The sequence below is a fragment of the Oncorhynchus clarkii genome, chromosome 6 (assembly GCF_045791955.1).
Source record: "Oncorhynchus clarkii lewisi isolate Uvic-CL-2024 chromosome 6, UVic_Ocla_1.0, whole genome shotgun sequence".
In the NCBI taxonomy this organism is placed as follows: domain Eukaryota; kingdom Metazoa; phylum Chordata; class Actinopteri; order Salmoniformes; family Salmonidae; genus Oncorhynchus; species Oncorhynchus clarkii.
This window is the reverse complement of record NC_092152.1, coordinates 61,121,895-61,410,252: the sequence shown is the minus strand read 5'-3', so window position 1 is coordinate 61,410,252 and position 288,358 is coordinate 61,121,895. Positions and strand designations below refer to the sequence as shown.

At 45.5% G+C, this 288,358-nt stretch overlaps 8 protein-coding genes and 1 pseudogene across 23 annotated transcripts; 6 read left to right on the top strand and 3 right to left on the bottom strand.

Annotated features, from left to right (window-relative positions):
• The first annotated feature begins 66,870 nt into the window (after positions 1-66,870).
• On the top strand, positions 66,871-124,961 carry LOC139411384 (protein CBFA2T3-like). 7 transcript variants are annotated; one of them, XM_071157675.1, is made up of 12 exons: positions 66,871-67,750; positions 103,979-104,121; positions 110,604-110,854; positions 111,066-111,155; positions 114,144-114,325; positions 116,259-116,536; positions 116,889-116,974; positions 118,355-118,595; positions 118,998-119,066; positions 119,750-119,803; positions 121,437-121,627; positions 123,705-124,961. In XM_071157675.1, the coding sequence occupies exons 1-12, from the start codon at positions 67,578-67,580 to the stop codon at positions 124,053-124,055; spliced, it is 2,109 nt and encodes a 702-aa protein (XP_071013776.1). In that variant the 5' UTR covers positions 66,871-67,577; the 3' UTR covers positions 124,056-124,961. The 7 variants fall into 7 exon arrangements, with proteins under 7 accessions (XP_071013776.1, XP_071013778.1, XP_071013775.1 ...); XM_071157677.1 differs by having other exon boundaries at positions 67,344-67,750; positions 103,979-104,130; positions 118,355-118,490; XM_071157674.1 differs by having other exon boundaries at positions 67,344-67,750; positions 103,979-104,130.
• Positions 124,962-135,204: 10,243 nt separating this feature from the next.
• On the top strand, positions 135,205-138,238 carry LOC139411389 (embryonic polyadenylate-binding protein 2-B-like). 2 transcript variants are annotated; one of them, XM_071157686.1, is made up of 6 exons: positions 135,205-135,528; positions 136,056-136,152; positions 136,521-136,591; positions 136,731-136,837; positions 137,000-137,087; positions 137,236-138,238. In XM_071157686.1, exons 1-6 carry the CDS (start codon positions 135,460-135,462, stop codon positions 137,554-137,556), a joined length of 753 nt encoding a protein of 250 aa, XP_071013787.1. In that variant the 5' UTR covers positions 135,205-135,459; the 3' UTR covers positions 137,557-138,238. The 2 variants fall into 2 exon arrangements, with proteins under 2 accessions (XP_071013787.1, XP_071013788.1); XM_071157687.1 differs by having other exon boundaries at positions 135,316-135,528; positions 136,524-136,591; positions 137,236-137,977.
• On the bottom strand, positions 136,576-139,769 carry LOC139411393 (trafficking protein particle complex subunit 2-like protein). 2 transcript variants are annotated; one of them, XM_071157698.1, is made up of 5 exons: positions 139,640-139,769; positions 138,818-138,990; positions 138,637-138,724; positions 138,469-138,548; positions 136,576-138,379 (listed from the first exon to the last, which is right to left on the bottom strand). In XM_071157698.1, the coding sequence occupies exons 1-5, from the start codon at positions 139,670-139,672 to the stop codon at positions 138,334-138,336; spliced, it is 420 nt and encodes a 139-aa protein (XP_071013799.1). In that variant the 5' UTR covers positions 139,673-139,769; the 3' UTR covers positions 136,576-138,333. The 2 variants fall into 2 exon arrangements, with proteins under 2 accessions (XP_071013799.1, XP_071013800.1); XM_071157699.1 differs by having other exon boundaries at positions 138,818-138,954; positions 139,640-139,709.
• A 159-nt stretch (positions 139,770-139,928) lies between these two features.
• LOC139411387 (galactosamine (N-acetyl)-6-sulfatase) lies at positions 139,929-163,779 on the top strand. 2 transcript variants are annotated; one of them, XR_011634595.1, is made up of 14 exons: positions 139,929-140,081; positions 140,411-140,534; positions 143,516-143,590; positions 143,672-143,774; positions 143,872-144,015; positions 144,663-144,729; positions 145,396-145,523; positions 146,629-146,768; positions 147,015-147,118; positions 150,725-150,861; positions 151,413-151,515; positions 157,059-157,161; positions 161,403-161,520; positions 162,136-162,573. XR_011634595.1 is itself a non-coding variant. In XM_071157684.1 (14 exons), the coding sequence occupies exons 1-14, from the start codon at positions 139,965-139,967 to the stop codon at positions 162,220-162,222; spliced, it is 1,569 nt and encodes a 522-aa protein (XP_071013785.1). In that variant the 5' UTR covers positions 139,929-139,964; the 3' UTR covers positions 162,223-163,779. The 2 variants fall into 2 exon arrangements, 1 of the variants encoding a protein (XP_071013785.1); XM_071157684.1 differs by having other exon boundaries at positions 157,040-157,161; positions 162,136-163,779.
• LOC139412416 (adenine phosphoribosyltransferase-like) lies at positions 162,754-164,938 on the top strand (annotated as a pseudogene).
• Positions 164,939-165,073: 135 nt separating this feature from the next.
• Positions 165,074-169,716, bottom strand: LOC139411385 (chromatin licensing and DNA replication factor 1). The gene is made up of 10 exons (XM_071157680.1): positions 169,023-169,716; positions 168,531-168,683; positions 168,110-168,348; positions 167,787-167,981; positions 167,544-167,689; positions 167,343-167,437; positions 167,062-167,253; positions 166,021-166,164; positions 165,716-165,917; positions 165,074-165,607 (listed from the first exon to the last, which is right to left on the bottom strand). Exons 1-10 carry the CDS (start codon positions 169,551-169,553, stop codon positions 165,444-165,446), a joined length of 2,061 nt encoding a protein of 686 aa, XP_071013781.1. The 5' UTR covers positions 169,554-169,716; the 3' UTR covers positions 165,074-165,443.
• Positions 169,717-171,597: 1,881 nt separating this feature from the next.
• Positions 171,598-251,785, top strand: LOC139411379 (piezo-type mechanosensitive ion channel component 1-like). Its single transcript, XM_071157662.1, has 50 exons — positions 171,598-172,367; positions 196,855-196,950; positions 213,615-213,737; positions 214,595-214,637; positions 214,921-215,077; positions 220,750-220,960; positions 221,580-221,793; positions 222,620-222,794; positions 222,877-222,984; positions 223,131-223,307; positions 223,513-223,773; positions 224,185-224,290; positions 224,586-224,767; positions 225,117-225,265; positions 227,709-227,867; positions 228,084-228,190; positions 228,347-228,510; positions 228,724-228,900; positions 229,312-229,437; positions 229,727-229,927; positions 230,045-230,249; positions 230,709-230,813; positions 231,004-231,160; positions 232,013-232,256; positions 232,389-232,485; positions 232,647-232,812; positions 232,943-233,032; positions 233,396-233,475; positions 233,682-233,753; positions 237,400-237,500; positions 237,677-237,806; positions 237,892-237,975; positions 238,110-238,282; positions 238,701-238,822; positions 239,370-239,528; positions 239,694-239,952; positions 240,846-241,034; positions 244,792-245,113; positions 245,258-245,381; positions 245,623-245,770; positions 246,044-246,258; positions 246,430-246,588; positions 246,723-246,870; positions 246,980-247,168; positions 247,387-247,479; positions 247,699-247,871; positions 248,141-248,263; positions 249,465-249,544; positions 250,064-250,262; positions 250,422-251,785. The coding sequence occupies exons 1-50, from the start codon at positions 172,304-172,306 to the stop codon at positions 250,684-250,686; spliced, it is 7,671 nt and encodes a 2,556-aa protein (XP_071013763.1). The 5' UTR covers positions 171,598-172,303; the 3' UTR covers positions 250,687-251,785.
• Positions 251,786-251,916: 131 nt separating this feature from the next.
• Positions 251,917-260,393, bottom strand: LOC139411386 (cytoplasmic tRNA 2-thiolation protein 2-like). Of its 2 annotated transcripts, XM_071157682.1 has the most exons (15): positions 260,074-260,393; positions 259,826-259,900; positions 259,547-259,625; positions 259,406-259,465; positions 259,178-259,238; positions 257,987-258,096; positions 256,059-256,348; positions 255,784-255,919; positions 255,477-255,608; positions 255,276-255,367; positions 253,586-253,686; positions 253,223-253,427; positions 252,494-252,560; positions 252,330-252,388; positions 251,917-252,192 (listed from the first exon to the last, which is right to left on the bottom strand). In XM_071157682.1, exons 1-15 carry the CDS (start codon positions 260,127-260,129, stop codon positions 252,108-252,110), a joined length of 1,608 nt encoding a protein of 535 aa, XP_071013783.1. In that variant the 5' UTR covers positions 260,130-260,393; the 3' UTR covers positions 251,917-252,107. The 2 variants fall into 2 exon arrangements, with proteins under 2 accessions (XP_071013783.1, XP_071013784.1); XM_071157683.1 differs by lacking the exons at positions 251,917-252,192; positions 252,330-252,388; positions 252,494-252,560 and adding an exon at positions 252,945-253,107 and having other exon boundaries at positions 260,074-260,368.
• Positions 260,394-260,636: 243 nt separating this feature from the next.
• Positions 260,637-281,888, top strand: LOC139411390 (E3 ubiquitin-protein ligase RNF166). Of its 6 annotated transcripts, none has more exons than XM_071157689.1 (7): positions 260,637-261,227; positions 272,111-272,267; positions 274,491-274,603; positions 275,635-275,749; positions 276,403-276,510; positions 277,169-278,414; positions 279,121-281,888. In XM_071157689.1, the coding sequence occupies exons 1-6, from the start codon at positions 261,058-261,060 to the stop codon at positions 277,235-277,237; spliced, it is 732 nt and encodes a 243-aa protein (XP_071013790.1). In that variant the 5' UTR covers positions 260,637-261,057; the 3' UTR covers positions 277,238-278,414; positions 279,121-281,888. The 6 variants fall into 6 exon arrangements, with proteins under 6 accessions (XP_071013790.1, XP_071013792.1, XP_071013794.1 ...); XM_071157691.1 differs by having other exon boundaries at positions 277,169-278,556; positions 278,979-281,888; XM_071157693.1 differs by having other exon boundaries at positions 260,824-261,227; positions 277,169-278,045; positions 278,344-281,888.
• The last annotated feature ends 6,470 nt before the right edge of the window (positions 281,889-288,358 follow it).

Here is a 288,358-nt window from a genome sequence, read left to right as displayed (position 1 = left end):
GATTGAACAATTTAATTTGCAAGGCAGTTATGGGATCATGTAAACCCCAGATAGAGATTAATGTCTCTTCAAGTCATTATGTGTTACTTCCATACATTAACATGAAAATGGGACATTAGGCTATGAGTCAATTCAAGACCATCCAAAACAGCCAGGGTGTGGAAGTCAGTGAGGGGATGTGTACGTGCCTGCCTGGCTGTATGTGCATACTTGTGTGTGTGTGTGTGTGTGTGTGTGTGTGTGTGTGTGTTAGTTCTCACACACAACTGGCTCAAAGCCTGGGATAGAGGGAGCATGTTTGGTTTGGCCTCCTGTCTTCTGTTCCGGGGGACTGTGAAATCTGAAATGAAACGCATCGCCATGGTGAAGCAATTCAGCCTTATAAGTCATCCTCTCTGGTAATTGTTTGTTTATTGGAGCTTGTTCAAAAGCAATATTGTTGAGGGAGCCAGTGTGTGAGTGTGCTGGAGGGAGGTCACGCTGTTTCAGTTAGAAAGCAGGGATAGAAAGCAGGGATAGAGAGGACTTGAGACTGAACTAGACAGGCAGACGGTCGGGGATGGAAGCAGGGGGAGATGGGGAGTGCTGGGAGATGGGGGGGTGGGCAGCTGGTAGTCTAGTGGTTAAGAGCGTTGGACCAGTAAACGAAAGGTCACTGGTTCGTATCCCTGAGCCAACTAGGTAAAAAATGTGTCTGTGTGCTTGAGCAAGGCACTTAACCCTAATTTCTCTGCTAAATTACGAAATTGTCAAATGTAAATATATGGCCTGGCAGGGCTGAGAGGTCGGGGGTCAGCTGTGTGTGGTCAGACCAGACAGATGTGAGAGGAGCTGACCAGCAGCCTCAGAGATGGTGCCTAGACAGGGCAGGTAGGTACATGCTAACTGGCAGATAAGGTCATGACCCCACTGACCCTCTTTTATGCCTGGTCTGTCTTTTCATTCTTACCAGTGCACACTGGGAGACATACAAAGACCCAAACCATGTAGAGACTTAACACCATGGTTAATGAATTGAAAGGGGTTGTGATCTGGGTTGATAGATTACTTCTGCCTTCTCATGAGCACCACAGAAAGATCAAATGCAAATGTTAGAAGTTGTAATATACTAATATATGGTATATGGCAATATCTCCACAATTGTATTTATTGATGGTTTATTTGAAAATGGACAGAAATCAACACATTGCCACACTAACAAAACATCATCAGATACGTTGTCGCGCCACAGTGTGAATGCTTACGCTCATTTTCAACAGCCTGGCTTTATAGTGCAGAATGTACTACTAGTGTGCCGTATTCGGACCCATACCAGTAAAGTGAGAGGGGGACTGGGGCAGTTGGAGCTGGAGGGGGGAGTCGTAGGAACCATGAGGTGGACCATCGCTGCTGAGGTATTCATCTGGTTAATGTAATCCCAGTCAGACTGCCCAGGCCCTGCCCAGCCAGGGGTATGGTCTATTTAAAAGCACCCCTGTCTCCCTCTGCCCTGACAGAACATGCTCCATATGCCATCTGTCAATCCCCTCCTCCTCCTCCTCACCTCCCCCCTTTCCCCACGCAGTCTGTGAAGCCCAGTAATGAGAGGATTAACCGTGTGTGTGCTGGAGGAGGAAGCTGCACAGCCCTGGTAACTGTAAAGCAGGTCAGCGGTACTGTAGTCTTGTGAACAACAGATGGAGAGAGGGAGAGAGAAAGACTGGGGCAGAGAGAGCGATATGGATTTGATCCTCTGTATCGGGGCTCCATTGTTGCCTGGCGAGGGCAGCGTGTGTGTGTGTTGACAGGGCTGACTGACAGTTGCAGGGTTGGAGAGCAGGTGTGACAGCAGAGCAGATCAAGGGAGACAACGGGGCCCAATTTAGCCCTACATTTTTGGTGCTAACGAGGACGCGCCCACTGCTACCCGCCACTATCCTCTGTTTATGTGTGTCCAAACCTCTGGCTCCTGCCTGGGTTTGCTACATGAGGACACACCCAGAGAACTGTCACTCACAGGAAGGAGAGGATGTCAATGACACCATGAATACATCAACTGAAAAATTGTGCTTAGAGGCCTGATGATTAAACTGTAATCTGATTTTATACAGTGATCTGGCATAGTACTGTACACATCTGAGAGATGGACACTGTCTGGATGTCCAGAATTTGGACAGGGGTATTTTTCCATTGCGTATTAACATTTAGAAACTGTGATTTCACCCGTACAGTATGTGAGAATGAAGCATTGCTCTGACAACTAGCATGTTGGTAAAACATGGACGATTCTCACAGATTATTTTGGTTGTGCAAAGCATCATTTCCACATCCTTTTGTTTTCACTTCCACATCCAACCATAACAGAATCGGTCTTTCATGATTACAGAGGAGTCACAGAGAAAGATGTGTGAGACCAGGGAGCTATTTTCTTCCAACACAGATTCAAGGCAGCAGAGTGAGCAGATGTAGGGAAAACAATCTGTCCAAGTATTTCAAGTTTTCAATCAATGTTGAAAGTAATTGGCAATAAGTTGCCAAATTTGCTGTAATAGGAATAGAAAACCACTTCCCTCCATGATTGTGGCTTTATCAATGAAGCGTGTCTCCTGAATATCTCACTTGAATAAGCAATTAAACAAGCCAACAGTGAACTAAAGACCAGAATGCATATTGATGCGATAGATCAGCCAAAATAAATCAATGCCCTCTAATTATCTTGCAGTGTTAAAACCAATGCCATCCATATTCATTCAGTGTCATTCATAATACCCAAGGCCACGCATGTTAATTAGTTATTGTATCACGCAGCCGTAGCCTTTTGAGCATTAAACCATATTGTCCTTGGGTCTGTGTTGGCAGACGCTGTAGAAACCAGAGGAGACAGACAGACAGACCGACCGACATAATGCCTGGCCCTGGGGTTGTGATCCCATAGAATACAAACAGGACTCAGTGAGCAGGAGAGGTGTTACACTGTAAACGCCCGCGTGTTTGTCACTGTGTGAACGTAGAGTTAGACCCATGTGTTTTACCATACGGCATCCATTGTGTTTATTTATGTGTTGTGGTTGGCAGTTGTTTGTGTGTTTTGCTTGAATTTATGCAATGTGTGTGTTTCTGGGTGGTTGTGTTTGAATGAAGATGTGTGTGTGTATACAGTTGAAGTCGGAAGTTTACATACACCTTAGCCAAATACATTTAAACGCAGTTTTTCACAATTCCTGAAATTTAATCCTAGTAAAAATTCCCTGTCTTAGGTCAATTACGATCACCACTTTAAGAATGTGAAATGTCAGAATAATACTAGAGACAATGATTTATTTAAGCTTTTATTTCTTTCATCACATTCCCAGTGGGTCAGAAGTTTACATACACTCAATTAGTATTTGGTAGCATTGCCTTTAAATTGTTTAACTTGGGTCAAACGTTTTGGGTAGCCTTCCTCAAGCTTCCCACAATAAGTTGGGTGAATTTTGAAACATTCCTCCTGATAGAGCTGGTGTAACTGAAACAGGATTGTAGGCCTCCTTGCTTGCACACACTTTTTCAGTTCTGCCCACAAATTTTCTATAGGATTGAGGTCAGGGCTTGGTGATGGTCACTCCAATACCTTGACTTTGTTGTCCTTAAGCCATTTTTCCACAACTTTGGAAGTATGCTTGGGGTCGTTGTCCATTTGGAAGACCCATTTGCGACCAAGCTTTAACTTCCTGATTGATGTCTTGATGTTGCTTCAATATATCCACATAATTTTCCTGCCTCATGATGCCATCTATTTTGTGAAGTGCACCAGTCCCTACTGCAGCAAAGCACCCCCACAACATGATGCTGCCACCCCCGTGCTTCACGGTTGGGATGGTGTTCTTCGTGCTTGCAAGCCTCCCCTTTTTCCTCCAAACATAACGATGGTAATTATGGCCAAACAGTTCTATTTTTGTTTAATCAGACCAGAGGACATTTCTCCAAAAAGTACGATCTTTGTCCCCATGTGCAGTTGCAAACCGTAGTCTGTCTTTTTTATGGAGGTTTTGGAGCAGTGGCTTGGTCCTTGCTGAGCGGCTTTTCATGTTATGTCGATATAGGACTAGTTTTACTGTGGATATAGATACTTTTGTACCTGTTTCCTCCAGCATCTTCACAAGGTCCTTTGCTGTTGTGGGATTGATTTGCACTACTCGCACTAAAGTACAGTGGGGCAAAAAAGTATTTAGTCAGCCACCAATTGTGCAAGTTCTCCCACTTAAAAAGATGAGAGAGGCCTGTAATTTTCATCATAGGTACACTTCAACTATGACAGACAAAATGAGAAAAAAAAAATCAGAAAATCACATTGTAGTATTTTTAATGAATTTATTTGCAAATTATGGTGGAAACTAAGTATTTGGTCAATAACAAAAGTTTATCTCAATACTTTGTTATATACCCTTTGTTGGCAATGACAGAGGTCAAACGTTTTCTGTAAGTCTTCACAAGGTTTTCACACACTGTTGCTGGTATTTTGGTCCATTCATCCATGCAGATCTCCTCTAGAGCAGTGATGTTTTGGGGCAGTTGCTGGGCAACACGGACTTTCAACTCCCTCCAAAGATTTTGTATGGGGTTGAGATCTGGAGACTGGCTAGGCCACTCCAGGACCTTGAAATGCTTCTTACGAAGCCACTCCTTCGTTGCCCGGGCGGTGTGTTTGGGATCATTGTCATGCTGAAAGACCCAGCCACGTTTCACCTTCAATGCCCTTGCTGATGGAAGGAGGTTTTCACTCAAAATCTCACGATACATGACCCCATTCATTCTTTCCTTTACACGGATCAGTCGTCCTGGTCCCTTTACAGAAAAACAGCCCCAAAGCATGATGTCTCCACCCCCATGCTTCACAGTAGGTATGGTGTTCTTTGGATGCAACTCAGCATTCTTTGTCCTCCAAACACGACGAGTTGAGTTTTTACCAAAAATTATATTTTGGTTTCATCTGACCATATGACATTCTCCCAATCTTCTTCTGATCTAGCAAACTTCAGATGGGCCTGGACATGTACTGGCTTAAGCAGGGGGACACGTCTGTCACTGCAGGATTTGAGTCCCTGGCGGCGTAGTGTGTTACTGATGGTAGGCTTTGTTACTTTAGTCCCAGCTCTCTGCAGGTCATTCACTAGGTCCCCCCGTGTGGTTCTGGGATTTCTGCTCACCGTTCTTGTGATCATTTTGACCCCACGGGGTGAGATCTTGCGTGGAGTCCCAGATCGAAGGAGATTATCAGTGGTCTTGTATGTCTTCCATTTCCTAATAATTGCTCCCACAGTTGATTTCTTCAAACCAAGCTGCTTACCTATTGCATATTCAGTCTTCCCAGCCTGGTGCAGGTCTACAATTTTGTTTCTGGTGTCCTTTGACAGCTCTTTGGTCTTGGCCATAGTGGAGTTTGGAGTGTGATTGTTTGAGGTTGTGGACAGGTGTCTTTTATACTGATAACAAGTTCAAACAGGTGCCATTAATACAGGTAACGAGTGGAGGACAGAGGAGCCTCTTAAAGAAGAAGTTACAGGTCTGTGAGAGCCTGAAATCTTGCTTGTTTGTAGGTGACCAAATACTTATTTTCCACTATAGTTTGAAAATAAATTCATAAAAAATCCTACAATGTGATTTTCTGGATTTTTTGTCTGTCATAGTTGAAGTGTACCTATGATGAAAATTACAGGCCTCTCATCTTTTTAAGTGGGAGAACTTGCACAATTGGTGGCTGACTAAATACTTTTTTGCCCCACTGTATGTTCATCTCTAGGAGACAGAACACGTCTCCTTCCTGAGCGGTATAACGGCTGCTTGGTCCCGTGGTGTTTATACTTGTGTGCTATTGTTTGTACAGGTGAATGTGGTACCTTCAGGCGTTTGAAAATTGGTCCCAAGGATGAACCAGACTTGTGGAGGTCTACAATTTTGTTCTATTGTCTTCTTGGCTGATTTATTTAGATTTTCCCATGATGTCAAGCAAGGAGGCACTGAGTTTGAAGGTAGGCTTTGAAATACATCCACAGTACACCTCTAAATGACTCAAATTATGTCAGTTAGCCTATCAGAAACTTCTAAAGCCATGACATAATTTTCTGTAATTTTCCAAGCTGTTTAAATGCACAGTCAATTTAGTGCATCCAAACCTCTGACCCACTGGAATTGTGATACAGTGAATTATAATTTAAATAATATGTCTGTAAACAATTTTTGGGAAAAATTACTTGTAATGCACAAAGTAGATGTCCTAACCGACTTGCCAAAACTATAGTTTGTTAACAAGACGTTTGTGGAGTGGTTGAAAAACGAGTTTTAATGACTCCAACCTAAGTGTATGTAAACTTCTGACTTCAACTGTATGTACGTTTTCCAGAGAGATCGCAGGGAGTGTGGGTTGTTGGAAGTAGACAGTCTGTCAGAGAGCGTAGTGTAGTGTAGTGAGTGGGCAGCAGATGTCAGACCTCTCAGCCCTCCCCTGCCCAGGGAGCACCTGTTGGGCCGGGGGCCATCTGGAGGTTGAGACCTATTACTCTGTGTATGTGTGTGTGTGTGTGTGCGTGCGTGCGCACATGCGTGTGTGAAAAGGGGGTTGGAGGCGTTTTGTCCCGCAAGGCCACACCCCAGTGATACACTCTACACTGACCTACATGACACTGCACTTCTCCAGACCTCCACATCCCTCTCTCTCTTTTGCGTCATTTTCCATCAACCCCCAAAACATCTCTCTCTCTCGCTCTTTGTCTTTCCATCTAAAACCTCCATCATCCATTACATCTGGTCCTATCAGAACGCTTCGGAGGCGCTGCTGTACAGACATTAGCAATTCTCACACTGCCTAATAGAAAAGATAAGACATATAGATCAGAACTAGCGTCAGTGACACCCCAGGTAGAGTGCAGCTGCAGCTCTGCCACACCTTGGATGGGGATACAGAGGTGTGTATCACTGGTAGGATTGCAATTCTACCGGTCATTTTGGTAATTAACAGAAAACAGAAAACATATGGCAATCTAGTTTAACTTTGGCAATTTTGAACTTAAAGAACGATTTAAAAAAAATGTTAATATATAGTATTAATTTATTATATCTGTGTCCATACTGTCCATGAGTTTCTAGTCGATAGACCATACGGTTCAAGAGAAAATAGTTTAATTAATGAAAAAAAAACAATAGCATTATTTTAAATTAACTCGAACTCTTCCAACTATTGACTTTTTTTACAACTGCCACAAGTTTGACGCCAAAACATTGACTAACAAATACTTAATGACATAGTAAAATAAATAACTTTGTAATAAAATAATATATATGTATATATATATATAAGAATAGTTCATGCTGAAACCCTCATATATAACACCAATGGTATTCACTAAGTTGATATTTAGGATCATGTTTTACAGCTTTGTCATTACATTTTTTACATTTGAAAATCATCTTATTAAATGACTTCATATATTTTACATATGATACGGCCACACAGAGGGCCCGAGATCATTACAGACACCTGTAATCATCTGAAGTACCCAAAAGGGCCACATTGTGATAGATTCAATCAAATCCTTTAAAGATTCTGGTAGTTCACTGGTAAACTTAGAAAGTTTCCAGTAATATACCCTCCCTTTCCAACCCTAATCACTGGTTATTGTATCTCTGCTCTGGTCTGTAGCAATACTGCTGCATCTCCTCTCCTGCTCCAGCAGATGTGGATCCCCATGGTGACAGGAGAAGAACACCAGAGACACTGCAGATGGATGAGTTACACATCACAAAGAGGAGGAGACAGAATGACAGAGTATGTGTTAGTGTTGCTGTGTGTGGTGTGTGCATGTGAATGTGCGTTTGTAAAAGCAGGTGTGAGAGCACATATACAGCGTGTGCATGACTCCATGTAGACAAATGTATATATCTGCGCCTGTAGTTTCCTAATAGATGGGTGTCAGGAGGAGAGACAGACAGACAAAGAAAGAGAGAAAGCTCTCAATTCAATATTTATTTTGCCATGTCTCCTGATCAAAAATATACGTGCAGCAATTTCAACGATTTGACTGAGTTACGGTTCATATAAGGAAATCTGTCAATTGAAATAAATAAATAAGGCCCTAAACTATGGATTTCACATGACTGGGCAGGGGCGCAGCCATGGGTGGGCCTGGGAGGGCATAGGCCCACCCACTTGGGAGAAAGGCCCACTCACTGGAGGGCCAGGCCCAGCCAATCAGAATGGGGTTTTCCCCACAAAAGGGCTTTATTACAGACAGAATACACCTCAGTTTTATCAGCTGTCTGGATGGCTGGTCTCAGACGATCCCACAGGTGAAGAAGCCGGATGTGGAGGTCCTGGGCTGGCATGGTTACACTTGGTCTGGGGTTGTGAGACCGGTTGGACGTACTGGCAAATTCTCTAAAATGATGTTGATAGAGAAATTAACATTAAAATGAACATTTAATTATCTGGCAACAGCTCTGGTGGACATTCCTGCAGTCAGCATGCCAACTCCCTCAAAACATGAGACATCTGTGGCTTTGTGTTGTGTGACAAAAAAGGCCACTCTAAAATGTGCAGTTATTGTCCCCAGCACAAGGAGCACCTGTGTAATGATCATGCAATTTAATTATCTTCTTAATATGCCACACCTGTCAGGTGGATGGATTATCTTGGCAAAGGAGAAACTCTCACTAACAGGGATGTAAACAAATTTGTGCTCAAACTTTGAGAGAAATAAGCTTTTTGTGCATATGGATAATTTCTGGGAACAAATTCAAGCAACACTTTACTTGTTGCGTTTATATTTTGTGTTCAGTAATAGTACGGTAGGTCTCAACACCTAATAGCAATACTAGTGTCTATGTGAGAGGAAAATGGAAAACGTTACCGAGTATTGGTCGTCATGGAAACCAAATTGTCGTAACGCCGTCTGGCTGCTGGGAGAGGTGAATTATGAGATGTTGGGGAGATGTTGAGGGTGAGCCCATGGAAGGTCATGGACTTGCAGTAGTTTGTACAGCCCTGAAGGTGGCGTTGTATTGTATGATAGGTACTATACATTACCAAGCAGATTATTCTGTCATATTTAGTCACTACACATAAGCCAACAAATAATCTTTTCGATACTTTACTCTTTCTATTCACCCCTTTCCCTTTTCATTTGTACACAGCATGTGAGGATATCGTAATGGTTGTAAACCATATGGTTTGAAAACGCAACAATACCATAGATTATCATCATCACTTTTGAGCCAGCGTGAGTGGCACAGAAATTAGACAGGCATGCCGTTATGTGGGTTTTATCTGAGCACACAGTCAAATGGAGAGTGAATGGGCATCATTCTCACTGGGGCTTAATGTGTTTGGACTCACAGGGCTAAGAGTAATGACAGCTTCGCCAGACAACAGAATCCTCCCGCCGTGCCACGCCTGCTAAAACAGCCCCGTCACATCGTATCCTAGCACCCAGGGCAAATAGACAGTACTCTGTCAGAGGAGGAATTCATACCCACAAAGCACTGCTGCCAGACCCCCTCTCTTCCAGTCTCCCCCATCGCGCACAATCATCTTTAGGTGTCACCATGTCCACACACCCACTCAGAACCAGAGAGGCAGACGGGGGCTTTGGGGGAGGTAGGGGTGTGCAGAAGCCTGTCTATTTTGAGGTCATGTTTGATAAAGCCCTTCCTATGAAGTGACGAGATGAAATGACAGTTTGCCAAAAGCGGGTCACGGGGCAGGGTGTAGGCAGCCTAGCATGGTCGTCTATGGACATAATTAGCCATTCATTATCATATCAGTTAATTACTGGACTACTGGTTGTTTTCTCTCAGGAAAGATCTCTTCTGGACACCAGCTCAACATCGGGAAAAGATTTCTGATTCATACGTATTTTGTTCCTTTTTCTCTCCGGTTCCCTTATTATAATAGTTGTGATGGGAAAACAATGGCTTTGCTCTTTATTCTAGCTGCATGCGCCATCTGGGAGCGAGATGTGCATTACAGGAGCTATCCATATGGTCGGGGCATCATGACTTTGCTCATCTCATCTCCCGTCAACATCTCTTCTGCTCAAGTCCTCTCTCAAATGATCCACATACACGTTACTAACAGAAAGACAAAAACATGCTTGTGTTTATGTATTTTTGCAGAGATTATACAAATGTACACGTAACAGTCGGTATTAGATTAAAATTTTAAACTCATGTCTTCAATACTCTTCAAATGTACATTTCCTCATGAATCGGGTGCTATAGATTGTATGAAGAGTCTTAATCTGATTTATAGTACATTTATTATAATACAGAAAATTATTTGCCACCTCCATATCATCCCCACCCCCAGTCGTTGTTCAGTGTCGAGAGCTGGGGGCTTTTTTAAACCCATCTGCTGTCTCGCACCTTCTAATCTGCCCCCCCCCCCCCGGAACCCAATGGCATCGTACTCCTCATCCTGTCCCCATCCTACCCACCCATCACCCAGTGCATAATATATTCCCCCTGTAACCAAATACTACAGCTCACATTGTATTAAGCCACATTGCATATGCTTATAACACACACAGTGATGTTTACAGACCTGTCATCTGGAATGTACTGTAGGCTAGATGTAAGATAAGTGTATCTATGTATATTTAGAAATAAACAGTGTCAATATTAAATCTCTGTGTGTTTACTAATTATGACAAATTCTTATTCTACTCAAAATCAACACTTATTCGTCGCAATTACTTTTTTTATTGTCGTCTGTTTTGTTGATCAGCTTTCTTTATGTTTACAAATGGAAAACATTCTCTGTCCAGTGATACTTTTCAATGTGTAGCTTTGAGAGAGAGCGAGAGAGAGAGAGGATGTCCTATGTTGAAACTCAACCTTGACTGTGTACATCAGACCTCCAAACAACTGATGCCCTCTTCCTATCGTGTGTGTGTGTGTCCACGGACCAGCCGGGAGAGGGTCCTAATCCTTGTGATTCCACAGAGTGAGAGGCAGAGGGTATGAGCTGTTGAACAAGATAAAGAGGGGATGGAGGAGAAGAGAGGAGAAGATGAGAGAAGGAGAGCAAAGATTAGGGGAGGAAGGTGTGATAAGGAGATTCCAAGTAGATGCAGAAGCATGGCGAAATAAGAAAGTAGAAAGGGGACACAAGGACAGCAAGTGAATAAGAAAATCAGATTGCTTGTGGGAGATAGAGAGAGGGGAAGAGGACAAAGCTGAAGGCTGTGTGAGATAGGCTGGCTATCCCCCCCATCTCCATCTCTCCTAATCTCACTCTGCCTCCTCCATATCTCTCTCCATCTCTCCGTCTTGCCAAATAGTCAGAAAATTCACCGCCAGTGTGGTTGTGGTTTAATTGGCTTTCAGTATTCATAATTAAAACAATGCCTTGACGTGCAGCTCCTACATTGTCTTCCATTAATTTCAGATTGCTCTTGTCATTTGCACATTACCCCATGCAAAAGCAAATTAAAGTGTTTCGTTTTCTCCCTTCATATTCAGCGTCATCTTCCCCAGCTCTCTCTGATTAGACTGCTATTTACCAGATCGCTATCCCACAATTCTACAGCACATAAAGCAGGCGCAGAGTAGGACCCAGGGGATGCTGGGAATAAGGAAAACAAAGGACTCTGGGATGTCCAGTTCAGTTAATGACACTTTCATGAGGAAATCAAAATAGCTCTTTAAATCTGGATGCTATTTACCCTGGCAGCAGATCCTGTTGACTGGTTGCTGATGGAACAGAACAGAGCAGTCCCGGACCGTATGGACAGACTAGTGTTCAGCAGGCCAAGAGGGACTTTGATTGTTTACAGGATCAGCTGAACAAAAGAGAGGGGAATCATTCCCTTCTAGCCTCAGGCTGTTTGGAGGACCTTGGCCTCCTCCCTGTCCCATCCCCCCCCCCCTCCCCCTCCTCTTCTTGGCCATGGACAGTTTCAGGGGAGGCTATCCTGGTTCCAACCCCTAATGCCAAGCCCAATCAGCTCTCTGGCCCCCAGCCTCCTGGCCCCCCAGCCCCGAGCTGAGGAGAGCAGAGGGAATTCTGGGCTGACAGTCGCCCCCAGGGCCGTTCTGACTGTGCCCCAATCACAGCCCAGAGTGACAGCTGGGCACTCTCTCACCTCCTGATCTGGCCTTGCCCTGCCTCATGGGGTCAGTCTCCGCATCAGCCAACCCAGGACCACAGGGCTGGAGGCTGGAGGACACTGCTGTTCTTGTGCTGCTGGAGGATGGAGAACTCCACTGATCCAGCTCCACACACTGGGTTCTAATAACTACCCTTCTCCTTTTCCACTGCTAACTTTCTGAGAGCTTGAGTTAGAGTTGGGAATTTGACAGCAGTGGCTATACGTCTTGTGCAGTTCCTTTTTTTATCATACTGGCTGAAAGGTGTAATTATTTGCCCCCTAAATATCCTGACGTGTTCACTAGGCCTTCCACTCAGCACATATAATTTAATTTGAATTCATTACTCCAGTCAGTTAATATATTCATGACTTTCAATTCCCTGTGCTATCCTGCCACCTGGAGTGTCCTCCCTTATCTGTGTCACGTTCCCCCCTCCTCTCCCCCGCTGTGTCCCTGGGGGGCCATGAAGGGGTGTTAGGGCTGGGGTCAGAGTGGCCCACTGGTCCCCACCGTCATTAGGCTGCAGTGGAATGTGTTAGAGCAACCAGCTGGGACCAGGCTGGCCCTCTCTGGGGGAGTGGTGGGGACAGGGGGGGCACCTGCACCCGGAGCCTGACTGGATGGGCTGGCAGGGCAGAGGGGTGAGGGAGGGGGCCATATAAGTCTGGCAGCATTGGGAGAGGGAATGAGGAGTCAGACTAACAGATCTGAGAGACTGTGTTCTGAATTAGAGTGTGTGATTTTGGTAACACTTTATTTGGATAGTCCATCTGTAGATGCGCTGCAAACTATCAGTAACATGTCTACAGGTGGTGTGTTGAGCATCTATAGATGGACTATAGACTAACTTGTTGAAAATGATGAGATTACGTTTAATGTCGGAAGTTTACATACACTTAGGTTGTAGTCATTAAAACTCGTTTTTCAACCACTCCACAAATGTCTTGTTAACAAAATATAGTTTTGGCAAGTCGGTTAGGACATCTACTTTGTGCATGACACAAGTCATTTTTCCAAAAATTGTTTACAGACAGATTGTTTCACTTATAATTCACTGTATCACAATTTCTATTTCTATGTTGACTGTGCCTTTAAACAGCTTGGAAAATTCCAGAAAAGTATGTCATGGCTTTAGAAGCTTCTGATAGACTAATTGACATCATTTGAGTCACTTGGAGGTGTACCTGTGGATGTATGTCAAGGCCTACCTTCAAACTCAGTGCCTCTTTGCTTGACATCATGGGAAAATCAAAAGAAATCAGCCAAGACCTCAGGAAAAAAAATAGTTGACCTCCACAAGTCTGGTTCATTCTTGGGAGCAATTTTCAAATGCCTGAAGGTACCACGTTCATCTGTACAAACACTAGTACGCAAGTATAAACACCATGGGACCACGCAGCCGTCATACCACTCAGGAAGGAGACGCGTTCGGTCTCCTAGAGATGAACGTACTTTGGTGCGAAAAGTGCAAATCAATCCTAAAACAACAGCAAAGGACCTTGTGAAGATGCTGGAGGAAACAGGTACAAAAGTATCTATATCCACAGTAAAACGAGTCCTAAATCGACATAACCTGAAAGGCCGCTCAGCAAGAAGAAGCCACTGCTCCAAAACCGCCATAATAAAAAGCCAGACTAAGGTTTGCAACTGCACATGGGGACAAAGATCGTACTTTTTGGAGAAATGTCCTCTGGTCTGATTAAACAAAAATAGAACTGTTTGGCCATAATGACCATCGTTATGTTTGGAGGAAAAAGAGGGAGGCTTGCAAGCCGAAGAACACCATCACAACTGTGCAGCATCATATTGTGGGGGTGCTTTGCTGCAGGAGGGACTGGTGCACTTCACAAAATAGATGGCATCATGAGGCAGGAAAATTATATGGATATATTGAAGCAACATCTCAAGACATCAGTCAGGAAGTTAAAGCTTGTCGCAAATGGGTCATCCAAATGGACAATAACCCCAAGCATACTTCCAAAGTTGTGACAAAATGGCTTAAGGACAACAAAGTCAAGGTATTGGAGTGGCCATCACAAAGCCTTGACCTCAATCCTATAGAAAATCTGTGGGCAGAACTGAAAAGGCGGGTGTGAGCTAGAAGGCCTACAAACCTGACTCCGTTACACCAACTCTGTCAGGAGGAATGGGCCAAAATTCCCCCAACTTACTGTGGGAACCTTGTGGAAGGCTACTCGAAACGTTTGACCCAAGTTAAATAATTTAAGGCAATGCTACCAAATACTAATTGAGTGTATGTAAACTTATCACTCACTGGGAATGTGATGAAAGAAATAAAAGCTGAAATAAATCATTCTCTACTATTATTCTGACATTTCACATTCTTAAAATAAAGTGGTGATCCTAACTGACCTGAAACAGGTATTTTTTTACTAGGATTAAATGTCAGGAATTGTGAAAAACTGAGTTTAAATGCATTTGGCTAAGGTGTAGGTAAATGTCCGACTTCAACTATATACCGTTAAGATGCTACTGAAATAATAAAGCCATTATGTTGAAATGCTGCTGATGGTCTACAGATAGTGTGTTGAACATCTACTGATGGACTATAGGTAGATTCTTGTTAAAAGTCAACAGACAGATGTAGAGCATCTCCATATAATTTCTACCTCATGACGCTTGGCCACAAAGCCAGACTCCAGAGGGGAGACTTGATGGGACTTCAACCAGGCAGAGACACACATATACACACTAATAATCTCCTCCAAAGTGTTGGTTGTTTGTGGTGTGCCTCATGGTGAAGTTATGCTTCGTCCACACCGCAGAGAAACAGAAACATGTTTTGCCTTTAATCTAACTGTGCATTTGATCAAATAGCAATGACAGTATGGTTATAATAATTTTGGTGGGGAAATATATATTGCATGCTCGTTTTGAAGGGGCAATCTGCAGTTGCTTCAGCACTTATTTGACTTATAAATGAATGCCATGTTCCCATTGATTCTTGAAGAATATAACTTATAATTGTCTCATGCGCTTAGTTCAGGCAGAGGCTGTCGACCCCATCAGAACCTAAAATACAAGTTTGTTTTACTCCAATGTTTGTAAACAAACAGTATTGTTCACCTAATACCTTTTTTGCACTATTGGTTAGAGCCTTTAAGTAAGCATTTCACTGTAAGGTTGTATTCGGCTCACGTGACAAATACACTTTGATTTGATTATATAGCCTCAAAACATGGTTAAAACTGTACTTTTGATATCAGTCCTTGCATCCGTACCTCTGTCTAGAAACTTGAGTGTGGTTACATGTCTCCAACCCCATCTCTCAGCTTAGTTATTGTTTAAACTGCTGATTGATGCAGTTTAAATAAATATTGCATATTTAAAATCCAAAAGCAGTATTATATTCTCTGTTATATGGAAATCTGACAGACACTGTGAAGCTGTTGTAGAGATAGGAACCACCATAACTCACATTGGGTTCAAAACAAGGATCAGAGATCCTCTCCCTCCCATAACTCCTCTCCTCTCCCCCATAACTCCTCTACTCTCCCTCCCATAACTCCCTCTCCTCTCCTCTCCTTTCCTCTCCTCTCCTCTCCTCTCCTTTAGTCTCCTTTACTCTCCTTTCCTCTCCTCTCCCTCTCAAAGCTCCCTCTCTTCTCTTCTCCCTCCCAAAGCTCCCTCTCCTTTCCTCTCCCTCCCATAACTCCCTCTCCCCTCTCCCCCATAACTCCTCTCCTCTCCCTCACATAACTCCTCTCCTCTCCTCTCCTCTCCTCTCCTCTCCTCTCCTCTCCTCTCCTCTCCTCTCCCTCCCATAACTCCCACTCCCTCTTTCCTTGTTCTGCTCTTTTGTTTCCTTCCCGACTCCTGGCCCACATAGACTACTAGAATATGTCCCTTCTGTCTTTTCAATATTTCATATGAGGAGCAGCTCCAAGCTTGATCATTGCGGGGTGCCAGTCGAGGAGTTCAAAGGCAGTGGAGGTCCCCTGACAACAGGCAGGAGCAGGGGTTGGGAGGGGGGAGAGGTGGAGGGGGAACAGGGGAGGGTGGAGGGTGAGAGGGGGTGTCAGCCATCAAACAGCCTGACTCTGACAGAAGCTCAGCCCAAAGCAGCCCTACTGTACACCTGCCCTGGAGCAGGAAGAACGAACAACTGGCTCCTGCAGGAGAGGAGCAGCATGGATTGATAGATGGGGGGAAGGACCGTCTACTCTACTGACTGCTGTAGGTAGATCACACAAAGAAATCCTATCTGTAAAGGGTTGGGTCACACATAAGACGGTAACTTTTGAAAGTGACTCATTTTGTGTTCAGCACCTCCATGCTATGGACAGCTCCAGCTGCCTCTCAGCAACTGGATAAAACCAGACTAGTCTGTAGTAAACAGGAAGTGGAAGACAAAGGGCACTACTGATTGGGTATTGTTCTCATGGAACAACTGGGACGGTTTTCTTTTCCCCCTTTCTCTCTCTTTAGCCCCTTCTTTTATCTGAATATATTAATTTTTAGAGTTGGGTATTTTGAATGTGATCGTGTATGGGATGAGTGCATGTGTGTGTGTGTGTGTGTGTGTGTGGGGGGGGGTGTATTAGACAGGAGGGGGCTTCATTATTAATCAGGGCCCTTCCCTGTGTGAGTGCTGCTCTCTCTCTCCATAGTTTAATGACTGAAAATGAGCCATAATTATGGGCTGTCAGTCCGATGTACGGCTCCCCTCCGCTCCTCCATTTCAGAGGTCCATGTCATCTCCTCTGCTGCCTGGCTGCTCTCTCTGCTCCACCACGCCCAGACCCCCTTGCCCCCTCTGCTGCACACCCTGTACCCATCACCCATCATCTCTTCTGTCCACCTCCACCATGGAAGGAACATGCTATTCTGTCAGCATCACTCTGCGTTAGTTGGTATCACCAAACCACATGGCAGGAAGTGCACGTGAAAAGTCCAATCTGTCCCTATGCGGAGGGAGGCAGGGATGTGGGTGTGGTCAAAAATGAATTACAACAGTGATATGCCAGTTTCACCATGGAAACCTGAATATCCCACTTATTACATGCATGCGTTCTGTTACTACAACTATCCTTTACCCTTACTCAGATTGAACTTATTTGCTCTCTAACCCCCCTTTACTCTCCCTCACTCTCTTCCTATCCCTCCCTCCTTTATTCCAGCCCCCCCCCCCCCCCCCCCCCTTCGTCTTCCCTCCCTCTGCACTTAAGCTCATCTTTATGCGGTGCGTGGCTTGTCAGGCCTGATGATGAATCTGTATATGACTGGAGAGGGCTCATTTCCCCTGAGTGGCCTCTCCCTCTCTGCCTCAGCCCAGGGAGGATCCCTCCAGCTCTGCAGCCTGGGGTTGACTGGCCCTGCGGCCCTGCACCAGAGACCCCACTAACACCACGCCATCATCATTTCAACCAATCACAGGCTGGAGAGGTCAACACCAACACACCGTGTCACTGACCACTGACTCTCACAGGGGGCCAGAGAAAACAACGCCACACAGTAACAAGGATCTTTATACCTCACTGACTGTGTTTAGAAGGAAGCAAATACACTGCCTTACTCCTCCACAGCAGCTGGTTGGTAACGCCTAAGGAGAAACAAAACATAGCATGCATACATATAGCTTAGGTTTATGGTTATAAATGCCTTGTAGTAGATACCTGTTCTCTCCTATGGTGGATGCTAACATTTGAAACATCCACTGTAATCATGTGCAAGTTGAGAACAGATGCTATATATCTAACTTCCTCTTTTCAGATGCCGTATCTTAATTTGTCCATCCTGTTGCTGGAATTTTCCTGCACAGTAGTGTATTTGAGGCTTCCACTTTAAAATGTCACACTTGATCTGCCCTAATGAAAAATGTATCAACCCCTACAAAAAAATACCATGAATTATAATCTGCAAAATTCCTGTTAGTGCCTTATTTTCCTGCTTTAGCAAACTGGCTCAAATTAAGATCCTACATATATATCTATTGACTTGTCACATCTATTATCAATACAGTATATGTAGAGGTGGGTGTGGTTCACAGGAGGCTGGTGGCACCTGGATGGGGGAGGACGGGCTCGTGGTAATGGCTGGAGCAGAATTAGTGGAATGGTATCAAATACATCAAACATGTGGTTTCTATGTGTTTGATGCCATTCCATTCGCTCTTTTCCAGCCATTATTATGAGCCGTCCTCCCCCCAGCAGCCTCCACTGGTGTGGTTCCATGCATTACACAGACACAGACAAACAGACACACAGACACAGACATGTCCCACTGTGCTATGAGCGCTCACACTCTCTTTCCCTTTCTCTCTCTCTCACACATGAGGGATTTGCTGCTTGTTTAAGTCTTCAGCATCACTTTCAATATGGAGAGCTTAACAAAATCAAGAAAGCAACGTTATCAACATAGAAACCATATTGTCTGGGACTGGCTGTTCCCTCCTGGGTTTTTGAGTATGAGCTTGCTGTTAAAATTCTGCCAGCGTCTACAAACCCCTGTTGGAGGTGGTGAAGGAGCTAGCTATTATCAATTAATCTTTGCTTTTTTCCCCTCTTCCAGAGACTTGTACCATATGGTTCTCTGTCAGCGCCTGCTTTTAATTTACTCATTGTGTCTGCTGCGAAAACAGACCAACAATTTATCTGGATTGCTGATTTAATCAGTAGAGCGAGGAGCGATGGAAGAGAGAGCTACACTCTAGCAGTCAAACACACACACACACACACACACACAAAGGCACACCAATACATACTGCTTAGTCGCACACACACACAAAAACCCAAAGGACTACACTTTAGATTTCATAATTGAAACTACAGTATGACTGTTTACATGTTACATACAGTACATATTGTGGCAACACTATCTACACACTGATACTAAGACACAGTCCTGCATACTTACTTACCGTACCCTTTTGTGCACAAACCCTTACAAAACCACCTACACACACCCCTACAAAGCCACCTACACACCCCCCTACAAAACCACCTACACACACCCTACAAAACCACCTACACACACCCCTACAAAACCACCTACACACCCCTACAAAACTACCTACACACACCCCTACAAAACTGTCTACACACACCCCTCCACTTGTTCACAAACCTAACCCCAGAGGGTAGTTATGTTGACACATGGAAAAGTCATTGGCTTTGGTTGTGCGTCTGAGCAGTAAAAACCATTGTGTTCCGCTTGCTATTCCTCAGAAGGTGCTGATATGCCTGTCGTGACCTTTAGAGGACGAATGTGATTTGTCCAGCCAAAGAGACTGTCCAAGTCCACTTTCCAGAAGACCTAGCTGTTACACCCACTCATTCGTCTTTATGTCAGCTGTTTCATCATCTAGGGAGGCAAAGTGCCAATAATACAAGAGTACTGCCTGTCTGCAGTGGATGAACATATGTTTCTTACAAGGTTGTGAAGCACCTTAGACTAACACATCGCCAACAGAAGTCTGGGAAGGAAAATAATGTGTGTGAATGCTGTCTGCTCGCTGTTATGTTCACACCAAAAAATGTGGGGTTAAAAACAACCCAATTTGGGCTATTTGGTAACCCAGCGCTGGGTAAATATTGGACAGAACACACGCTGTGTTATTCTGACCCAGCCCGTTGGGTTGTGTGAAAAACCAACATGTTGGGTTGATGGAATTCCTTTAGCCATCATTTGGGTTGTTACATACTTTCATGCTGGGTTGACCTAGCAGCTGGGTCTTTTTTAATGTAATCCTTAGGCGTGCCTTATTAGGGACGTAGCTTTCAGGTAGTTCTTTTTGACCACCCGTGAGAGTAAATGTAATTCCTATTCATCATGTTAAGTTTGTGCATTACAAATAAAAAATAATCTTGAATATTTCTGCACATGACATATTCTAATATAATAATAATAATAATAATAACATTATTATTTACATATTGTAACAAAGTGTTAATTATCCTGACATTGGGATTTACATATGCTTTTAAGGAATTCAAACACTTGTGTAAGCCTCATTGAAGCTTCAAAACTGTCAGGGTTCAACCTTAACATATGTTAACAATACAACAGAACAGATGAACCGGAATGACACTGAAGTATCTGAACTATCTAGAGATAGAGAGAGAGACGTGGGTGGTTTGGTTCGTCTGCTGTATGTGAAGGTCTCAGGTGGAGAGTGTGTGTTTGTGTGCGTGTGTGTGTGTGCGTGGAGGGAGGTTGGATGATGGATGGAGTGATCTCATGTGGTCTCTCACCACAGACTCTCAAATACATTATCCATTGCTGCGTTTTACAGTAGGGGATTCCTACAGCCTGATCATTTCTCTGTACAGTACAGTATTACACAGATCAGCATGCTCTACTGAGTCCTCTTACATAGATCAACTATCTCATCTACATCGAAATAACTAAAACAGCTAATGCATTCAAACACACGCCTAGAAATTGCTGTTATATGCCCACAAGCAGCTGTTTCAGGGAGACCCTCAGATGCGTGCTATTGTCTGTATAAGGAGCTCTTAAAGCACACACAGGTGTCAGCTACTTATAGATGCCTGCCAATGAATTCACGCTGAGTCCCTGAAAAACCTGGCAACAGTGTGACACTGGGAGAGATATCCACACATTACACATCTCCTGTGGCAGCTGCGTCTGCTGAATTGGGTCTCCCAGAGTCACGTCCGTACACATCAACCGCCTACCGTTTTATCAGAGGATGCTGAATAACGCTTTCAGTGAAACGTAAATGAGCGTTTGGATTGGCGGGACGGGATATGACACAAGAGTGAAATGGAAAAGGAATGTTGTCCTTCTTACAGATAGTGTGTCTGTGTGTGTTGCTATATGACAAACTGCTTTAGAATCAGCATTGTGCAGAGGGACCAACCTACCTCCAGAGGGACTATTGGGTAGGTGCACGCGTGTGCACTCAACTGTGCCTGTGCGTGCGTGCCTGTGCACATTGCCTCCAGTGGAGCTGGGCGCTGTGTTCAGTGTGTATGAGGGATGGGCAGCAGCTGTGTGGAGGAGAGAAGAGGAGAGTGGTGCTCAGGTGGTGGGTAGTGCAGGCTGATCATCACACAGTTGGGTCTGCCTAATGAGGGGACCTCTGTGAGCACACAGGCAGGACAGGCTGCCCTGACCTCCCATACCCAGAGCAATCCCTACCCCAGGCTTTCAGCAGCGCCGAGGCCCCTCTAGCACAGACAGAGTAACCAGGGCAGTCTAAATGAGAGATTGTCCAGCCACGGTAAGATCCATTTTATGGACATAGAGGACCCCACAAAACTCAGAAAATAGCCCCAAATACTGCGCCACTACCTCTGTCACTTTATATAATATACTCGCAAACAGGGCTATTACTCTTCATATAAAGATGGACAGAAATTAAACCAATCTAAATAAAATATCTTCCGCTTTATGAAAGCATTCCCCTAGAATACAAGGTTGCCAACTTTGTTTTATCGTGAATCATGACATTATTTTGTTATTTGGCGGGGAAAGTGGTTGACTGAAGCGTACTGCAGGCCTTGAGATGCTACTTACAACATAAGAAGGGCTCCATTCAGTTTAAAAGCTCTCTGACACAAAAGACTCAGAATTAACCTCACAAGGCTTGAAGATCTCCGGAGTGCAGAAATGGGTGAAGACAAGAACAAAAAACAATTGGTCTTCGAAGAACAGAAGAATTCCACTGATAGGAGAAGACAAAACATAATTTGCTTAAGCAAATCCAATGCTTTTTAATGAGTGTGAAAAAAATATTTTGAAATAGCCCCACAAAAATCCATTCTCCGATTCCTCAAGCAGAACATTTTTTTTTTAAACATTTCGCCATGTCAGACTAATTGCACATGCCCGCTGGCTGTATCTCCGTGTTTCAAAACAACCCTCTCTCCTGCTCCTATGAAGTTTATCTAAACTAACAAGCATCCCAACAACAGAACATGTTTGCATATGCTATCCCAACTCAGAGACTGTGCCAAGAAAGAAAGGGAAAGGCAAATGATATTTGGTCAGCCTCCCGCATGTAACACTCAGGCATTCAAATTAACATTAGACCAAATATCTTTTGCTATTTCAATCTACCGGAGGGAGGGAGGGAGGGAGGGAGAGAGAGAGAGAGAGGGAGGGAGGGAGGGAGGGAGGGAGGGAGGGAGGGAGAGGGAGGGAGGGAGGGAGGGGTAGGCACTGACAGCTGTGTGATTCTCATCCCTTGGCTCTTGGCAAATATAAGGTCATAGATTGAGGTGGCCAGGGAGCCACTCCACACACCCTCCATACACAAACAGCTCCATGCCTATATAACAATATCCCACTCTACATCTGTGCTGCCACCAGTCAACGGGATGGGAGGGGTGAACGAGGGGTGAGAGTGAGAGAGGGATAAAGAGAGAGACAGCAGTGCAGAAACAAAGAGAGGTGGATGGAAATAGAAAATAAAAGATGATTGGTTAGATGATGGTATGGAAGAAACAGAGACAGAGCAAATGCAACATACAAGGGTGCAGGTATTTTGAGAATAGTGTCCTTCCATTATGTTGACAGGGAATCTGAACTAAATGCTAACACTGATGGAAAAACTGCTGCTGTGCCTTTTTCTGATCATTACAGCTCCATCCATTTGTTTAACAAGGTAGTCACACTCTTATTGATCAAATCAAATGGAAATCAATAGCCTCAACGACTACCATTGTGCTCTCTGATTCTGCCTGTGTCTGTGTTCTGTGTGAGATTGAAACATCAGAAGACATCATCCACAAAGTCGACCTCTTCCTCACCTCATTTACCTCATTTTATCTCCCACTTTAAAGATGAAGACTTTGCAGGGATATAGGTGTGCTGTTCAGAGTGTTTCATCTTTAAATGGATGACCCTTGACTTTTGTCATCAATAGCCTGAGTTGCAGCCACCCCTCTGAAACAGTCAGTGAACCTGGCACATTACTCCAATACAAGTGAACATGATGCTGGTCAGAAACTCAATGGCCAACGACCAATGAATATCCAGTCAGACCCTGGGGTCCCAATTTAATCAGAGACGGAATGTTGAGATAACAGAAGCAGAATTAATTGATACTGTAAAATGTAGATTTTGTTGCAGAGGTAGACTATTTGCTTGCTGAACGACGTACCTGAATACTGAGCACAGTTTTACCTTATAGTGATAATTAGGGCCCCCTTAAACGTTCCACCTCAGGTCATAGAAATGTAGGGAGAGTGCTCTCAGCATGCAATACAGTGTACAGTATCTGAAAGCAAGTAGCGTTGACTAACAAATGAAGCGGAAAAGGACACATCTTCTTCTTCACCTTGATGCACTCTGTCACACTGATGGGTACTCAGAATAAATGAGAAATCTTTCATGATCCAGTGCAATTATTCCATACTGCAGTGACGTGTATTCATGTATGCCAAGGGAAGCCAGGCTTCTCCACAAAAAAAACATACAAAATGGTATATCTTTCGTCTCTCTGTGTTTCCTTCAATTCGCAAGAGGCTGAACGTAAATGTATCTCACTGAAGAAAACATCAGAGCGAACGAAACAGCGCCCCTCTGTCTCAGTATGTGTGATCTGATTCTGTCTGGTCAGAAAGAGTATGACATTGTTGCCTTTTTCCACCACACACACACACACACACACACACACACACACACACACACACACACACACACACACACACATAAAACACACATAAAACACACATAAAACACACATAAAACACACACACACACATCAGAGCCATGGCCAGCCACATCATACTTAGCTTACGTTGATTGGACAAAATAGTTAAGGTATCTTTTAGTTGTCACTGTATTAGACTAAGCATACAGTCGTTGGTTAGATGATGTTGAAATGTTGAAGTTGAAATGGTGCTGGAATAGTGGAGGCAGCTCCTGTTTTCTTTGTGACTTGCGGTAACTCTAGTTCTAAATCAATAGTTGTTTCGTAGTCTGAAAATGTCTGAAACATTAACCTGCTTGTCCATGCTGTAGGTTATGTAACTGTTTGTTACATGCAATATGCTTTGTGGAGTTCACTGGACAGATGTTGCTCTCCGGTTTTGTGATGAAACAAAAGTGTGGTTGAATTTATTCTGTCAGTGTGTCTTCTTATTGTCTCGGCCTTTAGGCCTATATATCACGGTGTCAAAGCATGTGAACTAGCAGGTTATAGAGCAAACAACACAATTATCACAACACATAGGTTGTAATCTGGCTTTTTTTTCTGGATTGGCTTCCCCGGTGATTTTACCCACGCACCACTACAGACTACAGTAAGTGTGAATATGTCCCTGCAGTGTGCTTGTGTAAGCTTTAGTGTGAGATGGGAGTGTGTGTCTTTTGGTTCAATCACCCCCTGCTTCAAAGCTCCAGTGCCTGGACCTGGCCAGTTACAATGGGCCAGGTCTGTCTCCACACAGTAGCAGAAGCACAAGGCCGCTGTCATTCTACACTGGTGCACTCTGCCGCATTCTGCTACCGCCATTATGCGGAGGACAGTCCCATTCTTACCCTTCTCTCCCTTTACCTCTCTCTTTCTCCCATGTTTCTCTGCTAACAGCGCTCTTCACACCTGAGTCAAGGCTATTGAGCTCCCTCATCACAGTTTTCCCATTGCCATCTCTGTCTCCCACACAAACTCTGTGGAGGTGGACAATAAGCCATTCAGCCATGGACTCCCATTACTCATACACTCATTGAGCCCATTCAATACGGCCCCTCGGGAAAGGCAGCAAAAGCTCAATAAACCATCCAATAGGCAGCTTAGGACTCCACACTTAAAACAAAAATGCAAACCTACTTCTCAAAAACACCAATAATATGATTATGAAGCTGTTTTTAAAGAAATATTGAAGCCTACACATAATGTTTTGCCTCATCGAGAATTTACCAACACAAGCTTAAAGAAACAATAGCATCGGTTGCCTTCCGTCGTTTTTATCAGCTTTTATCGTGGCTAGTGGTGTTAAAATCAAATTAGCAAAACAAATCAGCCATATGATGCAAAGGTCTGCTCATAGTTCTTTTTATTGGCAGTTTTCTTCTCCCGAAGTTGAAGCTTTCTCGCCACAAGGGTCCCTGTGGACCACACCAGATGTTCCAGGCAGCACACTTCCCCACTCGCCTCCTAATGTAATATTCATGGGCAACCAGGCACTGACTTATTTATTTATTTCGTCATTCTGCACAACAACAGGCCACGTACAAAGCATTTTCTCTCACTTCCTCCTCTTCCTCTCACCCTCTTTGCATCCCCATTTCTTTTTTTCCCTGACATTATTCTAGCTTTTTTTCTAATTTCTTATCCCGTATCTGTAGCGTAGCCATCTCTCTCTCTCTCTCTCTCTCTCTCCTCTATGTTTTCCTCTCAGTGTTTTATTAGGCAGATGGGTGGGGAGTGAATGGGAGTGTTGACTAACTGATTTCTGTCTGTGAAACTTAATGGTGGCTCTTAAATACATTGAGGCATAATTTACTACCTTCTCTAATGCATTGGAACACTTCACATTCTTTGTTTGGTCTTGATAATTGGGCTGGATGTTGTAATGCATTTCTACACACATCCTGTTTGGGTGCCAGCATTTCTATGACAGATTGGCTTGTTGTTTTGTTTAGGGTTTAAGCCTATTTCTTCACAGACACACTCTGGAATTGGGCAGAATCCATTGTGTCAGTTGATAGGTCAGACCAGTCTCTTTCAGACCAGTCCCCCACACCCTCAGGGTTCCATGTGTCCTCCTCTTGCTCTGCCCATAAATGGATCAAATACGGCCAAGGAACCTCAGACCCTCATGTTAGTGCCTGGCTAGAGCGAGGAGGTAGTATGGAAACTCATTTCTCAAAACATAACATCCTTGACGCTCTACCACGACAGATCTGTAGATAGACAAGAGCACCTTGTAAATCCTCAGGGGGTCGAGGGCTGACAGTGAGATTATGTCACGTTGTCTCTGAGCAGAGACTCGACCCAGCCTGGCTGTCTACTCCACAGAGAGAAGAGGGCCGGTCCCCCTACGGACACACAGAGCCCTGCAGGGAGCTGAAACAAACAGCGTCGGCACTGAGGGAAACACACAGGGAAACACGGAGGCACAGAGCCACACTGCTCTCCCGCTCCACTTGACTACGGTCCAAGCCGACAGCTGATGGCAGCGGCGCTGAGCTCACATCATGGAGGAGCAGATGTGGAAGCAGCTTTCCAAGTGCAGCAGCACCGCCGTCCGCCACCACTCGCTTCCTCCCTCCACTTTGTAAACTCTCTCTCTACCGTCGCCACTCACTCTGTACAGGGTTGGAGTCAATTTGGGATTTCAGAATTTAATGAAATTCAAACAGTTAATTGAAATTGAATTTGAATAGTTGTTTATACGTGGAGTTAAAGGAAGTAGAATTGAATTCAAATCAATTCAACTGAGACATGAAACATTCAAGTCTCATTCCTTTGAAAACAATTTTATTAAAAGGATATGCCACTTATTTATGCAAAGAATACGCGTACCATTTCAAATATTAGTTTGAATAGAACTCAAATATGTCAAACAGTATGTTTCTTAGTCGTGAAACGTTAGATCAGATGTTCCCACTCTTTTATTGCACATGACCCTAAATTGACACCAGAATATGCAGGGGACCCAACTTGGAAAAATGATATCCCCTTGTTAATGCTGTGTGTTCATATTCACAACATTTTAGGTCCTGTCGGCTGTCCAGACACATAATAATGACATGAAAGCGCATTCTTATAGTGTAAGAGGACCTTAGTTGACACGAAAAGGTTGTATTCTATACCCATTTGAAGAGAAATAAGTTCTTCATTTGTTTCATATGATTACAGATTTTCTCAGGGGACCCCATATCAATTTCGGGGGACCCCACATGCGTTAGATTGTTCCCTTCATTACTGCAGTGTTTGATCGAATGCATTCTGGGACATGTCTTTTTTTCTGATATTTAGAAACATTGTGAAATATTATAGATAACCTACAACCTGATCTTAGAATATTTCCAGACCACTATAATTATTGAAAATTATTTTAGGGAAATGAATAAAAAAACTGTAATGATTCAACCTCATGCTACTTGTTATTGGTAACTATACCTGATGTCAAAACAAACATTTCTATGGTGGTGTGTAGAATAAATAAGCCATTTGAATTTTGTTGAATTTAATTCTACTTCCTTTCATTCAAATGCTATTCAAATTCTGCTTCCTGTGGGGAAATTCAATTGGAATTGAAGTGCAATTAAAGAGCAATTTGCAACACAATTCAGACTTGACCCCAACACTGACACTATACTTACATGACTCTGTCATATTCTCCTTTCAACCAACCCTGTTCCTGTCTCACCACCTTCCTCCTCTCACCTCTCCACTCCATTCATCACTTCCTCCATCACTTCCTACCTCACTCATTACCTTCTGTGTCAGTGTTTCTTCCTAAACATGGCTTCTATTTGGCTCAGAGACCGTCTCCTCCCTGTCTCTCTCTCCCCTCCACCTGTTGCAGTACAGAACCTCGTCTCCTCAGCCAGCCAGACAGTCTTCCAGTCTTCTCCCACCTGAGAAGCACCTGATTACACTGTAGTCCACATCCCGCCCTAATCCTCTCTAATCACATTCACTTTAAATTACCAGCTAATTAGAAACTAATAAGTAATTACTCTTCATACGGATTGGGAATTGTGGGGTCCTGGTTGTCTCATTTTTTATCTTGGCACCAACCTCATATCTGGATAGTTTATAGTTATGACGGTATGCTCATTCTGTATGAGTATATTGAATGAGCATACCTGAGTAGAGTATGTACATGAAAAAAAGTATGCACACAGTGTGTGTGTGTGTGTGTGTGTGTGTGTGTGTGTGTGTGTGTGTGTGTGTGTGTGTGTGTGTGTGTGTGTGTGTGTGTGTGTGTGTGTATGAATGCATGTCGTGTCTGAGTGAGTGCTGCATTCCCATCACACTCTGTTTGTCCTTAGCTGTAACCCAAGGAGACAGTAATCTCCATACAGGCAGGGGGGGAGGGAGGACTGTCAGTGGGACGAGTATATCAGGTGTCTAGGTCAACTGGGCCAGTTAATATGGCTGTTATCTGAGCTGGAGGGTGGAGGGGGGAGGAGAAATCAGCTGGTGGTACAAAGGGAGCTCTGCCCAGAGAGAGTGAGTCCTGTTGGGCCTGCAGCGGGAAGGCCAGGTGGTGCTGCCAGGTGGAGGGGAGGAGGTGGTGGTGGGGGCAGACTGATATCTGTCTCACTCCTACCTCCCCTTTGCCTAACACAACAACACAGCTATGCAAGGCCTGCCATCTTCAATATTCTAGTCAGCCAACTGCAAGAATACCAAAACAACCTGTCTGGTAGGCTGCAGATGCTCCAGCCTCTCCTCTCCTCCTCTCCTCTCGCTGCTGTGTTCATCCCTTTGCTATTCTCTCACATATGCTCCTGTGTCTTTACTCCTCTCCATCTGATCCCAAAACAAAACAGACTTTTTTTTCCCAATGTGAATGTGATGGCTTATTAAATATTTAGACAAAACTATGTTTCATGGTGCTCTGGTCATTGTGTGCTCGGGCAGATTTACCTGAGCATACTCTTTAGTACACTGTCAGCTAATTCAAGTATAATGTCTAAGCAGGTTCTATACTGTAGTTGAAAGAATTTTGGCAAATAGCTTCCGCATTTGATCCTTCAAACAGCCAGTAAATATAGGAGAGAAATACCATAGGATATACAGTAGCTACAGGCACTACTGTACCTTGCACAGACAAAAGATATGGGGACTGTGTCATTTAAAAAGGAAAGAAATTCAATCGCCTAACTCAATTTGAAATGTTTTTCAGGCTGAGGATAGAGCTCATGTCTTTTCATTGTCAGTTCATTTTTCTTCTTCCCTTTCTCACATTTAGACAAACATCAAGCAATAAGATATGCGTGTAGTGTTGAGAAGAAGGCATGCTCCGCAGAACAAATGGTGTTAATTTTCCGCACGTCTCTGAAGCTGCACATTAGAGAGAAGCCTTCAGGGAGAGAGAAAGGGAGGGAGAGAGATGGAGGGAGACGAGGGGAGGGATGGGGAAGAGAGAGAGGAGGCAGCAGCTGTGCTGGAATTAATGTCTGCATGCCAAATTAGAAACACCATGCATCTCCGTCAGAACCACCGGGGGAAAAGATAGGAGAAGGGGTGAAATAGGGAGAGGCTCAGACAGATAGACAGACGGACAGAGATATAGACAGGCAGCGAGAGACAGACAGACAGATGTGGCTAGACAGATACCTTGATAGTTACATTGATAGATACTGTAGTAGATACAGGAAGAATGATAGATAGAGCTAAATGCTACTAGAAAATCAGTGGCGTGTATTCATCGGGGGAAGCCAGGCTTCCCCCCAAAAATGTACCAATAAAAAAAGAAAGAAACGTATAAAATAATTTATCTTTCACCTCTCTGTGTTTCATAACTGTCACTAAAATTTCACAAGTGGCTGAATGTATCTCACCAGAGAAAGCATCAGAGTGAGGGAAATCTAGCTGATGCTGTTGAATTCAATAGCAAGGGAAGCCAGCGAGCATTTGGCATCCCTTGATATAAAAATAAAAAAAATGAATAGCCAATCAGTGATGAACTAAACTGAATGAGCTCAACTGCCCCCAAAAAAAAAAGGGTCAAGGGAAACCAGTTTGGATTTGGCTTCAAACCAGTCACATCACATCAAAGGCAAAACTTCATTGAAAGAAAAAATTGTGTAGTAGGCTAAAGTTGTCACTGTGCTAGACTAAGGGATAGGTGTTTTTATGACGCTGAAATGTTGAAGTTGAAGTAGTGTTGGAATGACGTTCGCAGAGGCAGCTCCTTTTTTTTGCGACTTGCGGTAACTCTCCGTGGTTATAAATCAACAGTCGGAAACATTAACTTGCTTGACCATGCCGCAGGTCATGTAACTGTGTATTACAGGCGATATGCTTTGTGAACTTCCCCAGACAGATGCTGTCCACTGTGTGACTGTCGTCTTCTCGTTGTCTCGGCCATATATATCAAGGTTATAGAGAAAACAAAGCAACACATGTAATATGGCTTTTTTCCTGGCTTGGCTTCCCCATTGTCTCTAACCACGCACTGCTACTTTTATCTTGCCCTCTTTCTCTCTCTCTCAAACCCCCAGGATAAGTGAGTGAAATCCACAGTGTTCATCCCCCATCTCGCTATCCTTACAGTACACACTTGAATCCTAAATCCTGAGGGTGGACCGTTCCTTTAAGTGATGAAAATTCTGATCTATCAACAAGCCTTATCTCTCTTTCTCACCACTGCGTTCCACTGCTCATCCTGCTATTACTTTAGGGAGGAAGACAGTGGCCTTGTCTCATGTCTGTAGGGTGGCTTTAGGTTTAGGCATGTAGGCACACAGAGGAGTCTGGTGGAAGGAGCTATAGGAGGAAGGGCTTGTTGTAATTTTTTTTATTTAATTTTTATTTCACCTTTATTTAACCAGGTAGGCTAGTTGTGAACAAGTTCTCATTTGCAACTGCGACCTGGCCAAGTTAAAGCATAGAGCAAGTTAAAACACAGAGTTACACATGGAATAAACAAAACATAGTCAATAATACAGTAGAAAAAAAGAAAACAAAAAGTCTATATACAGTGAGTGCAAATGAGGTAAGATAAGGGAGTTAAGGCAATAAATAGGCCATGGTGGTGAAGTAATTACAATATAGCAATTAGACACTGGAATGATAGATTTGCAGATGATGAATGTGCAAGTAGAGATACTGGGGTGCAAAGGAGCAAGATAAATAAATACATTCAGTATGGGGATGAGGTAGATAGATGGGCTGTTTACAGATGGCTATGTACAGGTGCAATGATCTGTGAGCTGCTCTGACAGCTGGTGCTTAAAGCTAGTGAGGGAGATATGAGTCTCTAACTTCAGTGATTTTTGCAGTTCGTTCCAGTCATTGGCAGCAGAGAACTGGGAGGGAAGGTGACCAAAGGAGGAATTGGCTTTGGGGATGACCAGTGAGATATACCTGCTGGAGCGCGTGCTACGGGTGGGTGCTGCTATGGTGACCAGTGAGCTGAGATAAGGCGAGGCTTTACCTAGCAGAGACTTGTAGATAACCTGTAGACAGTGGGTTTGTCGACGAGTATGAAGCGAGGGCCAACCAACAAGATCGTACCGGTAGCAGTGGTGGGTAGTGTATGGGGCTTTGGTGACAAAACGGATGGCACTGTGATAGACTGCATCCAATTTGTTGAGGTGAGTGTTGGGAGGCTATTTTATAGATGACATTGCCGAAGTCGAGGATCGGTAGGATGGTCAGTTTTAGGAACGTATGTTTGGCAGCATGAGTGAAGGATGCTTTGTTGCGATATAAGAAGCCTATTCTAGATTTAATTTTGGATTGGAGATGCTTAATGTGAGTCTGGAAGGAGAGTTTACAGTCTAACCAGACACCTAGGTATTTGTAGTTTTCCACGTATTCTAAGTCAGAGTCGTCCAGAGTAGTGGACGGGCGGGCAGGTGAGGGCATTGATCGATTGAATAGCATGCATTTTGTTTTACTTGCATTTAAGAGCAGTTGGAGGCTACGGAAGGAGAGTTGTATGGCATTGAAGCTCGTTTGGAAGTATTTTGGAAGTATACAGAATGGTGTCGTCTGTGTAGAGGTGGATCAGAGAATCACCAGCAGCAAGAGCGACATCAATGATGCATACAGAGAAGAGAGTCGGCCCGAGAATTGAACCCTGTGGCACCCCCATAGAGACTACCAGAGGTCCAGACAACAGGCCCTCCGATTTGACGCACTGAACTCTATCAGAGAAGTAGTTGGCTGGAATGGAATAAACGGAACAGAGTCGAACATGTGGTTTCTATGTGCTTGATGTGTTTGATACAACGTATTCCAATCCAGCCATTACAATGAGCCCATCCTCCTGTAGCTCCTCCCACCAGCCTCGTCTGTGCTGCACATACCTAAACAAAGCTACCCTACAGACATGAGAGAGGCTCCTATAGCTCCTCCCACCAGCCTCCTCTGGTGTGGCGTCACACGGCTGTAGTGGCCCGTGGGGAGGCATGACGTGACACAGTGATGGAACACCCTCATTGCAGAGGTGCAGGGGCCACCAGCCTCAGACCCCGCCCCCTGGGGACGGTCACGCATATCATTAGCAGGCAGGGGATCAATAATGACTTTACAGGCACACTCTAATGATACCTGCAGGGCAGGAGGGCAGGGGCCTGGGGGCATGGAGCTGGGAGTACAGCACTCATGAATACACGATGAGACAGTGTGTGTGTGTATGTTTGTGTGTGTGTAGGCCTATGTGTATCTGTATATATTCGTGTGTGTATATGATTCAGTATGTGTGTGCGTGTGCGTGCGTGTGCTTGTACTTGCGGGAATATGTGTGTATTTGAGTGTATCTGCACGTGTGTGAATGTGTACCTCTGTGCTTTTGCATGCATATGTGTGTGTGAGTGAGCTTGTATATGTATGTACGTGTGAGTGTGTGCTGGGAGGACAGAGCAGAGCAGAGCTGGTGAGGAGGATGTCAGATGAAGGACACAGAGCAGATGGTGAAGCGGGTTCATCTGAAAGCCTTGCAGTGTTTCTCCTTCTCCAGGCCGTTTGTTTTTCCACTGCAGCAGGGCCAGCCAGACAGCAAGGCAGGATCCCTCACAGCTCGGCTCCCTGACACAAACCTCCACAGGACCACAAGCCACAGTAAGACCAAGTCAGCTTACATACCGTAGTGCCAGAAGCCTCTAGTCATATGTAGATTCATACGGCTATGTTCCACACAGACATAAACACTAGGAAGAATCGCGGTGGCTGCTATCATTTATTTTGTAGCTGCTATCTATTTACACCATGCACGTAAACAGCTGTACATGTGCTATCATCATATATAACACTGGTATAATGAGCAAATGTGTAGCTCTGCAGACGATCTCAACCCAATTACACACAATCCTCACAAATACTTACATTGTTTCCTGCAGTTCACAGTAAACACACCCCTACAGACACACAGAGTAGTCATACATAACTGGTGTCTGATGGTGGATGACTGTAGACACATGCTGTAGCAGGTCACAGAGTTAGAATACCATTGACTCCATAGAGAGGAAAAACAAAAATGTTCTGTTCATTAGCCATTTCATCTTCTATCTTTTTCCCCCTGCGAGGCTAAATTAGGCGTGCCATTCTTTGTGTCCTCTGCAGAGACAAAGCACTGTATCCCCCCCCCACCCTCTCCTCTCCTCCCTCCTTCCTGTCATTGTGTGGTGTGCATCTCCTGTCTGACCAACGGACCCCCTCCCTCGCTGTGCCCCCTTCCCTACACCCCCCCGGGAGGTGACATCTGCCGGGACGCGCTCCGCTGGTTCCAGATGCACTGCCGCCAACACCGGAGCGCTTATTTCAATTCCATCATCCTCTCCCAATCATCTCCACTCTCCCCTGTGCAACATTAACGAGCCTCTTTCATTTGAATACATAATTAGCCGCCCGAGCACTCTGCTTCACTAATTTTGAGACAAAAGGATCGAGGAGACGAGAGAGTGAGGGAGAGAGAGGGGGTGTAGGGGGGAGAGAGTGAGGGAGAGAGAAGGGGTGTAGGGGGGAGAGAGTGAGGGAGATAGAGGGGGTGTAGGGTGGGGAGAGAGTGAGGGAGATAGAGGGGGTGTATGGGGGGGTGAGGCAAATAAAAAATCAAACATTTGCATTCTAATTTGAAGGAGAGGGGACAGAAGGAGGAGAGGGGACAGAGGGAGGAGAGGGGATGGAGGGAGGATTTTCCATGTGCAGTTTGGTGCATCTCCTCCTCTCTTCTTTGTCTCCCCTCTTTCTTCTTCTGTTCTATTCTCTTTCGGTCTGTCTTTCTGTTTCCAGGCACATTCTGTAACTAACTGTGTCAAGGAGGAGATGTGAGTAGGGTTGTCCAGCCCTTTTCTGGTCAACACACCTGGGCCTCTCATCTCAGAGTGTGTGTTTAGTGGATCTGTACTGCAGCCCTTGGGGGCATTTGTGCACCCCAGCCAAAATAAAACACACTCCAAGACAATAAATCACTACTCTCAATGAGCTGCAGCCAGCTGAGACACTGCACTTATCACACACACACGCACACGCACACGCACACGCACACACACGCACATGCACATGCACACACACACATGCACACACACGCACACGCACACACACGCACACGCACACACGCACACACACACACACACACACACACGCCCATGCACACACAGACGAAGGCAGCAGTTCATAGTACTTTAATATCTAGAAATCAGCTCTTACTTTGCCATTTCATATTTGAATGTGTCTACTACAAAAAAGGAATAGTTATCTGGTTGTACATCATTTTACAGACGACAAAGATTTTGAGGTTATATTTATTTGTAGCACCTGAAAACATCTAGTCATCTCTAGCGTTTACTTATTCCAAATGAGCTTGAGGAACGACTGCAGTCGGTAGCTGTCACATACAGAACTCAAACGTTTTATGGGAAACATTTTCTACCACTTCTGACTCATTTTGATTAGAAGGTTTACATGGAGCCCTCATACAGTATATGGATCAGCATGTTCAAGAGAAACATAGAATCAAGTACTGTCCATGTGTCTTCAGCACTGCATTCCTGTATCCTAAAGATGTGGCATATCTAATGAAGTACTTCTGTGTTAAAGAGTGAGAAGCTCTGCTGTGTAAGTATTTCCACCAACTGTGTGTGTGTGCTGTGTGTGCTGTGTGTGCTGTGTGTGTGTGTGTGTGTGTGTGTGTGTGTGTGTGTGTGTGTGTGTGTGTGTCTGTGTGCTCGTCTCACTTCCTCTTTGGTCTCCTGCCAACCCTACACCGCTGTCAGTCAGCCGGGAGCCAATTGGGCGCTTTGATCCTATTAGGGCGCGTGCCAAATCAACACTTTCCTTCATTAAGGGGCCGCACGTGCCAGCTAACCACGTGCCCGCCCAGCTCAGAGCTGTGCCAGTCAAGCCCTACAGGTGCCCGCCTCACCTGCCGCTATCCCCAAGGGGCACCTCTGCCCTCTAATATGGGGCGGATCCAGAATCAACACTACCATGTCCTATAGGCCCTCTCTCTCAGTGATAACAGTATAATAACAACAACATGCACAGTGTAATCCACCACCCCCATGAAACATGATTACATGTTGTATCCCCCCCCCCCCCCCCCCCCCCCTCTCATCACATCACGTCTCAGGCCTCATTCCCCTATACAGTATATACTCTAATGAGCATGACTGCCACATTCTGTACATTGGCAACGTAGACACCAGTCACAGTCAGACATGCTGATGAGTTGAATACTGTGGGCAGGTAGAGCCACCTTGATGTGTGGGGAATGTTCAACATGAATATAGTAGTACCTGAAAGTCCAGCAGTGCTTCTCATTGTTTCTCAATGATTGAGTTGAGCAGGGTTTCAGGGAGGATCGGCCGTTACCATTCCAGCTCATTTATCATGTATTGACTGGGTGGTATCTACGGAGCATAGTATTCTGACATTTCTGACTCTGCCCTGTGTATGAATGCAAAAACCCTGTCTACATTGGCAGGTCACAGGGGTCGGCGGGGGTCACAGGGTCAGGGTCGTGGCTCTGGCGGAGGGTCCTCCATGAATAAGTCAGCACAGAGAGGAGATCAATGCTCAGCTCCATCTCATTTACTGCACCTACATGACCTCTACACATGACCCCTGACCCCTAGTCGGTGGATGGCTATGGATCTACAGGAAGCCAGTTTCACTACACTACACTGTCTGGCTTATTGAGCTGTGGACATCACTGCCAAACTTGGGATTCTCAACGGCTTAGTTCACTTCACATCCACCCATCCATGCACACTGATTGTTAGCTGTCATTCAAATGTTGTTTACTGTTTTTGTTTGTTTGTTGTTGTTGTGGTCTCAACTTAGTGGTGAAAATGAGAATAGTAGAATACACAAGGTGCAGTTTCTAAATGTGGTTGTGCATCAGCAGTTTTTCTCTTGTGATGTCAGTCACTGATATTATCACTCAATTAGCCCATGTCTGATTTCTTGGGGGAGGGATTGGTAAATTAGTCGAGCAGCAGATGTAGGTACGCAGATTCTCGAGTAACTTCAGCTCATCATGATGTCTTCAGATCCCCATGAAAGTTGCCCATCCCTGCTATGGTTGGTTAGACTGGGTCAGTATGAATCAGTATAACAGTAATCTATAAAGTGGCACATAAGAGTTCGGTCATATGGTGAGATACTCCCATTTCATACAAAATGTGCTTTTCTGCAAACAATAAAAGACCTGAATAAATTCAGTCATGGAAATCAGCAGAGAATTTCAAAGGCATAGTAGACATACTCCAAACAGACTAGTCCACGTATTCCATGTTGCTTTGGCTTCTTTGTTCTTATTTAATGATGCCAGGCTTTGAGGAGGCAGACACAACACCATAAAGTCACAGAGGTGGAAGTTAATTCAGCATGCCAAATCACCAGGGAGACCTGTGACATATCAGTTCCATCTCTCAGACGATCTCCGGCATCAAGCAGAGCTAAGCAACTGGATGATGTTATTGTAGATTTGATGAACAACGCCATTTCCATATTGTGGTTGTGTAGACCATCAGACAGGCCTTTTTATTTACACAACATTGGCTCGGTTTCTCACTCAGTCAGGGAAGGGTTAAGTCCTCTTCCAGTGTGTTGTCTCCGCATCGATGTACATTATGTACACCTCATTTGCATACTGCAGCGCGAGCTCAATTAAAATGAACTTTTAATTTCTTACAAGTAAATTAGTTTTGCATGTGATGCGTGCAAATGTCGGGATAATGGGTGCTTTTTAATGAGCTCCGAAGCTGAGCGCATCCGATAAACTCCCGGGGAAGAGGAGGGAAGGGGAGCGGCACGGCACAGCCCAGAGAGACCAGGGACACAGCACCCTGCAAGCCAGCCTCTCGCTCTCACCCCTTCAAACCCTCTCTCTACCTCCCTCACTACCTCCATCTCTCTCCCCCTCTGTCCTCTTGTCTATACCTCTCTCTCACCCACTCTCTACCTCCCTCCATCTCTCCCTCTATCCCTCCATCTCCCTCCACTCCAGGGGCCAGAGGTGGTCTTTGTGTAGTGTGTCTGTGTGTGCTGGTGATGTCAGGGACTGGGAACAGGTGTGCTGACAGAAAGAGGCCCGTTGTTGTAAGGCAGCGGCTGCGTAAACAAACCCACTGGTGGCTGGCCGCCTGCGCCACCATCGCCACCCCCCCCCCCCTGACAAACGCAGGTTAGAGATGCTCAGCACTACATAGGGCGGATCACAGGAGGTCACACACGCACACACACACACACACACGCTGTATGGACACACACACACAGCTGGCTAACGTCTCTATTCTGAGTGCGTAGGGGCATAGCAGTGTGTGAGGTGGTGGAGGACGTGGCATGCTGGACCCACATGACAAACAGACAGTCAGACACACACACACACAAACCATTAGAGCCGAAAACCCACGTTCACTCTGCTGCAGGTGTTCCCAGCATGAGTCGCCATGGGCCAGGGAGCCAGTGAAGGATTATCTGAGGGAGAGCTGGGGCCACTGCCACACACACATCCTTACTGCTGAACTACCACAAACAACACACAATACAGTCAAACTCATGTATTACCTACTATATGCCTGTTTGTGGGGGTTTTCTGCATGTTTTGCTATCTTAGTACCGTGTGTGTGTGATAATATTAATGTGGTGCCATGTGCTAGTTCCTGTTGTGTTGTGTGTGTGCGTGTGTGTGTGCGTGTACAGGAAGGGCGCTGCCATGGTGAAGGGCCGGTCATGGGGACTGACATCTTTCTCGCGCTCTCTCTCCTCCTCTTCTCTCCACCTCTCTCTAACCCCCTCTCCCAACACAGCTGCACAGCTCCAGATTAGCGTGGCTGTACCTGAGAGGCAGAGAGAGGCGCGGCAAGCTGCATGCTAAAACCCAATCAGCTAATGTTGATAAAGGAGGCGGGGTGCGGACATCTGTTCACACAACACAAAACTCATTTGAATCACAAGATTAAATGACTCACATCTGGTGAATTGGAAAATATATTTTTGGGCTCCTCATTTTAATTTGGGTGGTGGAGGTGGGCAGGCAGACTCCAGATGTAGACCTTTCGAGTGGTGGGGTCTTGTAGCGAGAGAGGGAGGTATGTGGGTGAGGATGATGATAACCTGAGCCACTGTCTGTCTGTGATTCTCAGTCATTAGTTTAACAGACGGAAGCAGGATCAACTGGATTTAGCCCAAGCCTTGGCGTAAATGAAACAGTCCCTGGTTGTAACCCTCCGGGCCACCTGCTTCCTCTCCCATGAACAGGGAATGGAAGCAGCTGCTGGAAGGAAGCAGGCAGCCGCTCTGATAAAGGTGCCACTGACATGCCATGGCCGTGTTATAGCCCCACTAACAACACAAACACACTCTTGACACTTAACCTACGACCTGAAAACCACTAGGAGACACTCAACTGCATCTTGATTGAACCAGAAAAGGGGGATACCTAGTCAGTTGCACAACTGAATGCATTCAACCGAAATGAGTCTTCAACATTTAACCCAACCCTTCAGAATCAGAGAGGTGCAGGGCGCTGCCTTAATCAACGTAATCAGCACCCGAGGAGCAGCTGTTGTGGGTTAACTGCCTTGCTCAAGGGCAGAACAGCAGATATTTCCACCTTGCCAGCTCGGGGATTCAAACCAGCAACCTTTTGGTTACTGGCTCAACACTCTTAACCACCTGGCTACCTGCCACCAGGTAGTGATAAGGAGAATGAACACAAGTCTGACTTATTCATTAGAACTTTAGAGAACTAGAGATAAAGAGCCAAGATTCCAAGATTCCAGTAGTTTTAGACATGATGGCCTATTTCATGTTCCATCATTGAGCACCTCAAACATTTAAAAATGCTTTGTCCTTTTGTTGTGACAGTAGAATAGAAATTGGCTGAGGGAGAGAGAATGGGCAGAAGGGGTCAAGGCCCTGAAGGCAAGAAGCTGAGAATTCTATTGTGCTGCCATTTTTTCTGCTTCCAAAACACACACACACGCATACACGCACGCACACATACACGCCAAGCCCTCTGCTCTCTTTTGCTTGAGTGAGTTTGGAGCAGGGTTGCTGGGGGGACTGTGAGAGGCATGCCAGCCGTGTTCAGGGCGGCAGAGGGCTATGGCCACACTGGAGTAATCAACCACTATACCGCTACTTGGCTACAACCGCAGTGAAGGAGACAATTACTGTACCGTACACACAACAAGGCTGCCCCACTCCTCTCCCTCAACAACACTGATTCAATTCATTTCTATCAACAACAGAAAAAAAAGAAAACAAAACCAGGTTCAATAATGATCCCGTTGTGTTGATCCTCATTGTCATTTATTTTTGTACATCCAGTATATAAACAGTAGTCCTGGTGTGGTGTGGCTTTCTCTTCTCTCACCACGTTATGTGGACATACATACAGGACATAATGTATGTACCTAATGCTGTATGTGTCTGTGGGGATTCCATATGTGCTGAGCCAGTGAAGTGGAAAGGAACTCAGGTAAAGGGACAGGTGTGTACTGTAGCAGGAAGGATCTTTCTATCCTTCCCCAGGCTGTTCTGTTTCTCCCTCCCTGGGTGGACTACTTCCCTACTACTGCTCCTGTGATGATCAGAGCTCCTATGTGGAAGGAGGCTTTATGAATTATGAATGGCCCAGGCAGGCCAGTTCTGTTTAAGTTTTAAAACAACTATCCCCCCCCCCTCTCTCTTCTCCTCCTCTCCTCCTCCTCCTTTCCTCGGGCGGCAGATCTGGGCAGCCCAGCATAATTGCATCCTGGACAGCTGGTGTGTGGTGCAAGAGGGAGTTTGTCTCCATCTGTGACGACGGGACTACTGGGTACATGTGCGAGGATGCTCAGCTGAGGAGAGAGGTGTGTGGAAGGGTGGCGGTATAGGAACACACACAAATATACAATTAACACACTAATATATGCACACATTTACACTGAGTGTACAAAACATTAGGGACTGCTCTTTCAATCACATAGACTGACCAGGTGAAAGCTATGATCCCTAGTTGATGTCACTTGTTAAATCCACTTCAATCCGTGTAGATGACGGGGAGGAGACAGGTTAAAGAAGGATTTTTAAGCCTTGAAACAATTGAAACATGAATTTTGTATATGTGCCATTCAGAGGGCAAGACAAAAGATTGAAGTGCCTTTGAACGGGGTATGGTAGTAGGTGCCAGGCGCACCGGTTTGTGTCAGGAACCGCAATGCTGCTGGGTCTTTCACCCCCAACAGTTTCCTGTGTGTATCAAGAATGGTCCACCACCCAAAGGACACCCAGCCAACTTGACACAACTGTAGGAAACATTGGAGTCAACATGGGCCAGCATCCCTGTGGAACACTTTCGCCACCTTGTAGAGTCCATGCCCTGACGAATTGAGGCTGTTCTGAGGGCAGAAGGTGTTCCTAATGTTAGATATATTCAGGGTATATTCAGGGTATAGTCATGCTGTGTCAAAGAACAGCAGTATGTCAGGATTGGAAGATTGCTATGGGGAATAAAAATAGCATGTTTGTCTGAACATGGTGAAACATACATTTAAAAAAAAAAGGTTTTATTCATGTACGGAACTGATATATAAACAAGCTACTTGGCCACCGCTGGGGATATGTGGGTTTAAATAAGTGGAATTTGGATTCATGTTATCCTAGAATGAATTTTATACTATATGCCTGTATGGTTAGTGCTGGTGTTAAAATGGCACTGTTTTACAAGTAGGTGTTTGTGAATGCGACTGTCAGTGTCAGTGCACCTGGTGACTGTGTGTCTGTTGACTGTATGTGTGTGTGTCAGCATGTGTATTAGAGTGTGTGTTAGTGTGTGTGTTCATGTATGTGTTTGTGTGTGTGTTAGTGTGTGTGTTTGTGTGTGTGTTAGTGTGTGTGTTTGTGTGTGTGTTAGTGTGTGTGTTAGTGTGTGTGTGTGTGTCAGCATGTGTATTAGAGTTTGTGTTAATGTGTGTGTTTGTGTGTGTGTTAGTGTGTGTGTGTTAGTGTGTGTGTGTTTGTGTGTGTGTTAGTGTGTGTGTGTTAGTGTGTGTGTGTTTGTGTGTGTGTTAGTGTGTGTGTTTGTGTGTGTGTTAGTGTGTGTGTTAGTGTGTGTGTGTGTGTCAGCATGTGTATTAGAGTTTGTGTTAATGTGTGTGTTTGTGTGTGTGTTAGTGTGTGTGTGCATGCTCGAGGCGTGCATATTTTCTTTGTACATGAGTGGTGATTAGCACAGCTCTGCCAATCACTGAAATTTACATTAAACCTGAAATTAATTTCATACTTTTTTTCTCTCTTTAATTATGCCAACATCTGCTGCGGAGCCGAGCTGCACACATGAATTTTAATAACTCTGTTTTTTTTCTAATTCCCTCTGAACTCTGGGGAAAAACAGCTTGGTGGCAAATTTTTCCGTCAACCACAAAGAATTGTTGGTGGAGAAAATAGACTTGATCAATTAGTTTCCTCTGGCTCTATTTCTCACTGCTGTTGTCACAGCCCCTCAAATGAATACATTACCCAGAAACACTGTGCCCTTCCTCTTTGTTAGAGAGCACACAGACACAAATTCAATCTTAATGTCTGGGAGGGCTCCACTTTATGATTAGAAATGATACATAAATCCTCAACCAAACCAACAAAGCTAATAATAAAAGGACTACATGTGCCCAGTGCATGCAGTTCAATAACACCCTTCAGGATTATTGCACCAATTGCCCCATTTAAAATCACTGCAATAAAATAACAGCTCGTAATATCTTTAACTCCATTGTAAACACTCATACACCGTTCATATCATTTATCATCATGGTGCGTCAAGCAGAGAGTGGAGGCTTAGCCGACTGCTGTCTGTGATGTTTTCCTCTTTATATCCATGTCATCTCCTAACAAGTGTTTAAAGGGGGCACCTGCCAGTCCAGCCGCTGCAGTGTTTTAACAAACCTCCTCCAACCAGCCGTGGCCCTCCATGAGACCTCCACCCTGCTGGGTAGTTAGTCATTCATCAAAGGCCCAGAGAGGAAGCAGGGCCTGGGGTCAGGGCTGGGCCACTGGAGTAGCCGCCTGCCGACCCGACTCCACACAGCAGGACACTGAGCCATCAGCCCTCACACACTGGAGCACGAGCCCTGCAATTACACAGCCATTCAGACCCAGTCCACAGCCCTAGTAACCACCGCCCATAGGCCCAACCCACTGTCACTACAGCAATAAATGAGCAGGCTCAAGTGCACAATATCAACACTGATAACTAGTGATTGCTGGAATGACCTTTGAATACCTAATATGTCACACTCCTGACATTCCTGATGAATGAAAAAATACAAAGTCTAGTAAGTCAAGACTACTTTCTGAGAGACTCATCAAAGACAACTGGTGTTAGTGCGCTTCCCCTATGTAGCCTGAGGTGGCGCTGTGTGCTGTGCTGTGGTGTGATGGAGGGATAGGGAGGCCATGAGACAGCACTATGTAATGTCTCCTTAATAAGAGGCTCAGGACTGAGGGGTCCCACCACACACTGGTCCTGCGTTGTGTGCAGTCTATGGGCTGTGGGATGGGAGAGGGGTCTGGAGGGGGAGGGATGGAGAGGGCGGGAGGGGAGAGAGAAGAGGAGGGGGAGGCAGTGGTAGCAGTAATTGGGATGTGTGAGAGGTAGAGTGGGAGTGTGTGTGTGTGGGGGGGGGGTGATGGGGTATGGAGGGAAAGAGAGAGGGTTGTAGGGTTGCTTGTCAGTGGGGTTTCTGTAAATACGTTTCAGTTCACGGTGGGGGGCGCTGGATGAGCTATACCCCCCACCCCCCACCTCACCCTCCCACCCCGCCACCAACCCAACAACACACTATAATTAATCCCTCTGAAGACAGATGAAAGAATCGACTGCACAAAAAGAATAGCAGCCCTGGCACCGCACGGCAAAACAATCTTATCTCACCTCAGACTGTGGCGGTGGCTCAACTCAGAGAGCAGGGAGGGACAGATAGAGAGACAGTGGAGCAGAGACAGAGAGAGAGAGAGAGCAGGGTAAAGCAGGTCTCAGTGGTCCCAACTAGACCCTCTCAGATTGATGTGTTTTAAAAGACTCATCCTGAGAGGATGATGCAGAAAGGGAGGGAGAGAGGGAGATGCTTGCGTGCATGTGTGTGTGTGTGTGTGTGTGTGTGTGTGTGTGTGTGTGTGTGTGTGTGTGTGTGTGTGTGTGTGTGTGTGTGTGTGTGTGTGTGTGTGTGTGTGTGTGTGTGTGTGTGTGTGTGTGTGTGTGTGTGTGTGTGTGTGTGTGTGAGTGAGTGAGTGAGTAAGAGCTGGTGATGGTGGGGGGGGGGGGTTGATGGGAGTTTGATGATGAATTCAGCAGGTCTCCACAGCGTGAGCCTGCCTGCCTACCGCTGACGGCTCAATCGTATCCAATCACACAAAGGATCTATTGATTAGCGGGGTAAGAAAATTAGCTCTCCCCTGTGCACGTCGGGCTCGGCAGGCCGCCTCATGTGGACTAAGCCCAGGTGATAATGAGTGGCCCTGCTTTCTCCTCTCTCACTTTATTCAAATTTCCCCTGGCTCCATCGTCTCGTTGTCTCCTCCCCATGCCTTTCCTCCCCCACCACCCTCCCTCACACTGCAGCCTCTCTGCCGCCCTCCTCCCCCCACCACCCTCCCGCACACTGCAGCCCCTCCTCCCCCATTAGTTACACTTATTTTCACAAAAATAATGCATCAAGAACAATGATGCGTTCCCACTTATAGCAGGGTGCTTGTTTTCTGACAATAGACAAATCATGTTGCCAGCCAAGTGCAGGAGCAGGGAAGACTCTGTATAGCTGATCTCCATGTGTAATTGTTGCCATATAAAGTGTATCGTTGAAGAGTGCAATGGAGGTGAAAGGAATGGAGCTCCAGGGATGCTTTTGTTAGATGGTGTTTATAGCGTTTAAAAGCACCTCTTAGCTAATTCTCCAAGTTTGATGTGCATTTGAATGAGACACCGCATTAAAAAGGCAAAACACCACAAATACCCAAAGACTATCTGACCAGAACATTACCTACGCCATCTCCTCAATAGCTTCTTATGACAAGAAACACTTTTCCTCTCTCTTGAAGGGGATTATGAAATACTCTGCATTTTGAACACAGTTTAGTGTTCAAAATGCAGGCTCCATCCAACAAAGCAAAGGAGCTGATCGTGGACTTCAGGAGACAGCAGAGAGAGCACACCCCTATCCAAATTGACGAGGCCACAGTGGAGGAGGTGGAAAGCTTCAGATTCCTCGGCGTGCACATCATGGACAACCTGAAATGGTCCATCCAGACAGGCAATATGGGGAAGAAGGCTCAACAGCGCCTCTTCAACCTCAGGAGGCTGAAGTAATTCGGCTTGGCACCTAAGACCCTCACAAACTTTTACAGATGCACCATTGAGAGCATCCTGTCGGGCTGTATCACCGCCTGGTACGGCAATTGCACCGTCCGCAACTACTGGGCTTTCCAGAGGATAGGGTGGTCAGCCCAACCTATCACCGGGAGCACTCCAGGACATCTACAGCAACCGGTGTCACAGGAAGGCCAAGAAAATCAACAAAAACCGCAGCCACCCGAGCAACGGCCTGTTCACCCCGTTACCATCTAGAAGGCGGTGACAGTACAGGTGCATCAAAGCTGGGTCCAAGAGACTGAAAAACAGGCCATCAGACTGTTAAACTGCATTGTTGGAGCTAGAAACACCAGCATTTAGCTGCACCTGCGATAACATCTGCAAAATATGTGTACGTGACTAATAACATTTGATTTGATTTCATGATATGTAGCAATAAGCTGACAATTTCCATATATAAAAAAAAAAAAAATACCATAGGGCCTCCCGAGTGGTTCAGTGGTCTAAGGCATTGCAGTGCTAGCTGTGCCACTAGAGATCCTGATTCAAGTCTAGGCTCCGTTACAGCCGGCCGCGACCGGGAGACCCATGGGGGCGGCGCACAATTGGCCCATCGTCGCCCGGGTTAGGGGAGGGTTTGGCCGGCAGGGATGTTCATGTCCCATCGTGCTCTAGCGACTCCTGCGGCGGGCCGGGCGCAGTGCACGCTGACATGGTCGCCAGGTGTACAGTGTTTCTTCCAACACATTGGTGCTACTGGGTTAAGCGGGCATTGTGTCAAGAAGCAGTGTGGCTTGGCTGGGTTGTTTTTCGGAGGACACATGGCTTTCGACCTTTGCCTCTCCCGAGTCCGTACGGGAGTTGCAGCGATGAGACAAGACTAACTACCAATTGGATACCACGAAATTGGGGAGAAAAATGAGTAAAAGTTTAAAAAAAAATATATATAAAAATAAATACCATAAATGATATACATTTAAAATATATGAAAAATTCAATAATTATGTCATAGGATCTAAGCAGTATTATATCTGTAGGTAAATTAACAATGTAGATGGCAGTACCACATAGCTATTCACAGAGAGACACTGTCGTGGTTCATCAATTCAGTACAGCTGGTTTCCTTGGAGATGGGCTTCTTTAGTACTGGCATTTTCCATTATCTTATTTGCAACAAAAGCCTTTGCTTGTAACTGTCAGTCCCTCAAAGACATATGGGCCTCTACATGGATGGAATCACTTTATACAAGTTTAAGGGGTTGTTGGAATGCTTTTAGAGGTACCTTTGGAAAGAGGGATGTAGTGTTGGTTAAAAGCCATTTTCCAAACGGATGTAGGCGTGCACATCACAATGTATCTCTGTGTGGTGCTCCGAATATAATGGTATGAAAATAACCAACAAGATACTTAAATTCACCCCTTTAGAGTGGGTATAAAAGTCTCCTACACACATATGCACGCACAGAGAGAGAGAGATGGGAAGAGAGAGAGAGAGGCACGAGCTTCATTTTCTCATTAGCTCATTCAGGCGAAATCCCTCGCTGCTCACTGGCCTTTTCACATCCACCTGTCTCCATTGTGAGTCCCAGTGCACCCCCCCCCCCCCCCTTTCCCAGAGCCCCAGACACTCTGCAGGCCACCTGATCCTAAAGTTGTCAGCATTCCGCCACACACAATTAAACCCATTCCTGCTCTCCATACGCCGGCCTTAGTCCCTACACACACACACACACATACATTCACACACACACGTCCACAAGGACACGCGCACACAGACACTCGCCGCACACAGACACACACAGGGCTTAGGCTAGGGGTGAGACATCAGCCCTGCAGGTAGCCACATGAGGGGGTTCAAATACCACTCAACCTCACAGGGGAGCCTGATGACCTTTACCACAATACCGTCACTCCTCCTCTTCCCTCCCTTCCTCCCTTCCTCCCTCTCTCCAGGCTGCCCGTCACACAGACACAGGGGCCTTTATCTGCCCATCCGTCTGTGTCTCTCTCTCAGATCAGCAGGAGATTATGGGGCCGTGTCACCAGGCCTGATGGATCCTCTAGCACACAGCAGGGACCAGTTCTGTCTGTCAGGGGACGCCCAACGCTCCTCCTCTCGGTCTGGGGATGGGAGAGCTTCAAACACAACCATTCCTCATCCAATCCAACGCATCATTATCTGAGTATCAAGTGCTGCTTTTGTCTCCAACACCATCAAACCAAAACATCACACCGCAACACCCAGGACACTATATTATAATTTATTCATAAAGATGACACAATGGAATCCCAAAGATCCATGGAGACCTGAGAGGAGCAGTGAGATAAACCCCATATGGGTGTTTCTCAGTGTGAGCTGCAGTCAGATAATAACCCCCTGAAGCCTGAAACACACACACACACACACGCAAACACACACACACACACACACGCGCGCGCGCGCGCACACACACACACACACTATTCATGAGCTGAAGAGGGGCGAAGCCAGGGGAGGTGAGAGAGGGAGAGTTCCACCTGGTGTACTTTACAACCAAGTAGGGGGGGAAAAAACGACAAAATAATCATAAAACGTAGTCGCACTGCCTTCTGTTCCTGACAGGAGCTGTGTCTGTGCCCTCCGTGTGCGAGTGTGTGTGATGAATAATGCATGGGTGTTCATTAAGCAGAGTGTGTGTGTGTGTGCTCCCTTCCTCGCGCTGTGCCGCACCGCCTGCCTTGTGGCTGCCATCTGGATTCACGCCATCGACTGCCAGCCTTCAGAGCCCCAGTTCCAGCAAACATGGGGGGAGACAGAGAGAGAGGGGGAGACAGAGAGAGAGGGGGAGAGAGAGAGAGAGAGAGAGAGAGAGAGAGAGAGAGAGAGAGAGAGAGAGAGAGAGAGAGAGAGAGAGAGAGCGAGAGAGAGAGAGAGAAAGAGAGGGAGAGAGAGAGAGAGAGAGAGAGAGAGAGAGAGAGAGAGAGAGAGAGAGAGAGAGAGAGAGAGAGAGGACGTCAACTTAACCATTTCCAAGTGACGCGGTGTGTAGAGTGAAGAGGTGGAATGAGGAGAATCAAAAGGATGCACTAAACTGGATCGAAAAGTTGTTTATTAAATCACATTCGGAATATTTGCAATATACTAAATGACTTGCCAGTTATCCCATATGTAAAGCAGTACTTAGGCACCGGTCGTACACACTCCTCTACAAATAAAGGAGCCACGTGACTTGGAACATCTCCTGTGTGTATCCGCAGTATCCACCGATGCAGAGATGTCTACTAGCACAGCATGAACTATCCCACCGCCTGAGGTCTGGGTGGGATACATTCAAATAGAGCACTGTACCATAACATGTGTAGAGTTTAGTAGTAACTATATTGCAGGGCAGGGGACTTACTGGATGGGGGGAGAGGGTAGGGGAGGGTGCCTTAGTTTGATGGCTTCAGCATGAAGACATTTTACAACATAACACAATATGTTAGGAATTACAACAAGGCTTTAAATAGCGACCCACTACACCACACTATAGACTATTATAGCCCATACGGTGCTCTCCGTTTCAATGGGCTTTGATAAACGTGTGATCTTCAGAGAAACACATGACAGTGTGTTGCTTTCCAACCAGTCCTGTTCCATGATGTAATTTCTCTTTCTCGCTTTCCAACCAGTCAGCTTCCCCCGGTCATGACAACAGTCTATGGTAGTAGATTACCCATGGCCGCCAAACCAGAGAATGGCTATAAAACATTATTAAGGGTGGAGGGTGGGCACACCAATAAATCTCACACATCACACGTCGACTTCCTGGTGCTCGCTGTGCCTGCACTGCATGCGCTCACACTGTAGAGGAGGTCTGCTACCATTGGACCATGCAGAACCTGCGGTCGGTCACCATGCAGCACCGCGGTCGGTCACCATGCAGCACCTCGGTCGGTCACCATGCAGCACCGCGGTCGGTCACCATGCGCAACCGCGGTCGGTCAACATGCAGCACCGCGGTCGGTCACCATGCAGCACCGTGGTCGGTCACCATGCAGCACCGCGGTCGGTCACCATGCAGCACCGCGGTCGGTCACCATGCAGCACCGCGGTCGGTCACCATGCAGCACCGCGGTCGGTCACCATGCAGCACCGGGGTCGGTCACCATGCAGCACCGCGGTCAGTCACCATGCAGACGTTCCGTCACCGGTCTCATCTGATACTATACTGAGGTGCAGAGGAGAAACAGAAAGAGGGGCTGTTATTTCCTGGATACCGCGTTCTATTGTGGGACACAATCGGATTATTTCGCTTTTGTCAGCATTTTGTGTTTCACTGAGAATACGAGGCCTTTGTATCTGTGTTTCTCTTCATCTCCAGAGTTGTAGCATGTCAAGTTGAACCTCCAGCTCCATCTCTCTGGGACAAAAACACACTTGCTTCCTTTTGATTATCGAGCCCTTTGTATGAATCAACCACAGAGGTTGAATCGTGACAGTTCTTTTGCCAGTGGGCACATTCTCCCATTAACCTTTTACTGCAGTGGCCTAAATCAGAGTCACACAGAGTGTTTCTTGGTAGTCTTAAACAAATCACTTTGAAACAACACATGGTTATGGCCTTAATAAAGAAGACCCCTGTACCATGTCAGATATAGAGTTGAAATGTATTACATTTTGAGTTTGCATCCCAATATTTCACTTAATATAAATCACAGATGACTGAAACATTAAAAAAAAACATTTGACATAGAAACACTGGACTTTCGGAATCTAAAAAATTTTTTTTTTATTCATTATGAAAAATATGAATAACATTCCACCTATGAGGCCACCAGGTCATTTGACTACAGGAAAGAGGCTACACTATCTGCCTGCCTGTAGCACAGCCAGGTCTGAGACACATAGCAGGGAGTGAGTCAGAGTGACAGAGCCGGTTGGTGGCTGGCAGAGACGGTGTGAGGAGTAAATGTGTGGGTGGGTTGCTTCATTAACACTCCTGCTGTTGAAGGTACAGCTACACACAACATTCCTCTGGTGAAATGTTCACCTCCTGCTCTCCCCTCCAGCTGTCTACTGCTGCTGCAGCTCCCCCCCCCCCCACGCACTGCCCCCTCCCCTCCCTACTGCCTCCTCTGAAATGGCAAGGAGGTGGGCACAAAGGAATGTGTGTATGGGTGTGTTTGTATGCATGTGCTTGTGTACTGTACATCCCTGTGTGTGCGTGTGTGTGCGCGCGTGTGTGTGTGTAACCTAACCAAAGAGCGGCATGGTAATAATGAAGCTCCTTAAAAGAAGTTAGCCAGCTGGGAGAGTGTCCATCTGGAGGGGGGCTGCAGGTCACAGTAATCTGGCACCGCCCGTTCCCATCATAACGATCTCACCGCTGAGCAGGTGGGCTGCAGGGAGAAAAGTTTAAATACATGTTCAACTTTCCAGGAGGAGGCTACTGATCCATAGAGTTATATGAACAGTGTTGGTACGTAGATGGAGAAAGGGATTTATTCTACACATTTATCCCAATCCTTAACACTTGTTTATGGTTAAGTAGATCAACACGGCAGACATTATTTGGCTGAATGAGTGACTGTGGAACTGTACTCACATCATGTTGACACGTTAGTCACCACTAGTACATTGAGTTTCAGTGTCAACAAGATCTCACAGTCTCGGGTCTTGACGTCCTTGGACAAACGTCTATTTTTGACTAGTAAACTGACTTCCTCTCCCGACGTCCTGTATTTAGACACACAGCTCCCCTCCCACATGAGCTCCAGACGATTTAGGCTCACAGAAACACATGTACGGTTAAGGCATTCACTCTGACTGGGTTAAGGTTTGGGATAGGGTTATAACACAAAGAGTTAAGTTCAGGCATTCATTTCCGATTGGTTATGAGTACAGGCATTAACTGCGATTGGTTAAGTTAAGGAGTAAGGTTTAGGATAGGGTTAATTAAGTTCAAGCATTCATTTTGATTGGTTAAGTTATGTATTCTCCCTGGTTTCTGTTTCTACTCCGGCGAAGTAGTATCCAGAGCTCAATAGCATGGCTATTATAAGAAATCTAGCTCTTATCATTCCACAGATGGATAATGAACTTGTAGATTGTTTGCATGTATGTGTGTGTGTGCGTGTGTGTGTGTGTGTGTGTGTACACTTGTGTGTGAGTGCTCCTGTTTTAACTCAAGAGGACAGGCTGTACTTGGCTCCATGGTGACGAAGGATGCTTGGTTATCTCTACCTGGCACCCTTATCACATCAGCGCATGTGACACCTTTCAGTAACCCCCTCTCCATCTCCCTCTCTCCCCTCCCCTCTCCTCATCACCAGGGTTCAGACCTGTGTGTGACAGCAAAGAAGAGAAGAGACACAGCAATGGAGAAAAAAAGAAGAGAGAAAAAGTAGGGAGAGGAGAGAAAGGGAGACAGGAAAGCTAAAGCGATAGATAGAAATAGAGTGAGAGAAAGGGAGAGAGAGAGAGAGAGGGAGAGAGAGAGAGAGAGAGAGAGAGAGGGAGAGAGAGAGAGAGAGAGAGAGAGAGAGAGAGAGAGAGAGAGAGAGAGAGAGAGAGAGAGAGAGAGAGGAACAGAAGTGTGAATGGGCATCATGGCTGGCAGGCCTCCTGGCCAGGAGCCACTGGGGGATTGTGGGTGTCCCTCTGCCAGCTGGCAGGTCGTTCCTCCCATCTGTGGAGGTGCGGAGAGTGTGCAGTAATCTCAATAAGAGCGCGGCTCAGCCCAGGACAGATTTAAAGGGATATGGCCAGCTGGCCGGGCAGGTCTGAGCCAGGCAGAGCAGGAAAGGACTGGGCAGAGTGCGGCTAGCCTGCCGGCCTTAGCAGTCCATACCACCACCTCCACCACAGATCCTCTCAGCTACTGCCACAGCTGACTAACTTGCTGCCAGCTACAGCTGGAGGCAGCTAATGCCATGCCAACACTCTTCTGGATCATCATAAAACAAAAGCAGAGCTTGGGAGATTCTTTTGTCAAGGTATGGGGAAAAAGCCGTTTGTACTCAGCTTCTGATAACCCTATAGACTCACACGGTTTTATAATACAAAAATAACTGCAACTATCCTGAACCATTTTAGAGCTATCTCGCTCTCCCTCCCTCTCTCTCTCTCTCTCTCTCTCTCTCTCTCTCTCTCTCGCTCTCCAAGAGTGAGCCTGGGATTGAGAGAATCAGCACAATGAATAGGTTTAGCTCACCTCAGCCACAGAGATGAGCTGGCCTTTAGGCAGGGGTTAGAGATCTGTCTGTCCTCAGGGTGGCTCCTGCTGCTGCAGATGGCCAGTAATCAGAGGCCAGACTGGCCCAGGCAGGCCACACACAGCTGGGCAGCAGCAGCAGCATCAGCAGCCAGGAGGCCTTGGGAGCCAGGTGAGAGAGGAGGGGATGTTAGGGAGAGAGAAAGAGAGGGATTCAGGTTAACAGCTGTGGCCTGCCCCTGGCGCACACACACTCACGCACTCACTCACTCACACACACACACGCACGCACGCACACACACACACATGTATAGAGACATACATAGATTCACACAAGCACCCCTCCACACCCTCAGCAATCTAGAGGAACCAGGAGTGATTTAACTCCACTCACATGTGTGGAGGGAGACGAGGGGAGGGTGTATGAGGCTGGGGGGGGGGGGGAGTGAGTATGAGGCTGGGGGAGAGACAGGGGGAGGAGGAGGAGAAGAAGAGGGGGGTGTTTACCACTGTTTAAAAGGCAGTGGATGCTGGGAGATTAATAAACAGGAGGTAATAGCAGAAGGATTCTATATTTATTTTTTATCTTAAATGGTGCTTGTTTGTCAGACTGGATGAATATTGACTGTGAAATTGGGATCAGGGGCGACACATGCCAGTGCTCTGCCTTATCTCTGGGATGCAGGCAGCCAGAGGGGCGTTATCGCGCCGCCACAGGAGCGTGCCAGCACTCCAGCGCTCTCAAAGCCGCCACATTCCCTTTGTATCAGCCTGGAGAAGCCTGTTTACCTTTCAGTGGCTTGATATTCCTATTAGAGCTGCTTCTATTTACTTGTTTCCTCTCTACCATGTGCAGCCTCTCATCTCTCTCTCTGACCTTCCCTCGTACCACAGGGTGGCTTATTTGGCTCTGTCTCTCAGGGGACAAATATATTATCTCTCTCTCTTTCTCTCTGTCTCTCTATCTCTTTGTCTCTGTCTCTCTCTCTCTCTACGTCTGTGTCTCTCTCTCTCTGCGTCTCTCTCTCTCTCTCTCTCTCTATCTCTTTGTCTCTGTTTCTCTCTACGTCTGTCTCTCTCTCTCTCTCTCTCTCTCTCTCTCTCTCTCTCTCTCTCTCTCTCTCTCCCTCTCTCTGTCTCTATCTCTTTGTCTCTGTCTCTCTCTCTACATCTGTCTGTCTCTATCTCTCTGTCTCTCTCTCTCTGTGTTTGTGTATCTCTCTCTCTCTCTGTCTCTCTCTCTCTCTATCTGCTGACAGATCAAACAGCAATGTGACTTTTAAAACTCATAGTCATCGCCATCCATCAACCTCCACCTCCTCCCTTTGTCAAAGCCTGTTAGAATCTATTAGAAAACAACACAATTCACAACCAGAGGTGACATTTTAAAGGAAAGCTTCACTTCACAACAGATATGCAGATTTCAACCCTATAAAAGGGATCTTATCTTCACAGAGAGGAGACTCGTGCCCAACACACAACACAGTGAGTGCTCTCTCCCCAGAGAATGGACCAGGCTCTTTCAACACAGTGCCCTCTCCAGAGAATGGACCGGGCCCTTTCATGGGCCGACCCCAGGCCCCAAGAGAGTGACCACAGAGCACACAGCCCCAGGACAGGCTCACCAGGGGGGCTTTGAGCATCTCTCTGTCTCGCCATCACTACATTCCCCTGCCCTTTGAACCAAAACAGAGAGGGAAGAAGAGAGAGCGAGGGATACAGAGGCAAAAAAAAGCGTGTGTGGAATTAAAATAAAAGTGAGAGAGAAACAAGCATAGGGAAAGAGAGAGACAAAGATAAAGAGCATGATAGAAAACAAGTGAAAAGGAGGGAGTAAGAGCGCTCAATAAAATATCTATCAGGGAGAGGATGAAAAAGCAACACTGGCCTTTTAGTTCATTTTTGCCTGTAATTGAATAAGGCGGATAGGACTGGGACTGCCTTTAAATGTGCATTGAAAAAGGGTGTGTGTGTGTGTGTGTGTGTGTGTGTGTTGCACTCTCCACATATCCTCTTCAAGTCCCCAGAGGGAAGGGCGCTCAGATTCCTTGGGCGACGTTTTTCTCTCCTCTCGCTGGCAACTCTGTAGCTGTTGTTTTTATCAGCCTCCTTCACAGGGCTTGGCTCAGGGCGCAAGGGATAAGGCAAACAAACACATGGGCAGCGCTTAGCAACCCAGATCAGAGTGCCTGTGAGGGGTCTGATAACCAGAAAGGCACAAGTGGGGGGCGCCTACCCGTGCACGGGCTCCGGAGGGGCAAAGCTGCCACTGGACAGAAGAGGATCTGGGACTGGTGGATGGAGCCATAGAGACCCTGTTGGACTGGACTGACATCCAGGAGATATTCTGACCCCAAACCCGGACCCATAGGGTCTCGAAGCACAACGTTCCAATATCATTCCATGCTGCAATAAGTCATTTCCATTTCAATTCAGTCAATTCAGGAAGTCAACTGAGTTTAAATGGAAATGACCCCAACACTTGTACAGCAGGTTACATCCCGCACATCCTCAGTCCAGATGTTTTGCTCTTCACACCCATCCGTCACCTCAGCAGGTGGCACCAGACAGACGGTGTGAACTTCCTTCAGGACAGGAGACACCGTTATCTGCTGAAGTGGCATTGTTGCCATGCAGAGTGTGCTGCACATGTGCAGTATCACCTGCCAAGACACGGCCATCTGATAGGCTTGGACAGGGAACGATGCCAGAGTGTTCCCGTGGAGAGGAAAAGAGAAACACATAGGCATATGTGAGATGAACCTCAGAAACTGTATATTATAGGAACTGTATATTAACTCTACTGTCTGCTGTTTATCTTCCCCTCCCCCTGTTCCTCAGTATTGTGTATCACACTAAGTATCATGATCTCAAAATGTTTATGAAACCTATGCTCATACTACAGCCCATTAAGATTTAACCTTTGTCTACAAGGGACAACCTCATTGCTGGGTACATAGTGTGCCTTGATTTGCCCGCCTGCCTGCCTCTGTCTGTCTGTCTGTCTGTCTGTCTGTCTGTCTGTCCGTCCGTCCGTCCGTCCGTCCGTCCGTCCGTCCGTCCGTCCGTCCGTCCGTCCGTCTGTCCGTCCGCTTGTCTGTCTCTGTCCGTCCGTCTGTCTCTGTCCGTCCGTCTGTCTCTCTGTCTGTCCGTCTGTCTGTCTCTGTCTGTCCGTCCGTCTCTGTCCGTCCGTTTGTCTCTGTTCGTCCGTCTCTGTCCGTCTGCCAGGCATAGGGGGCATGTTGTCCCAGCTTGTGTCCTCTGCTGGGCGGGCAGAGCGGGGGGGCGTGTCTCTGGCACAGCTGGTCCTGGCCAGGGGGAGAGGGAGAGAGGAGGGAGAGCCCCTTGAACAGGTGGCCATTTCTACGAGGCAGGACCTGGGAGAGGAGAGCAGCCCCAGCTCTACTTCCTGCTTGGCGGCTTGGCTGGCCGTGGGGCTGCAGCAGACGGCCCTGTCTGAGGGCCAGAACCTCCACAGACCTCACTCTCTCTCTCTCCTTGACAGCACACACATCATGCAGGCACAGAGAAGAGTGGAGGAGAAAAGAGAAAGAGAGGATGGACGAGAAGGGGAAGGCTGAGGGAGGTTATGGTGAGATGCAATCTTCTGTCATAGAGCTACTACTGGGGCAAGGGGAGTCTTTTGACCCCATAGTTCACCATCATACGTCTGTGCAACTACTTTAATAAGAAACAAAGCCATTTACTATAATGAATGTGCTTCATCTCTGTTAAGCCTTTCAACTGAAGCACTTTACCCCTCCTTTATCATAGTGTTATTAATGAGATCAAGGTCTCATCTCTCCCTTCCTCATAGTGTTGTTGTTTACAGATAGGATCACCTTCCTTCTAATTGCCCTTGTCGGCTCCACTTCAAGGCTCTCACAGAAGGAGACACAGTGTGCAGTGCACATTATGGACCTCCGGCTCATATATCCTACACTGCAATATTTAGACCTCCTCTCCAAAAATCAATACAATGAGATGGTCTTTGGCTTCATTTCTTATTTCAGTATTGATTAGTGTTACAGTTATGTGCGCAATGTCAGGCCAATTAAGGAGAGTTAATAGATTTTTTCCCCCACACAGGATGGATTGAATTGGATTATGCAAAGCAGATCAAAAAGGACTCCCTTGCCTCACCTCTATGTCTAAAATACTGTTTTTAATGAGAAGGAGGGTACTACAAAGCAAATACACGCACCACCACTCCTGCTACTATAACCCACTGTAGTATTATTGCCTCTATTTTAAATGTAATGCTTATTAATAATATCCACAGAGAGGTGCCAATACATATCTAAAACACTGGCTTTCATGTGTAGAAATAATGTTAAATAGCAAACACATAGTAACATAGCATATTTCAATAGACTAGTAATAGTAGCCTTAAGAAAACTCCTACTGCGGGTGCAGCTGAGTTCCTAGTGGATAAAAGTAATTTGTAATATACTTCCGGTAAATTACCAAAGTTACCAGAATATACAGTAATGTTGGCAATTCCATCTATGGCAATCTATCCTAACTTTGGTCGTTTATACTTGAATAACTTTCAAAAAATGTATTCATAAATAGTATACATTTTTTATATCTGTGTTCATATTGTGCATGAGTTTCTAATAGACAGACCGTATGGTTCGAGAGAAAATAGCCTAATTAATGAAAAAAGCATCTAAGCATTATTTTCTAATAACTGCAACTCTTCCAACTATCGACTTTTCTTCACAACTACCACCAGTTTGACACCAAAACATTAACAACAAATACAGAGAAGTAGTAAAATAAATACAACTGTGTAAAATAAATATAAAGGATATTATCAAAGACAGAACATGCTGTCTAAACTAAAGGCTAAAATCCCCGATGTTATGGCGACGTTCGTTAGCTAAGCTCAAGCGTAGAAACACGTCATCGGGTCTAACGGTCGTCTCGCACCTTAGATATAAAGTTGTTTTTTGACAAAAATAAAAATGTGTCAGTTTGTCACTAACGAGGGTGGAGTAATAACATGTTCAACTACTTAAGACATTAGCTCGAATCTAGGTTGTGCCTTTAGATTCGGCAAAAATTAACAACTAAGGAAGAATTGTTCACTTCTCTCAATTACTTCTCAAACCCCAAACTCTGGCCTAATCTGTTTCGCAAGGTTCCCGGAAGTCTCGCAATGTTGTGCCTCTTGGTTTAGAAACTGTGATATACAGTGCATTCGGAAAGTATTCAGACACCTTGACTTTTTCCAAATGTTGTTACGTTACGCCTTATTCTGAAATTGATTAAATAGTTTTTTCCCCCCCTAATCAATCTAAACAAAATACCCCATAATGACGAAGCAAAAACTGCTATTTACATTTTTGCAAATATATAAATATTTTTTTGTTGTTGAAATATCACATTTACATAAGTATTCAGACCCTTTACTTCATTCAGTACTTTGTTGAAGCACCTTTGGCAGCGATTATAACCTCGAGACTTCTTGTGTATGACGCTGAAAGCTTGGCACACCTGTATTTGGAGAGTTTCTCCCATTCTTCTCTGCAGATCCTCTCAAGCTCTGTCAGGTTGGATGGGGAGCGTTGCTGCAAAGCTATTTTCAGGTCTCTCCAGAGATGTTCGATCGGGCTCTGGCTGGGCCACTCAAGGACATTGAGACTTGACCCGAAGCCACTCCTGCATTGTCTTGGCTGTGTGCTTAGGGTTGTTGTCCTGTTGGAAGGTGAACCTTCACCCTAGTCTGATGTCCTGAGCGCTCTGGAGCAGGTTTTGATCAAGGATCTCTCTGTACTTTGCTCCGTTCATCTTTCCCTCAATCCTGTCTAGTCTCCCAGTCCCTGCCACTGAAAAACATCCCCACAGCATGATTCTGCCACCACCATGCTTCACTGTAGGGATGGTGGCAGGTTTCCTCGAGATGTGACGCTTGGCAATCAGGCCAAAGAGTTCAATTTTGGTTTCATCAGACCAGAGAATCTTGTTTTTCATGGTCTGAGAGTCTTTACGTTACTTTTTGCAAACTCCAAGCGGGCTGTCATGTGTCTTTTACTGAGGAATGGCTTCCTTCTGGCCCCTCTACCGTAAAGGCCTGATTGGTGGAGTGCTGCAGAGCATGGTTGTCCTTCTGAAAGGTTCACTCTGACAGAGAGCTCTGTCAGAATGACCATCGGGTTCTTGGTCACCTCCCTGATCAAGATCTTTCTCCCCCAATTGCTCAGTTTAGCCGGGCGGCCAGCTCAAGGAAGAGTCTTGGTGGTTCCAAACATCTTCCATTTAAGAATGATGGAAGTCACTGTATTCTTGGGGACCTTCAATGCTACAGACACAATCCTGTCTCGGAGCTCTATGCACAATTCCGTTGACCTCAAGGATAGTTTTTTGCTCTGACATGCAGTCAACTGTGGGACCTTATATAGACAGGTGTGTGCCTTTCCAAATCATGTCTAATCAATTATTTTTATCGCAGGTGGACTCCAATCAAGTTGTAGAAACATCTCAAGGATGACCAATGGAAACAGGATTCCCCTGAGCTCAATGTTGAGTCTCATAGCAGTGGGTCTGAATATTTATGTAAATATGATATGTCCGTTTGTTACATTTTAGAACCTCTTTTCGCTTTTCGTTATGGGATATTGTGTGTAGATTGCTGAGGATTTCATTAAAAAATATATATATATTTTAGAATAAGGCTGTAATGTAACAAAATGTGGAAAAAGTCAAGGGGTCTGAATACTTTCCGAAGGCACTGTATGCTGAAACCCTCATATTAAACACCAATGGCATTCACTAAGTTGATGATTTTTATTTAGGATACTGTTTAACAGCTTTGTCATTCTATTTTTTATTCTAAAATCATACTTTTTAATTATTTCATATATTTTACATTTAACATACCCAAATGCAGGACAAAGGGAAGATTTTGCTTGACATTTGTGGGACAGTGTAGCCTATTGAATAAATAGCCCCCTCCCGCTGCACCGCACAAGCTAATTGAAGCGTAGGCTACTCAATTGCCTTGCCAAAATTTGGTCATGCCGAAAACAGACCAAATGTGTGTCTGTTTTCTGAAAATGTGGGAAAGCTTGGCCAATGAAACATTTCTGGTTGGTCTCAGAGAATGTAAAACATTCAAGAAAGGAGACTTTGAAAACTGGATTGAGTGAAATAGCAGCAAATATGTTAAGTGAGCAGCTAATGAGCATGGAGAGACTTACAAGTTTGACAAAAATCATCTTTTATCTTTTCAGTTTGATCACCTTACATGTATATAAACTGAACAAAAATAAAAACACAACATGCAACAATTTCAAAGGTTTTACTGAGTTACAGTTCATATAAGGAAATCAGTCAATTTAAATAAATTCATTAGGCCCTAATCTATGGATTTCATATGACTAGGAATACAGATATGCATCTGCTGGTCACAGATACGGTAGGGCCGTGGACCAGAAAACCAGTCAGTATCTGGTGTGACCACCATTTTCCTCATGCAGCACGACACATCTCCTTCACATTGAGTTGATCAGGTTGTTGATTGTGGCCTGTGGAATGTTGTCCCACTCCTCTTTAATGGCTGTGTACAGTTGCTGGATATTGGTGGAAACTGGAACACGCTGTCGTACAAATCGATCCAGAGCATCCCAAATGTGCTCAATAGGTGACATGTCTGGTGAGTATGCAGGCCATAGAAAAACTGAGACATTTTCAGCTTCCAGGAATTGTTTACAGATTCTTGCGACATGGGGTTGTGCATTATCATGCTGAAACATGAGGCAACGACGTCGGATGAATGGCACGATAATGGGCCTCACGATCTCGTCACAGTATCTCTTCAAATTGTCACTGATAAAATGCAATTGTGTTCATTGTCCGTAGCTTATGCCTGCCCATACCATAACCCCACTACCACCATGGGGCAGTCTGTTCACAATGTTGACATCAGCAAACTGCTCGCCTACACGACGCCATACAAGCTGTCTGCCTTCTGTCCGGTACAGTTGAAACTGGGATTCATCCATGAAGGGCACACTTCTCCAGTGTGCCAGTGGCCATCGAAGGCGAGCATTTGCCCACTGAACTGAAGTCGGTTATGACGCCAAACTGCAGTCAGGTCAAGACTCTGGTGAGGATGATGAGCACGCAGATGAGCTTCCCTGAGATGGTTTCTGACAGTTTGTGAAGAATTTCTTTGGTTGTGCAAACCCACAGTTTTATCAGCTATTCGGGTGGCTGGTCTCAAGATGATCACGTAGGTGAAGAAGCCGTATGTGGAGGTCCTGGGCTGGCGTGTTTACATGTGGTCTGCAGTTGTGAGGCCGGTTGGACGTACTGCCAAATTCTCTAAAATGACGTTGGAGGCGATTTATGGTAGAAATATTAACATTAAATGATCTGGCTAAAGCTCTGGTGGACATTCCAGCAGTCAGCATGCCAATTGCACACTCCCTCAAAACTTGCAAAATCTGTGACATTGTGTTGTGTGACAAAACTGCCCATTTTAGAGTGGCCTTTTATTACCCCCAAGTTGCACCTGTGTAATGATCATGCTGTTTAATCATCTTTTTGGTATGCAACACCTGTCAGGTGGATGGATCTTATCTTATCATGGCAAAGGAGAAATGCTCACTAACAGGGATGCAAACACATTTGTGCACAAGATTTGAAAAAAATACACATTTTGTGCGTATTGGAACATTTTTGGATCTTTTATTTCAGCTCATTAAACATGGGACCAACACTTTACATGTTGTGATTCTATGTTTGTTCAGTATACTTACTTTTGTAGCTCTTGTTCAGAAATATTTAGTAAATTACTTGTGTTAGTTAATATATTTTAGAAAATGAGGGACATGATTGTTTGGTTGCGGGACAAAGGGCCAGAATGCGGGACTGTCCCACACAATCCGGGACATGTGGTCACACAGCGGGCCAGAGATAATTACAAACACCTGTAATAATCTGAAGTACCCAAAAGGGCCACTAGATGTCTTGTGATAGATTACATAAAATCCTTGAATCATACCAAAATTCTGCTAGTTTACTGATAAACTTAGAAAGTTTACAGTTATATACCCTCCCTTTGCAACCCTAATTAATAGGCTATATCAGACATTGGGGGAAGACTTTCTTACCAGTAACCTGAATGTGAAAGTGTTAATACCTGGGCATTGAGAAAGAGGGAGAGGTGATAATTCATTCACCCCTGTCTTTAAAATAAAAACAGGTGTCTCTCTGTTTGGAAATTCTACAATGACCTTTATGGAGAGTCTCCTCTGATGAAATATTCATGGAGCCGGTACACAATATGTCAGAGGCTAGCGGCCTAATTGGCTGCAGTTACATTCTGACTGGGGGTGTCTCTTTTCTCTCGGTCTCATTGTCTGCCGTCTGCTCCGAGCTGGGTCCTGCTCTCCTGTCTAAGTGGTCTGGTCTCTGTGAAAAGCACATCTGAGGACTAACGTGGGTCTATATCCTGCAGACAGACAGATTCTCTTGTTTAATGACAGCCACGTAAGAAAAAAAATGATAAAAAGTAAGTCTTTCAAGTGTCGGGTCATGTCATGACAACCAAGCCCTGATACCAAACAAGTCTCCAAATAAATGAATGTGGTGTGTAAATGGGTGTGCAAATATATGTATCCATGTTTCATTTTCATGTTTCATTTAGACAAAGTGTTTCATTTGTCTCACAGGTAGGGTGCTATACATTGTGGTGGGTGCCGTGGCAAAATGTTCTCTTGCCCGACCCAAGTAGGGAGTCGTTAGGGGATCAAATCAAATCACATTTTATTTGTCACATGCGTCAAATACAACAGGTGTAGGTAGACCTTACACTGAAATGCTTACTTACAAGCCCTTAATAAACAATGCCGTTTTAAAGAAAAATAAGTGTTAAGAAAGTGTGTACTAAAATAGACTGAAGTAAAAAATTAAGAAAAAGAAATTAAGAAAAAGAAAATATAAAAATAACAAATAATTAAAGAGCAAATCATTAAAGAGCAACAATAAAATAACAGTAGTGATGCTATATTCAGGGGATACCGGTACAGAGTCAATGTGCGGGGGCACAGGTTAGTCGAGGTAATTGAGGTAATATGTACATGTAGGTAGAGGTAAAGTGTAAAAATGGGGGGGGGGGGGGGGGGGGGGGGGGGGTCAATGCAAATAGTCCAGGTAACCATTTGATTACCTGTTCAGGAGTGTTATGGCTTGGGGGGTAGAAGCTGTTTAGAAGCCTCTTAGGCCTAGACTTGGCGCTCTGGTACCACTTGCCGTGCGGTAGCAGAGAGAACAGTCTATGACTAGGGTGGCTAGAATCTGTGGCAATTCTTAGGGCCTTCCTCTGACAGTGCCTGGTATGGAGGTCCTGGATGGCAGGAAGCTTGGCCACAGTGATGTACTGGGCAGTTGCCATACCAGGCGGTGATGCAACCATGCTCTCGATGGTGCAGCTGAAGGGCCCCCCATGTTGAGGATCAGCGTGGCAGATGTATTGTTACCTACCCTTACCACCTGGGGACGGCCCGTCAGGAAGTCCCGGATCCAGTTGCAGAGGGAGGTGTTTAGTTCCAGGGTCCTTAGCTTAGTGATGAGCTTTGAGGACACTATGGTGTTGAACGCTGAGCTGTAGTCAGTGAATAGAATTCTCACATAGGTGTTCCTTTTGTCCAGGTGTGAAAGGGCAGTGTGGAGTGCAATAGAGATTACATCATCTGTGGATCTGTTGGGGCGGTACGCAAATTGGAGTGGGTCTAGGGTTTCTGGGATAATGGTGTTGATGTGAGCCATGACCAGCCTTTCAAAGCACTTCATGGCTACAGACGTTAGTGCTATGGGTCGGTAGTCATTTAGGCAGGTTACATTGGTGTTCTTGGGCACAGGGACTATGGTGGTCTGCTTGAAACATGTTGGTATTACAGACTGGGTCAGGGAGAGGTTGAACATGTCAGTGAAGACACTTGCCAGTTGGTCAGCGTATGCTTGGAGTAAACATCCTGGTAATCCGTCTGTGAATGTTAACCTGTTTAAAGGTCTTACTCATATCGGCTACCTTTAAACAGGTCAACATTCACAAGGGGTTAACCTACCTCCTCCTCCCTCCCTGCCAGTCGGTCCTGGCATTGTGAGTGAGCGTGATGGCACTCAGAACGTGTGTCTCCGTGTGTCTCTGTGCCCCTTGGTGGGCTGTCATCACTCCCTGGCATTGGGAACACAGCACAGCTGCAGGGGAACCGCTCAGTGGGGAACCTTCGTTTCCATCTGTCTCCTATTCAGGGTGGCACCTATTTAGAGCAGCTCAGCGGCTGTGCATGCCATGAGCCATGAGAGGGAGGGAGGGAGGGAGGGAGGGAGGGAGGGAGAGAGAGACAGGGAGAGAAAGGAGGAGAAAAGAGGGGGGAGTTGGGAGAACTATCGGAAACTACACCTGTGGTAGTTGTGGTTTTACTCCCACTGCTTGTTACATGTCAGGTTGTCTATAAAAGCAACACTATGAAGTTGTTTGCCAACTGGGTCACTTGATTTATGGTAAACAGACCTACTGAGCTAAATAAGAACACTGAACATTTAAATAGAAATGTTTCTTCTGCACATTCTGGTGCCATCTAGAACCTAAAAGGGTTCTTCGGCTGTCCCCATAGGAGAACCCTTTGAAGAACCCCAGTTGGTTCCGGGTAGAACTGTTTTGGGTTCCGTGTAGAACCCTTTCCACAGAGGGTTCTATAAGTAACCCAAAAGGGTTCTCCTATGGGAACAGCAGAATAACCCCTTTGGAACCCTTTTTTCTAAGAGTGTAGGCTAGAACAAGGAAATTCCAATATCACAGTCTAATTGCTATTTGTCTTGAAGTGCTGCTTTTTTATGAAAATTGTCACTCAGAAAATAGTATATGGGATAAACATCTGTTATCTATAACATTTACGGTTTGTTTGCATATAATAACATTGTCACTATAACATTCTCTGCAAATATACATCAGTGGCTGCATGTGCTTGTGTGGTGAGTGGGTATGTGTGTATGAGAACGCACTTAATTTAGCAGGTGCTCTTTGACAGTTCTTGAATGTGCGCCAAGTCTGCTGTAAAAAAAAAAAAAAAACTCAGCATGCATCTGTGTGGGGCTGCGCTGTGACAGATGGGGACGGTTTAACTTATAAAGTTCGGTTAAGATCCGGAGGTTTCTGGGGCTGTCTGTGCCAAGCAGGTGCACATAAACACCCCAAAGAGAGGATAGAGGAGCCTCAGCTGCCATATTTCGGGGGGCTATTTAGATGTCCATAGACTACTGAATATACACTGCCAAGGCTATAAGCTCAGGGAAATCCTCTTCTATAGCTCTCTGTGTCCTCAACAAACACTCTCACAATATCCTCCCATACTGTAGAAGACAGAAAGATAGGCCATCATAGTGGAATCACACCTCCAAGCTGACAATTAACTGACAACTACTAACATCTGTCAAACCTACATAGAACGTAAAGTGGAGAAAAAACAGTGTTTTGCTGTATGTTTACATTCTACGGACCTGGGAGAAAGCTGGGGAATCCCTAAACTTTCACCAACAGTGTCACGGATATGAACACCTAAAAACAAACAGCGTGACGCAGTACAGAAACAGAGTTTGTGATCCCAGAGTCACCAGCCAGCCACGGTGATCCATACAGTGTGTACCTGTGGCAGGAAATACCCAAGTAAGGACTTGGTAAAGGTGAGCGGTTCATCCATTCTGAAGTGGCCAGGTGTCTGGCAGGAGGACTTTCCACCATCTGGCTGCTTCCCTCTCGCTCTCTCTCTCCCTGCAGTCATGAGGCTTGTTAGACTTTCTCTCGGTGCAAAAGGTGAAAAGTTCCTCTCGTCTCCTCTCTGCCTGTTTAAAAAAAATTATAATTGAACTTTTCTCCCTTTTTCTCCCCAACTGGTAGTTACAGTCGTGTCCCATCGCTGCAACTCCCGTACGGACTCTGGAGAGGCGAATGTCGAGAGCCATGCGTCCTCTGAAACACGACCCTGCCAAGCAGCACTGCTTCTTGACACACTGCCTGCTTAACCCGGAATCCATCTGCGGAGGAAACACCGTACAGCTGGCGACCAAAGTCAGCGTGCATGCACCCGGCCTGCCACAAGGAGTCGCTAGAGTGCGATGGAACAAGGACATCCAGCCAAACCCTCCCCTAACCCAATTTTGCACCGCCTCGTGGGTCTCCCAGTCATGGCCAGCTGCGACAAGGCCTTGGAAAGAATCTGGGTCTGTAGTGACGCCTCAAGCACTGCGATGCAGTGCCTTAGACCTCTGCGCCACTCGGGAGGCCCACTCTTTGCCTATTTTTAAAGCGACAGGACACATTTTTGAGGATGAGCATGCATTACCAGAGAAGAGACCACAACTCCAGGTTCAGAAAATCAGAAGGGAAATGTAAACAAAAATAGAAAGAGAGAATCTTTCATCTGAAATAAGGCAGGTATATTTGCTGACTTTCCACCAGATTTTTCATCAAAAGTCCTACTTTTCCCTTCTGATGATTCATGGGTAAAGTGATAATTAGGGCATTGTCCGTCCTCCTGCTGTGTTTTAATTTGGGGAGAGAGGCCTGCATGTCGCTGATAGAAGGATCTATCTGACACGGCTAGTCTAGCCTGCTACATCTGTGAGCTGCGAGCAACAGCCGCTGGGGAAGATAAGGCCAGACTAGCCGCTCGCCCAACGCTCCACGCAGCGCTCCACACTCTCCTCGCTCCGGTCCCCTCCCCAGTCCCATGACCTTATCTGTGGAGAGAAAGCACCGCTCGGTCACGATAGCACCTGCCAGGGCCAGAGCTGGGAGAAAGTGATTATGTAGGAATCATTATCTCAACCCCCCCCCCCCCCCCCCCCCCAAAAAAAATATAGATATTTTTTTATAAAAATATATACCTGCCAACATCTGAGAGTAGGGGAGGCAGGCAGGGGCCTCCACAGCCTGACACACAGGAGCATGCACATACACACTAATCCAATGGGGCAATCTTCTGCTTCTCAGCAGGCAATCCCAGGGTTTGATTTGAGAACATGCTATTACTTGATCATCACACGTTAACTCACGGCGCTTACATGTAGCCATGGAGAGGGTCAGCATGATGAGAGGTTTAGGAGGGAGAAATGCTGGACACACATACATACAGTACATATAAACATGAAAATTCCAACTTCGGTACATGTATTCATTCCACTGAATACTACATGGAAGCAGATTCCATCAGATTGGATGATGTCATTGGGAGAAGCTTGAATATACTAACAAATTATTTTTGATGCTGTATTTTTACCCAAAATAATCTTCGATCTTAGTGCACAGTTGAGGCAGGGAAGGCTCTCTAACATAGAAAGCACCTAGAATACAAAAAGGAAATGAAACCAACTGACTGTCAAACTATCATTTCATAGTTTCCAAAGTACCAAATGTGTCACATGAGTGAACATCGCCCTCTACCCCACACACCCGTTACTCTCACATCCACTCTGCTGTCCACCATCTGTGTGCTGGTTTCACTGACAGACAGATGGACGGCACATCTGTGTGCTCACATCCCCTCTCACTTCTGTCCCAGCTACACCACACTGTGTGCTCTGCGGGTCAGAGGGGTCCCAGCTGTACCCTCACTGTCGTTTCAGAGAGGAACCCCTGTTACTGATTTTACCTCACCCGGCACATGCGCGCGCACACACACACACACACACATACACACACGCCACTGGGACAACAGAGCAGAGAGGCCAGGGCAGGGAGGCACTTGGCATTTGGACTGACTGAACCACAGTGAGTGAAGACAGGGGGTGAACAACCCCCCCTAAGGCCAGTGTCATTGAGGGGCAGAGCTATCCATAGGGTGCAGAGTTGGGGGTAGGGCTGGCTGGGTGGAGGGAAGGAGAGGTGGAGTGAAGGGTGTAGGGAGGAAGTGTTAGGAACAGGAGGAGCCCTGTCTGTGTCCGGAGGGAAAGGGAAAACAGCGCTGCCCGGCCTGGCCCGGCCACAGACACAGCTGGTTCCTGCCAGAGGAAGCCCCAACGGAGGCCGAGGCCTGGTGTCTACCGCTATCACAACCCAGCAGCACTGTTTACCTTCCCCTGGGGAACCACCCCTTTCACACGGTGGGGACAGGACTCACACACAGACATATACACACACCGTGTTACATATACACACACCGTGTCGCGGCTCACACGGGTGCCACTGCTCTGCTTTCCCTGTGTGGACTAGAGGAGGGGTCAGGCCAGTGCACTGCCCCACAGCCGGAACAACGAGGAAACGAGGAGCCACGAGACTAGCTGACCTCCCCCTGCCACTCACACACACACACACACTGTTACCTCACACACTCCTGTTGAGGGAGTCGGAGAAAGAGAAGGAGAGAGACTACTGGGTGGAGAGAAAGAGCATCGGACACAGATAATTACACAAGTCTGATGGCGCCGCGATCCATCTGAAGTGACGTGTCGTGGACGGGACAAAAGTATGAAGTAAAGGAAGAGTCATTTGAAGACTGTGTTAGCTGCATAAAGTTAAAAGGAAGTTCAGTTTTTTTTTCTCTGTCTGGCAGCCATGTGATCTGGCTGTGCTGGGCTCATGTTCTAATCATAAAAGCCAGAGGACTCACTCTGTGATCTCCCCAGGCCTGGATGAGTCAGTCAGTCAGTCAGTGGTCAGTCAGTCAGTCAGTCAGTCAGTCGGTCAGTACCCTGAGCACACAGGAGAAAGGACATCAACCCTCCGGTCTACACACTGACCACAGAGAGAAAGAAAGATAGACCTATCAACTTGTGTGGTTTAGTGTGTCCCCTGACCAGTCAAGAGTTCTAAAACACACAGAGGACAGGACAACGTTGTGGATTACTGCTCGGGGGGGGGGTGCAGAGCATGGCTGCCGAGGTCCACCTGGAACGGCAGAGGAGGTCTGCCGCTCCTCCCAGGGTTCCCACGGTGATGCTGACCAGTCACAGGGGGACGCTGTGCAGACGGAACCCTCACAGGCTGGAATCTGGCAACCCCAACCTGGCAACCAGGAGCCACCGCACAGCCAACCAAGGTAGGTGGTGATCCTTTTCTGTGTTATGAGAAGTACTACAGGCTGTGCCTCTGTTGGCAGCTCGCTACAGTGACGAGTGATTGTGGAGAAACTCCTGCTGTCATTTCTCCTCATTACGTTGGAGTGATTGATGTGTAATCAGATTGTGTTGAGTTAGCACCACATGCTCCAGACAAGACATGGAAATTAGCTTCCTACTGTAGCTCCTGTAACTATGGTGAAACGCTTTACCAACTGTCACTTGATTTTCAAGGTCAAAGCAGACTCCAACTTGTTTTCATTACTGAAAGCATAGTTTGCTGTCAAAACCCTACACTGTAAAGACATTAGAATTCCGGTCCAAGTGGACTGGGAGGGAAAGGGGTTCAGGCTGGTGAGGACCTGAGGATGGGGACTTCCCTCTGGGCTTCCCCTGGCAGCTGGAGGGGCACACTTCCCTTTATTGTGTTTCTGAGGGGCTAGGGGGAGGGTGGAAGGTGGAGGGTTGGAGATGCTGAGTGAGCCTCATTCATTGTCAAGCCCAGGTCAGGACCCCGAGAGACACTTACTGACCCCATCAGGGCTGTTAGTTAGGTTAGTGGGGTCCCCTCCCCTCACTTCCCCATCCCTCTCCTCTCTGCTAGCTTCTAGCCGTCAGACCAGCACACTCAACTAGCATCACTGGCTAAAGGAGAAATATGGTGTAACACAAAGGAAATGGGAGAGTCCTTGTAATCTTCATCTCATACTTTCTTCCTTTCTCAAATCCACTCTTTCAACACTGAGAGGAGAGGATCGCTTGACTGTTTTCAAGCACACGCTGTCAACAATGTAAATGAAAATCTGGTAATTGATTAAAGTAGTGTAAAAACTGGAGTAGTGCCTTTAGGTAAAAACTTCACAAATCAGTGAGGCCAGTAGCAGAGGAATGCATTAAAAGCATCAGACATTAAAGCTGTACTTTATAGACTCTAAATATTTAAAAGGGGTGCCGTCTTAGAGGAGGACTAATACCCAACATAGTGAATTACCTGCGGCAGCTCCCATTTCTTGGCAGTAATGAGCTTTGTGAACATTTCAGTGATAAGCACTCTATAATTAGGCTTAGTCATAAGCATCCCCTGTAATTCTCTGATAAAAACCCAGCAGAACTGAGGTAAACGCTGGCCCCATCCATCAGGCTTGCCTCATGTTCCAGGGAGGAACCCATGTCCCTATAAACAACACTCTTTGTCTGATCAGGTAGTTTACCTGTTTGGGGGGGGGGGGGGGTACCGTTCAGGCGTCATAATGGTAATGGTCTTGTGATATTTTCTATGTGTGTGTGTCTGTGTGTGTGTGAGGCGTTATGAGACACGGCGCAGGCTTCCTGTGGGGGAGCAGATGTCGCAGGGCTCAGGCACAGCTGCGGCGGATGATAACCGCAGTGGCAGGGATATGTCGGCACGCTGGCTCCTCTCCCTGTGTCTTATCACCGCGCATACAGCACACAGCACACAGCACACCACAATGAGGAACTGCCACCCGCCAAAACACCAGCACACCCTCGCAGCCGGCCCTGAGAGAGGGGAGGGCAGGGAAAGAGAGGGGGGGGAGAGAGAGAGAGAGGGAGGATGGAGGGGTAGACTGAATCTAGACAGAGACTTTGAGGGAAAAGGTGGAATGAAATCACAACAAAGCTTTGGATTATGCCTATCATAGGTTTCATGAACGCTCAGCTCTTCCTGATCCTCCATGGCTAGAGAAAGTCATACTGTATGCTTTATGTGCATGAGAGGCATTTATGTATTTACAGTGCACACGCTCCAATGGCTACTCGTGTGTTGAGGATATCTGGCTCCAAGGTTGACATATATTCTACCCTACCTCTCTGTCTCCATCAACAACCTTATCATCCTCCATTACACAAGTGGATTGTATTACATATTGGTTATCTTAATCTCTTCACATAGATGGGTATAAAACAAGGATGATGGGGGATGGGTCTGTGACGAATATCATTGTGAAAAGAGAGAAATAGAGGGAAAGAGAGAATGTGTGTGAGAGAGAGAGAGAGAGAGAGAGAGAGAGAGAGAGAGGAGGGGAGAGAAGGGGGGGTAGAGAGAGCAGTTATCCTCTCTATTTCCTCTGCACCAGCTTTGCGGTTTCTGTGAAGAGCAGATGTTCACTACTTGATACAGTGCACCATGCCCCTCTCCTTGCTATCTTCAGTCCCAGCACTACCAACTGTCTGCACACACACATTCTCCCTCTCTCTCTCTCTCTCTCTCTCTCTCTTGCATGCCAATGTGGACACAATTGCTTGCCTGAATACATGCGGATGTATTCAGGTGCAAACAGACAACACGGTAAATTGAGAACTTTCCACTGCTGCCCACTTGACTTTCTCTCCTATTCCTGCATCCTGCTCTTTAGTAAACACTTCACTTTAACGAGGTGCTATTTCCTGGTCCTTTAGCAGGGCTGGTCACCAGCCACCACTGACCTCAGGGTCTCCTCTTTTCACACACACTGAGATAAGCATAGTACAGTGTGTGTGTGTGTGTGTGTGTGTGTGTGTGTGTGTGTGTGTGTGTGTTTGTGTGTGTGGGTGTGTCCTCGGGCCCTGCTATGAATTAAACATCATATAGGAGAATTACTGTTTAAAAAGAAGAGAGCGTCATTTTGAGTTTAAATTCCCATCATGCTTCGATGGCTTGAACGGCCATTTTACTGCACGATTGCAAATAGAATGTCAGAGGGTCTATGGATGCAATTTGTAAAACCAGCATCAAACGTGTGCTTGACTAGATGGAGCAATGATCCGTTGCGCCATGCTACATTACAGCAGGGGAGCTCTCTCGTCCTGTGTTGTCTATTCTCAGGCATCATCTGATGACTCTTAAGATGACTTTAAGACGCTCACGACGCTGATGTAAAAGCCGTCGCATTCCACGGTCATACCATCTCAAAATATCAACCTTCAATGTGAACATTTGTACTGCGAAAAGCTTTCGCTGCACCTGCAATAACATCTGCTAAATATGTGCACGTGACCAATCAAATGGAATTTGATTTGACATTCCCATTGCCACACCAGTGCAATGGGTTGCATCAGAAAGTGTGCTAACAAACACACAGTATAATCCTGAGCGAGTTACGTTTTTTCATTTAGAGGGAAAGAGACTATTTTGTTTTAACCGCTTCTCCCCAAAATAATTTACTTTTACATTGCTGCCTTTAATGGCAACTCAATAGCAGCGTCCACTGAATGTGGATCCAAGCAGCAGAGCACAATGGAGCTGCGTTCCTTTCAGACGAGAGGCACAGCGGCCCTTATCTCTTTTCAACACGCCAGCCAGCCTGTGACTGGAGCGAGGGGAAAGGATTTACAATGTGTGAGTGGAGGAAATGCTCCAGTCCAGACCTCTGTGAGTTCTCTCCCTGTAGAGCCTCCGCTGTCCCGTGTGTCCCCGGTCTGTCACAGAGACCTTCATTACCATACCTACACAATGATCAGCCCCTCAATCTACCCCTGCGCATCTCAGACCAGTCCTCCACCACCATCAGATACAGGCAACGCAACGAGGTGGAGAGAACAAAAGATAGACAGGGAAGAAAGAGAGAGAGAAAGAGAGAGGAGACAAAGCCAGGTCATTTGTGTTCATTATTGCCATCAAAGGGAAGTCAGGGTCTGAAGACGAGTGTCAGGAAACGAGGGAGTTCAGTTCATTGCGAGCGATAAATATAGTTCCCACCTTGTGTTTCTGTTGTGGGGGTGAGTTATCAGACGCGCCACATGGAGGGTCATCCCATCCAACACATCACCCAACAAAAGACAAAATTAAGAAAAGAATGAGGGGCTGTCATTTGGGGAGCTGACAAGCCGTCTGCCTGTATTCCCAGAGGAGAATAGCATGCCGTCAATCATAATGCTATCAGGGTGACAGGAATCCTTTTTGGTTTCACCCCATGCCCCACAACACTGTCACTCACGGTCCCCCCTACTCACCCATCACCTCTCCAACATCCAGTATTATTTTTTCTAATTAAACAAAAAGACCTAGGTAAACATAAAGATATTCAATCTAAAACATACCTTTACGTTCAGTTGTACACACGCACGCACGCGCACGCGCACACACACGCGCACACACACACACACACACACACACACACACACACACACACACACACACAGTGTGTGTGGCCCTCAGATGGACCTGCAGGGCCAGCACAGGCAAGGCTATAACTCCCCAGCAGGAGAGAGAGAGAGGGGCTATAAACACTCCATCAAGTCCTGGGGCGATCCACCATCCATCTCCTTGACAACCCAAATCCCAGGATGCCACATGGAACCCCTGATAGGACTCTGATGGGTTACTTGCATTGGGGAATGTGTGAGGGTGTGTACGCGTGTCTGGGTGTGTGTGTTTAATTCTCCCACCATTCTAAGCCCAATGCAGCAGTTATAGTGTTGGTGTCTGAATTATTAAAACAACCAAGGTAAATATTGAGAAATTGGTTCTCTTCAGAAATGCATGGATTGGTGTATATACAACACACAACTAGCTCTCTCGCTCTTTCTCGAGAAATCCTAGCTCTTTTAGTAGAGACCTGGCCTGAATATGTTTCCAAATCTGAGTGAGGCAGACAGAGCTGTAGGATCTCGGATTCATCTTACAGTTTTTTTCGATTGCTAAACGACAGTGGACACAACTGGAGTCACATGTGCAAAACTCTAACTACAGTCTGCACAGCAGCAGTTCATGTGGACCAAACTCTAGTTTGTTTTTCATTGCTTGAACACAGTTTTCAAAACTCTACACACTTATCCCATGACTTTAACCACAACCTGCACAACACTGTGGATTTACAGCACTTTGTTCAAATGCTAACACACTGCTGTCAAAACTGTGAACCACACATTCAAAACGGAATAGATTTCAGCCTTGTGCCTTTCAAACACTGCTGATTGCAATTTCAGCTGAAAGGCTAAGCAGGTGTCTTGTTTTAGACTTGTTAGTGAACACACACACATATTACAGTATATATAGGTAGAGCTCAGAAAGACTCATTTTGGAAATGGAACAAGGAAGATGGGTTCGTGGAGGGAGAAGTGTGGCAGGGAGAGGGCGGATGCGTGGAGGAAGACAAAGAAGACAAAGAGCTGTTATTTCAGATGAAATAAGGGCTACACTTATAGACCATGTCGTGAACCATGGTCTCTCATTGAGAGAGGCAGGGTTGAGGGTGCAACCCAATCTGCAAAGATCCACAGTGGCATCTGTAATGCGAATTTTCCATCATGCAAACAGGTGAGAGTTACATCCTTACAGTAAATGAAAACATTACAGGAATCTATTTTGTATTGCAATTATAGAATATTTACACAGATATATATTACAGTAAGTTTGACTGTAAAATATATTTTTACAACAGGACCCAAAGGCTGCCTCCAACAGGGGGAAGAGGAAAAATATTTTCAGATGCGCAGGAAAATGCTATTGTTGACATGGTTGTTGTCAACAATGCAATAAAACTGCGGGAGATTCAAGATAGAGTTCTGGCTGATAATGATATATTTGAAAATGTTAATTCTGTCAGCACAACAACTATTGCTCGAGTCCTAAAGAAACACCAAGTTACAATGAAACAGTTATACACTGTACCGTTCGAGAGAAACAGTGAACGGGTAAAAGAGCAAAGATACCAATACGTCCAGGTAAGACGTCTGAGGTTACGTACACAGCTATACAAAATATTTACAGTAAAAAAAAACACTAGCATTTCTACAGTAAAACTGTGCACTTACTGTTTTTCAGAGAGTAATGGAGGTGGAAACACTGGAAAGACCAAATTCATTTGTATTTATCGATGAAGCTGGATTTAACCTTGCCAAAACACGGCGCAGAGGAAGGAATGTTATAGGTCAAAGGGCCACTGTGGAGGTTCCAGGCCAAAGGGGGGGAAATATCACCATGTGTGCTGCAATGGCCAATGATGGTTTGCTTCTCAACACACCACTCATTGGCCCATACAACACAGAAAGGCTTATAGCTTTCCTATAACAGCTCTATGCTCAGCTAGTGTCAGCAGAACAGGGGGAGCCAGTAAGAGACCCCCAAGTTTTTGTCATAGTTTGCGATAACGTTGTTTTTCACCACTCTGCAGCTGTCACAGATTGGTTTGCAGCACATCACAGATGTATGGTTTTGTACCTGCCTGCATATACAGCCTTCCTCAACCCAATAGAGGAGTTTTTCTCTGCCTGGAGGTAGGAAAGTGTTTGGTCACCACCCACATGACCAAATGTCTCTTTTGGAAGCCATGCGTGCCGGATGTGAGGACACGAGTCCAGAGGACTGCCAGGGATGGATAAGGCACTCCAGAAGGTTCTTCCCCAGGTGCATGGCAAGAGAAAACATTAGATGTGATGTTGAAGAAAACCTGTGGCTTGATGCTAGAGAGAGTCAGGATTAGCCCCTCAATTATTTGTTCGAATTACAGTATTTACTTTTAGTTTCTACCTCTCATTACTGTAATTCCGTAAATTACTACAGACTATTGAAGCAAACTGCTAATTTTCATTTACCTTAAAGAATTGTCACTCTTTTCTTTGAAGAAAATATTACTTTGTATGAAGTCACTGAAATTGTTCAAACTGTAAAGATGAAAAGTTTGTATTTTCTGTATTGGTGTTTGATGCTAGTGTTTTTACTCTCAGTGTGTTCTGAGTGACAGTGTGTGTTATCTCAGTGAGGGTTGTGCATAGTGTTTGGCTGCACTGAGCGTGTTTTGAGCCATGTGTTAAGAGTTGTGTTGCTTGGAATGAGTTTTGCAGGTGATGTGAACTGTTTAGCTCAGGTGACTGTTGGTAGTGCAGACTGTAGTTAGAGTTTTGCACATGTGACTCCAGTTGTGCCCACTGTCGTTTAGCAATCGAAAAAAACTGTAAGGCTGCTCACTGGATGGATCAGACTTTGATATGGTAGATAGAGAATCATAGCAGCTGTCATATAGAGAAGAAAAAATGGATGGAAAGTACTGTACAATATACCTTATCAGTTCTCCCCCCAACTGAGAGCAATCATTTTAGGCCACAACACACTCACTCACTCCAGTCCCTTATGCTTGGTTATGATGGCGGATAGAGATCCCTGTTCCTACTGGTTTGCTTATGGGTCTGTGGCCATTCACTAATCATATCAATTATCATAAAGATTATCATTGTGATGGATTACCTCCAACTGTATAACCTGTTTGACATCTGAAATGGTCAGTAATACACAGGAACAACTCATCCCCTTTAGGCAGTTCCCCTTACCTGTATCTGAGAGGACACCTCACACTCCGGACACCTGACAGGCTGGTGAGACAGGACACACTGGATAGCAGCTGTCTCTGTGTACTCTTGACTGACTTTGTTAGTTCTGTAGACATAGTAGAGGTGAGGAGGAGAGTGTTTGTTTTGTCTTCAGTAGGCTACCCCTCTTCCTCCATGTCTGCAACAAAGCGTAAAGGGCACACAGGTGTAGAATTCTCAGCTAGTGAAACCAGATGATCCTGGCAGATATGACGTCATCGTTTTAGCACAAAGTTGTTCAACTATGGCGCGCGGGGGTTCAACGCATCAATAAATGAGCAACATTTACTTTGAGAATTTTTCCCATTTCCGGCGTCTGGGAGCTACAATTGGGATAGGCCACTGTGCTAATGCAAATAGGCCCACACGATAGGTAAACGCAAAGCCATCATATGTATGCAGATAGGCCTACCGCCTATGCCGTTACAAAAAATACAGCATGAACTCAAATACACACACACTATGAGGATGTCGGATGGAATGACCGTTTGCCTGCAGATCCAACCTCTGACTATATTATTTTTACAGACACCTTTCAGCCAAAAGCACCTTTTGTGATAGCTACTGCACACTGTTATTTACATTTTTTTTAAAAATCTATTTAGTTGTCTATCACTTGCATTCTTTGGTGAAAATGAATAAATGCTGCCTTGACCATGGGCGAAAGTGTCGGGGGAACAAGATCAGGCCTCCCTAGGCTAAAGCAGAAATCTTGTATTTATTTTTCTACCATTGTCTATTGAGAAGTTAGAGGAAAATGTCCACTGATTGTCAAGCGTCTGAACGAGCAGTTAATTGTGAGGCCATTGGTAGAAATTATGAGATGATGTTGATGGCATTGCATGGGGAGATTGCCTAGGCGACGAGTGAGGTGGTTTTGGAGCTGGCGTGTGATGATGTGAGGAAACAGCGGCCCCCTTGGGTAGACATGGGGTAAATGATTCTCTATGGGGAAAATGTCAAGACAATATAGAATGCATACCTGGTATTATCGCCTACTGTAGGCGCCCGTATTTACACTTTATCAAACCCCTCTGACCATTTGATATCGGCTATATCTCCTAAACTAAAGTATGGAATTAGGCTAACTTAACACTAGGCTACAAATATTCGTTGTTTCTTTGCACATAAAATAGGCCTATGACAGTGAAGAGAGTTAATAAATAAAATCGGGCTGAAGTAAAAACCTCACGTGGGGAATACATTGTATTTCTATAATTTACAAAAGAACATGATGTAAACTTCTGCACTTGTTTCGCGTATAAATCAACAGCCTATATGTGTATCTGTGTGTGCATGAGGTTCCATGAGTTTCAACATGCGGGGGGAAAAAATGACAATATGGAGATAAGACGCGTGCTGTCAATTGTCAATGCTATTGCAGAAACGAGCAAAAAGGTGGCTGTCAACTCGTAGGTCTGAAGAGAGAGAAAGAGAGGGAGAGAGAGAGCGAGAGAGAGAGGTTAGGAGCTCCGTACGCATCCTGCTCCAGATGGTGATTTAAACGCAGACAGAAGGCTACAGAGGGATAGAGAGAATCACAAGACTGCACACTAGACCCGCGAGCTCAAAATAATCGAAAACTACCAAATGAACCAAAACACGAAATGAGCGACAACAAAGACAACCATTTAGGCGCTCGAAATATGATGAAAGATTTTTACTGACTGGAGTTGACAACAGCATCTCAAGCCATTTGTTTCAGTGGAATGAGCGGTCCTCGATGCCTGAACAGTTGGATCGGTTGGCAATGACGGTCTGAGAAGCGTGGTGTCTGCTGAGCAAAATCGAGTGATTCTTTCGGCTTTGACATGATCAAACAACGGGAGACTCATTTTACGGATATATAAAGACTTGATATTGTAAAGTCATTTGGACGACTGTGTGCCAAACAACGGTTTCAAAGTCGTCTACCGAGGAGTAGCATTTGGAACAAGAGGATCCATGCCCAAATGAATTTCATATTTTTTACATTGGATGTAGCCTACGGCGCGCATCGGACAAGGATTTGTGAAGTAGTCTATTTTCTCTGACAATTTTAAGATTACACAAAATATTTATATTTTGTATCAGTTTGCCGACGGTGAGCACAAATGTTAATACATAGCTGAATCAACTATCACTGTGGTTTCTTTACTGTATTAGCCTATTCTTGCTAACAGAAAATGAGATCTGAAGCAGCTTACATTTAGATAACGAAGAGAAGTTGTGATTTCCCCCCCCTCAAAATCCAGATAAACTGTTGGTTTTTACCATCGAAAACGGACAGTAAACCAAAGACTTCTATGTAACTAAAGGATCGCAAAGCTCTGTCTAGCTTTGCGATATAGTTTTCAATTTATATCTAAGAAGTGAATTACCTCATAATTTATAGAACCGAAAAGTCAACAACACCGCTTTGAATCCAAAGGAAACAATTTTTTTTTTTTTTTGACTGTAAAAGTGTCGAATTGGTCATTTTTTTTTTCTCTCTCTCAATATCTTTCATTATCAAAGAGAAGGAATAACACCTTTATGAATTGTGTTCAATATCTCCGAAGGCTTTATCCTTTCTTCCAAATAATGAGGATCGGGGCGTTATAATCGTCATTATTTGGTCTGGATTATCTTCGCTGCAATTACCTCAGCCTGAACCCGACCTTCACAAAGTAAGTCACACTATTAGGCTTCATGTTTGTTGCAAATTATACATTCTAATTGTGTGCTTGTTTGATGCGAGAGATACGTTTGGACACGGTTGCTTCTGGCATGAAGCACGAAGCACATATTGCATATTATTTTGCAGCCTATTTTGTACTCTTTGATTTTTACACTTATTTTCTGAACTATAGCCTCGGCTAGATGGTGAGGTTGGGTGAAAATCACTATTTAGCTAGGTAGCATAGCATAGTAAAGACGTGATTTTACATGTCCCTGATGTTAACATAGCTGCAGATCTTTAATTATAACCAATACTATTCCTATATTATGTTAAATAACATGTAAAAAAGTTCGATTTTCAAGGGCAATAATGCAATTCCCTTATCGATTAGAAATAATGTGTTATTATACCGTTTTTCTTTACTTTTTTTAAAATAAAGCTTTTGACTCCTACTTTCGTTGTTCAGGTTTTCCGCATTGTCAGCTATTTTTATAGGAACTTTCATTCATGTTATTAAACTGTAAACATTAGTGTTCAGTATAGTTTCAGTGCTTTCCCATTGATGGCGTTGAATCCAAATGTTTCCATTTGAATGGTTTTATTTTGACACAGACACTGCAGTCGATGTGGCCTGTTGGATGATGGTTCTCTTATTTGGAAAAACATTTAAAAAAAATTATAGGCTAAAACAATTGTGCTGAAGTAGAATTTGTGATGAAGAGGCAACAACGTATCAGCCAACTGGAACGCATTGTAGCTTCAATAAGCCATATCAGACACTTGATAAGACAACTTTTCATATATCTATAATATTAGTGGTAGACTAGTATCAATAACTAGTAGGCATATTTCATCGCAAACAACAGAGAAGTTAAAACGTGTATATGTCGATATAAATACAGGCTATGTATTTTAGCACATTTCCTAGCAATGTTTGTTTATAGCAAATGTTGGGCCATAAGGCGTCTGCCTTTCTCTGGATACAGATGGTCTGTAGATAAATTCGTTCTCCCAGATATAGTAGGCCTACATTAATTAAACTAACGGCACACGATGTGGTGTTTCTGCTGGTGCATAAGAGAGCGCGCGAAGCTCCTTGTGTGATGGAACACGGAGGCGTAAATATACAGTTGTTGGGTCGGGTTGTGGTTTTTAGGGCTTTGTACTCTAGCATCTCTTGTGTCTTCTTCCTGTGGTGGTGGTACCTGTACCTCACCACAACTCCCACACCAAAGTACCGACTGAAAGTAGTAATGCGTTTGGATCGTAGGCGTCAGCCTTGGTTTTCTTTTGATATCTTGTGGGCGCCTTCCTTGAGTGATACGTGATTGAAGGAAGGAACGATGCATGTTCAAAGTATTCGGACCAGGCCCTGCCCTGTTGTCATAAATCAGTGGAAGGGGCAGTAAATAACCTAAATCTCATGGTCTGTGATATATTATTTTATTTTATATATTTATACTATATTATCATGTGTTACAGAGGCATGTTGGATTATGTATTGCACACAAACTGAATGGGCCAAACCGTTTCTAGAAGCCTAGGCTAACATGTGAACATAACCTGGAATAACCTGATCATATCCCATGGTGTGAAATTCTGGAATAGGTGGCCTAGAATTGAAAGGCCTCTCTCACCTCTCTTTTCCCCTTCAGCCGCACGTGAACCCCCCTTATGCACATGCACTTACGCCGATCTCCTGGGTGTGATGATCAGACTCCACAGTGGGTCAATTTCCAGATATTCAATTCACAAAAACGCCGCCTCTCAGTTTTAAGGCCAGAAAATGCAATATGGAGCTGGTGTCTGTGCCAGCCAGGATAATGAGTGAGCAGAACTGTATTGGGCATCAGAGAGTAGAAGAAGAGCACATCGATGAGACTGCCTATTGGTATTGCTGCCAGACAGACAAAGTAACAACATTTCTCTAGCCTAGTGAAAGAGAAAATTAATTGGGTTGGAAACAATATTATTTAATGAAACATCTCAAACTAAATACAATTAGAATACATTCTAAACTAGATATACACTGAGTATACCAAACATTAGGAACACCTTCCTAATATTCCAGTTGCACCCAACCCCATTTTGCCTCAGAACAGCCTCAATTTGTCAACACATGGACTCTACAGGGTGTCGAAAGCGTTCCACAGGGATGCTGGCCTATGTTGACTGCAATGCTTCCCACGGTTGTGTCAAGTTGGCTGGATGTCCTTTGGGTGGTGGACCATTCTTGATACACACAGGAAACTGTTGGGGGTGAAAAACCCAGCAGCGTTGCAGTTCTTGACACAAGCGTTGCGGCTGGCACCTACTCACATACCCCGTCCAAAGGCTCTTAAATCCTTTGCCTATTCGCCGATTCAATTGAGACATACACAATCCACGTCTCAATTGTCTCCTCCCGTTCATCTACACTGATTGAAGTGGATCGAACAGATTACATCAATAAGGGATCCTAGCTTTCACCTGGATTCACCTGGTCAGTCTATGCCATGGAAAGAGCAGGTGTTCTTAATGTTTTGTATACTCAGTGTATAAAAGATGAATACATATAACTTAAAGAAAGATTACTCTGTGTAGATGACTCATCTTGGCCAAAAAGTCACTCACTTGAGCCTGCACGAACTCTGATATCCATCAGTGGATTCTTCTTTGTAAAAACAGTGGACATTTTCTCTGACATCATATGAATTGACTATTTAATTGGCCCTGGCGGTAAAGATCAGCTGAATAATTGAACAGCTGATAATAGACAGACAATAGATGGAGAGATCCAAAGGTGAAACCACACTACAGCCGTTCAGCATTACCGCACATTACCACCAAACATCCCCACCGCCCGCCACTCTTCTCCAAAGGCAGATGTCCCCACTTCATCATTAAGTGCCTCTCTTAAAGAAAACCATTAATTACCCCACTGGAGTTTATTCCGTCTCTGCTACTATCACACTCATATGGATGTCTCCCTCCCGTTTAATGGGCAGACGGAAAAATACCACAGGAGAAAAAAAAAAGTTTTTTTAAAAGAGATACGTGCTCTTGTGCCAAAGCCACATGCCAATAGAGAGATGTTGTAGTGCAGTGATGGAGTCTCACCAGCCTCCCCTGGACAGAAGCAGAGAGGCAGACCATGCAGTGATGGAGTCTCACCGGCCTCCTCTGAACAGAAACAGAGAGGCAGACCATGCAGTGATGGAGTCTCACCAGCCTCCCCTGGACAGAAGCAGAGAGGCAGACCATGCAGTGATGGAGTCTCACCGGCCTCCTCTGGACAGAAGCAGAGAGGCAGACCATGCAGTGATGGAGTCTCACCGGCCTCCTCTGGACAGAAACAGAGAGGCAGACCATGCAGTGATGGAGTTTTACCAGCCTCCTCTGGACAGAAGCAAAGAGGCAGACCATGCAGTGATGGAGTCTCACCGGCCTCCTCTGGACAGAAGCAGAGAGGCAGACCATGCAGTGATGGAGTTTTACCAGCCTCCTCTGGACAGAAGCAAAGAGGCAGACCATGCAGTGATGGAGTCTCACCGGCCTCCTCTGGACAGAAGCAAAGAGGCAGACCATGCAGTGATGGAGTCTCACCGGCCTCCTCTGGACAGAAGCAAAGAGGCAGACCATGCAGTGCGTAGCTCGCAGGCTGCTGCCTGACAAACACCAGTCCTCATAGACCCTAAGAGCCCCACTTTGAGGCATCATAACTCTCCCCACAGTGGTAACAGAAACATACTGAAGCTATGACCAGGGGGTTATATAATATTATAAACCGGGTGGTTCAAGCCCTGAATGCTGATTGGCTGAAAGCTGTGGTATATCAGACCGTATACCACAGGTATGACAAAACATTTACTTTTACTGTTCTAATTATGCTGGTAACCAGTTTATAATAGCAATAAGGCACCTCAGGGGTTTGTGGTATATGGCCAATATACCACTGCTAAGGGCTGTATCCATAAGAACAGTGGTATATTGGCCATATACCACACCCCCTCGTGCATTGCTTAACTCTAGGATCGTAGTCAAGCATGTGAACTGGAATAAAATGTAAGTTGCATACTGTATTTTAAAAAAAATACAGATTATTTGTGACATTCACTTAGTTACACAGGAGAGCGTCCTTATTGGTCACTCATGGCAGGGTAGGCCATGTTGTTTGTTGAAGGTGATAGTGTCTGTTGCCTGGTCCCCATGCCGGCTGGTTTGCCAGGTGACAATATCACAGCACAGTGACCTGCAGCTGGAGTGTGTTGGGGAGCGTGGTGGGGAGCGTGGTGGGGAGCGGGGTGGGGAGTATGGTGGGGAGCATGGTGGGGAGCGGGGTGGGGAGCGGGGTGGGGAGCGTGGTGGGGAGCGGGGTGGGGAGTGTGGTGGGGAGCGTGGTGGGGAGCGGGGTGGGGAGCGGGGTGGGGTGTGTGGTGGGGAGTGTGGTGGGGAGTGTGGTGGGGAGCGGGGTGGGGAGTGTGGTGGGGAGCGGGGTGGGGAGTATGGTGGGGAGCGTGGTGGGGAGCGTGGTGGGGAGCGTGGTGGGGAGCGGGGTGGGGAGCGTGGTGGGGAGCGTGGTGGGGAGCGGGGTGGGGAGCGTGGTGGGGAGCGGGGTGGGGAGCGTGGTGGGGAGCGGGTGGGGAGCGTGGTGGGGAGCGGGGTGGGGAGCGGGGAGCGGGGCGTGGTGGGGGGCGGGGTGGGGAGCGGGGTGGGGAGCGTGGTGGGGAGCGGGTGGGGAGCGTGGTGGGGAGCGGGGTGGGGAGCGGGTTGGGGAGCGGGTGGGGAGCGGGGTGAGAAGTGTGGTGGGTAGTTGGGCGGCGGGCTTGTGCATGTGACAGGTAATTATTGTAATTTGAGTGCGGGCGGTGCAGGTGAAGTTGGCCGTCTTCTAATTAATGAGAGGAGCAGATGGCAGTGGGCGGGAGCACGCAGCCGGCCGGCAGAGTATGTGTGTGTGTGTTTGTGGAGGGGAGAGGAGAGGAGTGGAGTGAGAGGGGGTCAGCTGGTCAGCAGAACACACAGACACCTGGACACACAGGCCAAACGACAATTGCCAGAGCAATCATCCCTGAATACGGCATATACTGTACTGTGCACAAACGCACCATAGCAACACTCACTACCATGACAACAGGATGACTAGATTCTCATCTGTGTAAAAATAATGCATTTCATAGAGACAATAGTGTATACTAAATCTAAGTAGGAGATTGGTCACCATAAGTATATGGGAGGCATTGAGTATAACAGTGAATTAAGAACACAGCAACTCTGCGTGGGGTGATTTGCTCCGTGTGCGGAGGCTGCGGTTTGTAAACCACCTGTGTGTTGTGTGCAACAGTGGATTTACCGGGAATGTTCCACCGTCCTGGAATCCCAACCTGTAAGCAGCCGGCAGATTATCCTGTGAACCTAATTCCTATAATGCATTAATACTATTGTGCAATTACATGACCAGGGTACCACCCGGAGAGGCTACGCACCAAGAGACCTGCACACAGGTCAGAGCTGTCAGGGTGTGAGCATCCAACTGTTTCCATGTATCTGTCCGGTATCTCAGGTATCTCACACACAGCTCTGTCCTCTCCCATGATTTAAACATTAGCGGCCAAAGAGCGCGTTCAAGTGTCAGTTAGGTTCCCAGGGAGACGAAATTCATCTCAAACAGAGAAAGGCTTTCTTTGGACGAGCTAAATAAGAAGTAAAGGCCTTTTTTCCCTCTTTTGTTTATCTGGCAGCGTCTGGCCATGATGAAAAGTGCAGCAGCTGAGAAATCCATAATCTTAGGTAACGTGTGTGTGTGTGTGTGCGCGCGCGCGTGTGTGCTCGTCAGTGTGTGTGTGTGCATGTGTGGGTGAAGAGAGGTGCAGACCGAGACATAGACACTGAGAGTGTTTTGGACAGGATTGTGTCTCAAATCACTGGGTTCCGAGATCGACAGTGAAGTCTTGTTCTCTGGTAAGAGTGATAAGGGAGAAGGCCATTGTTCACGTGTATTATATATCTGTACATATAGCTCTGCAAAGTGGATGGAATATATTTTTAAACCCCATGGAGGCATGCTGGGGCATGTTTGCGGGCTTCTGTGGGTATCACTTATTGCCCATTGAAGGGGGCAGGCTCCAGCCTTGGGGACCCAAGCTGCCTGTTGGGGTGCCCGTGAGCCCAAAGAGATGGGTTCAGGCGCAGGCAGACCAGCGGTCGATCGCTATGGTTCCCTCCCTGTTGATCCGTCCAAACAGTGGGAAAGACTTTGGCGTTGGGAGCCCCAGTGTGCTCCACATGTGTTTTACATTACTGTGACATGGCCGCCTCTCAGGGGAGAATGAGAATGTCAGAGAGCAGAGGAGCCGCCCAGCTCCCAAACATCTGGAGTAATGAGGAACACATTGGCACCGCAGTGTGGGAGCGGAGAGTTACGTCTAAACCACATGCACGCACACTATACACACACCATGGACACACACACACATATATATATATATATACACACACAGACACAGACACACAGCGCCCACACGGATACACACTCTCACTTGTTACAGAACAAACATATACTGTACTGTACTTTCACTCAAAACAAGATATTCTGTGCATACATTTCCTTTGCGTTATTATTACACAGAAAAGTGGCCTCTCTTATTTCCCAGGGTACGGAGTGTAGAGTTACAAGACCCATATCATATTTGCTAAGAATTGTTTTACTTTGAGAGAAGATATAAATCTCATCTTAAACGTATTATTTTAACCTTGTCATGTCTCTGCAGGATAAACGCTTACAGTAAATTGCCCTCTGATTGTCTTGCTGATCTCAGGTGTCAGAGCTGAGGCTTCCTGTTTTAAGAGGAATCAGTCAAAATGATTATTGTTGTGTTTTCGATGGAATTAGCGCTCCACAGCCTTAGTCAAATAGAGCGCACATTAACAACCCACTGATTTAAACCTTGCACCTCAGACCCAGTATTCTCTTTTGTGACATTGAATAACCAAGGGGTGCAGTCTGTGAACGCAGATGGATTGTGTCACTGACACTGACTTCATTATGAGAACTGAGCCTGTGAACTGGTGACAGCTACAGCCAAAACACTCATGACAGAGAGAGAGAGAGAGAAAGAGAGAGAGAGAGAGAGACAGAGAGAGAGAGACAGAGACAGAGAGAGAGAGAGAGAGATACTTCATGTTAACCCTCCCTCCCTCCTCCCCACTTCCCATAGGATATGCAGATTAGGGACAGACACAGGAAACACGCTGAAATAATCTGCTGTAGCACTGAGCAATTTTTAATCAAACGTACAGCGGGGAAGTTCATATCGCTGCTCCACACTCTGATATAATGAGTTCCTCCCTTTTCTCCCACCTCGCCCTCAGCCAGCCCCTTATCACAGAGAGAGAGAGAGAGAGAGAGAGAGAGAGAGAGAGAGAGAGAGAGAGAGAGAGAGAGAGAGAGAGAGAGAAACGCTGACTGGAGATAGAGTTAAAGTTATTAAGTGTTCACACACACTCCTCTCCACAATGACTTTAAAGGCGTCTGGAAGGGGGCTGTGGGCTCAGGCTGGGATTGGGGAAGGAAGGCAAGACAGACGATCATGTGGATATGGCCTCTCCACATATTTGTGGAATTAGAAAGCTGTTATCTCGTGGAAACAGAAGTTTTGCCACAGATGGTTCCGTCATTCTTCAAATGGGTTTGAGCCGAGTGCCGTTGTGTTCCCGGTTACTTATGCAGACCGTAATCTCTCGCCCAGCCTCCCTAACTCACACCCTCACATCCTCTACTTAGGATGTGAGGTACTGTATTGTTCAAAACCGCTACTTCACTGGGAGAATATTTCAGTTCCCACACAGATCAGGAATTTAATATGAAATGTGGAAAGAGGGGTGAGATTTTATTGATGTCAGAATGATGATTTTATTGATGTCAGATGTCCCTGCAGGGGGACTTTGATTTAGGGGGTGGGGGGCTAAAGTTCTCCAGCAGGCTCTGAAATATCCGAAGAGAGGACAGACAACACCGTGGTAATACCAGTGAACGAAGGAGGCAGATGGGCAGGAGGGGGGAAAGAGAGAATAACAAAGGGATAGTGGAAGTGAGGAAGACATTTATAAGTTGGAGAGAGAGCCAGAGAGACAGGGGGAGATAAACTAAGACGTATGAGGACACTTTCCCAAGAGCAGAGGGCCAGCATTCTGAAGGAGTAGAAGAGACAGTGGTGAGGGAAACCTGGACAGACGGAGTCAGGAGTTAACCCCGCAGTTGCCGTAGACTAGAAGATACACAGGCAGGAGAAGCATCTCTGTGTGGATTCTCTGTCTATGCATGACGGTCAGCTAGTGGCTAGGCCTGTATAACCACTGTGTGAATGGCAGCAGGCTACTTTAATTAGCCTATTAGCAAACACTATTACCCTGCCAATTATAGGGCCATCTATATGACTGCTCCCTCTCACTGTTTTTTGGGGGGGAAAGAAAATAGGCCCTGGTTTGAACGGTGGATTCCAGCCGTCAGTCTAGTCCCAGAGGAAACACTGGTATTTATTTCAGCAGCTTCCAGTGCGGCTTTGGGCTAAATGGAGATTTGCGGGGGAGAAGCTGTCAAACCTTCTGTTTAACTTGTCACATGACTCCCCTGATTGGAGTCCCCATGCAGACGGGTTGCTACCTATGGGGTGGCGGTGATGGAGAAAGGCAGAGACACAGATCACCCGCTATGCGCCTGCCTCCCCACTGATGTCATGAGCTATTGTGCATGTGCCTTGGGGCAAACGAAGTGGTATGAGATAGGGAGTCACAGACCGGGGGAGCCCGTACAGAGATGGAGAGGGTGTCAGTGGTGACAGACAGAACAGCCGCTTAGCGCTGAATGAAATACATGATTCCAGTTTTCAACATTGCCGATTGAGAGGAGGTGAGAACAGCAAGACTTGATGTTGTTTATTTGGTCTCTTAGGTGCCGGTGTCAATTGGCTGTTTGTGCTCGCTGCTCACAGACACAGAATGAGAGAGAGGAACGAGACAATGGGCCTTCACACGTCCACTGATTCAAACACTGTAAAAAAATATATATATATATAATACAGTGGGGCAAAAAAGTATTTAGTCAGCCACCAATTGTGCAAGTTCTCCCACTTAAAAAGATGAGAGGCCTGTAATTTTCAGCATAGGTACACTTCAACTATGACAGACAAAATGAGGGAAAAAAATCCAGAAAATCACATTGTAGGATTTTTAATGAATTTATTTGCAAATGATGGTGGAAAATAAGTATTTGGTCACCTACAAACAAGCAAGATTTCTGGCTCTCACAGACCTGTAACTTGTTCTTTAAGAGGCCCCTCTGTCCTCCACTCGTTACCTGTATTAATGGCACCTGTTTGAACTTGTTATCAGTATAAAAGACACCTGTCCACAACCTCAAACAGTCACACTCCAAACTCCACTATGGCCAAGACCAAAGAGCTGTCAAAGGACACCAGAAACAAAATTGTAGACCTGCACCAGGCTGGGAAGACTGAATCTGCAATAGGTAAGCAGCTTGGTTTGAAGAAATCAACTGTGGGAGCAATTATTAGGAAATGGAAGACATACAAGACCACTGATAATCTCCCTCGATCTGGGGCTCCACACAAGATCTCACCCCGTGGGGTCAAAATGATCACAAGAACGGTGAGCAAAAATACCAGAACCACACGGGGGGGGGGCTGACTAAATACTTTTTTTGCCCCACTGTATATATAAAAGATAACACACTCAATGTGTTAGACGGGGATGGTCAGGCCGTGTGTGGTCAGTCGGGAGGTGTGTGTGTCAGGGGGGGGGGGGTTTAGGTTTGTGTTCAGTACAGCAGCGACGAGCATCAGTAATGACGTAGGAGGCAGAGCAAACACAGCAGGTCTGGGCTGCAGCTGGCCAGAGAGAGAGAGGAGAGAGAGAAACACACAGAGAGCAGAGATGGCAGCTGTCAGACCCCCGTCCCCATTCCCATCGCACACCTGTCACACAGGAAGTCCGGGCCTGCCACCGTTTCCTGGATACGCCTCCTCAGCCAAACACACTCTCCTGCTGCCTGCTGCAGCCTCTAGAGCATCTAACACATAGAGAGAGAGAGAGAGAGAGAGAGAGAGAGAGAGAGAGAGAGAGAGAGAGAGAGAGAGAAACGCTGACTGGAGATAGAGTTAAAGTTATTAAGTGTTCACACACACTCCTCTCCACAATGACTTTAAAGGCGTCTGGACGGGGGCTGATGGGGGCTGTGATGGGGGCTCAGGCTGGGATTGGGGAAGGAAGGCAAGACAGACGATCATGGGGATATGGCCTCTCCACATAGAGAGGGGCATCTGGGAGCGGAGAGAGCGAGCATTATGAGGGCTCTGAAGGCATCATTCATAACAGCCAAACAGAGTACACAAGGCCCAGGGGAAACCAATCTATATTGGTACCTGACGCAAACGTTTCCCATGGAATCTCACTGACATCGCTCTGAGTGTGAAGGTCTGGACAGATAAGAGGATGGTGGTGCTCTATGACAGACTGAGAGCAGATCACTGGACAGTACGGACCTCTTCTTTAACTCTCCCATAGAGACAATGGCCCTCATGCCCACACTTATGTGAGGAATATTCCCACGCTCACTAACCCTTCCCCTTCCCCATGACCAATCTGAACTAACCCAGATGTACAGCTCGCAGATGGACTCACACTCTCTCTCTCTCTCTCTCTCCCTTTGCTCTCTGCTCCCAGTTTGGCTCAGTCAGAGAGGCAGGAAATGCTAGAGTCCTGTACAGGAAGTGATGTCACACAGCCTTGTGGCAGATGGTTGATGGGACGATGACGACGAGGCATCCAGGCTGTTAACAGCAGCCTGAGCGTCAATGTTGTCATTGGCAAAGTTCTTCTTTGTTTTTGTCAGGATTGTCAAGGCGGGTCCTCAGGAGAGCTCCTCGCCCTATTCCCAATCCACCCTTCATGCTGCCTGTATGCAATTAACAGAGTAATTAAAAGCCTGATGAGCTAATTGGTGTTCGTTGAAGCTGCAGGTGTTTTGATAGGGGAGCTTGTTTGTGTAAGTGCACAGTATAAACAGATTCCGATCGAGGGTAATTTTTGGCACGGTTTTCCCCCATTATTTGAATAGTATGGGTGTTTAGGGGAAAGCAAGGCCATTACCGTTACTGTTAAATAGGCCACAGTAAAGTTAGGCAACGGTAATGAAATTGTCATAAATCTTAATCATAACATAAATAAACAATTTTATTCTAAGTTGTTCTGGAAAGGTATTAAGTATCAACTTAATTTGGGGAGAAACAGAGAGTGAGAGAGAGAGTGAGACAGAGAGAGAGTGAGACAGACACAGAGCGAGAGAGAGACAGAGAGAGAGAGAGTCACAGAGAGAGAGACACAGAGAGAGAGAGACACACAGAGAGAGAGAGACACACACAGAGAGAGACACACAGAGAGAGAGAGTGAGACAGACACAGAGAGAGAGAGACAGAGAGTGAGACAGAGAGAGAGTGAGACAGACACAGAGCGAGAGAAAGACAGAGAGAGAGAGAGTCACAAAGAGAGAGACACAGAGAGAGAGAGTGAGACAGACACAGAGAGAGACAGAGAGAGAGAGAGAGAGAGACACACACAGAGAGACACACATAGAGAGAGAGACACACACACAGAGAGAGAGACACACAGAGAGACACAGAGAGAGAGAGAGAGAGACAGAGAGAGAGAGAGAGAGTGAGACAGACACAGAGAGAGAGAGAGAGAGTCACAGAGAGAGAGAGACACAGAGAGAGAGGGAGTCACAGAGAGAGACACACACAGAGAGAGACACACATAGAGAGAGAGAGAGTCACAGAGAGAGAGACACACAGAGAGACAGAGAGAGAGAGTCACAGAGAGAGAGAGACACACAGAGAGAGAGACACACAGAGAGACACAGAGAAAGAGACACACAGAGAGCGAGAGAGACACAGAGAGAGAGAGACATAGCAAGACAGTCACAGACAGAGAGAGAGAAACACAGAGAGAGAGAGACACAGACAGAGAGAGAGTCACAGACAGAGAGAGAGTCACAGACAGAGAGAGAGACACAGAGAGAGAGAGTCACAGACAGAGAGAGACAGAGAGAGACACAGACAGAGAGAAAGAGAGACACAGAGAGAGACAGACACAGAGAGAGAGTCACAGAGAGAGAGAGACACAGACAGAGAGAGAGACACAGAGAGAGAGAGACACAGAGAGAGAGAGAGTCACAGACAGAGAGAGAGACACAGAGAGAGAGAGAGACACAGAGAGAGAGAGAGAGACAGGGAGAGAGAGAGTCACAGACAGAGAGAGAGTCACAGACAGAGAGAGAGAGTCACAGACAGAGAGAGAGAGACACACAGAGAGAGAGAGAGAGACACAGAGAGAGAGAAAGTCACAGACAGAGAGAGACACAGAGAGAGAGGCTGAGGCTGCCCCCTGTGAGAAGGAGCAAAGGAAGAGAACTGCTCTGAGGAACTGGGCCAAATAAGTCCCCCTCTCCTCCCTGCATCTCGCTCTCTCTCTCCTGTTCCATGTCTTCTTTTTTTGCTTCCCCTCCCTCTACCCTTTCCTCTCCACCTCTCTTCATCTCTCTCTCTTTCTATGTCTTTATAGTGTACTTTATATATCCCTGTACCTTCCCCCACGCACTCTTCTCTCTTCTCTCTCCTCTCTTCTCTCTTCTCTCTTCTCTTTTCTCTCTCCGCCATGTTTTAGTGTTTTTCTCTTATCTGCTCTGTGTCCTCCCTCCCTCCCTCTCTCTCAGTGTTGGCAGATGTGCTGGTGACGGCTGTGTGCCCGTGGCTCTGGCGGGTCCCCAGGTGGCGGAGATGACAGTTATTGATGTTCAGGTGTGAGCTTTTTACAGTGGGCCTGGAGCCTCTTGCCAGCCAGCCAGCCCCACGCACTCTGAGCGCGTTCCCCTACTGACTGGGTCTGATAGAACCGCAACAGCAGGAATACAAACAACACAGCAACAAGTCCACCTGAGAAATTATGGCTTAGCTGCTGGTGAGCACACAGCTGTGGACTTGTCTGGTATGATTGGAAGTCCAGCTTTTCTTCCATTTTGTTGTGTTGCCAGTATGAGTCGAAGCAAACTGCAGAGGCCATATTTTTTGTTCAAATTAGGATGTCGACGGATCCCAACAACGGGCCAGTTAGTTCTTGTTGGTATGTGTGTATTTGTGTGATTCCCCCAGAGTGGCCGCACACTCGTCTCTGTGTCTCGGGCCGGTGCCAGTGCCCAGTGCCGTCCTAACACACTCCAGATGGGCCAGGCCGGGGAGTTGTTCTTGGCACGGCCCGCCTCGGCAGAATGTCACAAATACTTTCCTTTATTTAGGAATGGCTCTGGGTTAGCGGCTGGGGAGGGAAGGAGGAGAAGGAGAGAGGGAGGGAGGAGAAGGAGAGAGGAAGGGAGGAGAAGGAGAGAGGAAGGGAGGAGAAGGAGAGGGAGGGAGGGAGCAAAATGAGAGAGGGAGGGAAGAGAAGGAGAGAGGGAGGGAAGAGAAGGAGAGAGGGAGGGAAGCGATTGAGAGAGGGAGGGGAGGGATGGAGGGGGGGAGAAGGAGACAGGGAGGGATGGGGGGGAGAAGGAGACAGGGAGGAATGGGGGGAGAAGGAGACAGGGAGGGAGGGAGGAAGGGAGGGGGGGAGAAGGAGACAGGGAGGGATAGGGGGGAGAAGGAGACAGGGAGGGAGGGAGGGATAGGGGGGAGAAGGAGACAGGGAGGGAGGCAGGGAGGGGCGAGGGGAGAAGGAGACAGGGAGGGAGGGGGGGGAGAAGGAGACAGGGAGGGAGGGAGGCAGGGAGGGAGGGGGGGAGAAGGAGACAGGGAGGGAGGGGGGAGAAGGAGACAGGGAGGGAGGGGAGAAGGAGACAGGGACGGAGGGAGGCAGGGAGGGAGGGGGGGAGAAGGAGACAGGGAGGGAGGGGGGAGAAGGAGACAGGGAGGGAGGGGGGGGGGGAGGAGACAGGGAGGGAGGGGGGGAAGGAGACAGGGAGGGAGGGGGGGAAGGAGACAGGGAGGGAGGGGGGGGAAGGAGACAGGGAGGGAGGGGGGGGAAGGAGACAGGGAGGGAGGGGGGGGAAGGAGACAGGGAGGGAGGGGGGGGAAGGAGACAGGGAGGGAGGGGGGGGGAAGGAGACAGGGAGGGAGGGAGGAAGAAACAGAGCTGGAACATCTGGATTTTATTAGCAGCCATTGGGAAAATGTGAAAAGGACGTTTTTTCCCTGTGAGTAGCGATATGCTGCATGTAACCACTTCACTGCCGAGGGACGTCCTCCCTGAAGAGAACAGATGGCCGCTAGACTTCAATACAATTATATCAATAACAGTCATCACTGCCGTCAGCGCCACATGACAAGCACACAAAAGTGCGGAGAGGCAGGGAACCGAAACTTGTCTCACAAGTGCTGTTGTGTTGGGTGGGAAGGAAGCCGACTCTGAAACGCAGGTCCCTCGTCAGGACGTTTTCATCACCATCATCCTGAAGTCGCATTCACAGTTCAAATCAAGAGCTGGCTTTTCCACCAGACCGCCAATAACATCACATTACCCAGAAACAGCAAACAGAGGGGGAATGGAGAGAGGTGGAGGAATAAACAGTAATGTAGTCAGTAAATGAATAAACACAAAGACCGAAGGGAATACACACTGGTGCACTGAACAATTCAGAGACTGGGAGTCCTATTTAAACATAAACAGAGAAGTAGAGAGTAGGGAGTAGAGAGTAGGGAGTAGAGAGGAGGGAGTAGAGAGTAGGGAGTAGAGAGTAGGGAGTAGAGAGTAGAGAGTAGAGAGTAGGGAGTAGAGAGTAGAGAGGAGGGAGTAGAGAGTAGGGAGTAGAGAGTAGGGAGTAGAGAGTAGGGAGGAGGGAGTAGAGAGTAGAGAGTAGGGAGTAGAGAGTAGGGAGTAGAGAGTAAGTAGAGAGTAGAGAGGAGGGAGTAGAGAGTAGAGAGTAGGGAGTAGAGAGTAGGGAGGAGGGAGTAGCGAGTAGAGAGTAGAGAGTAGGGAGTAGAGAGTAGGGAGTAGAGAGTAAGTTGAGAGTAGAGAGGAGGGAGTAGAGAGTAGGGAGTAGAGAGTAGAGAGTAGGGAGTAGAGAGGAGGGAGTAGAGAGTAGGGAGTAGAGAGTAGGGAGTAGAGAGTAAGTAGAGAGTAGGGAGTAGGGAGTAGAGAGTAGAGAGGAGGGAGTAGAGAGGAGGGAGTAGAGAGTAGGGAGTAGAGAGTAGGGAGTAGAGAGGAGGGAGTAGAGAGTAGGGAGTAGAGAGTAGGGAGTAGAGAGTAAGTAGAGAGTAGGGAGTAGGGAGTAGAGAGTAGAGAGGAGGGAGTAGAGAGGAGGGAGTAGAGAGTAGAGAGGAGGGAGTAGAGAGTAGGGAGTATAGAGTAGAGAGTAGGGAGTAGAGAGTAGGGAGTAGAGAGTAGAGAGTAAGGAGTAGGGAGTAGAGAGTAGGGAGGAGAGAGTAGGGAGTAGAGAGTAGGGAGTAGAGAGTAGGGAGTAGAGAGTAGAGAGTAGGGAGTAGAGAGTAGGGAGTAGAGAGTAGGGAGTAGAGAGTAGGGAGTAGAGAGTAGGGAGTAGAGAGTAGAGAGTAAGGAGTAGGGAGGAGAGAGTAGGGAGGAGAGAGTAGGGAGTAGAGAGTAGAGAGTAAGGAGTAGAGAGTAGGGAGGAGAGAGTAGGGAGGAGAGAGTAGGGAGTAGAGAGTAGGGAGTAGGGAGTAGAGAGTAGGGAGTAGAGAGTAGAGAGTAGGGAGGAGAGAGGAGAGAGTAGGGAGTAGAGAGTAGAGAGGAGAGAGTAGGGAGTAGGGAGTAGAGAGTAGAGAGGAGAGAGTAGGGAGTAGAGAGTAGAGAGGAGAGAGTAGGGAGTAGAGAGTAGGGAGTAGGGAGTAGAGAGTAGGGAGTAGGGAGTAGAGTAGAGAGTAGGGAGTAGAGAGTAGGGAGGAGAGAGTAGGGAGTAGAGAGTAGAGAGTAGGGAGTAGAGAGTAGAGAGTAGAGAGTAGAGAGTAGGGAGTAGAGAGTAGAGAGTAGGGAGTAGAGAGTAGAGAGTAGGGAGTAGGGAGTAGAGAGTAGAGAGTAGAGAGTAGGGAGTAGAGAGTAGGGAGTAGGGAGTAGAGTAGGGAGTAGAGAGTAGGGAGGAGAGAGTAGGGAGTAGAGAGTAGGGAGTAGAGAGTAGGGAGTAGGGAGTAGAGAGTAGAGAGTAGGGAGTAGGGAGTAGGGAGTAGAGAGTAGGGAGGAGAGAGGAGAGTAGAGTAGAGAGTAGGGAGTAGAGAGTAGAGAGTAGGGAGTAGGGAGTAGAGTAGGGAGTAGAGAGTAGGGAGTAGGGAGTAGAGAGTAGGGAGTAGAGAGTAGAGAGTAGGGAGGAGAGAGGAGAGAGTAGGGAGTAGAGAGTAGAGAGGAGAGAGTAGGGAGTAGGGAGTAGGGAGTAGAGAGTAGGGAGTAGAGAGTAGGGAGGAGAGAGTAGGGAGTAGAGAGTAGGGAGTAGAGAGTAGGGAGTAGGGAGTAGAGAGTAGGGAGTAGAGAGTAGAGAGTAGGGAGGAGAGAGGAGAGAGTAGGGAGTAGAGAGTAGAGAGTAGGGAGTAGAGAGTAGAGAGTAGGGAGTAGGGAGTAGGGAGTAGAGAGTAGGGAGGAGAGAGTAGGGAGTAGAGAGTAGGGAGTAGGGAGGAGAGAGTAGAGAGGAGAGAGTAGGGAGGAGAGAGTAGGGAGTAGAGAGTAGAGAGTAGGGAGTAGGGAGTAGGGAGTAGAGAGTAGAGAGTAGGGAGTAGGGAGTAGAGAGTAGGGAGTAGAGAGTAGAGAGTAGGGAGTAGGGAGTAGAGAGTAGGGAGTAGAGAGTAGGGAGTAGAGAGTAGAGAGTAGGGAGTAGAGAGTAGAGAGTAGGGAGTAGAGAGTAGAGAGTAGAGAGTAGGGAGTAGAGAGTAGAGAGTAGGGAGTAGGGAGTAGAGAGTAGGGAGTAGAGAGTAGGGAGTAGAGAGTAGAGAGTAGGGAGTAGGGAGTAGAGAGTAGGGAGTAGAGAGTAGGGAGTAGAGAGTAGAGAGTAGAGAGTAGGGAGTAGAGAGTAGAGAGTAGAGAGTAGAGAGTAGGGAGTAGAGAGTAGGGAGTAGAGAGTAGAGAGGAGGGAGTAGAGAGTAGGGAGTAGAGAGTAGGGAGTAGAGAGTAGAGGGTAGGGAGTAGGGAGTAGAGAGTAGGGAGTAGAGAGTAGAGAGTAGGGAGTAGGGAGTAGGGAGTAGGGAGGAGAGAGTAGGGAGTAGGGAGTAGAGAGTAGAGAGTAGGGAGTAGAGAGTAGAGAGTAGGGAGTAGGGAGTAGGGAGTAGGGAGTAGAGAGTAGAGAGTAGAGAGTAGAGAGTAGGGAGTAGAGAGTAGGGAGTAGAGAGTAGGGAGGAGAGAGTAGAGAGTAGGGAGTAGAGAGTAGAGAGTAGCAGTATTGGTTCCTTGTTTTCCATGTTGTTCTACCTTTCTCCCAGGCCATGCCTCATGTCTCAGACATCTGAGTACTGTATCCGCTGTCTCTGACTGGTGCAGACGAGGAGAGAGCGGATCTCTCCTGTGTATTAGACCGTTTTACACTGACCCTGTCCTGGTCTGTCCTGGTCAGCTCATGTCCTCTGCCCAGTAACTCAGTGGTAACTAGGTCAGCCCAGGAACCAGTGTGTCTGGCCTCATCCCTCTCTCCTCTCCTCCTCCTCATATGGATGAATGGAGTGTCTGAGGACCTCCCTCCTCCTCCTCCTCCTCCTCCACACAGCTGGGGTCTCAGCCATTACACACCACATGGGTCACCACTGCACTGCCGCCACACCCTAAATGGTTTTAACATATATTCTGTGAGTTATTACTGTATGCGCTGTGAGGCTCCTGCCGTCGCTCAGTCTAACTTTTCCTATGTTGTCTATCTTTCATTCCACACACACACACACACGCACGCACGCACGCACACACACACACACACACACACACAGACACGTTCACACACATGCAATTTCTCCCTGGGCCTTTCAGTTCTCGATTTTTAAACAGACATTTATTCCCCACTGAATGTTTGTTTTTACTAAACATATTTGTTCAGCCCAGTCTGTGTAACATCGCAGTGATTCTAAAGTAACAGGGTAACGTTTGTATTTGTTTCTGCTTGTTCCGTGCTTGTACATTTCTGTGGATGGGGCTGGGGGTGTTCTCTCTCCAAGGCTCTCTCCCACCATGTCATTAGTGAACCTAAAGCCTCTGAACTCTAAATCAGCTCAAGATGATCCCAAGTCTGGTTTCTAACACACACACACACACACACACACACACACACACACACACAGAGAGAGAGAGAGAGAGAGAGAGAGAGAGAGACAGACACAGAGAGAGAGACAGACACAGAGAGAGAGAGAGAGAGAGAGAGAGAGAGAGAGAGAGAGAGAGAGGAGAGAGAGAGACAGATTGGTGGCTGGGCTGTCTGCCATTCAGACAGGTTGACTGAGTTCTCCCAGCCAGTAGGACATTTACATCATCATCACAGCCAGGCTCCTCCATCCAGCATGTCTGATCTCTATCTAACCCACTATCCCTCTGCTCCAACATCTCCCTCCCGTCAGACCTAGTCTATTCTTTATGGTGCCTCCACCCACTCCCATGCTAAGGGGGCTATGCAGGCCCAGGGTCTCTGTCAATCCCTGGGTCAGGAGAGGGGCGATGGGGATAGGGAGTCTGGAGGGGGGCTAGGGAGAGGGGTGCGGGGGTCCCTGGGTGCGGCGTCCTGGGGCCGAGGCGCAGGGCTCTAATCCCCATGTTTTGATGTGAGGCCTGTGTTTGTGTGGACTACTCAGCGGCCTGATGGGGAGCAGATGTGGGAAGGGAGGCGGGCGGGCACCGAGCCAGAGCAGCTGGGAGAAATTAAAAACAACAGCATTCCTGGAGACTGGGGGAATTACAGAGGAAGGGAGAGCGCGAGAGGGAGAGATTTTGGGGTATGTGTCACAGAGAGGAGCCCATTTGGAGAGAGGGAGAGCGACAGAGGAGCAAGAGAAGATCACCTCAGAGTCTGTCCATGTCTAAGGCACAGTTACAGTAGCTCTGTTCTAATGGTGAAGGATAGGCCATGTGAATACAGAGACACTACCAGCATCCAACCAGGCTCTTCATGGCCTGTCATGACGTGATGGCTTCTTGTGTGTTTGGTGGTTTTAGGGAAAGCACATGTCCTGGAAATCTATCAAGAGACCCAGAAATAGCTCCAGAATGACAAACTGGAGTGTGATCTCGTACTGAATCGTTTTTCATCTCGTTTGTAGCACACTAGGAGAGGGCTGAACTGAAAGCATTTTTAGAACACCGAATGCTGACTGACCGTTCCTTCCCTGAAAGCCATTTTTAGGCGTGATTATGGGAAACATACAGCTGTGTACAGGAGAGACTGACAACAGTATAATTATCAAAAGCTTTTGACTGCACACTGTGTGCTGCAGCTAAAGCCAGAGATGGCGCCGGGCTCCCAAATCCTCAGGGAGTCTATGAAGCAGCATTGTATCCTGGGTAAAAATCTATTTTCTGAATTGATTACCGTGTAGATCCACTTGGAGTGGGAGATAAAAGGGCTGCGTGGAAGGAAGAAGAGGTAGGATCAGAACGTCCTGTACCACTCCCCTGAACAGGATCCACTGTGGTGCTCCGGTGCCATGGTTCCTTAATTAGACAGAGGAAAACACCAGCGAAGGCAACAGGACACACGCTGTGGTCAGGTGGACATGCTGGGGGATTGACAGCTCTACCCAGGAAGTCTGTTGAGGTGTGGACCCTCAACTCTGTTTCTCTCTGTCTTTACTAGTCTCTCCATCTCACTCTGTCTTTCCCTCTCTCACCTTGGGGCGAGTCTTCCTGTCATTCAGCACGATGGGAGCACAGAGGGCCACAGAGGGGGGGGGGAGGGGGGCAGACTGTTTCCTTCTTTTTTTTTACCCCAATTTCGTGGTATCCAATTGTTAGTAGCTACTATCTTGTCTCATCGCTACAACTCCCGGACGGGCTCGGGAGAGACGAAGGTCGAGAGTCATGCGTCCTCCGAAACACAACCCAACCACACTGCTTCTTAACACAGCGCGCATCCAACCCGGAAGCCGGCCGCAACCAATGTGTCGGAGGAAACACCGTGCACCTGGCGACCTGGTTAGCGTGCACTGCACCCGGCCCGCCACAGGAGTCGCTAGTGCGCGATGAGAAAAGGATATCCCTACCGGCCAAACCCTCCCTAACCCCGACGACGCTAGGCCAATTGTGCGTCGCCCCACGGACCTCCCAGTCACGGCCGGCTGCGACAGAGCCTGGGAGCGAACCCAGAGTCTCTGGTGGAACAGCTGGCGCTGCGATGCAGTGCCCTAGACCACTGCGCCACCCGGGAGGCCAGAGAAGACTTTCTAATGTATTAAAAGTGAAATCCAGAGTGTGTGTGTGTGTGTGTGTGTGTGTGTGTGTGTGTGTGTGTGTGTGTGTGTGTGTGTGTGTGTGTGTGTGTGTGTGTGTGTGTGTGTGTGTGTGTGTGTGTGTGTGTGTGTGTGTGTATGTGCGTCCTTTAGCTGGTCAGATTAAACAGCTGTGAGTAATCTCACGGTAGTTGCAGACAGGCCAGGAGGACAGGACTCCTCCTTCTCTCCTCCCCTCGCCCCAGAAGTCTCGGCCCTCCCAGCCAGGTCGTGGTCACTCCCAGAACCCCCCGGGAGCCATAGCAGCATTTGCCATGTGGAGGAACTCTCCTTAAGGATTCAATTGAGATCCCTGATTAAGGCATGCTTTCTGTCAAAAGAGGTCCACTGTGTCAATCAAATCACAGACAGAGGGTGGGTCAAGATTGTACAGTCGTGATGGAAATAGAGTGCGTGTACATTATGGGATTCAAGTGAAATGACCAATCAGTGATCGTCATGCAGTATAAACCGACAAGCATTTTTTAAAGGAAAAAAGTGACAAGAACCCAGGCAGAGAGTTTTGTGTGCGGTCCTCTTGAGTTGCTTTGTTGTTGTTGAAGTCAGTCAGTAGAGCTACAATAGCTCCTAAACAGGAATACTGTTTGTTGAGTGTGGTGACAGATGGACGAGCGCTGCCTTCCTCCTCCTCCTCCTTCTCCTCTGACAGACAGACAGACAGACAGACAGACAGACAGACAGACAGGAGGGGAGGGCCAGGCAGGGTATCTGTCTACATTTGTCCCTGGCAGGGAGCAGGGACATTGCAGCCACACAGGCAGAAGCCACCAGCTCAGCAGGGCTCCAACTCTAACACTTTGTTGTGTTTAGGGGATCGGAGCAGTGGCCTGGCGAGCGTCCCTTGTGTTTGCGGGGACCACAGTCACATTGTCAACGGCCAGTGGAGCTTCTCGAATCTAGAATAACACTCTTGAAAATCAGAGCCTACATGCGAATATGGAAATAGGCCAGAGAACAGTTTACGAGAATGCCAACTGTGGAAGAAATACTGTGGAAGGAATACTGTGGGAGGAATACTGTGGGAGGAATACTGTGGGAGGAATACTGTGGGAGGAATACTGTGGGAGGAATACTGTGGAAGGAATACTGTGGAAGGAATACTGTGGGAGGAATACTGTGGGAGGAATACTGTGGGAGGAATACTGTAGGAGGAATACTGTGGAAGGAATACTGTGGAAGGAATACTGTGGGAGGAATACTGTAGGAGGAATACTGTGGAAGGAATACTGTGGGAGGAATACTGTGGAAGGAATACTGTGGAAGGAATACTGTGGGAGGAATACTGTGGGAGGAATACTGTGGAAGAAATACTGTGGAAGGAATACTGTGGGAGGAATACTGTGGGAGGAATACTGTGGAAGGAATACTGTGGGAGGAATACTGTGGAAGGAATACTGTGGAAGGAATACTGTGGGAGGAATACTGTGGGAGGAATACTGTGGGAGGAATACTGTAGGAGGAATACTGTGGAAGGAATACTGTGGGAGGAATAATGTGGAAGGAATACTGTGGAAGGAATACTGTGGGAGGAATACTGTGGGAGGAATACTGTGGAAGGAATACTGTGGGAGAAATACTGTGGAAGGAATACTGTGGAAGGAATACTGTGGGAGGAATACTGTGGGAGGAATACTGTGGGAGGAATACTGTGGAAGGAATACTGTGGAAGGAATACTGTGGAAGGTTTCCATTCATAAACCATTGCTCTGGAACACACAGTGGTGCCCTGCATGGTTTTGTCATATCAGCATACTACTAGGGCCAAAAGTAGAGCACTTTGTTTATGCCAAAGAGCCCAAATTAAACACAATATTATGATATATGTATTTATGTCACTCAGAATCATTCTCTTAGTTTACATATAGCACATTGGTTAACTACTCTCTTTTGGGATTACATATGCAATGGTTACTGCAAAATAGTCTTCAAAAAGCAAACAGGAAGGACCTAATTAATCTGAATGTCTGTGATTTGGCATTTCAGTTTGAGACCAAAGGTGAATCCGAGTGTCTGCTGTGTTCTTTAGTGGCCCAGGGTCTGGTTGCGCTGTTTGAAACTCAAGCCCTGGTACAGTTGTGAGTATGTGGTGTGAAACACAAAGTTCAGCCAGACTGGTGGGTGGAGGGAGGGAGGGCCTGTAGCCAGCCGCAGAAGATCTGAGTTTAGTAGTCTGAGGAAGAGCAGTAAGGAGATGTGCCTGTCCGTCCTGGCTGTCCGTCCTGGCTGTCCGTCCTGGCTGTCTGTCCTGGCTGTTCGTTCTGGCTGCAGAGGTGACTTCTCCCTGCCTCCCCAGAAACACTTTAACCCTGAGGACCGCGGCACCCTCCTGCACCCTCCTGCACCCCCCCGCTACCATCCTGCAGCTGCTCTCCCTGGAGGTCAAGACCTAATTATCCTCCTGTTGCTCGTTTGGCAGTCACCTGATGTGTTTGGTTATTTTTGCACTTGACAGTGGTGGGCGGCAGCGGCTGCAGCTTAGCGGGTGGGGTGGGTTGGGGTGGGGGTCTGTTCCAAACATGGCCAGGAGTACTAGAGCTACATGCTAGTGGGGTGCCTGTAGGTCTATGAGGCGAGCTGCTCCCTGCGTGCCCGACATGATCCTGCTGTCCGAGTGGAGTTAACAGTGGAGTGAACCCTAAGACAGCTGATAGAGAACGCCTGGCTTGAAACCTTCCTCCTCAGCACATGCCTCTGTACTGGTCTAATGCAGAGACTGGGTTCAGGGCTTGCAGGGTATATACACGTATATAAGGGCGGTGGGTACACGCACTCGGTCTCACACACTGTAAAGCTATCTTCTCCGTGGCTGTGAAAGCCATCACACTCGGCAGCTCATGTTTTTGTAGCAGAAGGATCTCATTCCACCCACATCCCTCTGACGGCTGCTGCTTCCTGTTACACTCAGTGTTTACCATGGAGCATTTAACACTGAATACTCCGACACTGAGTCAGGGCTGATCATGCTCACTGGATAATGTGTATGCATGACCCCTGCAAAATATATTAGAAAGATTATATTACATTTTATCCATATTATTTCAAAGAACAAACATTATTTTGAATGAAAAAGTATGTGATTATGTGTAAATGGTGTATTTGAGATTGCAATCAATAGACCTTTTAATACATCAAAAAGATAACTGACATTTTCAGCCTTCTCTCTGCAGCTTTGCGTAAGAAACTACAAGAGTTGTTGTGGTCGTAGTAGGAGGCAGAAAGAGTGCCAGTGTGGGGACTGGGCAGTGACAGTGTGGGGACTGGGCAGTGACAAGCCAGTGTGGGGACTGGGCAGTGACAAGCCAGTGTGGGGACTGGGCAGTGACAAGCCAGTGTGGGGACTGGGCAGTGACAAGCGAGTGTGGGGACTGGGCAGTGACGAGCCAGTGTGGGCACTGGGCAGTGACAAGCCAGTGTGGGGACTGGGCAGTGACAAGCCAGTGTGGGGACAGGCAGTGACAAGCCAGTGTGGGGACTGGGCAGTGACAAGCCAGTGTGTGGACTGGGCAGTGACAAGCCAGTGTGGGGACTGGGTAGTGACAAGCCAGTGTGGGGACTGGGCAGTGACAAGCTTGTGTGGGGACTGGGCAGTGACAAGCCAGTGTGGGGACTGGGTAGTGACAAGCCAGTGTGGGGATTGGGCAGTGACAAGCCAGTGTGGGGACTGGGCAGTGACAAGCGAGTGTGGGGACTGGGCAGTGACGAGCCAGTGTGGGGACTGGGCAGTGACAAGCCAGTGTGGGGACTGGGCAGTGACAAGCCAGTGTGGGGACAGGCAGTGACAGGCCAGTGTGTGGACTGGGCAGTGACAAGCCAGTGTGGGGACTGGGCAGTGACAAGCGAGTGTGGGGACTGGGCAGTGACAAGCCAGTGTGGGGACTGGGCAGTGACAAGCGAGTGTGGGGACTGGGCCGTGACAAGCCAGTGTGGGGACTGGGCAGTGACAAGCCAGTGTGGGGACTGGGCAGTGACAAGCCAGTGTGGGGACTGGGCAGTGACAGTGTGGGGACTGGGCAGTGACGAGCCAGTGTGGGGACTGGGCAGTGACAGTGTGGGGACTGGGCAGTGACAAGCCAGTGTGGGGACTGGGCAGTGACAAGCCATTGTGGGGACTTGGCAGTGACAAGCCAGTGTGGGGACTGGGCAGTGACAAGCTTGTGTGTCCCTGTGTATGTGGGAGGCGGCAGAGCACGGCAGGGGAATAGCAGCCCTTGTCCTATCTCCTGGAAAAGGCGATGCCACCTGACCGCTCCAGGCCATCCCGTCCCACCTGTCCCCAACCGGAGCAGCCCTACCTTGCCTTGTTTGGTCCCTGCTGTGGGCCTCGTTTCAGCCTCGTAGAAGTGTCTCTGTGATGGACAGCGGCAGATCCAGCTGCACTTGTCACTGACTGTCAAGCGCCTGTCCATATGGAGGACGAGAGGGGACAGGCGGGGAGTGTCAGTGGGACTGGGGCGGAGGGGTGGCGGGGGGTCCCGTCAGCAGCAGCTGAGGGGACCAGCAGGTGTTACTTTATCCAAGAGCTGTAATGTTTTGCGTGTCGTTCCAAGCCCCCATCTCTCTATCTCTGTCTCTCTACTGTAGTACGACATTGTTCACAGAGGCTACGGCCCAAACACTTAAAAGACACACCATCGTCCACTTACCCTCGCCTTATGCCCTTGGGGGAATCCCCGTCGCCATCTTGGAGGGTGGTCCAAATGATTAGCCAAGCAAGGGAGGTTTGCAACGTAAACCCTCGTTTTCAGTCGGCTTTGCAAGTGTACAATTATCCGGGGCCTGAAACTCCCCACAATTCAATTCGCGACGGTTGTACATCCGCTAAGAAAAGTCTGTGAAAACGTAACTTAAAAACAACATCAACGGAGAAGTCAACATACAAGTGTAAGTAAAAACCAATGAAACCTCGTAAAAAGTAAATATGTTTTTGTTTGGGTATCTTTTGGAAATTGTAGAATAAAAGATTTTCCTTCAGAAGTTCCAGCTAGGCAGGCTAACGTTTGTTAGATAATTAATTGGCTAGCTATCATACAGTAGGCTTATATTAATAATTATATATTTAATATAAGTAGACATGCACTCATAATTGAATGTAGTGCATATAAAGGAACCACAAGCCATCGGTGGCTGAAAGCACAATCATCGCGGGATGAACGAGTGACGAATTTCTGGCCAAGGGTGGTCCATTTAAAAATCCATCCTTCCTCCCTCGCCCCTTGCCCTGCAAGTGTATACTCGCCAGACGTCATGATACGTCATCAGAAGTGTCCACTAATTTGAGGGCTGAGGGAGTAGGATGTGTCTTTTAAGTGTTTGGACCGCAGCCAGAGTCTCTGCATCAGAAACAAGACCTCACAGCCAGGCCATCAATACATTCTCTCTCATAACAAATCAGTGGGTCTTGAGTGGGTGTCAGATAATGGAAGCAACACTGATCAATAAATACAACTTGCTATTAAGATTTTTTTCTGAGAATTAAATTGCTTGTTTGGGTCTGATTTTGATCGTGTTCGTTCTGTACCTGGATGTCTGCGTCTGGGGGCAGATATACTGTTGGTGTCTGATGTGTCTTTCATGTTTGTCTCTTTGTAACCGTCTCTCTCTCTCTCCTTCTCTTTCTTTCTCTCTTTCTCTTTCTCTTCCTTTCTTTATTCTTTGTCTCTCTCTCTCTTTCTTTCTTTCTTTCTTTCTTTCTTTCTTTCTTTCTTTCTTTCTTTCTTTCTTTCTTTCTTTCTTTCTCTCTCTCTCTCTCTCTCTCTCTCTCTCTCTCTCTCTCTCTCTCTCTTTCTCTCACTCTCTCTCTCCTGCAGGTAGCACAGAACAGAAGGTTGGAACAATGCCCGATTCACCTGCTGATGTCAAAACCCAGCCCAGGTTGACTCCGCCCACAATGCCACCTCCACCCCCGGCCGTCAGCCAGGCACCCAATCGCAACGCTTCATTCACACCCACCACCAGTAGGTCAAGTAAGGCATTTTTGTAATTCATTATTTCTCTGTTTGCACTTTGCACCCAAATAGGCACTCTAAAATATGTACGCATGCGATCTTTCAATTTCAAAATACTTCTAGCATATTTTACCTGGCATAAACTACTATTCTGTGTTGCTACCATGTCTGTGTTTCCCTTGAATGCCTGAATCCTCTTTGTAACTTTATAAAGAACCTTGTAAATCCCCTGAGGTAGTACTGTGTATCTATCTTGAAGGTGTTTTGTGCTTCATTGGGCCAGGCAGGATGTGAACAGAATAGTGAGCTGGTAGGAGTGCTGCATCAGCTCTTCTCTGTCATTGGCACGGCTCTACCTCTGCGTCTGTTAGGCTGTTAGGAAGGGAACCTGCCTGGGCTGCAGGGGAAACAGGCTGCCACAGGCTGCTGCTGGGCTCCATAGCCCTGGTTGTGGGTTTCTTGATGATAGCTTCAAAATGACGAAGACTTCAGTCACTTGTGTGTGTACAGGTAGAATCCCGTTTGGAACAAGTGTCTTGGAGTATGTGTGAGAATGGCTGTGGCATTGTCTCAGTGTGTGTGTGTCTGTGTGGGGGCTTGTTTACCGGCTGTAGTGGTACAGGGGGCATTGCTAGGCTCGCCGGGCTACAGACCACTTTCTCCCCTATATAACAATGACAGGCCGTGTTGTTTCACCTGTTGTAAAACAGTGTAGCTCGCTCTCCCCTCTAAAACCAGAACACAAGTGGCAGGTCACATGGTTAGCCCACTTGTGTACCGACTGACCAGGCTCCAATGGACAGATTAGATTCGAGGGTAGAAATGAGAGGAACTGTATACTGGAACATACTGCCATATGCACTCCAACAAACTGGGGGAGAAATGAAACTCCCTGCAGATTGAAATGTTTTCAAACATATTAGGCATGGGTGGTACTCAGATCGTCATACCATCCTTCTCTCATCTCCGCCCTTCTCTCATACCGGGATATACGGTCATACCGTCCTTCTCTCATACCGGGATATACGGTCATACCGTCCTTCTCTCATACCGGGATATACGGTCATACCGTCCTTCTCTCATACCGGGAAATACGGTCATACCGTCCTTCTCTCATACCGGGATATACGGTCATACCGTCCTTCTCTCATACCGGGAAATACGGTCATACCGTCCTTCTCTCATACCGGGATATACGGTCATACCGTCCTTCTCTCATACTGGGATATACGGTCATACCGTCCTTCTCTCATACCGGGATATACGTTCATACCGTCCTTCTCTCATACCGGGAAATACGGTCATACCGTCCTTCTCGCATACCGGGATATACGGTCATACCGTCCTTCTCTCATACCGGGATATACGGTCATACCGTCCTTCTCTCATACCGGGGGATATACGGATATCATACCGTCCGTTTTCTCATACTGGGATATACGGTCATACCGTCCTTCTCTCATACCGGGATATACGGTCATACCGTCCTTCTCTCATACCGGGATATACGGTCATACCGTCCTTCTCTCATACCGGGAAATACGGTCATACCGTCCTTCTCTCATACCGGGATATACGGTCATACCGTCCTTCTCTCATACCGGGATATACGGTCATACCGTCCTTCTCTCATACCGGGATATATGGTCATACCGTCCTTCTCTCATACCGGGATATACGGTCATACCGTCCTTCTCTCATACCGGGATATACGGTCATACCGTCCTTCTCTCATACCGGGATATATGGTCATACCGTCCTTCTCTCATACCGGGATATACGGTCATACCGTCCTTCTCTCATACCGGGAAATACGGTCATACCGTCCTTCTCTCATACCGGGATATACGGTCATACCGTCCTTCTCTCATACCGGGATATACGGTCATACCGTCCTTCTCTCATACCGGGATACATGGTCATACCGTCCTTCTCTCATACCGGGATATACGGTCATACCGTCCTTCTCTCATACCGGGATATACGGTCATACCGTCCTTCTCTCGTACCGGGATATATGGTCATACCGTCCTTCTCTCATACCGGGATATACGGTCATACCGTCCTTCTCTCATACCGGGATATACGGTCATACCGTCCTTCTCTCATACTGGGATATACGGTCATACCGTCCTTCTCTCATTCCGGGATATACGGTATTACTGGCTTAGGACACAAGGTGGCGGCAAAAAAAAAAACATTGGGCATCTATTACCAGAATGCTAACAAAATTAGCACAAGTATTATTGAATTTCAATGGAGGCTGCTAGCTAAATATGCTAAGGAGCGCAAAATGAAAATCAACTAATTGCAGAGACAGGCAATCCTGCTAAGAAATGTATACATACAGTGCCTTGCGAAAGTATTCGGCCCCCTTGAACTTTGCGACCTTTTGCCACATTTCAGGCTTCAAACATAAAGATATAAAACTGTATTTTTTTGTGAAGAATCAACAACAAGTGGGACACAATCATGAAGTGGAACGACATTTATTGGATATTTCAAACTTTTTTAACAAATCTAAAACTGAAAAATTGGGCGTGCAAAATTATTCAGCCCCTTTACTTTCAGTGCAGCAAACTCTCTCCAGAAGTTCAGTGAGGATCTCTGAATGATCCAATGTTGACCTAAATGACTAATGATGATAAATACAATCCACCTGTGTGTAATCAAGTCTCCGTATAAATGCACCTGCACTGTGATAGTCTCAGAGGTCCGTCAAAAGCGCAGAGAGCATCATGAAGAACAAGGAACACACCAGGCAGGTCCGAGATACTGTTGTGAAGAAGTTTAAAGCCGGATTTGGATACAAAAAGATTTCCCAAGCTTTAAACATCCCAAGGAGCACTGTGCAAGCGATAATATTGAAATGGAAGGAGTATCAGACCACTGCAAATCTACCAAGACCTGGCCGTCCCTCTAAACTTTCAGCTCATGCAAGGAGAAGACTGATCAGAGATGCAGCCAAGAGGCCCATGATCACTCTGGATGAACTGCAGAGATCTACAGCTGAGGTGGGAGACTCTGTCCATAGGACAACAATCAGTCGTATATTGCACAAATCTGGCCTTTATGGAAGAGTGGCAAGAAGAAAGCCATTTCTTAAAGATATCCATAAAAAGTGTTGGTTAAAGTTTGCCACAAGCCACCTGGGAGACACACCAAACATGTGGAAGAAGGTGCTCTGGTCAGATGAAACCAAAATTGAACTTTTTGGCAACAATGCAAAATGTTATGTTTGGCGTAAAAGCAACACAGCTGAACACACCATCCCCACTGTCAAACATGGTGGTGGCAGCATCATGGTTTGGGCCTGCTTTTCTTCAGCAGGGACAGGGAAGATGGTTAAAATTGATGGGAAGATGGATGGAGCCAAATACAGGACCATTCTGGAAGAAAACCTGATGGAGTCTGCAAAAGACCTGAGACTGGGACGGAGATTTGTCTTCCAACAAGACAATGATCCAAAACATAAAGCAAAATCTACCATGGAATGGTTCAAAAATAAACATATCCAGGTGTTAGAATGGCCAAGTCAAAGTCCAGACCTGAATCCAATCGAGAATCTGTGGAAAGAACTGAAAACTGCTGTTCACAAATGCTCTCCATCCAACCTCACTGAGCTCGAGCTGTTTTGCAAGGAGGAATGGGAAAATGGGAAAAAATGTCAGTCTCTCGATGTGCAAAACTGATAGAGACATACCCCAAGCGACTTACAGCTGTAATCGCAGCAAAAGGTCGCGCTACAAAGTATTAACTTAAGGGGGCTGAATAATTTTACACGCCCAATTTTTCAGTTTTTGATTTGTTAAAAAAGTTTGAAATATCCAATAAATGTCGTTCCACTTCATGATTGTGTCCCACTTGTTGTTGATTCTTCACAAAAAAATACAGTTTTATATCTTTATGTTTGAAGCCTGAAATGTGGCAAAAGGTCGCAAAGTTCAAGGAGGCCGAATACTTTCGCAAGGCACTGTATATAGGTAGGCGCTACCGAATGTCATTTTTGGTGAGTTTGGACATTTACAAGCGAATGTGGACGAGAGACATTGTCCAAATGAACAAAGTTCCCGACGCATGCTTGTCTTAAGGAAGAACAGTACTGGAAATCAAGATGGTGGAAGCTAAGCTAAGATAACTCATCCAAAGTGTTTTGACTTCTCAAACATGGCAGAAAGCTAACACAGTATGATTCCCCGTCACCTTATTAGTTTAGCCACTTACTTACATTAACTCGCAGGTTAAAATTAGGAATTCTGCATTTTTCACACAGGAAAGAAAGATATAACGCTAGATAAATATCTTGCTGCATTTTTTTAAACACAGACTAATTTCATGCTTCAGTTGTACTTCTCCACTCAGATGAGAATTCACCATGAGAATTCACCATGAGAATTCACCATGGGCATTCAGCACTCTGACGGATGTCTAGCTACTTTCCTCCGGTGCTTTTCACGGGTGTCGGCAGCTTACTTTTCTCTGGTAAAATGCAAGATTAACTCTGAACAAAACATTAGGAAATGTAGCTGGCTTACATTCTTTCTATGATAAACATTAGAAATAGGATGGCCATGTACTTTTTTTTTTACATTGGAAGCTCATTAACTTGTGTAGCTAGCTGCCGGCCAAATAGCATTGCACTTCTGTTGTCATCTGATGAAAGTGAAGCTATTTTCTCTGCAATGTGTTATACTTGTGTATTTTTCTGTGAAGGCTCACTATAGTTGCACATCCCTGATGACTCGATTGAAGCAAAATAACACTGTTGGCTTTCAATATAAAACCCGACCACTGGACTTACCTTGCTCCGCTTTCTCCCATTGTGCTAATTCAAAGGAACACGTGGCTGGCTCCACTGTTCTGGGGAACTACGGTTAGCCTTATAATGTAAAATAATGTGGCAGGTGAAATGAAGAATGCCATCTGCTTTGTCACTTAACGCACAAGTTAACGAAAGGTTTTCACTTTAAAAGTAGCTACAAATATTCAAATTGTATTGAAAAGCCTCAAATAAATAGTTTCAATATTTCAAAATACCCCGGTATACGGTATATATGGTATACCGCCCACCAAGCTTAAATCATATCATATTAAACTCACTCACACATGCATACGTCCTTTAATATCACAATAATTCAGCCACATACACCCAAGACCAAGAATAAACAAAACATCAAAACATCAGAATTGTATGCATTATACACCGTGTATAAACACTCAAAAACAACCCATATCAGAAACATCAGAGGAAACAGAATAGTATGAGATCCAAATATTATTGCATTCGGATTGAGACATACATCTTGTTGTGACAGTCACTGAAGACAAGGGATGGAGTGTAAGAATATCCCACCAATGTTGGGTAATGTACCATTCAGTAGATGAAGCAGGGGAAAAGGTGGAGCGTGGAACGGAGGGAGTAGTGGAGGGGTGTGGAGCAGGAGTGTGGCAGCCAGGCAGGGTGGGGAGGCGGGGTGGGGTGGGGGTGCCCTGAACCTGAAAGCTGCCAATCTACTTTCAGCTGGTGGACATGTGCAAGGACTGATTTAGCAACACACCTGCTATTGGAATAAACTAACACAGGCCACAGGCCTATTTTTGGCACCTCTTTAACACGTTCCTCTTATAGTTGTGTCCTACTGAGTGAGTGGGTGAGCGAAAGTTAGAAACAGACTGGCGAAGGGGAGGAGGGCCACTGGGAGAGAGGGGGAGGGTCAAACGGTCCCACTTGTGAGAGGCAGCTGAAGTTACTGCACACAGAGCCTTCACTCAAACTGGTATGAGCCATGGCGGAGCAGGAGCAGCAGAGTACATGTTAGCAGCCAAGTGTCTTTAACCAGCCTTAGTGTGTGCCCTGGCCTCAGCCTTAGTGTGTGCCCTGGCCTCAGCCTTAGTGTGTTCCCTGGCCTCAGCCTTAGTGTGTGCCCTGGCCTCAGCCTTAGTGTGTGCCCTGGCCTCAGCCTTAGTGTGTTCCCTGGCCTCAGCCTTAGTGTGTTCCCTGGCCCCAGCCTTAGTGTGTGCCCTGGCCTCAGCTTTAGTGTGTGCCCTGGCCCCAGCCTTAGTGTGTGCCCTGGCCTCAGCCTTAATGTGTGCCCTGGCCTCAGCCTTAGTGTGTTCCCTGGTCCCAGCCTTAGTGTGTTCCCTGGTCCCAGCTTTAGTGTGTGCCCTGGTCCCAGCCTTAGTGTGTTCCCTGGCCTCAGCCTTAGTGTGTGCCCTGGCCTCAGCCTTAGTGTGTGCTCTGGCCTCAGCCTTAGTGTGTGCCCTGGTCCCAGCCTTAGTGTGTGCCCTGGTCCCAGCCTTAGGGTGTGCCCTGGAGCTCTCCACCTTAACCTTAAGGATGCATGTGCCTTCACCACCCTCGTCGACCCTGTCCTCCGGCGCCCTCACACCGCATGGTGCCCGGGGGGAGGAGGTAGAGGGACAGGAGGAGGATGAAGGAGGACAACAGACTGGTACTGACGGAGGGCCTCTCTCCCTCTCTCTCCCTGCAGTGCTGAACGGGAGCAGTCACTCAAGTCACTCGCCCACGTCGCTCAACGGGGCGCCCTCTACACCCAACGGCTTCAGCAACGGCCCCGCCATGTCGTCCACCGCCTCCCTGTCCAATCAGCAGCTGCCGCCGGCCTGCGGCGCCCGCCAGCTCTGCAAGCTCAAGCGCTTCCTCACCACGCTGCAGCAGTTCGGCAACGACATCTCGCCCGAGATCGGAGAGCGGGTCCGCAGTCTGGTGCTGGGCCTGGTGGTAAGTTCTGCTCGCCTCTTCTCTCTCCCTCTCCCCTTGTCTGTCTATCTCTTCCACTCGCTCTCCTACTTTTCTGGAGCTACGGTACTTACTTAGTTGTGTCCAACATCTCTTTCTGTCTCTCCATGTCCAGCTCTGTCTGTCTCCTAGTTATACTGTGAAGCTTCTTCTCCAAGTGTTCCAATCTCTCCTTTCCTCTGGTTTTTGACAGAATTCCACCCTGACCATAGAAGAGTTCCACTCCAAACTCCAGGAGGCTACCAACTTCCCGCTGCGTCCCTTTGTCATTCCGTTCCTCAAGGTAAGCACATCAAAACACAACGTAGACACTCCCTCCCTGTTCCCAGTAGTCTGCCAAGGAATCCCCAGGTTATTTTCCAGTATATCCCTGTGAGCAGCTTTCACTTCTGGTATCAGCTAGCATATGGCGATGAAAGTACGGGCTTTCAAGAACAAAACCCACCCAAACAAACAAAGAATATTCTCCGGATGGCTGGCCAGTGTAGAAAGCGACCTGGTTTCTGTGCCTGAGCCGTGTGTGATTCCTCCATTAGTGTGTGGGTGTGGAGCTGATTGAAGCTCGGTAGATAAAGGGAGTAGGACCCTGCCGATTTCCAACCTAGTCTGCTGCCGCCTGTCTGGCGCTGGGCTGATCTGCTGGTCCATATGGCCATCGTTTGCGATTCATTAAAACTGGCACACAAGTGTTTACCCTGAGTGGCGCGGCGTGGAGCGGAGGGAGGGAGGGAGGGGTAAATAAGGCTCCCTGACAGATGTTGCCGGCCCGGGGCGGCTAACACGCAGAGCTTTTCACTCTGGCTGATGTCTTTGGCCTGATCCTGTTACCTGCATCGTCAAAAAGTCACGGAGACGAGAGCAGAGAAAGCGAGAGACAAAGTCCATCCTTCCGAACAACTGTCATTACACATTACTCTGCTGGGTTCCAGAAGTCACAATGCCAGCTGTTCAATATATAACACATGTAGCAAATGTGACAGTAGGGAATAGGGAACGTTTGGCACTGAGGCCTTCAGGGACAGTGCTGATGGTTCTGATGGAGGGAGGGGCAGTCCTGCTGACACTGCGTGTGCGTGTCTGTGTGCGCGCGTGCCTGTGTCTGTCTGTGTCGGTGCTGAGTGCTGACTGTGCTGCTTGGTGGTTACTAGGGCCCACATTCCTGTGTGTCCCACACACTCTGTCTCTCTGTCCCTCCTGTTTATTCCCAGAGCAGAGGGACATATGGAGGACAACAGGGGGGCGGGCCAAGCTGGAGTCATGCCTGGTTATTAACTATAATTGCAGACATGGTGGTGGCTTGTACGGTTGTGGATGGAATGTATTCCACACACCACATACCAACACAAATACATTCACATACATACAATACATTCACTACGGAGATCTTGGTTAGCTCAGTGAGGGAAAGATTGTTGTGTAGATTAACAAGCAAACAGTATCTGCTTTTTAGAAAGGTGTTAACTAGCAGCCAGGCAGCATGTCCACAGTGTGATAGATATATAGATAGATAGATAGATAGATAGATAGAGATACTATGGATGGATGGATGGATACTGTAGGTAGATAGATACTATAGATTGATAGATACTATAGATAGATAGATAGATATAGATAGATAGATAGATAGATAGATAGATAGATAGATAGATAGATAGATAGATACTATAGATAGATACTATAGAAAGATAGATACTATAGATAGATAGATACTATAGATAGATAGATAGATAGATAGATAGATACTATAGGTACTATAGGTACTACAGATACATATACTATAGATAGATAGATAGATAGATAGAGACGATAGATAGATAGATAGAAGATAGATACTATAGATAGATACTATAGATAGATATGATAGATACTATAGATAGATACGATAGATACGATAGATAGATAGATAGATAGATAGATAGATAGATAGATAGATACTATAGATAGATACTATAGATAGATACTATAGATAGATAGATACTATAGATAGATACTATAGATAGATAGATAGGTAGATAGATAGATAGATAGATAGATAGATAGATAGATAGATACTATAGATAGATACTATAGATAGATACTATAGATAGATACTATAGAAAGATAGATACTATAGATATAGATACTATAGATAGGTAGATACTATAGATAGATACTATAGATAGATAGATACTATAGATAGATACTATAGATAGATAGATACTATAGATAGATACTATAGATATAGATACTATAGATAGATAGATACTATAGATAGGTAGATACTATAGAAAGATACTATAGATAGATAGATACTATAGATATATACTATAGATAGATAGATAGATAGATACTATAGAAAGATAGATACTATAGATAGGTAGATACTATAGATAGATACTATAGATAGATAGATACTATAGAAAGATATATACTATAGATATAGATACTATAGATAGGTAGATACTATAGATAGATACTATAGATAGATACTATAGATAGATAGATAGATACTATAGATAGATAGATACTATAGAAAGATAGATACTATAGATAGATAGATACTATAGATAGATACTATAGATAGATAGATACTATAGATAGATAGATACTATAGATAGGTAGATACTATAGATAGATACTATAGATAGGTAGATACTAGGTAGATAGGCCAGTGTCTGGTGGGCGCTAGCTGTCTCATTAGTGGAGATTATTATTATTGTTGTGAGAGCGGCTTGGCGTGCCTTTAGCAGCATCCAGAGGATGGCTTAGGGCCTGGTGTCAATAGGACAGTTTTCCAGCCCGCCTGCTGTGCCGTGAGGTTACACATCTGTGACATGGCAGCCAGCACTGTGCTTTGTCAAAGTGACGGCCTGACTGAGCTCTCTGACAGCACCCACTTTTACCCCTCCTCTCTCCCCTCTTCCTCCCCCTGAGAGAGACAGACGCTGGGGAGGAATGTGGGGTTGGTGAGTCTGTGTTATCTCACTGTCTCATCCTCTCTCTTTCTCTCTCAATCTCTCACTTGCTCTCTAATTCTCTCTCTCACTTTCTCTCACAATCTCTCTCACTTTCTCTCACAATCTCTCTCTCTCTCTCTCTCTCAATCTCTCTCTCTCTTTGTCTTTCCCTCCCACATGCTCTAACTCTTCACTCTAAAACTATTTTATTTTTATGCCCTGTCTCTCCCGTCTCTCCTCCACCTTGACCCTCCTCCTCTCGCCCTTTTCCACTTACCATATCTTCTCCTTTCATTCCTCCTATCCCTCCTCCCCCCTTCCCTCTCCTCTAACAGGCGAACCTGCCCCTGCTTCAGAGGGAGCTCCTCCACTGTGCACGGATGGCCAAGCAGACTCCCGCCCAGTATCTGGCCCAGCATGAGCAGCTGCTGCTGGACGCCAACGCCAGCTCGCCCCTGGACTCCTCTGAGATCATGATGGAGATCAACGAGCATGGCAAGAGGAGGACCCCCGACAGGTACTGACTGACCACCACACACACACACACACACACATACACACACTATGCAGACACGTCACATACCACAGCTGGAAAACAAACTTATCACTCCTCTCCCTCCATCTTACAGCAGAAACACAACTGAAAAAAACACACACAGGCTTACACACACAAATAATTGAATTATTTCTGGGTATTTGGAAATGGCAAGCCACAAGGGGGAGGTTATAAATCCTCTGTGCGGGAGGCGGAAGTCTGGGCAGCCCTGATGCCAGGCGGGCAGGGAGGGCGATGCAGGCTGTGCCAGCTGTCTGTGAAGGGAGGAGGAGGAGAGAGGGAGGAGTAGGAGTAGAGGAGGATGAGAAGAGGAGGATAAGTCCAGATGCTGTGGACGTCACGCTATAACCACAGCAGCAGCAGTGGCTCTGTGTCAGCGGCCCCAGTACAGTATGAGGAGATGTACTCAGTCCAACCCACAGACAATGCCCTCACTGTCCTATACACTTCCCTGCCCTACCCAAAGCAGCTTGCTGCCATATCCGCCCCCCCCACACGGGGCCGTATGGAGGGGGGTGTGGAGGGGGATACACATCTGGAATTTAAGACAGACAAAACCACAGCACTACTCTCCTCCTCCCCCGTCTCTCTCTCTCCCCCTCCCTTTATCTCTGGCTGCCTCTCCTCTCTTCTCCTCTCCTGTCCTCACCTTCAGTCCTGACGGAGAGGGAGGGAGGGGGAAAGGGGGGGGGGGGGGGGGGGGAGAGCGAGAGAGAGAGCGCGAGAGAGAGAGAGGGTGCAGGAACGGGCAATCCCTCTGTAATCTGCACACCTCCGCCTCCCAACCCCTGGCTTACAGTGTCACGGCAGGCTGGGCCAGCTGTTGCTTTGATTTGTGAGATATCGGTGGCGGGCTAGAGCACTGACAGAGGGGCACAGCGGTCTAAGGCACTGCATCTCAGTCCAAGAGGCGTCACTACGGGCCCTGGTTCAAATCCAGGCTGTATCACATCCGGCCGTGATTGGGAGTCCCACAGAGCGGCGCACAATTGGCCCAGCGTCGTCCACGTTTGGCCGGGTTAGGCTGTCATTGTAAATAAGAATTTGTTCTTAACTGACTTGCCTAGTTAAATAAAGGTGAAATATATATATATTTTTTTAAAGACAGACACATCCCCCCCCCTCACAGTCTCACCCCACGACCCAGAGCTTGCCAGAAGTGGAGAGGGGATTGGGGGTGGAGTGTGGGATGGGCTACATCACGTAAACAAAGAGAGGACAAATACCCATACACACACACACACACACATACACACACACACACAGACAGTAATATACACACACTCACTCATAAACAAAAACACACTCGCATCCACATGGCGCTGAAATTCCTTTAATTTGCCTTTGATCCCGGGGATGATAGAGAGCGATTTACCTCCGAATGCCTGGCTGTTTCACCAAGCTAAACAGATTAATATCAACACCAGCGTTTAAACTGTCCAGATGGCTCCCAAAACAGGACCGCCACTGAACATCTGCCAAACACAGACTCACAACGGCACCGTAGGTCTGTGGGAGAGGCTACACTTGCAAGTTAAGAGAGTGAGTTGAGGGATATTAGGATTAAGAGTTTGGATCCCAGCTCGAGACACAGAATATACCGAGTGTATTTTTTACGTATGGCGTACAGCTGTGCACACACTCTGGAGTAGATTCTGTCTGAAGTGAACAGTGAGCTTCTCAGCAGGGAGGATTCCTGAAACACCGTCAGATTTACTGCTCATGTCTTTATAGTAACAACAACAGGTTAGCGGCCCAGTAAATCTAGAATGTCTTAAGTTTACAGGTACATTTTGACTATAACAAATCTCATTCCTGTTCCCTTGTAACTTGATTTGGTGGTGACACGTATGAAGGGAATGTAACCGTGTGGATCTGTGCTCTCTTCCTTCAGGACCAAAGACTCGGAGAGAGACGGGCACCACCCGGAGCACCTGGCCAAGCGACCCTGCACCATCAGCCCCAGCCAGCGCTTCAGCCCCAGCACTGGCCTGCCAGCCCACCCGCCCCCCAACGGCCTGCCCACGCACCCCCCCAACGGCCTGTCTCACCCCAACCCCCCTGCCCCCCAACACTACCGTCTGGAGGACATGGCTCTGGCCCACCACTACCGCGATGCCTACCGCCACACAGCAGAGCACCGCGAGGCTCGGGACAGGCACCGGCAGACAGGTGAGAGGGGGAGGGAATGAGAAAGGGGCGAGGGAGGGATGAGGGAGAGAGAGAGAAAGAAAGAGAGAGAGGGCCTCATGGCGTCTCTAAAGAACAATGAGAGGTTGTCACAGTTTGGTGTTAAATCCCCAAGGTAGTGCATCTATAAAAAGCCTATAGTGACACATGCTTGGGTATGTCCTCCTAGGAATCCATATGCGTCGTCCCTCGGTTAGAGCCGCAATGGCTCACACTGTATAAGGAAGTGTTTGAGCCCTAATGTCCTGTATGTGGAGGAGACTGGAGCCAGAATGGCTCATATGTGGTGATGGTGCTTAAGTGCTGAACGCAGGACTGTGTGTTTGTGTTTCAGCCGTGCATGGAGCACGCCAGGAGGAAGTGATCGATCACCGCCTGACAGATCGGGAGTGGGCCGAGGAGTGGAAGCACCTCGATAATGTACGTGTTGCTGGGGTAGGGCTCCCCGGTTTTATCCTAATATCTCCCTAATATCTCCCATCCAACAGAGAAGTGAGTAGTACAAATCTTTCAAGCTCTCAGTGCTGTAGATTATATGAAAGGAGGTGGGACGAGGGGAGACAGGGTGCTGCTGACAGGTTTAAGAACCGAAACCTCAGCGGAGTTTGCATTTGATGGACAGCAGACCTTAGGGGGTCTGTAGAGGCTTGTGTCCATGTCAGGAATGGATGGACAGCCGAGGCCTCTCTGGCCAGCGTACAAAGACTGGAGCAAGCACTCTGAGCTCCCCTTACCTTTACCAAGGATGGAACACTCGCTAATACACACACGCATGCACGCCACGCACGCACGCGCACACACACACACACACACACACACAAACTCAGGCACTAAAAAGGGCCACAGATGGAGCGAGGGACCCAGTAGAGGACAGCTCCAGCTGGGGAGAGCAGCTGAGACAAGAGCTGCAGTCATGGAGCGAACTGGCCTGTGCTGGGCCTCTGCCAAATTAGAAACACTACTGAAATAAATATAGATAACAGAGAGAGGGAGAGAGAGAGAGAGAGAGAGGAGGTGGAGAAAGAGAGAGAGAAGCAGGTAGAGAGAGAGATATTTAATGGAAGGTAAAAAGCATTTTGCAGACCGGGGGTTGAAGGAGGCATAGGGCAAAGGCAGAAAGAGTAACAATGTTGAGAGAGAGAACGAGAGTTAGTGAATAATAATATAAAGAGGAAGGCAAGGGGAGGAGGTGTGGGTGAAAGGCTTTAGCAGACAGGGGCTTGGAGGGAGCACAGGGGTGGAATGAATTGGTTAGGCCTTTTCAATCGGTAGCACAGCTGTTACAGCCATTTTTACTTCACTGCTCTGTATAACCACTCAACCTCATTCACACACACACACACACACACACACACATACACATACTCAGCACCGCTGGCTCTCGCTGCTAAAACGGGGACAGGGTCACACACTCAGGAGTGCTCCTGAGAAAGTTTTGTTGCACCTAAGCAGCAAAAAAATGATTCTAGAGCGACTGGATTGCTCCGGGAAAAAAATCACTGAAATTACCGCCAATGAAAATGTTCTCATACAATTTCACATCTTGATAAAGGTTAGGCCTGATTGTGTTTTTTCATAGCCTAATTTCAGAATGTGCACTATACAGTACTTCCGATTAATACTGAGACCCTGATTTAACGGTGGACTTTTAGGTGCAGAGGCTCTGCCACTCTTTAGCACCACCGAGAGCAGCTGCCTGTTGTCAGAGTCTGAACTGTAGGAGAGTAAATCAGAGAGTAGAGCGGCACTCTGATCATGTCTCCCCCTCCCTCCCTCCTTCCCTCCTCCTCCCCCCTGCAGCTGCTCAACTGCATCATGGACATGGTGGAGAAGACACGGCGGTCTCTCACGGTGCTGCGGCGTTGCCAGGAAGCCGACCGCGAGGAGATGAACCACTGGATCCGGCGCTACAGCGACGTGGAAGATATGAAAAAAGGTGGGAGCAACGGCCAGCCACGCCCTCCTCCTCCTCCTCTACCTCTACCTCCTCACAACTCCTCCTCCAACACTCCTAACAACGTCGAGACACAGCAGCCCATAGGTACTTCCACTGCTGCAGACACCAGCACCACCAGGCCTCCAGCATGGCCTCACTCCACACTGTCACTCACTCTGTGTGTTCTGTCTGCTCTGAGGAAAGAGGAGAGCATGCTGGCATTGCATGGCCACAGAGACATTGGGCTGGGGGATGAAATGAAATGTTACAAAGCAAAACGAAGCTCAAGTTTGAGTGTGTTCATGTGGTTAGGACGCAGGGGGCTGAATCCTAACTAGAGATCTATGCATGTAGCTTGGATTTTTGGGTAAACCATGCACTGACGTTAGTGGGTGCAGAAATATTGAGTTATTTTCAGTTAGGATTTGGCTCATAAAGTGTGTGTGTGTGTGTGTGTGTGTGGAGAGTGGTAGACTGACTGATGTTCTGGTCTGGATTGTGTTTCAGAGATTCATAGGGACTTCCTGCACAGACCTGCGTCTGGCTACCTACCTGAGGAGATCTGGAGGAAAGCTGGTGAGTAACCACACGTCTGTCCTGACTGAACTGTCTCCCGTCACCCTCAAAGCAACCGCCACTGCAGATAGCCCTGCCTCTCCTGTTACCATAGTTACGTAAGGACAGGGATGGGATTGGAGGGCCTGTGACTGTCATGTGTGTCATTAGGGCTAAGAACGTTCCACCTTTAACCGCGATGAATGGCGACTGCAGTGAAAATGCACTAACCAACCAGCGCATGCAGCAGAGGTGGGGCCTGCAGCTTCACTGGGGAGAGGGAGGAGGAGGAGGGATTTCCTCTGCTTAGTTCATATAATACTGCTTTTCAATGTGACAGCTTTTAACTCATTGTTTTAAGTATAGTTGAACCAGTCAAATCAATTGCGTTCTAGTAACTGTTGGCAATCTGGGACCAAGCCCCTTAGTCAGACTAATGACTGTCGCCATCATACGCAGGGCAGTCTGATTCCGTTATATGTAGCAGGGGTGGGTTAGCGTGTTGCAGTGCCTGTGCCTTATATAGCTAGCATATCCCAAATGGAGTCAGTTATGACGCAGCCTTGGTCCCACTGAGTACCAACACAATTATGATGCAGTCATATTCAAATACTGTGGGGGAAAGATGCTGCTGCCTGCGAGAGAGTGTGCTGCATTTTCACCAGCAGGAGAACTATTTTAATTTACAGTTGTTTTTCATACAGGTGCTACAAGTATCCCACTCTCCCCAGCACTGAAGCAACTCCAAAACAAGCAGGGTGAGTATGACAGCCCCCCCCCCCCCCCCCACCTCTGTCCTATTACCACTGCTCCCTCAGCAAACAGCATAACTGCAGTCCATCTCTTTCATTAGAAAAAGACACGTATTCTCTGGTGTCGGTCGGGTTGAGAGACTCTGCCGCCTTGAAAGGCAAGATCTGAAGTGTGAAACAGAAGCACCTGCCGGATCCCTCCGGAATTAAAACGTTAATATTGCTGCCCCTCCGTGTTTTGCATTAAGTGTTAATTGTCCTAGCATCTGCTCTGCAGGCTCCTTGATAAGAATTAATTACATTTGTAAACTAACCGTAGTGATGCATGCATTAAGCCTGATAATTGAGCAGCAGAGGACTGTACCAATAGTTAGGAGAAGGCATGCGCCTTTAAGAAGGGAAGAAATGTAGAACTGAAATGGTGGATGAAGGTAGAGACGGGCAGGATGAAAAAAGCCAGGGAAGAAGACGTGTGCGGGAGGTGTTGAGAGGATAAACGGAATACAAACTACTTCTCTAGTTTCTGAGCAGAGGAGACAGACTCGCACACACAAAGACACGCACGCACACGCACACACACACACACACACATCCTCATATTCAGCACATACACACGGGACTAGCCGCCCAGCCCCCGTACCCCAGCTCAACACAGCAGCCCTAGACAGCTGGACCAGAGAGGGAGAAATGGCTCATCTCCTTTATACCGACTGACTGGAAGAATGAGAGGGAGAATAGGGAGGCTCTCACGTCATGTCTGTGTGTAGAAGGGAGACGAATCTAGTAATACAACTTCCCCTCGTTTTGGTTGTACAAGGCATTTGATATGATATTTTTCATGGTCATAAAATATCCATTTGGTGATTGAACATGAGGATTTAATTAGTTGGATTATGCGGGGCAGCTGTTTTCTCTCGGCAGAATTCTGCAAGAGCTAAAACTAAATGAATCTCTGATGTTGTGTTATGGTCTCCTTGTAACATGACGAAACTAATGAGAGGGATTGTGATTCCTTCCTAGCCGGATTACCACTGTCTTCTAATCAGAACCAGCCTTAGCGTCTATTTTGGACTCGTGTCTGTAAAGGAGTTCACACACCGGACTTCTCTAAAAACACTGCCTATTCACTCACATGAGTTGGCATTTGTAGAACAAAGGCCAGGGATAGGACCTCTACCACAGTTAACCCCCTGTTAGCAAAGTTATGCATCAATGGCACAGAAGCCATTTTCACTCCTCAGTTCTTACGTCTGTTTCTTTGTTCATTCACTCTGATTTTCTTTTCATCAAAAGCAGAGAGTCACAGAGTACTGGGTTAATAGGCAAGTTTACGAACAAAGTTTGGAGACATCTGCTGGTGTCAGCGCTGGAAATGATTGTTACCAGACGTCTTTTAATTCATTATTAACAGGCTTCTTTTTCCCGACAAAATGCTTTAAATCTTGGATGATATGCATCTGTTTGCCGAGATAATACAAATGGAGCGCTTAGAGTGCCTCAATAAAGGATGACAGAGTAGGAGCGGTCATGGGGACTGACGCCTCTCTCTCTCTCTCTCTCTCTCTCTCTCTCTCTCTCTCTCTCTCTCTCTCTCTCTCTCTCTCTCTCTCTCTCGCTCTCTCTCGCTCTCTCTCCACAGAGGAGGCAGTGAACGAGGTGAAGAGGCAGGCCATGTCGGAGCTACAGAAGGCTGTGTCGGACGCTGAGAGGAAGGCCCATGAGATGATCTCCGCTGAGAGGTCCAAGATGGAGAGGGCGCTGGCCGAGGCCAGGAAACAGGCCTCTGAGGATGCACTGACCGTCATCAACCAGCAGGAGGACTCCAGCGAAGTGAGCATCACAGCCTTATCGCCCACACACACACAGACACACAAACACACACACACAACCCCATGCCCCCACACTATCCTACACTCTTAAGTTTTCCACACACTTAACATGCGTAGAGCTACGTGCACGCAACGTAGCTCTACAAAGATTATAACTAAACCAAGATAGACCACAGCCTATCATTTCAAACGGAAACAAATGAGTCATAGTGGGCAGAGCCAAGCACGAGCTAGCGAGATCCTATAACTCAATTCGCCTTTGCACTCCTAAACAACGCAATTATTTTAAACTTTGGCAAAGGATAAAGTCTACAAAACTTAGTCCACTCTGTTCGTAACAGATTCTAGTTTTGGGAAAAGAAAAACTGTATTGAGATCAAATGTTTCATCGATGAGAAAATGTGCAGAATGTCGGCCAAAATCCATCTCGTTCCATCTTCTCCCACTGCTGGCCACTGAGCTTCCTCTCAATACCATATTTGTTTGTGAGTGGAAACGCCAAGTGGATACTTCACATTTATACATCCGGTGAAATATCTGTCTCATTGTTCAATCTGTGCTTTTAGCTTCCCACGTCACAATGTGAAATAATCAGATTTATAATGAATTAATAAGCCCTGGCAAATATTCTTATACTTGCCTCTGTAACCTACAAAATTATCCAAATTTGATATACCGCTTCAATGTATTCACTCCCATATCAGCTAAAAATAGAATGGGGGGGGGGGGGTTCTAATAAGGCTATAATGTTGTTTGGTTTTTTGTTTAAACAGTCGCTGAGATTATACTAATTTATCAATGCTACTTTGATGCATAGCCTATAGAGGAACCGAGCGAGCTTCGTTGCCTACTGCCCCCATGACTACGCAAGGAATGATACAGCGCGTTACAAGGAGGCACTACAAGGAGCCACCCATTTTGTGATGAAAGACGACATTGCTACATTCCACTACGCCCCGTAGGATCTGTCTCCGTAGAGTATAAATGAAAAAAAGATGCTATCTAGAACCCTAAAAGGGTTTAGGAACCCTTTTTGGTTCCAGTTAGGACCCTGTTGGTTCCAGGTGGAACACAGAGGGTTCTACATGGAACCAAAAAGGGTTCTACCTGGAACCAAATATGGATCTCCTATGTGGACAGCCGGAGAACCCTTTTGGAACCCTTTTTTCTAAGAGTGTACCCCATGCCCCACACCCTGTGCCCTCTAACATACCACAGTACAGCAGCAGGCAAAAAGAAAGATACACTTCTCACCCTACTGTCAGTAAACACAGGCACACACTGCTGCACTGCATCACAAAGCACACTCACAATCAATCGTGTCACCTCAACCCACCAACCACCCGTTTTACATAACAAACTGTCACACAGCTAACCCATTTATTTTAGACCTCACAGTAACACTTCCTCAAAATAGACATTTTACACACACCTTCTCTTCACATTACTTACTGTCACACACACTTCATAACATGCCCCCCCCCACCACCAGCATTCGCATCTCAGTAAGCTAATTCACCAGTTCTATACAAGCCAGAGTCCTAAATACAATGTGTGTGTGTTCGAGCTACACAGACAGGTTCTGCACAGAGCAACAGATTTTCACAGTGCCTGGAGAAGTGTTTAACCTATCAGTTCTCTATCAAAATCCCATATTCTGCACAGAATGTGTATATCTTAAACAGGACACTGTCTGGTTGTGGTGTTAATGTGAGCCACAGCTGGCTGCACCTGGTCTGAGTCAACACCATGTTTTCATTTCATTAGTAAAGATTGACTCCAGCCGCCTGTCTGAATAACATCATTCACAAGCGGATGGTTGGAGTAACAGTGTCAGGGCCAGCACAGGAGAAGACAGGACAGGACAAGACAGGACAGTCCACCTAGTGGTTTGGGACATTTGTAGCCCCAGACAATAAATGTGGGAATATGTTGCCCATAAAATTAAATAACTCACCTGTTGATAGCATGACAGTATTTGATAAGTGGTAACAATGATATTTGTATAATAATATAACAGGTTGACGACCAGAGATTTATTTTATCAACTCTATGCCTTCTTCCCACTGTCTCTCCAGAGCTGCTGGAACTGTGGACGCAAGGCCAGTGAGACGTGCAGCGGCTGCAACACGGCACGCTACTGCGGCTCCTTCTGCCAGCACAAAGACTGGGAGAAGCACCACCACGTCTGTGGCCAGGGTCTACAGGGCCTCCCCGGGGGCAGTAGTGTTCCTCTGGGCACCCCCTCCTCCAGCGCACCCCCTACACACTCAGAGAGCACCCCCCCTGGTCCACTCTCCCTGCCCGGCCAGACCAGCGGTGGTGGGGGAGGCAGTCTCTCCGGGAGTCCTAAGGAGGCTAGCTCCAGCAGTGCCTCACGCTCCACCACCCCAGCGACCCCTGCACTGCTGGACGCCACCTCTCGCTGACCCCGCCCTGCCACGCCCAGTCACTCCCACTGATGCTACAGTACAGCTGCCATCCATCCTAATGAACAGAGGAATCTCCATCGATCGCACTGCACCCTTTCCTTCTTTTGTACGGCATCTGTAGTGGTCCTACCGTGAATACTGCACCGTTGACTACTTCGTAGCTACCCGAAGGCCTCGTTTTCTCAACTCCTCAACCTCCCCCCAAAAATCGTTCTGACTGTCTCTCAGCCGCACAGACTTTCTCTCTGTCAAACTCGAAACTGGTCAAGGGGTCCACTGTTGTGTTTAGCATGGCTAGGGCTTACTTTACTGTATGCTCAAGATAAACCCATGCAGAAGCAGAACTTCCTATCTATTACAACAACAAAAAAACACACCAGACTTGGTTATTGAACTCTGACACTGTCGTGTGAAGATAAGCATTGTTATATGCCAGACCAGCACGTGGCCTCAGTAACATAAGCCCAGTCAATGCTGTGTATGTCGGGGGCTTGCATTGCATGAGACCCGTTATGGTACCACACTTATTGTGAAGAAGAGATATCTGAATTTAGCACTTGGAGAGGATTTCCCTTTAACGCAGCAGGAGTGGGATGACTCTTAACCCCCAGCATGTGCACTAACAGCCCAGACCTCTGAGAGATGGATAGATAGATGCGTCTATAGAACAGGCTCCTCTGTGTACTGGGCCATGGACATGTCCTGATTGAGGTCCCCTATCTAAGAAGCCAGACACCAGTCCGGAAACCCCTGTTCTGATGTAGGAGAGGGGATAAGATACACTCATGGTGCGATTTTTTTTGCCCCCTAAGAAACTCTTCCATAATACGGCTAATTATTTATCTAATGATTCATTTTGGGGCTTTAAGGAAGACAAAGAAAAGTCCAAATATTCTAAACAAATAAGAAGAAGAGAAATAACTTTAATAAAAAAGTGAACTACCTTGCTAGCGAGCCAAGAAAATGACACCGGACTCACCTCTCTGTACCGATGTGAACCCAAATGAATTCAAAGAAGGGAAAAAACATGATCCAAACCTTTTTATTACACTGCCAAAGTTACTAAGAGACAAGGAGAAGCACTCATCTTGTAACCAAACGCAAGCAACTTCACCTCCTCAGCAGCAAAGCTCTGGGAGATAAAGCCTGTAGAGCAACAACAGGAGTCACACTAAAACTCTATATTGAGTGTACTGTAGCTGGCCTCTGTCAGCCTGAAAATACCCACAGTGATCCACAGAGAGAGAAATCCAGAGCAAACATTTGAAACGCCTGCCACAATAGACAATTGAAATGGAAGGACGAACCACTGAATGTGACAGTGATTTATGTAAATGGCAACGGAATGGACAAAGAAGCAGCTACTTGGCCTCAAAAAGAAGATGAAAGGCATTGGAACTGCCAAAAATAACCTCAAAAAAACTGAGAACCTGTCCAAGCAAGCATTGTACAGTACGGACAAGACTTTTGTTCCTAATTATGTTTTTTTTTCAACTCTATCAAGAGGATACATTTCAGTGAGTCGTACCTTTTCACCCTCTTTTTCCAAAGCATGACAAACAGACTAACGAGCCTCATAAGCGGTGTAGACTCAGTTCTCTTCTCTCTCTCTTTCTACCTCCCCCCCACTTTCCCGTATGTTCCTCCCTAAAACTCTCTCGTTCCTCTGTCAACCCTACCCCCTTTGGACATAACCTCTGAGCAGATATCTGGGAAGGGATCAAACCTGCTTGTAGATATTCCTTTCTTTGTTTCTCGATAAAAAAAATATGTGTCTCTGTCTCTGGTGTCCACCTGTGCTGCCCTTGTGCGTTTTCAGAAAGAGGGACTTTTCTTCTTTTTAAGTTTGGACAAAACATTGAAGCAGGAGCAAAGACTCTAGGAGAGAAAACCCCATGTTGTACTTATCGTTCAATTTGTTGTATCTTTATCAATGAAAAGAAAATCCTCTTGTAGAATATTTTATATTGCTCGCATTGTAAGACAGTGAGAGGACAGAGGTGCAATATGAAGAGAATTCAGCTACTGGGTGGAACCTCAGCAACTACCCATAGGGGGTCATATAATATAGATACATATAAATATATTTAAAATAACATCAGTAACTTAATGTGAATGTACATAGTATTTAAAGAGGTCCAAAAATGTGTTTGCCAAATAACAGAAACCTTGAAAGTAATGTACAATGTCCAGAATATGATTTCTTTCCAGTTCATTTTTTAATCAAAGGAATTTTCATTTCTCATAAATCCTTCTTTTCTACCAGATTAGCAAAATCTGTTGAGTGTGTAATCTCAAAAATATGTTATGAGGAGGGATGTTGGCAGCGATAGTGGTTTTCTTCTGGAGTCACAGTTCTTATAGCTCCCCCTATGATTGATGGCAGCGTACTCCACTGACTCCCTTCAAGAGGAGCCAGCTATAGCTCTCATGACAGGCCCAAGATGATGGTTTTAAAGAGGAGAAAGAGAGGCTTATCACACATTGATTCTAAAAGCGTCCTAGCATGAGGCTAAATTACTCCACTACTCTGGATATTGGATTCAGAACGCAAGAACTTGTGCCCAAAAAGCTATCTGTATCTGTGTGAAACATTGCCATCCATTGGGCTGAAGTGCCACTGCAGTGGGCCACACTGAAAACCCTGTGGGCTGCCCTCAAAAAAAAAGCCAACACACTGGTCTGGAAGTCTGAAGCTTAACCTAACCATGATACTGGCCAATCCTTTCCACTGGTTATTTTTTCTTACTCTGTCCATAGATTAGTTTGTGACGATGCAGTCTCAGTCATTTTTTCCTCGTGTAGCTTTAGGATCCTAGCAAGGCAAAAAGGACTCAGAACCTGGGAGAGTTGGAACAGATGTCTTCACAATCACAGGCTAACAAGGAGGAATGCCATCTCATACAGTAATGTCATCACAAGCTATAAGTTAAAACATCATTAAATTAGAATTACAGGCTCAAATGGCTTTCAAACATAGCATTAAATAGGGACTGTACCTGCCATGTTAAAATGAATGATCTAATAATCCCGAACCAATTGGCCACATAACTCTAAAATGAACCAAGCTCTTGTGTTGTTTTATGTTCTACTGTTACAAGTATGGTCTGCCAGGCTCTTTCACATTTAAAACCCAGAGTGACATATTGACGCAGAAACGATTAGATGTCAATTAGCATTGACAGTGTTGTTTAATTTATCACATATGTACATGATCTATTTTCCTATATGTCAGTATCAAAAAGTAATATATAAATCGTTCAAGTGTGATAAGCTGCGAGGTACCCTGCATCTGCGTGTATATGTGTGTCGTATGTTATTACCGGTGTATTGAAATGACTTCAGCCTGTTTGTGTTTCTAAACCTCTTCAACCCTCTGCTCTTTAACCCCCACCTGAACATCCCTCCTGTCTCCTGACCCACCACAAGCTACCTCCTGTGACCCTGCAGCACATGACTGGGAGAGGTCACTGAGCTTTGGGAGCAGGGCTGCGAGCAGACATGCAAACTCACACAAACATCAGAGCAAATAGGAAACAAACCCGAAAGGTCTAATACTGATTACTTTGCAATGTGTATATTTTCGCACCTCAACCTCTTGTCAGTCAGAAATAGTGACACTCAGATGATTTTGATTCTAGGACTCTCTGCGTACACAACACTGTCCAGGGTTCGATATACAGTAATTCCTTCCATCCCCAAGCTGAACGTAAAACCATTACATGCCATTTGTAGTCCACAACAAATAAAAGCACAGACCAAAGTATTTCTGCACGGCGGTGGATTTTGAAATTGTGTCGAGTAAGACCAGAAATAAGGAGGCTTGAGGCCAACTATACCTGTTAACCAAAGTGTCTGAAATAAACACATGCTCAAAGCACAAGACAAAAACAAACAACCAACGCATCTGTGAAGGTGGAGATTTGTAGATTATTTATTCAAGCAATCAAAGCGCTTGTTTCTACATATCTAATGCCTCAGATAAGACTACAGAAACATCTCCGGAATGCGTAATGATTGCTTTGAGTTTTCTTCCTAAGCCTTGCTTACAGACGGAATAAATGCATGGTGTGTGTGTGTGTGTGTGTGTGTACTTGTTTTTCTCTTTTCACAGTTTCTCTGTACAAACTACTTGAACCTTCAGAGCTTTAATGAAACATCTCAGTCAGAATAATGGCAGAGAATTCTAAAGATGTAGCAGTGCACTGAGAGGGAAATACAGAGTGAACTCACCCACCATATTATCCACAACATTACCGTAGGTTTTGACGACATTTCAATACACATTATCCTTTAATGCTCTCTGTGTGCTTTGCTTGTCTGCGAATCAACCCTGAAACACAATAACTCTTTCATTTGTCACAACTTGTGGCAAATACTATTTTTATTGACCAAAAAAAAATAATGTGTGTTTGTAATATCTATCACACCATCTCTCTCTTTCTCTGCTGTCACTTCTTTAGCCCAGCATTGGGGCACATGTTCTTTGGGCAGGTCTATACAGGGGTTGATGCTGTTGGACATTTGGCCATGTAAGCTGTCACTGAAAGGACAGCTCAAGTAGAGTTAGCATGCTGAGTTCCTGTTCTGTGTGACCCACTGGAGAGAAAGACAACTAATTCTCTTTTTTTATGGCCAGACAAGGTCAACAAGGTTCCTAAAGTGGTATGGGCTCTGAGGAAAGGATTCACGTTCTGGACATGGAATAATGGAAGACCAACTGTGTGTGGAGTGTTCTATTTCATTCATGCCCTGTGATGACTCATGTCATAATGGGGTATTAGGAGGACTGTTCCTGCCTCTGATGTAAAATCTACATAGCCTGGAGGTCTTTGCCTCTTATATATAGATAAAGACTGTCATTCATTCACACATACAGACCACTTTCTTATCTCTTTAGGTTTTTATTACAGCATACATGAAGAGGGCAAATTCTGTGTTTTTGATGGCAAATACTAGCATGTTGGCATCAGCCTCTCCCTAACCATTTACCACCTTTCTGTCAATGGAGTTTCCTGGCTCATCTGATTTTAGCGATTGATTGCCCTGTAAAGCCCGCACTGATACAAAGCTGAGATGGCAAAAGTGGATACAGCTCTTGGTCTCCCCAAGCCATGGTAGGGATGAAAGTGTTTTTTTTTTTTTTGTTACATTATTACTTCAAGACAAACAAAGACTTGGTTTTATATGTGTAGGGAAGCATTATATACTGTATTGTGCAATACATTATTACAGAAAAAAAATGTTTCTGTAGGAAAGGTTGGCGCTTTGAAGAAAAATGTATTTTCCTCTTTAAGGGTTCTATTACCATTCTTTAGATGAAGTGAACTGTGCCAGAAGAATTTCATTCTGATTTTATTTATTTATTGCATGCTTTCCTTCCCTTTTTGCTATTCCCCTTCTTTAACTGTGCGCTATGTTGGATGTGTGAAGCTGTAAACATTCTAATTCAGGTTATTGTCTGTGTTGAGCTATGTAACTGCGTAATTAAAAATGAAATGAAATATCAAACATATTTCCTGATTTTCTGAGTCAAAGATCCTTATTTCAATGTCATAATGAAATACTGCTGCACAGGTAAGTTGGAAAATCGTATTTTGGCGTAGGGGTATTCAAAGTCGGGGTTGCGACCAGGAACTGCATTGGAGTCAACAAAATGTAAATACACTGAACAGAAATATAAACGCAACATGTAAAGTGTTGGTCCCATGTTTTAAGATCCCAGAAATGTTCCTTACCCACAATAAGCTTACAGTGGGGCAAAAAAGTATTTAGTCAGCCACCAATTGTGCAAGTTCTCCCACTTAAAAAGATGAGAGAGGCCTGTAATTTTCATCATAGGTACACTTCAACTATGACAGACAAAATGAGAGAAAAAATCCAGAAAATCACATGGTATGATTTTTTATGAATTTATTTGCAAATTATGGTGGAAACTTAAGTATTTGGTCAATAACAAAAGTTTATCTCAAAACTTTGTTATATACCGTTTGTTGGCAATGACAGAGGTCAAACGTTTTCTGTAAGTCTTCACAAGGTTTTCACACACTGTTGCTGGTATTTTGGCCCATTCCTCCATGCAGATCTCCTCTAGAGCAGTGATGTTTTGGGGCTGTTGCTGGGCAACACAGACTTTCAACTCCCTCCTAAGATTTTCTATGGGGTTGAGATCTGGAGACTGGCTAGGCCACTCCAGGACCTTGAAATGCTTCTTACGAAGCCACTCCTTCGTTGCCCGAGCAGTGTGTTTGGGATCATTGTCATGCTGAAAGACCCAGCCACGTTTCATCTTCAATGCCCTTGCTGATGGAAGGAGGTTTTCACTCAAAATCTCACAATACATGGCCCCATTCATTCATTCCTTTACACGGGTCAGTCGTCCTGGTCCCTTTGCAGAAAAACAGCCCCAAAGCATGATGTTTCCACCTCCATGCTTCACAGTAGGTATGGTGTTCTTTGGATGCAACTCAGCATTATTTGTCCTCCAAACACGACGAGTTGAGTTTTTACCAAAAAGTTATATTTTGGTTTCATCTGACCATATGACATTCTCCCAATCTTCTTCTGGATCATCCAAATGCTCTCTAGCAAACTTCAGACAGGCCTGGACATGTACTGGCTTAAGCAGGGGAACACGTCTGGCACTGCAGGAGTCCCTGGTGGCGTAGTGTGTTACTGGTGGTAGGCTTTGTTACTTTAGTCCCAGCTCTCTGCAGGTCATTCACTAGGTCCCCCCGTGTGGTTCTGGTATTTTTGCTCACCGTTCTTGTGATCATTTTGACCCCACGGGGTGAGATCTTGCGTGGAGCCCCAGATCGAGGGAGATTATCAGTGGTCTTGTATGTCTTCCATTTCCTAATAATTGCTCCCACAGTTGATTTCTTCAAACCAAGCTGCTTACCTATTGCAGATTCAGTCTTCCCAGCCTGGTGCAGGTCTACAATTTTGTTTCTGGTGTCCTTTGACAGCTCTTTGGTCTTGGCCATAGTGGAGTTTGGAGTGTGACTGTATAAGGTTGTGGACAGGTGTCTTTTATACTGATAACAAGTTCAAACAGGTGCCATTAATACAGGTAACGAGTGGAGGACAGAGGAGCCTCTTAAAGAAGAAGTTACAGGTCTGTGAGAGCCAGAAATCTTGCTTGTTTGTAGGTGACCAAATACTTATTTTCCACCATAATTTGCAAATGAATTCATTACAAATCCTAAAATGTGATTTTCTCATTTTGTCTGTCATAGTTGACGTGTACCTATGATGAAAATTACAGGCCTCTCATCTTTTTAAGTGGGAGAACTTGCACAATTGGTGGCTGACTAAATACTTTTTTGCCCCACTGTATGTCTATCAAATGTTGTGCAATTTTGTTTATATCCCTGTTAGTGAGCATTTCTCCTTTGCCAAGATAATCCATCCACCTGACAGGTGTAGCATATCAAGAAGCTGATTAAACAGCACAATCATTAAACAGGTGCACCTTGTGCTGGGGACAATAAAAAGTCACTAATATGTGCAGTTTTGTCACACAAATCAATGCAATAGATGTCTCAAGTTTTGACAGAGCGTGCAATTGGACCAGCCCCGTGGACCTGCTGATGAAACTAGGTTTGCACAACCAAGGAATTTCTGGATAATCTGTCAGAAACCCTCTCAGGGAAGCTCATCTGTGTGCTTATCGTCCTCCACAAGGTCTGGACCTGACTGCAGTCCGGCGTCGTAACCGTCTTAAGTGGGCAAATAATTACCTTCGATGGCCACTGGCACACTGGAGAAGTGTGCTCTTCATGGATTAATCACGGTTTCAACTGTACCGGGCAAATGACAGATGCCTCACAAGTCCTCAACTGGCAGCTTCATTAAATAGTACCCACAAAACACCAGTCTCAACGTCAACAGTGAAGAGGCAACTCTGGGATGCTGGCCTTCTAGGCAGAGTTCCTCTGTCCAGTGTCTGTGTTCTTTTGCCCATCTTAATCTTTTATTTTTATTGGCCAGCCTGAGATATGGCTTTTTCTTTGCAACTCTGCCTAGAAGGCCAGCATCCCGGAGTCGCCTCTTCACTGTTGACGATGAGACTGGTGTTTTGCGGGTACTATTTAATAAAGCTGCCAATTGAGGACTTGTGAGGCGTCTGTTTCTCAAACTAGACACTCTAATGTACTTGTCTTCTTGCTCATTTGTGCACCGGGGCCTCCCACTCGTCTTTCCATTCTGTTTAGAGCCAGTGTACGCTGCTCTGTGAAGGGTGAAGTACACAGCGTTGTACGAGATCTTCAGTTACTTGCCAATTTCTCGCATGGAATAGCCTTCATTTCTCAGAACAAGAATAGACTGATGAGTTTCAGAAGAAAGGTCTTTGTTTCTAACAATTTTGAGCCTGTAATCAAACCCACAAATGCTGATGCTCCAGATACTCAACTAGTCTATAGACGGTTAGTTTGATTGCTATTTTAATCAGAACAACAGTTTTCAGCTGTGCTAATATAATTGCAAAAGGGTTGTCATGATCAATTAGCATTTTAAAATGATAAACTTGGATTAGCTAAGACAACGTGCCATTGGAACACAGGAGTGATGGTTGCTGGGCCTCTGCACGCTTATGTAGATATTCCATAAAAAATCTGCCGTTTCCAGCTACAAAAGTCATATACAACATTAATGTCTACACTGTATTTCTGATCAATTTGATGTTATTTTAAATGGACAAAAAAAACGGCTTTTCTTTCAAAAACAATGAGATTTCTAAGTGACCCCAAACTTCTTGTAAGGTGTAAGGTTTTCGCAGCGTGGTAAGTGTTCATGATGATTTTAATTAAAGAAAGCACTGAACACTGAATCAAAACAATAAACGATGACGTGAATTTACAAAACCGAAACAGTACCGTGTGGCCCAAACACTCACATGGAAACAAACACCCACAAAAGCCAGGTGGAAAAAGGCTACCTAAGTATGATTCTCAATCAGAGACAGCTAACGACACCTGCCTCTGATTGAGAACCATACTAGGCCGAACACAAAAACCAACATAGAAAACAAACATAGACTGCCCACCCCAACTCACACCCTGACCATACAAAAACAAAGATAAAACAAAGGAACTAAGGTCAGAACGTGACACTTCTGAACGGTAGTGTATATACAGTACCAGTCAAAAGTTTGGACACACCTACTCATTCAAGGTTTTTTAAATTCAATTTTTGACCAATTTCTCCATTGTAGAATAATAGTGAAGACATCCAAACAATGAAATAACACATATGGAATCATGTAGTAACCAAAAAAGTGTTAAACAAATCAAAATATATTTTATATTTGAGGTTCTTTAAAGTAGCCACCCTTTGCCATGACAGTTTGCACGCTCTTGGCATTCTCTCAACCAACTTCATGAAGTTGGAATACATTTGAATTAACAGGTGTGCCTTGCTAAATGTTAATTTGTGGAATTTCTTTCCTTCTTAATGTGTTTGAGCCAATCAGTTGTGTTGTGACAAGGTAGGGTTGGTATACAGAAGATAGCCCTATTTGGTAAAAGACCAGGTCCATATAATGGCAAGAACAGCTCAAATAAGCAAAGGGAAACGACAGTCCATCATTACTTTAAGACATGAAGGTCAGTCAATCTGGAACATTTCAAGAACTTTTAAAGTTTTCTCAAGTGCAGTCGCAAAAACCATCAAGCACTATGATGAAACTGGCTTTCATGAGGACCGCCACATGAAAGGAAGACGCAGTTACCTCTGCTGCAGAGGATAAGTTCATTAGAGTTATCAGCCTCAGAAATTGCAGCCCAAATAAATGCTTCACAATGTTCAAGTAACAGACACATCTCAACTGTTGAGATGAGTGTGAATCAGCATGAATCAGTCCTTCATGGTTGAATTGCTGCAAAGAAACCACTACTAAAGGACACCAATAAGAAGGAAAGACTTGCTTGGGCCAAGAAACGTGAGCAATGGACATTAGATCGGTGGAAATCTGTCCTTTGGTCTGATGAGTCCAAATTTGCGATTTTTGGTTCCATCCGCTGTGTCTTTGTGAGACGCAGAGTAGGTGAACGGATGATCTCCGAATGTGTGGTTCCTACCCTGAAGCATGTAGGAAGAGGTGTGATGGTGTGGGGGTGCTTTGCTGGTGACACTGTCAGTGATTTATTTAGAATTCAAGGCACACTTAACCAGCAGGTCTACTACAGCATTCTGCAGCGATACCCAATCTGGTTAGCACTTTGTGGGACTATCATTTGTTTTTCAACAGGACAATGACGCAACACACCTCCAGGCTGTGTAAGGGCTATTTGACCAAGAAGAAGAGTGATGGAGTGCTGCATCAAATGACCTGTCCTACACAATCACCCGACTTCAACCCAATTGAGATGGTTTGGGATGAGTTGGACTGCAGAGTGAAGGAAAAGCAGCCAACAAGTGCTCAGCATACAGTGCCTTGCGTAAGGTATTCGGCCCCCTTGAACTTTGCGACCTTTTGCCACATTTCAGGCTTCAAACATAAAGATATAAAACTGTATTTTTTTGTGAAGAATCAAAAACAAGTGGGACACAATCATGAAGTGGAAGTATGTAATCAAGTCTCCGTATAAATGCACCTGCACTGTGATAGTCTCAGAGGTCCGTTAAAAGCGCAGAGAGCATCATGAAGAACAAGGAACACACCAGGCAGGTCCGAGATACTGTTGTGAAGAAGTTTAAAGCCGGATTTGGATACAAAAAGATTTCCCAAGCTTTAAACATCCCAAGGAGCACTGTGCAAGCGATAATATTGAAATGGAAGGAGTATCAGACCGTTTGGACAACCGTTTGGTTAAGATTAACGTAAACCATAGACAAAGACCACAACAGGCTTTCTACTGTTATTTACATTATATTTCACATAGTCCATAGAGGGGGACAGTTGTGTACGGGCAGCATGAGGTATGGGCAGCATTTGGACAAGTCCCCTTATCCTGACATTGTAATCAATAGCAGTTCACATTGAAACCACACGAGAATGCATTTATTTGCATATATGAAAATAAAATTATACCATATAGATTTATTTTCATAAAATGCCAATCCAACTACTGATGGGGCAAGCCCACAACCATGTGATGCACAGACAGGTGACAATTAATTGACATTCCCTCTCGTCATATTTGACAGACAGGTAAGCAACCACTATTGACAAGGGCGTGGGTAGATTCCGTCCGCGGGAAGATATTTTTATTTAATCCAAACAAACTTCCGTATATAGGCTACATTTATTAACCTTATTCAAATCGGAGAAGTGATTAAAAAAAAACATCGATTGCATTGGAGTCTTCTACACTGGACTGGCTACAAGAGAGCGACGTCGCGGGATTGAAGTGGCGTCTGCGGGCATGGGTTTGGTGTCTGCTGTTGAGCACTGAATATGGCGGAGCAAAGGCAAGATATGTACATAGAAGGCGAGCTCACGGGAGATCATTACATGGAGGACCCGGTATGTAAGAAAACATGAGATAATTGTATTTGGCCTTGCGTGATACAAATTGCAGGCTAGCCTACTGTTTTTTTTTTCTTGAATGCGCAATTGATTGTAGGCTACATAACGTAGGGTCAAATGATATTCCAGGTAGCCTATTGTATTATTACTGCAGCACATATGCTACGTCTATGTTCTACTTATGTTACCTGATTGATATGACAGTTTGTAGGTTTAAACTGCATTATCTTGCCACAATATATCCATCCACTGGGGCGCGCCTGCGTAATGTGGCAGCAGCAAGTGTGGTTCTGAACAACAATATAATTGCATCCTCAAACAACAACTTAAAACAGCTGTTCAAATAGGCCACTTGAGATGCTAGGCATCCGAAACTTCAAGGCGTTCTTATCTCATACATTTCAGACATGTTTTTATGTTGTCTGAAAGTTGTTTTTTTTTTAATGGTTTCATACTGCATATTCCTACACTACCCCTATGACAATGCGTATTTCAGATGTTTTGGCATTTCCCATTGCATATAGGAGCTTGAAGCCATCAAGGCACGGGTGCAAGAGATGGAGGAGGAGGAGCGGCTGAGAGCAGTGCAGTATGAGGCAACAGAGAGACAGATCCAGGCAGGTGAGCTCCTGTTCAGCTGAGCTCCAGCTCCTGTTCAGCCTAGCCAGCTGGCCCACACCTGAGCCCATCTGCTGGGCTGGCCTGACACGGTGTGGCTCACATGAGCCTCATCATTGCCCAATGAGACGAGCAGTGAGCCGCAGCGTTCCAGAAGGGTTTTATCATTGCCCAAGGCCCGGCAGCCTCTATTTCAGGTTATCCCTTCCTCTGACGGAATGGGGCTGTCGTCTTGCAAACTCCTCTTGATAAATATATCTAACTAGTCCTCAGTTCCTCTTGGTGGTGTTGTAATTAGTTGCTTTGTGTTTGATGTCTTTCAATTTCTGTCCTGTGCAATATGCTCCAGTGTTCTCTTCTGTTCAAAACAGCAGGAATGTTCTATACAATGACCCATGAGGAAAGGATAGATGCTGACAACAGATCTGTCTATGTGGGAAATGTAAGGTTTATTTTTTTAAATTAATGTCTACATTTAGCATTCATGTCAAGTTATACACAATTCATATTTGATACGATATCCACACAGTAACCGAGGGTCCTCATGCATAGACTCATGATATTTTATGGACATTAAACAGGTGGAGTATGGTGCCACTGCAGATGAGTTGGAGATCCATTTCAATGGCTGTGGTCCTGTCAACAGAGTAACCATCCTTTGTGACAAATTCTCTGGCCATCCCAAGGGGTGAGGTTAACTATCCATCCCATCATGTGGGACCTCAGTTTCAATGCCAAGTCCAATTACATGGTTTATGCACCATTTTATTTGTTTCTTGGACATTTTGTATGTTCTGTTAACTTATACACAATCACATACTCAAACTGTTAACGACTTTCTTTCTCCCAGTTTTGCATATATTGAGTTCCATGACAGGGACTCAGTGCAGACTGCCATGAGCCTGGATGAGACGGTATTCAGAGACAGAGTCATAAAGGTTAGTAGGAAGGGAAACCTGAATTCTAAACTCAAAACACACTTGATAAAGTTGCACATTCTTGAATAAATTGAGCAGAATTAAGTTTCCCTGTTAATTATGATTCCAGGTCTTTTAGTAGGTATTTTCTTTGGCCTTTGCATTGCAGGTATTGCCTAAAAGGACCAACATGCCAGGAATCAGCACCACAGACAGGGGGATTCACAGAGGTGCTCGATCCAGGGGGCGAGGTTTCCACCCACCCAGATACAATGGGTATCAACAAGGCAGGTTCCGCTACAATACTGGCCCTGCCAGGTCAGTCTCACCACACCCCTACGGGCCCCCAGCTGGGAAGAGACACTGGGGGGTTCCTGAGCACCGTGAGCAGGGCCCTAAACGGCACCCATGCCTTCTTCTCATAACCCCACCCACTGACCACTCTGGGCCGGGGCACAGTGGACACATGCACCCGCAGCAACACTACTGAATCACGTCTGGATTCAAGTTATTGTTTGATATCAACATGGAATGAGAATTTCAGGAAATCGTGTCTTGCTCGTCTCTACTCGACTCATTTGCAAATTATTTTCAATGCATGTTAATGGGCAGAAATCGAGAGAAAAGCAGATTTCAACCTCATTGAATTAATTCATATGGCAACTTTTGTTAACTGTCTCTATAAAAAGTTATTGCAACTTAATCCTAACAAGAGACTTTGCAATGGCCATTTTGTCCTCTTATTGTAGGGGAAATGGATGAGGCCAGCCTTGGTTTGCTGCTTAATACGGTTAAAGATTGTGCCTATGGTGGTGTTTTATTTCTTGAGCAGTTTCTGTGCCATTATTTACCCCAATAACTTTTTGAATGCACAGCCATTTGCCATGTCAGAAACTTTTTTTTTTTTTTAAGGATGTTTTGATCAGATCACACTCACTGTTGGTGTGGCTATCGAGCTTGTAAGTATAGTTGTTGTAAAACACCAAACACAAATGATAACATTTGGGGTGTGATTGGCTTTCTTTTGTAACTATATTGACATGCAATTGGCAGTTTGAGCGACTGAGTGGTTGCTATGTACTTGAAGCAATGTTTATCGCTGTATATAATTTGTCAACCATCTTTTGCTTTAGAAATGAATAAATGAATTACACTTGAGTGCTTATTTGAAATGGAGGTTCTGATGGACAGTTTATTTCACTGTTATACACGAGGCAACATGTAAAGGGTTTCTGGAAATTATGTACAGATGTTCGGGAGGACAATATCAGCTAGCTTGCACCATCATTGCAGACACAATGCTGTCAAAGGCCCTGGAGGAAAAAAAGGTGGAAATCACAATGATTATAGCAATTTTGATATACACCATTACATAAGTAACAGTGTAGTGGGGGTAGCTTACTTAGACTGAATGGTGTCTCCAGGATTGTAGAATGGGTTGCACATCACATCAGTAAATGAGTTGTGTAGCTTTCTGAACATCTGAAGGAAAGAATAACTCAAGTAGTTTAATCAACCAGATCCCCTGCAAGCCATTAAGAGAAACATACAGAGTCAGGGGTTGACTTACACTTCTAATCTCATTGTCTCGCAGAGATGTGTTTGATGAGTCCACGACAATGACAAACTTCACCTTAGAGTTTGTCACATAGCCATATCTGGTATGTCGGTAAAGGAGTATACATAATTTTTCTATCAAATTGTATGATGCAGACAGAAGTGTACTATACCATTTTATCAAATGAGGATACACTTTGTAGTCCTCCGTTGGGTACAGCAACCCAAGGTAAAGCTCTCTCTGGTCTGCCATTGCTTTGCCGACTGCTGAAATCTTCTCTTCCACCACATCCAGAGAGGTATGCACCGTGTAGTGGAACTTCAGTTCATTCTGTACGGGTACACTTCGGATGAACAGAGGATAATTCTAACAGAATAGAGAATTAATTAGTGTAACCTTCATAATAAAACCTCAATTCATAAAAGTTAACCGGGCCAAATACTTGCAGATAGAATGTATATGGTGCTGGACCACAGGTTGAGGGTGTGCAATCTTTTGTTCCAGCCCAATAACACACCCGAGGGCTTAATGATGAGCTACTTTGTTAACATTGGGTGTGTTGGGCTAGAATTTAAAAAAACTCAACCTTTGGTTTGGACCAATATTGAAGAACAGCACTGATCTGCATATCAATTGAATACGAATAGCGAGCTTCGTCTGAACCTTTAATCTGAAGTCTGACTTGATGCATTATTATTGTATGCTTATCTCTCAAGTAAACTCTACGACATAGGCTACTAACTAGCTAGTCAGTTCTAAATAAACCATACTCAATTTAGCTAACTAACTAGTTAGCCCAGCTGGCAAGCTACTACCTAGCCTTATAGCATCACAGTCACCACTCAGGTTCGTAGAGGGGTTGGGTTAAATGCGGAAGACACGATTCAGTTGAATGCATTCAGTTGTACAACTGACTAGGTATCCCCCTTTCCCATTGGAGGCTAGTACATAAAAAATAGATGCAAATTACATTCCATCAAATGTCGATGTAAATATCATTCTTGTTTCATTTTACCTCTTTAGCGATGACAGCTATACAGACCGCCATCTTGGAATTATGCCTGCCAAAACGTATCACGTGACTGTGTGTGCTAGCTAAAGACAAGCCAGATAACTTCAACTTCTCCCGTAATTTTGTGTAACTGTTCATGGAAAATAACGGGACTTGTGTTTTTAAGCGTGTCAACATCGCGTAGTAAAGTCAGCTAAACCCAATTGAATATGCGCAAGTGTTGCGCTAAAAAAGCTCGTGAAAGCAAACAATGAGAAATCGTCATGTGCTTCCTGAATGTGTTATCATGTGATACTTCCTCATCGCTTTCTTAGTCTTGCTTTCTGCAATGGATGTCTGTCTAATTCAAACTTTGATATTGTTTTGTAGTTTAATATGTTGTTTTTGGGCAGATACTCCTTCAAACAAGTCGACTCCGAACATTATCATCATTCTTATGGATGACGTAAGATGTTGATGCATTTTTAGTTTGGGGAGTGTTACTTTTGGGGGATGAGATTTGGGGGATCTCGAAAACCTGTAGCATGATTACTCTAATGGAATGCTGACATGACTGGATGTGTCCTCTCTGATTATATACCACGTATACTTGAAATATATTGACATACAATAATACACAGCATGCCAAAATATGCTTTATATTTGGTCTCTGTCAGGAAATGGTAACCATTTATCTGCAACTCTATTTGAGATGTTGTGTTCTAATGTAAAGGCTGCTTATCATAGCATAATGATCCACTAACATTTGACAGCTTGTTCCTCTAATGTTTTTAGATGGGCTGGGGAGATTTGGGAGTGTTTGGCCAGCCCTCCAAGGAGACCCCAAACCTTGACTCCATGGCTGCCCAGGGGATGCTGTTCCCCAACTTCTACACAGCTAACCCCCTCTGCTCTCCATGTGAGTGTCAGCTACATACATTTCATACTTTATTAATGTCCCAATTCTTCAATTCATAGATATAAAAAACATATTACACTGATTATAAAGACATAAGGGATTCAAAGTCTGAATAGCTAGTGTGGTACCAATTCTGGATAGGAATTGGCACCACATGCATAAGAACCTGACTGTCAGTGCAACAATCAATGATGACAATTCAATAATATTGTGATTGTCATTGAAGAGGAATAGTTGCAGTGATGGTAACGTCACTGTGATTAAGTGGGATTTGGTGAGTGGTTGGTGGTAGGTGCAGGCATCCTTCAAAAGCCTTTTGAAACAATGTGACGCATACATCAGAAGCCTAAGCTGTGTGTGTCTGGGTGATAGAGGGGAGAAGACTCATTATGCTAATAGGGATAATACACTATTGAAATATGCTAATTATACCTAATTTGGGAATTTGAATAAACGTGTTATGCAAAATAGGTCGACCCTTTTCTTTTTTCTAATTAATATTTAAGCAAATAAGACCTAATCAATTGCTTATCTCATATGTGTGTGTGATGTGAGTGCCTGAAGGAAGCCAACTGCATCATACCTGGCTATTTGAATTAACGCCACGGAGAGGGTATTAGAGGATTCAGCCACTGAATGTTAATTAGAAGTGTAATCATATACTGAAATGGTACGTGGCTTAATCACAATATCCAGGGTGAGCTCCCATATACACTACCGTTCAAAAGTTTGGGGTCACTTAGAAATGTCCTTGTTTGTTTTTTTTTAAAGAAAAGCATATTTTTTGTCCATTAAAATAACATCAAATTGATCAGAAATGCAGTGTAGACATTGTTAATGTTGTAAATGACTATTGTAGCTGGAAATGGCTGATTTTTAATGGAATATCTACATAGGCATACAGAGGCCCATTATCAGCAACCATCACTCCTGTGTTCCAATGGCACATTGTGTTAGCTAATCCATGTTATTCATTTTAAAAGGCTATTTGATCATTAGAAAACCCTTTTGCAATTATGTTAGCAGAGCTGAAAACTGTTGTCCTGATTAAAGAAGCAATAAAACTGACCTTCTTTAGACTAGTTGAATATCTGGAGCATCAGCATTTGTGGGTTCGATTACAGGCTCATAATGGCCAGAAACAAATATCTTTCTTCTGAAACTCGTCAGTCTATTATTGTTCTGAGAAATGAAGGCTATTCCATGCGAGAAATTGCCAAGAAACTGAAGATCTCGTACAACGCTGTGTACTTCACCCTTCACATAGCAGCGTACACAGGCTCTAAACAGAATGGAAAGACGAGTGGGAGGCTCCGGTGCACAACTGAGCAAGAGGCAAGTACAATTGAGTGTCTAGTTTGAGAAACAGACGCCTCACAAGTCCTCAACTGGCAGCTTTATTAAATAGTACCCGCAAAACACCAGTCTCATCATCAACAGTGAAGATGCGACTCCGGGATGCTGGCCTTCTAGGCAGAGTTGCAAAGAAAAAGCCATATCTCAGACTGGCCAATAAAAAGAAAAGATTAAGATGGGCAAAAGAACACAGACACTGGACAGAGGAACTCTGCCTAGAAGGCCAGCATCCCGGAGTTGCCTCTTCACTGTTGACGTTGAGACTGGTGTTTTGCGGGTACTATTTAATGAAGCTGCTAGTTGAGGACTTGTGAGGTGTCTGTTTCTAAAACTAGACACTCAATTGTACTTGTCCTCTTTCTCAGTTGTGCACCGGGGCCTCCCGCTCCTCTCTCTATTCTGGTTAGAGCCAGTTTGCGCTGTTCCATGAAGGGTGAAGTACACAGCGTTGTACGAGATCTTCAGTTTCTTGGCAATTTCTCGCATGGAATAGCCTTCATTTCTCAAAACAATAATAGACTGACGAGTTTTAGAAGAATGGTCTTTGTTTCTGGCCATTATGAGCCTGTAATCAAACCCACAAATGCTGATGCTCCAGATACTCAACTAGTCTAAAGAAGGCTAGTTTTATTGCTTCGTTAATCAGGACAACAGTTTTCAGCTGTGTTAACATAACTGCAAAAGGGTTTTCTAATGATCTATTAGCCTTTTTAAAAGGATCAGTTTGGATTAGTTAACACAATGTGCCATTGGAACACAGGAGTGATGGTTGCTGATAATGGGCCTCTGTACACCAATGTAGATTTTCAATTAAAAATTTGCTGTTTCCAGCTGCAATAGTCATTTACAACATTAACAATGTCTACACTGCATTTCTGATCAATGTTATGTTATTTTAATGGATGAAAAATTAGCTTTAAAAAAAAAAAAAAAAACAATTCTAAGTGACCCTAAACTTTTGAACGGTAGTGTATATATTTTTATTTGAAAATATAGCCTGACGCAAAACCCAAATGCAAAGCTCAACTTGGTTCATACATACAGTACCAGTCAAAAGTTTGGACACACCTACTCATTCAAGTGTTTTTCTTAATTTTTACTATTTTCTACATCGTAGAATAATAGTGAAGACATTAAAACTATGAAATAACACATATGGAATCATGTAGTAACCAAAAAAGTATTAAACAAATCAAAATATATTTTAGATTCTTAAAACTAGCCACCCTTTGCTTTGATGACAGCTTTGCACATACTTTTTTATTTATTAGTCTTTTTGTTATTTTTTTCCCTTTATTTCTTTATTATTACATTTTTTACCCCCTTTTTTCTCCCCGATTTCGTGATATCCAATTGGTAGTGATAGTCTTATACCATCGCTGCAACTCCCGTACGTACTCGGGAGAGGCGAAGGTCGAGAGCCATCTGTTTTCCGAAACACGACCCTGCCAAGCCACACTGCTTCTCGATAAAATGCTTGCTTAACCTGGATCTAACTAGTTATATACTGTGGAACTTTATGTAAAATCACATGCAGCCTCTCCCACTTTAACTCCGCATTCAGCTGATCATTTAAATTGTTTATCAAAACATGATTTTGATGTCTCTTATCCAATACTCCTTAGCCAGAGCTTCACTTCTGACAGGACGATTACCAGTTAGGAATGGATTCTATACCACCAATGCCCATGCCAGGAATGGTGAGCTCTAACTCTCTCTTTTGAGTTATATTTTCCTTGCTGCTTTGCCACACAAATTAATGTAACCCCTGACCTTTGCAGCCTACACACCCCAAGAGATAGTAGGAGGGATCTCAAGGGATGAAATTCTATTACCACAGATACTGAAGAAGAAGGGTTACGTCAACAAGATCATCGGCAAGTGGTGGGCACCATTAATTTTGATCTAATTTGAAGTGGTAACAATAGTGACAATTCTAATTCTGTGTTTCTCCTTCCCCCATCATTTGTCCTGGCCTAAGGCATCTTGGCCACAGAGCTCACCACCTACCTCTGGAGCATGGTTTTGATGAATGGTTTGGTGCTCCAAACTGCCACTTCGGTCCCTACAACAGCAGCGACAGGCCTAATGTCCCGGTCTATAACAACTCTCAGATGGTGGGAAGGTATACATACACACACCCTGCACACACTCCTACTCTCACTCACTCACACAGAACAGAAAACATAAAAATCCTCTCTCCCGGACTCTTTCAGTGTTTGGCTCGGCTGGCTGCTCCTCTGAATGAGGATAGTTTTTTTTACTCTTCTCTGTACCAGCTGCGCTTGTGTATTCCATTTTCCGCCCATTTGTTTTCCCCAAAACAGCCATATGTGTATTCGGGGTCATTGGCGCTAGCAGGCGGGCGCTTTTTGCGCTTAGCCGTGGGTTTAATCAGCATAGCGTGCCTGAGCCTGGACAGACGCACACACACGCACCCAGGAGACGGCAGGTTGCGTTGGCGGTGTGTGAGGACACCTGGAACAGCCCGAGCATGAGAGAGACGGCGGGCGCTGCTGCGTCTACTGTTCCACGCTTCAGTACTATCTCATAACAGTTCCCCTGCTCTTCAGAGACTTCTCAAATCTGCTTCTCTAAACTTCCCTCTAATCACAGCCTGGGAGGACGGACTTCTCAAAGTCTGCTGCTGGGTTTTTGGAATAAAACGGATTGTTTATTAAATAGTGTTGTGTATGAGTCCTATTGATAACTAATAACTATTGTACTTATGTAGATGACACGGAAACTAATGAACTACATTTGTTTTTCTAGATACTATGAGGAGTTTGGGATCGATAAGAAAACTGGGGAATCTAACCTTACACAAATCTACTTGGAGGTAAAGTGATTGCGTGGCAGACGTCTGTCCCAGTTCTTCCTTACAAATACTACTTGTTGTAGGAATTTCCAGGTGAAGGAAAAGGAGACCAGTCATTGATAAAGTCAGTCAAAATCAATCCAATTGAATTACCAGTTACCACAGGGAGACGACTCCAGCACAGAAGCGGAGAAAATGTCTAACTGGCCTTCTCTAAGCATGCCCTTCTCTAAGCATGCCCTACCTGCCCTTTATATTCTAATCTCACAGCACCAATGTTCTGTAAACACCGAGAGGCAGGTAGGAAGTCACAACATCAGCTGCTACAGAATCGCACAGTGTCAGAATATAATGACAATCCATATCTTCTGTCCTTGTACCTCTAGTCTGGTGCCAATCACCATGAACAGATATGAGAACAATCCATAACATTCACTATCAAGTCTAGTGACCCATCAACCCATACACAAATTAGTGTCCCAAATAGAACACTGGAAATCATGTGTATTATATAAAGGGAAAAATGATAATATGCTAAGCATTGTGTTAATTACTTTTCACTGAATATGAACTTTATTCATCTTAAATCTTCCCATTACACTACTGTTCTCTGTCAGTTTTGTAGTGAATTTTCCTGGATGGTGTCTGGTCTGATAGCAGACTATAATCTAATTTCTTTCCTTCCAGGAGGGCCTTGACTTCATATTTCACCAAAACATGGCCCAGCGGCCATTTTTTCTCTACTGGGCAGCAGATGCTACGCATGCTCCGGTCTACGCTTCAAAACGGTTCCTGGGGAAGAGCCAGAGGGGGCGGTACGATCACAACACTTGAAGCTACAATCATAAAATGTCAATAATAAAGCCATATCTAGAAAATGACACTTGGCTGCAAAGTCTTACATAGAGACATGTGATGTGTTGCTGACAAATCATGGAGAGTTTCTCCCAGAGCAGAGAGTTTGGACACTCTCTTGGTTATTAACCTGTATCATTGCTGGCTTTGTTGATCTGGCTATTATAGGACCTAATTAGTACATTTCTCTTGACGATTTTCTACCCCGGTACAGTATTTCTGTTTTTGTACAATGTTTACCAAACTGGCTTGTTGTTTTAAAACTCTGCTTGAATCTCTGGGACTTAGGCCATTGATTTAGGGGCTTTGTGAATGTGTGAAGTGGATGAGCTGTGCCTACAGCAGTTTTACGGGGTGGGGAAAGTCATTAGCATGAGCCACTGCGTATTCTACTTGGTAATCAATCTCTCATCTCACACCTGGAAACGTGAGCGGAATTAGATGCCACTTGGAAGAACAGAATCACAGTATCAACATGAAGATTCAACATCGAAATGAGAAAAATATTGTAATAATGAAGAGAAGAGAGAACCTGTTTCCTGCTCTGAGGATATTGTCAATTAAATGTAGATTTTTCACACCCATTTGCCCCTCTGTGGTAGTGGTGAGGGTTAAGGGATGTGCTGCTCGTCTGGGCTCAGGTCACTTAGTATTCCTCTCAGTCTCGGTGAATACTCAGGCCTCACTAAGCAGGCATTTCTTCAGAATGCCAAATGAGGTTTTTGTTGACAGAGAAATGGATCAGAGATGAAAAGTGTTAGCCAGGTGCCTGGGATAGGTGGCTCACACTGAGATGGAATGCTTTTCCATTTTTTTCCAACAGGCTTTTAGTCCATGTTTTTTGTGTGAAAACTCTTGTTGCTAAATATCAAATGATTTTTAGTAAATACCTAATTTACCTCCTTGTTTTCTAGAATAATGTAGCTTGGTTGCTGGGTTTGCCTAGCCCTAGTGCCTACACATACCTGTCAGTCTGTCTGTCTGTGTCTGTCTATGGTGAGTTGGGATTGTGCATTTGAAGTTCCTGAGATACTGTAGTTTGAATGACTTGTGTGCGTACTGCAGGTACGGTGATGCAGTGATGGAGCTGGACTACAGTGTTGGACAGATACTGGCCTGGCTGCGTGCTCTGGGCATCGACAAGGACACCTTTGTGTTCTTCACCTCGGACAACGGGGCCGCAGTGATGTCTGGCCCCAAGCAGAGTAAGATCTGCACAACATCTCTCAACTCATGATACCAACAAATGCAATTCCATGCTTCTTTCTTACAGTTCTTGTATACATGCCTGTATGGATAGATGTGAGTAATGTACTCTTATGTCTATGAGTAGTATGTGTGGGTATTTTCTTTGTTTGGGGCTCCTTTCAGTTGTGTTTAAAGTAAGTTGTTTTAGTAATCTCTTTTATCATGGTGCTTAGCGTGTGAGTGATGTGTTTCTGTCCCCTGAGGTGGCAGTAACGGCCCGTTTCTCTGTGGGAAAGAAACTACGTTTGAGGGTGGAATGAGGGAACCTGCCATCGCCTGGTGGCCTGGACACATCCCAGCAGGCACGGTGAGAACTCTCTCTTTCTCTCTGTTCTACCTGTCTGGAACATCTCCAGGTTCTAGGTGTTCTACTTGTCTGGAGTTGGGGAACATCTCCTGGTATTTACACACAGCTGTGAGACACTGAATTGCTATATGTCTGTAAGCAGCTGGGTTTTCAAGCAGGTACCACATTAGAAAGTAATTGCAATTAGTCATTTCAGTAATCGTCTCTCATATCATTGTAGTTCTTTCTTTCGATTGTGTATCAATGTCCTCAACATCATCACAGCTCATCTCTCCTCAGGTGCTGGCATTGCAAACACAAACAAACCATTTTTTGTTTGTTTGAATGTGTGGGTGTCCGCGCGTGTGGGTGTGTATGTGTGTGGACTTTTGTCAAATACTTTTTTGAGGTGGCAAGGTTCATCTTCTTACCCCCCCTCCCTTTCCTGTCTTCCTCCTCTGTGAGCCTGTGAGGAAGACTTTCCCCCTGATCCGCTAAGCCTGTGCGTTCTGCAAATGACTTTTAATTGTATTAGGGGCAGCTGTGACACGGGGCTGTGGCGCAGAGGGATTTTTTCTGGAGGAGCGAGCGGAGGAAGCAGTCTGTAGGCTGAAGTAAGCCCTGCCCCCGGCTCATATCGGAGGGGTGTGCTGTGGCCTGATAGCGCTGCAGAGTGGCGAGGGAGAGGGGGATTGGGAGCATCTTAAGCGGCTAATCTGTTTGTGTGTTTGCTGAGGTTGGATTGAGCTGTAATGAGGGCTTCTGTATCTGAATATGCCAGGCGCACAGGATAAAGGACAGGAAAAAAAGTAAAGGGGTGGTTGGGAGAAGAGAGGGAAGGGTGCACCCGTTGCAGTGCTCTACAGGGTTGCTTCTGGAAAAGATGGCAGTGCCAGGGAGGTAGGGAGAGTTTTGTATGCAGGGTCTTTGGTGTGCTGGTGCAGTGCCATGACAGCCCAACCTCTATCTATGTACGTTTGTCTGTAGCACCTGCTGGTGGGTTAACTAGAGAAATTACTGCAGATGAAACACTTCTGAGAACAGAGTATTGTGAATGAGGCACCGCTGTTATGCTGATGAACAGGGATCATCGACTAGATTCAGCCGCAGGACGATTTTGTCTTGAGAGGATGGTCAGGGGGCCGGAACATAATTACAAATCATTTCTAGACGGCAAATTGACCGCAAGAAGCCCAAACAGATATAATATTTGACTAAAACATAATAATTTCAAACCTTGCTTACATTTTGTATACGATCTCATACATCTCTCTATTGTGCGTGGGAATACTCTATAGATTTCCAAAATTAAAAATCACTTGGAGCTGATTTGTTTGTTTTTTTTAGTCTTTTTATGTTCAACAATAAAACAATATATAATAATACATTTGGCCCGCGGGCCGGGCCGCCAGTTGGGGAACCCTGCCGAAAGCCATCTGTGGCTTTATTCTGTGGATTGGGCAGGAATACATGGGACTAGCTCCTTTGACAAAGCAGCTTTGTTGTATGGGTTTCGTTTCATCTCCCTGCTGTTGGGGAGGATGGCCAAAGAGATGATTTCCCTCTCTGTTGCTTTGTGCGGTGCTGAAATCTTTCTGTTCGTCGGCACATTGAAAAGTTTCATAAGCCCCGAACATAAACGCTGTGCATAATGAACGGCCACACGTGCCACATCGCTTTTATTAGGTGGATTGTTGGTACGGGGACCAGCAAACATTAACAAGGCCTACTCTAAATCGTTTCGTGTTTTCAGGTTAAAAACTGCAGCTGTTATACATATATCATATCAACTCGTCATTGACGAAGCTGACACACTGATAGGAGTCATAGGTTTGGTTTGTCCAGTTTCAGTTTAGGCTAGGTAAAGTTATCTTCTAACATTCTCACACTCATTAAAATAATCTTCGACAGAGGAAGAGGACTCGATTACTACAATCCGTGTGAACGCCAGTGCACAGTATTGCACAGTGATTTGATAGATTAAAGTAACAAAAAAAGTTAATCCGTGTGTAGATAAATCTAGCATGCCATCGTGACTGTACGGCACGTAGCACTAATGAAAGTGTTAGTTGTTATTAATATTGAGGGACAGAGAGAGTTTTGGGAGATGTGTTGGAATGTGAGAGATGAGGTTGACGGCGGGAGCCGGGCACAGGTTCACATTCCCCTGGTGACTGAGGGGCCGCATTGGGATGAGGCTGGCTGGGATGGAGGGGGAAAGGGAGGGCTTTTCCCCCAACGCTGCTGCTGCTGCTGCCACTGTCACAATCCCTTTTGTTGTGTTTATCAGCTGGGAGACACGGAGCCTGAGTGCGTTAGACGGGGATAGCAGGTCTGCCACGTCAGATAACTACCACCAGGGTTTAACCAAGAACCACACAGACAAAAGGCTGACAAAAAGAGTAAATACAGAAAGAAATGTACAGAATGGAGAGAAAAGTGTAAATGGAAATAAATGGGAGATAATGAAATGGTGTCTCAACTATTTAGACTTAAAAAAAAAAATGGATAGCTTTTTTTTTGGTTGAGGATTTAGGGTTGTCTGTGCTACCTGGTAGTCAACTTCATTAATTATCCTTTTTGATTTCTCTTGTTTTTTTTTAACATTGTGTGTGTGTTAAGCGTGAGAGTGCAGATAACGGAATGTGTTGCGGGGCCCTTTCTGGCTGGTGCAGTGGCTGCGGGAGAAAAAGGAATTCATTTTGGTAGTGTGTGCAGGCAGCTGATAGGAGCATGGCGGCGCAGCTGCTCTGGGCTGATAGCACTATCTGATTGTGAGCGTGCCGTCTCCCTCAAAGGGCTGCTCAGGAGAGAATGGAATGGAAGATCAAGGATGACAGTGAAAAAATTGCGTTTTATCTGAAAATAGTTCAAAGTTTATAAATAAAATAAAGCTTTTCACAGGGACTGTGGAAGGGAGATAAAATAGCTAGCGCTAGCCCGGGCCTCATCTTCTCTCTTTCTCCTCACTCCCCCTTTTCTCCTAATTTACAGAGGCGTTTGTGAGGTTTATAATAAACCTGCGAGCGCAGATTATAGAGGAGACTGAAGAAATGCATCATCAGGACTCACCCCCCCCCCCCCACCTCCACTCCACCCAATACGCTGAAATGGTGGGCTTTCATAGGGGGCGCGTGCACACTGTTGGCCATTGTGCTGTCGTGTTGGGTTTCATGCATGGAGAGGGATCCCTTGGTGTCTCTGCAGGCTTCTGGTGTATCACAGCCTCCCAGTAGTGTGAATCACTCTGCTCTGAGAAGTTCTCTCTGCTCCCCAGCCTTGCTCTGATCACTGCGCTTCACAAGGCTGCCGCGTTTCGCTGTTCACGGTCCTGACATGGACACTCACCACATCTTTGGAGGATACGCTCAAGCATTTTGACAGGATATTAATTGATTAAAGCAAATAAAGTGTTGTAATTTGGGGAACAAAGTTTTAGTATTTGTAATTAAATTTATCAGTTTGTGCATCGATCTGGTACGTATGGATGCCCATGCAAGCCATCTAACTTCCTGCAACAATCGCTGTTAAACTTTCATGTCAGCACCCATAGACAATGTGATTCTATCTGGATTTGAATTCCAATGTGTTACGGTTCAATACAAGGACTCTTTCTCCCATCTCCAGGTGAGCCAACAGCTGGGGACTGTGATGGATCTGTTCAGCACCAGTCTGTCTGTGGCAGGCCTCAGTGTTCCAGATGACAGGCTCATAGATGGACTGGACCTCAGCCCTGTCCTCCATAACAACACACTCATCAACAGGTTAGAACTCGCAGCTGAAAGAGGCTTAAATGGCCCTGTCAGAGGGATTCATTCATGTAAGATAAGGTGATGAATATGATGTGTTCTGTATACTGTTTGTATACTTGCCCTCCTAACTTGGTCGGTACACATAACTTGAACTTTTGACCAGCAAAATCATGGACTACTCAATAAGAGTTTCATCACATGCAAGTCTGAAGTTAGGATTTGGCTGTGAGGTCAGCTATGCCCTCTGCTGGTCACGGTACTTTGGGAGTTTGTGCCCCTGCTGTAAGATGGGCGGGCGGATGTAGGCTTTGGGAGAGCAGCGGCGGCGGTGCCCCCTGTAAGGAGGCTGCTGGCTGGTGCCCAGGGAGAGGGACCACCCTGGTGGATAAGGTGACCAACCAAGCACATAATGGGATGAGCCATGGCAGCGTGGTGGTGGGGTGCGAGCCTGCGAGGGAGGGCCAGGCACTGCAGCACAGGGGGAGGGGGGTTCTGGAGCTGAGAGAGGGCTGCTGCTTATCACAGGAATCCAGCAGTCACCAATCCCATTTCACACCCAACAGGCCCATCTTCTATTACCGCGGCAATGAGATGATGGCAGTCAGGGTTGGGCCTTACAAGGCCCACTATTGGACGTGGAGCAACTCGTGGGAGGAGTTTAACCGGGTGAGTCCCTCTTAGTGACTGTATTGTGTATTTCGCTCTCTCGCTCTCTCTCTGACTGTAGATTATCTCTCTGTCTCTCTCTCTCTTTCATCCCCACATCCTCAGCAAGCCATCCACAGTGCTCTATAAAAACACACATTTGGTAGTCAGTGTTATCTTGAAAACAGCTCATCAAGTGGCTGTTGTGTACATCAGTGGCTAATGAATATTAATGAGGACACCCCACTTCACCAAAGTACTATCATTAATCAGCACTGGCTGTCGCTGGTGGAGCGTTCTCCCCTCCTGCTGAGTATCCTGCTCTCCCCTCCTGCTGAGTATCCTGCTCTCCCCTCCTGCTGAGTATCCTGCTCTCCCCTCCTGCTGAGTATCCTGCTCTCCCCTCCTGCTGAGTATCCTGCTCTCCCCTCCTGCTGAGTATCCTACTCTCCCCTCCTGCTGAGTATCCTGCTCTCCCCTCCTGTGCCCTGAGAAGTAAGAATGTGTTCTCTCCTTCTCGAGGCACCCTTTAAAATATGTCCTGCTCCTCTCCCTCAGAAACCTCTGTTTCAAAGGTGCAAGTTTGCATTATGCCCCATCGGTTGCTTAAATTGCTCTCTCCTAGAGGGCCGCTGAATCAATAGCAGCCTCCTTTATCAGCTCATGTGAACTGGAGTGGAACTTCACAAATAATGGCGTCTGATTGCCTGTGTGTTGCCTATCGATTGGTATGTGTGCGTGTGTCCATGAATGTGTGTGTCTGCGAGCAAAAGATGGGGAGGCTCTGGGTCTCCAAAGCTGTGACTCTGAGAGTTAATGTGTCGGTTCTTCACCAGAATGGGCAGCATGCATTCAGAGCTTTACAATGACCCTAGACCTTCACATCTCACCCGAGAGCATCCATCACACAGAAAAACCACTGTTTATTTCAAGCGGTTTTAAATGGGTCTGAATATTGTGCTGAAACGTTGATCCATCATTCAAGCTTACTATTTTCTCACCAGTTGTAAGTAATGTTGCGCATTTACTATTTATGTGAAGTAAAAAATAAAACAGGGATGGTGTGTCTTTCTGAACTTGATATTCAATTATGGCTTAATAGCCATGAGCTCTACTGTGATTTTTCTGGTAAAATCCAAGAGATTTGGTGATGTGCAAAATTAGACATTTCACAGGGTTAAGTGGATTTCATCAACTCTTGTTGGATGGTGTGGTAAGGTATGTGAGGTATGTGTTGGGAATGGGAACGGTCTGTGTCTGATGTTATTTGCTCGGCCTGGTCTTTGGTGGGTAGCATACATTTTAATATGACTCTTTATATCATATTTTTCTTTGTGGAAAATATGAAACCAAAATTCTACTTTTGCATTCCATTTTATGTCCCTTGATTCCTCCCCTCATCTTATAATGCTGGCTACTTTACTCCATCTTTAAAAGAACATTGCTGTACGATCTGCTATCTTAATACCATGAGAGATATGGAGTTCTGCTGTGTCTTTTTCTTGGATACAGATTATAAGGGCTTTCTCACAGTTCTAGGGGATTTAGGCTCTTTTACATTTCTAAGACCAATGCACAGAGACTGCTTCAGGACACTATGTAGGCAAGTCTGGATCATAGTGCGCTATGCAGTGTACTGAAGTGAGGTGTGTGTGTGTGTGTGTGCTCGTGCCTGTGCTCCTTTGAGCGAGGCTGCTTGTGGTCCCAGAGGGGAGTCGGTAGAGTGCCTTACAGATGAGTGCTCTCTCAATATTAGTCGTGTTGCTCACAAGGGCACCTGAGAGGTCTCCCCAGGGGGTCTGAAGGGGGCTGTGACTCAATCAGCCTCTGTCAGAGCCAGGCTGCTACCCCAGAGGGGGGGGGGGGGGGGGGCAATAGGGGAGCAAGCCTGCACACTTTTGGGGGTCGGCAGGACAATTGTAACAGGCCATGGCCCCACATTCTGACTGGCAGATAGAGTAGCCACATACAGTTGAAGTCGGAAGTTTACATACACTTAGGTTGGAGTCAAGTTGACTGTGCCTTTAAACAGCTTGGAAAATTCCAGAAAATGATGTCATGGCTTTAGAAGCTTCTGATAGGCTAATTGACATCATTTGAGTCAATTGGAGGTGTACCTGTGGATGTATTTCAAGGCCTACCTTTAAACTCTGTGCCTCTTTGCTTGACATTATGGGAAAATCAAAAGAAATCAGCTAAGACCTCAGAAAAAGAATTGTGACCTCCACAAGTCTGGTTCATCCTTGGGAGCAATATCCAAACGCCTAAAGGTACCACATTCATCTGTACAAACAATAGTACCCAAGTATAAACACCATGGAACCACACAGCCATCATACCGCTCAGGAAGCAGACGCGTTCTGTCTCCTAGAGATGAACGCACTTTGGTGCGAAAAGTGCAAATCAATCCCAGAACAACAGCAAAGGACCTTGTGAAGATGCTGGACCCACTGGAATTGTGATGCAGTGAATTACAAGTTGGAAAAATGACTTGTGTGATGCACAAAGTAGATGTCCTAACTGACTTGCCAAAACTATAGTTTGTAAACAAGACATTTGTGTGATTGAAAAATGAGTTTTAATGACTCCAACCTAAGTGTATGTAAACTTCCGACTTCAACTGTATATCCACAGTAAAACGAGTCCTATATCGACATAACCTGAAAGGCCGCTCAGCAAGGAAGAAACCACTGCTCCAAAACCTCCATAAAAAAGCCAGACTACGGTTTGCAACTACACATTGGAACAAAGATGGTACTTTTAGGGGAAATGTCCTCTGGTCTGATGAAACAACAATGGAACTGTTTGGCCCTAATGACAATTGTTATGTTTGGAGGAGAAAGGGGGACGCTTGCAAGCCGAAGAACACCATCCCAACCGTGAAGCACGGGGGTGGCAGCATCATGTTGTGGGGGTACTTTGCTGCAGGAGGGACTGGTGTACTTCACAAAATACACTGCTCAAAAAAATAAAGGGAACACAAACAACACAATGTAATTCCAAGTCAATCACACTTCTGTGAAATCAAACTGTCCACTTAGGAAGACACACTGATTGACACTAAATTTAACATGCTGTTGTGCAAATGGAATAGACAATAGGTGGAAATTATAGGCAATTAGCAAGACACCCCCAATAAAGGAGTGGTTCTGCTGGTGGTGACCACAGACCACTTCTCAGTTCCTATGCTTCCTGGCTGATGTTTTGGTCACTTTTGAATGCTGGCGGTGCTTTCACTCTAGTGGTAGCATGAGACGGAGTCTACCTGAGCCACACAAGTGGCTCAGGTAGTGCAGCTCATCCAGGATGGCACATCAATGCGAGCTGTGGCAAGAAGGTTTGCTGTGTCTGTAGGCATAGTGTCCAGAGCATGGAGGCGCTACCTGGAGACAGGCCAGTACATCAGGAGACGTGGAGGAGACCGTAGGAGGGCAACAACCCAACAGCAGGACTGCTACCTCCACCTTTGTGCAAGGAGGAGCAGGAGGAGCACTGCCAGAGCCCTGCAAAATGACCTCCAGCAGGCCACAAATGTGCATGTGTCTGCACAGACTCCATGAGGGTGGTATGAGGGCCTGACGTCCACAGGTGGGGCTTGTGCTTACAGCCCAACACCGTGCAGGACGTTTGGCATGTGCCAGAGAACACCAAGATTGGCAAATTCACCACTGGCGCCCTATGCTCTTCACAGATGAAAGCAGGTTCACACTGAGCACATGTGACCGACGCCGTGGAGAACGTTCTGCTGCCTGCAACATCCTCCAGCATGACCGGTTTGGCGGTGGGTCAGTCATGGTGTGGGGTGGCATTTCTTTGGGGGGCCGCACAGCCCTCCATGTGCTCGCCAGAGGTAGCCTGACTGCCATTAGGTACCGAGATGAGATCCTCAGACCCCTTGTGAGACCATATGCTGGAGCGGTTGGCCCTGGGTTCCTCCTAATGCAAGACAATGCTAGACCTCGTGTGGCTGGAGTGTGTCAGCAGTTCCTGCAAGAGGAAGGCATTGATGCTATGGACTGGCCCGCCCGTTCCCCAGACCTGAATCCAATTGAGCACATCTGGGACATCATGTCTCGCTCCATCCACCAACGCCACGTTGCACAACAGACTGTCCAGGAGTTGGCGGATGCTTTAGTCCAGGTCTGGGAGGAGATCCCTCAGGAGACCATCCACCACCTCATCAGGAGCATGCCCAGGCGTTGTAGGGAGGTCATACAGGCACGTGGAGGCCACACACACTACTGAGCCTCATTTTGACTTGTTTTAAGGACATTACATCAAAGTTGGATCAGCCTGTAGTGTGGTTTTCCATTTTAATTTTGAGTGTGACTCCAAATCCAGACCTCCATGGGTTGATAAATTTGATTTCCATTGATAATTTTTGTGTGATTTTTGTTGTCAGCACATTCAACTATGTAAAGAAAAAAGTATTTAATAAGAATATTTCATTCATTCAGATCTAGGATGTATTATTTTAGTGTAAGCTTTATTTTTTGGAGCAGTGTAGATGGGATCATGAGGAGGAGAAAATTATGTGGATATATTGAAACAACATCTCAAGACATCAGTGAAGTAAAAGCTTGGTCGCAAATGGGTCTTCCAAATGGACAATGACCCCAAGCATACTTCCAAAGTTGTGGCAAAATGGCTTAAGGACAACAAAGTCAAGGTATTGGAGTGGCCATCAAAGCCCTGACCTCAATCCTATTGAACATTTGTGGGCAGAATTGAAAAAGCGTGTGTGTGCAAGGATGCCTACAAACCTGACTTAGTTACACCAGCTCTGTCAGTAGGAATGGGCCAAAATGCACCCCACTTATTGTGGGAAGCTTGAGGAAGGCTACCCAAAACCTTTGACCCAAGTTAAACATTTTAAAGGCAATGCTACCAAATATTAATTGAGTGTGTGTAAACTTCTGACCCACTGGGAATGTGATGAAAGAAATACAAGCTGAAATAAATAATTCTCTCTACTATTATTCTGACATTTCACATTCTTAAAAAAAAGTGGTGATCCTAACTGACCTAAGACAAGGAATTTGTACTAGGATTAAATGTTAGGAATTGTGAAAAACTGAGTTTAAATGTATTTGGCTCAGGTGTATGTAAACATCCGACTTCAACTGTAGGTAACAGTCACAGGCATACCGTAGCCCCAGGGCAGAGAGAACACGTCTTCCTCACCTCAAACCTGTCAACGTGATACTATATACTAAACAGATATAGTCACACACACTATACACCATGTACTGTACACATCTACACTCAGCTCCCTTGCACAGATTCCTCCATATCTTCAAACAGAGAGACGACATCAGGGTCAGGTGTGCAGTGATTGGGTCGGTCTGTAGGTGGACATCATTGACAGCACGATGCATCTTGCCATCCATTTTGTCTTTTTAATTGCATTTTCTTTTCAAGGGCACTTTCTCAGGGTCAGTTGAAGTAGGTTATCTGTTACCACCACAGTCTCCATTGTCCTCTATAAAGTGGGCGTTTAGGAGCTAAAGATATATTGTGTATGTTTGTGTGTCCACTCTAACAGGGCATTAACTTCTGTCCAGGACAAGAGGTGGCAGGCGTGACCACCCACACCCAACAGGAACACACCATGCAGCCACTCATCTTCCACCTGGGGCGGGACCCCGGGGAGAAATACCCTATCAGGTGAGTGCTCACTAAAACAAACAAAGATTCCCTGGTGTACTGTTCGATTGTACTGAATGTAAAGTGAAAGGCAAGGGAAATATAGACTGGGCTTGGTGTTGGCCAGCCAATCTCCACAACGCTCAGCAAACAGCAGGCCTCTGGTTAAATAAGAGAAGACAAGAGCAGAGGAGGAGGAGGAGGAGGGGGTTGTGGGATGTTGGTGGACAGGATCTATAGGGTCAATACTGATCCAGTTGTGGGAAAGAGGCGCGGTGTGGACTGAAGATTGATCTGTGCAGCCCCAGACTGGCTGATTAAACGCTATTCTTTGTGATTGCAAATAGCTCTTTAAAGCTCGCTTTCTCGCCTCAGACCCACTGCCAGAAGTTAAAATTGCAAGACAAATTGTTCTTGTATAAATCGAGAGTGCTGTTTAATGGACTTTTGTGTTCATTCGAACATGACCCCGTATCTATAGTTAAAATTGTGTAAAAAAAAAAACAGTTGGGTGTTGCGTTAGTTTTTATTTAGAATAGTGATGGTAATGATGGTGTAAAAATGTGGACAAAAATGGCCTTGAGTACAAAAGAGGCATTATTCTTTTTTACTTCACTTTTTTATCGGCAAAGACACTCATAGATGAACAAAAGCGTGACACACATTCATATAGCTTTCATAATGATTTGATGAGGGAATACAATTTCCTATTATCTAGCTTTCTCTCTGATCCGTCTTCATTCTCCTTAATGTTTTCTTCAGTCGGATTAGCTCCTGTCCCCCAGGCTGTTTCACACCCTCTGGCTGGCTCCCTCCCTTACCATCTATCTCTCTCTCTCTTTCTCTCTCTCTCTCTCTTCCTCTCTCACTTTATCACTCTCTCCTCCTAATCTCTCCCACACTCCTTTTTTCACTTGAAGGGAGATGGAATAATTAAACATTCATGTTGTTTTTGATCAGCCCATCTCATCTCGGCTCTCTTCTATTCATTCCGCATAATTAAAAACAGAAAAATCTATAGCAGTGTTTTGTTGAATGCGTTGAAGCGTTTATTTGGTCGTGTCCCAGACTTCTGGAGAGGAGGAGCTGGTTTGGCACCTGGAGAGAGGACCCTGCGTCCCCTCTCCCCTCTCCAAGTGGGTGGGGGTCATTGGGGTGGTCTGTGAGGTCACAATATTCCAGCCCCATCTCTCCAGCCCCAGTAATGATACCCAGCCACCCTCCACCCCCACTGCCCTCCCTCCCACCTCCTCCCTCTCTCTGTTTCCCTCTCTCCTGTCTGTGTGTCAGGCAGGTTGCTGGCCATGTGCTCCTTGGGCACCCAGCTGGACCGGCTGGCCATCATTAATCTCTGTCTGCACCTAAAGAGCCACTTAAGATGATGTAGGGCCTGTCTGCACACATACCTTCAGTTGTGTGGCAGGCTGATACTACAGCAGTAACACACGCTGCCCAGGCAGTCGCTCCACTGTCCCAGCCTCTTAGGATACATGGACACACTCACTAGAGAGAGACCTGCTGCAGGAATCCAGGGGAATACAGAAGATGCTTTTCCATTCATTTCGGAGTTAGGATATTTAATATTTTGTGTTTCTCATTGATGTACAATAACAAGACCATCACAAGCACACAGAGATCAGCATTCTACCGCTGTGAGACATTTAGAAAAAACATTTATTTTCCCGATTGTCAGTGAATTTTCAGACTGTACATGAGCACATAATTGTTCTTATTGGTCCTCTTCTATTGGTGTGGTAGATGACTCCTGTGGTTAGTAGATCAGTGGGAAGGTGTGGCTGACTGGGTCCAGTGTATAGTAAGACAGCCCAGTTCTCCCTGCCTGTGTCCCAGTGGGACTGGACTTAACCCTGCCTCCTGCTGCTCCGGCTCACTTCCCCTGGGCCCTCGTCACCCTGTGCTGAGCACTTAAGTCCCAGCCTGCCTCGGGCTAATGTAGCAGGCAGCCCTGCACACTCTGGCCTCATCTGCTGCCGACAACCACTTCAGCCCCCAATCAATAGTCTTCACCCGAATTGCTCAATTTCCACAGGAGGAGGAGAAAGGGCTGAGGTATTTGATTGTCTCTTCAATTCCCTCTGCTTGATGCCTGCCTGTGTGTGTGTGTGGGTTCGCTCTACCAGTGGGGTTATGAATCACTAATCAGAGTGTAGTGACACACCTGAGCAATGCCGCCTTCCCCCTGGGTGTCATGCATTATAAATCAAAAGAGTTCATTTGCATGCAGCGTTATTATTATTATTATTCCAGTTTTTTATTTAACACCAGTGAGCTAAGGGTTCTAGTAATGATAATGAGGCTGTGCTGACTGGAGTTTTCTTTATTTGTGGAGAGGGAGGAGAGAAATAAAAAAACATGTTTTTATCTATATATTTTTAGGGTTAGGGTGCTCAATGCATAGACAAAGAATAGTCTTAACTCAAAAAGGGCTGAGTGTACACTTTGCACACCACACGAAGCTGCTGAGAGGGGGAACGGCTCATAACAATGGCTGGAATGGAGTAAATGGAATGGAATCAAACACATGGAAACCACCATGTTTGATACCATTCCATGATTCCGTTCCAGCCATAACTATTTGCCCGTTCTCCCCAATTAAGGTGCCACCAGCCGCCTGTGTTGCAGACTGCGTTTGGTCTGGCTCTGATGTATGGTTCTAATATTTAGTGAGATAAAGCAGCTTCAGAAGTTATCTGAAAACGAATCACAGTGATCAATACAGAGCAGAGAAACAGATAGGATGGTAATGAAATCTTCATTTTGATCAAGATATTGTCTTTGGTCCATGAAGCAGAATTTGTGATTTCAAATACATACATAGTAAAATTTTGTCTGAAATGAAACACTTGTTTCTATAGAAACCTTTACTCATTAAAGATATGATCAAGGCCGTGGTATGTTGTGATTCTGAGTCATTGCACAGTATTGCGTCACCACACAACCATAAAAAATAACCAGCAAGCCAAGGCGGAGAGCAGATGGTAAGTTTAGACCGCCATGGCCTTGTTAAGGACCTAAAGTATGAGTTGGGGTGGGGGAACACTGGAGCAGTAGAGTAGTGAAGGTGGGAGAGCAGAGGGTGTGAATATAGGACTAGCACAGGCTGAGGGAGGGGGGGAGCAGGTGATATTGTGTGGCGGAAGCCCCACTGCCCTCTGGGAGGGGGGGACTGGGGGGGGTGAGCCGGACAGGACCTGGGGTTATTATACTAATTGACACTTCACCTCGCACACGCGCACACCCTCCCCAGGGGCCAATCAGAGAGCTGGCTTTGGGGAGGGGCTGGGGGGATGGAGCTGGCACAGGTGCTGCTTGCGACTGTATTATGGGTGTAATTGCACTGGTGATATTTGTCTATCCACGTGTCGCGCCACCAACCGCCCACTCCCCCCAAACACACAGAGCCCATTAACCCTACAGGTCCTATTGAGAGCAGACAGAGCAGTGTTCCTTTGAAACACTTCAGGGCCTCTGCGTTTTACACACTGAATAGAATAATGCACAGAGGTGCTCCGCCGTGTCCAACAAGAATAATTGAGAGACAGGGGATGGGAAACATGGCCCATCCTGCTGAGGGCAGCCCCGAAGGGGCAGTGTGTGTGTGTGCGTGTATACGCTTGTGCATGAATTGGTAGGTGTGTTTGCTATCAAAAGGCTCTCGAATGAGTTAAGCTTGTCGGCTTTAAACTAGCGTTTCAGTCATTAGTGTACATTCGCTATGGATTATATCAGTTGTTTAAAGGCAGGCAGGTGTCATACAATGATAATAGATAGTCATTTTAGGCTGCACAGCACAGACTAAGCTGCAGATTTATGAAACCGATTTCTGAAAAAATGTTTTACTAATCATACAGAGATTGTTTTACACGGGTCTATATTGTAGGCCTACTGTGTTTTGTGTATGAATGTGCATTTGTGTGAGCAGTGACCTTCTGTCATCTGTCTATATGCTGTGACCGACATCTATTCTCTGTGTTAAATTGTATAACCACGCCATTGGTGTGGTGTGTGTGGAAGAAAGTGAAAACCGGAGTGTTTGTCCTTGACCACGCTCTAATTGGAGAGCCTCGTGCATTTGTTCAGACATTTTAGGTGAATCTGTGTGTGTTAGTGTGTGTGCATGCCTTTACTGTGCTGTTGTAATTCTAGATGTTGTGGCCATATGCCAATATTGCCTGACTGTTATGTTTGTATGTGTGGTGAGTGTTTTGCACAACTACTTACGTCTGTGTGTTTCTCTGCAGTGCTGTGACTAAGGAGTACCAGGATGCACTGAGTCGGATCACAGCAGTGGTAGAGAAGCATAAGAAGGGTCTGGTACCAGGTGTGCCCCAGCTCAATATGTGTGACATGGCTGTCATGGTAAGATCAATATTTCACAGAATGTCCATTCCCCATGTATCATATTTTTAAAACTTGTTTCACATGATACATTTTATTTCATATTATTGTTCTGTGGCTTTTGTTTTCGGTGTTAACATCTCTGTGTTCTTTCTCAAAGAAAATTATTTTAGAAAATAAATTGAGGAAGTGCTTACTGTAGTGACACCTTTTCTCATTTCCTCTATCTTTTATAACGCTGAATTCTTTCAGTAACGTCGTGGACACAATTTCAGATTTGTTTACCAGAGTTATTTTCTTTCCCTTTGTTTGTAAAATAATAGACTCTCTTATTGTTATTTTGGAAAAACACAGCAGTGTGATTCTTGGACCTTTTGTCCCAGCAACTGTTTTGTGGACTTTAGCTGCTTTTGGAAAAATTAGGGAGTGTTTGTCTCATTGGTTTTGTTTTTTACAAAACAGCTAAAAAGAAACATTGCTGTGTATGCTCATTGCTAAAGCACTGTTTGTACATCAATGTGAGATGTGTAGCATCAGCTCCCCCATGTGGTTTCCTTGGAGAACATAATGTAAATCATGTTCAGCTCAGGTGAATGAATGTATAAGAATGTTTTCTGTGGGTTCTTTCACTAACAGAACTGGGCCCCTCCAGGATGTGAAAAGTTAGGAAAATGCCTTAAAGCACCCAAGTCACAGCCCTGGAAGTGTGACTGGCCGCACTAGCTATCTGTTTCAGAGCCACCCTGGGAAAAGGGAGGATGTCAGCGAAGATGCTGCCTTGATGAAGAGCCATTTTCAGGAATTCAACTTGAATGTCTATTAGCTTTTAACTTGGAATGTTGAAACAGAACAGCATATGGTTTGAATGAAGGACATAAACAATGGGATGAATGCTGTCTGGGTTCCATATGATTATTAATAGAATGAAGCTGATTTGCAACTGCTTTTTTTTATGATGCCATCTATGTAGATGTTTTTCTCTCTTTACTTACTTATGCACTATTGTTTAAGACTTATTGAAATAGGGCAAAACCTTTTTTTTTTCTCCAACTGGAATAAAAACATTTTATCCTACTTTGTCTTTCATCTCTTATGAGATGGTTTTTAGTGTGTGACAGATCAAAGATTTCTGTGTCAACCGATGGGTCGTCACTTGCTTCCACAGTCAGTCGTAATAATATTAATTTATTAAACTTTGAGCGCTTTTTATAATATAAATCTCAAAGAGCTTCATAAATAAACAAGCAATATATCATGACAGGTCAACCAATAGAGTCCAAGTCTTTGAATGCTGCATACTCTGCAGATGGAGAGGGTCAGTTCATGGTTTGAGAGGATGGAACTGGTCAGAGGATGGTAAATGATGGTGATGGAGTTTGCTGTTGATCTTGTACAGGGCAAGTCTGTGAACCAGCCTGAGTCAAATAGCCACTGGAATTCTCCTCTTCCACTCTGTGAAGCACCTACTTGGGTGATGCCTCGACATTCCTCTCACTATTATGAGAGGAATTATTCTAATTAATAATAATTAAATTATGGCTAAACCCAGCCTATTTCTACAATGTATCTTTTGAACATTTAATTTTAAACCTTAGCCACACTGCTAACCGTATGTCTAACCTTAAATTACGACCCAAAAGCACATTTTTGTTGTCAGATCTTTACGATATTGGCAGCCAATTCTGACTTTGTGGCTGTCGAATCTAGTGGAAATCCAATCGATGTGTCGAAGTCAACGAACATCACTGATTTGGGGTTTCCACTAGATAGCACATCTACAAGGTCAAGGGACTATGTCGTAAAAATTCATGAAATTAGCTTTTTGGTCTTAAATTAAGGTTAAGCATGCGGTTGGCAGTGTAGTTAGGGTTAAGTTTAACATTTGATTTGTGGCTGTGGTAACTAGTGACGACCCGGATTTTGTCACGACACCAACAGGCATCTGACTTTTTGCCTCAAGATCCACACCACACACGAGTCAACAGGCAGCTAACGCACAGTTAGCAATGGCAGTGCACACGAGAGAAGCAAAATAAGAATGTCACAAAACATTTTCCTGATTTCCCAAGCAAATGAATACTTTTCAGGTAGGCAGTGAATTATAGATTACCGCAATAAGATTAGCTAGCTAGCGCTACATTTATGTGCTGTGTTACCTAGCTAGCCATCTTCGCAATGCTAGCGCTCTATTCTAAAGAACATGCATTCTTGTAATACTATTTTGTAGTAGCTAGCTATGTTGACAGGCTCGATGTAAAATATATATTCTAAGGGATGCTAGTTAGATTGTTTATTTCAACAGCTGTGAATATGTTTGTGTCTGTCACACAGAGACATCTGTCCAATTCTCAAAAACCCGGGTGCACTGACGGCAGTCATCGATCTTTTTGAAGAACGTGAGGCAGACGCATCCCCAAGTAGCACTGATTGATGGCGAGTCCCCATGGCTGTGTTTTTACGACAGGCAGCCCAATTTGGTCAATCAGATCTGAGAAAGATCTGATGTGAAATAATCAAATGACCAATTGGTGGGGAAAAAATATCAGAATTGGGCTGCCTGTATATAAGCAGCCCATGTCACCCAGTCATATGCAGCGCCTGTGGAACGTTGACATGAGAGGCAATGGGACTGGAGCATGTGTCACTGAGGACACCATGCAGCTCCCCAATTCGTTCGCTGTCTGGGAATTAGGCAATAATGAGCTCTTTGAAGGTTACAACTGCAGCTGTCATATAACCACATATTTCCTTCAACACCATGGATTGTCACTGTGTTCTAACAGTGTGATCTATGTCCTGTATGTCTGGCTGCTCAGGGGTTTCTCTTCGGATCCCTTCTAGCCCAGAGGTTAGGAGTGGGATTTGTGCTGGTCCGGAAGATGGGAAAGCTCCCAGGGCCTACACTGTCTGTGGCACACAATCTGGAGTATGGAGAGGTGAAATTGGCTGGTGATGACCGCTGTATTACCTCCTACACCTTTGTCCTTTCATATCACAGCTCCAAGCCTATGAAAAGTACATATGTATTGGACCCTACCATTTTTTCCCCTTTTCAATTAATATTCCTCAGACTGAGGTTAAAATCCAGGAGGATGCAGTGGCTCCAGAACAGAAAGTGCTTAATGATTTACTAGCCACTGGAGGTGAGGCATTTCACTGTTCATTGGGTGTATTTTGTTCAAATGAGTGGACAGTATGACATAAAAATATATTGATTTAAGGGAACCGTGTTTCATTGGCATTACCCGTCTTTGTTTCGAGGCCAGTGTCAATGATAATGCCTCCATATTACTCAGTAACTCTGTCAGGAACCCTGTATGCTGCCTGTGAGCTCATGAAGAAACAGAATGCAGAGGTAATGGGCTGCATGGTGGTCATTGAGCTCAGTGGGGTTGAAAAGCTGAAGCCAAATATCCTCTTCTCCCTGGTGCAGTATTGAGGTCAAAATAATTCCAAATAATCCACTCAACTGTAATGGAGACCATTTTTACATAGGAATGCTTTTCATTGTGCACTACATAGAATAAGAACCTGCTTGATGGAAATCCCGTGTGCAAGCAAAAACAAAAGGCAGTTTGTCAAGGGTAAAAATATTTTTACTCCAACGCTAGTGTGTATGTAATACAGCGTAAAAAAAAAAGGATTAAACACAGGGCAAGTATATTAAACCTGTCTGAACTAGAACGTTTTTATTACAAAACTAGGACAACGGTGTCAGAATACTACCTAATCAACAGTCTCCCACAACTGTAACACCACCCACAAAATTAGTCAGTATCATTGAACACAGCATTTGTCTATACGCATTAAAATATACAAGCTTATTGAGTTGGTAAAAGCAGTTGAACTTGCAAAAAAAAAAAAAATGTTTAAAGTAAACAAACCAGCCCTGCATTGTCCAATCACTAAAAGACTTAAGGCTGTGCATTATATACCCAAAGGCTTCAAAGCCTTTCTTCCTCTTTGGTCTTCTGCTTCAGTTTCTCCAGTACCACATTCAGGTCCATGGTCTTGATCAACTTGAGATAGAAGTCCTTTCTAATTGTGTGAATGGTAAGCCATTCAGGAGTCAGTTCTGCCAGCAGCCGAAGGTGCAGCTCCATATCACCTAAAAATATTTCATGTCAGTCAATGTCAGAACTGCTGCAAACCAAGGGATTTTTTAAAAGTAAAAAAATATAGGATTTCATATCAGGCATTTCTTCAGATAGCTCACCTGTGCTCAGGGCAGAGCGGTAACTGGAGACCATCCGGTTACAGGCCACCGCCATGATCAGTGCGGGTTTCTTCTCTGCCACAAAGACGTTACGCAGGATCCGAGCCAGCTCTTCCAGACGTGACATCATCACAAGGCGCTCCTCCTGCTGAGGGTTCCGGGTCATGGCAGCTTGGAGCTTCTGAGCCTCCTTTGCTCGGATCTATAACGACAGAAGGATCAGTCCCAGTCCTCACTGCATAAGTCACACTACTACATACACACATTTTATCATTTGTCCTAAGTCAAACAGCAGGGTGACCTACCCTCTCCAGCAGGGACTGAGACACCCCTTTGAGGGCACTGTGAGTTTCAGCAGGAGCCACAGAAGTTTGTGGAACAGGCTCTTGCTCTTTTACACAGACCATCTCTGCAGTCTTCAGAGCCATGTTGGCCAGCGCTTTCTCCATCTGCAAACAGCAAAATGGTTAATACCAAACAATGCAATTTAAATGAATGCCTTTTAAAACTAGAGCCCAATCAAATCCAGGTTTATTCAGCACATACAGTTCACAGCAAGTATAAAACATGCAGCAAAATGCTTACTTGCAAGCTCCTGCAACAGTGCAATAAAATAAAGTAGAAGCACACTATAGGATATACAGTATACAAATCATAATCAGTGGATAGTGGCAACTGGTACGCCTCCGACCGCAAGGCACTACAGAGGGTAGTGTGAACTGCCCAGTACATCACTGGGGCCAAGCTTCCTGCCATCCAGGACTTCTATACCAGGCGGTCTCAGTGAAAGGCCCTAAAAATTGTCAAAGACCCCAGCCACCCTAGTCAGACTGTCCTCTCTACTACAGCACAGCAAGCAGTACCGGAGCGCCAAGTCTAGGTCCAAGAGGCTTCTAAACAGCTTCTACCCCCAAACCATAAGACAATTGAACACTTATTTGCATTGTCCCCCTCCACACCACTGCCAGTCTCTCATCTATGCATAGTCACTTTAATAACGCTATCTACATGTACATACTAACTCAACTGGTGCCCCCGCACATTGACTGTACTGGCACCTCCCCATATATATATATATATATATATATATATATTACTGTTGCTCTTTAATTACTTGTTATTTTTCTCTTATCCATATTTTTATTTTTTAACTGCACTGTTGGTTAGGGGCTCGTAAGAAAGCATTTCACTAAGGTCTACACCTGTTGTATTCAGCACGTGACTAATAAAATTTGATTAGATCAGTGTTGGTCACAGTTGATGTTATATAGACAAAACAGCAGTGTTGACTGTGTGTGTAAGGGTTGGATGTGTGGCGAATGCAGGACAGACTGGTCAGTAAGTACCTTAGGGGTCATCATGGAGCGGGCCTTGTCCAGAACCTCCTGGGCAGTGGTTAGCTTCTCAGCTTCCTGTGGGGGCTGGGGCAGCTCACTGGGCAGGACATTGGGCACCTCATCCACATTGAAGCGAGGGTGCCAGCGGGTAAGCTTGTCATCTGGGACTCTAATAGGAGGATTCAACTTGGCAAGGAATGCCTAAAGACAACATATACAGATTGGTTACCAAGTCGGGTCAACTCAAAGTATACAGTTAGAGAATATTCTCTCATATAAATGGTGCCTACCTCATGATGCCCTTTCACAATGCTGATTAGGTTTTGGTGGAAGATACGTCTCCTCTCTAACAGGCGGGAAGCAGCCAGCACTGCCTTGCTCTTATCTGAGGAACAAAAACAGACATTAGGAGAACCAGTCATATCAGCAGTTATTTAAATACACTCATCTGTATTGAAAGAATAGAAAGCATCATGAGACCTCCCCCTCACCAGCTTCAATGACAGGCTCCACTGTGAGCTGGTAGCTCGACTTCTTCACTGTAGCACTGAAGGTAGGAATGTTTCTCTCCTGGCGGAAATGGTAGGCCGCAGGATAGACTGTCTTAATCTGGCCCACATGGGTCTCCTCAAAGCGCCTGTGAAATTAAAAGGAAAAGTAATGAATATTTCTGCTGCTCCTTCCTGTGGATTTCTACTTATCATCCAATTAGATAATTACAGTTTGCGCCATACTTGTGCATCATGTCCTGGACACCCTGCTTCACTTTGGCAAAGGTAACAGTCTCGGAGCGGTTGAAGAGCATTCCCACTATGGTGTCCATGCTACGGAACATTCCAGCAAGCAGTTTGTACTTGAAGGGCAGGGTGAGGCCAGGGGGAACATCCTGGGCAAGAGTATGGTACCGCTGATAGGCTGGGAGCTTATCTCTGAAAAATAGTATATTACAGATCAGGACAAATGATTAGTTATAATCAAAGCCACTACAAAAGCCTCTTCAAATAACACTGTTTCCCAACTAAGACCCCTAAAATTGAAATACTTGTTTCATCCTCACCCATCCTCGGTTTGTGGCCGATTATTTTCTTCAGTAGATCTGGCCTCTGCCAACCTCTCCTCCTTCCTGTGTTGTGCCTTAGCAGCAAGCTCTTTGACACAGGCTAGCTTTGTCTTCAGGTCTGGGGCAGTAGCAGTAGACTCGGGGGGCGTCGAGGGCAGGTTCTCAGCTTTCCGTGTCTGGCCCTGTATCTTCTTAAGGCGGAACTTGAGGGCCGCAACATCCTCTTTGGAGAAAGTCTGATGTGGTAGAAAGACAATGCCATTGAAACATTTGTGAGGATTCTGTCCATTATGGTATGACTAAAGAGTAACTTGATTAGATAAAATGAAACAATCTCAGAGAATTGAATTGTGGCCAGGTGTGTAGACATAACAGTGAAGAGCAAAGGTGAAAGCATAAGCCACCAACAATACTGTACCTTGTGCCCCTCTTTTGGTTTTGTGCTGCCCTGAACATGTGGCTTGAGTGTTGGGGAATTGTTGGCACTGCGATTGAGGAAATTCTTTGATTCTTTATCAACAGGTAGTGGATAGGGTACCTGCGGGACATCTTTAGCCAGAGAGTGGGTTGCCTGGTAAAAAAAAAGTATTCAGCGGTGACTCAAATATTCAGCCCCCTTCCCAATTTGTCTTCAAATTCCTTAGCCAAACATTGTCTGTGAGGTCTTTCGTTGTGTCTAGTTTATGATGTCTAGCTAGCTAACCATTATTTTATTAAGCCTGTGCTTGTTTTATTTAGCCTACATGAAAGTGACGTTAGTTGATGAAGATTGTCTTAGAACAAAACGTAGTTATAAGATCTAAGCATGTGTTTACCACACAGACCTTAATTTACGCAGGAAAAAAATTAAATGACCCCATAGGCTTTGGCCAACGAGCCATGGCGGCCTACGAAAATGCGCCAACATTACCGGTTCGTTGTCTTTGACGAGAATCAATTTCTTTCTGACCGACTTCTTTACAGCTTTAACCGGCTCAGGACTTGTCCCTGCAGCGATGGCGTGTTTATTTGCCTCGATCCGAAGACGCTTCTTTGCTGTGCTATGTTCAGCAGTAGTTGAAAATACAGCTGACCCAAGATCGAATTCAGCTTCTGTAGAGGTCCTCTTGGGAGTACGAGGGCTGGAGAAAAGTGTTTGTTTTTCCGAGTCGGTCCTCGCCAGCACAGCAGACACGCTCTCCACCTCATCGACCGAAGTCGCCTCGTCAATAACCCTCCAAAACTCATCTTGTACACTGTTTTCAGAACATGTTGATTTTGAATTCTTTATCATAACCTTTGTTGTAGGTACCGCATTCTTGCTTTTCGACCGAGTTGATCTTGTGCATGGCTTATTTGTTACAGTGTCCACAACTTGCGTTTTATTGCCATCACCATGCGCAGCCCCACTAGCATCTTTCTTTCTCTTGACGTAGAAATCGGTGACCCGCGCCTGAGACATAATGATGTCAATCTAGAACCACACAATTCTCTTCTGGTCAGGAAAGACGACTGGACAAACGATAAATCAATTTCAACTCAGCAGCTTGAGCTAACCGAGGTATATATGAAGACTTGCTCAAAGTCGCTATGACCGGAACATGCAACACATTTTCGCGCGAAATAAACACGTGACCTTCATAAGCCACACCCTTCTCCCGCTCTGTTTCAAAGATTGGCCAGTGCATGTTTCTTATGGACAGAAAAGAGCAGAGTCTCTGAGCTGTCGGATCAGGTCCATTTTCAACTTACTTGCGGTTTAGGAACTGTTTTGTGATTGAGGGAATTTTAATCATTCCCGTATTAGCGTTGATTGCATTTGATTTGGGCCGGGCTGGTTTAGGATCATTTACGCAGCATTTTAGAAGCATTTACGTTGGTCATGACATTTAGGTTAAGGTTAGGAAAAGAGTTCAGGTTAGCTAAAATACAAAAAAGCTGTAGACATTATCGCGTGAGCCAGGTGCTCGGTTCTGGCCGAAGGCAAAAAAAAAAGTAGGATTCTGTGTTTTCATGTGCAAAGGTGATTGCTTTTTCTAAAACGATGTCTGCCTTGCCAATGAAAACTAGTTTGAAAATTTAAACATAGGCCTATATTTTATGGAAAATAGATGTATGCTTCTGAATGATGCACCGTTCTGCATTGTTGACAATATGACCAGTTTAATGGAATCCCTTCATTGAATCAACATGTTACAATCCCTCATGTATAATTTGTATTTGCATGCAGAGAAAATAGTTTTATTTTAATTTTATTGTCAATGCTATGTTATTTCTATATTTGAGTTGGTGATGGTTTTCTTTTTGGCCATGTATTTTTGAGATTATTGTAGGTTCCCCTTTTTATGGAAATTATTTGAAGAGGGTTTACTACTTGATGTTGTAAATTGTGTGTGTGAGTGATGAGTTGCAGTGATGCCAATTTAGCAATTTTGTTGCTAGATTTAGCAACTTTTCAGTCTACCCTGTGTTAGTCGCGTCAATTCGAATCTGGTATCAGGATAAATATGACAACGAGTCACAGATTGTATACTATGTATTTTTTATTAGCTAAGCAATAAGTGGTAAATGCAATGTTCGTATATACGGGCTCTCTGTCCCACCTCGCAGGGCAAACAGAGAACTGACTCATACCTGGCAACTTAGTAACACATTTAGTTAGCTACCTTTAAAACTTTATTTTGAACTTTTATCAACTTTTGAAAAGTGAGTCAAACGCTAAAATGACACAATTTTTTTATTTATTTCTGTCACACACTGTCACAATACACGTGCCTGGCTGAAAAAGTGCATTGTGAGTGACGTCTGCAGCAGGCCAGCAGCATTTTCAGCAAATTGCAAATCATTGTTGGCTGACTGCAACAGCAGTAGCACGGGTTCGGCGAGCCAAACCCAATGAATATAGTTGGTAACGAATGTTTGATCTTGAACAGAACTTACAACATCAATCAACAAGTTTCAATCAAAACTGTACAGCCAGAAGTACAGAAAAGAGTGGGAGTCTGTACCTGAACAAACGTCAAATCATATTTTTTGCAGGGATGGACAGTCAATTTGAGCAACGTTATTGTGTATTCCACGTACTGACGTAGTTTTACGTTATCACGCAATGACATCACAACGTCATTTAGCAACTTTTAGCAACAAATCAACCTGCCTCTAGCAATTTATCCTGAAAATTAGTTGGCAACATAGATGAGTTGGGCTTGGTGTACCACTAGAGGACGCTAATGATTTACCAGACAATTTTTATTTAGAAGATTTAGAGTCAATTTCAAGCAGGTTACAGCAGTGTGAAACTTTTTCAAAAGATTACCGAGTACGAGTTTTCGGGTGTATAATCTCAAAATTCATAGACTACTGGTTTACTGCGCAGTTAAGGTAGGGCTATTTATTAGCATGTTGCTGAAGGAGTGTCGCATAGCAACATTTCACTTATAATTTCCTGCTATGGGCTAAAGTTTGTAAGTGTCATGTGTCAACGCAAAACGACAACGTGCTCTTTCAAATAGGAAAATCGCAGGCGATGGTGCTGACAGTGAGATCTTCAAACATGCGTTAACTATGATATAGAATAGCTGAATAGGCTGAAAATGTATTCGTTTCTTTCGAAATTACCATACATTAATTGTGTATGCTTGTGAGATAGTCTTCCTCGTGGACATGTTGCTTTCAAAAACACACCTTAAAATTGTTAGTTAGGTTATGAAGAGAGAAAAAAAATCTGAGGAAATGCCAACCCAGTGAGAGTGAATTGGATTTACAGCGATTGAAAGAACAGTTCAACTGTTGCAGTAGGCCTACTGGTGAATCACTTTTTCCATGAAGATATTGCTTTACATGAAATATTCAGTCCAAGGGGCGGCAAGAGAGGAGAGTTGTTTCAATACGGGAGAGCTGGTAGTTAGTTTTGTTTACAATTTCGTGCGAATACACTTTATATCCCCGAAATGTGAGGTGGAGATGTCTTGTGGATTTACAGAACAAGAACCTCAGGAAACTTGAAAAATATTACTTTTGGAAGTCATATGTCTGCCTAGTGGAATGACCGCACCGCTTTATTTTATCGGTTCAAAAGACACTTTGAAAACCATGAACAATTATTGCGGACTGGGTTTAATTCAAATTAATTGGGTGGAATTTAACGTTCCGTCGAGGAATGTCAGCGGGACTGTAGACTGGAGCTAAGCAGTGCATTTGGGACGCGCGCTCATGGAGCTTCAGGTGGTATGTGGACTGCTCTACTGCATTCTGTTGCCGACGTTCTTGTTAGCAGGTAAGATGTCAGGGTTTCCATTGTAAATTGAATTAAACCAGAATTCTACTTTAGTGCCCAATAGGCCTAAATGATTGATATTATGTTATTTTGCTGCATATTCAATTTGCATGTCATGCTATATTATTTATTGTTGTCTACAATAAAAACATTTACAGCCTACACTGACAGAATGTCATTGATAGATCACATCATTTGAAAATTGGAATAATTTCTGTATGAATAGGATTATTATGGATTAAGTATTTGACCTCCCTCTTTTGCACAGTGGCCCAATGAAAATAGGTTATACTTCTTTCTCTGCTTCTCCTGTTTTCCCTAGTTCCGATAGACTCCAGTAAGTTCTCCTGATTCATTGAGGTGTTTATTTAGCAGACACACTCAGGCTTGGCTTCCTTTCTACATAAGGTTTTAGACAGGACCTCTTCCTGTTAAAACACACAAACACACACTTATAAAATATTTTTTTTAAGGTATCCAAAAGGTTTCTTTGGCTGTCCCCATAGCATAACCTATTTTGGTTCCAGGTAGAACCATTTTGAGTTCCATGTAAGACTTTGTAGAAAGGGGTCTACATGGAAGCCAAAAGGGTTATCCTTTGGGGACAGCCGAATAATGCTTTTAAATGAATAGATCGAGTGCACATTCTAAGAGTGCACACCATTGTTCACGCTCCATTCTGTGCCTATATAATGGTAGGATGCTGTGCCACATGAAAATGCAAGTGTGAATGGTAGAATAAACTAAAAGTTGTTTTGTATTTGAAGCTTCAAGTGTAGTAGGCCTATGACTTGGTAAATTAACTGAGCACATTGTCCCCCACAGGTAGACCTATTACTATCATGTAAGTGTTTTAACAGGAAACCGTCCTCAATTGTGTCATCTGTAAAGATTCCTTTCTATCTCAGCCTACTTGTCCCTGAAACTTTCCATTATCCACTAAAATCCAGCTAGTCTCCTGCTGGTCTAACTAGGAGCTATGTGGCAGGTATAGATGTGGTTCAGACTGTTGACAGGAGACTGCTAGAAGATGTGGCATCTCTTGTCACATGGGTTCTCTGTGGCAGGAACAGAAAGTGTCTTGCGAGCCTCCTTACCCGTAACACGTGGCCAACCAATTTCCACTCATTTCCACATTGGTTGCAACTGTTTCAATCTATGTCTCACCCACACGCCTGATTCATTTATGTTTCCTTTTTTGACTGCATAATGTAGGCTACATGTTGTTTAGAAGTCGCAGGGCTCATCATACATGTCCTCTGATTTTTTGTCAGCAAGATCTATTGGTGCTCATCTGGATGCAGACTGTAACCCTGCCATCTTTGTGGTCAATCCAAGGCTGGAAGGTGCACATCACTGAGGGCAATAAAAATGCTCCCGACAGTGGGTCATCCTGACCAGTGCTGTGTTCCACATAAGGCCACATAGGACCTGTTTAATCAAGACCACATGGTTGGCCGGTGTGTTTACTACTACCGTTTGAAAGTGAGACAATGAGAAGATAATGAACCTGTATCTTAGTGGAATAAAGATTTTAGAACAAGGTGGAATATGACAAACACAGTAAATCAAATGTTATTTGTCACATGCGCTGAATACAACTTACCTTGAAGTGCTTACTTACAATCCCTTAACCAACAATGCAGTTCAAGAAATAGAGTTAAGAAAATATTTACTAAGTAAACTAAAGTGAAAAAATAAATGAAATAATATCAAAAAGTAACACGAAAATTACATAACAATTACGAGGCTATATACAGGGGGTACCGAGTCAATGTGTGGGGGTACAGGTTAGTTGAGGTAATTTGTAACGTGTCTATGCATAGATAATAAACAGCGAGTAGCAGCAGTATAAAAACATGGCTTGGGGGTGGAAGCTGTTAAGGAGCCTTTTGGACCTAGACGTGGTGCTCCGGTACCGCTTGCCGTGCGGTAGCAGAGAGAACAGTCTATGACTTGGGTGAATGGAGTCTTTGACAATTTTTTGGGCCTTCCTCTTTTGGGACACCTCCTAGCATATAGGTCCTCAATGTCAGGAAGCTTCCACTATATTCATTTGGAAATTTGAAGAAAACCTGGACCTGTTTGATCCAAGCAATCAAATATAGTTCAAATAATGACATACTGCATCAATGATATTTTCTACTCACACAATCACACACCTGTGTGATATGAACTCTTTCATTTTGGAACACTTCTGTATGCCAGTCGCAGCACAATGATATAAAAATGAAATGTTCTGTGCTGGAGTCGCCTACCAATACTGTGGTGTAACCTCCTTGTATAAATGTACATTTATAATTTGTACATATATTTCCATTGGCAATGTGAATATGAATAATTTCTCATACAAAACCCCATTTTAAATGATCAGTGAGTGCCCTTTCCTCCAATGATGCCACACTGCAAACAATACTAGGCAATCAGTACTGTAGAGACAATCAGTGCTCGTTTAATGACAATACAAACCCAACCCAGTGTCCAATTAAGCAGCAATCAAATTCTATTTGTCACATGCGCCGAATACAACCAGTGTAGACCTTACAAATGCTTACTTACAAGCCCTTAACCAACAATGCCGTTTTAAGAAAAAAAAGTGTTAAGTAGATAATAGGTAAGTAAAAAAAAATTAAGAATAATTATTTTTAAAAAATAGTTAAAGAGCAGCAGTAAAGTAACTGTAGCAAGGCTATATACAGGGGGTACCAGTACAGAGTCAATGTGCGGGGGCACAGGTTAGTCGAGGTAATTGAGTTAATATGTACATGAAGGTAGAGTTAAAGTGACTATGCATAGATAACCAGAGAGTAGCAGCAGGGTAAAAGAGGAGAATGGAACATGGGTCCTGTGCTGTGTGAGGATAGTTGTGTGTGTGTGTGTGTGTGTGTGAGGTAAAGCTCATGTAATAAACATGGGGGGTGAGTCTGCTGCATAGGTCTGATAAACCGTGCGTTTGATTCTCCAGCTGCGGTACATAGTTTTAACACCTGTAGTCTGTCTAAAGTCTCACGCTCCAACACAGCTTAAATACACCCATTAACTAGAACGATGCTCCAAACACTGTTAACATTACACAGCCAGGAGACAGCCAGTGTAAACACTGCAGATTTAAAATAGGCATTTTCACTGGACCATCACTTTTATTTTGAATATATTATTTTCAATCTCTATCTTTTGATTCAACTGGTTGAAGTGTAATTCAGAGCCTTGAAGTGCTATTCTGTTGTTGAGCTGTTTGAGAATGTAAGATAGACTCGATCTATGCTAGTTCTCCTTTTGTCCGGTGCCAAGGATAGATTTATCTAGGTTTTATTTGGTCCACTCATTGTCATAAAGTTGAGGTATAGTCAGTGAGATGTAAACCTGCAGGAGGCCTATTCTAGGGCCCTACTCTGGGCTGAGACTCTGCTTCCATAACAAGAGAATGTGAGAAGGACATGACTGGCAAAGTGGGCGAGGAAAATAGTTCACCCTCAAGTCTTGGCATGCTGCTCATTACCTCATGTTCAAAACTATAAACAGTATGGTTGGGCTGTTCACTAAATTGTGTGAGTACATTGCATTACCTCCGTTAATTCCATCGGTTTTATACCTAATAAGAGACAGTTATGCCCAATCCCAAGAATGAATGGGGGGTGGGCTTGTCTGGGCTAAACTAAATCACAGATGTGTCTGGTGTGTTTTAGTGTTTAGAGATTCACAGTGGTCTCAGCAAGTTTTGGACTATAAGGTGTGTATGTATTCATGGATGCTAAGGGAAGCCAGGCTTCCCACCAAAAAATTACAGAGGAATGTTTTAATGTATTTTATATGTATTTATCTTTCGCCTCTCTGTTTCATCATTTTTCTTAAATTCGTAAGAGGCTGAATGCATCTCACCGGAGAAAGCATCCGAGTGAACGAAACAGTGCACCTCTGTCTCTGTATGATGCTGTCTGGTCCAAAAGAGTATGACATTGTTTGCCCGCCGGTAGTATTGAATGCAAGGGAAGCCAGCAAGCATTTTGCCTCCCTTGATTAAAAAAGTATCAAATAATAGCCAATCAGCATTGAGATAAACTGGGTGAGCTCAACTGTAAATGGGCCTGGTGCACCAAAAAAAGGTGTTATGGGAAGTCAGTTTGGATTTGGTGTCCCTCCTATCAAATTGCATTGAGAGCATACATCACTGACAAACAACTTGAATTGTTGCGTGTTGTTGTCCTCTGGTGGCCCAAGGATGGAGATAGGGATTTGGTGTTGTGGTTTTACTTAATTCTCCGTACTGGCCAATGATTACAATGGCAATTCTTATCGAACCATTCATTTATACACTGCGCCCCTGGCCTGAGAGGATGGAAGTTCAATATATAGCTAGATGTAGAAGGCTAATGTTAACTAGCTAACTTTGCCCATGAAAGCAAGCATTTTAGCCAGGTAGCCTAGGACAACAACACTAGAAGTGTGTACAGTATGACAGAGTGATAGATCATTTCGTCAACATAAGAGAGGAGGATGGCATTGGCGTTTCTCTACATGTAGGGTGAGTCAACATGTTTTTTTTTCTGCTTGCATGACCACACACACACACACAAATCAGAGCCATGGACAGCCACATCATATTCAGCTTACGTTGATTGGACTAAATCGTTTTTGGAATCTTTTAGTTGTCACTGTGTTAGACTAAGCATAGGTGATTTGATGATGTTGAAATGGTACTAGAATAGTGGAGGCAGTTCCTGTTTTCTCTGCGACTTGCGATAACTCTCTGTGGTTCTAAATCAATAGTTGTTTAGTAGTCCGAAAATGTTGGAAACATTAACTTGCTTGACCGTGCTGTAGGTCACATAACTATTTGTTACATGCAATTTGCTTTCAATTTACTCTGCCACTGTGTCTTCTTATTGTCTTGGCCTTAAGGCCTATATATCACGGACACACCGCTACTTGTGTGTGTGTGTGTGTGTGTGTGTGTGTGTGTGTGTCAGTCCGCACCAGTCGAGGCGGTTGAAGCAGCTTTCACAGTCTAGTCTGAAATGTGACACATGCCTTGTGGTGAGGGCAGGGCTCCATCCCGGCTCATCTAGCTCCACATTAGAAACGACCCGCAGGAGGCACGCCTGTTGACTGGAGCCTGCAGGCAGAACCACTGCCCTTAAATTACCTTTACCACCGAGACATTGATTGCGTAGCCCAAAGCCGGGTGTTTGTTTTACTATGTCCTGGACATAGACCCATAGTCAACCCGCAGCCATTTTTACCCCGCAACATCAGGAAGGAGGTAGAGCCAGGTGAGCCCAGCCAGCAGCCCCAATGTTCCACGTACAATGGAAAGGCTTTGTTATACACTTAACACAAATATAAATGCAACATGCAACAATTTCAAAGATCTTACTGAGTTACAGTTCATATAAGGAAATCAGTCAAATTAAATAAATTCATTAGGTCCTAATCTATGGATTTCACATAACTGGGAATACAGATATGAATCGGTTGATCACAGATACCTTTAAAAAAAAATGCAGGGGCGTGGATCAGAAAAACAGTCAGTATCTGGTGTGACCATCATTTGCCTCATGCAGCATGACACATCTCCTTCACATAGAGTTGATCAGGCTGCTTCCTAGGCCATCATTGAAAATAAGAATTTGTTCTTAACTGACTTGCCTAGTTAAATAAAGGTTAAAATAAAAATGAATGGCACGAAAATGGGTATCAGGATCTCATCACGGTATGTCTGCATTCAAATTGTCATCAACTAAAATGCAATTGTGTTCGTTGTCCGTACCGTGCCTACCCATACCATAACCCCACCGCCACCATGCGGCACTCTGTTCACAACATTGACATCAGAAAACTGCTCACCCACATGATGTCATAAACGCTGTCTGTCAGCTTCCCTGAGATGGTTTCTGACAGTTTGTGCAGAAATTATTTGGTTGTGCAAACCCACAGTTTTATCAGCTGGTCAGCTGGTGGCTGGTCTCAGACCATCTCGCAGGTGAAGAAGATGGATGTGAAGGTCCTGGGCTGGCGTGGTTACACGTTGTCTGCAGTTCTTTGGCCGGTTGGACGTACTGACAAATTCTCTGAAACGACGTTGGAGGCGGCTTATGGTAGAGGAATAAACATTCCGTTATCTGGCATCAGCCCTGGTGGACATTCCTGCAGTCAGCATGCCAATTGCACGCTCCCTCAACTTGAGACATCTGTGGCGTTTTTATGACAAAACTGCACATTTTAGAGTGGCCTTTTATTGTCCCAGCAGAAGGTGCACCTGTGTAATGATAAGGCTGTTTAATCAGCTTCTTGATATGCCACACCTGTCAGGTGGATGGATTATCTTGGCGAAGGAGAAATGCTCACTAACAGGGACGTAAACAAATTTGGGCACAAAATTTGAGAGAAATAAGATTTTTGTGCATATGGAACATTTCTGGAGTCTTATTTTAGCTCATGAAACATGGGACCAACACTTTACATGTTGCGTTTATATTTTTGTTCAGTATACATGAAGTCAGTTACATGTTCATGTATGGTAGTTTGAACGTTGAATCCAAGCATGTCATGGTTTTCCGTTACTCAGTGGAGTTTATTTTGTTGTCATTTCCACTGGCTGTAGCTACGGCCCTCTGTGTGTCTCGACCACACCCAGACGTTCAGACTGTTTACCATGGTATTACCATGGTAAAGATGAGTGCCATGGCAACATCCTGAGACGAATCTCGTGCTTCCACCTTTTAGACTGGCAAGTCAACTTCTCTAAAAGTCAATGCAAAGTCCTATGCCCTCTTGCATTTACTAAACTTTGAGTTTGATGATTCATAAAACGAAGACATTACAATATTCATGGGAAAGTTGAGTAATGTGCAATAGTCTCACTGTTGATTAAAAGGATGAACTAAGACTTTTCTGCCAAGTACAGAACAGACAAATCAAATAACGCGGTTAGAGAATGCACAACCTGCTATAGATGCCACGCTTCAATGTGGTTATTACTCCCAAATGCAGTAATGTGTTCCACATGTAACAGTTTAGCTTCCGTCCCTCTCCTCGCCCCTATCTGGGCTCGACTTTTCACATCGGTTACACACACACACAGTCCTGAGTGTAAGTTTCCTTTCCATCCCATGTACGTTAATTTTAATTTTTTTAATTAAACCTTTATTTAAGAATAAGGAAGTGAAAGGACGGGATACCTAGTCGGTTGCACAACAATGCATTCAACTGAAATGGGTCTTCCACATTTAACACAACCGCTCTGAATCAGAGAGGTGCGGAGGGCTGCCTTAATCAACGTCCACGTCATCGGTGTCCAGGGAGCAGTTGTTGTTGGGGATTAACTGCCTTGCTACTGGGGAGACAATTCGGTAAGTGTTCTGCGCGTGGTGTCTGTCTTTGGGGCAGTGATGAGAATGGCAGATTGGTCACACTTTGAATGTGTATCAGCTGTTTCATTTTTAGTATTTTTATTTAACCTTTATTTTAAAGACCAAGGTCTCTTTCTCAGATGAGCCCTGTATACCCATCAAACACATCAATCAATATACATTAATATTCACATCAATACACTAAAAGAAAAACACAGTCATTGAAAACAAACACATTCTTCAGTAAATAGGTCCTCAATCAGCCTTTTGAATTGCCCTAGTGGCACCAAGTCAACCAACTTTAGAGAGCCTTGGAGATTATTCCACAAGTAAGGTGACAAAAAACTAAGAGCAGATTGACCTAACTCAGTGGAGATAGAAGGGATCTCCAGAGATTCCTGAGACTGGATCTGGTATCTCATACGTCTAGTGCAGTACTCACAACAAAGACGGAGGAAAACCCCTGTATGATTTAATTAACATACTCAACTATTTGAAGAGAGGAGAAGAAAAATCTGTTTTATCATTCAACCTCACACAATGTTGAAGTTTCCTTATTTTTAAAAACTCAGTGAGTGAATATTGAAGCATTTTCAACCAGAAACGTGTGTGACGGTTCTATGAGTTTTACTCTGTGTTTGGATGATGGCCATGGGTGTGAATGGCCGGATCTCCATGTGTTCCCTTCCTCTGGATGTTCATGTTGATATTCAGTGTGTCACATCCTGTTTGTTAGCGTGCTCATTGCTTAAGCTGCAGGTTTCACACACACAACCTGTGTGTCACCGTGGGCACAATGACCTGAGAAACTACAATGATCTCATAGCTGCTCTACTAAAGAGAAGTTGACGTAGAACACTGATGAACTTGGCAGGGACTTCAGTCTTGTTAGGTTAAAGGGTGCTGGATGATGAGACGTTGTATCTGGGTGAGTAATAGTCTGGTTCAGATGGTGGTGCACTTAAGAGGCTGTAACCGGGTCTGTGCAACAGAAGTGGTTATCAGTCTGTGCCAGAACTGTGGGGGAGTCTATTGACTTACTGTCCTCCTGGTGCACATATGTACACTATATATACAAAAGTATGTGGACACGCTTTCAAATGAGTGGATTCGGCTACAGTATTTCAGCCACACCCGTTGCTGACAGGTGTTTAAAATTGAGCACACAGCTATGCAATCTCCATAGACAAACATTGGCAATAGAATTGCTTTACTGAAGAGCTCAGTGACTTTCAACGTGGCACTGTCATAGGATGCCACCCTTCCAACAAGTCAGTTTGTAATATAGCTGCCCTGCTAGAGCTGCCCCGGTCAACTGTAAGTGCTGTTATTGTGAAGTGGAACGGTTTAGGAGCAACAACGGCGCAGCCGCTGTAACGACGTTCGTCTGTAGAAGGAGAAGCGGACCAAAAAGCAGCGTGGTGGTTACTCATGTTCTTTAATGGAAAATGAACGATACATGAAATAACTTAAATCTACAAAACAAACGGAACGTGAAAAACCTATACAGCCTATCCTGTGACAACAAACACAGAGACAGGAACAATCACCCACAAACACAGTGAAACCCAGGCTACCTAAGTATGATTCTCAATCAGAGACAACTAATGACACCTGCCTCTGATTGAGAACCATACTAGGCCGAAAACATAGAAATGCCCCAAAACATAGAAAAACAAACAGACTGCCCACCCAACTCACGCCCTGACCATACTAAATAAATACAAAACAACGGAAATAAAGGTCAGAACGTGACAGTACCCCCCCCCCCCCCAAAGGTGCGGACTCCGGCCGCAAAACCTTGACCTATAGGGGAGGGTCTGGGTGGGCGTCTGTCCGCGGTGGCGGCTCTGGCGCGGGACGCGGACTCCACTTCATCATTGTCTTAGTCCGCCTTATTGTCCGCCTCCGTGGCTTTCTCACCATGGCCACCCCTCTCAATGACCCCACTGGACAGAGGGGCTGCTTGGGACAGAGGGGCAGCTCGGGACAGAGGTGAAGCAGCTGCTCGGGACAGAGGGACAGCTGCTCGGGACAGAGGGGCGGCAGCAGCTTGGGACAGAGGGGCGATAGCAGCTCGGGACAGAGGGGCGGCAGCTGCTCGGGCGGCCCCTGGCTGACTGGCGGCGCTGGCGGCCCCTGGCTGACGGGCGGCGCTGGCGGCCCCTGGCTGACGGGCGGCGCTGGCGGCCCCTGGCAGACGGGCGGCGCTGGCGGCCCCTGGCAGACGGGCGGCGCTGGCGGCTCCTGGCAGACGGGCGGCGCTGGCGGCCCCTGGCTGACGGGCGGCGCTGGCGGCCCCTGGCTGACGGGCGGCGCTGGCGGCCCCTGGCTGACGGGCGGCGCTGGCGGCCCCTGGCTGACGGGCGGCGCTGGCGGCGCTGGGCAGACGGGAGGCTCAGCTGGCGCTGGGCAGAGTAGCTCTCGTAGCGCCGAACAGGCGGGAGACTCCGGCAGCGCTGGACAGGAGGAAGGCTCTGGTAGCGCCGGAGAGGCGGGAGACTCCGGCAGCGCTGGAGAGGAGGAAGGCTCTGGTAGCGCCGGAGAGGCGGGAGACTCCGGCAGCGCTGGAGAGGAGGAAGGCTCTGGTAGCGCCGGAGAGGCGGGAGACTCCGGCAGCGCTGGAGAGGGAGCCCCTGTAAGGATGGGCCGGAGAGACAGCCTGGTGCGGGGACCTGCCACCGGAGGGCTGGTGCGTGGAGGTGGTGACGGATAGACCGGGCCGTGCAGGCGCACTGGAGCTCTTGAGCACCGAGCCTGCCCAACCTTACCCGGCCAGTGCGGCGAGGTGGAATAGCCCGCACTGGGCTATGCGGGTGAACCGGGGACACCGTGCGCAAGGCTGGTGCCATGTAAGCCGGCCCAAGGAGACGCACTGGAGACCAGATGCGTAGAGCCGGCTTCATGGCACTTGGCTCGATGCCCACTCTAGCCCGGCCGATACGCGGAGCTGGAATGTACCGCACCGGGCTGTGCACCCGCACTGGGGACACCGTGCGCTCCACAGCATAACACGGTGCCTGTCCGGTCTCTCTAGCCCCCCGGTAAGCACAGGAAGTTGGCTCAGGTCTCCTACCTGGCGTAGCCATACTCCCTGTTAGCCCCCCCCCCCCTCCAAGAAATTTTTGGGGCTGACTCTCAGGCTTCCATCCACGACGCCGCGCTGCCTCCTCATACCGGCGCCTCTCCGCTTTCGCCGCCTCCCGTTCTTCCTTGGGGCGGCGATATTCTCCTGGCTGAGCCCAGGGTCCTTTACCATTCAAATCTTCCTCCCATGTCCATTTCTCCAAATAGTGCAGCCTCTCCCACTGCTTCTCCTGCTGCTCCTCTTGCCGTTGCCCGTTACCACGCCGCTTGGTCCTGTTGTGGTGGGTGATTCTGTAACGACGTTCGTCTGTAGAAGGAGAAGCGGACCAAAAAGCAGCGTGGTGGTTACTTATGTTCTTTAATGGAAAATGAACGATACATTAAATAACTTAAATCTACAAAACAACAAACGGAACATGAAAAACCTATACAGCCTATCCTGTGACAACAGAGACAGGAACAATCACCCACAAACACACAGTGAAACCCAGGCTACCTAAGTATGATTCTCAATCAGAGACAACTAATGACACCTGCCTCTGATTGAGAACCATACTAGGCCGAAAACATAGAAATGCCCCAAAACATAGAAAAACAAACATAGACTGCCCACCCAACTCACGCCCTGACCATATTAAATAAATACAAAACAACGGAAATAAAGGTCAGAACGTGACAGCCGCAAAGTGGTAGCCGAATCCACTAATTTGAAGAGGTACCCACATACTTGTGTGTATATGTGTATATACTTGTGTGTATATGTGTATATACTTGTGTGTATATGTAGTGCATGTCAGGGTTTCCAAAACATCACAAACTGACAGGTAAACTGATAATCACACATCACCACACAAATCCTGGTTAGAGCTCTCAACTGCTTGGCAGTGTTTCTCTCAGTGTCAAAGTTTGACTGGGATCCAAGTGTGTCTAGAGAAGAAAATAAGGCCATGGCTTTTGTGTTGCCTTTAATTAATAGCTGAGATGCTTATGGTATGTTTGTCAACTCTGACTTGAAACATAGTCACAGCAGCATTCTGGAAAGTCACATGCTTTTGGTTGCTGTGCTTTGTGAAAATTAAATATAGACTAGAAGAAATGCTGCTCAGCCAGAAATACCTAAGTTGGGAGGAGGAAAGAGAAAAGTTCTAGCTACGTATGTATTTAGGTTAAATCTACCCTCAAATTCCATGGAGAAAGTACTGAAAGTTTTCTGTCCCATACTGATGAACTGCCCCAGTAGTTACTGAATCATGAAGGGGACAGTTCATTATAACTGCGAAGATCCACTTTCCCCTGGTCTTCTTGCAGATGAACCCAAAACACTTCTCACGACTATAAAACCAAATGAATGATGAAAAATGTCTGAAATTTGAATGACCGTGATATAGTTATATCTGTGGGTCATTAACACTTGTAGGATGTGATCAATAGCGTTGGAAGACCAAAGTGCAAATTGGCCCCAAGCAAGTGTATGTTGATCTGTGCTATTGCCTTAATCAATTACCAAAATGTATTCAAACAATGCCTGAGATGCATCATCAGTATTGTTTGTCACTAAGTTTTGTTCCCTATGAGCAATTGATCAACTATTTTATCACACCAAGTGAAACACTCTGACCAGTGTAAGTATTCGGGAAACACTGAATTAGCACTGAGTTTTCAAACCTTGAGGTGCAACACATGCGATAATTCCAGGAACACGTTGCCAAGCAGACAAGACAGACCAGACTTAGGTTTGCTAAGTCAATGGGAGAAGTGAAAAATGTATTCTTTATTTTCTCAAATTCTAAATGCAAAACCTAGATTCGAGCCGATCTCTTAAGTAGCTGAACCTGTTGTTACTACATCCTCGTGAAAGTGACAAACTGACAGGTTTTTATTTTTGTCAAAGACAATTTTATATTGAAGGAGTGCGTTTGGTTTGACGGCCTTCACGTGCGCAGTTCGGTGCGCTACGACCGTTAGACCTGATGAAGTGTTTCTGTGCATGAGCTGTGCTAGCTAATGTAGCCATAACATCGACTACAAGTGTGATCAGGAATTTTTGGGGGACAATCAGTTTCTGCATATCTTCATTAGGGCAGCGGTTTATCTCACTATTCTCTTACACACACACACACACAACACACACACAGCTGTGAAGGTGCTGTCATGAGTGTCCTTTGACTGAACTCAGACATAATCCTCCATGTAGGTGCTGCTTCTGTCAGCACAATTGGATTGAGATGAGTGGGAGGAAGTTGAACTTCAACAACACATAGTGCCATAATCATAAACACACTGCTTGAGCGTTCAATTAAATGCTCTGACTCACGCATCTATCTACAGTACTTGGACTCAGTCAGGGAAGACTAGCTTCTCTGCTAGCCCCCAAAACCACTCTGTTTGTATGTTAGGTCTGGAATCTGACACCAGACAGCACCATCCAAACTCATTACTGGTGAATTAACAGTGAGCCAAGGACAGGTGTGTGACTGGCCCGGCTTCAGAGCTTTGTCTTTCAGGCCGCAGTAAAACATGATACATATGGAGGTTAATCTTTAAATGAGAATTTGACTTCCCGCTGATGCCTCTGGCTGACCGCTAACCAGATAACAGACCGCCGCTCTGGCCTCATGCTGGCCAGACACCACAGACACGGGAGTGCTAAAGCGCTTTTTAATGAGGAGCATGGAGCTTCAATGTCCAACACCTGTTGCGGTCACACAGGCCCGTATTTAGATGTGCTGAACTAACTGGCTGCCTGGGGCTGAGGCTGGCTGACCACGGCCAGAGAAAACCCTCTCGGATATCTAGGGCATTGGGCAGAGTTGGGTCTGCAGCCAGGCCAACTGCCCATAGGCCCAGTGGTCCAGTCCCTCCAAGCCAAAAGGATATGACACAGCGTGTGTGTAAGGGAGAGGAAGTTGCGCTTCCTCACCTCAGTGAGTTGTTTTATGAAGAGAATAATTAGAAATTGAACAGGATCTTAAGCACTTACAAATTCGTAACATGTCATGTGAATTGCACGAAGAACATATACAGTACCAGTCAAAAGTTTGGACACACCTACTCATTTCAAGGGTTTTTCTTTATTTTGACTATTTTCTACATTGTAGAATAAAAGTGAAAACAAAAACTATGACATAACATATATGGAATCATGTAGTAACCAAAAAAGTGTTAAACAATTCATAATATATTTAGATTCTTCAAAGTAGCCACCCTTTGCATTGATGACAGCTTTGTACACTCTTGGAATCCTCTCCACCAGCTTCATGATGTAGTCACTTGGACTGTGTTTGAGCCAATCAGTTGTGGTGTGATAAGGTAGGGATGGTATATAGAAGATAGCCCTATTTGGTAAAAGACCAAGTCCATATTATGGCAAGAACCAGCTCAAATAAGCAAAGAGAAATGACAGTCCATCATTACTTTTAAGACATGAAAGTCAGTCAATCCAGGAAAATTTCAAGAACTTTGAAAGTTTCTTCAAATGCAGTCGCTTAAACCATCAAGCGTTATGATGAAACTGTCTCTCATGAGGACCGCCACAGGAAAGGAAGACCAAGAGTTACCTCTGCTGCAGAGGATACGTTCATTAGAGTTAACTGCACGTCAGATTGCAGCCCAAATAAAAAGTAACATACACATCTCAACATCAACTGTTCAGAGGAGACTGCGTGAATCAGTCCTTCATGGTCAAATTGCTGCAAAGAAACCACTACCAAAGGACACCAATAAGAAGAAGAGACTTGATTGTGCCAAGAAACATGAGCAATGGACATTAGACCGGTGGAAATCTGTCCTTTTGAGATTTTTGGTTCCAACCGCTGTCTTTGTGAGACGCAGAGTAGGTGAACGGATGATCATCGCATGTGTGGTTCCCACCGTGAAGCATGGAGGAGGAGGTGTGAGGGTGCTTTACTGGTGACATTGATTTATTTAGAATTCAAGGCACACTTAACCAGCATGTCTACATCAGGTTTGCACTTAGTGGGACTATAATTTGTTTTTCAACAGGACAATGACCCAAAACACACCTCCAGGCTGTGTAAGGGCTATTTGACCAAGCAGGAGAGTGATGGAGTGCTGCATCAGATGACCTGGCCTCAACAATCACCCGACCTCAACCCTATTGAGATGGTTTGGGATGAGTTGGACCTCAGGGTGAAGAAAAAGCAGCCAACAAGTGCTCAGCATATGTGGGAACTCCTTCAAGACTGTTGGAAAAACATTCCAGGTGAAGCTGGTTGAGAGAATGCCAAGAGTGTGCAAAGCTGTCAAGGCAAAGGGTGGCTACTTTGAAAAATCTAAAATGTATTTTGATTTGTTTAACACTTTTTTTTGGTTACTACATGATTCCATATGTGTTATTTCATAGTTGGGATGTCTTCACTATTATTCTACTATTCTCTTGTCATATAATAATTTTTTGCAGAACATAACATATACGAAATGGATGACTACACAATTGTGCACCATTTTCAGGGACCTATTTTTGACTTGTGAGCGCTACTTTCAAAACTACTGGCTGAAATGATACAACACCTTTTATAATACATCTTTAAGATGATATTACAGCTGGTTCATGTATTAATGAATATACAAACACTTAAATATACAACATAAAATAAGAGGGTGCAAAACCCATCGCACACCAGAACATAACTTGCACCAATACATACAACAAACAATCACCGACAAGGACATGAGGGGAAACAGAGGGTTAAATACACAACATGTAATTGATGGGATTGGAACCAGGTGTGATGGAAGACAAGACAAAACCAATGGAAAATGAAAAATGGATCAGCGATGGCTAGAAGGTCGGTGACGTCGACCGCCGAACACGCCCGAACAAGGAGAGGGACCCGACTTCGTCATGACAACACCATTTAACATGTTAGATTATGCCTCTCTGTAAGCGTTCCTCACACACTTGCCCTGACAAGCCTTGTGCTTTTTACTTTCCATTCCTCCAATAACGGGATTACAAAATGCCTCATAATGACCCTAATCTCCCTGTTTGTCAGGCAGGCATCAGATGATGATGATAATGATGAGAGGGGCAGAGTACAGAGTCAGAGAGAGGGGTGTGAAGTGTTAAAGAGCAGGCTGAGATGAGTGCTGGGCATATCAAAACGCTTTCTGACTTTCACGACAGGGTCCACATTCTGTTCTTCACGCTGAATGCTGCTTCTGTTATGGGCCATTTTATGGAAAATTGCTTCCTCGTGCCGTCGCCTGACTGAGTTCTGGATCTGAATTGAGGTGGTGGTGCAATATCCTCCCCACACATGCTCCCAGAGCCTCTGCTGCCTTTACTGTCAAAGAGGGAGTGAAGAGAGAGAGAGAGCGTGACGGTCTGTTCAGGTTGCTTGCTTGTTATCTTCTCGTGCCACATGGCACACGCCTTTGCTCTCCGTGTCCGTCGGGTGGAGACGTCTCCTACAGATAGGTGGAGAGTGGTGTTCATTTTGATCCTTTAGAACAGGGTGATTTAGATGGGTTGTTATGTATTCAGAAATAGTAATATACCCCCCTTGAGCACCGCATGGCCATTCAGTCTTACAAAGGGCAGACCTGGCTGTTTGTCACAAGATACTGCATTCATACTAATGGAAATATTCATAGTGTTTGAAAGGGGCATATATTAGATGCTTATTTTCTATTTTAAGGGCAAAACTTCTCTGTTTCCTCCCCTGGCACCCAAGTGGTCTCAGAGCATTTTGTATTATTCTGTATGTAAATGTTAGACACTCCATTTAGTATGATATGTTATGGATTACAATTCATACGATAAGTTATGAATAGCAATTTGTACGATATGTTACGAATTTGCGAAACTTATGGTATGTTATGAATTCCAATTTGTTGTTGCTAACGTTAGCTAGGTGGCTAATGTTAGCTAGCGCTAGGGGTTTGGGTTAAAGTTAGGAGTTAGGTTAAAGGGTTAGCGTTGGGGAAAGGTTAGCTAAAAGGGTTAAGGTTAGGGGAAGTGTTAGCTAAAAGGGGAAGGGTTAGGTAAGTATTTATTTGCAAAGTAGATAAAAAGTAATAAGTAGCGAAAGTTGTCCTTGATGAGATTCGAACACAACCTTTGGGTTGCTAGACGTTTGCGTTCACCCATCCACCCCGCCCAACTACCCTACTTTAGTTTTTGTTTGAAATAACCTGTCTTATGTAACCATACCACATGTAACATATCGTACTAATTTGAGTGTCTCGGATTTACATTTACTATGTTACGTCTAGTCTATGAGACCAGTCTGCTGGCACAGAAGTAGAACAGTTTCACCCATCACGGAGGGAAAGGAAACCAAAGGGGAAGTGATTGTTTAGAGGATTGAAGAATGAGCATTGTTTCATAGAGCTGCAATGTGCATGAACAATGAATAGAGATTGACTTGGCAACATGCACTTCTTGCCATGCCAGCTAATTTGTTAGAATTTGACTCATATTTGTTGAGAAATGTTCTCAGATTTCAGTGAGTGAATAGTCTCCATATTTTACCCAGGAGGGCAGCTGAAGTTCCCCATTTCTTATTCACACACCACACATACTCAATGGGCCTTGTGAAGCTTTCATTCCTGCGGCAAGGTGTCTTTCAGAGAGCGATTCTAGTTGACAAAGTTCCCCTCCTTTGTTCTGATTTGTTTAGTTTTGTCTGGTTGTCTCTGTTTAGGCCCTACTATTGTCCCGCGGATCACACGTGAATGGCTTGTATCCTTTTTAAATTGCTACCCTTAAGGGTATGTTATGATTCTTGACTTACTCTCTCTCTCTCTGAAATGTTAGCAGTAATAGCATGGTAATAGCATGCAGAAACGGGAAAGTTTGAGAGTGATGTAAGTTAACTCTTGTCTGTCGAAAGAAATTTGTCTGTTTGGAAACATGAAAATGAGCGAGAATGGAGGTCAGAGTGGCCGCTAGTTCTCCAGGAACAGACACAGAGACAGGAGGGCTGGTTGCTTTCAGATTGTCAGTTCTCCTCGCTTTTTATTTTCCAATTCCTCGCAGGCACACAGGACGATTTTTGTTTAACGTCTTTCACAACTGTGGGGAGCTCAGTATTTGAGCATACAGGGTGTGCAGTGTGTCTGTGGGAAAGACAGAGGAACCTGGCTTTAGGCCTCATGCAGGGCCTGCCAGATCTACAGCTGGCATTGGGATTCATCATCCTGGAAGCCATTCACGGCCTGTGCTCCAGGGAGGGGTTGTCTCTCTCCACTCACCTCTATAACCCAGCTCTGTGTCTGGCTGGGAGAGCTGCCCTGACTCTGGCTCCCCACCATCTCCTCTCCATCAGAACAGAGGAGCTGAGGAGCTGGGATCAGTCAGGCTCCCTGGGCCGGCCTCAGTCCGGGAACAACCCATTCACCCTAGTAGATATGAATGGATTGGATAGGTAGGCTATACCGCAATCAGAAGGCAATCTCGGGCTGCTGTCATATGGTTTTAAGCCGTGGATCCAAATCTGTGGACGTGGCTTTTTGCCACTGTACCGGAGAGTTGCAGTAGAGCATGTAAGCCCTGTCACATCCAGACTGGCCATTTTTATTTGAATTATCACATAAAGCCGTCCTCATTAGTTGATCACCCCACTGTCCACATGGAGATCGGGTCCTTTTTTAAACACACAGTTGATTACTTAATGGCTTCCATGAGCCATTGTTTCTCTCCCTGAGCTCAGCTGACATCATGGAACACTGGGGGCGTCTATGGAAAACTGCTCCCTACATTTCCCCTTAAACCCCTCTATTCAGCTACGCAGACTCCAGCAGAATAATAGAATGAATGCCCAGGTGATAGACTGTAGTGAGCCTAGTTAGGGTACTTTCCACTGGTGAGTTGAATAAGAGGGTCCTTTCAGCTGTATAGTAGTGAAAACACAAGACATGTTGAAGACGGCAGATCTGGGACTGCTGCAATGGAAGACCTCTGTGTGACTCATTCTAACCAGAGCCAAAGAGTCAGGAGGAATCACAGGGCTCTATAGAGACCCATTGAACCCACGCTGCTGTATGAGAGAGACGTACATAATACACTCAACTTCTGTGAGGGATCTACACGTCATTCAGCTATCCATGATATTGAAGATCTGACCTTGTGTTGTGGAGCTAAAATTTGAATGACTGCAATTACGCCCAGTAAGAACCAGGCCATCATGATGAATTTGAAAGAAACATAAGATTGCATTCAGGACCATTCTGTGTTTAACAAACTTTATCATGTAGATCTAGTGTTGTCTTTTTTTTTTGCGTCATAGTTAGTCCAGTTACAGCGCCAATTATAGTGCAAGATTACTCATAGCCACGGTTGACAAGGACGGTTACAAAGTTGCCAGTTTAGAGTTTCCCAGATGTTTTTCTTGACATCAGCACCCTGCTGTTCATTCCGAAGATGTTTCCATGTTCCAGTATCTGTCCCTCCTCTCACTACCCTTTACCCACTTGGCTCATCCAAGACGCTTACTCACCCACTCCTCTCCCATATCATCTCTCTCTCACTCCCCCACCTCTCCCTCTCTTTATATCCTCCCTTTCCCCTTGCTCTTCCTTTCCATCTCTCTTTTTTCCTCTCTCTCCTCCCCTCCCCCTCTTTCCCTCTCCAGCCGTCTCTCTTCCTGTCTCTGTGACCCGTGCCGGACTGGGCTGTGCTCACATACCTGTAGACTGGGGTCACTGAGGGCCAGCTGTGGGCCCCTGGAGTCCTGTAGCTGTTGGCTTCACTGGGCCGGGAAGGCAAGCAGGCGCACATGCTCTCAGACCCAACCAAGTGATCGCAGTTGGCCTCGCCTCTTATGTTTTCCCTCGCTTTCTCAACTTCCTCCCTCCGTTTTCTGCTGCTAAAGGTTAAGTGTCATTTTCAATCACCTTTGATGTGGCTGCAATGAACCGTCTGGGTTGTGTGTATTGTGTAGTGTTTCTGCGGTGGGATAGCTCTATTCTGTATGCACATGTGAGCTGCAGTCACGTGGCACTTTCTGTTGACAGTGTTTTGTGGTGTGTGCCTGCCTTGTCGCAGGACATGCCTTAGGTATTTGGTTTTCTTTCTCTCATGTTACATTTTGGTGACACGGTCATGTTGCCGTGCCTCTGCTATGACTCAGCTAGCTCCAGGGAGAAGCTAAGATGTGATTGAGGAGGTCCTGCTGTCAGGACCAGGGGGAGGTCCCTGAAAACTGGGTGTCTGCCCATCTGATTAACAGGCATTTGCCCACACTACCGGGGATGGAAAGCTGCAGCGGAGTGCAGGGATCATATTGGCACCACTGCCTCTTAGTATTTGTCAACCCCGTGCTTTGTCTGAGCGAGAGGAGCCTTTAACTGACTGGGTTGGTTTCTCTGGGACACTACTTGTCACAGTCACTGTCTTGCCACGTGTTCTCAGAAGCACCACTGCATTACACTGAAAACACTGTAAATGCTTGGAGGGTGGAAGGTATTGCGATCCGTTAGCTCTGATATTAGACAGATCCACTGTGAGTGTGTTGCTCATGACCTGTGGCAATTCCGCACATTGGAAACGTCTTTTAATCAGATTTGTCTCTGGCAGCAGGCACTGAAAACTGTGATCTGAGATGATTCACTGCTGATCTAAAGCTGATGTGGGATAAACTGCTTTACAGACAGGCCCATACAGTTAAAACAATGCAACCACCACTATCTACTCAAGCCATTTTTTTTTAGAAACGATACCAATTTTTTTTTTCCTAAACATAATCTTACGGTAGCAAAACGGCGATCAGATCAGCAGCTTGGATTCTCCCAATAGGCTTTGCCTAATGGAGATGATGACATTTTGAGTGTCCACCAGAAAATGAAAACCTCCTGAGTGTAAAAGGTCAGCTCCCTCTTCAGTGTTCTTCCAATGCAGGTTTATGTTCAGTCAGCTTAGCAGGATTACTCTGTGGAGACCTTTCTATTTGCCGTACAGTAAACAACCTCAAGTTTAGGAAAAACTGCCAAAGCCCTGGAAAGATTGGCAAGAACATTTCAATACAGGAGAGTCCCTGACTGTAAGTCAGTGGAGATAAGGAGCCCACATCTCCTCCCTCAGTCAACACAGGAGCCATAAAACAACGGCATGCCAGATGGGAAACATAGAGCCTGTCTGGCCAGGAGTTGGACTGGGTGGCGATGGACTGGGGGTTTTATATAAGAAGTGTGACTGTCTATTGACATTGAGGATTAGACTGCTGTTGAGTCTACAACTATGTAATGGGAAGATATTTCAGAGAGTAACGTGTAACAAGTCTGTTAGTCTTTGCAGTTTGCAATGCATCATTCTGTCAGTAGTTTGGTCCATGGTTTGGTATGGTAATGGATTAGGCAGTGATCAAGGCCCTCAAGAAACAACCACTCTTAATATTTTCTCTAATAAAGAGGAGTTATAGTGAAATATATGTTGAGGGTGAGATGCGCTCCAGAGACACACAGGTATCCATTTGAAAACTATTCCCAGAAATAGCTATGCAACTCTGAAGAGCTTGAGACTTAATTCAGTGTGATGTCTGCGGAGTATAAATGCTACCTCTAAAGGAGTACCGTAAGTGTAGTCCAAAGGCGTTTTACCATAGAGCATACATAATAAGGCCCTGGGCAATAGAGACCAGCTTTTCACCGTGTTTGACTCTGCACAGGGCACAGACCAAGCTGGGACACACACAACTATGAGTGTGTTCCTCAGAGGTGCGTCACGACCCCAACTCTGCGGCATGCTGTTTGGTTTTCCAAGCTCAATTACCATAATTTCCTGAATCTATCCGATGCAGAGTTTGAGAGTCTATGGGCTCTGCTATTTAGAGCCGTTGGTGGTGGGAGTCTAGCCTGGGATGTTAGGGCTTTGACCCTGTAGGAACAACAGAGTGAGGTAGTGCTGCTTTTTGAGGAGTGGGTTCCTCTCTCTCTCTCTCTCTCTCTCTCTCTCTCTCTCTCTCTCTCTCTCTCTCTCGATGGCTAATTGCTCCCTTGATCCCATGGCATTTCTCTCTGTTTCTGCACCACAGGATCTCAGTACTCTGTCTGTCACGCTCACGCCACACCTGATTGGTAGATGTTTGGTGTGTGTGAAAGCGTGTGTTTGTTTGAGAACTTATAATACTACTACTACTACTCATCCGAACCGCTCATCTCCCATTGACTGTTAATAAGGAGATTCTTCAGTAATTGAAAGGTGTACACTGTTCGTACTGTATAAAGTAATCCTGATTTGTTGACCGCTACTTTCCTAGCTGGGTGCAATAGGTAGTGTAGTGTAGCTGCTCAGTCAGTCAGTCAGGCTACCAGGCAGGCAGGGGAATGGAAACACTGGGGATATGCTACAGAGGAGGTGCACAGACAGCCAGCCAGTCCGGGAGATGGATGAAGGGAGATGGAAAGAAAGGAAGAAGGAAACGCAGGAGGAACTCCTCAGACTGTTTAACTTTTCCTTGCTTCAGTTGAGTTGCGACCCATTTTTCTGCACTGTGTCACCGGCTTGTTTAGTGCGTGGGTGTGTGTGCACATTTCAGCGAGGATACTTGAGATTCAATGACTGGGAGAGGGATTAATAGAAAGGAAAAAATCTTACTATATTTTAGCAGCACATATTTACAATAAACTAAGAGCAGACTAGGGGCATCCCCCCCTCTCTGCTCTCTGTCGAAGCCTGTTGATTGTGGGATGAGAAGCTGATGATCTCAGCATCTGATCCAGAACCAGCTGATTAAAGACAGACCCAGGGCTGCTGGTCTTTGGCCATAGAACCTCCCAGCAGCCCTGCAGCAGTCTGTGGTCGTGGTTCCTCAGTGTTGAAAAGATGAACTTGAACCACACACATTCTGAGGTGGACCTCTCACCCTTGGCCGGGCAGAGACTAGCGACCCAGTAAACCAGAGTTGACTGTCACTTTTATCAGCCCCCAGGTGCATGTTTTGTTTATTGCCCTAGCTCTACACAGCTGATTCAAATAACCAATTAATCATCAAGCCTTGATTATTTGATTCAGCTGTGTAGTGCTACGGCAAAAAACAAAACGTGTGAGCAGGGTGGGGGGGGGGGGGGCCCAGGTCCGAGTTTGGGAAACCCAGCATTAGCTCATGTCACGTTAAATCATGTGAGGGTGAGGTAACCATGGGGATATGTACATTAAGTCAAAACAGTATGTAACGATTCTCTTCTTGTGAAGTAGAGGCGGACCAAAGCGCAGCGTGGTGGTTGTTCATTGTATTTTATTTACGACACTATACATGAACAAACTAACGAAAAAAACAAGAAACGTGAGAACTCAAAACCTAATACAGCCTATCTGGTGAACACTACACAAAGACAGGAACAATCATCCACAAACACACAGTGAAACCCAGGCTACCTAAGTATGATTCTCAATCAGAGACAACTAATGACACCTGCCTCTGATTGAGAACCATACTAGGCCGAAAACATAGAACTGCCCCAAAACATAGAAAAACAAACATAGACTGCCCACCCAACTCACGCCCTGACCATACTAAATAAATACAAAAACAAAGGAAATAGAGGTCAGAACGTGACACAGTAACTCGCAGTGACTTGCCCTTCAGCCAATGTTGTCAGCCTAACTGGTCCATCCTCACGATCATTGGCAGGTTCTCTGCCACTGAGTTTGCTAAAGACATTACACTGCACATGACACTTGACATTATGCACGTGTGCTATATAAAAATAGATATTGTTCCTATATGATCCACATGACAGAAGGAGAGAGTGAGAGCTGTTTAAGTTGTACCAGTGGGGGACTCCATTTCGCTAACAATTAAGCCAGAGTTAATAGGAAGGCTCCCTCAAGTGGGCCAGTGAAATCCTTAGTACAAACAGCGCTGTGTGCCACACGCTAGCTAGCTCATTGACTCTCATTTATAGGACAAAGCCTGTCTTTGTTCTCCCATTCTGGTTGTGTTAATTATAGATCTATAGCAGACTGTAGGCCAGGGCGTAGCGCCTGCAGGGCTGGGACACAGTACTGTACTGGGTACAGTGACTGACTGCAAGGCATTATTATGGTGGATATGTTGTGATGTGTGGGATGGGCTCTCAGCCGTCAGCTGTGGACACTGGGCAGTGCTGTTTCCCCCTGCTGGGTCTCTGTAGGGCCACCCTCATTGGGGTTGGTAGAAACCGTAATGCTTCGGAGTTCTTCAGACCCTGCTTAGGCGTTCCTTTTACGCCTGCTACTTTAGGTTACTGAGGGGGAGACCCAGAGGGCCAGATGAGAGTTGGTTGTGAGGATGAAATGCTGTGAGACGGACGGTTGTGGCAGGACTCGTGCTCTGGATCCTAACCAGGCCTGTTACAAGGGGCTGAGCACAGCACAGGGGATCAGAGCGCTGGGCTCCCAGCTCACCCTTCCAGTCTCAGAGCTCCGCCGGGGAGAGGAGAGAGAGAAGAGGAGAGGGGATGTGAAGGCAGCCCAGCAGGCAGTCTGGAAAGCCCTCGTGTCCCCTGGCAGCCGCTCAAATGACCAGCAGCTAGCTAGTTCACTGAACACAGGCTGAGTAACCAGCTTTATGCCTGGACAATACACAGGGTCTGGTGTATTATCAGTATAATAATCATCATTATTATTATTATTATTATTATTATTATAATCATTATTATTAAAGGAATGTTTAGTGCAGAGCAGGCCACGGTTGGCTGCCATCTAGCTCTGTGTTACTGCTAACAGAGTCCAGCGCTGCTGCTTTCACAGGGACCTGAGAAAGCCCTGCCTGTATGTCGACTCATTAGATGTTTTCCAGTAAAGGGAGGTGTGGATGTGGATGTGTGAGGCATGTGGTTACAAACAATCACAAGTGTCAGAGTGTGTCAGTGAGACCTGTTGATGAAAGGCAGAGGCGTTCATTAAATCAACCCCAGTCTCAGCCCTCACCCTTTCTTCCTGTCTCCTCTGATTTATTCAGAAGTCCACACATCAATGTGACCTCAATTCCCAGATTTGTACCTAGACCATTCAACCACTCAGAAATATTGCTGTGTATCAGTCATTGACTGTGATGTTTGTCTGTGTCGTGCCTGTCCTCTGACCTCTGACCTCTGTGTGTCCCCAGCCTGCCTGTTTCGCTACAATGCCCTGTCTCTGGTCTACCTGCTCTACCTGCTGCTACTGCCATGGTTCCTGTGGCCCAACAAGCACACACTACGAGGTATGACAACACGCCAGTCCTTCCCTTCATTTGGTAACTCCTGCTTGTTTTAATAGTTTCAGGCGTGGGTGGGTAGGTGTGGTTGTATGTGGGAATGCCGAGATCTCTCACCGCAGCCTTGATATTGACGTTGATCAAATGGTGCAATGTTTGGAAGTTGTGCAATATAACAGAAGAGCCAGACAAAACATGTGCAATACGATTCCAAATGAATTGTGGTAACAAAAAAATGAAAGGGTGAAACAATGGAACAGGATCTCAGAGCATTCACATCCTCATACATACCACAGCGTATGTGTTGTAGTTGCTTTCAGACAGCTTCCGTAAATTACATGGCAAAATCTTAACCACTAACTTCTATCTATATTTTACCTCCAAACCTATGAGGACTGGGCTGCAACTCTGATACACTTCATTATACAATGGGTGGGTCTAATGCTGATTGGTTAAAACCACATTCCAGCTGGTGTCTATTCCACAAGTTACCACTGGCTAAATCTCCAACGTTAAAATGCCTATTTACTCTGTTCCATCTGATTGCGCAATCCACTGTCTCATCCAGCCCAGGCAGGGAAGTTATAAACTTGATCTCCACTATAAAAAGCATCTAGACATTCTATCAAATTTCTTTTAGACTAACTTTTAGTTTTCAACAGTGGATATTTGTATAAACCTTACTGTCTGTCTCTCCAACATTTGCAACATTATTTCAATTTTCAAATTTGATCTCCAACTGTTCCACAGTAAATGAACGTGTAGGGGTCGGGAGTCGGGACGAGAGAGAGAGAGCCAGTCGAAATCATGAATCAGCTGACATCATTTTTATGGATATATATACAAAGAAATGTAAATTGAAAAAAGGTAAATCAAGACGAAGTGCATCAAGTTTGCAGTCTTTCCAGCTTCAGTTTGAAGTTATTGTGTTGGCTGTGTTGTTGGCTAACTCCTCTGAACAACAGTGTCCAATCGAGAGAGCAGATTTTCTATGCCAGGCTAAATCGTGCCTCATTAGCTCATTGCTATGGATGTGTCCCAATAAATGTCACTAGAAAACAGCTTAAACAAATGCAGCTACTTTGCTGTTATTCTGGCTGCACTTTTTGACTATAAATTAGCCGTAGTTGGCTAGCTAACAAGCAACGGATAAGAACGTTGCCAGTCAGTATGGCAATGGAACATTTAGAACGAACGACTGGGTTGCGTCTATAGATACAGAACAAAAAGAACGAACGACTGGGTCGCGTCCATAGATACAGAATAAAAAAAAACTAACGACTGGGTCGCGTCTCTAGCAACCCTAGATTTGTGTCGGGACTATATCTTGTAGAAGGATGAAATAGTACAAATAAATTCATCATAAACTTTTTTTAATGAAAATATGTCGATCATTATTTGAATATGTTGGTAACCTGTTGGATAAAAGTGATAATGCCCTCGAAGCCGGTGTTTGTTGGATATATTGGCATGGTTTGATGGCCTTCGGCGAACAACACCCGTGCCAATATATCCAACAAACACCAGCTTTCGAGCATTATCACTTAACTAAATACAGGATCTTTGGGGGTTTATAAGTTATTGTTTTTTCCTCTCAACTATTTAAGCAATAAGGCCAGAGGGGGTGTGGCATATGGCCAATATATCATGGCTAAGGGTTGTGCTGTTGCACAACGCAACGCAGAGTGCCTGGATACAGCCCTTAGATGTGGTATATTGGCCATATACCACTAACCCCGAGGTGCCTTATTGCTTTTATAAACCAGCCAGCATCCCGGAGTCGCCTGGAGACTGGTGTTTTGCGGGTACTATTTAATGAAGCTGCCAGTTGAGGACTTGTGAGGTGTCTGTTTCTCAAACTAGACACGAATGTACTTGTCCTCTTGCTCAGTTGTGCACCGGGGCCTCCCACTCCTCTCTCTATTATGGTTAGAGCCAGTTTGCGCTGTTCTGTGAAATGAGTAGTACACAGCGTTTCATGGCAATTTCACGCATGGAATAGCCTTCATTTCTCAAAACAAGAATAGACTGACGAGTTTCAGAAGAAAGGTCTTTGTTTCTAGCAATTTTGAGCCTGTAATAGAACCTACAAATGCTGATGCTCCAGATACTCAACTAGTCTAAAGAAGGCCCGTTGTATTGCTTCTTTAATCAGAACAACAGTTTTCAGCTGTGCTAACATAACTGCAAAAGGGTTTTCTAATGATCAAATAGCCTTTTAAAAGGATCAACTTGTATTAGGTAACACAACGTGCCATTGGAACACAGGAGTGATGGTTGCTGGTAATGGGCCTCTGTACGCCTATGTAGATATTCCATAAAAAATCTGCCATTTCCAGCTACAATAGTCATTTACAACATTAACAATGTCTACACTGTATTTCTGATCAATTTGATGTTGTTTTATTAATGGACAAAAATTATGCTTTTCTTTCAAAAACAAGGACATTTCTAAGTGACCCCAATCCTTTGAACGGTAGTGTATGTGGCAGGGTCTACAGGCAATTACGAACTATAAAAAGCTACCCGGCCACGTCACGCACACCGACGTCTTGCTTCCAGACAAACTAAACACCTTCTTTGCTCTCTTTGAGGAGAATACAATGCCACCGACGCGGCCCGCTACCAAGGACTGCTGCCCCCCCCCCCCCCCCCCCCCCCCCCTCTCCTTCTCCGTGGCCAACATGAGTAAGGCATTTAATTGCGTTAACCCTCGCAAGGCTGCTGGCCCAGACGGCATCCCTAGCCGAGGCCCCAGAGCACATATTCAATCGCTCCCTGTCCCAGTCTGCTGTCCCCACGTGCTTCAAGATGGCCACAATTGGTCCTGTACCAAAGAAGGCAACGATAACTGAACTAAATGACTATCGCCCCGTAGCACTTACTTCTGTCATCATGAAGTGCTTTGAGAGACTAGTCAAAGATCATATCACCTCCACCTTACCTGCCACCCTAAACCCATATAAGTTTGCATACTGCCCCAACAGGTCCACAGACGATGCGATCGCCATCACACTGTACACTGCCCGATCCCATCTGGACAAGAGGAATACCTATGTAAGATTGCTGTTCATTGACTACAGCTCAGCATTCAACACCGTAGTACCCTCCACCCGAGCCACTGCCTGCTCACCCCGCTATCATCCAGAAGGCGAGGTCAGTACAGGTGCATCAAAGAAGGGACCGAGAGACTGAAAAACAGCTTCTATCTCAAGGCCATCAGACTGTTATACAGCCATGACTAACACATAGAGGCTGCTGCCTACAGACTCAAATCATTGGGCACTTTAATAAATGGATCACTAGTCATTTTAAATAATGCCACTTTAATAATGTTTACATATCTTACATTACTCATCTCATATGTACAGTTGAAGTCGGAAGTTTACATACACTTAGGTTGGAGTAATTATAACTCGTTTTTCAACCACTCCACAAATTTCTTGTTAACAAACTATAGTTTTGGCATGTCGGTTAGGGCATCTACTTTGTGCATGACACAAGTAATTTTTCCAACAATTGTTTACAGACAGATTATTTCACTTATAATTCACTGTATCACAATTCCAGTGGGTCAGAAGTTTACATACGCTAAGTTGACTGTGCCTTTAAATAGCTTGGAAACTTCCAGAAAATTATGTCATGGCTTTAGAAGCTTCTGATAGGCTAATTGACATCATTTGAGTCAATTGGATGTGTACCTGTGGATGTATTTCAAGGCCTACCTTCAAACTCAGTGCCTCTTTGCTTGACATCATGGGATAATCAGAAGAAATCAGCCAAGACCTCAGAAAAAAGTGTGTAGACCTCCACAAGTATAGTTCATCCTTGGGAGCAATTTTCAAACGCCTGAAGGTACCATGTTCATCTGTACAAACAATAGTACGCAAGTATAAACACCATGGGACCACCCAGCCGTCATACAGCTCAGGTAGGAGATGCGTTCTGTCTCCTAGAGATGATCGTACTTTGGTGCGAAAAGTGCAAATCAATCCCAGAACAACAGCAAAGGAACTTGTGAAGATGCTGGAGGAAACAGGTACAAAAGTATCTATATCCACAGTAAAATGAGTCCTATATCGACATAACCTGAAAGGCCGCTCAGCAAGGAAGAAGCCACTGTTCCAAAACCGCTATAAGAAAAGCCAGACTACAGTTTGCAACTGCACATGGGGACAAAGATTGTACTTTTTGTAGAAATGTCCTCTGGTCTGATGAAACAAAAATAGAGCTGTTTGGCCATAATGACCATTGTTATGTTTGGAGGAAAAAGGTGGAGGCTTGCAAGCCGAAGAACACCATCCCAACCGTGAAGCACAGGGGTGGCAGCATCATGTTTCGGGGGTGCTTTGCTGCAGGAGGGACTGGTGCACTTCACAAAATAGATGGCAACATAAGGCAGGAAAATTATGTGGATACATTGAAGCAACATCAGTCAGGAAGATAAAGCTTGGTTGCAAACGGGTCTTCCAAATGGACAATGACCCCAAGCATACTTCCAAATTTGTGGCAAAATGGCTTAAGGACAACAAAGTCAAGGTATTGGAGTGGCCATCACAAAGCTCTGACCTTAATCCTATAGAAAATTTGTGGGCAGAACTGAAAAAATGTGTGCGAGCACGGAGGCCAACAAACCTGACTCTGAGCTCTGTCAGGAGGAATGGGACAAAATTCACCCACATTACTGTGGGAAGCTTGTGGAAGGCTGCCAGAAACATTTGACCCAAATTAAAACATTTAAAGGCAATGCTAACAAATACTAATTGAGTGTACGTAAACTTCTGACCCACTGGGAATGTGATGAAAGAAATTACAAGCTGAAATACATAATTCTCTCTACTATTATTCTCACTTTTCACATTCTTTAAATAAAGTGGTGATCCTAACTGACCTAAAACAGGGAATGTTTACTAGGATTAAATGTCAGGAATTGTGAAAAACTGAGTTTTAATGTATTTGGCTAAGGTGTATGTAAACTTCCGTCTTCAACTGTATATACTGTATTTTATACCATCTATTGCGTCTTGCCTATGCCGCTCGGCCATCGCCCGTCTATATATTTATATGCACATATTCTTATTCCATCCCTTACATTGTGTTTATTAGGTAGTCGTTGTTGAATTGTTAGATTACTGTTAGATATTACTGCACGGTCAGATCGAGAAGCACAAGCATTGCACTGCACTCGCATAAAATCAAATTGTATTGGTCACATTAACATGGTTAGCTGATGTTAATGCGAGTGTAGTGAAATGCTTGTGCTTCTAGTTCCGACTGTGCAGTAATATCTAACAAGTAATCTAACAATTTCACAACTACTACCTTATACACACATTAACATCTGCTAACCATGTTTATGTGACCAAAACAATTTGATTTGATAAACCCTTTTGATATTTCCCAAATGACACCCAAAGGAGGTGTTGAGTATTATGAATATCTCATATCTGACAGACAGTCTTTGAAAGGCCAGTCAGCAGTTGCTACATCCATTTTTGGACTGATATATGAATTAGATATATCCAGTGATTCTTGAAGAATATAACCTCTAACTGCCTTGAGCTTAGTTCCACTGTCATATCCATCAGAACCCAAAATATAAGCTTGTTTAACTCCTATGTTTGTAAACAAAGTCAATGTAAACAAACATGGTTAAAACTATCATTTTGATCTCCTAGATGGTCAGGTCAGTCCTGGCATCCATAGCTCTGTCTATTCATTTGAGGGTGGTTTCTACTTCTCAAGCACCATCCCTCCGCTGTTTACCAAAACAAGTGGTGGGGTACCCGCTTTGTCATTTCTTTTAAACTCCGGATTACCCCTTTTAAAGAGTGATTTGAATTTGGGCCTTTTGACAACACAAGTTCTAGTCCCTGATTTACTTTTATGTGTAAAAATGTGTGGTCTGTTTAGGTATAAAAGCTAATTTGCAGAGAAATGGCTGTGATATTAATGTGGAAAGTGAAAAACATAATGGTCAGTATTATGCGATGGCAACGAGACAGGAATTAATCTGAAAAATGCAGAAACCTCTTATTCCTGACTGCTCTGGAAGCCAAACTTGATTACCACAATACACTCCTGTTGAGGGGCTGTATTACAGGGATTTCTCGCTTCACGTTTGATAGTTTTTCAATCTCTACCTTCTCATGATTTGAAGGTGCAGTATTTTCCCTCAGTATTCCCTCGATCTAAAGTTCAGATCTCACAGTACTTAGTTGCAGTCTGTGTTAATATCCTGCAGACATGATAAAAACACAGCAGATAGGGTTAGGGTTAAAAATTCTATCAGCAGCAAACAGCAAACCTACTGCTCAATGATGTCCTTATTCTATACTTAAGAGGGTACACAGAACTATAGAGCTAACCTCTTCACAGCTTTACTCTACATAAATATTGCTCTATTTTAGACAGACAAATCTTCGGGTGTGCTCTTAATCAAATACCAATAAACAGTGGATATGATTTCAGGTCTGGAAATCTGCTCGTTCCACTTCCTGCCCCTATCCTCCACCCACATCCCTGTCTGTGGTAGCTGTTTAATGGTCTATGGTGTCTGTAGAGCGAACAATAGAAATGGGACTAATTTTTAACAGCACAGATAAGCACACACACCCTGCACCCAGCCTTAACCCCCGTAGGCTTGTTTATCCAACATATCAACTGGCTCACGCTCCTGAGAGCCAATGGGCGCTATCAGTTCCTGTACTGGTGATAAGGTCTACAGTGAATCAGACCCCGTTTCTGCCGCCTCTGGGAAAGTATACACAGAACCGGAAGCGCGCTTATTATAGTAAATTAAAACAGTTGGATTCTCCCATTCTCTCTTTTGTTCTTTTTTTCCATCGATGAAAGGTTGGGAGATTATATCAACAAGCTGCGTTTAATACTATTCTGTCTCCGTGCTGTTAGGGTCAATAACCCATGTTTCTTTTAGAGGGGAAAATGGGGGAAATCTGAGCATGATAAGCTGTGCGGGGTCACATAACTGTTTCTGGGGGAACTGAATATGTGTAAATGGTGAGAGGGGGACTTGCTGGTGGAGGGGGACTTGCTGGTGGAGGTGATTCCCTGTAGGAAAATCCCAGAGTCTGCCAGCCTCTATTAAATGAAGCCTGACAGAGAATAGGATTAATGGTTTTAATGAAAACCATCTTGAATCGTTCCCTGCCTCCAATTATCAGCACTTTTCTTGGTCCCGGTCGCCATGGGAGGACCAGATGCATGCAATCAAGGGGGCAGCTAGGTGAACCAGGAGGATGCTGGAGACGTCAAGCAGAAATGACCCCTCCGCCTCACCACCACATCCTCCTCCTTTCCAGGGAAAATGCAATCTCACCCTCCGTGAATGTGATGGATCGTGGGGCATATTAGAGTTGAGAGTAGAAATGGTCACAATGTCCTCTGTGGATTAGAGGGTTAAAGGAGCCGTCTTATGTCATACTGCCCTGAGAGCTGCCCTGAGAGCTGCCCTGAGAGCTGACCTGAGAGCTGACCTGAGAGCTGACCTGAGAGCTGACCTGAGAGCTGACCTGGTTACAGACGCTCAGGCCTGTCTGGAAGGAAACTATGACTGTTTCCAGGGACGGAAAGAAGCTTGTTCCATCTGCATTACAATGAATAAAGGCTACCACATGCATGTGCACTCTTACTTTTCCCTTTTGTGTTATGGAATTGATCCCATATTGGCATTCATTCAGTAACGTAAACTAAGACTCAATTAAGTGGATCTCACCAACTGTATTGCCCATAAGGGATGGTATCATTGGATTCATTGAGGCCACTGACAGAGAGGACCGTGATAAGCCTTAATAGTCCCTTTCAGCTCCTCCCCAGCCCAAATACACATCACCTGATACGCTGTGTTTGACATTCCCTTCAAAAGACTGTTTTCCATTGCTCGCTCCCCATTATCTAAATCCCCCGTATTGTACAATCTGGACACACTGTCGCTTCCCCAGAGCTGATAAGTAAAAGGACAAATATTGAACACCTGTCTGGAGCCTGCTGGGTTACACTGTTCCCAACATAGGAGAAAGATGGGGGATTTATTCACTGGTATTCAGGTCTGACGCTCGCAGGGTGTTGCGTCAAATCTCCTCCCCTGTGTATTTTATTCACACCTGCTGGGGCTTTACAATGTCCCTTCCTGGGGCACCGCTGTCGAGACATCGTCCATATCCACAGCGTTCATGTCATCGGGGAAACATCCGTTTGAGACATGGAGGGTTGAATGTCCCTTCTGGTTTTTGTTTTGTGTGCCTTTCTGTTGAGGAAGGCATCGTGTGGCTTTCAAAGGCTCCAAAGCCCAACTGTCACAGACTGTCATGCTGATAAATGAGAGGGTGTGAGGGAAATGCACACCAGGCCAGGCCTCCCTAAATGAGTACTCAAGGCCGACCACAGCTTAAACTGGGCAGTGAATAGACTGTGGGAAGGGCGGTAAGTGCCGTTGACAACTAGTTTACAGCTGATTTCAGATGATTTCTGTTCCATTGCTGATATATTGGACAGGACAGCTGTCTGTTCTCAGATAAATATGAGACCACGTTCAATAGAGCCATCTGGTTTATTGGACCAGAATTTCCATTCAATTTGTGGTCCTTTTATTTGTCATTTTCCCCTATGGAGCAGGTTCAGCCCTTGAAAATAGAGTCCAGCATTTTGAATAATGAGAGAGAACTAGCATCAGTATGTAAGGTATCTGTCCACCGCCACATGGAGCAAAATTATATACTGCTAGTCTGCACTGAAAAGAGGCTGCATATTTCATCACAAACCATGCCAACCTGTAAATCATTTTTAATAACGAACGCAAATTACATCACTATCTTCATTTAAATGGCATGTAAAGTACACCTACAAACACATTGGCTATATTATGGATATTTGCCCAGCTTGACCCTCACTTTCCTTTACCGGCTAGGCAGTGGAGGCTGCTGAGGGGAGGACGGCTCATAATAATGGCTGGAATGGAATGGTATCAAACGCATGTTTTCATCTGTTTAATACTATTCCATTCACTTCATTCCATCCATTACACTTGATTCAGACATTATTATGAGCCGTCCTCCCCTCAGCAGCCTCCACTGCTGTTGGGAGTTATGTGGGATGCAGGTTTGGGGGGTCAATTCCATTTTAAATTCCAGTTGTCTTCAATGCTTTACAATGAGGAACATTTGGAATTGAAATGGAGTTGACCCCAACCCTGGTGGGAGGAGTGAGGGTCTGCAGACCTCTGGGTGGTTGCTTCTCCTGGTTAGATCCGTGGCCTGAGAGTGAGAGGCCACGGGGCCAGAGAGGAGCTTTTCCCAGAGGCATGCCTGCTATGTGCCCTGCGCTCCTCTGCCCCAGACAGGAACTGGGATTCCACACACCACTGTTATTTCAGCAGAGTCGTCTTACAAAAACGGCAGCTTTTCTCACACCAACGCAGCGCTGCGACAGGACAGGATGTCAGAGAACAGCACAGATAAGTGCAGGGAGCAGGACATGACGTACGATCCAAACACGTCATGCAAAACAACAAAACATAAATAAATGTCATTTTTGTTTACTGTCGGGCGGCTGTTTCTTCTGGTGGCTGATTTATTGTTGCTGGTTGGTAGAAGTTTTTAAACAAATGTAGCTTTGTGTAATGAGTTTACTCACATAGAACATGTGAATGAGATCCCTCTAGTAAGCAGGCCAACAAGCAGGGTCAGTGTGTTCTCTCACTCTAATATTTGAGCTGTACAATACGGGTGGTGTAAACCAGAGATGTAGTGTGTACCGTACGGGTGGTGTAAACCAGAGATGTAGTGTGTACCGTACGGGTGGTGTAAACCAGAGATGTAGTGTGTACCGTACGGGTGGTGTAAACCAGAGATGTAGTGTGTACCGTACGGGTGGTGTACACCAGAGATGTAGTGTGTCCCGTACGGGTGGTGTACACCAGAGATGTAGTGTGTCCCGTACGGGTGGTGTAAACCAGAGATGTAGTGTGTACCGTACGGGTGGTGTAAACCAGAGATGTAGTGTGTACCGTACGGGTGGTGTAAACCAGAGATGTAGTGTGTACCGTACGGGTGGTGTAAACCAGAGATGTAGTGTGTACCGTACGGGTGGTGTAAACCAGAGATGTAGTGTGTACCGTACGGGTGGTGTAAACCAGAGATGTAGTGTGTACCGTACGGGTGGTGTAAACCAGAGATGTAGTGTGTACCGTACGGGTGGTGTAAACCAGAGATGTAGTGTGTACCGTACGGGTGGTGTAAACCAGAGATGTAGTGTGTACCGTACGGGTGGTGTAAACCAGAGATGTAGTGTGTCCCGTACGGGTGGTGTAAACCAGAGATGTAGTGTGTACCGTACGGGTGGTGTAAACCAGAGATGTAGTGTGTACCGTACGGGTGGTGTAAACCAGAGATGTAGTGTGTACCGTACGGGTGGTGAAACCAGAGATGTAGTGTGTACCGTACGGGTGGTGTAAGCCAGAGATGTAGTGTGTACCGTACGGGTGGTGTAAACCAGAGATGTAGTGTGTACCGTACGGGTGGTGTACACCAGAGATGTAGTGTGTCCCGTACGGGTGGTGTAAACCAGAGATGTAGTGTGTACCGTACGGGTGGTGTAAACCAGAGATGTAGTGTGTACCGTACGGGTGGTGTAAACCAGAGATGTAGTGTGTACCGTACGGGTGGTGTAAACCAGAGATGTAGTGTGTACCGTACGGGTGGTGTAAACCAGAGATGTAGTGTGTACCGTACGGGTGGTGTAAACCAGAGATGTAGTGTGTACCGTACGGGTGGTGTAAACCAGAGATGTAGTGTGTACCGTACGGGTGGTGTAAACCAGAGATGTAGTGTGTACCGTACGGGTGGTGTAAACCAGAGATGTAGTGTGTACCGTACGGGTGGTGTAAACCAGAGATGTAGTGTGTCCCGTACGGGTGGTGTAAACCAGAGATGTAGTGTGTACCGTACGGGTGGTGTAAACCAGAGATGTAGTGTGTACCGTACGGGTGGTGTAAACCAGAGATGTAGTGTGTACCGTACGGGTGGTGTAAACCAGAGATGTAGTGTGTACCGTACGGGTGGTGTAAACCAGAGATGTAGTGTGTACCGTACGGGTGGTGTAAACCAGAGATGTAGTGTGTACCGTACGGGTGGTGTAAACCAGAGATGTAGTGTGTACCGTACGGGTGGTATAAACCAGAGATGTAGTGTGTACCGTACGGGTGGTGAAACCAGAGATGTAGTGTGTACCGTACGGGTGGTGTAAACCAGAGATGTAGTGTGTACCGTACGGGTGGTGTAAACCAGAGATGTAGTGTGTACCGTACGGGTGGTGTAAACCAGAGATGTAGTGTGTACCGTACGGGTGGTGTAAACCAGAGATGTAGTGTGTACCGTACGGGTGGTGTAAACCAGAGATGTAGTGTGTACCGTACGGGTGGTGTAAACCAGAGATGTAGTGTGTACCGTACGGGTGGTGTAAACCAGAGATGTAGTGTGTACTGTACGGGTGGTGTAAACCAGAGATGTAGTGTGTACCGTACGGGTGGTGTAAACCAGAGATGTAGTGTGTACCGTACGGGTGGTGTACATCAGAGATGTAGTGTGTACCGTACGGGTGGTGTAAACCAGAGATGTAGTGTGTACCGTACGGGTGGTGTAAACCAGAGATGTAGTGTGTACCGTACGGGTGGTGTAAACCAGAGATGTAGTGTGTACCGTACGGGTGGTGTAAACCAGAGATGTAGTGTGTACCGTACGGGTGGTGTAAACCAGAGATGTAGTGTGTCCCGTACGGGTGGTGTAAACCAGAGATGTAGTGTGTCCCGTACGGGTGGTGTAAACCAGAGATGTAGTGTGTCCCGTACGGGTGGTGTAAACCAGAGATGTAGTGTGTACCGTACGGGTGGTGTAAACCAGAGATGTAGTGTGTACCGTACGGGTGGTGTAAACCAGAGATGTAGTGTGTACCGTACGGGTGGTGAAACCAGAGATGTAGTGTGTACCGTACGGGTGGTGTAAGCCAGAGATTGAGTGTGTACCGTACGGGTGGTGTAAACCAGAGATGTAGTGTGTACCGTACGGGTGGTGTAACCCAGAGATATAGTGTGTACCGTACGGGTGGTGTAAACCAGAGATGTAGTGTGTACCGTACGGGTGGTGTAAACCAGAGATGTAGTGTGTACCGTACGGGTGGTGTAAACCAGAGATGTAGTGTGTACCGTACGGGTGGTGTAAACCAGAGATGTAGTGTGTCCCGTACGGGTGGTGTAAACCAGAGATGTAGTGTGTACCGTACGGGTGGTGTAAACCAGAGATGTAGTGTGTACCGTACGGGTGGTGTAAACCAGAGATGTAGTGTGTACCGTACGGGTGGTGTAAACCAGAGATGTAGTGTGTACCGTACGGGTGGTGTAAACCAGAGATGTAGTGTGTACCGTACGGGTGGTGTAAACCAGAGATGTAGTGTGTACCGTACGGGTGGTATAAACCAGAGATGTAGTGTGTACCGTACGGGTGGTGAAACCAGAGATGTAGTGTGTACCGTACGGGTGGTGTAAACCAGAGATGTAGTGTGTACCGTACGGGTGGTGTAAACCAGAGATGTAGTGTGTACCGTACGGGTGGTGTAAACCAGAGATGTAGTGTGTACCGTACGGGTGGTGTAAACCAGAGATGTAGTGTGTACCGTACGGGTGGTGTAAACCAGAGATGTAGTGTGTACCGTACGGGTGGTGTAAACCAGAGATGTAGTGTGTACCGTACGGGTGGTGTAAACCAGAGATGTAGTGTGTACTGTACGGGTGGTGTAAACCAGAGATGTAGTGTGTACCGTACGGGTGGTGTAAACCAGAGATGTAGTGTGTACCGTACGGGTGGTGTACATCAGAGATGTAGTGTGTACCGTACGGGTGGTGTAAACCAGAGATGTAGTGTGTACCGTACGGGTGGTGTAAACCAGAGATGTAGTGTGTACCGTACGGGTGGTGTAAACCAGAGATGTAGTGTGTACCGTACGGGTGGTGTAAACCAGAGATGTAGTGTGTACCGTACGGGTGGTGTAAACCAGAGATGTAGTGTGTCCCGTACGGGTGGTGTAAACCAGAGATGTAGTGTGTCCCGTACGGGTGGTGTAAACCAGAGATGTAGTGTGTCCCGTACGGGTGGTGTAAACCAGAGATGTAGTGTGTACCGTACGGGTGGTGTAAACCAGAGATGTAGTGTGTACCGTACGGGTGGTGTAAACCAGAGATGTAGTGTGTACCGTACGGGTGGTGAAACCAGAGATGTAGTGTGTACCGTACGGGTGGTGTAAGCCAGAGATTGAGTGTGTACCGTACGGGTGGTGTAAACCAGAGATGTAGTGTGTACCGTACGGGTGGTGTAACCCAGAGATATAGTGTGTACCGTACGGGTGGTGTAAGCCAGAGATTGAGTGTGTGTGTGTTTCCAGTCAGTGGACGGTGTTAGGAATTGAAAACCGGTCAAGGTGTGGAGAAATGCGCGATGCAAAATACAAGACTTCTATGTTTAAAGGTTTAACAGACAGACAGATAGGAAGACATTAGGTTCGCAGCAAATCTTCCCTCTTCCAGAGGGGAGGGCAGACCTAAACACTCTTTCCTTATCTGTTTGCTGTTTCACCCTTTCGTGCCTGGTTCCAAAACATTCAATCAAGGCTGAGACCTTGGGGTTGAATAGACCTGTACATTTGAAACGTCTTAATCGCTTAAGGACACCCATGGCTGATTTTATGGCTCAAGGGCTCAGATAGCAGTTACTAAGACCTGCTTTACAGTGACCTAAAGGCCAAATTTCAATAGGGAATAATCATAAGAAAAGAACAGACCCACAGTGCCCTCATTTAAACCACAACGCCCTCTGTACCCTGGACTGTTGTGTCCGGAGGCTGGCCCCGTGGACTCCTCTCCATAACAGCCATGTTTACACTGGCCATCTAAACCAGCTTTTTTACGATGCGCTGGAAAAAATAAGCCGTTATGCCTGAGGTCCTCTTTTTGGAGAGCCCCCCCTTTACAAGTGAGGTAAATTCAATGAAAGAAATACTTTGTTTTAATTCAATAACAAAACAACAACAAAAACACAGCACAGTATCGCTCAGAGTGCCTGGCAGGTGTCGGCTCATTTCTCAGGGATGAAACTCAGTTGGGTTCTGTTTTCGACTTGTGCCTGTTATTCCATCTCCCCTGAGTCTAAATCGTGTACAAGAATAAATAAACCCAACAGCTGCAGGATAACCTCCAGACCAAACTGGGAAACGTGTGGCAGTTTAGCGGCCTGCGTATTAAACACAATACCCTGCTCTTTTAACATGCACTGTTTTTCTTTCCACTCTAACCCGGGCCCAGGAACCCTGCTGCACCCCTCCATGTCAGGTGCACTACAGTCACAAGACTTGTTAAAACAATGTTCAGAGCTACTCTCGTAAATGTTCAAATTCCTCCGAATGATCCCGTTTCATGGAAAATCCAGTAATGTCACCCCAGATTTCAGGTTTTGGTTGAGGTTTTGCGACGCTTACAGCACAAGGGTGAGTGGGGAAGGAGGGCGCCCGCTGAAAACATTTTTTTTAAAGACGTCACCGGAGCAAATTTCTGCCCGTCTCTGAAAATACAAACTAGAAAAGGCAAAACATGGCCTAGAAAAAAGGTCCTGCAGTTCACTGAGTTAAGGTTTGATCTCCCTGTAGTGAACTACACTACCCAGTGGCCTCTGCTCACCTCTGGCTTTCACCAAGAACCCTGCTGCCCCCACTCAGATCCAAAACTAGACCTTCTCAGATAGTTCACTATCCGATGAGAGATGATGAGGCCATAACTGCAATGGTTGTCATTGGCTGTCATGTCACGCTGTCCCTGGTGTGAAGATGGATGTGATTTTAGTATCATGTTTGGTTTGTGTTATGTCTTGATAGTACTTAGACATAGTGATGGCAGGTCTCATATGTCATTTCCACATTGGTCTCTGAGGAGAGACCTCATATGAAACCTGCTCTGGGAAGAAGACTACATCCCACGCTCTGGTTCCCTATGAGGAGCTGTCTCCCTCTGGTCTCGTATTAAGACACTGGAATGCACCTCCACATTCCATTCCTACTTTATCTCTTGGAAGAGGAAACGATCCCAAAACTTTGATTACGGTGCAGATTACTTAGTGGTGTGCAATGACCGTGTAAATACAGGTAAGTGGGTCTAGGCGTGCATATCTTTTTGATATGTTTTTCGAGGTCATGTCACCCTAGCTCTAGCCTTCAACTATACTGTGACACAGGACACATGCTGAAGAGTAGCAAGGCAGTTACAGAATTTGGAGTTGAGTATTAAAGAGACTATCCATGTAATAACAATGACATCATGATTTTCCAGTAGCAGGGGTAGAGAGCCGGGGGATTGAGGTGGTTGTTACGGTAGGCAGGCTGTGTGTCTGACATTTATCAGCCCTGTCACGTATCTTTTTTACATTTTTTATATCGATTTTCCATCTCATACATGAAAAGATAAACATGTCCAACACAGAGAGTGTCTGTGATGGATCTTGATCCTGCACAATTGGAAAGGAGGGCGGGGACAGTCTTAGCCTTTTCACAAAGTTCACATTGCGTCACTGAGGGGTGCACGCGAAATCAAATGTTCACTGTGCATGAAATTATTTAAAAGGATGATGCTCAGAAAGCAGGTCCATGAATAATACTCTCTCACTGCGCTGGTGTACTACCTCTAGCTCGCAATGCAACGTTGAATATTATTTCATCTTCAGGTCTAGTATTAGTCATAAATGTAAATTGGTGTTCGTGGAATCAACCTAAATCTGGGATCAGGGTTAAGCCTGTAAATGCAGTACCTAGCCTCCTGTCTGCTGTAATTGAGGGGGTGGTAGAGCAGCACTGAGCCGTTAAACTGCCCTTCACCCTGCAGGCCACAGAGAAAAACAGCCCTATAAAACACAATCAAAGCCCTAAGCTCGTCCCTTAACACTGACTTGTTGTAGCTGCTAATTTTCTTGAGCCAGTCAACGCCTGTAAAGGAAAATCCCCCATGATTCCACAGGGACCTGCAGCGTTCGTTCACTACACTGGGAGTTTGTGCCTGTGTCTTTACTGTGGCCCGTTTCACACCACCGATGGGAGCTGACAGCTTTATGGGGAGACCAATCAAAGCTGCCTCACACAAACATGTGGCGAGGAGGCGGGGCTTCAGGGCTAGAGCGGGCAGGGGGCCATTTTATGGTCAGCAGCACAGTTCGGCACGGTCAGTAGCTCCATGCCATCCACAGGCTTGTTCCCATTTTGTTTAAAAACGGGCAATTAACTGTTACAAGCGATTCCTGCTTAGACTCTAAATGTACTGCTGTGATTACTAGTGCCTCCATGGCCTCAGTATGTGTTCTGACTGGTGGAAAATGAAGCTTAATTTTGAAGGTGAGATGATGTTGAGGCAGATCAGGACAGGTCCTTGGAAAACACTTCAACCCACACCCTCTATAATGACCCGCTGTCCTGTTCATGCTCGGTTAGTACTGTGCACCCTGCTATTTCCTGAACCTATTTTACCTGAGAGATGGGAGGAACTGATTATCCTCCCTTTTCATATTCTACATTGCCCCCCCCCCCCCCCCCATTCCTCTCCTCTAACTCCATCTCTCTCTTTTCTCCAGGACATACTGGACGTTTCATCAAGGCTCTGTTCTGCACCAGTCTCCTCTTCCTGCTAGCCCATGTCTCCTTCCAGATCTGCCTGTACACTATCCCTGACCTGGACCATGCGCTGGGAAACAACTGTGAGTGAATATAGACGTCTTTGACACAGGCCGTTCCATTGCCACGTTTTCAGTCTGCATGTCTAAACAATGGCCCGTGCCATACATAAGGGGCTTGTTTAGGTTCAATCAATCACTTAGACCTCGTGTCAAACTCATCCCGCCGAGTGTCTGCGGGTTTTCGCTCCTCCCTTGAACTTTGATTGATCAATTAAGGTCACTGATTAGTAAGGAGCTCTCCTCACCTGGTTGTCTAGGTCTTAATAGAAAGGAAAAACCAGCAGACACTAGGCCCTCCTTGGAATGAGTTTGACACCCCTGACTTAGACTAAAGAAACTCCATGAAATCATTGCTTCTCCCTCCCCAATTTTATTTTGACACGTTAAGTCCAGCTGTCTTGGCGCTCAGTCTACTGCTCAGTATTCCACGCTGGTGGCTAATGACGATCAGTGAATGCTCCATGCTTGCAACCGTCCGTCTGTAGAAAATGTGGATTTTGTTTTGTGGTCTGCACTTATTTTGGCCAGGCCATATAAATATCTCCTTAAGGAGCTTTAATAGCTAAAGCAGTGTTCTTTGATGTCATATTATTTGCTTCTCTGGACCATGTGAGTTAGTCCACCATGCTGACTCCAGCTTCAGTCTGTCCATGCCTGGGTTCCTCACAAACCCGTTAAAATACCGACACGGGGACTTACTCCCAGAGTTACTGGGGGCTCATGGGAACATCTATGGTAGCTGCAGCTGGACGCTATGTTGTAGTTGTTCTCTACCGTTTTTGCCTTGTATGACATGTCCCGCCCCTAAACGACACTCCATGTCAGAGCAAGAGTGGCCTGGGGAGAGCTGGTAGTCCTAACACTCTCTGTCTTTACAGGTAGTTTGTGGGACACACTATCGAGGCATGTCGGTGTATCCAGGTATGTGAGGAATGTTTGGAAACTGTGTATCTTGTCACTGAGGATCATTCCTCCCTGAACTGTGTGTGGAGATCATTTACTATTATCTGCAGAATTCAACCAATGTTCACTCTTATGTCTCTTTTTGTTATTTATGTTTGTTCTTTGACCTTATGACTCACTGCTAGTGGTACATGTTATCATTTATGTACCCTCTTTACTGTCTTTGTGTAAGTGTGTGAGAATGTACACAGTGTAGTTCCTTGTTAGGTCTTTGACCCCTGCATGTGGCTCTGTCTTCTAGGCTGCCCCTGGATGACCCGTGGAGTGTGGTGCGTCTGCTGACCCCTGACCTGGGGGTGTTTGTGATCTCTCTGGTTACCCTGGTGGTGTGTAACCGGCTGGTCAAGAGGAGAGATGACGTCACTTTCCTGCCGGTAGCCTCCGACTCCACACAGGGGGTGAGTGGTTATCTACTCTATAGACAGAGACTGGGCCTCACCGCTATGCTGCTATTAATATGTGGGACATGTGCGCTCACACACATTTCTCATGCAAATGCTAGGTAAAATACCCCAGAAACACTTACATGCAGTGTTCCTGCCTGAACAGGAACACTGTTATCTCTCCAGCGTTGCACTTCATCGTGTATTTCCTTTGTAGAATCATAGCCTCGCCAAGGGTTCTGAAGGAACTGCAACATCCCTGATGAATTGAAATACATTTTGCCGAAGTTATAGAATTACTGCTGTCTGTTCAGAAATAAATTCAATCATTCAGAATAGCCTACTACACAATGAGAAGGCCTATAATTTAGCAATGAGAAAGCCTATAATTTAGTCACAGAGGATCTTTTTTTTTTTTAATAGGCTAGCTGTGCATTGTAGTCCAATAGCATAACAAGGAATTTCCAGGAACACGCGGCTAGTCTGGCAGTGGTAAACCAGCACGTACATGTAGACAAAACAGGCCTTTCGAAATACAGTATTTCAAATACAATCCAGGGAAAATACAGTATTTCAAATACAATCCAGGGAAAATACAGTATTTCAAATACAATCCAGGGAAAATACAGTATTTTAAATACAATCCAGGGAAAATACAGTATTTCAAATACAATCCAGGGAAAATACAGTATTTCAAATACAATCCAGGGAAAATACAGTATTTCAAATACAATCCAGGGAAAATACAGTATTTCAAATATAATCCAGGGAAAATACAGTATTTCAAATACAATCCAGGGAAAATACAGTATTTCAAATACAATCCAGGGAAAATACAGTATTTCAAATACAATCCAGGGAAAATACAGTATTTTAAATACAATCCAGGGAAAATACAGTATTTCAAATACAATCCAGGGAAAATACAGTATGTCAAATACAATCCAGGGAAAATACAGTATTTCAAATACAATCCAGGGAAAATACAGTATTTCAAATACAATCCAGGGAAAATACAGTATTTCAAATACAATCCAGGGAAAATACAGTATTTCAAATACAATCCAGGGAAAATACAGTATTTCAAATACAATCCAGGGAAAATACAGTATTTCAAATACAATCCAGGGAAAATACAGTATTTCAAATATAATCCAGGGAAAATACAGTATTTCAAATACAATCCAGGGAAAATACAGTATTTCAAATATAATCCAGGGAAAATACAGTATTTCAAATACAATCCAGGGAAAATACAGTATTTCAAATATAATCCAGGGAAAATACAGTATTTCAAATATAATCCAGGGAAAATACAGTATTTCAAATACAATCCAGGGAAAATACAGGTTGGAAAGCAAATGGCTCCTGCTGAAAAGGAGCCATTTCCAAATATTGTTTTACAAAAGAGAGAGAGAGGCTTTTGGCACGAGTGCATCAGCCATCGCCTATGAGTGAGCTGCGCGTCATTGGGTGAGTCAGTGAAACTGGAAAGCATGTTTAGGACTATGACTTCCTCCTCAATATGTGTCTCCACACAACAAGGCCTGGGCTATTGATGGATTCAAGACAATGTCGCTTTCATTGATCTCAGTTTGTCAGTGTCAAAGTAGCCTGCCATTTCGATCATTTGTGCAGTATAAAAAAAGATTCTGACAAAGTCTCTAGTCATGTAACATGACGTATGAAATGCGTTTATAAAAGTCCCACAAACATTTGGACCCTAGGCTACTATACATGTTCCCCATGTGTGCAACTTCTGTAAGTGCCTCTACTCTACTGCGCTATGCCACTACGCAAATGCAACGATATGCATGCAATGCTTTATTATAAAGTGGGATTTTCTTCATGAGTTCCGGTAGCTCAGAACCCCCCAGGTCACACCTCTCTCGCGCTCACTTTGTGTTCCGGCACCTTCCGGCATTGCTTCTATGGTAATACTCCAAGCCATATATAGTAATGGTCTTGCCCTGCGAATCAGTGAGTCACAAATAATAAGCAGTGTCCCTGGCTTCCACCACTCAGGAAATGGAAGTGGTTGGTTATGGCACCCAATGTCTTGTCTCTGATTAAAGAGGAGGGTTATGGCTGAGGTGTTAGAATGAAAATCTGAGCTGGGCTGGCCATGTCTGCCTCACCCACTCGCTTGCCTCAAGCCCTTCCACACGGTTCATATTAACTTCATGTTTTGTACACAACCATTTCTTACATTTAAATAGTTATGTTGTACATGTTCCAAAATTGCAGAGTAGGACATCGCATTCAGAATATTCACATAATTTAAGCTCACAAAGACGCACAACCGAATGCTTCTGTGAAAGCCCATCTTCCTTTTGATGCAGCCAGATACTGCTGAAGGCACTGTTGTGCAATCACTGCTGATAAGAACAGATTCACCTACTGTCAGCCTATGAGCAAGAGGACATACAGGTACTGGAGGGCAGCATTATTCTCTATGGAACTGTATCTTGTGATGAAATGCTGTTGTGGTATGCTACAGTAGTTTAGTGTTACTGCTCTCTGGTGTGTTGGTGTTTGTTGTGGTGTTACTGGGGCAGAGAGAGAGACACAGTGAGGTAATGGGAAGGTTCCCTCAGGCCTGGTGCTGGTGACAGTGGTAGCTATTGTTCCACCAGCTGAGTTGGTTTCCCGCTCTGCTTTGCAGTGTGGCAGGCTAGTCCATCCTCAGCCTGCCTGCCCAGACGTAATGCTGCCTCCTACCCATGGGCCTCTCATACACACACACGCACACACACACACACACACACACAGACACACACACAGACACACACACAAACAGACACTGAGGTTTCACCAGCCAGTCTATTAGTGGAAGATTTTTTGTCGCCGACAGTCTCGACTTCTCTTCACTCTCCAGACTACGTTGTACTTTCAATCTCATTTTTTTTCTCTCCCTAATTTCTTTCTTTCTGTTGCCTTGAGCAACAGCTTTCTACTCCTGTCGTAGTCAGGGCAACCACCCAAACAAACACAGCCTGCCCTGATCTGTGTCAGAAAAGGATAAAAGGAACATGACTCGATCAATGAACAAACACAACCAAACTGCTGTTGAGCCTCTTGTCCACTCTCTGACAAGAGCCTATTACATAGCTACTATTGGCAAAAAACAAAAAAATCAACAATTTCTCGAAAGTTTTGTTCTTCATTAGGAGAAATCTGCTTTCTCTGTTAAATCTGTATATCAGTTAGAATGTTCCTGCATACTGTGTTCTTTGCTTCAGAAGTGCTGTACTGATTGAGGGAGCACTCTGACAATTGATTGCCATGTGTTGACTGGGTGCCAGGGGTTGCCCCTCTGCTCTGCTCAGACAATACGTTGTTCAGACAGACCGCCCACTAGTTCTGCCTGACTGTACAGTACACTCAACAGCAATTGAGCAGCTCTCTACTCTCCCACACTCCCACTCTCAGACCTGCACACACATCAAAAACAACATTCTCACAACATCTCTGTGATGTTGTGAGAACATCTCGTTCCGACCGTAACGTTCTGCGGCTGTTCCTGTGTTTGGGAATGAGCGGCTGCCTCCAGCCAGAGAGGCTGAGACAATGGTCTTTGATGTGGCCGGGACTCAGGGGACTGGCTGTGGAACCTGGTGGTTTTCAGCTGGGGAAACGGGAGACTGTGTTTGTGAAATGGGCAGTTTGGGCACATCCTTTAACACATACAGTATACCTCACCCCACCCTCTCATCACACTGCATTCACTTTCTCGCTGGCTCACATGGTTTCACTCAGAACTACATCTAAGGGAGGACAAGGGAGCCAGCAGTGGTTTGTCAGTAACAAAAATGTTCCTGTCTTATTTTGTAGAGTCTTCTTCTTTCAAGGATTAGTCTTCTTGAAAACCCCAAGCATACTCCATGTGCAGGTCCAGAAACCGAATCACATTAGGTTGTGCACGTGGCTAACCCTTGACCCGGTCCCCCCTGTTCATCCAGGGTGTGTGGGAGGGATGTTGTACGGGTGACAGGTTTGGTGTATGTGACAGGGTGTGTGGGAGGGATGTTGTGCGGGTGACAGGTTTGGTGTGTGGGAGGGATGTTGTACGGGTGACAGGTTTGGTGTATGTGACAGGGTGTGTGGGAGGGATTTTGTACGGGTGACAGGTTTGGTGTATTTTTTACAGGGTGTGTGTGAGGGATGTTGTACGGATGACAGGTTTGGTGTATGTGACAGGGTGTGTGGGAGGGATGTTGTACGGGTGACAGGTTTGGTGTATGTGACAGGGTGTGTGGGAGGGATGTTGTGCGGGTGACAGGTTTGGTGTATGTGACAGGGTGTGTGGGAGGGATGTTGTACGGGTGACAGGTTTGGTGTATGTGACAGGGTGTGTGGGAGGGATGTTGTGCGGGTGACAGGTTTGGTGTATTTGACAGGGTGTGTGTGAGGAATGCCATCCCTCTTAGCCCACCCAAAGCGGGGATTCCTCAGTAATGAGACTCCTATGGTCAACGGTTGACTTCACACGCTGGGGGTGTCAACGACTCCCCTGGAACAGGTCACACTGAGAGGAGGCTGGAGTCATGAAGGCCAGGCAGTCATCAGAGCAGCAGCATAGACTGCAGAGGAGCCACTGGACAGTCCGGAGAAGAGAGGGGACGTGATGGAGGGAAATGGGGAGGGAGGGAGTGTGAGGGAAAGAGCAGGAATGTATAACAGATGGAGAGGGTGTATTAGGGAGATGGAGAGAGAGGTATGGGAGTGCCGGCGGCAGGAGAGTGATGTTGATGATGATCTCTTGGGAGGAACCCTAGATGAAGGAATGTTCTGGGTGCTTGATCTTTCTGCCTCCTAGCAATACTTCTCCCAGACAATCATAAGACCTCGCTAGAAGGAGAGAGAAGCGTCTGAAAGAATTGAAAAGTTAGTGAGAGGCAAGCATCTGTCTAGAGAGATACTTCTGGTCATAGGAAGAGATAGGAAAAGCTGTATTAATTAAACATGAGGTAGAGGGGGGAGGGAGGGGCCTACTTTCCTTGTGTCTGTCTTTTGATAGTTCTACCACTGAGCAGTCAGCAGCACACAGACTAACCCGAACGCTCTAGGTTAAACAGAAGACGACAGGGACTCGAGGTAGTTGGACTCCCACACACACAGACACACACGCCACACACTCTGCCTCTTATGTACTGTATTCCGTCATCGAGAATAATGTTGCTGATGCTTAAGATAATGCATTTTTGGTAATGGAAAGTTGCAGATAGTACACCCGTAGGAGGGAAAAAAATGCGCTATCTAGAACCTTAAACGATGTGTTTGTCAGGGAGTTTCCCCTTTTGAACATAATGCCGCAGTCAGAAAGTGATCTCTATGAGTGTGTGATGTGCCATGTCAGTTTGACCTTTTACAATGTTGACCTACTGTATGTACGTAACTGTAGATGACAAGAATAGTATCACGTATGTCTGATGGTTATGCTTTGTGCCCGGTTCTTGTCATGGAAGTTAAGTGCTCTTGATAACGGGGATACAGATGGCGTTGGATCTGAGATTTTACCGCTCTGTTGACGTTACACTTTATTGAAGTATTTGTTCTCTTCCGTTTTATTGTGCAGTTGCTGCTGTCTCAATGGGACTCCCTGCTTAAAAGTTCAATAACAAAACATTATGAATTTCATTTATGAATATCGGTTTACATTTGCCTCATGCTTTGGTTCTTTCCAGACAGAGGATGGGTCAGAGACAAAGGAGGGTGAAGAGGAGGAGGAAGAGGAGGGAGATGAGGAAGGCATTTCGTCGCCCAGTGAACCTGGGGATGACGTGGTTTCTGCAGCAACTCGTGCCAAGCAGCTGGCGGCCCGGCTCCGAGTCACAGCCCAGAAGGTCCTGAGGGACCTGGGCCGGATCCTGGCCATCACCCTGCTGGCTCTGGCTGGTGAGAACTAGAGGGAGGAGAGTGTAGAGTGAAATGGAATCAATAGAATAATCCCTGTATTACTGCTTAATTATAAAAGGAAATTAATTAGCAGAAGAAAATTAACAGTTTTCAGATAGTTTCCTGCAATTCTACACATTTTGACATAGGGTGGAGAGAAATGTTTGTAGTTTTTAATGATATCTGAGTGAGACTAACAACGTCAGTGCCCCCCCCCATCCAAACTCTAATTCCACCTCGATTACTACAAGTTTAGATAGCTGGCCACTAGACTAACCTACCAATCTAAAACATGTTTCCTGACATGGGCCAATTGAGTTACTAACAGTGACTGACGTAACAGGAGAACATCTGTTGATGCACAACCAAATTTCTAAATGGCACCTTTTGTATTCTAGTATTCTGCCTGGCAACAGTAAGTTGAGCCAAAAAATGTCATTTTGGTGGGAAATTGAACCAAGGGCCTTCAAAAGGGGGGCCGCCAGTTACCCATCCCTGCATTGAAGTATGGGGGAACCGCTTTAAGATGTCCATGTAGGGTTTGTTGTATTTGAGAGACGACGTGCAGTATTGTTGTATTGTGTTGATGAAGTCCCTCGCCTGTATCTCTGTTCCCCAGGCATCACCTTACCCTCGGCCTTCTCTGCAATCTACTTCCTGCTTTTCATCGGCGTGTGCACATGGTGGGCCTGCCACTTTCCCATCAGCCACCTAGGCTTCAATGTGCTGTGTGTGATGGTGGGCTTTTTCACAGCGGGCCACCTGGTGTGTCTCTACCTGTACCAGTGCCCCATTGCCCAGGGCATCTTCCCCCCTGCCAGCCTGTGGGCCAGGTCAGTGCCCCACCCCACCTCTACCCAAATAAGTCATTCTATTCTGTTTTAGTCATTGTATTTCATGTCTCTAGTAGCTACCCAGCTTTACTTCTCACAGGGACTGGCAGCAGCCATAGCGATGCTCCTGGTTGGCACACTAGCTCAAGATTGTGATTCAAACATATTGATTCTGAAGTGATTTGTACACAATGACTCCTTGGCGCACAAGGTTCTGATAAACTTAAACAAATATTTTTGGGGTTGTGATCTTGTTGAGACGGTTACAGACTGCACTCTTAGCTAACAGCTGATGAGTGGAACTGAGACAGTTCTCAGTGTTTCATAGTTCTCAGTATCAATGGAGGGAAGGAGGGGGAAGAAGAGGAATGGAGGGAAATGAGAGGGGAGGAGTGGAGTGAGATTGTGAAAGCTGGGGGGGGGGTGATGAACCCGTCCTGTAGCATTCCATCTCGGTGCCTCAGGGTTTTGGCACAGGATGCTTGAGAGAGAGAGGGAGAGATATGTACTGCTGTTATCAAGGCTTCCCAGGTGGAAACACATGTGATCTTTTCTATCTTTCCTTCTTTATCTTCACCTCTACCTCTGGCTCTTAGCCACACTCAGCCATCAACATTAGAAGTCGGTTCCAGCCCACAAATCTAACCTGACATTTCCTCTGCCTTGAAACTATACTCAATAGGTCATGACAGGGTGAACACAGGGCTAAACTGTGCGATGAAGTTGACGTCATCTGATGACGTTTCACAGAGAAGCCATGTTTCCTAAACTTAACTCCATATACAAGCTTTTGTTACATTCCCTCTCACCTCTTCTCAACCCCCAGACTGTTTGGCCTCAAGGATATCATCAAACCTGGCAACTGCTCCGCCTCCTATGACCTCATCCTTAACACGGAGCATGATTGGCCGGTGTATGTCAACCCCGGGATCCTGCTTCTCCTGTCCATCACCGTGGCGACGGTCCTGAAGATCAGCAGCCACCATGGATCGGCTGACAAGGTACCGACATCAGCATTCAAAGGCATCATACACACCTGTCTGTCTGTGCTGCTTTCTGAATCAGTACTTGCTTATATGACAGGATGAGGAGGGTGCCCAGCTTGTCAAAGGAACAGAGGCTGGAGGAGGAGAGGATGTGGAACTGAAGCCCTGGTCCGCTCAGAGACAACCCAGCCAGGACGACACTGAGGTGGGCCTGAGATACCTGATAACACCCCTGCCCTGCCCTGCCCTGCCCTGCCCTGCCCTGCCCCATGCAGTCCAATGCACTGCTGTTCTCCATTTTCTGACTGTGTGGTGTTGTTGTTTTAAAGGTGTGTTGTGTATGTGTTCCAGAACACACTTCTGTCTATAGAGCACACAGGAGATCACGTCACCAATAGCTCCAGTCATCAGGACTTGGGCCCAGGGCTCAGTAGTGCCCCTGATGGACAGCACGGGGACCACCCTCTGCAGCTGCTGGGTAGAGTGGTCATGCAGCAGAGCTACGTGTGTGCTCTCATCGCCATGATGGTAACTCTGAAATCTAATTCGCATTCTAAATATGTTCTCTCTATGAGCCCTATGGGTATATTAGGCTATATTCCAATATCCACACTAGAATACCACTAAGAATGCATTGGATATTGGAACCAAGCCTTAGTTCTGTGACAGCAGTTCTCAGTGATAGTATGTCATGTCTTACCTGAACTCCATCTCCCATGATGCCCCTCTACAGGTGTGGAGCATCACCTACCACAGCTGGCTGACTTTCGTGCTGCTGCTGTGGGCGTGTCTGATCTGGATGCTACGTGCGAGACGCCACTTCGCCACGCTGTGCTCTCCCTTCATCCTGCTCTACGGCCTGGCCCTCTGCTTCCTCCAGTACGTCTGGGCCATGGACCTGCAGCCGGAGCTGCCCCGCACCGTGGGCACCATGAGCCTTAGGCAGCTGGGTCTGGACCGAGCCCAGTACCCCTGCCTCCGCCTGGGGGCCATGGTGAGGAGAGAGGGGGTAGAGGTGGAGGGGACAGGTTCTGTAGTGGGACAGAGACTCTGGGAAATGTCAATGAATGCAGTCTGTTAAGTGTCTACAGGAAATTGATAGTGCAGTAGTCTGTATTCTGAATACTGAAGAGCTGTAGTAAACATGTCCACAAGGTACCATTTAGTGCGTACCTGAAAAGTTCAACCACTCAACAAATATTTTATGTCTAAAACATGCCTGTCCCATATGCTGAATAGGCTATTTAACAGTATATGCTCCTGCACTTTCTTAAAAGGTTTAGAACCACTTAAAAGTGCGGTCCTGCAGTCAATCTCCCAAACAGTGTCAACACTGTACTTCGATGGTGTCTCATCTCTCTCCTCCGCTCCTCTCTCCCTCGGTCTGTTTTGTTGATCCTGTCAGCTGCTGTACACGCTGACGTTCTGGCTGCTCCTACGCCAGTCAGTGAAGGACAACTTCAGCAGGAAGAAGGGCAGGTCTGCCCCGCTACAGGAGGTCACCACTGGAGGTGAGAGGGTACACTTCTGATTCACTCTCTCTCTCTCTCTCTCTACACAATAAAGTACTTCACCAAAGTTCTGAAGTTCCCAGGTGTGTGTGCTTTAGTATGGTCCAGTCACATTCTCTCCCACTATCTACATTTGACATTTTAGTCATTTAGCTAATTCTCTCATCCAGAGCCACCTTTACAGTAGTGAGCTTGTCAATTTTCACACTGACTGCGAATCGCGTGCGCCGTGCAGTATGGCTGTGTCTTCAGTTTGGATAGTAACAAGGTGCTCCTTCTCCCTTTGCGTCCACAGAGGGGAGCGGGCAGAACGAGTCGGTTCTGAAGGTTGTGGGCAGACTGGTGATGAGCTGCTATGCCAAGTACTGGATCTACGTGTGTGGAGGCATGTTCATCATGGTCAGCTTCGCTGGCAAGCTGGTGGGCTACAAGATCATCTACATGCTGCTCTTCCTGCTTTGCCTCTGTCTCTACCAGGTAGGTAGACACCATCAGTCCAGGGGGTCACACTCTGAAGTCCTTTTAAACTATGACCCCCATCATCAACTCCTTGTTTCCATATTACAATACTACTTTATTGGTCCAACTGCTACTTCGCACGTGTGTTCTCTGCTTCTGCTCTCAACCCTCCACACACAAACAGACATGAGAGTGACACAGGGTCAGCCCACAGGGTCAGCCCACAGGGTCAGCCCACAGTGCAGCTCACAACAAACTGGTTTTCTTGTGGCAAATTGCCCCTGGTCGCAACTCCCTTACCTCTATTTGACCTGTGAATGAATGTTGTTGTTGTGACTGTAACTGTTACTGTAACTAATATCGTCAGGTGTACTACTCTCTGTGGAGGAGGCTGCTCAAGGTTTTCTGGTGGCTGGTGGTGGCCTACACCATGCTGGTCCTTATCACCATCTATACCTTCCAGTTTGAGGACTTCCCTGCCTACTGGAAGAACTTCACCGGCTTCACTGAAGAGCAGTACGTTCCCCCCCACCTCACTGTGTGGTCAAGACTAATACACACTTTCTTATTAGGTTTGTCATTATGTTTGATGATGAAGTGGTCTCTATTAACTAGAGGTCGACCGACTATGATTTTTCAACGCCGATATCGATTATTGGAGGACCAAAAAAAGCCGATGCCGATTTTATTTATTTATTTGTAATAATGACAATTCCAACAATACTGAATGAACACTTATTTTAACTTAATATAATACATCAATAAAATCAATTTATGTAACGGCTTTCTTCCGCTGAAGGAGAGGAGGACCAAAATGCAGCGTGGTTAGTGTTCAACATCTTTAATATATACGATAAACGTGAACACTACAAAATACAAAACAAAACCGAAACAGTCCTATCTGGTGCATAGACACAAAGACAGAAGACGACCACCCACAAAACACCCAAAGAACATGGCTGCCTAAATATGGTTCCCAATCAGAGACAACGACAGACAGCTGCCTCTAATTGAGAACCAATCTAGGCAACCATAGACATACAAAACTACCTAGAAAGGAAAACAGCCCCATAAACATACAAAACCCCTAGACCAGACAAAACACATAAATCCACCATGTCACACCCTGACCTAACCAAAATAATAAAGAAAACAAAGATAACTAAGGCCAGGGTGTGACAATTTAGCCTGAAACATGTTCAATTTGATTATAATGCAAAAACAAAGTGTTGGAGAAGAAAGTAAAAGTGCAATATGTGCCATGTAAGAAAGCTAACGTTTAAGTTCCTTGCTCAGAACATGAGAACATATGAAAGCTGGTGGTTCCTTTTAACATGAGTCTTCAATATTCCCAGGTAAGAAGTTTTAGGTTGTAGTTATTATAGGAATTAACGGACTATTTCTCTCTATACGATTTGTATTTCATATACCTTTGACTATTGGATGTTCTTATAGGCACTTTAGTATTGCCAGTGTAACAGTATAGCTTCCATCCCACTCCTCGCCACTACCTGGGCTCGAACCAGGAACACATCGACAACAGCCACCCTCGAAGCAGCGTTACCCATGCAGAGCAAGGGGAACAACTACTCCAAGTCTCAGAGCGAGTGACGTTTGAAACGCTATTAGCGCGCTCCCCGCTAACTAGCTAGCCATTTCACATCGGTTACACCAGCCTAATCTTGGGAGTTGATAGGCATGAAGTCATCAACAGCTGCTGGCAAACGCACGAAAGTGCTGTTTGAATGAATGCTTACGAGCCTGCTGGTGCCTATCATCGCTCAGTCAGACTGCTCTATCAAATCATAGACTTAATTATAACATAATAACACACAGAAATACGAGCCTTAGGTGATTAATATGGTCGAATCCGGAAACGATCATTTTGAAAACAAAATGTTTATTCTTTCAGTGAAATACGGAACCGTTCCATATTTTATCTAACAGGTGGCATCCCTAAGTCTAAATATTGCTGTTACATTGCACAACCTTCAATGTTATGTCATAATTACGTAAAATTCTGGCAAATTAGTTTGCAATGAGCCAGGCGGCCCAAACTGTTGCATATACCCTGACTCTGCGTGCAATGAACACAAGAGAAGTGACAATTTCACCTGGTTAACATTGCCTGCTAACATGGATTTCTTTTAGCTAAATATACAGGTTTAAAAATATATACTTCTGTGTATTGATTTTAAGAAAGGCATTGATGTTTATGGTTAGGTACACATTGGAGCAACGACAGTCCTTTTTCACGAATGCGCACTACATCGATTATATGCAGGACACACTAGATAAACTAGTAATATCATCAACCATGTGTAGTTATAACTATTGATTATGATTGATTGATTGATTGTTTTTTATAACATAAGTTTAATGTTACCTAGCAACTTACCTTGGCTTCTTACTGCATTCGCGTAACAGGCAGGCTCCTCGTGAGGCAGGTGGTTAGAGCGTTGGACTAGTTAACCGTAAGGTTGCAAGATTGAATCCCTGAGCTGACAAGGTAAAAATCTGTCGTTCTGCCCCTGAACAAGGCAGTTAACCCACCGTTCCTAGGCCGTCATTGAAAATAAGAATGTGTTCTTAACTGACTTGCCTTGTTAAATAAAGGTGTTAAAAAATGTAACAAATAAAAAATTCTGCAAAATCGGCGTCCAAAAATACAGATTTCCTATTTTGTTATGAAAACTTGAAATCGTCCCTAATTAATCGGCCATTCCGATTAATCGGTCGACCTCTAATATTAACATCAATCTGGGTTAATGGATGTGGTTTTTCCTGATTAATCAGGAATTCCTAATTATCATTATCAGTTTCCGCACCAATTTCCGCACCAGTTTTTCCAGATTTCCTATGTTGTCCTGGTCACTCCAATCTGTGTTTGAGGTGCACAATGAGTATAGTAGAAACCTCTGGAAATTAAAGCGAGTCCTGCTCATCTGTCTCCCTGCAGGCTGGCTGACATCGGCCTGGAGACCTTTAAGCTGACCGAGTTGTTCACCAGCATCCTGATCCCAGGCTTCTTCCTCCTGGCCTGCATCCTGCAGCTGCACTACTTCCACAAACCCTTTATGAGGATCACAGACCTAGACCACGTCACGCCCATACACAGGTACACTCCTCTCAGGCTCCTCACACACTGTATGACTCACTGCCAGACAGAAGATAATAAATAATATGCTCCTCAAATGCCCACGTAATCAAGTCCATAGTAAATGAGAGTTCAACCGTGTGCCGTCCATCTCATTTAACGTCACTGCCGGACAGAGCCGTTGTCCACCTCTGCAGAAACAATATCCTATATGATGACACTATTTTGATCCCACAGGAAGAGGAACAGGCACAGACCAGAGGTCCGCCGCTGTGATGATGGGGCTGTGTTTGAGGAGGATGACCTGGTGACGGATCTGAGGGATGACGAATCAGAGGAGGATGGTGAGCACTGATGTTGTTGTGCTGGATTTGTATAGTGCTTTTCTAGGGCCCAAAGACTGCTTACAATTGTAGAAAAAAAAACAGTAGAAGGCAAGAGTTTGTGTATATGTGGCATGTCTATAATGATGTCTCGCTCTCTTTCTCTCTGCTGTACAGAGATGATGCCCAGTAAGTGGGGTTTGGTGATGAACAGGCTGATAGTTCTGTTCAGGAAGTTCTCTGACACGCTGACCCAGATCCAAGTGTTAATCTGGAGGGTCCTGGAGCTGCACATCCTCAAGATGGTGGCCTTTTTCGTGGTCTGGGTAGCTCTGGGAGAGGTCAGTAGTCCACAACAGTCATCTGTTAGTCTATTGTGCACCGTGTGAATTTGGAACCAAGCCCACTTTTTCTAAACGGCCTCTCTCTTTGTCTGTCTCTCTTCTCTCTCTATCTCTTTCTTTCTCGTTATTTGTCGCTTTCTTTCTCCTTTCTCGTTCTTTCTCGTTCTTTGTCTCTCTCTCTCTTTCACCATCTATATCTCTCTGTCTCAGCCGTCTGTGATGAACCTGGTTCTGGTGGTGCTCTGGGCGTTTGCCATGCCCTACACCCGCTTCCGCCACATGGCTTGCTGTCTGTCCACCGTCTGGGTCTGCATCATCATTGTCTGCAAGATGCTCTACCAGCTCAGCATCGTCGACCCTGTCGAGTACTCCAACAACTGCACTGTGGTGAGTCACCAGTCTGGAAAGACTTTCATCTGTGGAGTACAGATGAAAGTGTACAGAGCTATGCTCTCTGTTTATATTGATAGCATTCTCACACCCCTGCTGCCAGCGTTCTGCTGAGTGCACGCTGTGCTAGTATTTACCCCTGGTGAGAAGCTAATACCTTGGTGCTAATTACAGGCAGTTTCATGTGTGAATTCTGTTGACGTGTTTAGTCTCCCTGCTTTATGGCCGTTTAGAGGAGAACAGCCTTTTGTTTATTTTTCTGTGATTTGCAGCGAGACGTTTTGGCTGCAGTTCCTGTCTCATATACACTCGCTCCCTCCCTCTCTCCATTTCTTTCTCTCTTTATTTATTTCTTTTCTCTCTCTCTCTCTCTCGCTCCATCTCCATTTATCTTTCTTTCCATCATAGCCCTTGGCCAATGAAACCAATCTGAAAGATGCTGAGGTCCTGAACTCCACTCTGTACAGAGAGCCTGTAGACCCAGCCAACTGGTTTGGCTTCAGGAAGGATGCCACCGTGCTGGGCTATAGCAAGGTGAGATCAATGCTCTTCGGGACAGTTTTTTGACTGTGATTATAAGGTAATGTCATTGAGCTTTGTTCGTCGTCATGATACATTTTTTTTATATATTTGTACTTGGCAGGGTTGAGGTCGATTTCAATTCCAGTCAATTCACGAAGAACACTGACATTTTTTTTTATTCAAATTTTGTTTACCTTCTGAATTGACTGGAATTTAAATGGAATTGACCCCAACTTTGGTACTAGGTCAAATAACAAGTGGACTGGACCTAGCTCATGCTGCCGTGTTTGTGTCCTTTCAGAACCACCTGCTGGTGCTGATGCTGCTGGTGTTTGAGGCCACAGTGAACCGCCACCAGGACCACCACTACAGGCAGCAGCAGAGGTCCCCTCCCCTCATCCCAGCCATCTTCCCCCAGGCCACCAGAGACACCCTGGACCAGGGCCTGCTGGCCTGCATCAAGTACCTACTCAACTACAGCTTCTACAAGTTTGGCCTGGAGGTAGGCCTCTTGCTGCTGTTTGGAGTTACTATTCAAAAGCATGTTGGTGTATTTCTCTATGCTTTTGGGTTCCTCTCATATTTTCCATGTCTTTTTCTGTCCATGTGTCATTCCAAGATCTGCTTTCTGATGATGGTGAATGTGATTGGCCAGCGGATGAACTTCCTAGTCATAATCCATAGCTGTTGGTTGGTGGCCATCATGGTACGGCGTCGCCGGGCGGCCATCGCTCAGATCTGGCCCAAGTACTGCTTGTTCCTCAGCATCTTCATGATCTACCAGTACATACTGTGTGTGGGCATTCCCCCTGCACTCTGTATAGGTGAGTGGGGTCCATTAATCTCCACGTATCACCATTGTTGCCAGCTTCCTAGTAGCTATACAAGAACATCACCTTCTCAACATCACCGATGTCCACCCCTCTATAGACTACCCCTGGTACCTACAGTACCTGACAGTGTATCTTCCTCTATAGAATACCCCTGGTACCTACAGTACCTGACAGTGTATGTCCCTCCCTCTATAGACTACCCCTGGTACCTACAGTACCTGACAGTGTATGTCCCTCCCTCTATAGACTACCCCTGGTACCTACAGTACCTGACAGTGTATGTCCCTCCCTCTATAGACTTCCCCAGGTAACTACAGTACCTGACAGTGTATGTCCCTCCCTCTATAGACTACCCCTGGTACCTACAGAATCTGACAGTGTATGTCCCTCCCTCTATAGACTACCCCTGGTACCTACAGTATCTGACAGTGTATGTCCCTCCCTCTATAGACTACCCCTGGCGATGGAACACCCCCGTCATAATCAACTCAGCACTCATCAAATGGATCTACCTCCCAGACTTCTACACCATCCCCAACTCCAAGAACCTCATTGGTCAGTCTCTTTCCTCATCTGACCTCAGTGATATTGTGACCTGCTAACGCTACGACCTGTGTTTGACCTCAAAATATCCTGGTCATAGATGCATAATATAAAAAATGGTTCATTATTAATTTGATGATGTTCTACTGTAGCGTTCCTCCTGTCTGATGCTGATGGTTGTGTCTGTATCTGGTCCCTCCAGCGGACTTTGTCCTCCTGATGTGTGCCTCCCAGCAGTGGAAGGTGTTTGAGGATGAGAAGAGGGAGGAGTGGATGGTTCTGGCTGGGGAGAACACAGACGACCCTAACCCCATGGATGATCGACCTTTCAACCCTGCCCCCAACTTCATCAACTGCAGGTACTGTATGACCAGACACCGAGAACAACTGACCTAACAGCAGCTATAACCACACTCCTCCTCTTCATACCCTTCAGGCATTATTATGAGGACTATGCGGCACTAATTATTATTTTTATTTTTATTTTTTTTTATTTCACCTTTATTTAACCAGGTAGGCTAGTTGAGAACAAGTTCTCATTTGCAACTGCGACCTGGCCAAGATAAGGCATAGCAGTGTGAACAGACAACACAGAGTTACACATGGAGTAAACAATTAACAAGTCAATAACACAGTAGAAAAAAGGGGAGTCTATATATACATTGTGTGCAAAAGGCATGAGAAGGTAGGCAAATAATTACAATTATGCAGATTAACACTGGAGTGATAAATGATCAGATGGTTATGTACAGGTAGAGATATTGGTGTGCAAAAGAGCAGAAAAATAAAAATAAATAAATAAAAACAGTATGGGGATGAGGTAGGTGAAAACTATGCGACCTGACTAGGAAAAACTCTGGGCACTAATTATTATACATCCTCAACTACACCTACCAGTTTGCAGTATCAACATTAACTCTCATCTCTCTATCCCCCTCTCCTCCAGGTGTTACCTGGACATGAGCAAGGTGCTGGTGTTCCGTCACATGTTCTGGTTTGTCTTGTCGGTGGTGTTTGTGACCGGGGCTACCAGGATCAGTGTGTTCGGCCTGGGCTACCTGCTGGCCTGCTGAAGAAGTTCTTTCTTCCTGCTCTTCGGCACCAAGCTGCTCAGGAAGCCCTCCCGCACTAATTATTATACATCCTCAACTACACCTACCAGTTTGCAGTATCAACATTAACTCTCATCTCTCTATCCCCCTCTCCTCCAGGTGTTACCTGGACATGAGCAAGGTGCTGGTGTTCCGTCACATGTTCTGGTTTGTCTTGTCGGTGGTGTTTGTGACCGGGGCTACCAGGATCAGTGTGTTCGGCCTGGGCTACCTGCTGGCCTGCTTCTTCTTCCTGCTCTTCGGCACCAAGCTGCTCAGGAAGCCCTCCCGCACGCGCCTGGTCATGTGGGACTGCCTCATCATCTACAACGTGGCCGTAATCATCTCCAAGAACATGCTGTCTGTGAGTGGCTATGCACCTCGCTGTGGACAACCACATACTGCAGCCATACGCCTATACAGGGTGGTAATAAACCTGGTTAGGTGAACTGCTATGCTTGCATACATTTTAAGTGAGAGTGTGTGTTGTCCCCAGATCTTGGCCTGTGTGTTTGTGTTGGAGATGCAGAAAAGTTTCTGCTGGGTGATCCAACTCTTCAGTCTGGTCTGCACAGTCAAGGGTTACTATGACCGTGAGTACTCAACACATACAGATGGATACAGTTCTTTTATCTCTATGAGTGAACACACATGTCACCCTCCAAATTGGCAGGAAAACAATGATAATATAGAATAACCATAGCGGACTTTGTATGCTTGTGTGTGTGTGTGTGTGTGTGTGTTTATCCTACAGCTAAGACTGTGAGCGATAAGGCGTGTACTCTGCCTGTAGAGGAGGCAGGCATCATCTGGGACAGTATCTGCTTCTTCTTCCTCCTGCTGCAGAGGAGAGTGTTCCTCAGCTGCTACTTCCTGCACGTGACAGCCGACCTGCAGGCCTCTGCCCGCCAAGCCTCCCGGTGAGCACTGGTCTCCACAGCACCCCCTGGAGGGCACCCTAAAAGCCACAACATTCCCCTACAACTGCCACAGAGTTTTGTATGGTACTGAATGGAAAGGTTATGTTGACCTGATGTTTGATTGTGACAGGGGCTTTGAGCTGTTCAGGGCCAGCATTGTGAAGAACATGCGCTTCCACCAGGAAGTAGAGAAGAAGTCCCTCTCGCAGCTCAAGAGATCGTGAGTAACCATAGAAGTGACCGCTTTCCGTGTTCTCAGCACATTGAGCCATTCCTCATGTATCAAGTTAAAACAGGCTAATGAGAGAGCCAGATTTCATAACTAGCCCATAGCCAAGAATGGCCACTAGCAAGGCCAATAATCTCCCTCTGCATATGTCTGATGAATGTGACAGCAGATGGACGATCTCTGGAAAACACATGTCCAAAACCAAGACTCTAGTGTGGTCAAGTGCCATATTATGTGACTGCTTAATCATATACAACTAATGTAGAAAAACTGAGAGAGGAATGAGAGTGAGAGGGTAAAGTAGTCAGTGCATGAGTCATAATGACATCAGAATATGTCTGCCCTTCCCCTCAGGATGGAACGGATCCGCTCCAAACAGGAGAAGTGTAAAGAGGGCCGTCGGAAATCGGACACCAAGGCGGATCCGGCATCAGGTACTCAACTTCATTACTTTGTACTGATCCGGCAGGCATGAAATGAGCCTTGGTTTGGACTTGTGCGCTCACTGTCATGAATCATCCTATTAACCATTAATACATTTATTCAAAGTAATTCAACAACCCATCTCTACGGATGATGGTTTGAGGGTGGTTGTATTTGCTGTTTGGTAAAGCCTGAGGCCCTTCATCTCACCCCACAGAGCCACAGAGGGAAAAGAGAAGCCACAAGCGTGGCAAGAAGTGGCAAGAGCCCTGGCTGGACCATGCTAAAGGTTTGCTCCATGTCCCACCACTATATAGACCTCTGTCAGTGTATATGTCAGTGCCAGACTGACTTTCTCCATCTCTACAGTATCTGACCCCACACTTATCTCACACCAAGTGCTTCAGTGGATGTGGATGTGTTTGTGCATGCAGCTGCTTGTCGTGTGCCCGTATGTGCATGTTCCAGATGTGTCTATTAGCATCCATGTATATAATATTGTTTATGTGACTGTGCACACTCTATCCTCTGTAATGGAATTGTGTCTGAGAGACTTCTTCTAGGAGGTCATCCAGTCAGTTAGAATCACGTCATTACCCGAGGTTGGGCTGTGTCCCAAGATGCCCTTCGCTCAAATAAAAGACCTTCCATCTGTCTGCCTCAGAAGGTCCGGAAATTAGATCTGTCTGGGCTCTTTGATATTGAAATAGGAGTATTTTTCTCCTGTGGTGAGCTGCATCTGATGTCTTCTGTCAGTAATGGGGAAATGGTTGGCTGAGCCGGCCTTAACTGTTTACATGCACTGTCAGAAATCTGGAAAATTTTTCCTTAGGACCGAACCAATCAGAGTTTGTCAAACAGTTTATTAGCAGACTTATAGTGCTTCATAATGGACAAGATTTTATACATTGGGTTAGTACCCATATTTATCTATACTTTTTGAATTGCAGGTGCAGTCCAGTAAAGGATTGTAATCTTCCGGTCTTTTTGGCCTGTCTTTCCCCACATCTGTTTTCATTATTTCCTTCCTCGGACAGAACTTCATTGTCCAATGCTGCAAGTCAGTTTCCTTAGTTTCTGTTTAGTTTGAAAATCAGACACTAAACACTCCTGGGTTTGAAGTGGTCTCAGTGTATATGAGTTATGAATAGTTGTACTTAGGGCTGTTGCGGTGACCGTATTACTGCCGCACCGGTGGTCACGAATCATGAAGGCAGTCAAAGGTAATTAGGCTTCTCCAAGCTCTGATGCGGCTGATGGTCATTAGTAGCCTACCAAACTTGCTAACTGCCTAGGACTCAGCACTCTATTGTCCCTCTAATCACTCTGACATTAATGCAAATGTGTACGAAAATCTAATCAAACACTTCATGAGAGCCCATGAGCTCATGTTGCGCAACATTTCTATAGGCTATGCAATTGCATGAGAAAACAGAGTGAAAAGAGGAGGATCCCATCAGCTTTCTATAGGCTAGGCCTGCTATATTTATTTCTCAACGTTTCTAATATTAAGCACATTGTTTATCTTTACAACAGGAGTATAGCCTACCTGGCTGGCATGAAAATGAACCACCGGAAAAGCGTCCTCCATTAGCTATTTAAGTGCACAGATTACTTGTGTGATAATGGTCCATTCTAAATCAACAAATTTCACGCATATATTATTTATTATATGTAAAGACAAGATAAAATCAAGAATAGTCTGATGGGTGACAATATATATTATGACTTGTGAATGATGCCCAGCATAAGAAACTGCCTTTTTTTGTGACTTCTAATTATAGTCGCACACCTCATGTAGCCTAGCCCATAGGCCTATATGTTTGTATCACAACTAAAGTGGCCAAATAACTTCTTTAAGCACATTAATCCGCTTTACAAGGGGTTTAGCGCCTAACTGACATACATAAGCCTACTACCATGTTCGCATTGCTGCGCTTATAATGTGAAGGAATAGCCTATTAGTTTATCAACATTTTAAGATAAATATTTCTGGTCTGTTGCGTCAGCCACATTTGGGAAAAAAGTTTTTGTTGATGCTAGTGGTTGTATTAATTAACTGTCCCGGAATATGTATTTCTCGCACAGAATAGAATAGGTTGACTTTTGTACTATGGGGATAGTATATTGACATAGGTGGGTGCTTTTGCAGTTCGTTAGGCCTATTCATCTTGTTGACTGACGAAAAGTAAATGTGGACAGATCTGCCAATATCTTCAATATGCACCTCGGAATTGGATTAGGACGCGCGCGGTTGTGTCCCCGATATGTCTGTCTTCACTTGTAGCCTGTGAGAAAGAGACGATCACATGATGGAGAACCATGTGAGTGAGAGGTGCTTCTTAAAGATCCTCCATTTTTTTTTTTTTGGCCTAAAATGACATACCCAAATCTAACTGCCTGTAGCTCAGGACCTGAAGCAAGGATATACATATTCTTCATACTGTTTGAAAGGAAACACTTTGAAGTTTGTGGAAATGGGAAATTAATATAGGAGAATATAACACATTAGATCTGGTAAAAGTTAATACAAAGAAAAAAACGTGTTTTAAAAAAAAAAATGTTGTACCATCTTTGAAATGCAAGAGAAAGACCATAATGTATTATTCAAGCCCATGCACAATTTAGATGGCAGCAGTGTATGTGCAACGTTTTAGACTGATCCAATAAACCATTGCATTTCTGTTAAAAGTCTTGTATCAAGAATGCCCAAAATGTGCCTAATTGGTTTATTAATACATTTACAAGTTCATAACTGTGAACTCTCCTCAAACAATAGCATGGTATTCTTCCATTGTAATAGCTACTGTAAATTGGACAGTGCAGTTAGATTAACAAGAATTTAAACTTTCTGCCAAAATCAGATATGTCTATGTCCTGGGAAATGTCCTTGTTACTTACAACCTCATGCTAATCGCATACGTTAGCTCAAGCCTACGTTAGCTCAACCATTCCGTGGGGGACCCACCGATCTGCAGCACTCGGGGTGAAGGGCACAACGCAGCACTCCGGGCCAAGGGCTTAACAGCCACTGGCCGCGAAAAGGCATGGATTTTTTTAGGGTGCGTTACAGTCACCAAAGGAGATGGAGCCGTGATATTCGAGGCATTATCAAGTGCTTGTCAAATTGTGAATGAGAGACTAATGAAGTGTGTACACCCTGCTTAAAAAAAAGCAAGCAGAGCTCATGCCTTTCAAGCTCATGCCTTTCAAGCATCATTAGGGTCGCATCATGCAGCCTTACATTGTATTAACAATCAAAACATATAGCCCAACATTTGTAGAACAAATAAAGTTGCATTATTAACTCTAAATTAAGCATATAGGAGTACCTATTTATTTGTTAACTGCTCAACACATAATAGCCGCACTCCCTCAAATCCTTTTGAGAAAATATCCTTTCTATTTTATTCAACCTTGTTAAATTGTATTCTTCATACTATAAAGTAATATAAAAATAATGCCACAGAATTCTAAGCAAATCCTGTCTGCTAAATGAACTAGTGTAGCCCATAGCCATTTAGCATAGCCAGATCAAGACCATAAATAAGGACAGCTCAGAGTATGCTATTCTGTTTTTCTGAATATAGATTTTCTTCATATCATGCTTCTTTAGACCTGTCTAAAATAAATAGTGGATTTATTTTGAAGGTGTAGGCTTTATTACATGGAGTTATTAGACTTTTTAAAATGTAGATTCTCCAAAGTTCTGCATTAGTGGCTTGTGTGGAAGCCAGGAGATGCTGAGTGTGTTTATGTTAATTCATCGTCAATTACCGTGAGACCGACAGCTATTTGCTTTACAATCACCGGCTGACTAAATTTCGTGACCGCCACAGCCATTGTTGTACTACCAGTAAATGCATTCACTACCCATGGTCTGTCCTGTCCCCATGTATTGATATCATCTGGATGGTTTCTGTTTACCTTTGCAGTGTTGCATTCTGCGGATTACTACCTGTTTGAGTCGGACAGTGAGGAGGAAGACGAACTGTTTTCAGAAGAAAAAAAGCCTCAGAAACAGACTGCCTTTCAGGTGAGTTCACCTTACAGTTTATCAACACAGCCTCTGCCACCACAGCATTTTCACACTGCTAAAATGCACTGAAATGTGCAAAAAGAAACAATATTACTCAAAATACTCCAATGTTTGCTTTTCATAATGCAGTATTGAAGCATGTTAATTCCTCCTGCCTCCCCCTGTGCCCTCAGCTGGCGTACCGGGCGTGGGTGACCAGCGCCAAGGCAACGCTGAGGGAACGTCAGGAGAGACAGAAAGAACAGAGGAGGCTGGAAAGAGAGGAGAGACGGCAGAGGAAACAGGACAGTTCTCCAGCATCAGGTCAGAGTTCACACACACACACACACACACACACACACACACACACACACACACAGTGATTAACTTGTTGTTTTTTCTGTTACAGGTCATGAAGGTAGTCTTGAATTTGAAGAAAGCATTTCACATGAAGAGATCGACGACAATGACGAACTTGATGGAGAGGGCTCAGGTATTTTGGGGTTTATTTAATGATGTAGGTTACATATTTTGGCCACTATATTCCCAGTGCCATTTATTCATTAAGTTTCACACATTTTATTGTCTGTATGACCTAGTGCAATGTAATCTCATGCTGTGCTATAGGGAAGGCAGACATTGTGCAGAGGATCCTGGACGTCCTCATGTTGCTGTGGGTCGTGTTCCTGGCCATGGTGGATGGCCTAACAGAGTGGCTCAACCTCATCACCAAGCAGTACGTGGACACCTCCACCGTGCTGTGCAACGAACGCTACCACCTCATACACAACGTCAGCCAGGTCAGTTATAAGGTACCTCCCACAACCAGAAGTCATCTACTTCTAGTGGGGCCCTGTCCCAGTATGACCAGTGATGGACCCTAACCCTGTAGTGTTTTACAGGGATCTCTGAGGGAGCCCATGGAGGATCAGCTGTCCCAGTATGACCAGTGATGGACCCTAACCCTGTAGTGTTTTACAGGGATCTCTGAGGGAGCCCATGGAGGATCAGCTGTCCCAGTATGACCAGTGATGGACCCTAACCCTGTAGTGTTTTACAGGGATCTCTGAGGGAGCCCATGGAGGATCAGCTGTCCCAGTATGACCAGTGATGGACCCTAACCCTGTAGTGTTTTACAGGGATCTCTGAGGGAGCCCATGGAGGATCAGCTGTCCCAGTATGACCAGTGATGGACCCTAACCCTGTAGTGTTTTACAGGGATCTCTGAGGGAGCCCATGGAGGATCAGCTGTCCCAGGGCAGCGAGAGCCCCACTATGGAGACCTGTCTGGGAGACATAGAGGGAGACACGGACCACATGAATAGAACCAGTGCCACCAGGTTGGTGAAGGTGATGGCCCATTTAACCTATTGGGCACATTAATATTGAATATCTCTTTCGAGGGAGGAACAGAATACAATTTAACAAAATTTATATGAAAAAAAAATCATTTTCTTACTGGTTTGTAATCATCTACACTGAACAAAAATATAAAGCGTTGGTCCCATGTTTCATGAGCTGAAATAAAAAATCCCAGAAATTTTTCAAAGTTTCTGCACAAATTTGTTTACATCCCTGTTAGTGAATATTTCTCATTTGACAAAATATTCCATCCACATGACAGGTATGGAATATCAAGAAAATTATTAAACAGCATGATCATTACACAGGTGCAACTTGTGCTGGGGACAATAAAATTAGCCGTTTTGTCACACAACACAATGCCACATATTAGGGCCTAATACATTTATTTCAATTGACTGATTTCCTCATATGAACTGTAACTCAGTAACATCTTTGAAATTGTTACATGTTGCGTTTATATTTTTGTTCAGTATATAATTGTCAGTGTTGAGTGTTATTGCTGACCTGTGTGTTATGTTGTAGTGGGTTGGAGCTGGTGGAGCTGAGCGAGCGTGAGCATCACAGCGGCACCACGCTGTGTTGTTCAGAGCCCACTCTGGAGCAGCTGGGGGTAGAGCCAGAACCACAGCACAAAAGCCGCTACCGCCACTCCAGGACCGCCAGCGAGATGCTCACTGACCGGTACTGACATATACTTCCCAGAAGACCTCTACAGTTGACATGCTACAGACCCCAGCTTCTAGCCTGATCGACTCAGACTGTCAACTGTTCCCACGTATCAGCTTGTGTATGTTCTGCGTGTATGAACTGTACTGACCCCGATGTCTCTATACCCCCCTAACTCAGGCAGTTCTTTGTGGAGGAGCTGGTCCAGTGTAGAGAGTTCTACTCCTCTCAGAACCGCCTGCTGAAGCTGCAGTTTGCCCTATACAACCTCCTGGCTGCCAACTCAGAGCTGGTGTGCTACTTCATCATCGTGCTCAACAACATGGTGACGGCCTCTGTCATCTCAGTGGTGCTGCCCATCCTCATCTTCCTCTGGGCCATGCTGGCCGTGCCACGCCCCACCAAGAAGTTCTGGATGACCGCTATTGTCTACACTGAGGTGGGTCGTTGTTGGGTTGAAAATGCTGGTACCGGGCCTCCCGGGTGGCGCAGTGGTTAAGGGCGCTGTACAGCAGCGCCAGCTGTGCCACCAGAGACTCTGGGTTCGCGCCCAGGCTCTGTCGTAACCGGCCGCGACCAGGAGGTCCGTGGGGCGACTCACAATTGGCCTAGCGTCGTCCGGGTTAGGGAGGGTTTGGCCGGTAGGGATATCCTTGTCTCATCGCGCACCAGCGACTCGTGTGGCGGGCTGGGCGCAGTGCGCGCTAACCAAGGTTGCCAGGTGCACGGTGTTTCCTCAGACACATTGGTGCGGCTGGCTGGATTGTGTATCGGAGGACGCATGACTTTCAACCTTCATCTCTCCCGAGCCCGTACGGGACTTGTAGCGATGAGACAAGATAGTAGCTACGAACAATTGGATAGCACGAAATTGGGGAGAAAAAGGGGTAAAATTCAAAACAAAAATAAAAAAATGCTGGTACCAAGACAGAGCTGATTTCTAGATTGTTATTGTTGCACCGATGTGGTATGGTAGTGCACACCTATACAAGCCTGTTGAGACATAGCCATTGCACAGGTGCAGACGCTTACTATCTTCTCCTTCTTCTTGCTTTCGTTGGCTAAAGTGGTGAAGTATGTAATGTGTAAGATTGGTTTACACCAGGTGTGCAATAAAAAACAAAAGGTAGAAACCAATTAGTATTCCAAATTTCCAGACCTAATTTAGGGATTTATTCCACACTGTTCCCGTTCCAGGCTGTTAGCTTTTACAACAAAAAATGTAAAAAAATAAAAAGTAATATTTAACAGATGGTCATGTATCAGATACGTTTCTTTATGTTAAACTATGTTTCCCTCTGCATTGTTCTGGTTTGTTCCGGTTCTACTCAGGTCATGGTGGTGGTGAAGTACCTGTTCCAGTTTGGTTTCTTCCCGTGGAATAGTGTATATGAGCTCACGCTGAACGAGGACAAGCCTTTCTTCCCACCTCGTATCCTGGGCCTGGAGAAGACGGATAACTACATCCGCTATGATCTGCTGCAGCTGCTGGCTCTCTTCTTCCATCGCTCACTGCTACAGGTATACCAGCCCACCATTGAACTCTCAGACATGACTTTATAATCATACACTACCGTTCAAAGGATTGGGGTCACTTAGAAATGTCCTTGCTTTTTGAAAGAAAATGTCCATTAAAATAACATCAAATTGATCAGAAATACAGTGGAGACATTGTTAATGTTGTAAATGACTTGTAGCTGGAAATGGCTGATTTTTTAATGGAATATCTACATAGGCGTACAGAGAGAGGCCCATTATCAGCAACCGTCACTCCTGTGTTCCAATGGCAGGTTGTGTTAGCTAATCCAAGTTTATCATTTTAAAAGGCTAATTGATCATTAGAAAACCCTTTTGCAGTTATGTTAGCACAGCTGAAAACTGTTGTTCTGATTAAATAAGCAATAAAACGGTCCTTCTTTAGACTAGTTGAGTATCTGGAGCATCAGCACTTGTGGGTTCGATTACAGGCTCAAAATGGCCAGAAACAAAGAACTTTCTAATGTACTTGTCCCCTTTCTCAGTTGTGCACCGGTGCTTCCCACTCTTTCTATTCTGGTTATCAAATCAAATTTTATTTGTCACATACACATGGTTAGCAGATGTTAATGCGAGTGTAGCGAAATGCTTGTGCTTCTAGTTCCGACAATGCAGTAATAACCAACAAGTAATCTAACTAACAATTCCAAAACTACTGTCTTATACACAGTGTAAGGGGATAAAGAATATGTACATAAGGATATATGAATGAGTGATGGTACAGAGCAGCATAGGAGTACAGTATATACATGAGGTGAGTATGTAAACATGTATTACATAAGGATGCAGTCGATGATATAGAGTACAGTATATACGTATGCATATGAGATGAATAATGTAGGGTAAGTAACATTATAAAAGGTAGCATTGTTTAAAGTGGCTAGTGATATATTTACATCATTTCCCATCAATTCCCATTTTTAAAGTGGCTGGAGTTGAGTCAGTGTCAGTGTCAGTGTGTTGGCAGCAGCCACTCAATGTTAGTGGTGGCTGTTTAACAGTCTGATGGCCTTGAGATAGAAGCTGTTTTTCAGTCTCTCGGTCCCAGCTTTGATGCACCTGTACTGACCTCGCCTTCTGGATGATAGCGGGGTGAACAGGCAGTGGCTCGGGTGGTTGATGTCCTTGATGATCTTTATGGCCTTCCTGTAACATCGGGTGGTGTAGGTGTCCTGGAGGGCAGGTAGTTTGCCCCCGGTGATGCGTTGTGCAGACCTCACTACCCTCTGGAGAGCCTTACGGTTGTGGGCGGAGCAGTTGCCGTACCAGGCGGTGATACAGCCCACCAGGATGCTCTCGATTGTGCATCTGTAGAAGTTTGTGAGTGCTTTTGGTGACAAACCGAATTTCTTCAGCCTCCTGAGGTTGAAGAGGCGCTGCTGCGCCTTCTTCACGATGCTGTCTGTGTGAGTGGACCAATTCAGTTTGTCTGTGATGTGTATGCAGAGGAACTTAAAACTTGCTACCCTCTCCACTACTGTTCCATCGATGTGGATAGGGGGGTGTTCCCTCTGCTGTTTCCTGAAGTCCACAATCATCTCCTTAGTTTTGTTGACGTTGAGTGTGAGGTTATTTTCCTGACACCACACTCCGAGGGCCCTCACCTCCTCCCTGTAGGCCGTCTCGTCGTTGTTGGTAATCAAGCCTACCACTGTTATGTCGTCCGCAAACTTGATGATTGAGTTGGAGGCGTGCGTGGCCACGCAGTTGTGGGTGAACAGGGAGTACAGGAGAGGGCTCAGAACGCACCCTTGTGGGGCCCCAGTGTTGAGGATTGCGGGGTGGAGATGTTGTTGCCTACCCTCACCACCTGGGGGCGGCCCGTCAGGAAGTCCAGTACCCAGTTGCACAGGGCGGGGTCGAGACCCAGGGTCTCGAGCTTGATGACGAGCTTGGAGGGTACTATGGTGTTGAATGCCGAGCTGTAGTCGATGAACAGCATTCTCACATAGGTATTCCTCTTGTCCAGATGGGTTAGGGCAGTGTGCAGTGTGGTTGAGATTGCATCGTCTGTGGACCTATTTGGGCGGTAAGCAAATTGGGCGGAGCAAATTGGGTCTAGGGTGTCGGGTAGGGTGTCGGTGATATGGTCCTTGACTAGTCTCTCAAAGCACTTCATGATGACGGAAGTGAGTGCTACGGGGCGGTAGTCGTTTAGCTCAGTTACCTTAGCTTTCTTGGGAACAGGAACAATGGTGGCCCTCTTGAAGCATGTGGGAACAGCAGACTGGTATAGGGATTGATTGAATATGTCCGTAAACACACCGGCCAGCTGGTCTGCGCATGCTCTGAGGGCGCGGCTGGGGATGCCGTCTGGGCCTGCAGCCTTGCGAGGGTTAACACGTTTAAATGTCTTACTCACCTCGGATGCAGTGAAGGAGAGTCCGCATGTTTTCGTTGCAGGCCGTGTCAGTGGCACTGTATTGTCCTCAAAGCGGGCAAAAAAGTTATTTAGTCTGCCTGGGAGCAGGACATCCTGGTCCGTGACTGGGCTGGATTTCTTCTTGTAGTCCGTGATTGACTGTAGACCCTGCCACATGCCTCTTGTGTCTGAGCCGTTGAATTGAGATTCTACTTTGTCTCTGTACTGACGCTTAGCTTGTTTGATAGCCTTGCGGAGGGAATAGCTGCACTGTTTGTATTCGGTCATGTTATCAGTCACCTTGTCCTGATTAAAAGCAGTGGTTTGCGCTTTCAGTTTCACGCGAATGCTGCCATCAATCCACGGTTTCTGGTTAGGGAATGTTTTAATCGTTGCTATGGGAACGACATCTTCAACGCACGTTCTAATGAACTCGCACACCGAATCAGCGTATTCGTCAATATTGTTATCTGACGCAATACGAAACATGTCCCAGTCCACGTGATGGAAGCAGTCTTGGAGTGTGGAGTCAGCTTGGTCGGACCAGCGTTGGACAGACCTCAGCGTGGGAGCCTCTTGTTTTAGTTTCTGTCTGTAGGCAGGGATCAACAAAATGGAGTTGTGGTCAGCTTTTCCGAAAGGAGGGCGGGGCAGGGCCTTATATGCGTCGCGGAAGTTAGAGTAACAATGATCCAAGGTTTTTCCACCCCTGGTTGCGCAATCGATATGCTGATCAAATTTTGGGTTAGAGCCCGTTTGCGCTGTTCTGTGAAGGGAGTAGTACACAGCATTGTATGAGATCTTCAGTTTCTTGGCAATTTCTCGCATGAAATAGCCTTCATTTCTTAGACAAAGAATAGACTGACGAGTTTCAGAAGAAAGGTCTTTGTTTCTGACCATTTTGAGCCTGTAATCGAACCCACAAGTGCTGATGCTCCAGATACTCAACTAGTCTAAAGAAGGTCAGTTTTATTGCTTCTTTAATCAGAACAACAGTTTTCAGCTGTGCTAACATAACTGCAAAAGGGTTTTCTAATGATCAATTAGCCTTTTAAAATGATAAACTAAGATTAGCTAACACAACGTGCCATTGGAACACAGGAGTGATGGTTGCTGATAATGGGCCTCTGTACGCCTATGTAGATATTCAATACAAAATCTGCCATTTCCAGCTAAAATAGTCATTTACAACGTTAATGTCTATACTGTATTTCTGATCAATTTAATGTTATTTTAATGGACAAAAAATGTGCTTTTCTTTCAAAAAGCAAGGACATTTCTAAGTGACCCCAAATTTTTTTGAACGGTAGTGTACGTTTATACCACAAGATTTGGATTCAATCCTCCTAACGGTTTTGTTTCTTCACTGTCTCTCATCAGCGGTATGGCCTGTGGGACCAGGAATGTGCTCTGGAGGAGAAGCCCTCACGGCCATCAGAGGAGGCCAACAAGAAGGAGGGAGGAGAGGGGGAGGGGGTGGAAGTCCATGTTCATCCCAGCCCAGGACCCAGCCTCATGGACCTGGAGGAACTCAAACCGGACGAAGACCAGAAGGCCGAACCAGAGCCTGAACCAGAGCCTGAACCAGAGCCCAGCACCAGCTTAGTCCCCACCCCAGAGCCGCCCCCCAGCCTGCCTGTGGAGGGACCCAAGAAGAAGGGCAGCATCATGCGCTTCCGCAAGAAAAAACTATTAAGCAAAGGTCAGTTAAAGAAACTAGCAGTAGAGAGGAGAATGAAGACATTCATGAATTAAGGGCTTGGGATTTCAGAATAGGAGTGTGTGTCCTTATGACTGCCCTCCTCAGAGTTACAGTGAAATGATTTGTATTCTGTTTGGATCCTAGAAGCCTTAGATATCAAGGCTGAGAAAAAGGAGCAGAAGAAGAAACAGAAGGGTAAGCGTAGAGAGGCAGCCAGTAAGAAGCTGATAGCAGCGGGAGAGAAGATCAAGCACCTCACCATCACAGCGTAAGTACACAGGAGTTACTCACTAGAGAGCTCGTCAGACAATACTGACGTCACACAGTTGCATAACCAGTGGACTCTCTAGTGTTATTATGGTTTGTAAATAATTCTGTGGGTTTTGATTTGCATTTAGAAGAGTAATTGGTTGTGACGCGATTGCTGTGCTGTATGAATCAGCTGTCCTCTATAATCTTGCCATATTTGGGCATGAGGCAGTGATTTGATTTCCCAACCCTCTTTGTAGTGTGCAGAATGTCTACAAGCCGTGTCACGAATTCTTCAGCGACATCTTACATGCACCGTACCGTGCTGCCACTGATGTCTACGCCCTCATGTTCCTCACTGACGTGGTGGATTTCATCATCATTGTCTTTGGTTTCTGGGCCTTTGGAGTGAGTACTGTTTACATGACTGCATTGAATGCACTTGCTGTACGAGGCCACTCTTGACACACAACTTATTCCGATACCTGCGCCGGCAAAAGCTCTCAAACCTTTCAAACCTCTCAAAAACAGTTCCTGATATTGTATTACTCATTGTTGCATCACCACCTACATGTAATTCCGATTAAACCATCAAAACACCATGTCTAGAAGCTCTGTGCTTGGTCACAGGACACTATAATAGCATTCTGTGGTCTAAACGGTTTGCCCGTTGTGCCTCAGAAACACTCGGCCGCAGCAGACATTGCCTCGACGCTGTCAGAGGACCAGGTGCCCGAGGCCTTCCTGGTGATGCTGCTCATCCAGTTCAGCACCATGATCATCGACCGAGCCCTCTACCTCCGCAAGACCGTCCTGGGCAAGCTCATCTTCCAGATCATCCTGGTGTTTGGCATCCACCTCTGGATGTTCTTCATCCTGCCTGCTGTCACTGAGAGGTGAGGAAGACGAGGGTGTGTCTGCAGAGTGACACATCTCATTACGTCTTGTCTATTTAATCACGCTTATGTTTGTCTATCTTCGTGGTGTTCGACAGTCCTGAAGCGGTGTGCCTATTGCATCATTTCTCTGAGGTGTGTACTGAGGTGTGTCTCCCTCTGTCCTCTCAGGATGTTCAGTCAAAACTCGGTGGCTCAGCTCTGGTACTTCTTCAAGTGTATCTACTTTGCCCTGTCGGCCTATCAGATCCGCTGTGGCTACCCCACCCGGATCCTGGGCAACTTCCTCACTAAGAAGTTCAACCACCTCAACCTCTTCCTCTTCCAAGGGTGAGTCTGTCCATTCATAATCTCCTACTCTGCCACACCATATCATATGTTTGAGTCAGGGTGTCTCCCTGTTCAGGGAGGTGATGGGATGAGGTTGGGTATTGATACAGGGTGATATTGTCTGTCTGTCTCAGGTTCCGCTTGGTGCCTTTCCTGGTGGAGCTCCGGGCAGTGATGGACTGGGTGTGGACTGACACCACTCTGTCCCTCTCCAACTGGATGTGTGTGGAAGACATCTACGCCAACATCTTCATCATTAAGTGCAGCCGTGAGACAGAGAAGGTACAAAGGACCTCTAGGTTACAAATGTAGTTGATAAAATCCCTTGCCGTCTGTTGTAGTATGTGATTAGGCCAGCAGTTCTTACAGCTGGGTTCCTCTTCATCCTCAGAAATACCCTCAGCCCAAAGGCCAGAAGAAGAAGAAGATAGTGAAGTATGGGATGGGAGGACTCATCATCTTCTTTCTCATCTGCATCATCTGGTTCCCGCTGCTCTTCATCTCGTTGGTCAGATCGGTGGTGGGCGTGGTCAATCACCCTGTGGATGTCACAGTGACCGTCAAGCTGGGAGGATATGAGGTAATTACTGGGGGGGGGGGGGGGGGGGGGGGGGATTATAAGTGAGCACAATTTACACTCTAATGGGCACCGGACCCATACTGCCCATGGTCATCTTCAACGGCAAGTCTCGTCCAGCACTAAAATGCAAGCAATGGAGAATCTATGGAAGATACATTTGATATGTGCTCATGTTAGATTTGTTGTACTAAAACGTGAACCGTTGTCCCTCTCCATAGCCCTTGTTCACCATGAGTGTCCAGCAGCAGTCCATTCAGTCCTTCACTGAGGAGGACTACAACAAACTCACCACCAACTTCTATGACAATGCTGTGCGTAATACCTCCAACTCTACTGTAAAGAGCTCATCCAATTTCCTTCCCATGGGCACCCTGTTTTAGATTCTAATTAAGCAAATTGTGTACAACTGTGAGTAAGTGATCCCTGTTGAATGATGAATACAACAAACATGGACTTGAGCTCTGCTGCTCTCTATTTGCCTCTGCGGTAGGTAGTTGTAACTTCTGACTGTCTGTGTGTCCCCCCTGCAGAGGGCTATGCAGTTCATCACCCTCTACAGCTATGAGGACATAGTGACAGCTAAGATCGAGGGCAGCTCAGGGTCAGTGTGGAGGATCAGCCCACCAAGTCGACAGGAGGTGGTCAAGGAGCTGCTGGGCAGCCCTGTGGACATGACCCTACGCCTGGCCTGGACTTTCCAGAGGTCAGCTGTGTGTGTGTGTGTGTGTGTGTGTGTGTGTGTGTGTGTGTGTGTGTGTGTGTGTGTGTGTGTGTGTGTGTGTGTGTGTGTGTGTGTGTGTGTGTGTGTGTGTGTGTGTGTGTGTGTGTGTGTGTACATGTGTATGCACCAGTTTGTGTGTGTATGTGTGTGTGTGGTTTTTAAGTTGTTGCAGACGTAAAAACATTTGTTTATGCAATTGCCCTGTGGTTTTCTATAGTATTTATTGTATTTGTGTCTGTCTCTTTCTTCAGGGACCTTGGCAAGGGTGGCACTGTGGAGCACACGTCTGACAAGTACTCCATCGATCTGGATCCAGGCAACCCGGTCAGAGCAGACCTGGCTTCCCTGCTAGTGGGGAACCGCACAGACCCAGTGTATGTTCTGCTCTCCGCTCAAAGTCAAATGTAGTAAACTCAGCACAAAAAGAAACGTCCCCTTTTCAGGACCCTGTCTTTCAAAGATCATTTGTAAAAATCCAAACAACTTCACAGATCTTCATTGTAAAGGGTTTAAACACTTTCCCATGCTTGTTCAATGAACCATAAACAATTAATGAACATGTACCTGTGGAACGGTCGTTAAAACACTAACAGCTTACAGACGGTAGGCAATTAAGGTCACAGTTATGAAAACTTAGAACACTAAAGAGGCCTTTCTACTGACTCTGAAAAACACCAAAAGAAAGATGCCCAGGGTCCCTGCTCATCTGTGTGAACGTGCCTTAGGCATGCTGCAAGGAGGCATGAGGACTGCAGATGTGGCCAGGGCAATAAATTGCAATGTCCGTACAGTGAGACGCCTAAGACAGCGCTACAGGGAGACAGGACGGACAGCTGATCGTCCTCGCGTAACAACACCTGCACAGGATCGGCACATCCGAACATCACACCTGCGGGACAGGTACAGGATGGCAACAACAACTGCACGAGTTACACCAGGAACGCACAATCACTTCATCAGTGCTCTGACTGTCCGCAATAGGCTGAGAGAGGTTGGACTGAGGGCTTGTAAGCCTGTTGTAAGGCAGGTCCTCACCAGACATCACCGGCAACAACGTCGCCTATGGGCACAAACTCACTGTCGCTGGACCAGACAGGACTGGCAAAAAGTGCCTCTTCACTGACGAGTCGCGGTTTTGTCTCACCAGGGGTGAGATCCCTGGTCGGATCCGCATTTATCGTCAAAGGAATGAGCGTTCCACCGAGGCCTGGACTCTGAAGCGGGATCGATTTGGAGGTGGAGGGTCCGTCATGGCCTGGGGCGGTGTATCACAGCATCATCGGACTGAGCTTGTTGTCATTGCAGGCAATCTCAACGCTGTGCGTTGCAGGGAAGACATCCTCCTCCCTCATGTAGTACCTTTCCTGCAGTCTCATCCTGACATCCAACTTGTTCAGTTTATGTCTCAGTTGTTGAGTCTTATGTTCACACAAATATTTACACATGTTAAGTTTGCTGAAAATAAATGTGGTTGACAGTGGGAGGACGTTTCTTTTTTTGCTGAGTTTATTTCAATTTCTGTGTGAAATCCTGTCCTGAATTCTGTTTGACATTATCTGTACTTTTTTTTATCAGACGTGTGCCTCACATGTTCCCCAACTATATCCGAGCACCAAACGGCGCCGAGGCCAAACCAGTCGACCAGCTGTATAAAGGTCAGAGCGGCTTTTATGTATAAACATCCTTCCTGCCACAGTACTAGAAATATAGACGGTTAGCTGACAGCGTCACGAGAACGATGCACACGCTTCAAAGGGGCAGAAGGCAGTGTGTTGTTGTGGTTCTGGATGGCCAGATACCTTGCAACAATGACAAGAAACTGCCATTTGGTGAATCGTGAGTGGCTCGTTTCAGCTCGTTGTTCTTGATACCATGTCTTGTTTTGACTGATGTCATGTCTACTAATAGGGCCAAAATTTGCTAGCTGTAACGATTTATTTGAGAGACAAGTGCTCATTGTTCAGCTTTATTTCTTTATATTTTCAATAAACATTGGAGATGATATATAGTTTACATGTAATCAACCATCTAAGCCAACTCCATCTGTTTTGCCCCATAGTTGCGCATGCATCAGTTTTGTTGCTAAACAACCAATTCGTCTATAAGGAAGTTCAAAGCTAAAACATGGACAGTCAGTCTGTGTTACAATTCTCCGACACCATGTTATGTTGCAGGTGATGAGGATGGCTACCAGGATATAACACTGTCTCTGATGAGGGACCGCTCTCTGAACAGCACCCGTGGGGCCCAGGAGTGGTGGGACATCAGCATCGCCGACTGTACTCCGTCCAAAGGGGCCTGCGGCGTCCTGCCGATGGTCATCTTCAATGACAAAGTCAGCCCCCCCAGTCTAGGTTTCCTGGCAGGATATGGGTAAGGATCTATGCGTGCCTGTGTTCTCAATGGTAGCCCATTCCAGCAAATCGAATAGACCTGATTTACATTCAAACTATTGTGTGGGAAATTAACTGTATAGACAGACGAGAGATCTATGTTCAATTATGCTCATTCTACACTTGTTCTCCATTGCAGGATCATGGGGCTGTATGTGTCTGTGGTGCTGGTGATTGGGAAGTTTGTGAGGGGCTTCTTCAGTGAGATCTCTCACTCCATTATGTTTGAGGAGCTGCCCTGTGTTAACCGTATCCTCAAGCTGTGCACAGACATCTTCTTGGTCAGGGAGACAGGAGAGCTAGAGCTGGAAGAGGAGCTCTACTCCAAACTCATCTTCCTCTACCGCTCACCAGAGACTATGATTAAGTGGACAAGAGACAAGCTATCAAGTGACAATCGCTAGCCCCCTCCCCCCTTGCTGTCCTATCCAGATCACCCCTGGCTGGGGCTGTCTCACACACAGGGGTGCCTCTACCTGGTCTTCCTCTAAAAGACCCAATACTAGCTCCAGTGGGTCTATTTTCACTGTGCACTAACCCCTTAGCCAGGGGGAAAGGCATGTTTTGTCTGTTTCTGTACTCTGACAGTACTATTTGCCTCTGCTGGTGGGCTGTACTGACAGACAGTGAGCCAGAGGCTGTGTGGTGGCCAAGGGGTCTGCTCCAGTACCCGGGTTATGGAAAGTGTGGCTAGGCCTCTCCATTCAGAAGGGCAGGTTAGATGCTTTGCACTTTGACCACAGACTAAAGCCTGGCTCCTCTTGTCTTATTGCCTGGGTTCCAACAGAAATATCGGCTTCTGAATGAGGTATGATGGCCGGCTTGACCTACAGACACTACCCCTTAATGAAGAGACAGGCCCCCGGCTGGATCTTCACTACACTGACCAGCACAGTGTGGACTAACGCAACACCAAAGGGGACAATTTGAGAGAAAAAGGACCTAAAATAGGGTGTTTGTTTCCAATCAAAACACTATTAGATCATATTCAGCCAAATCTTACTCAAACTGTTTACAAATTGAAACGCTTCAGTTGGGAGGAAAGCTAACTTTGTACGTGGCAACAAGTTACAGGCTTATTGATCGCAAGACTTGAATCTCTTAAGTGTTAAATGACAAGAGTATAGCAACACTGTAAAGACTGAAACATGTCTTAGTCATGACAATCCTTACAAAACTTCTCCATGCTGGAATAATGCACAAGGCAACATTAGCCCCATCTCTGGAAAATGTCATGCTGGAGTACATTCAGAAATTGTAACACTATACAGAAAACAGTGCGACCATTGTGCCTTTGTTTCTGAATTGTTACAATAGGGTTCAGCCATTGCCAATATGCAAAAACCAAAACCTTTCCTAACTTTAATAAACATGTTATACTTTTATTTCCATATGTTTGCGCTCATTTTCAGAGAACCTGATGGGAGTTCTAATGCAGGTTGTTGCTATGGGATCTCTGTTTTGTAAGAATAATAATTTCTATTCCCAATAGAATGTGGTTCAGCTTCTAAACCAAAGACAATATTGTTCATTCTCATTTCTGACATGGAAAAACTAATTGTTTCAGCATCATACATCCATATTCAATTCATTAGTTATACCTGAATCAATGTTAGATTCACCACCAAGCAGTGCCATGTACAAAGCAGCTTTATTTTGGGTGCAGTTAAAATACAGTTTAAATCAGCCTATTGTCTTATAGCCAAATAATATTTACTCAGTCAGTTGATTCATTAAAAGCAATTGGTGTTAGTTTATATTGAGACAAACAGCCTTGGTTGTATAGTTGCCAAGGGAACTACGTCACTGCAGTGCCGTTGTGCAGTCACAAGGACCCATTGACCCTCAGGATGGCTTCATCCTCTTCCTCATCTAGCAGGAACTCACTGATCTCCTCCCTCATCTGAGACCTAGACAAGTCCATAAACAGAAGTAACAAGGTAAATAGAAGGATATGCTCAGTGCAATTCTACTGGTAATAACTCATTCTATGCAGACATTATGGCTATTTCACGTTTTTGAGTTAAGAATGTTGTATAAATCTCACCTTCTCTTCCTTCTCTCAGCCTCTGACAGTATATACTGGGGAAGGGCATCTTCTGCTGTCTGTAGAACAGAGAAAGGCCATGGTTCACATTGTCCTGCTGTAGTCTTTGTAAAGATGATGTTGGTCATGTTTAGGAGTGACGTGATAGACGTCCTTTCACTTACCATGTCTTTGATGGTCAGTCTACAACTGTAACACAACAGGCTTTTAAGATCCACCGTCTCTGGCTCCCTGAAAGAACACACACAGTATTCTATTCATTCAATAGGATCAAATTAAACAGCCTCTTGTACAAGTAACTTCAAGTTGCTTGGCACTTCACCCTAAATGTAAACATGTGAATATACACTGAGTGCACAAAAGATTAAGCCCTGCTCTTTCCGTGAATCCAGGTGAAAGCTATGATCCCTTATTGGTGTCACTTGTTAAATCCACTTTAATATCAGTGGAGATGAGGGGGAGGTTACAGATTAAAGATTGAGACAATTGGGAAATTGATTGTGTGCCATTCAAAAGGGTGAATGGGCAGGAGCATATTTAAGTGCCTTTGAGCGGTGTATGATGATAGGTACCAAGCGCACTGGTTTGTGTAAAGAATTACACCGCTGCTGGGTTCTAACTGAACAGTTCCCCATGTGTATCAAGAATGGTCCACCACCCAAAGGACATCCAGGCAACTTGACCACTGTGATTAGCATTGAAGTCAACATGGGCCAGCATCCCTGTGGAACGCTTTCGACACCTTGTAGAGTCAATGCCCCGACGAAGTGAGGTTGTTCTGAGGGCAAAAGGAGGGAGGCAACTCAATATTAGGAAGGTGTTCTTAATGTTTTGTACACTGTGTACATAATCCAACTGTACAGTAATGAGACAGGAGACAAATGCCTACTGACTTAGCAGAGGAGCAGCAGCCCCCCTCTCCAGTCATACAGCCCTGGTGCTGGCCCCCTCCAGAGGAGCAGCACTGGCCCTGGCTTGCTGAGGAGGCTGGAGGCAGCCCTGGAGCTGCTGCTGTACCACGGGTGAACCCAGGGCCTGGGCCCCGCCTCTGAGACAGCTGCTCTGAGATCAGTGTAGCCTGGTAGGCAGAGAACTCCTCTAAAGAACATGTGAGGCAGAGAGGGATAGGTAGAGATATTTATGTGATTAGGGAATAGAAATACTAATTTCAGTAGAAAATGGCATACTTTTATTTAGTGAGTACAGTACATTTCTGTGATGTGATGCCGTCTTAGTACACTGGCAGTGTGACTCACCTAGTTTAGTGTCCAAGGCGCACACACAGAGTAGGCACTTAGCAAAGGGTTGTGTGTTGATGTTCTGAGGAGGACATGCTGTGTGGAGCTTCTCACTGGTCCTGGAAGACAACCATCAAAACAGGTACTCAATACCAAAATCCTCAACAGCTATCTTCACACGAGTCTAGATGCATAACAGGCTCATTTAAGATTGATATAGTATCCTAACAAAATCCATTTCCAACCACCATTTTCTTTACAAATACTGCACCATATAAACAAAAAAAGAAACGTCCTCATTGTCAACTGCATTTATTTTCAGCAAACTTAACATGTGTAGATGTGTGAACATAAGATTCAACAACAGACAAACTAAACAAGTTCCACAGACATGTGACTAACAGAAATGGAATAATGTTTCCCTGAAAAAGGGGGAGGGGTCAAAATCAAGAGTAACAGTCAGTATCTGGTGTGGCCACCAGCTGCATTAAGTACTGCAGTGCATCTCCTCCTCATGGACTGCACCAGATTTGCCAGTTCTTGCTGTGAGATGTTACCCCACTCTTTCACCAAGGCACCCGCAAGTTCCCGGACATTTCTGGGGGGAATTGCCCTAGCCCTCCGATCCAACAGGTCCCAGACGTGCTCAATGGGATTGACATCCGGGCTTTTCGATGTCCATGGCAGAACACTGACATTCCTGTCTTGCAGGAAATCACTCACAGAACAAGCAGTATGGCTGGTGGCATTGTCATGCTGGAGGGTCATGTCAGGATGAGCCTGCAGGAATTGTAACACATGAGGGAGGAGGAGGTCTTCCCTGTAACGCACAGCGTTGAGATTGACAACAAGCTCAATCCAATGATGCTGTGACACACAGCCCCAGACCATGACAGCCCCTCCACCTCCAAATCAATCCCGCTTCAGAGTACAGGCCTCGGTGTAACGCTCATTCCTTCGCCGAGAAATGCGAATCCGACCATCACCCCTGTGAGACAAAACCGCGGCTCGTCAGTAATAACTTTTTGCCAGTCCTGTCTGGTCCAGCGACGGTGGGTTTGTGCCCATAGGTGACGTTGTTGTTGGTGATGTCTGGTGAGGACCTGCCGTAAAACAGGCCTACAAGCCCTCAGTCCAGCCTATTGCGGACAGTCAGAGCACTGATGGAGGGATTGTGCGTTCCTGGTGTAACTCGGGCAGTTGTTGTTGCCATCCTGTACCTGTTCCGCAGGTGTGATGTTCGGATGTGCCGATCCTGTGCAGGTGTTGTTACACATGGTCTGCCACTGCGAGGACGATCAGCTGTCCGTCCTGTCTCCATGTAGGGTAATCTTAGGCATCTTGCAATTTATTGCCCTGGCCACATCTGCAATCCTCATGCATCCTTGCAGCATGCCTAAGGCACGTTCACACAGATGAGCAGGGACCCTGGGCATCTTTCTTTTGGTGTTTTTCAGAGTCAGTAGAAAGGCCTCTTTAGTGTTCTAAGTTTTCATAACTGTGACCTTAATTGCCTACCGTCTGTAAGCTGTAGTGTCTTAACGACCGTTCCACAGGTGCATGCTCATTATTTGTTCATGGTTCACTGAACAAGCATGGGAAACAGTGTTTAAACCTTTTACAATGAAGATCTGTGAAGTTATTTGGATTTTAGAAGTTGTTCTTACAATTGGTTCCTAGTGTGGCTCTGTGTGCTACCCATCCTCACCTGTAGATTGTGCTGACAGTAGAGGGGAAGTCAGTCTGGAGTTTGATGACAAAGCTCTCTGTCAGGTGCTGGATGCTGGCCTTGTCTTGTGCCTGGAAGAGGCGGTGAAGGAAGAATACTCTTAAAATACTAAAAACGGACTTGGCCGACAGTGCCACACTACATAACAATGATAGTAATCAGAACACAGTCGACTCTCACCTTAGTGTCCAGGCCAGGGATAAAGACGGAGGGGATGTCAAACATTCTGTTGTAATATGCTATTTCTTTAGAGGAATAGTCCCTCATGGGTCTGACAATGACCACGTCTCCGTAGCGAGGATCTGAGAAGCCCTGTGAACATAGTAACATTTCAAAATAACACAGCTGCTGCTGCCAGAACTCAAAACACAATGTATGTCTATGTGGGGTAATGCTACAAACGGTACTTTATTGCAATATTTAGAGGGGCATAAACATAATGTTTACTATTCTACTGAGCTGAAAGAGGGGAGGATTTTGTCCTCACCGTGTCGGTTGCCAGCGATGCCCCTCGCCCCAGAGAGATGTTGCTGAGCAGTTTGATGGCCAGACGGGAGCAGCTGTCCCCCATCATCACCTTGGTGTAGCCCTGTGTCCTCGCTGTGTGGAGAATCAGGTGCTGCCTTGACAAAGCAATGCATTACACCTGTCATAAATGGCCTTTACACAAACTAGACCTTCAGAAGCATATCAGACATGTTCAGCCCCCATATGCTCTGATACGTAAATAGCATGTCTCGGAGATACGGTCTAATCTCTCACCTTAGTGTATGTAGCAAATCCTCTTTGGCTGTCAGCGTCCTCACAGAGGCAAACAGTCTCTGAAGGGCTTGGGTGTGTTCAGGGGTGATGGGGCTGGTTACTCCATTCTCGACCTTCTGCATGCTCAGACTGGACAGGTGACTCTGGGCATTCTCCACAGAGAGGTCTGGATGCTGGTTCTTCTTGGTCTGGATGAATTGGTCCACAGCAGCTTTATAACTCGACCCAGTCTGTGGTTTTTCTGTTGCCGAGGATCCTGCCTCTAGCACTGAGCTGGGGAGACTGAGTACCTGAAACACCATGGGAAGCGAAAGACAATAGACATGATAATGCAACCACATGTTCTAAATAATGGCAAGCTATAATACAATGCCTTCGGGAAAGTATTCAGCCCCCTTGACTATTTCCACATTTTACTTTACAGCCTTATTCTAAAATTGATTAAATTGTTTTTTTTCCTCCTCAATCTACACACAATACCCCATAATGACAAAGCAAAAATAGGTTTACATTTTTGCTAATTTATTTATTTTAAAAAATGAAAATCACATTTACAAAAGTATTCAGACCCTTTACTCAGTACTTTGTGATTACAGTCTTCTTGGGTATGACACTACAAGCTTGGCACACCTGTATTTGGAGAGTTTCTCCCATTCTTCTCTGTCAGGTTGGATGGGGAGTGTTGCTGCACAGCTATTTTCTGGTCTCTCCAGATGTTCGATCGGGTTCAAGTCCGGTCTCTGGCTGGGCCACTCAAGGACATTCAGAGACTTGTCCCGAAACCACTCCTGCGTTGTCTTGGCTGTGTGCTTAGTCTGAGGTCCTGAGCAGGTTTCCATTAAGGATCTCTCTGTACTTTGCTCAGTTCATCTTTTATTTAACCGTTTAACCGTTATTTAAACTAGGCAAGTCAGTTAAATTCTTATTTACAATGACGGCCTAAATCCTGACTAGTCTCCCAGTCCCTGCCACTGAAAAACATCCCCACAGCATGATGCTACCACCACCATGCTTCACCGTAGGGATGGTGTCAGGTTTCCTCTAGACGTGACACTTGGCATTGAGGCCAAAGAGTTCAATCTTGGTTTCACGACACCAGAGAATGTTGTTTCTCATGGTCTGAGTCTTTAGGTGCCTTTTACTGAGTGGCTTCCGTCTACCATAAAGGCCTGATTGGTGGAGTGCTGCAGGGATGCTTGTCCTTCTGGAAGGTTCTCCCATCTCCACAGAGGTACTCTAGAGCTCGGTCAGAGTGACCATAAGGTTCTTGATCACCTCCCTGACCAAGGTCCTTCTCCCCCGATTGCTCAGTTTGGCCGGATGACCAGCTCAGCTCTTGTTTGTTCCAAACATCTTCCATTTAAGAATTATGGAGGCTAGTATGTCCGTGGGGACCTTCAATGCTGCAGAAATGTTTTGGTATCCTTCCCCAGATCTGTGCCTCGACATAATCCTGTCTCGGAGCACTACGGACAATTCCTTTGACCTTGTGGCTTGGTTTTTGCCCTGTCAACTGTGGGACTTGATATAGACAGGTGTGTGCCTTTCCAAATGAATTTACCACAGGGACGCCAATCAGAAACATCTCAAGGATGATCAATGGAAAAAGGATGCACCTGAGCTCAATTTTGAGTCTCATAGCAATACTTATGTAAATAAGGTATCCATTTATTTTTAATACATTGGCAAAAATGTCTAAACCTGTTTTTGCTTTGTCATTATGGGATATTGTGTGTAGATCGCTGAGGATTTTTAAAATCCATTTTAGAATACGGCTGTAACGTAACAAAATGTGGAAAAAGTCAAGGGGTCTGAATACTTTCCGAAGGCACTGTACATATTTAATGCCAATGATCAAAGCTCAGTCTCACATCCCAGACAGAAGTACAAACAACATTATTTTTCTGACCCATCTCTAGGCAGCTCACCTGTTCCAGGTGGACTATGTGGTAATGGTAATTAGTGGCTCTGAAAACTGACTCCAGTTGAGCCACTGCCCTCTCCCGCTCTTCCATGCTCTGACCACTGGCACCGCCCTCTGTCAAGACATAGTACATCGTCGTACACATCACAGACAAACTGAATTGGTCCACCCACACAGACAGCATCGTGAAGAAGGCGCAGCAGCGCCTCTTCAACCTCAGGAGGCTGAAGAAATTTGGCTTGTCACCAAAAGCACTCACAAACTTCTACAGATGCACAATCGAGAGCATCCTGTCGGGCTGTATCACCGCCTGATACGGCAACTGCTCCACCCACAAACGTAAGGCTCTCCAGAGGGTAGTGAGGTCTGCACAACGCATCACCGGGGGCAAACTACCTGCCCTCCAGGACACCTACACCACCCGATGTCACAGGAAGGCCATAAAGATCATCAAGGACAACAACCACCCGAGCCACTGCCTGTTCACCCCGCTATCATCCAGAAGGCGAGGTCAGTACAGGTGCATCAAAGCTGGGACCGAGAGACTGAAAAACAGCTTCTATCTCAAGGCCATCAGACTGTTAAACAGCCACCACTAACATTGAGTGGCTGCTGCCAACACACTGACTCAACTCCAGCCACTTTAATAATGGGAATTGATGGGAAATGCTACCTAATATAATGTTTACATACCCTACATTATTCATCTCATATGTATACGTATATACTGTACTCTATATAATCTACTGCATCTTTATGTAATACATGTAGCCACTTTAACTATGCCACTTTAACTATGCCACTTTGTTTACATACTCATCTCATATGTATATACTGTACTCAATACCATCTACTGTATCTTGCCTATGCCGCTCTGTACCATCACTCATTCATATATCTTTATGTACATAATATTTTTCCCTTTACACTTGTGTGTATAAGGTAGTAGTTTTGGAATTGTAAGCTAGATTACTTGTTGGTTATTACTGCATTGTCAGAACTAGAAGCACAAGCATTTCGCTACACTCGCATTAACATCTGCTAACCATGTGTATGTGACAAATAAAATTTGATTTGATTTGAATAGACAATCATCACACATGAGCTAGTCTAATGGGCCAGAACCACCTGCTAAGTTACAGATGAAGAAAAAAACATTGTGCCAAAGAGCAGCGATGATCATCATGTACATTACCATCTATGTAGATAATTCCAGGGACAAATCTCAACTTCTTGGGTGCGTCTCGACTCAAACCCTGAGAGAAGAAAGGTTCATTTTAATTCAGAAAAACAAAAACAGTTTGAAACCCTTAATAATTTGAAGAAACTTAATGAGTTGCATCTAAAATGTCAGCCCTGTGATATTTTAGTAATTGTGTAGTCGCACTGTATGTTACATCTAGGAAGACATTGACCCAGCTACCTCTTGAACCTGTGACAGCATGGAGCTAGAGGCTGGCCCTCCAGACACTGCAAGAAGAACCTACAACAGAGAAACAATGCCAACTCAGTTGTTTTTGATTTATGTAAGACGTTACACAAATGTTAGATGGATATTCAATACCTTCTCTCCTGGGAAAATGACCCGGTTCTTTCCCAGCATGGCCCGGAACTTGTGGATGAAGTACTCCTTGAAGCAGCCCCTGGCCAGAAGACATACCCAAATAAATACATTACTTTTCATTATTACCTACAAAGAGCATATATGCTGACAATAAGAGCAAAAATAGCACAACGAAGTAAAAATGACCACTTTTTAATTTTTGGTGTAAGTTCTGTGGTACCAGTTCTTGAGACAAATCATGTAGTTTGTGACTCTCAAAAGCAGTTCAATAAACGTTACCTGCAAAATGCATCTCCAGCTCGGATGATCAGTACCGCTGTATTTTCTTTGCATTTGACACACTTCTTGGAGACACTGCGATAAACAAAAATGAATGTGAGTGGATGGAAGCAGTTGCTACAGCATACAACACTTTAAGTAGCTAAGCTAACGTTAGCTAGCGAGCTGAACATAGTTACACGTGGACATTAGCTTGACTGCAGTTTAGGCAAATGGATAATCTAGCCGTTAATGGGTAAATAGTTTACCGTGGGGTCACTCTGTGTTCTAGCTGTCCATTGTATTCCTCATCGACCTGACACATGGTCGAGTTAGCTAGCTATGTGACAAAGAGCTCTAATTTATTGTAGCTTGCTAGCCAACAATTGCAGAATGTAGCTGTAACAGTTTTCGGTTCAAGCATGCCAGTTTAAACTATGTGAGCAGATACCAGCGTTCGTCGAAACTCTATTTAGGTAGATAAATTCATTAGATTAGTGTAGCTATTTCGAGATTTATTTAATTCAGCCTATTTCTTATAGCTGTCAAAAGGCTCGTGCTGGAATAACATAGCGCATTTTGATGACGTGCTAGATTCTTTCCACAGTCATATGAAGAGCGTTTTGTAGTTGGATCACTGTTCTTTTTGTGGATGTATCACATTAATCAATCTTGCAACACATATTTAAAAGAGAAAAGTACAACTGTAATAACTTAAACATTTTACAACACAATGAAACAATGTATTGTGGGAGTGTAGTTTGAAGCATCTGTAAAATGAGTTGGTGATATCGCGAACGAGACTTCAATGACCAGAAACGTCCTCTTCTTTGCTGAAGCTGTACGGCTTGTTCGTGAGAGTCGCCCTGAACTAGCAGTTGTGAAAATTCCCTGATCTTTTAATGATCTGGATATATTTTGGTTAGTTGTTTGTAAATCAAAATGATTTGAAGATCGAATAAATCTGCTCAGCGCCCTGTTTTTGTCCTCTCGTCAACCAGCACTGTCTTGTAATGTTTACTTCTTTCGTGCTTCGGCGTGTCCTCTTGTGCGCTTGTGTAGCGGACTGATGTAGTGTCTAATGTTAGCTAAATTATTTTACACAAACAATACATAGGTTGGCTAGCTTTATTCATACGATTTATTCACACGAAGCATGTCCATCGTGCACAATCGGTGTAAATAATCGATGTGAATACTCCCAGGTAGTTTCAGTTATAGTCGAGAACGAAGTGCGAGCAAGATCCTCGTTCATGATGGCGATGTTTCGCAGTTTTGTTTCGGCTACTCATCAGCTCAGGCAGCACCAACAAAACGGGGCAGCTGCGGCTGCCACTGGCGAGAGCCTCGAGAGCCAGTTCTCCTGCCCAATTTGCCTGGAGGTGTATCATAAACCTGTCACCATTGGAAGCTGTGCCCACACGTAAGTTGGCGGATTTGTGATCTCTTGCTTCTCAGACAAGTGTATCTCACTTACAAAACAACAACGTGCTATTGTGTGTGTGTATATATATATATATATATGTATATAGCATATATTCTCTCGTAATGTTTGTATTGGTTGTTGTCATTTATCAGTCCGCTGGTAGAGCTGTCAAGCTCATTTTTGCTTGTCACTTAAAGTAACGGTTTTGTTATAAAATGCTTATGATTCACAGCCAAAATGCCACATCTATGATAGAAAAAAACTGCATTGACACTGGGATGGGGATAATGTTTTCGTTTTTCCATGGATGCCAACTTGCCAAAGGGAATGCAAGGGAGCTCAGACAGTCGAACAAAGCGGGCTAGGTGGTAGTTCAGTGCTTCCCGAAACGCAGTATCGACGTGAAATACTAACTAGGCTATTAGCGGATTTGATGAGAAATGCTGGACAACAGCTTTGTAACAATAAAGACATAATAGCTACAGACAGAGGAAATGCGTGTCTAACGGCTAACTCAACACAAATTAGATTAGCTTTGGCAGCCGATAGTAGGCGCTAGATGGTGCCCACGATCGGCTGCCTAGGCTAAAATGAGATGTGTTGTCGAAAAGAGGAAGACCGTTTTGTATACTTTTAGCCAGCACTAGGATATGTGGAAACAGCAATATTGAAATGTTGAATGGGCTGTTTTGGATTCTCATGATGCTCATTGCATTGTTTGATTTATCATTTTTCTGTAGAGTTTCAGCACTTAGTCAGAGAAGAAGCTGATTTATTCATGACCCCCCCCAATGATTGTTTTCCCACCACTGCGTTCCACCATAAGCTTCCCATAATGTCCTTGACTAGGCCTCGGGCACGTGGGTAATGTAACCTCAGTGTGGCACATGAGAGTTGCCTTTTGATCCGCGAGGTGCTGCCTCTGGAACATTGAGCAGAGCTGGAACACTGAGCGGAGCTTCTGCCTGCACCATTTTCTCACTGTGATCAATTCACATTTCACATGTATGTGAAAAGTCTGCAGCTGTGAAGGGAAGCTCGCTGAATAGCGGTTGTAAAAGTTAGGTTGAGAACATGGCATTAATATGCCTCAATAAGAATAATTGTTAGAATCGTTTGGCCACACGTGTTTTTTTAAAGTAAAAACACATACCACAAGGTTGATTATTGGAAACCAAGAGGTCTGAAAGCTCTCCAGTTGTATAAGCCATTTGGAATGAGTTTTAAAAAAGCTATTTCGAGGAGCCACCACCAGTTATGGACCAATTATTGCCTAGTTTCCCTGAACTGAACATTAGTGAACATCTTTGTAGGGCTGTAGCCTAAGTAACGCTACCTGTGTTTTGTTTTTGTTGCCTCCTGTGAATTGCATTACTAGCAGTTACACAGAAAAAAGTCAAGATGGAGTCTGTTCTAAAATCTTTTTTTTGGGGGGGGGGGGGGGGCAACTTGATGTCCATTCTTCTGCAGTCATCACTGAAGATTACTGGCGTTTTGAAAACAGTCCCCTTCTATTCTTCCTTTTTGACACCTGTGTGTCTACAGGAATGAATATGTATGGTTGACTTGAAGCTGACTGCATTGTCACTCGCCAAACAAACCGTTCCTCCTGTCCTTTTTTAGGATTTGATTTGTGTGACAATGGGAGCTTTAATATGGCTGCTCATTTAAAGACTGGGCTCTGAGGTGTGTCTGAATCACATCTTTTTTGTCTGTGTTGTAGGAAGTGGTGTCATGTGGGTCTGGTGGGTGGATTGAATAGTCTGCTCAATGTGTTGTTTGCTGTGTGGCTGTCTGTTGGCCTGTCCCACCAGCAGTACTGAGTTTGCTGAGCTGTCAGAGCAGCTTTTCTCTCTGTCGTTTGCCTGCACCCTTCTAGTGACAAACAGCTTTTCCGTGGCTCACTTCTATCTGACATGCATGTAGGCTAGTCCGATCTCTGTGAGATTGGCTCGGTGGATGTCAACATCTCACATAACCTCAGCAATGGTGTGTGTGAACACTTACACAATCCTCTTCCTCATCAGGAGTTATTGTCCAAGCAGATATCAACACCCATGAAAGTGTGTAGAAAACATGACATTGTGTATTATGGGCTAATACTGTACATTATTATATTTTGTGTTTAACGTTAATTCAACTAGGAGTGGTCATGTCGTTGACTCATATATGACCAATGTCTCTCTTAAGTACAACAAAAAAAAACGTTCTCTGCTCTGTATCCATACAGCATTGTGCCAGTGAGGGGCATATAACTCTCATTTGGGGACATATGCATACAGTCTGTCTAATTATAGAAATAACCACAGGGAGAATGAATGTATTTTCTATTAAACCTCATTATTGAGGTCAGTGGTTCTGGTTGAACCCAGAACTGAAGGTCCTGTCTGTGCCATTATCCTGACAACACTTGAAGCACGAACTGTACATGGATGTAATCCAGCGGGAGAAGAAAGAGCTGGGGGTGATGGAATTACACACTGTTGTCATGATTGCACTATCAGTACCACACGCGCAGAGCTGAGTAGAAAAGTACACCTGCACGCACAGTCCTGGTGCTGTTCATTGTCATGGTGATGCTAAAGGCCTACTCACGGCATAATAATGGCTGGAATGGAGTCAATGGAATGGTATCAAGCACATGAAACCAGGTGTTTGATACCATTCCATTGACTCAATTCCAGCCGTTTTTATGAGCCGTCCTCCCCTCAGCAGCCTCCACTGACTCGCGGGTATGTATCCATGTGGACAACTCATTTTTAGCCATTGATCTTGGCGTGAGATTACTTTTTCACGTGTCTGTATTATCTTGCCCTGGACAAAACGGAAACTGCGGTCTATTCAGCATTGTAGACAATATGATTAAGATAGGAACCGTATATCAGTTTGTATATTCCAAATCCCTCCCCCAAAAGGACCGCTCCACAATCCCAACGTTATCTCACTCAAACTCTCCAGAGCATGCACTTTAGAATTCATTGCAAACCCCAATCTGTTAACCTCAGAGGCCAGACCTAATCCTTATCCCACTCAGTGGTACAGTCTCCATCTGGCTGTTTCAACCCCTTACCCCAATCTTCTCTTAAACAAAGGCAAAAGCTTCAATGGAGAAATGGGTGTGTCTCATACAGTGTGCAAAAGCATAACCCAGTCCACACACCTGCTCAAAGCATTTAGCTTCATCCCTCGTCTACTCTTCTCTTTTCTGTATCTCTCTCCCTCCCTCCCTCTATTCCTCACGTGGCATTGTTAGTGGGCTGAACCCGAGGCAGACTTGGCAGCCTGACTCCTACCCATCCCCCACCTCCCTCGTCTTGGGTGATTTGAGGAAGTTTGCTCATTGAGTGAGAGGGAAGAGAGGAGCAAAACGGGCGCTTTTGTTCCCTCAAGGTTGTTCTGCGTTCTTATCTTCTCACACTCAGCTATGCACCGTGCCGGCGTACCTTTCTGTGTCTCTCGTCCCATCCTCTCTCTCCACTGCTCTAGCCGAGCTGCTGCCTGGGAGATTGAACAAAGGTCTCAAATGAGAGCCTCGTACTGCTCCCTCAGGCCATGGAGGAGACCACTCACTCTAGAGAATCATTACATTCTACCTCCAACACTACTGTATGCACGCATTGCTTAAGCATGGAGTCTCTCTCGCACACAGCCACGTACACACAGACTCGTGCACCTGCTTTGCCTCCTGTGGCGTTGGCATGGAGCCCACTGTCACACAGTGGGTTTGAAGTCTGGCCAATATGGCTTTCCAGAGGAAACAATCAGCTCCCCACTCTGCTAAATGGGTGTGTGGGAAAGGGCAAGATACTGTGTAACTATTGTAGCTACAACAACAAAACAGTAGACTACTAAAGACTGTTGCCAAGCACGATTGGCATTGCAACCTGGCAGAAAACTGTTCATGCACTTTGTGTTGTTGCATCAGGATACCTTTAGCAGAACCTTCCCGTGTGAGTGGGTTTTAACCTGAAAGGCTGACTTAAGTGTCTTTCATTTAGTTCTCTCAGTACAGTGTCAGAATTGAGGGGTTTGCTTTGCCTCTCATGCAGACAGTAATTTGCAGAAACAGTCCTTAAATGTCCTCAGATCAATTTTGGTTATTTTACAAAGAGCGGGTGGCTATTTTTAAGCCATTACTGAGTACTGAGACTGCTGTTCTTGGCTTCCTCTCTGTGAAAAATGTGTTTGTTTCACAACCTAGCCTACTGCTGGTTTTTCATTCCTAGTGCTCACACTATGATGTACATTGCACTACAGTCTACTAGGCTATATTGTAAGATCCATGGGAGCGATTCTCTTGCACATTGAATGGGATGACCACAAGCCTGTTGTCGTGAAACAAAATAGCTCGCAGAGGCACATGTGAGACGCTCAGCTTTTCCCCCTGCGCTGAGATGCAGTGACTTTGGTGTGACGGTGCGTTCAGAGGATGTCCAGGTGAGAGAACCTTGAGGTGTGTCGTGTCAAAACAAACTGTCCTCGCCCCCACCCCCTCTAACAGTGGTGTGTCACGTAAGCCATGTGTAACGTGTGCGCTGGGAGTCGGGTAGCAAGTTCAGGGAGTGAATCATTGAATAAATCAATTAAACGTATTACAAAACACGAGCAACGCACAGACCGGAAACTGAAACAGAAACGCCTGGGGAAGGAACCAAAGGGAGTGACGTATGTAGGGAAGGTAATCAGGGAGGTGATGGAGTCCAGATGAGTCTGATGACGCGCTAGTGTGCGTAACGATGGTGACAGGTATGCGCTATAACAAGCAGCCTGGTGACCTAGAGGCCGGAGAGGGAGTATATGTGTTTCAATGTAAAGGCAGGGGATGTATAAGCAAGGGGTTGACTGGGATGGGCAGTAGTCTCCTTTGATACTGCAAGAGATCATACAGGCTAGCTCTATAGATTCACTCATTTCTGATGCTGGTTTTCTGTGATGTCAAGCCTTTAATTCTGTCCAGTGACGTTACAGTGACAAGCCCATCTGACGGCGTGTGAGAAGAGCCTAATTTCAGCTGAGAACGAAGCTTCTGAAAGTCACATGTAAAGATGTTCTGGCATGTCAAAAAATGCTGAATGTGTGAAATACCCTCGCAAACCCATACCCTCTCTGCTCTGTTAAATCCAATTTGTTTCTTTATTTATTTTATTTTTATTTCACCTTTATTTAACCATGTAGGCCAGTTGAGAACAAGTTCTCATTTACAACTGCGACCTGGCCAAGATAAAGCATAGCAGTGTGAACAGACAGCAACACAGAGTTACACATGGAGTAAACAATAAACAAGTCAATAACACAGTATAAAAAAAGAGAGTCTATATACATTGTGTGCAAAAGGTGTGAGGAGGTAGGCAAATAATTACAATTTAGCAGGTTAACACTGGAGTGATAAATGATCAGATGGTCATGTGCAGGTAGAGATACTGGTGTGCAAAAGAGCAGAAAAGTAAATAAATAAAAACAGTATGGTGATGAGGTAGGTCAATTGGGTGGGCTATTTACCGATGGACTATGTACAGCTGCAGCGATCGGTTAGCTGCTCAGATAGCAGATGTTTAAAGTTGGTGAGGGAGATAAAAGTCTTCAACTTCAGCGATTTTTGCAATTCGTTCCAGTCACAGGCAGCAGAGAACTGGAAGGAAAGGCGGCCAAATGAGGTGTTGGCTTTAGGGATGATCAGTGAGATACACCTGCTGGAGCGCGTGCTACGGGTGGGTGTTGCCATCGTGACCAGTGAACTGAGATAAGGCGGAGCTTTACCTAGCATGGACTTGTAGATGACCTGGAGCCAGTGGGTCTGGCGACGAATATGTAGCGAGGACCAGCCGACTAGAGCATACAGGTCGGTTTAAGGAGGAAGCCTGTGTCCTATTCCAATACTGTGTGTCTGTTCAGGGGGGAAACAACCACGAGTTCCTACTGTTCCTCTATGCTCTGCAGTGTCTACTTTACTGTAGTTCTGAGAAGTAGATTGAGGTGCAGATGGCAAGGAACCGACCCTGGGGCTTCTGTGTTCTAGTAGCACCTGGCTTCATTTGCTCTCATTAGTCTACCTCTGCAGCTCCTGAATTGGCAGCAAGTCTCTCCACGAATGCTTCCTCTCCCTTCTCTGCACAGGAAATATGGTCAGCTCGCCTTATTCCTTCAGGGAGGGAGGTGGAGAGGGGAGATCAAACATACACAGTTGTGGAGCTTCTCTCCTTATAACACCATACGTCATCATATAAACCATATGCATCATCAGCAAGTCGTCCCGGTATTCTTGGGCCAGGTGTGTGCTGCGCTGTGGCGGCAGACGATGCCATATGCCCATCTCCCCATTATAGCTGGAGAGGGACAATCTATCTATGTGTAAAAAAAATAGTGCTCTTTGGTGACTCTTGACTACTGGAGGAATAGGCCGTTCCTCGCCTGCTCCTTTAACACCTCCCTTAGGTAGCCTAATAATCACATTCCGGTGTAATATTCTAAATAGTAGCCAACTGCTTATCTTTTATCTATTGGCGAGAATGGAATGTAAATACTCAGGAAGCATATTGGGCATGGCCAAAATGTTTACGGCTAGGCAGTACAGGACAGTATTTCAACAACGCCATTTTCACCCTTGAGTGTTTGTCACTCCCATGTCACCACACACTTGACCACAACTCTTTCTTTAGCCCCTGCTCAATTATACGCAAGACGTGCAAACGTGTGTGAGTGAGCCTGCAGGTGGTGGCGTCCTGCTATCTCAGTGTTAAGTACAGTGGAAGTGATTTATAGTGTCTAATAGGAGGGTGCTAAATCCGGGCATCTTTAAGTGATGAGAGACGATGCTAGAAGATCACCTTTGAGGTGTCTTTCACTCCAGAGTTGGGCTACAGTAGGTCTGGATACTTACTTTGAAAGACTGCTGCTGCTGGGGTGCTTGGGACAGATCTGTATTTCACTGATATGGAGATACGTTTCCCCTCAGACTTTTATGTGGAGGAGTTGTTCTCTGCAGGAGAGGAAGATGAGCATTTTGAAGGGGCTTGTGTTGCTCGCTGCATGCTCTGCAGACCGTTGTAGTTCGACACTGTCGTAGCTCTGTCAGTCCTGTACTCTGTCTTTACTTCTGTCTGTCCGTGTGACAGACCCGAAAGGATGGTGCTTCAGCACTGTGGGCTCTTAGTATTCATCAGTGCTGTTTGAATATGTGTGCTTTGTTCAATGCTGCTCCTCTCAAGTTGGCTTCTCTGTTCTCTGAGACGGTATCAACCCTAGACGGTCCTTCATCACTGTCCAGACAGAGAGCTTTCACTACGTCTCAGCTGATCAAACGGGTCCCCAAACAATCTCTTTTTTTGCGCTTTGCAAAAATGTTTGAATCCCTTCCTCCCACCTATGTGTTTTATGGATCTATTAATAGGTGTTTGGAAAAGTTTTCTGAAGTGTCTGGGAACGTGAATAGGTATGAGGACAGACGGCAAACTTTATTTTTTTTAATCTAACCTGATAGGCGCCACACTTTGCAAAATAGACACAGGCTCGCACTTCGGACAACACCTCACGGAGCAACTGACTCCGACATGCGGGTCAGAAAGCAATGTGCTTCCAGTGACATTTATGCTAGCCGAGCCTCACACACACACACAGTAACATGTTATGTTGTTGGATCCTAGTGTCAGTATTGGAGCAATAATTTGGCCAAAGTCTTTCATGATGCTATTGGTTTATTTAGGTAGTAGAAAAGGACGGCAAACGACTTGTACTGCTCCGATATTGTTCTGCAGTTCTATAGCCTACGCTAGCTGAGTATACCTTTTGAATACGATGCAATGATAGCCCCAGAGAATATTATTACCAGCCTCTACACTCATGTATAATTTCTCAAAGAAATGTCTTTCCAAGTATTGCGGGCTCTCTTGAGAATAGGTCTAGGCATACTCACTAGGCCTAATTATTAGCATATTTGAATGTTAATGTAGGCACACAGGCTGGGCTTAGTCCAGATCTCAGCTCTACAGCGTTGTTTGGTGGATGGGAACAAACCGAGCTTGTGGATATTTGAACGTGTTTTGACTAGATGACATTTTGACTAAAAGATTGGCTGTGTTTTTGAGGTTTCCTATGTGACTGGGAAGTAGGAAGTGACTCCAGAGGAGGTCACATGGGTCATGTAGCTGGTTGAATATGGATGGAGTGAAGTGAGAGATGTTTAGCTAATAAAACTAAGCCCTGCTAATGTGATAACTAACACAATGCCATTACTTTAATAGACATCCCCTGACGCTATGTAACACTCCACTGTGTTGTTAAGAGTTTATTAGCCACTTGATTAGCCTGCCTGAGGGCAGATTGCATGGCTTCTTCCATAAACGGTGAGTTCTAGTCACCAGCTGAAAGAGAAGAACAGTGGTAGACCCACAAAGTTAGAACCAAGACTGGTTGTGGCTATGCAGGGAGATTTGACTCCTGGCTCCTTACATATCTGACCCCTCAGCTCTTTGCTCTTCATGCCCCTCAGGGGTGCGTGCTCAGTCCCCTCCTGTACTCCCTGTTCACTCATGACTGCACGGCCTAGGCACGACTCCAACACCATCATTACATTTGCAGATGACACAACAGTGGTAGGCCTGATCACCGACAACAACGAGACAGCCTATAGGGAGGAGGTCGGAGACCTGGCCGTGTGGTGCCAGAACAACCACCTCTCCCTCAACGTGATCAAATCAAAGAAGATGATTGTGGACTACAGGAAAAAGAGGACCGAGTACGCCATCATTCTCATCGACGGGGCTGCAGTGGAGCAGGTTGAGAGCTTCAAGTTCCTTGGTGTCCACATCACCAACAAACTAACATGGTTCAAACACACCAAGACAGTCGTGAAGAGGGCACGACAAAACCTATTCCCCCTCAGGAAAGATTTGGCATGGGTCCTCAGATCCTCAAAAGGATCCACAGCTGCACCATCAAGAGCACTGGTTGCTTCACTGCCTGGTATGGCAACTGCCTGGCCTCTGACCGCAAGGCACTACAGAGGGTAGTGCGTACGGCCCAGAACATCACTGGGGTCAAGCTTTCTGCCATCCAGGACCTCTATACCAGGCGATGTCAGTGAAAGGCCTTAAAAATGGTCAAAGACTCCAGCCACCCTAATCATAGATTGTTCTCTCTGCTACCGCACGGCAAGCGGTACCGGAGCGCCAAGTCTAGTTCCAAGAGGCTTCTAAACAGCTTCTACCCCCCCAAGCCATAAGACTCCTGAACATCAAATGGCTACCCAGACTATTTGCAGTGCCCCCCCCCCCCCCCACCTCTCACCCCCTCTTTACACCACTGCTACTCTCTGTTGTCATCTATGCATAGTCACTTTAATAAGTCTACCTACATGTACACACTACCTCAACCAAACGGTGCCCCAGCACATTGACTCTTTATCGGTACCCCTCTGTATGTAGTCTCGCTATTGTTATTTCACTGCTGCTCTTTAATTACTTGTTATTTTTATCTCTTTATTCTCATCTGTATTTTTTTTTTTTAACTGCATGGCTGGTTAGTGGCTCGTAAGTAAGCATTGCACTGTAAGGTCTCCTACACCTGTTGTATTCGCAGCATTTGTTTTGCTTTTAATAATATTCTTCTCCTCTCTCTGAATGATGAGACGTTTCATGCTCAATTAGAGCTCTGTGTGGGCAGTATTGTCTCAGTATCTGTGGCTGTGCAGGCCAGGCCTCTGGGGACATAATGGAAACATCTACCCTCCCTCTCAATGCGTGGAGATCCTCCATGAACTCCAGGTAACGATTGGGCTGTGCTGTGGATGCTGTTAGGATGAGCTGATGGAGTCTGTCCCTCCCCAATAGCCTCCTTTCCTCCCTCACCATCACGCCTCGGTCTCTGCTTGGCTGGCTGCTCTCCTGCTCTCTACTATATAGCGGGTTTGAAGGGGTTATTTTCGGGGCTTCGAGGAAATGGTTAGTGTAATGTTCTCTCTTTCCACACCTGGCTTTTCTCTATAGTCTGGCTTTTTTGAAGTAAAACATTTGATCAACAAGATTTGTTGTTTTTAATGGGGCAAAGAGTTGCTGAAAGTGCTTTCAAAACAACAAATGAAGTAGCAGGTGTACGGATCTGGGGTGCTAGTAGCCACTCTTAAACTGCTACCTACAGTGAGAGGAAATACAGACTGGGTCAGGTTCAGAGTACACGTTGAAATCAGTCAAGTTCAAAGGGCACCATTTTTGTCCTCTGAAAACAAAGTCTTTCCCTACCCTGCCCGCTTGCCTTCAGGCCGACAGGGCCATAAAGCATCCGGCTCAGCTGTAAAAATCTGCAATGATTCAGTACTCTGCCAGTATAAACTCCTGGCTCATTTGTCAGGGGAGGTTTCACGGCCAGCCCAGGACCAGCTCTCTGGGCCCTGACTGCTGACTCATGGCGTCATGGGAGGTGACTGCCCATCACTCAGCCCGTTTGCATGCCACCTCAGGGGCATTTCTCGGCCCCACTGTGACCCAGCGGTGCCCACATTGCTCAGAGTCGCCAGAGGAGATGATGATGGGTTGAATGCTGGGTCTGTCTGACTGTGAGTGATGCTGCCCCAGCAAATAGATACAGCACTGCTCCATTGGCACTGAATGAGACTGACTGGAGTTCACCGTGCGGGCAAACCATGAGAAGAGGTTCATAGAATGTTATTAAAGCACACAAACACATCTCATTGAGATGACACACACTTTTCCGGGACACTCGCTCCGACTAAACGCTCTGATTCACTTTGTGTTTAGACTTTACGTATCATTCGACTCATGTCCTGATTGTCAGTCTCTTTCTCTCAGAGTATAGATTATATTATTTGGTTGCAGTGCAACGACTGACTGTGTGTGTGTGTGTGTGTGTGTGTGTGTGTGTGTGTGTAGGTTCTGTGGGGAGTGTCTGCAGCCCTGTCTCCAGGTCACCTCTCCCCTCTGCCCTCTGTGCCGCATGCCTTTTGACCCAAAGAAGGTGGACAAGTCCTCCAGTGTGGAGAAACAGCTGTCCAACTACAAGGCCCCCTGTCGGGGCTGCAGTAAGAAGGTGAACTACACTACTATGGCCTCCCACTCTGTCCAACACACATACTGTACAGACGCACACTTGATGATACACAATACACTCACAAAAATTCTCCCTGCCCATTTATTCACTTAATAGCATGTCTTGCGCTCTCTCTCCTGTTCCTCTACCTCTCTGTCTCGCTCTCCTGTTCCTCTACCTCTGTCTGTCTCTCCTGTTCCTCTACCTCTGTCTCGCTCTCCTGTTCCTCTACCTCTGTCTGTCTCTCCTGTTCCTCTACCTCTCTGTCTCGCTCTCCCTCCTGTTCCTCTACCTCTCTGTCTCGCTCTCCCTCCTGTTCCTCTACCTCTCTGTCTCGCTCTCCTGTTCCTCTACCTCTGTCTCTCTCTCTCCCTCCTGTTCCTCTACCTCTGTCTCGCTCTCCCTCCTGTTCCTCTCCCTCCTGTTCCTCTACCTCTCTGTCTCGCTCTCCCTCCTGTTCCTCTGTCTCGCTCTCCCTCCTGTTCCTCTACCTCTGTCTCGCTCTCCTGTTCCTCTACCTCTGTCTTGCTCTCCTGTTCCTCTACCTCTCTGTCTTGCTCTCCTGTTCCTCTACCCCTCTGTCTTGCTCTCCTGTTCCTCTACCCCTGTCTTGCTCTCCTGTTCCTCTACCCCTCTGTCTTGCTCTCCTGTTCCTCTACCCCTGTCTTGCTCTCCTGTGCCTCTACCCCTCTGTCTTGCTCTCCTGTTCCTCTACCCCTCTGTCTCGCTCTCCTGTTCCTCTACCCCTCTCTCGCTCTCCTGTTCCTCTACCTCTGTCTCGCTCACCCTCCTGTTCCTCTACCTCTGTCTCGCTCACCCTCCTGTTCCTCTACCTCTGTCTCGCTCTCCCTCCTGTTCCTCTACCTCTCTGTCTCGCTCTCCTGTTCCTCTACCTCTGTCTCGCTCTCCCTCCTGTTCCTCTACCTCTCTGTCTCGCTCTCCTGTGCCTCTACCCTCCTGTCTCGCTCTCCTGTGCCTCTACCCCCCTGTCTCGCTCTCCTGTTCCTCTACCTCTGTCTCGCTCTCCCTCCTGTTCCTCTACCTCTGTCTCGCGTTCCCTCCTGTTCCTCTACCTCTCTGTCTCGCTCTCCCTCCTGTTCCTCTACCTCTCTGTCTCGCTCTCCCTCCTGTTCCTCTACCCTCCTGTCTCGCTCTCCTGTGCCTCTACCCCCCTGTCTCGCTCTCCTGTTCCTCTACCTCTCTGTCTCGCTCTCCTGTTCCTCTACCCCTCTGTCTCGCTCTCCTGTTCCTCTACCTCTCTGTCTCGCTCTCCTGTTCCTCTACCCTCCTGTCTCGCTCTCCTGTGCCTCTACCTCTGTCTCGCTCTCCCTCCTGTTCCTCTACCTCTGTCTCGCGTCTCGCTCTCCTGTTCCTCTACCTCTCTGTCTCGCTCTCCTGTTCCTCTACCTCTCTGTCTCGCTCTCCTGTTCCTCTACCTCTCTGTCTCGCTCTCCTGTTCCTCTACCTCTCTGTCTCGCTCTCCTGTTCCTCTACCCCTCTGTCTCGCTCTCCTGTTCCTCTACCTCTCTGTCTCGCTCTCCTGTTCCTCTACCCTCCTGTCTCGCTCTCCTGTTCCTCTACCCCTCTGTCTCGCTCTCCTGTTCCTCTACCTCTCTCCTGCTCTCGCTCTCCTCGCTCTCCTGTGCCTCTACCCCCCTGTCTCGCTCTCCTGTTCCTCTACCCCTCTGTCTCGCTCTCCTGTTCCTCTACCTCTCTGTCTCGCTCTCCTGTTCCTCTACCCCTCTGTCTCGCTCTCCTGTTCCTCTACCTCTCTGTCTCGCTCTCCTGTTCCTCTACCTCTCTGTCTCGCTCTCCTGTTCCTCTACCTCTCTGTCTCGCTCTCCTGTTCCTCTACCTCTCTGTCTCGCTCTCCTGTTCCTCTACCTCTCTGTCTCGCTCTCCTGTTCCTCTACCCTGTCTCGCTCTCCTGTTCCTCTACCTCTCTGTCTCGCTCTCCTGTTCCTCTACCTCTCTGTCTCGCTCTCCTGTTCCTCTACCTCTCTGTCTCGCTCTCCTGTTCCTCTACCTCTGTCTCGCTCTCCTGTTCCTCTACCTCTGTCTTGCTCTCCTGTTCCTCTACCTCTGTCTTGCTCTCCTGTTCCTCTACCCCTCTGTCTCGCTCTCCTGTTCCTCTACCTCTGCCTCGCTCTCCTATTCCTTATCTCCCTCCTGTCCTCCCCCTCCCTCTCTCGCTCTCCTCCTCTCTCCACTGGCGGGCTCCAGGTGTCTCTGGTCAAAATGAGGTCACACATCTCCTCTTGCGCGAAGGTCCAGGAGCAGATGGCCAACTGCCCAAAGTTTGTGCCTGTGGTCCCCACTTCACAGCCCATTCCCAGGTAATCTCTCTGAGGGGCCCTCAGTCGCTCCTGGAGCCACGTCAGACACTGTGTGACATGGGACGTCAGGGTCCATTTGGACAGACTGAACAGATTTGAGTCAATATTTCTGTCCTAGCATTGATCTGCAGAACCACACTCCCAGTACATTTTAGCCCAGCGGTATGAATGTGTGTCTTTTATGAGTCATGCTCTCCTGTGGTGTTCCTGGCTCTCTGGGTTGTTGTAAAAACCTTTGATGTTCAGGGACTCGGGAGATGTGTTTTTCTGCTGACACATGAACACGGTTTCAAGGTTGTTGTTTTTACCACATTCCAAAACACAATTTAACTGGGCGACGTTGCCAGCACCACCAAAGCAGAGTCTCATCTAGTCGAAGGCCCAGAGATCACAGTGGACCGTCTGCTGGTGTTGTCTACTTGTCAGAAAGTCATCATTCATTAAACTGTCACTTTTTCTTCTTTTTTGTTGCCCAAGGCTGAAATGATGTTTGGTTGGTATATTTTATGGAGTTTCTCTGAGGACATTGCTGTTCTATTAAGTCTACAGTACAGAGTGCATCTTTATCGGCAAGTCAAACAGACATTTAGCCAGTAGACTGTGTCCTACCTGAGAGACCTGTTATGTTAACACTATGTCTGATGGGACTCTGATGGGCTGCTCCTGGTCAGCTGTGGAGGGTAGTGTGTGAATTGGCCTTGTTGTCTTGCTGTGGTGCTGATGGAGCAGTGAGTTAATGGACACATTGTTAAGGACCCTGTTCTACGGCTGTGTGGGTCGGCTAGCGTAACTGTCACTGCAGCACATTGCTCTCTGACCCTCATGTCCACACAGACCAGCTGTCCTTCCTGGTGTGTTGCTGGACATGATTGGCATCCTGCTAGTGTCTGGAAACTGGGCCTCAGACTTTGGGGTTATATTCACACACACAACAACACACCATCAGTGTGTGTCTGGCAACGTTTGTGTGCATACCCATGTTGTTTCCATTATGGCTCCTACTAAACTCAGTGTTTTCTCCCTGCCTGCAGCAATATTCCAAACCGCTCCACCTTTTCATGCCCATTCTGTGGAGCCCGCAATCTGGATCAACAGGAGCTGGTCAAACACTGTATGGAGAACCACCGCAATGATCCCAACAAAGTGGTCAGTCTGCTATGTTATACCCTGAACTAGGTACACTGTCCTAGTCTGAACTAGGTACACTGTCCTAGTCTGAACTAGGTACACTGTCCTAGTCTGAACTAGGTACACTGTCCTAGTCTGAACTAGGTACACTGTCCTAGTCTGAACTAGGTACACTGTCCTAGTCTGAACTAAGTGCACTGTCCTAGTCTGAACTAAGTGCACTGTCCTAGTCTGAACTAAGTGCACTGTCCTAGTCTGAACTAAGTGCACTGTCCTAGTCTGAACTAAGTGCACTGTCCTAGTCTGAACTAAGTGCACTGTCCTAGTCTGAACTAAGTGCACTGTCCTAGTCTGAACTAAGTGCACTGTCCTAGTCCGAACTAAGTACACTGTCCTAGTCTGAACTAAGTACACTGTCCTAGTCTGAACTAAGTGCACTGTCCTAGTCTGAACTAAGTGCACTGTCCTAGTCTGAACTAAGTGCACTGTCCTAGTCTGAACTAAGTACACTGTCCTAGTCTGAATTTACTCAAGTATTTATGTGCTGATATGAAGTGTTATGCAACGTTGATGTCACTGCATGAGAGTACATCCTTAACCAACAGAGATTCTACTGCATTCTGATTTGGTGTACTGGTGAGGTAATGGCAGAGTTGTTGGTGTGCCTCCAGGTGTGTCCTGTATGTTCAGCCATGCCTTGGGGGGACCCCAGCTACAAGAGCTCCAACTTCCTCCAGCACCTCCTCCACCGGCACAAGTTCTCCTACGACACGTTTGTGGTGAGGATAAGGTTTGGGGTCTGGGCTCTGTGTCGTCTGTTCTTTAGACAGGACTAGAGCTGTTCTGTTGCCAATAGTGTGACTGTAATATCCTAGTACTGTCACTGTAATATCCTAGTACTGTCACTGTAATATCCTAGTACTGTCGCTGTAATATCCTAGTACTGTCGCTGTAATATCTTAGTACTGTCGCTGTAATATCCTAGTACTGTCTCTGTAATATCCTAGTACTGTCGCTGTACTGTCGCTGTAATATCCAAGTACTGTCTCTGTAATATCCAAGTACTGTCACTGTAATATCCTAGTACTGTCGCTGTAATATCCAAGTACTGTCTCTGTAATATCCAAGTACTGTCACTGTAATATCCTAGTACTATCGCTGTAATATCCTAGTACTGTCGCTGTAATATCCTAGTACTGTCTCTGTAATATCCTAGTACTGTCTCTGTAATATCCTAGTACTGTCGCTGTACTGTCGCTGTAATATCCAAGTACTGTCACTGTAATATCCTAGTACTGTCGCTGTAATATCCAAGTACAGTCTCTGTAATATTCTAGTACTGTAACATGAATGCACTGCATATCTCAAAGAATCTTTATTTATTTGGTGTCAGGCACTATTTACTCAGTGGTTGACTGTGTGACTTTGTGTTTGCAGGACTACAGCATTGACGAGGAGTCATCACTGCAGGCAGCCATGGCCCTGTCCTGTCAAATCAAATGTTAAAGTGAGTGACCGTCTGACTCTGTCTTTGCAGGACTACAGTATCGATGAAGATGCGGCACTACAGGCAGCCCTGGCTCTCTCCATGGCAGAGAACTGAGAGTCCTCTGAGTCCCCCATTCTGCTGTCTGGGGACGCACTTTCTTCCTGACACCCCACTAGCTCTCTTTCTTTCTCTGGATCCACCCTATATCCAGCCCCCTCCACTGTCTCCTCACAGGGAGAGTTTGGAAGGACTTGGCCTCGACTCCCACTCTGGGAGAGCTACAGAGGGCTTATCTCCTAACCCTGTCCCTCTATCATCCACTCTGCTCGCCTGCTTAACCCGTCAATGCCCATTACCATTACATCATATCCTCTCAGCCAGCAGCAGCCTCTTCACTTCCTGTATACGGTGGAGGAAGGGAGCTTGGCCTCCCAATAAATGTTGCAATTCAAAACCACTGCAATGCAAAACAATGAGTGCAGCATGGACATTGTTGTTATTCTGCAGAAAGTATGAAGGTTCCCAAAAATAATGATTTAAGGTATTTTCTTTTACTCTTTATTTTTCACTGTTCAAATTAAATGTTTTCAAACTCCAGGAAAAAGCCATCTCATGACACACGTTCTGGTCAAAGTACCACAGATTAGTTCTGTTGAAGTTTATTCTCAAGTGCATCATTTGATGTCTTTTTGATTAAGAGGGACTACAGTTGAATGGCTTGACCTCATTCTCAGTGTGATAATCTTACCACTAGGTGACAGTCTAGACATGACCAGTTAAACCCAGAGAGTGAGGTCATTCTCAGTGTGATAATCTTACCACTAGGTGACAGTCTAGACATGACCAGTTAAACCCAGAGAGTTAAACCCAGAGAGCGAGGTCATTCTCAGTGTGATAATCTTACCACTAGGTGACAGTCTAGACATGACCAGTTAAACCCAGAGAGTGAGGTCATTCTCAGTGTGATAATCTTACCACTAGGTGACAGTCTAGACATGACCAGTTAAACCCAGAGAGCGAGGTCATTCTCAGTGTGATAATCTTACCACTAGGTGACAGTCTAGACATGACCAGTTAAACCCAGAGAGCGAGGTCATTCTCAGTGTGATAATCTTACCACTAGGTGACAGTCTAGACATGACCAGTTAAACCCAGAGAGTGAGGTCATTCTCAGTGTGATAATCTTACCACTAGGTGACAGTCTAGACATGACCAGTTAAACCCAGAGAGCGAGGTCATTCTCAGTGTGATAATCTTACCACTAGGTGACAGTCTAGACATGACCAGTTAAACCCAGAGAGTGAGGTCATTCTCAGTGTGATAATCTTACCACTAGGTGACAGTCTAGACATGACCAGTTAAACCCAGAGAGTGAGGTCATTCTCAGTGTGATAATCTTACCACTAGTTGACAGTCTAGACCTGACCAGTTAAACCCAGAGAGCGAGGTCACAGTGTGATAATCTTACCACTAGGTGACAGTCTAGACATGACCAGTTAAACCCAGAGAGCGAGGTCATTCTCAGTGTGATAATCTTACCACTAGGTGACAGTCTAGACATGACCAGTTAAACCCAGAGAGTGAGGTCATTCTCAGTGTGATAATCTTACCACTAGGTGACAGTCTAGACCTGACCAGTTAAACCCAGAGAGCGAGGTCATTCTCAGTGTGATAATCTTACCACTAGGTGACAGTCTAGACATGACCAGTTAAACCCAGAGAGCGAGGTCATTCTCAGTGTGATAATCTTACCACTAGGTGACAGTCTAGACATGACCAGTTAAACCCAGAGAGTGAGGTCATTCTCAGTGTGATAATCTTACCACTAGGTGACAGTCTAGACCTGACCAGTTAAACCCAGAGAGCGAGGTCATTCTCAGTGTGATAATCTTACCACTAGGTGACAGTCTAGACATGACCAGTTAAACCCAGAGAGCGAGGTCATTCTTACATCCCCATCACGACAACAACACACTAACATTTGCAACGCGAACCAAAACAAACTATCAAACTATCCCCTTTTGTATTCAGAGTTCTTGTGAATACTTGCACTTGTCACATTTTTCTACATAATTGAACTATAGATTGTTCTCATTTCACAGCTCAGAAACATAATTATAGTACTGCATTTATTCTTCACACTGCTGTCACTCTGCTGATATTTTTATGAAGCACCAGACAAGATAAAATATATTTTTGGAAAATGTTTCCGTTTTAAGTGGTGTACTAATCATAAGAAACATGTTTATTGGCGATGTGTTTGTTGTTTTACCACCTTTTTAAAAGTACCCATTGGTACTGTACTGCTGGCATCAAACAGTTGCTTGCAGGATTTTAGGGCCTATGTGTAATACACTGTCTCGAACACAAGACGGCACCCCAGTTTCAAAATAGACTGGGCACAAGTCAATAGTCATTTAAGTCAGTGTTACTCCGTCAGTTTATACCCATGCACAGTATTCTGTTTGGTTTAGTGCCCACTAGGAGAAGTACAAGAAGTGAAATATTATGACGTGAGTATTGTTGGATAAGTTTATCCCTGTGGTGGAATTGGTTGCTGCAACATAAGTGTCCAGTTTTATGTTAATTATTGTCTTGAACACCAATGTTGGTCTGATTAGTAAAATGCAAATGTAAAAGTGTACATTGCTACTCTACAGAATCAGTGCAATATTCCTAGGCCATTTACCTTCCAGGATCCACACTGCTCCTGTCTCAGTGGGGTCTCCCCAAAACCTGTTGGTCAGAGCTGTGAAAATCTGTTTGAATATACCGTACACATTCCAGTCCTGTTACAATCATTATGTTCCAATGGTTTGTTAAAGACATCCACTTTCTGATAGCACAGTAATTATTAAAGTTGGATTTAAACAAAACTGTGCAGAACAGTTGCATATTCAATCATATGATAAAAAATGTCTTTAAATACACTTTGCTTCAAAGGGATACAATTATAAAAGTATGTTGCCCCAAAGTAGATGTTTACATTAGAAGCCATGTTTGAGTAGTAGTGTGCCCGTTGAGCTAGCATTGATCTATGGAGATTTAAGATTATGTTTTGGTTCACTCTGATGGATGCCTTATAGGAAACTGGTTAGATTGTATAGCGCGCAATGGAGGAAGATATTATGTATTGTGATTATTTGTTACTAGACTGACTAGTAGAAGTATAATGGTCTGTCCATTTGTGTTTTTCCTTGTTTCCGAGGAGAACTGTACATACGGTAGAGAATGCAACATTTAGGTTTAGGTCCCTGTGGTAACTACGAATGAGAATGTTTTTTCATACGTTATATATTTTCCACGGGAATGCATTTAAATATTGCACTTTAATTAAAAAAATATATATTTAGAAAAAGGCCAGAATTTTTTTGGTTGTAATTTATTTTTATTTTTTTCAATATGTACATTTCATGATGGATGATAATGTAAGTTGTGGCTGTTTTTGTGTAAGAGCAGAGGGAATGTTAAGTATTATCTCAGTCATAACATGGTGATGTTTTGATGTACTGGGATGGTACAGACAATTTGTCTGTCGTTAATATTCTATAGATGGGTATATATTGCAAAACCAACTGAGAAAACCATCCCAGATGTACAAAAGTGTGGCAAACCAAATTTGACCCTCAGCTTAGTCAAAGTGTTCCTGGAGATAACGCATCCTTATTTGATAGACATTGACATGTTATATTTTCGGTGTTTACATGTATTGTACTGGTTGGTGGCACAGTATTGACAGCTGTAGCCATTAGAGAGAAACTGTCATCACCATGAGAAGTCCTGAGTTTCTTCTGGGGCAGCAAGGAATTGTTACGCATCTTTAATTGAATCATTTACTCAGCCTTTTTTACTACCTAATGATTCTCTTTTATAAATGTTTGTAAGGTAAATGGTATTCTATGTTTAGATCAGCGTTCACGTGCACAGCTGTAGCCTAATGTAGATTTTGTATGGAGTATACCTGAAATGTATACTTTTCACTCTTTGTGTACTGTTGCATCCATCCATAATGCCACTGTACTGTGCATCATCATCCCAGATGCCCTACTTGTGGTCAGAACCAGACCAATCTCTGTAAAATAAACTCAATGTTGCAGGTCACACACTGATAGACCACCTGCAACAAAGACATACACCAAAAACAGGGACAGAAAAACAAAGGAAACTATTTTGTATGAACTTTGTTAGGTCATTTTTGTCAAGAGGTCCTTACTGAGACTGTCTGTTCTGAACTTGGTAAGGCTGACAGGAAATATACTTCCATAAAGACTGGTATCACAGCAATCAGAGAAGACAGAGCCTGTGTCTCTGACTGTGTCCCCCAGGACTTGGCTGCCCTGGGAGTGTCATGTAATGTCACTCAGTCTAGACACAGGCTGATGTTGTCCTCCCCAGGGGGTCTGAGCTACAGTCACTTGAACCAGGAAGTTTCCTTCAGGGCCACTGTACCCTAGAGACCCACCATGGGGCTTTGGCCCTACTGTCAGGGCCTGTGTGTGTTAAATGTGATTTATGCATTCTTGAAAAATAGTAATAATACCAGTAATAACAATGGTTGATTGTTAGCATCATCATGTGGATATTTCAGTTATAACACTGTTTGAACTTTAAGGTATTGTATTTGTAGCAGATTTTTTCCCGCCTCAATAAAAACACTGACCCATCCCACTCTCTTTTTTTTCCTTCCTGATATGTTGTTGCTTGATTTTTTTCATTTGATACCCCCACGACTTCCTTCACCTTGAAAGGGCAACGTATTAACTGCATGGGGTACAGCGCATAATTACTGGTAGTGAATAGAGGCCTGACAATCTCCTTTAGTGGGGGGGGGGCTTTTTCAACAGGAGAATGGGAGACCCCGAGCTCACTGTGGACCCATAGAGGACTGTAAACAACCACTGGTTGCCAGGGAGATGCCTGTCTTTGGAGGTGCTCTAAATGGAAGGCGACGGACCTTCTGTGACAACACTGCAGCACCGAGGTGACGGAAGACAGAGGGCAAGCATGCAGGCCCTCCAAACCGGTGTGGTGTCTGGAGACGGGCGGCATCTGAAGCAAAACTGCTCTCACAGTCAGACCTTTACTCTGTGGTGGGGCCTGGACTGGTGTCACAACTGTAAACGCTTCACCCAACAATCATTTCTCTGTTTAGCTTGTGATTAGCCCCCTGGCCCTATTAATAATGATAATGTGATTGTCTACCTTTCTACATGGGACAAGCTGGGTGCCAGGTGAATGGATATGGGATTGTCCAGCTGTTAAGTTTTGGCATTCGTGGTTTGAGCAAGTGTGGAGGTGTTGCTATAGTCTAGGATAGTCTTTCAGAGGACACGAGGGTCCTACACATTAGTTACTCAAGGTGAAGTGGTCCAATTAACCACAGTCTAAACAGAGCAGAGGGCAGCTCCTGTGACCTGGGCCACACTGGAGAATGCTTTTGATTGAGCTATGGTTTGGTGGCATTTGTTGTGTTATGTTAATATAACTGAGGCTTGGTTATAAAGACCTTTCAAACTCCACACACACTATTCAGACTGGTTGAAAACGTTCTCCTCATTACTCGTTGTCATCTCTAAGATCCTCTGTTTGTGTTTCCCCTCTGCAGTTTTTAAAGGTGACTGGTGTCATAGTGTGTGAAAACAGTCTTGAAAAAACACTTCACTCACCCCAAGAGAAAGAAGTGACGCAACATAGACCTTCCTTATAATGAAGAAATAAAGCGTTGACGTTTTTGTATAATCAACCAAATAATTTAATATCGAAATAATATGTTATAAAAATAATGACTTTATCATCTTGCCATTTGTCACTAAATATGGGATTATTAATCTTGAGTGCATCAACCAAAGTAATCTTCCACCCTTGAGCGACCACCATTGTAGTCCAGCGCTCCCCTGTCCCCAAAACACCTGGCCCTTGAACCCCCTTCCCTCCCTATCCATCCCCATACTGGGGCATGGGAACCAGGCATGGGCCAGCCACTGATGAGGTGCAGGCCTCTGCCGTTATATCAGAGAGAACGTGTGTTACTGAATGGCAGCCCACACATACAGGCAAAGAGACTAAATCGAGAAGATAGTGAGGGATCATGCAGAAATACCCTTATGTCTGTTGAGGTTTCATATGAAACAATGTATTTGAACAAAGCTGCATTTGATTATCATCAAAACTGCACACACATATTCATAATCTCTACCAATGGTACTATATTTCAGATCATTGATCATTCATGATCATTTATCGTTTTCAAGCACCATTTAAAAAATTTTTTTATTGATGAATACAATGTTTTGTAAGTACAATATAATTAGCATGGCAAGACAACATTTTTGGAACATGGACCTTTACTGTTGGCAGGTCATTAATCAAATGTTGAAAATGATATAGCTGTTTCACAGTTACAATCGCAATGGACTCTGAAGATGGACTCCTTTGAATAATGGGACAACTTGAACTTTGGGGTTAAAGGTCAGGGCATGGAAAGGGAATGTTGTGAGCAAGCAGCCCTAGGATGAAAATAATCTCAGATATCAGTTTTGAAAATAGGGCGGGGGAGTTGGCTGATTTCAACGGGCCCCTAAATGTTACCAACCTGCACCTGTTCAGGCCTGCAGGGCTTTTTTTCCACAACAAGTGAACAGATATAACTACCCTCTGAATCGCCCCATCCCCAGTCCACAGCAGCATAGTGGCAGGGTTTTGGTATCAAGTGCAACACATAGCATTCATACGCAGTGTGTCAGGGAGCTACAGGAGCAAGATATATTTATAAACACTCACTGTGGAAAATATTCTACAAATCTGAATCGGTGCAAGGCTGTGCTGAGGTCGTTCATAAAAATATCCAACCAGGCCAGATTGCATCCGCTGGATAGACTAAAAATAGCCCCACTTTGTCTTCACAGGGGCTATAAGTGGCAAATGGGATTGTATTACTATGATACTAGCAATTGAGTAGTGGAATGCTTATTATAAACAGGTTAGCCAGTATTTATAGGCCTAAACGTTTGTATTAATATCCATATAGACATGACCCGGCTGGATATCCCCTGAAGTCAAGCTGAGCTTGCATGCACTCATGCTTTGATGACGTTGCCATGGCACCATGTGGATGTAGGTAGTAGTGTCAATGATGCGCCCATAGGCCAACACACACTGGAACATTTTCAACTTTGACATAATCGCTAATCCCAAATCTTAAATCTGGTGCCGATACAGGATTCCTATTTTGTCTAAAGGCTGTAGGTACTATCCCTAATGTACAGTGCTATTCTAAATGGATCTATTACCAGATGGTCTTTAACACTTTTCATTGATACAGATTTTCCAATAGACTGATACTGTATGACCCCATGCCACATCGGCCTTTTGGAAACCAGTTTGAAAATAGATAGATACAGTGCCTATTTTTTCACATTTTATTGTGTTACAAAGTGGGATTAAAATGGATTTAATTGCCAACAATCTACAAAAAACACACTGGAATGTCAATGTTTTATTCATACAAATTAAATAACTAAAATATAGTCGTTGCATTAGTATTCAGCTCCCTGACACCTTATGTTAGAAACACCTTTGGCATCGATTACAGCTGTGAGTCTTCTTGGGTAAGTCTATAAGAGCTTTGCACATCTGGATTGTGCAATACTTGCCCAGTATTATTTTCAAGCTCTGTCAAAATGTCGGGGATCATGACAGCAACTTTCAAGTCTAGCCATAGAATTTATAGCAGATTTAAAGCCACTCATGAACATTCACTGTCTTCTTGGTAAGCAACTCCAGTGTAGATTTGGTTGTAGGTTATTGTCCTGCTGAAAGGTGAATTCATCTCCCAGTATCTGGTGTAAAGCAGACTGAAGAAGGTTTTCCTCTAGGATTTTGCCTGTGCTTCTCTATACGTTTGTTTTTATCCTGAAAAACTCCCCAGTATTTGCCAATGTCAAGCATACCCATACCATGATGCAGCCACCACCATGCTTGAAAATAAGGAGGCAGTTACAGTGCCTTGCGAAAGTATTTGGCCCCCTTGAACTTTGCGACCTTTTGCCAAATTTCAGGCTTCAAACATAAAGATATAAAACTGTATTTTTTTGTGAAGAATCAACAACAAGTGGGACACAATCATGAAGTGGAACGACATTTATTGGATATTTCAAACTGTTTTAACAATCAAACACTGAAAAATTGGGCGTGCAAAATTATTCAGCCCCTTTACTTTCAGTGCAGCAAACTCTCTCCAGAAGTTCAGTGAGAATCTCTGAATGATCCAATGTTGACCTAAATGACTAATGATGATAAATACAATCCACCTGTGTGTAATCAAGTCTCCGTATAAATGCACCTGCACTGTGATAGTCTCAGAGGTCCGTTAAAAGCGCAGAGAGCATCATGAAGAACAAGGAACACACCAGGCAGGTCCGAGATACTGTTGTGAAGAAGTTTAAAGCCGGATTTGGATACAAAAAGATTTCCCAAGCTTTAAACATCCCAAGGAGCACTGTGCAAGCGATAATATTGAAATGGAAGGAGTATCAGACCACTGCAAATCTACCAAGACCTGGCCGTCCCTCTAAACTTTCAGCTCATACAAGGAGAAGACTGATCAGAGATGCAGCCAAGAGGCCCATGATCACTCTGGATGAACTGCAGAGATCTACAGCTGAGGTGGGAGACTCTGTCCATAGGACAACAATCAGTTGTATATTGCACAAATCTGGCCTTTATGGAAGAGTGGCAAGAAGAAAGCCATTTCTTAAAGATATCCATAAAAAGTGTCGTTTAAAGTTTGCCACAAGCCACCTGGGAGACACACCAAACATGTGGAAGAAGGTGCTCTGGTCAGATGAAACCAAAATTGAACTTTTTGGCAACAATGCAAAACGTTATGTTTGGCGTAAAAGCAACACAGCTCATCACCCTGAACACACCATGCCCACTGTCAAACATGGTGGTGACAAATAAATGACAATTAAATTCATTTGAATCCCACTTTGTAACACAATAAAATGTGAAGAAATCTAAGGGGCCTGAATACTTTTGCAAGAGCTTTAATCAAGAGCTTGATATTCAGATACAACACCAATGCGTTTTAATTTGTGTCTGTTGGCGGAAAAACAGACTAATTTAATTCTGTTTAAAGTTCGTTGTGCTTCAACATTCAACAAACATTTTACAGACAAATCACTTATCTATCTTCCTTCACCTCTCTTCTCTAGAATACGTGTGCTTTTCATGATTTCTGTGATGTTTTGGGTCTTTGACATGAGTTTATCGTGAGGTAGCTGTCACTAGTTTTATCCAATGCACATAAATACTATCTAATCTCTAATCTACAGTAGATTCTCATCACTACCACCAACTGATCAAAATAAATTCTCTAGACTAATATATCAAAGCACCTTCGCTATCTCGATGGCCGGGAACTCGTCGACCTCTATGCTATCAAATCATCCCAGGAGCTGATACGATACAGCAGGACAAGTGGAGATGGGAGTGAAATTCCCAGAAGTTGAGAAACTGTATGGGCGGGTTACTGGTAGGCGAATCCCTGGATCAGGCCCAGGGATTGTTCCAAAGGGAAACAACGAGGCACAGCTCTATGGACTGGAGGCTCCTGTCAGCCCACCCCAGGAGCTAGAATTTGGCCAGACCCAATTCACACTGGGTCAGAAATAGCCCCACTGCCTCTATTTTTGACCTGTCTGCTGCTGTATGGGTATCAGGTCCATGACTTTCTTGCTCTGGCTACAGGGTATTTATAGGGTGAGAGGGGTCTTTTGTGGTGTCACAGTGGCTATAGTTCAGAGCTGCTGTGGCGTCAGCTGACGCACACGTCATGGAGAACGGCGACAGAGGTCAAGATCACGTCTGGAGCCGAGCCTTGTGTTTGTCTATCGTCCTCATCCTCTGGGTCTGTCCAGTAAGGCTGGTCAACGTTTCTACCAAACTTCTGATACGGTTACATTCATAATGATCTCTACAATGTTAGTAGTGCTGGAAGTTGTCCATGATTGACTGGGTCCATGGTGTCCTGCTGCTAAATAATTATGTTGGTATACATTGAATACGTCAGAAAGGTGAAGGATGGGCCGAGACGGCTCCAGCCAGGATATGCGTCTGCCATATCAGTCTCCACTACAATCCCCCAGCAACACCCCAGGGAGCTGTGACGGTGGTGCCAGAGCCCTGCCACACGGGACCTGGCCTCCTGAAAACACACCTGGCTCGATAAGCTCTGCTCTGCGTGGGCTTCCTGCTAAGTTATGGGTTTTGTTGTCCAAGATACCATTTCTCCCCCAACTTAGAAACTTCCAGGTGTCTTTTTAGTCCCACAACTATGTCACCTACTGTGTATGTTAACATTTCATTAATTTAGCACAGGGTTTCCCCCTGGGTGCACGTTTTGGGTTTTGCCCTAGCATTACACAGCTGATTTAAATAACCAACTCATCATCAAGCTTTGATTATTTGAATCAGCTGTGTAGTGCTGGGGGGAAAACCAAAATGTGCACGAAGGGGGGGCCCCAGGACCGAGTTTGGCAAACCCTGATGGCAGACACTCTTATACAGAGCAATTCATTATATGTGCAATCAATGTATATTTGAACATTTAGCACATTGATATTTTTATTTGTTCACCCTTTATGGATTTAAAAAAATGTATTATTATTAAATGAGTGGTGGTTATAACAAGAAAAAACATCATTTTTATTGGTCAAAAGGGGTTGACCCTCTCCAGGTGCAGGTACTGTACATAGCTGGCTATTGCTGCCATGGCCATATATATGTGTACAGCGTACAAGTAAACAGTTGACAAACATTTAATTGCCGGCCAGTGCCAACACAGCGTCCAATCCCCATTCCTCCTTCTACTCTACCAATCATCTAACAGACAGCCAAGTTGCTCCACAACCTGCGCGTGTTTGGAGTGCCTTGGGACATGCTTGACATGTTTGGGATTCTGCTGGAGAAAAGCAGTGTTTCTCCCGACTGGCAGCGACAGGCCATGTGTTTGGGGAGCTCTCTCCACTCAGCTGCTCCACCTGTGCTGAGCAACTGGAAAGAGTCGACCCAGCCCCCCCTCCCGCAAGGCCTGGCATGGCGCCACCACGGCATGCAGCTGGCCTCCCTCCACCTGC

Bases quoted from the DNA above. Each gene is read 5' to 3' on its own strand.
- LOC139411379 (XM_071157662.1), top strand. From the start codon at position 172,304: ATGGAGCTTCAGGTGGTATGTGGACTGCTCTACTGCATTCTGTTGCCG. The intron at 228,191-228,346 runs GTGAGCACTGAT...TCTGCTGTACAG, and splicing joins TGACGAATCAGAGGAGGATG to AGATGATGCCCAGTAAGTGG. The intron at 229,928-230,044 runs GTAGGCCTCTTG...TGTCATTCCAAG, and splicing joins TCTACAAGTTTGGCCTGGAG to ATCTGCTTTCTGATGATGGT.
- LOC139411385 (XM_071157680.1), bottom strand. From the start codon at position 169,553: ATGTCTCAGGCGCGGGTCACCGATTTCTACGTCAAGAGAAAGAAAGAT. The intron at 168,684-169,022 runs GTAATGTTGGCG...TTTTTTTACCAG, and splicing joins TCGTCAAAGACAACGAACCG to GCAACCCACTCTCTGGCTAA. The intron at 166,165-167,061 runs GTACTTACTGAC...TGCTGTTTGCAG, and splicing joins GCTCCATGATGACCCCTAAG to ATGGAGAAAGCGCTGGCCAA.
- LOC139411390 (XM_071157689.1), top strand. From the start codon at position 261,058: ATGATGGCGATGTTTCGCAGTTTTGTTTCGGCTACTCATCAGCTCAGG. The intron at 261,228-272,110 runs GTAAGTTGGCGG...GTGTGTGTGTAG, and splicing joins ATTGGAAGCTGTGCCCACAC to GTTCTGTGGGGAGTGTCTGC. The intron at 276,511-277,168 runs GTGAGGATAAGG...TTGTGTTTGCAG, and splicing joins TCTCCTACGACACGTTTGTG to GACTACAGCATTGACGAGGA.
- LOC139411393 (XM_071157698.1), bottom strand. From the start codon at position 139,672: ATGGCGGTCTGTATAGCTGTCATCGCTAAAGAG. The intron at 138,991-139,639 runs GTAAAATGAAAC...CTATTCTGTTAG, and splicing joins TAGCTGTCATCGCTAAAGAG to AATTATCCTCTGTTCATCCG. The intron at 138,380-138,468 runs GTAAGCTACCCC...TTTTTCCTCCAG, and splicing joins GGAGACACCATTCAGTCTAA to GGCCTTTGACAGCATTGTGT.
- LOC139411386 (XM_071157682.1), bottom strand. From the start codon at position 260,129: ATGTGTCAGGTCGATGAGGAATACAATGGACAGCTAGAACACAGAGTG. The intron at 255,609-255,783 runs GTGAGGACAAAA...CTATGTTCACAG, and splicing joins CATCGCTGGCAACCGACACG to GGCTTCTCAGATCCTCGCTA. The intron at 252,389-252,493 runs GTAAGTGAAAGG...TCTGTTCTACAG, and splicing joins GACTGACCATCAAAGACATG to ACAGCAGAAGATGCCCTTCC.
- LOC139411384 (XM_071157673.1), top strand. From the start codon at position 67,578: ATGGCTGCCGAGGTCCACCTGGAACGGCAGAGGAGGTCTGCCGCTCCT. The intron at 67,751-103,978 runs GTGGTGATCCTT...TCCTGCAGGTAG, and splicing joins CGCACAGCCAACCAAGGTAG to CACAGAACAGAAGGTTGGAA. The intron at 116,537-116,888 runs GTGAGAGGGGGA...TTTGTGTTTCAG, and splicing joins GGACAGGCACCGGCAGACAG to CCGTGCATGGAGCACGCCAG.
- LOC139411389 (XM_071157686.1), top strand. From the start codon at position 135,460: ATGGCGGAGCAAAGGCAAGATATGTACATAGAAGGCGAGCTCACGGGA. The intron at 136,838-136,999 runs GTGAGGTTAACT...TCTTTCTCCCAG, and splicing joins TTCTCTGGCCATCCCAAGGG to TTTTGCATATATTGAGTTCC. The intron at 137,088-137,235 runs GTTAGTAGGAAG...TTTGCATTGCAG, and splicing joins TCAGAGACAGAGTCATAAAG to GTATTGCCTAAAAGGACCAA.
- LOC139411387 (XM_071157684.1), top strand. From the start codon at position 139,965: ATGGATGTCTGTCTAATTCAAACTTTGATATTGTTTTGTAGTTTAATA. The intron at 151,516-157,039 runs GTGAGTCCCTCT...CCACTCTAACAG, and splicing joins CGTGGGAGGAGTTTAACCGG to GGCATTAACTTCTGTCCAGG. The intron at 157,162-161,402 runs GTGAGTGCTCAC...GTTTCTCTGCAG, and splicing joins GGGGAGAAATACCCTATCAG to TGCTGTGACTAAGGAGTACC.